This window comes from Colossoma macropomum, unplaced genomic scaffold, assembly GCF_904425465.1.
Source record: "Colossoma macropomum unplaced genomic scaffold, Colossoma_macropomum, whole genome shotgun sequence".
Taxonomy (NCBI): Eukaryota; Metazoa; Chordata; class Actinopteri; order Characiformes; family Serrasalmidae; genus Colossoma; species Colossoma macropomum.
Genome location: NW_023494791.1, coordinates 10,220,453 through 10,466,608, shown reverse-complemented (window position 1 = coordinate 10,466,608; position 246,156 = coordinate 10,220,453). Strand labels below are relative to the sequence as shown.

At 39.4% G+C, this 246,156-nt stretch overlaps 3 protein-coding genes across 3 annotated transcripts; 1 reads left to right on the top strand and 2 right to left on the bottom strand.

Annotated features, from left to right (window-relative positions):
• Positions 1-16,375: 16,375 nt before the first annotated feature.
• On the bottom strand, positions 16,376-77,604 carry epas1b (endothelial PAS domain protein 1b). Its single transcript, XM_036573829.1, has 16 exons — positions 77,251-77,604; positions 53,089-53,279; positions 46,446-46,591; positions 45,117-45,201; positions 41,523-41,635; positions 40,275-40,477; positions 32,424-32,530; positions 26,495-26,642; positions 25,562-25,770; positions 24,605-24,780; positions 24,376-24,489; positions 22,895-23,364; positions 22,673-22,775; positions 22,245-22,350; positions 21,221-21,370; positions 16,376-21,009 (listed from the first exon to the last, which is right to left on the bottom strand). The coding sequence occupies exons 1-16, from the start codon at positions 77,274-77,276 to the stop codon at positions 20,858-20,860; spliced, it is 2,499 nt and encodes an 832-aa protein (XP_036429722.1). The 5' UTR covers positions 77,277-77,604; the 3' UTR covers positions 16,376-20,857.
• Positions 77,605-84,523: 6,919 nt separating this feature from the next.
• prkceb (protein kinase C, epsilon b) lies at positions 84,524-221,756 on the bottom strand. The gene is made up of 15 exons (XM_036573827.1): positions 220,067-221,756; positions 182,287-182,350; positions 146,723-146,882; positions 142,013-142,047; positions 141,481-141,569; positions 140,807-140,936; positions 140,497-140,639; positions 137,875-137,968; positions 137,386-137,600; positions 135,501-135,674; positions 112,676-112,830; positions 100,606-100,761; positions 97,298-97,487; positions 93,041-93,187; positions 84,524-86,165 (listed from the first exon to the last, which is right to left on the bottom strand). The coding sequence occupies exons 1-15, from the start codon at positions 220,412-220,414 to the stop codon at positions 86,019-86,021; spliced, it is 2,247 nt and encodes a 748-aa protein (XP_036429720.1). The 5' UTR covers positions 220,415-221,756; the 3' UTR covers positions 84,524-86,018.
• A 4,319-nt stretch (positions 221,757-226,075) lies between these two features.
• socs5b (suppressor of cytokine signaling 5b) lies at positions 226,076-241,557 on the top strand. The gene is made up of 2 exons (XM_036573828.1): positions 226,076-226,367; positions 235,072-241,557. The coding sequence occupies exon 2, from the start codon at positions 235,089-235,091 to the stop codon at positions 236,766-236,768; it is 1,680 nt and encodes a 559-aa protein (XP_036429721.1). The 5' UTR covers positions 226,076-226,367; positions 235,072-235,088; the 3' UTR covers positions 236,769-241,557.
• Positions 241,558-246,156: the final 4,599 nt, after the last annotated feature.

Genomic DNA, 246,156 nt, shown 5'->3' with positions numbered 1-246,156 from the left:
AGTTGTGTCCTAAAACATGTGACAGCTTACCATGATAGGTGTTCAGTTATACACCGCAGAGTAGCTCAGTTATCTCTATTGAGTGCAGCTGTTTATTAGTTTAGTTAGCTAGCTTTGTATATATACAAATACTAGGTATTATTCATAAAAAAACAGAGTAAAACATCCACAGTAATACAATGTGAAACTATAAGATTTATGCTAAATATATTGTTGTCTCCTGTAGTTTCCCTGTAGTACTGTCTTATAGTACACACCTCAAAAAGATGGTGCTACAACGGTTCTTTAGTAAAGAAAATGGTTCTATATATAACCATGAACACTCAAAGATCCCTTTGCATGATTAAAGGGTTCTTTGTATCATGAAAGCATTCTTCAGATTAATGGAAAATGTGCATGAATGTACTACAGATGGTTCTATACAGAACCCAAAAGGGTTCTTCTATTGTTACAACGGTTCTTCTATTATTACAAGTTTGACATTGTAACAAAAGAAGAACCCTTTTGGGTGCTTTATAGAACAACTTTCAAAAAGGTTCTATATAGAACCCTCTACAGAACATTATCAGTCTGAAGAATCCTTTGAGTGTTTGTAGATATATATAGAACTATTTAGTTTACTAAAGAACCCTTAAAGCACCATCTTTTTTAAAAGTGTATTCTATAGTACCAGTTCAAATTTAGTCAAAGGCCCCATTTGTGGATAGTAAGTGCCACAGCCCTTGCCCCCAAACGAAGACCACATTTTAACAGAACCTTGTACCTTTTACAAGCTTTCTCGCAGCTGTAACTGACCAGGCATGGTGCTGTTCTGTGATGTTACGGATATCTCGTTAAATGGGCACTGGAAGACTGTGAATTGTGATTGGTTGGCACACTGATTAAATTTTAGCAAAGTTTGATAACATCTACCATTTTTTAGCAATAAAGCAGATTTAATAAACTGACAAAAGTAGACAAAGATCTCCTTTTCACTGATCTCTTACACTTCTGTCTTCTTTAGTGAACAATAGTAATGTCCACATTTACTATCTGTAGCAGCAGCTCTCGATCCTTGTCCTCAGAACTCCATATGGTAGAGCAGGGATTTCCAATCCCAGTCTTGGTTGCATATTTCTGTATTTTCCCCACCCTACACACATGACTCAGCCCACGGGGAGCTTGTTAATTAGACAATGAGTTAAATCAGGTGTGCTCGATGAGACAAAAAGGACAAAAATGTGCACAAAAACACACCCAGTTTCCCTAAAGGATGGATTGTTCATCAGTGTCAATTAGTTCTTCAGGTGTATCAGGTGTGTTGGGAGCAGAGGAAACTTAAAATTTTCAGGGCAGTGGTTTCCAGGACTAGAACTGAGAAGCAGTGATATATAGCAATATGTTTAATTTCACATATCATCCCAAATTGTTTTCATTTAGTGTGACTCTAATATGAACTACTTTAACTTAGTTATATATTTCCCCTTAAAATCTCAGGCGTCATACATACTAAGGCTTATTATTCAGAAACTACAGTGACAGCAATAGAAACCAGTTGAGCTCTTCTTAGGATATAAAAGTGTATAATAAAAGTTTGGTCTTTTAACCCTTGTGTGGTGTTGGGGTCTGTGGGACCCATTTTCAATGTTTACCAAAAGAAAAATGATGTAATTTATTATTATTTTAACCTCAGATTCTTTGGCCTTTGCTCATTTTTTGTGAAGAACATATAAAATAACACATTTTCAGTGACTTCACTCTGTTCACCCCCCACACATTTATATTACACATGTGGTGTTGGGTGAACCCGCGGGGAGTAAAAGTGTGGAGGTGCTGTGTCCTTCACTCTGTTCTCCTCCTACATGACCTGCTGTTAGTGTGTGTGTATGTGTTTGTATATGTGTGTGTGTGTGTGTGTGAGAGAGTGTGAGGGTGGACAACATGGACAGGCTGCTGACTGGCTACAGCTGCTAAAGGAGAACCCTACACTGGACACTTGTGATATATTAAACATCTGTAAACATCTTTGCATAAATTGTTATGGCTGTATTGATTTAAAAAAAAAAAACAATATTGCGGTGGGTACATCAAACCCACTGAGTAACAAAAACATGAACACAACACAAGGGTTAAGGGGTTATTCATTATGGACAACATTGTCAGTGACCTATAAGACCTACTCAAATAGCTATTGGTTGTAAACATTAATATAAATTCACCAGTAGGAACATGCAAGCATTCAATATGAATGTGTTACTTATCTTACTTCTATCAAAATCTTACATACAATCATGAAATATATGATCTCTTATACGTCACTGTGTATTTTCAGTGAGTATGCACAAATTCTATGGTTTCCTTGAGAGCATATGGTGTATACCAGCATGTAATGCAGATTAGACCTCTGCATTCTACTATGAATACAAAGAAAAATCTCAAATTCAAATATCCTTTTCCTCAGTTTTGCTGTTCACTTTAAGCAAAACACAGTTTGTACACATGCTAGAAAAGAGTAATAGATGGTAACAGTTTTCTCACACATTTAGACAAAATGCTGCTGTTTCTTTTATCTCTGACTGATTTCAAGTAATCTGTGGCCTTTGAACAAAGCCAAATGTGCACTATTTGCACCCAGATTTCCTCCCTCTTAGCGGTGTGTTTCTGTTTGTGTAGTGATAGAGCGTAACCTCGCGCTGTCCGTCACCTATATTTGGCCTCTTCCTGACGAAGGCCTGAGTGCTGGCGAGGGGAGGCAGAGGGAGTAGGTGGGGGTTATGTAATTTCTTTGTGTTGCTTCCAGGGAGAACAATTAGTGGATACACAATTATGCCTTGAACGTATTTTGTTAATCTTTGCGTCCAGAATACAGGCCTGAGAGGGGAAGAGTGATAGCAAACTAAAAGCACTGACTAAACTCTCCCAATAAAACAGCTCCAAAAATAACAGTGAATCAACACTTGATTGTAAGTCTTCAATGAGTTGATAAATGTTTTATTATGAAAAGCACTTTCATCTAAAAAATGGTACTTTATTTCTGTAAAGGATATGTTGCTTGTAATAAAAGACTTGAAAGTAACCCACTTTTAGCTTATTTTGATGTTCAGCTTCCAAAATGAAAGGTTGTACGTAGAGATAGTATGATGTCACCTATACTGAAACCTAATAGGCCAATGCAGACACATTCTTTAAAATCAACCAGACTTTAAAATTAGCTAATTTAACTGAAATATTTCAGAAGGCCATCTAAAAGTACCATGCTCAAACTGCTCAAAATCTGCTAACCTACAGGAAGAAGTACACAGCCAACAACATGCGTCATACAAAGCCACAGCTTTTAAAAATAAGTTAACCTGTGAAAAAGCAGAAATATCACACACACACACACACACCATCTAAACCACTTATCCTTCTGGGTTGTGGTGGGGTGCTGGAGCCTGTCCCAGCTGTCATTGGGCAGAAGGCAGACATACACATTCACACACACACACTCACACCTAGGGGCAATTTAGCATGTCCAATTAGCCTGACTGCATGTCTTTGGACTGTGGGAGGAAACCCACACTGACACGGGGAGAACATGCAAACTACACGCAGAGAGGAACCTGGTTGCACGGCCGGGAGTTGAACCCAGGCCCTTCTTGCTGTGAGGTGACAGTGCTGCCCACTGCGCCACCGTGCCACCCAAAGCAGGCATATCATGGATTATAATGGATATGTGTGTAAAAAGCAATAATTAGGGATGCAACAAATGTTGATTTCCAATGTTTTTAACATACATATCTGCTGATACATTAACATTTATTGAATGTAGAAACTGGGATTAAATCTCTACACATGTTAAAAAAAGAAACATGACATTATTCACATATGTTTACTTGGTACTTCTGAAGAGTTTAGCTCATTTTAAAGACAGTAATAATGGATTTGTACCTATATTGGCCCATAAGGTTTCAGGTTTTTGCGCACTTCACATAGAACATCTGTGAATTCTCTGTAAGGGGTGGAAGAGTAGAGCAAAAGAGCAGAGGCCCTTAAAGCTCTTTATTTTCGTGTGACTTTTAGGCTTACGGAAAGATATCTAATTCCTTTATGCAAATCAGGCTTTCATAGACAGCAGGAAAAAAAGGAAGAATGGCAAAGTGAGGAAGACTAAGGTGAGATAAAATGGGCTACGAAGATCTACTGGAGTTGTTATGGAAAGAAAGATTGTGCTGTAGGGACCATGGTTGTAAAATGGAAATGATACGATGGAGCTGTCTAAACAAAACCTCATCATACTGCAAATTTACTGTGATTATGAGTTTTTCTCTCGTTACTCAGTAGTGCAGCATACAGGCTGTTTTATGTTAAAAGGAACGTTCTCTCGACCACTGAAACATAAAAGTTGAAAGTGAAAGCAAAATAGACTTCCATCTTTCAGCCTGGGTAAACCACAAATTAAAACTGGAATATCTCCATTATCCCACCACTGATCTCTATTCATGATCTATAGCTGAACAAACAAGTTTGTTTGTGGAGTTATTAGTGGCTGTTGAATAATACATACATACATACATACATCATCTAAACCGCTTATCCTTCTGGGTCGCGGTGGGGTGCTGGAGCCTATCCCAGCTGTCATTGGGCGGAAGGCAGGATACACCCTGGACAGGTCGCCAGTCCATCACAGTGTTGAATAATATATCTGTACTATACTAGTCATAACAGTTCTTTGATAGTCCAGATGCTTTGCTTTTGAGAAGCATTACATCATTTCAGCTAGTTGTATGCAGTATATTGACATGCATGTTGTGAAAAGTTCTGTCAAGAAAATGAGGTGACCCAAGGGGCCGAGTATAAAGTTTTAAGGAAGCTCTATTCCTACTGGAACCCTTGCATACAAAAATGCTGTAAAATGTGCACATTTTAGCCCTGCATCACCTAAACGTTGATCTCTTCAGAAGTGCAATAAAAACATCATCGAATATCAGTTTGAAGATGTATTGTCAAACCTGAACATCTGTAAAATGCAGATCATTTTATTTTGAGCAAAATAATCTGCTGATGCCAATATGATTGTAATATCATCCGATATCTTCAGTCTTAGGAATAATTTGCTTGCCAAATCTAATATCAAAAACAGGTACATATAGATAGAGAGAGACATTTTCATTTTCATAGTTGTTGCTTGTGCTATTTTCTGCCAGGCTGTGAGGTAGTTGGTGTGGTTTTTGTAGTCACCATGTACGGACATTGTATGGTGAGAGATGACTTGCCCTGCTGTCTCCACTGTTTAGATGGTGGGTCTCGACCTGCTGCTATGTTCAATAAATGAACATAGACTTCCACATTGGTGTCAGAAGTGGGATCAACCCTTAGTGAACTGAAGGAGAATGGCAAACTCAGCGATCAAGCCAGCGTGACGAGGCTCGACAGTGGAGTCCAGTGGGAGGAGAGCACAGCAGAAGACCGGAGGTGGTACGGCGAGGTACGACGGCAGCATGATGGGTCAAGGCTGAGTGTCAGAGCTCCAGCAAACACAAGCAACTTCGCTGCCGTCCATAGTGCAGCAGGTGGCAGAAAAAGTGGAGAGCAGTCGAGGGAGCGTCACTGGTTTTGCTGCTGTGGTGGACAAAGCACAGAACGGTCAAAGAAGTGCCACTGCTGGCATCCCAAGCAGTGCAAGTAAACTTTCTGCTTGGACTTGAAGCTATGTGTCTGTCATGCTCAGTAATAGTAGAAAGGGTGCTTGTGACAGGGGGTTAACATTAATTAAAAGCCTCATGCTCCAGCAACAATCTGCCCCCGGATTACATTGTTAAATCACGATTGGATTACTGACGCTCCGCTCACTCCGAACTGGGGAAATTCTCAGCGGACACACAGAATCTCATTGAGAATGAGGACAGGCCAGCCTACGCATGCTGGTGTTATCCAGGACACTGGACACTCTAGGACTGGGACAGTGAGGCCCCTGTGGAGGCGGGCGGAGAAGAGAGGACACAAGGGGAGCCCACACGCCCTCTGAGCTGTGGCGGAGGTGGACATGATGGGGTACAGGCGGCTTCATGCTGAGTTCAGGCATTCACACTGTCAGGTGTTAAACAGCCCATTAACCGCAGACAGCAATGAGTGTCCTCTGTGCTCGATTAGCTGTCAGAATATCGTCACATTGACGTCCCATCAGTGTGTGCCACTTTCATCAGCTCACTTCACCAACTAGCCAAAATTTACTGGGTTGGCCAAAGATTAGGCACTCTCCCCTCTCCCTTGGCTAAGAATATAGGGAGACTCCAAATTACCTACCATATACACCTATCTGAGGCAATGATTAAAACTACTCTACAGATACATTATATCTTTTTCTCATGAACTCTTACATAATTGACACTAGTGATGTAGTGGAATTTAAGTAATGTCATTTGCTTTTAGATGTCTGCTAGGACAGTTCTAAGATCATCTAAAGTTCATTTTCACAGGAACAGTGCAAATTATACACTAAATTGTTAAGAGTGGACATCAGCTTCCAGAGAATTCCTGGCAATATACAATAACATACTGTAATTTAAGTTACTGTATGTTATTGTAAATATTTACTGTAAAATGATTTTAACCGTGCATCCTCATTCAATTAAAAAACCAAAATAATTAATTATAAACATCTTCATTTTTAATTATCATTAAATCAAACATCCTGCAAATGGTCCTGGCCGGTTTATTAGCCTGTGAAGTAAACATAGACATGTGCTATAGAATGTCTTCACTGGTGGAGACTCCAAAACACTTATGCAGCTGCTCCTATGAGGTAGCCATCAACACCCCTACAAACATGACCTCAAATTTCATGCAGTTTTAAAGCTAAAAGTGATTAATTCAGACTTTCAGAAATCATTAATGCTGGTAAGGTATGAATAAGAAGCCTACTGCACATGGTACACATGGTAATAATAACATTCCAATCTGACTTCAACAGCTATTTGAATTGAACCAGTGAACAAGAAAAAACAAATAATACTGAGTTAAAGCAGCTCTATGTAACATTTAAGAATTTTGAGACCTCTCTGGTGGAAATGTGGAAATGCCTGCAACGTGAAGAGGATGACGATTGCGAGTGAGCTGAAAGAGTATTGAAAGAAAACTCAGTCAAAACTTTGTGCAGGAAGTTTCTTCTGAGGATGGAAGTGAATTATTTACTATTGTCATCATATCTTTATCAGTATGATGTTGCTTTTGCATTTGAGACCATAACATCGAGCCAGACCTTCTTTTTGAGTCTGTGCAAGTGACGTTAATTAGTAAAGACGTGGACGTGGTTTGAAAAACTCCAGCGAAATCTGTCCCAACACTTCTGACTTTTAAATGACTATTTCAGGCTTTACAGGTCAACTCGTAGCAGTGCACACACCCTCTATTTTAACAGTTTTTTTCTCCTGACTCAGTACGTGTTTCAGTTTTAACAATGATCAATTCGATCCTCTACCAACAGGTTTCATTTAAACATATATAACAGTGGTTTTCAGCCTGTGGGCTGGTGCCCCCAGTGGGCTGTGGCGGGACTGCAGTGTTTTTAAACACAAAAATCTGTTACAATATATGAGAATTGAAAACGAGTAGCTGTCTCTGCTCTGTTTGCCCAGAGGTCTTTTCAAATGATGCTTTGAAATTCAACAATTTATAGCGTCACTTGGAGACTAAAAATAGTGAATATGAATCTAAACCTTTTGAGCCAGAAATCTGTTTGCAGCTTTCCTCTCTTCAGCCTCATCCAGCAATCAGTAAGTGAAAAATCAGCCTTTTCATTAGACGAGTCAGAAAAAAAAATGCTTGTTACCTCCGCAAAAGCTTTTGAGGTCGTTTGTGTGGGCCGCAAGTTGTAAAAAAATTTGGGAACATGATACAAAAAAAGGACTATTCAATTCTATTTATTCTGGTTTTGTTGATATTCAATAATAGTCTACTTTATACCGAGACGAGACAAGATTGAGTCCAAAACGAGGGCAAGACGAGACGAGACCGAGACTGCTTGTTTATGTTCTCGAGACCGAGACCAGACTTAAGTACTACAACACTAATAACAACCATCTTTAGCCCAATTGTTCAGATTTCTCATTTGTTTTCTGCCTTTGGACACATTACAGTTTATTTCGTGTCTGGCACAAAGAGCTTGAATGTTAGATTACCACCATGATAACTTGTTTGGCTGTAATGGAAAAAATGAACAGCGAGTTTTCCTCAGAACTCATTAGTCAGCTGAATGAATGCGAGCAGGGCTGCTAATGAGAGCACTCATAATAGAGCTTCCAATAAATCAGCCTTTTCTGACTATGAGCAAGAGGATGAGTTGGCCAATAGACACATGACTTATTAATCTATCAAGGCAGAAACTCTCAATCAGTTCATTCTTTAGAAGTGAAGTATTTAAACATAGTTCATATTTTGGGGGGTTTGTTTGTGGTTCTGTTTTTTTTTTAACAGAACTTTTTTAGGCATGAAAATAATGCTAATAAAGAGAAAATGCAAAAAAATATGTTTCAGTTGAACATATTTTCTATGAGGATTGTTCTGGTTTTGTTTGTTGGTTTGCATTAACTTATATTAAATAGGATCCTTTTTAGAGCTGGCAACAACTGAAAGCATGCCCCTTACAGTGGTGATCCATAACTATTAGTACTAGGCCCTCAGTTCAGGCCATAAATGTCAAAACTCTGTCAAAAACAAGGAAAACATCTCTATGATAATGCTAATTTCTGCTAGCCCCCCATAGGACTATAATAGGATGTTAGTGCTAAGCTAGACATGCTAGCTATGCGAACATTCTTTGGTCATTCTAGATTGGATATACATGTCTTAAGCCATATTCGAGCTGGATTAGTTTTATCAGAGGAGGTCTGGTAATGTAATTTGTACATGATTTGTCAATTTGTACAGGACAAGAGATCTATGTAATTTCCCGAAATTAGCCCAAATAGCCTGGATCAAAACACCCTCGCATGGACATTTACACCGGCAGTATGCATCAGGAGCCACACTTCCAAACAATAGCAACACATTGTGCAGCTAAATGGTATCTATATTAGCATAAGACTAGTAAAGTGGGTTCATTCCGTTTACCAAATGCCACCCAACAAGACAGAAAATGCACTGCCTGGCGAGAGGTACATTCAAGATCTTTCATTTTCCTTCTCCTTGTAATTTGGCCACTACCAAGACTTCAATGATCTTGTCATGAACTTAAGGATTAAGGAATTCGGTCAAATCAAGCTCCATTTGAACTGTTAGCCTTGTTTTCAGGTTGACACAAAATGGAAAAAAACTCTATCACTATTACCGTTACACTGATTTGAACAGGGCTACTATTACTGAGGGAGCTCTGAGTTTGGCGAATTATAGAAGGTATTTCTCTGGAATTCTGATTTAGCCGACTTTGCAGATTTGTATGGGATTAAAATCACAGATCTTGTCAGTAATCACTCAAAGACAGCACTAATCAGGCTCAAATAGTGCCTTTTTAACATATAGGATATGTATTTTGTACTTAACCATTTTACAGTGACCGTATAAATCCTTGGCATAGAGCGGCTCCATTTCTAACATCTGAAATAATTGCTTAAATGCAGTCAGTGACATATTTTTAGGACTTCCAGAAGACCTATAGTGATGCTTTTGTCATCCATTGTAAATCACAACATGATTGGTTGATTCCATTATTAGGACTCCTCTGAAGGCCAAGAAGGCCCTGAGGGTTCCCCACTGGGAATAATACTATATCCCACACAGCTTCTCTCCATGTTATGATGTTAGCACTCAAAACTTTCAGGTGTTTGAACAACTTTTGGACCAAAAGATTTTTGGATTTTGCTGCTGTCAGAACAAAACCCTGTATCTCCAAAATGATAACTTTACAGGAGAAGGAAAAGCACCGCAGTGAATAATGCTGAAGCAGCATATCGCTGCTGTTGGATAAAACATTGTATCTCCAACATGACAACTTTACAGGAGAGGGAAAAAACATACATTACTTTTAATGTAGGTCAATGGAACCAGACATTTTTCAGAGTAACTTTGAGCCATTTCTGTTGGTCCACTCATCATGAACTTCACTCATAATTTAAAGAACAACAGGCATTTTCAAATTATGTCAAAAACTGAAAAATGACAAAAATAGAGATACAAGGTTTTGTTCCGACAACAGCGATATAAAAGTCACCATAGAAATTAATAATCATTCAGAAAAAGGAAAGAAGCCAGTGGGAACTTGGATGCATTCCATATGTAAACCCTGCATCCTGTTGCATTGAACAGGCAGCACAGTTTAGTAATTGATTTAGCAGGGAACACTGAAAGCCCTCAAATGGTTTGTGTCTTGTTTTTGTGAAAAGAACAAATAGACAAGACCAGTTATTAGAGAGCAGGGTTTCCCAGAGTTCTTCACATGGTATATATAGATTACATATGTATATGGACATACTTTACATGTTTTAGTTATTCTAAACATGACTGTGTTATTGTCTCTGTTTAGTAGTCACTGCTTCAGGGTTTAACAAAGCAACTTATAAGTTACTGCAATCTTTGTATAGGCTTGCATAAGAGAATCTGAGCTTGTGATTATTACAGTTGTATGCGTTCAAGCAGAATCACATATGTATAATGTGAAAAAATATGTGAAAATCAATTAAATATAGCAAAAACCTTCATAAGACAGAAAAAGCTTATATAATCAGTGCTACACATCTGCATGGTACAAGTTTATAGTGCTGGTATGTTAAAGTTAAGCTATAGTTTGAGTGAAAACTACTTATGCTCTGTTTTTCAGTTTGAGTAAACATATCATGGTTTACACTGAAGACTTGAAACTACACTTAAAATATGGGCCTACAGAGAATAAGTGCAAAAAATAAGTCATACAAGTTTGACAGAACAACTATAAACATCTAATTTATTTGGTTAATGCTCACTTTAATGGGGGCCATAAATACACAGCTGTGCACTGTGATTGTGAGAAGATATGTTGTTTGAATATTGAAGTGAAGAAGGGAATATAATGATGACAAATGAAGAAACAGGCCTTCAGTATAATGGTAGAACTGTTATTCTGTTCATCTATAACTAAACCTTAGCAAAGCAAGTAATCTCAAAAGAATGCTAAGGGTTTTTATGTGGGCCCATTCACAAATCCTGACTTTCAGAACTACATGACTTACACCTCATTTTCAATATAGCTATTAAACATTACGTCTTAAAACGAACAACTGAATAATAAGGCTGCAGTTTAAAGACTCACACATAAAAGAACACAATTGTACGAAAGGAAAATAAATGCTGAACCTGTTCATATGAATCAGCGGTGATGCATCAATGACTACATAACTTACGTATTAGTTTACAGCACATACTGAAGAACAATTTCAATTGTCAAATTGTAAGATAAGAAATTATAAGATAAGCCTCAGATTCTGAGGGTTAATCTTAGGGTCAAAGCTACATGGAGTGGACACTTATACATAGATCAACCAGACAAACGAAATGGCCTTCAGATTGTGAATGAAGAGCAAAGAATCTGTTGTGTTTATTTGTTGCTATTATCAATTTCTTCCATAGTCACAGAGGCTAGCCCTGCTTTTTTAATTAATAGTAAACATTTTGGCAGGCCGAGTGGGCGAACAATATGGGGCTTGTGCAGGGTCTATTAAAGCAATTATCTGCTAGGCCAGTGCGGCGATTGCAGTCCCTTTTTATCCCTGCGCTTCATTCACTGTAATCTTTCGTTATGGTCAGAATAGCAGTAAAGCTAGGCGAACGGTGATGATGAGAGGACATTGGGACGGTGGTCTAAAAAAATCCAAACTAATTATATTGAATTACAAATGAACTGAGGGAGTTCAGGCTGCTCCTAAAGCTTGTTATCAGCGTCCAAGAGGCTTGCAAATAGCTTTTTTCCCAGCCATAGTCTGTCCTATAATAGTCCAATTAGATAAGACAGACAGCTTAGTGAATGCACTGTCTTGGTGGAAAGGTTGTTGGGTGCACTAAGCCAGATTTTTGCTCTCCGACAAGTCGAGTCAAGAGAATGCCTGAGTTTTGGGCTCGAGGAATCATTATAAAGAGTTTCGTTCCCACAAGACAGGTTCCACTTCACTGCTCCTTTATCTATTTAGCTCCTGACTCAGTGTTTTAGAGCACATACTCATTTCAAAGCTTTTGCAGACGTTCACTCTGGACATAATGAATGTTATGACACTGCTGGCTGTTGAACTGTGCACCACATTTAAAGAGCGCTCGCATGCATGTGTATGAATGATAAATATTGTCTTTGTTCTTTTGTGCGATAGAACTGATGGCCACTGTTTTGGAGACTCGAACAGAAAGGAAGTCGGCAGCTCTGAATTGGCAGTTCCTTCCATTTTCCCCCGCTCGCTTTGTTTTCTCCTTCACTGTACAAATCCGAAATCTCTGAATCAGCCGATCCAAAAATGAAGATCTTTGTAGTTGGGGAAAGAATGGGACGTCTGCCTCCTTCGTTTGCAGTCTGCTCCTGCGACTATGGGAAGGAAGGGGCCCACAAAGCCTGTAGGAGGGGTTGTTATGGTTGAGATGTGCGCTTTTTGCCCCGGAGCAGTCCAACGTTTGGGCTTGTAGCAGCGCTCCAAACAGTGGCATCACCGAAGCGGCCAGCTGAGAAAATACCCAGGGGAAAACTCGCAGGAAGAGAAGTCTCTCGACGTTAAACTGTTTTGCTTATTTTCAATAATTCCTCTTGCAATGTTTTCCTTTTCAGCCCATGTTTAGATCCAGGATAAATAAGAATTAGGCAGAGGCTTGTTCTCACTGGTCCAAGTTTGGACCTTCTCCCAAAGCAAAGCCTGGGCTCAGAGAGAAAGAGAGAGGGAGAGGGAGAGAGAGAGAGAGAGAGAGAGAGAGAGAGAGAGAGAAGCACAGGAAGACAGAGAAAAAGAGAGAGACAGGCAGGAAGAGACAGAAAGAGAGCAAGAGAGACAAAAAGGGACAGAAAGAGATTGACAGAGACAGAAAGAGAGTAAGATAGATAGAGATAGAGAAAAAGAATGGCAGAGACAGAAAGAGAGAGAGAGAGACAAAGAGGCTGACAGAAAGAAAAGAGAGAGAGATAGACAGACAGAGAGTGGGAAATAGACAGGCAGACAGAAACAAAGAAAAACGAACAGACAGTTGGAGAAAGAAAGAGAGACAAACAGAGAGAGAGAGTTTTTCATAGTTCTGGTATAACCAGAACTGGACAAACATGTCAGGCCTTGCAGCTGAGACAAAATCAGGTAGTATGATGTAGGAACAATAGGCTGTATTAGCATTTCCATTTCTCCAATATCATCAGATTTCATATTAAGAAATATCAGACAATTGTGAACCTACTGGTCATTCTAACATTTTGGCAGCCAGCCTTAGTGTAAATGCCTCAGATTGGCCGTTTGATGTGTCATTTCGTGTCATTTGACACAACATCTCTGCCGCAGTACCTGTGTAAACAAACGGAAGCTGCTGGAGGTGGCCTCCATCTCCATCTGTGTGTGTGTGTGTGTGTGAGCACGTGTGTGTAGAAGAGACGGGGGGGAAGTGCGTCACGCTTCAAACAAAAAGCGAATTGGGACAATAACAATAAGGGAGTGAGGTGGTTTGGCTAGGCCAAAGTCCAGCAGACATCACAGTTATTGGTGACCTTACAGACAACACAAGAAAGAGCATGTTTGCAGTGCACATTCATACAAGGTTAGCTGGGGACAGAGACGCACTGACCTTTCGTATAGACAGGCAATCGTCACCATGTTTATAATAACTTTGTCCAAACCGCTATTTCTCATGCTCATATTTTCCACACAGTCACCTAATCGGTGTGGTCAGAGTCGGTTGAGGCTGCTGGACAGTGTGTGGAACAGCAGGCTGCTCGTGACATGGCTGGAGAAAATGAAGAGGGACATGGAGGAGTTTACCTGTGGAATGTTCCTTTAATTAACGTGTCTGAATTGGCTTCAGTCCTAAGAATCTCCAGAGCGCTCTGCAGCATCAGCCATCACTGGGGAATGTTAAATAAGATGACCAGGGCCCTCTCATCTCTGAGATTCCTGCTAGGGGATGGGGCTCCTTCACCGGAGAGTGCAGGAAAGCAGGCTGTCCAATGAATTCAATCAGTTTGAACAGATTTTAGATTCTGAATGCAGTGATTTAAATATTTAAATGTGATTTTTTTTGCCTTGGCCAAAAATCAAATGGACATCATTTACATCAAATCTAGCAGGTCAGCCAAGACATGTTTGGTGTTAAGGAATTAGTATCCATGGATGCATGAACAGATAGATAGATAGATAGATAGATAGATAGATAGATAGATAGATAGAAGACTTTCATTGATAGCAAATAACACTGGCCTGTTACGTTAGCTTTGACAGACAAACTCCAAAATATTTGATGTTATTTAATGTCATTAAATAATTGAAAATTAAAAGTTGTAGAGTAACGACGTGCAAAAAATACTACATATCAAATAATATTATTTATTTTGCTCCTCTGTGAATTCAGGGACACCTAAATAAACTTCCTGTGTTTTTGTCCATGTGTGCTTTGGCTTATGTTTCTGTTGAAAGTAGTCTTGTTTGGCTTTGGAAAAACTGGAGTTTAGACTACTCTGAACCCAGCAGTGACACTGATATGTTGAACAATTTCAACAACGTTGCAGTGCAAGACCAGCACACACCATACCACTAACATGTCAGTGTTCCTCCTGTGCTGAGAGTGGTTCACCATCCAAATAATACATGCTCACTCATCGCTAAAACCGTAGTGAAGCCTGAATTTTTTCTGCACTTTTGCTCAGTTATTTTAATAGGTAACAATATGTTGTCACACAGTAGGCCAGTTTGTGATTACCTAAGAACTCAAAATGATTTGAAACAAGTGTTTGATGATTTAGTTTGGTTTAGTTCGATGGCCTGCAGTTTGCGCAGTGCTAGTAAGTAGCTATAAGCTTCCATTACATGTTAGTTACATTAGCCTTGTAGCTTCAGTGCAAAACTAGAGAAGCAAACTTCGGACATCAAACATGTTTTGGCCGATCAACTACATTTAGGATAAGGGAAAATTGTGTATATTTATGTTTACATTTTGTGCTAAACTGTCCCTTTAACCTCCTGAAAGGTCCAACTCATCCAGTTTAACCAGCTATCTAATTATCAAGCCCATGATGCTGTGCAGTGTTGAGTCAAGGCTTATTGACGTACTGTGTATGTTAGAAACATGGATGAAAGGCATGTTGGCTCAATCCAGTGGCAATTCACAGTGGAATATTGGCTGCAATTAGAAGTCAGCAGGATCTTCCAGTCCATTTACAGTGCCAGCCGCACACATCCTGTCATTTTTCTTGTACATCAAAGACTTTTTTGTTTTCAAGAGTTATGGTGATGAACATATTCAGGTAGTAACAGAAAACAAACACTGGAGAAAAGAAACCTTTACACACAATGTATTGGCAGAGGTGGATGAAATAGCCATACTCCATACGCAAGTACAAGTACTGTTAGTTAATAATGAGTCAAGTAAAAATAAATTAAACATATTAAACAACATAGAAGCTCCAAAGTAGCAGCTACAAAGTAGTAGCTACAGCTACTTAACTATTCAATTTTTTAGACAGTGTAAAAGTTGCAAAAGATTGCGCACCCCCAGACAAATTATATGTTTGTTGATTACTCGTTTTCTTTCGCAGGAGAAGAAAAAAACCTACTTTACTTTATATGGAAGTGGAGTGGAAATGGAGTCATCATGCCAATCATCATGAAATTTACACACAATGTAAAGGACAACAGGCAACTTCAAATTATGTCCAATATGAGTTTTCTCCCGACAACAGCGATACATATATATATATATATATATATATATATATATATATATATATATATATATATAGTCACTGTAGAGGATGTGTTTCCACTTAGAAAATCAACTAAAATGTAACATAATTTGACCAGGGCACCCATACTTTTACACACAACCGTATCAGCAGAGGAACTAAAGTTTACTTGGCTCTTTTTTTTTTTTTATGTGCTAAGTTTAAAATAAGATGATAAACCTCAATAGTCAGAGGACTGTAACCAATCACAAAGCAGTACAGATGCTGTCAATAGTGTTAATGAATAGTTATATTAGTTATAGTCATTTATAGTTAATGAAATTAAACACAAAAATTTGTAACTAAATGTTAATGATGAAAACATTAAAAGGGCATTACTTTCTCCAGAAATACACTGGAGAACTACTTTATTATCTGAACTATTACTAATCCTTTTATCTGAGTATCTCATGTAACTGATTAAACGTAACCGGTTACCACCCATCTCTGTATATCAGCCAGTGATAAACACAGAATAAAAGAATAAAGGCAGACAGCGAGTGAAGATCAATATGCTTTAATAAGATATCAGTGCAGAGATACAACTTCTTATTGGGTAAAATTTCCCATACAGTAATGTCAACAATAATAATATATCATAATAATGTCAATATTAATTTAGCATATGAAAATACAGGATTGACTAACCGATCCAAAACTTTAATTGGATAAAGGCAGACTGTCCAAGGAAATGACATATTCAAAGGTTTGCTGATATTGTCTTTAAAGTTGAAACAGGTCACACATGTTAATACAGATGACAAACGTTAAAATGTAATGTACAGGTTATTTTTGCCCTTCGTGCATCACTGTATCTAGAGTTACTGGTGAGTAGCCTCCATAGTTGAATGACTGGACTTACCGCTGCTCTCCTCACATGCGAATACACGACTCTCAAATAAACTTGGGGCTCAAGAGTATCGGACAGGTTTGTGTTACTGCTATACTTTGGCCACACTTGTGCATCTTTACAGATCACATAATGCTCTGTAGAATGAAGTGTTTTCTGATTCTGAATATTTCTTTCTGAATAGTTTTGTGTTACAACAGACACTACATGGGCAGGTGTGTAGCGACACCTTAAACTCTAGCGGTATCACTAATGTCTAATATCTGCTGAAACACTAATGCTGGTGTTTTTCAGCTATTCTGCTCTATTCACTCCTAATCCTGTTGGAGCACTTCATAAATAAATTTGTCATTTCACAGCACGGGGACAGAGATAGAGTGAGAAGTTTGAAGAGAAATCTGCTTCAGTGGGCAGGCTGAGCAGCTCCCTCTCTATCACTCACTGTAGGGAAATTACTTCTCTCTCCATCTATCTCCCATTGGCCTGATATTGTGTCTTTTCAGCAACTACACTGCATCAGATAAGAGGGGGGAATCTTTAAAGGGCCCATACAATGGAAAACCAAATTTTCCTTGCATTTTAAAATACATAAATGATGAAAACATCAAAACATATCACTCCCCAGTCCATACAGTCCATATATGAAAACTAAGCCAAAAAAACAGCTTGTTTTGAAATCATTGTTTTTGTAATGTGACAAAAACTGTGCATTTACATATATCCTCATATTCGGCCTACAACCCCGCCCTTTCACACTGAAGCTATAAAGAGTGTTTTAACCTGGAGCACTTTTTGAACAAGGCACAAGATTGGGCAGCCAATCAGAACAGGGGTGATTCACATATATCAGTTTTAATGGCGCTATTACAAAAACGGCTGATATTATAAAAACTGCTGAATTCTAATAAACAGAGGCTGGAAAATGATCACGTTAAACTGTTTTTGGTACATATTACACAAACATAAGGTCATAAGTTGACCTTAGCGAGAGAAATAAGAGAAATGGTAACACTTTATTTGTAGTAGTCCTTTGTAGACGATTAATAAACACTTAACAGAGTATCTGTAATACATCAACAACATATCAGTGAAGTAGCAGTAGCGCAGCATCTAAATACATGGAAGTAAATATCTTGTAGATGTTCTGTTGATACATTACTTACATTGAGTAGATGTATTGTTAATATGTTACTTCCATTAGTCTGTTGAGTATTAGTTTCATCTAAAAAGGACCACTCAAAATGAAATGTCACCAGAGAAATGTAGGATGCAGGCCCTTTAAAGGAACACTCCAGCATTTGTCAACCTAATCTCTATTGAACCATCGATCACTGCAGACAACACCTTCCCTTAACTTAGTAAATGAACAGAAAACCCATTAACTTGAAGCTCACTTCAGCACCTGCCCATTGGCTTCTAATATAAGTGGGTTTCACGTTAACAGATTTTCTGTTTTTTTACTAAATACAGGGAAATTTGTCTGTGGTAACTGACCATAAGCTACATATGCGGCGGATGAACAGTATATTTTAGAAAGATGTTAGGATTTGTAGCCTTCAGGTAAGAGGTCATCCACTGGCACTCAGCCAGTAACAATCTGCCAACCCTCCACTGGTAATCAGCACCTTAGCCGTAATTAAACACTACAGCCTCTAGCGCTGTAACAGTCAGACTGTGGTCAAGCGAGTCACTGTTTAGAGGGGAAATATCTCATGTCTTATCAAAATGATAAACAAATGTGTTGTACATCATTTTCACATAATAAAATATATTACATCAACACAATTAATGATACAAGTAAGTAAATTTAAAATATATTTATAATTTTAATGTTGGTGTTGATGTGATTTTTTTAGAAATAGAAATAATGTACACATTTGAATGCATCACTTCTTTCAGCGTGCAGTTGACTCACGTTATCAGCTGCAGCCTTCCGTAATGTTCTTTTTGAACAAATTACAATCCATAAATGGCAGATAATGGCAGAATTACCTGAGCAAAAAAGGGACCCACTTTCCATTAAGTTGGTCTTGCTCACTCTTGTGTGCCCACACTGTCTGACAAGCGCATTTCAGATACTTAAGCCATCACAAAGCAGCACATCTCCAGTTTAATGTCAGGCTGGGACTGGACTGTGCACAAAAGCCTAACTTCACCCTTTCAGACCCTGACTGGATCTCAGCCGTTTCATCTTCATGGGGTTAGCATCAGACAAGTAAAGGATTAGCAACAAGGATACATTTTCATGAGCGCGTGTGTGTGTGTGTGTGTGTGTGTGTGTGTGTGTGTGTGTGTGTGTGTGTGTGTGTGTGTGTGTGTGTGTGTAAAGAGCGGATTAGATAGCCAACATTTACATCTGTGCATATGAAGGGCATGGTTAAAACATCAGTGATGAACTGACCATTTAGACATTAAAGGGGAATTCGATTGATATTTAAAAAAATCTCTGTAATTCAAAGGTGTGAGGTAAACAAAGTTATACAGATTGATTTGTCTATAATGCAAAAATAGCCAATTTATTTACTAGTTTTCTATTTACTAGAGTTATTTTATGTAACGTTAATAATAAATACTTTTTGGTTTATTTAATGGAACAATATACATTAATCAGCATCACTATTTCATAATGTAAATGTGCCAGATTTAGCCAAATGTCAAATTTTTATCTGCCGCCCCAGGGCATGTTGATATTAATAATGGGGAAATAGTGCTAAATCTGAAAAAAAGAATTTTCTTTGCAGACTTTTTTGCCTTACAATGCCCTGCATATAGGCTACCTCTTAAACTCTTCGGATATCTGGTTCCTATAACCACCACTGTGAAAAATTCTAACTCTGTAAGTTTCTCTAGAATGGAGCATTAAACATCAAACCACAGTAAATGACTTTGTTCACATCTTAACCATTTAATTACACAGACATTTTAAAAAAATTGGTGGAATTCCCCTTTAAGTCATCATCAATGTACAGTGATTCAACTTTATAGACAATCTCAGCTGGTATACTAAGTATAGAAATACTGTTAAAACTGGATACACTGAAGGCAGTTTCTTTGAACGCAAACTGGTCGTGTACGTATCTTTTAATAAATGATAAAAGTGATTATTTCGATTATAATATGTTACTCTCAAAAATAACTAATTTGCTACATCTCAATAGCAGAACCATTTTTATTCTACATATCTCTTCACTAGGATGTTTTTTTTCTGTTTCTCTTATTAGAGCAAGAATAAAACTGCACTGGCCTGCCAACAAAATATAATATGCTTTTGCATATTACAGGGGAAAAAAAATGCCACTAGAAGGGAACGAACAGATACCAGCACTACAGACCGCTTAAAATCAGCACTCCGATCCACATCTACTGAGTAGATAAGACAAAGTACCCAGGTATTTGAGCGCTACAACTCTAACTTTATAGAGAAATTTATAGTAGAAACTTTAGAGCCTCTTCCTTTAAATATCGTGTTTACAGCTAAAATGACAAAAAAATATATATATAGAGTGGTCACCACACAAAAGGCAATGGCTAGAGAGAGAGAGAAAGAGAGTGAGAGAGAGAAAGAGAGAGAAACTGATGAAAAGAGGAGACAGGTGCAACACTGGTGCAAACAGAAAAGAGAAGGCACTAAAACATGCATAAATATGACAGGTAAAAGGCTTAAGGTGTCAGAGGTAGGAAAGTTAGAGGGGAACAAAAAACAAAAGTCAGAGAACAAATAACATTCTTACAGTAGATCATCTTTCTTCAAGACAGTAGGCTGCTGCTTTTAATGCCTGACAGGCAGACAAGAGAGAAACGCGCTGAAAACGAGCTTACAAGTGAAGAAGAAACAGATATGCCAATGACAATACAGCTCTGCAACAGAACATAAACTAATACAAAAAAATTCAACTCATTAAGAAAGAGCTTTTTGTAACTAAAAATAATATATTATACTGTATATATAGCACTGTGTATAATTTATAAAGATGAAGACAATACAAATAGAATCAAAGCTACGTTCTTGTTGTATACGGTGGGGTATAGCGTATGCATTAGCCAGTGGGTATGATGATCAGGCCTGTGGTAGATGACGCTGTAGAGTGACTGATATAGCTGGGTTAATGGCACTGGGAGGGGTGAAGGCTAGTCTAGGTGGCCTGATCCAAAGCCCGCAGTAGGTCACTACCCTGCAGCAGGTGCAGGTTGCCTTGCAGAGGGACGTTGACCTCACAGTCGTAACGCGTCAGCTCGGGCAGACAGTACGTCTCAAAGGAGGGCCCGAGGAGACGGCTCGCTACACCTGCCAACGCAAGCACAAACCAAATCATTATTTACTGTACACGCATATGAGCCCTTCACTTATCTATAATTGATGTGATCCTGCATAAAAATAGTAATTATACATAGTCGGGTCCACAGACGCAGTCCAATTCATACTTCTTCTGACTGATTATTCCTAAAACAGCAGATACTCTACGCTACTAAATCAGAAACACACAGTGTGAGCTCACCTTCCATTTTTGTGCTGGGTAGCATGTTGTATTCTCTGTAGTTGCAGTATTGTTCTGGGTAGAGCTTTTCTGCCAGTCCTATTTGATTACGTGGATACAGGGTTTTCCTGTGCTGGTGGTCCATGCCACCCGGTGGGACCATGCCTTTATCTGCATAGAAAAGACATAATGCATTTCAATATTCATTTAGTAACAAAATTAAAGCAGAAATGTAGAAATTTTCCACTGTACAAAAAAATATGACATAGGCCCCAAACTCTATTATGGACTACCACATTGTGATACCAAAGTGGTCAAAGTTTAGTAGTCAAGTTGACAAATTCTTTCAAGCCTTTCAAGCCTTAATCCCTTAAAAGCTTATTATTAAATGATTAAACTCATGGCTTATTCAGTAACTACTAGGAATTACTTAATAGCTTATCTGACATACTCAATAACTACTATTCTGTAGATCATCAACGTTCTAACAAAATGTAAGTTAATGTAACGAGATGTTATTCCAAGTGATTTTGGACCATTTCTATTGGCTCAATCATCATGAAATGTTCACAAAAAGAACAAGTGTTGTGCTTAAATGATGTAAAAATAAAAATCAATTGAAAATGGACATACATGGTTATCAAATGACTGTGGTGGAATTACACAGATATGGGAGATCTGAACCCCCTGATGGGTTTCAGCATCTTGCTTGTCTATTTCAGACTGCATATCGTTGTTGTCGGAACAAAAGCTTGTATCTCCAAAATGAGAACTTTACAGGAGAAGGAAAAACATACTCTACTTTTAATGTATGTCAATCGAACCAGATGCTTTTCCAAGCAATTTTGAGTCAGTCCTGTAAAGAACACAATGTAAAGGACAACAGGTCCTTTCAAACTATGTCAAAAACTGAAAAACGACAAAAATGGAGATACAAGGTTTTGTTCCGACAGCAGCGATATGCTGCTTCAGCATTATTCATTGCTGTGCTGTAGGGTTGGTGTCTTTGTAAGTATTTCTCATAGTCACATGAAGGTCTCTTTACCTGATAAGGCACTGGTGCTGTGAGACTTCCTGTCCAAGATGGCACAGCTTTCATTCCTCATCCTCTTCCATATCATCTCTGGTGGCTTAGTAGCAGACGCTTCGCCCTGCAGAATACGCAAATAATCCACATTGACTTAAACAGGCCACTAGAACAGTATTTTCCAAAACTATTGCAGGGACCCCCAGGTCCATATTCTTGCTATATACAAGATATACGTGCAGCATTGCAGAGCTGTATACCTAAGTATATATTGAGATATTTTTCTAAAGTCACTTATAGGTTCTTGTCAATTTTGGGGGCGTATTTTGCTAAACTCTGTGTTAGAATACCATCCAAAATAAAACCACACAACTGTGTGAGGTCTATGATAGTTAGAAAATGGCACAAAGTAGGTTTAAAGGGTCAAGGCACCTAAAAGCACTCACCATGGTCATCTGTGAGAATGAGCGCTTCATGCTGTTTGCTATTGCGAGCCGAGCTGGGCTCATGTCTCTGTAGGCCTCGCTAGGCCCAAATTTCTCCACAGACCTGCCAAACAACACAGTCATTACTTTCACTGACTGCAAAGATAGCATCACTGCAAACACAGTTCCGACACACGGCCAAGAGAAATATGTTCAGAATCAGTCCAAAGAGCTCTGCTTCACCTTTGCTTGTGGAGGGGCATCCGACTCACTGGCACAGCTTGGCAGGACCGGTTTGTAGCCAAAGAGTCTATCAAGCTAGCTTTGGCGTTCGCATAATTTAACGGAGGGTCAGGCGGCCATTGCAGATTCTGACGCCCACCCATAGAAGAAAGAGGTGTACTCGCTGGGTCATGGTAGGGGGGGAGTTGTATGGGGCCGCCGTACGCTATGGCAGGCCAGGGGTCCACAGAGCCACCACTGGGCCTTTGTTTCTCCTCTGCAGAGCACAGGCTAGGCTGAAAGTGGCCGGGTGTAGGAGAGTTTAGGGGCTGGAAGAGGCTGGCAATGTTGCTGAAACTCTGCTGAAAGGCCCCCAGAGCAGCAGCCTCTGATGGAGTGTCCTCCGGGCAGATGGGATTCAGCTGGAAGTCTTCGCCATCCATCGGGATGTAAGGAGCCAGCGTTTCCAGATCCAGATCACTTAGGTCAGTCTGAAAGGCAGAAGAGAGGTCAGAGTTGAGCTAGGAATATACAAACAGATGAGACAACATTTAGAATTTGTAGTTATCACCATTCTTCTTCATTATTCACCATTATTTAGAAAAACAAATCGAGAAATTCTGTAGAAGGTGAGAATTCTAAACTTTTAATCAATCCACATTTGCATATGTAAGTACCATGCAAATACTAAGTTGCTGACAGAAGGAAAAATGTTCCCTTTTATTTTTGCCATGCTATTTTTCATCGTTTCACACCAAAAAAAGAAGTGCAGAAGTGCAGACTCAAATCTGCCAGTGCGGAATGTAAATTGAATGCATATAATTCACTGTGTAATTAACTATGAAAATAATTATGTTACATTTAAACAGTATGGCTAAATAACAATAACAACATTATAGACTTCTAAGGGTGTTTTTTGTGTGTCTTTTAATACCAGCCAAAAATATATTACTTGACGCTTAAATGCAGGTGTGATTCTCCAGTCTTTCTTACATACAGAGGGGTCCAACAGTATGAAACCACTTGTGAAAATGCTTCTATTTTGCATTCTTTTTTCTAATTCAATACAAAGTTTTTCTTACAAATTATAAATTATCAACATGACAATTTGAGTAAAAAGTAGAATCATTAAAATTCATACATGAATTTCAGAGTTTTTTACAATTCTAAAACTTTCTGTTGTTTATTTCCAGGTTTGAATAAAAAAACACATCTCAGGTTTTCAATGTGATCTCAGACTTTTGGACCACATTGCACTTCAGGTCATTAGTGATATTATATTTAACCTAAATTCATCTACAAACTGCTATTATTGTGCAAAACTGTCCAGGAAAAATGAAAAAGGAAATGAGGTCACAGGTTGTTAGTGCCCAACATATTCCCATAAGTGCAAGGTTATAAAGGGTGTGAAAAAATCTAATGATCAAGTCAGAATGTTACAACTTTTTTAACTCCAATTACTTTGAAGTCTAACAGACACTTTGTGGCTTATATGTTCCTACCTCTTGGCTGCAGGAGGTCTTTGTCTCCTGTGTGTCCAGAGCAAACAGTTTCTCAGTGAGCTCCACCTTCAGGTCATTGTCCACTGAGCTGTAGTAATCTCCTGGGCTGCTTGGCTGTGGAACATGATAAAACCACTAAGAATCAGAATGAAAAGTGTTTAAATCAAACTTAATACTCTAATAATCTGGATAATTGAAGAGCCCATTTAAAGGCTTGTGGAAGGCTTACTGTGGAGCAGCTGCTCAGGCTGGGAGTGGCACTGCTGGGAGGTGGAGCCTGAGGTACGGAGAAGGTGGCGGCCATGTTGGGTCTGTCTCTGGCAAAGCTTGGTTTGTGGCCCTCATCAACTGAGTGAGCGGCAGTCACTTTTTTGCATACTGGGTAATCTTCATATGGAGGACGACCTGCAATGTAAAAGACATTGATAGTACTGTAGTGTGGACAATGCCCACACTATGATCCTCCACCTAAATAATACTTGCATTGTGGTGGTCCTGTGGGGATTGTGACCACTGAAGAACAGGGTAAAATTGGGACTAGGCAGAGAAACAGACTGACTACAGTCTGTAATTGTAGAACTACAAAGTGTACCAACATGGTAAGTGGAGCTGTTAAAATGGACAAAGAGTGTGGACACAAGGTGTACTTAATGAAGTGGCTGGTCAGTATGTGTGTGTGTGTGTGTGTGTGTTTGCTTTCTCTTGTAAAGTATAAATATTTTGGAGATATTTGTTTTTCTTTGGACAGATATTGTTTTATATGTATATATATGTACATCGTTAGAAATTAGAAAGAAAGTTGATTCATTCATCATGAAATTTTCACACAACATAAAGGGCAGTTGCTGAGTTCAAAAGTGTAGAAAACTGAAAATCAAAAACATGGAGATTGACTTGTCCTTTTTTTGGACAACAACAATATATATATATATATATATATATATATATATATATATATATATATATATATATATATATATATATATATATATATACACTAGAAATCCATCATTACAATAATTATGGTATGTAATTCATCATTTAAAAACATTTCAAAAGGCTTAAAATATGAATAAAACATCTAAAAATATATTTCAGAGTTTATATTAAATTGCAGTGGTTCCAAACTTTTGAACAGTAGCGTATTGCAGGATGTCCTGCATGGACAAGCTTATCTAGGCCTTACCAAAGTCAAGAGCAATAATGGTATCTCCGGGTGTGGGTGCCAGGTGGGTTAGATCCTCAGGCTCCTCTTTGAGTTTGGTGAAGAGAGCTCCGCCGGTGTCGTTGGCCCTGGCAGATCCGGCCTGGCTGAAGAAACTGCTCATATGGTGAGTCTTGAAACAAGACTCGTTCTGGTCTATGGAGAAGACCGTGGACTTCTCCTCAATGTCACTGTGAAATGAGAAAGGGAGGCAAGAAGAATGAAAACATCCTCTGTGATAGTTTTTCACAGCCTCTTAAACTGGACCTGTATGTGGTCCACACTTTCATTCTTCACCCTCATAACTACTGAATATAACTTTGTATATATTACTTTCATAGTACTTACTGGATGATAAGACACATAAGTGAGCATTATGCTTGCTGAACAGGCCCATATCCTAAGTCACTCTTGCAGTTTGTTTTATTTGCTGAGGTCCGTTTATGAGGTTTATGTTTTACATACCAAAAAGTCATAATTCACTTTTACACAATCATTTACCAACCTCTCTTAATCCCTCAGAATTAAACTAAATTAGACTGTTTTTGTTATTGTGCCCTTATATATGTGACTTATATATGTAAATGAGCTTTGTTCTGATTGGCCATCCTGTATTGAGCCTCACTAAAAAAAGTCCAGGCTGAAACACTCCATATAACTTCAGTACGAATGGGCGGGCTTAACTGATGTTGGCTGAATAGATGGACATAGGTAAGTGTGCTTATTTTTGTGACATCACAAAAACACTGTTTTTAAGACAAGCTTTTGCAGCTTAGTACCCAGATATGGTCAGTACGAACTGGGGAGTGAACAGTTCATTTCGAAAGAATATTTATATACTACAACAAACTTTTATTGGAAAAAAAATAGTTGTTTCATGATATGAGCCCTTTAAGGGATTGAAATTCTACCCACCTCAGCACATAATTGACGCACACAATGCACTGTGGCTGCGAGTTGCGGCTGTTGTAGATGACCGTGCCCTGCGTCTCCATCCAAACGTAGCCCCCATGCTTGGCCAACATCCGGTACTGACCACTCACTGCCTGCCCTTTTGTGCATACTGCAGAGAGGGAGAGACAAAGAGAGAGAGGGAGAGTGGAGAAAAAAGAAGAGTTCTCTCATAACTCTAATAACTTACACATCAGTTTTATAGCAGTTTCAAAGAACCCATATTCTGCGTTTTGTGTGGTTTTTTTTTGCCCTAACACCGACTTACGACATTCATGGGGTTTTATGGACCCAAAACTGTCAGGATTCATTTTACATGACCTCTTTATCCCTTAGCCTCTTAACAAACCAGGCTTATTACATACAAAGGCTTATTATTCAGCTGCTACAAGGACTTCAACACAAACTAATGGTTATAGAAGTGTGTAATATAGCTTGTTAAGGGGTTCAAATTAAACAGTTTTTTTATTTATTTTCAAATTAAACAGGTGTTTTTGAGACTTTTGAGACCCTTAAGACTTTTGTTCATAAACAAGCCCTGTTCTGATTGAGCCTCATTCAAAAGGCAGTCCAAGCTGAACCGCTCCTTTTAACTTCAGCATGAACAGGCAGAGCTAAACTGCTGTAGGCTTAATAGGCAGATATATGTCAATAAGTTGTTGCGACAGCACAAAAATAACAAATTCAAAACAGGCTGGTTTTGCAGCTTAGTTTCCACAAATGGTCTGCGGAGTGAGTGAGATACAATATGTTTTTCAATATGTTTATGACCCCTTTAATAAGTGAAGAATAAGTTTAATGGCCTAAATATTAGAAAGGCTAGTTGCATGTACACACACTGCAGTCTAAAACAAGTCACCCCCTCTGGTGAGGCAGAAGCAGAGCTGACTCACACACAGGCAGACATACAGACAGACAGACAGACTGACAGGAAAGTGGGGCTGAGAGCGAGACAGCCGCAGAGCCACAGATCAGTACGAAGCGGCTGATAGAAGTTTTGACAGGCTGTCTCTGTGGCTCTTCTGGCCTGAACTTGGTCCAAGTCTGGCGTGGGAAAGCAGTGGGCCTGGGGTCGCAGGGTTCACTCCGGGCAGGATTAACCCAGACCAGCGCATGTGCTTCTCTGCAGCCCAGTCACGTTGGCCCAGCCACTCAGCCGTCTGTGTCCACACAGCCGGAAAGCTAGCCGCACAGAGGGCCCTTTCTCTGAGGAGCCCGCGGCCTTGGTGCTGCCGCCGCGACGCGATGTACGACATGCTACCGAGCGTGTGTGTTTGTCTGTGTGTTCTCCGATAAGCGTGATAAGCTTAGTACTAGCGGCATTGATGCATGGGCACAGTTCATGGTCCAATGCCGAAGGGGCGACTAAACGAGTTGTTTATTCATAAGGTTTCATCCAGTGGTCAAGACACATACGCGTGCACAAAAGGCGAGCCTTTCTCTCCTTCCCTTTCAACAAATCCAATCCAGATCAACACTTGCTTTGCTGGTCTCTCTTCCTCTCCTCAACACACAATGAAAGGGCCCTAATTGCACGTTAACGTCACCGCGGATAGAAGCCACTCCACCTCCAGCATCTGATTAGGGGGCAATCTGGGACACCTGGCCGAAGCGAGGGAGCGCCAGCCATGGTCAACTCGATGCTCTTATCTCTCCTGTCACAAGTCACCCATAATGGGATTCAAGACATCCTAATGCCCGCTGCAGTCGCCCCTAATAGAGCCAATCCAATAAGGCTCTTTTGAATCACGCTCATAACTCATACGCGCATGCGAAATGCAATTTGTCTGCCCCCGGGGCCTGCTGGCCTCAGTGCCCGTCCCCGCCCGCACTGTGCGGACAAGTCAGGGTCTGTAAACCTCACCAGATATTGAGTTTCACCTCCACATGTTTGGATAAAGTGAGATAAACAAATTAAAGTGAGAGGGTGTTGATGGGAAGACACCGAGGAGCTGTAATGCCCAAATGTGCCTTTTTTCAGATAGGACGACCTAGTTGAAGACTGTAGAAGAACACAAACACAGATTTAAAGCATGTAGCATACAAAATGGCACAGGAAAATAAACATTGTATTCTCTGAATGTACATAAATGCACTGGGCTACTGAGTGGCCAGCCCTCTAAGCCTTGGGATCGCGAGTTCGATCCCTGGTGATGCTACAGCCATCCAAGAGCGCACAACTGGCCTCGCTCTCTCCAGGTAGGTAGGATGGCCCTCCTTCTCCCCACAACACCCAGCGTGATTCTAACCAGTGCAGTTATCTGTTAGCTGGTGGTTAGCGATCTCCTCAAAGCATGTTTAGCTGTCCAAAGATGCTGCGTCAGCGGCAGTTCGAAAAAAATGTGGTGGCTTCACATGACTCGGAGAAAGCTTGTGTTTGCCTTTGCCCTCCAAGTGCTGGTGGTACTGTGTGACTGAGGGGAGTCCTAACTAATGGGTAGAACTGGAAAATTGGACACCCCCCCCCAAAAAAAAAACAAAAAAAAACAAAAGTACTAGTAAAACATTTTCACATGCAAAAATAATCAATAAAAGCAATAAAAGTAAGCAATTATAAGCAATAAAAGTAAGACACCTGAATAAGCATTTCTAATGGCCTTTTTTGAAATGGGTTATTTTCCAGTTAAAATGAATCTTATCAAAACATAATCCCAGAGAGAGAGAGAGAGAATGGGGAATAGTGGAGGAATAGCTTGTGACACTATTGCTCATTCTGTAACACTGGCTTACTATTGGTTAAATTATCATCCATATTGCTGTATTTGTAGGCATGGTCACCATACAGAGAAGTTCTCTAATCACTCTCTACTATTACTCTGTACACAGAAGTTCCTAACCACATTTCTCTACTTTAGTCTGTACAGTGAATTTCACTACACTCCTCTACATCACTACACAGCTTTCCTTTTTCTTTCTTTTTGACATGCAACTCTTTGCTTGCACATAGGTATGCAATCAGCCAGCACCTGCTCATTTAATGTTTCTTCTGAAATAAAGGGTATTAATAAAGAGTTTGCCCCCCCACCCCTTGCTGCTATAACAGCTTCGACTCTTCTGTGAATGGCATTCAAACTCATCCCAAAGGTATTGGATGGAACTCCATCACTCCAGGGAATGCAGTTCCACTGCTCCACAGCCCGATGTTGCTGTGTTGCAAGCTGAGGCCTGGCATTGACTATCCCATTCTATCAGCAGTGCTTTTCTATGGAGATTATACCAGCTGCATGTGCACAGTTTAAGCTCTGTGTCAATAATGTGCGCACCTAAAGTAACCGAACTCACTAATCTCTGTTCTGATCTGTTAAGTTTAGATTTATTATGAAGTTGTCCCTTAATCAACTACTAGAACGTGTATGACATGAACATCACCTTATGATTTTGAAAAATGTGTAGATTGTAGAGTGAAAAAAAACTGTTTTCAAACATATTTATATATTTTCCTTTTGAAATACAGTAAGTAAAAGATAAAACTCAAGTACAGACACTTGGAAACTGTACAATAACTATGTTATTGGACTTTGTTACTTCCCATCTTAGGGCCTAGTGTGAATGCTTCCGCAACACTTTAGCATGACAAATAGGCAAACCGAGAGATCGGTGTCAAAGAGGACAAAGGGACAGTGAGGGAAAGAAGATTGAGAGTAGAAGGAGAGAGGTGTGGAAAAGAGAGGAGCTGAAAGAAAAAGAAGTCGCCGGGGTGTTTGTTTTAGGCAGACGGGTGTACAGTGCCGTCTGAAAGTCCGCCACATTGTGATGTGGGCTTAACGCAGCTTTGTGGTGAGGGTTAATTAAGCAAAGCACAATAGACGGGGATTCAGGGTCATTGTGAAAGCAAAAGAGAAAAGAGGTCAGTGGCTGCATGCGCTTGTGTGTTATGAGAGGGGCAGTGAAAGAATACGTGCAGCAGAACGGGTGTGTATGTATGTGTGAGTGTTTCAGTCTGCATTCGTGTCTACATCCGTGGCTGTCTGTCTGGGCATTTGTCTGTATGTCTGTGTGCTGGGATGGGTACGGAAAACTGGATGCATGGAAATCTAGGATTTTTATAGCTGATGCATTGGTTACTTTGAAACAAAACCTTTTATAATGCATAAGATGCAAGCGGCCATTCAGACAGACTGCAGTACACTAAAAGACAGCATTGTTATATGAGGAAGGCTGTGAGCAAATCATATAAGAGACACGCTTCAAAAGGAGCAGCACATTATGACGTTCCCAAGACTGTTTACTGTTAATGTTTAGCCGTTTCTGGAAAAACACTATCCACATGGTCATCTGGAGTCTGAATCGAATTGACGACACATTATAAACCCCATATCCCAGCTAGAATTTTTTTGCTCTAAATACGTTCTGAGAATATTACACACATGTTCTAGTAACATTTTCAGTGGAAAGTGTTCCCAGAATGGTCTTCTGGGAACGTTCCCTAAAAACATCATCACGTAACATAATCTGTGGCCCTGACAACATCCTTAAAACATCCTCCAAATGTTGCGTTAACACATTATGTCTTGGTTGACATGTAACCTTACAGGAACATCAAATGCTAAACACCCTTAAAACGTTCTTTGAACATTATACTGAAAGCTTTTCTTTAAACATTATTAGAACTTGTAGGTAACGTTAGCCAAAGTTATGGCAACGTTCCCTCCTAGCTGGCATGTCAAACGCAAGGCCAGCAAAATTATTGATTTTCTATTAAAATTATCCCTTTTCACAAGGTGCTGCACTACAACCCCCAGCATGCACTGCAACATAATGTGCTTCCCTTCGCCAACAACAGTCTATGGGACAACAGTTACACTACAATTCTACCCCATTCTACACAAATCTACACCAGTCAAATCACCAAACACAATAGCTGTGTTTCAGCTGCAGTTCAACCAATATAAACACTATACACACCGATCAGGCATAACATTATGACCACCTCCTTGTTTCTACGCTCATTGTCCATTTTATCAGCTCCACTTACTATATAGGTGCACTTTGTAGTTCTACAATTACAGACTGTAGTCCATCTGTTTCTCTGCATACTTTGTTAGCCCCCTTTTACCCTGTTCTTCAGTAGTCAGGACCCCCATGGACCCTCACAGAGCAGGTACTATTTGGGTGGTGGATCATTCTCAGCATGCACTAACACTGATGTGGTGGTGGTGTGTTAGTGTGTGTTGTGCTGATACGAGTGGATCAGACACAGCAGTGCTGTGTGACCTGTTCAAGGTTTACTACAAGTGCTGGTAATGTACTGTTTATGTTTTGGCATGGCCAGTTTGGGTTATAGCAAAATGTTGTTTGAGAAGGAAATAAAAACATAGGTGTTCTCTGGCCCACAGATTTGTTGACATTTTTTACCTGCCTCTAGATTACAGAGATGATCACGGCTCTACACAGAGCACACCTGAGCAGCAGTGCTGCTGTAAATGCGTGTTGGTCTGTGATGCTCCACCCAGAGATGAGTGTTCGGCCTTGTTCTTTTTGACGGGGCTGAAACCGTAAACCTTGGGAACACGGCCGGCAGCACCTGAGCTGACCTGTTCCGCAGCGCTTTCTCAGAAGCAGGCCGCCAAACTCTGTTTTCTAATCACATCACGCACTGTCTCACTTTACCCCCGACTCCTCCTCTCACACACACACAGCCTTTCAGCTCTGCTCACGTGGGTACAGTGTGTGTTTTGTAAAACTGTCATGTGATTCGCATGCTGGCGGAATTTTTGTTTTTTGCCCAGAAATTCTGCCCTGGGCCTGCGTGAGCGAGATAGACAGAGACAGAGAGTCAGAGAGAAAGAGAGAGCGAGACACAGAGACAGTGAGAGGCTCTCAGTCAGCATGATGCTTTTGTACCGGTCTGGGCAGCTAATGCACTGATGTGGAAAACAGAGGAGGAGCTTACAGTTCTGGTGGCTTTTGGTGACACTTTCCGAGTCGAGAGCGTGGTAGAACTCGTACACGGAGCGACCCAGGAGATCTTCAGGACTGTAGCCTATCAACTCAGTCACTCTGAAAGAGGAAACAAACACACACATGCACACTTGTTTAATACCTTGTCAGGATCAAGAATGAGCAGGATGTGAAAAATGATTTAATGTGAAAGGAGAATCACCTTCGGTTCCCTAAAGAACCATTTTGTGGACGGTTCTTTAAAGAATCATTTTTGTAAATGAGATTTGTGTGAAGATCCTTGGTAAAGTTTAAAGACCCTCCATGTAGGGTTAATATTAATTAAAGGTTCTTCTTAGAACCAAGTCAAAAACCTTTTAGGAAGCTTTTTAAGAGTATTTAGTACTGTGCAAAAGTCAAGGACCACCATGCATTTGTTATATTTCCAAACAAAGTGGCCATTGAGTAAAAGGTATTCATTTTTCAGAAGATTTTTCTGATGATATTAGATATAAGATAATCCACTCTTGTAAAGAAGAGGAAAGTCAAAGGAAAGTGATAGATAAAAATGGGAATTTCCAAACGTGTAGAGAATATGGAACTTCTAACAACCGTGCAAGACCTGGTAGACCACCAAAACTGTCCCCATAGATGAACAGTATTTTGCTGCTGTCGGAACAAAATCTCCAAAAAAGTAACTTTACAGGACAGGGAAAAATATTCTCAACTTTTGACAGAAGTAAATGGAGAAAGGACAACTGCCTTTTTTAAATTATGTCAAAAAATGAATAATGACAAAAATGGAGATACGAGGTTTTGTCCCAACAGCAGCGATTTAAAGCTTTTGTCTTTGTAAGATCTGAAAAAAAGTTATTTCTGTCTATCCTTCCACTGTGAGAAGACAACTCAACACTGTCTCAGAACAATTAACTGTCCACCTCAGAGTCCAGATCTCAATATCATTGAATGTGTTTGGATACTTGGATTATGAGAAACACAAAACGCAACCAACTTCTAAGACTGAACTTCGGAGGTTTTGGAAAATATCAACAAACCTCCTGAAAAGAATGGAAGCTGTTAGAGAGGTAAAGAGTTGACACATTAATTTCCTGACACTAAAAAACTTTATACTTAATGGCCTTTTTGCCTGCAAATTAAATAAATGGATGGTGGTCTTTACTTTTGCTCAATACTGTATATATGTCCCATATGTATTCTGTAAATGCCCCTATGTGTAATAAGACCTTTGTAAGCCTACGCCTAATCCTAACGTTGTAGGTAAGACCAGTCTCTCTGGTTTTCCTACAAAATTTTCCCCAAAAATGTATGAAAACACGCACAAACACATGCCTGTGATTTGAAAACGCAAGTTTTTTTTATTCGTTCTCTTTGAACTCGCTGAGCTCTGGATATTTCAAGTCAATTTAATCATGATCCATTTCATATGGTCTGGTCAGCAGAGGATAAGAACTTAATGACCTTGATTTTCGGAGGATTTTCGGCGGGTTTGTGTGGTTCTGAGAAAGATTAATGCCACTTTCCCGTCGCAAGGTCAGTGCACTAAGACAGATAACACTCTCCAGTCTTACCTCATCCTCTTCACTTCAGCTGAATCGCAGTAAATGAGAGGAGCCTTCGTTTAACTCTGAATGTGCTGGAATCAACTACTGATTGTGATTGGATGGCCACTGCTGGACTGGGTGAAGAATCATTAGCTGGACAGCACACCAGCAGTGAAAAGTGTTTACTAACTGATGATAATCCCCACATGAAATCAGTTGTATTGCTCTTTTCAGCATTCAGAATCTCTAGCTAAGCATGTTTACGAGCTTCTAAACCACAGCTTGTTTGTTCTCTTGCAACACAAGGTACTAAAGGTCGATAACGGAGTGAAAATGTGTGTATGTGTGTGTGTGTGTGTGTGTGTGTGTGTGTGTGTGTGTGTGTGTGTGTGTGTTTCATTAAAGTAGTATGTATAAGAGCTCCGGTCTGTGGCTCATGAGGTTTTTACAGAGGTTATATACAGTCATACAGCTGCAGACAAAGAGAAAGGGGCGAGAGACAGAGAGAAGGAAAAATAGAGAAACAAAGAAACAAAGACAGAAGGAGAGAGAGAGACAGAGAGAGAGAGAGAGAGAGAGAGAGAGAGAGAGAGAGAAATAGAGAGAGAGAGAAACAGAGAGAAAGTAACAGAGACAGAGAGAGGGAGAGAGAGAGAAACAGAGACAGAAAGAGAGAAACACAAAAAGAGAGGGAGAGGGAAACAGAGCCAGACAGAGAGACGGAGAGTGAGAGAGTGAGACAGAAAGAGAGAGACAGAAACATAGAGAGAGAGACAAAGACAGAAAGAGAAAAAACAGAAACAGAGACAGAGAGACAGACAGAAAGTCAGAGAGAGAAGGAGAGAGAGAGAGAGAGCACAGAAGGAGAGAAACAAGAAGCTACAAGATATATTCTGTTTACCTGCTTATAATCTATTAGTATTGTTATTATTATTATTACTATTATTATTGTTCTTCTGTTGGGGGAGAGAAGGAAATATAGAGACACAAGGAGAAAGAGAGAGAGGATTGGAGAGAGAAACAAAGAAAAAGAGAGAATGAGAGAGATGGAGAAGAAGAAAGAGAGAAACAACAGAGAGAGGAGAAAGAGACAGACAGAGAGACAGAAAGAGAGAAAAAAGAGTCTAAAACTCTCGCATAATAAAGAGCCCTATATTCTCCAGCTACGTGTCGAATCACTGATGATCAAGAACAGTGACTACCACCCACAGCATCATGGACACACACTGAGGGGGTCTGACTGAGTGGGATTTAAAGGCAATGACACCTGTGTTAAAGCAGATTTTAATACACAAAGAAAATAACTCCACCTGAGTGGACGGTAAGAGAAAATGACGAACACCTCGCAGGGCCACCTAGTCAAAAACACTGCAGCCTCCACCGATGTTGGGCTCTTAGACCAAAAGCCAATTTTCTGACCAATTTCCACAGAATTGCGGTGCAGTTCTGGCAACATAATAATAATAATAATATTAACTGTTGGATAGCGATGTGGAAAAGCGAACCAAGCACCTCTCGTACACAACCCAGATGCGGATCCCTGGAGGGAGCGTTGCGTGCTTCAAAGTCCTTAAACACCGTGGAACTTTTCAGAAAGTTAAAGCACAAATAAAACTCTCTAATTCTGTTTGCTTATTCCTGCGTCCTTTGTCCTCAGTCCTGCTCTCTAAAGCATTACCAAACCTCAGCCTTTCATCCTGCCAGTCAGGAGCACGACTGCCTTTCTGTATGATTCACCACACTGACAGACTGCATTAAGAACTACAAACTATTAAAGCTCCACTATTATTTGCTAATCTACTGATGACTGTAGAAGGTGTCAAAGTTTTGTTAATTATTTACTCACGTATTTCACGTTTAAAGAGGTTCTTAGGTTCACTTATAAAGAGATACATTTTTGATTTAAAATCAATTGATTCCTTAATCTCACCTTGCGTAACGTCTCGCCTGCTATATACGGAGAGATTTTGGCTTTGTCCCCTTTAACTCAGAAAAATTGACCCACAGTAAATAAATGAATGTATGTTCACATTGGGCTTTCTGTGTTTTCTGTTACTATATGAAACAAGCATGATGCTGCTTTTATTGTTGGATGCACTGTAATAGCTCCTAAGTGTAAATGGCTTATTACTGATTTATTTCATCAGAGCATTAATAAATGGAGGCTGAACTGCGAACTATATTCCTATTCAAGTGTTTGCTTGTTCAAAATGGTAGACTGTAACAAAAATAATAAAAATACAACAAAAAAAAACTAATAAAACAAATCTGCAGCCTTGTTGGACCCACATCATCATATCACCATACCATATATTTTTCTCACTTTCTTGAAATAAAAGAGTGAACACTGTTAAAATTTCAAAATGTACTGGTCACTCGCCAGTCCATACAGTCCACATACAGAAGCTGCAAGAAAAGGCTGTTTTGAATTCACTGTTTCTGTGATGTCACAAAAAATAACAAATTTAAATATATTTGCCTATTCAGGCCCGTCCATTCACACTGAAGTTTTAAGGATTTTTTCGGTCTGGGCTGCTTTTTGAAGGAGCCACAAAACCAGATGGCCAATCAGAACAAGTCTAATTTACATATATCAGCGTTAAAGGCACAGTAACAAAAACAGACTAATTGTAAGGGATAAAGAGAGGTTGCAAAATGGTCATGTTAAAAATAACTATAATTGTTTTTGGTACATAAACCCACATAAAAGTTCTTAATGGAATTCAGGGAAAAAATAAGATACAAGAAAAATGAAGAATATGGTCTTTAAAAGTAAATGAGAGCAGTGAGAAAGCAGGTTATTAAAGGATAAATGGGCGCTGAGCAAAATGCTCATATGTCACCTGAATAAAATCTTACACAGCACATGCTTTCTTTTATTTTACTTCTTTTAGCAAGAACTGTGTTGATGTACTGTGTTTATTCTTGACCAACCAATTGATGTTTTCAGCATACAGTGTAGAAACAGCTTCTTTATTTGGCTCCTGGTTTTGAGGAACAATTCTGCCGAATTTTTCAAATTTTCTGCCAAATTAAATTGTTAGAATATAAACAAAGTCATTCAGTGTGGGTTGATCTGAAATGCTCTGTTCTAGAGAACTTTATCAATTAACTTTATCGGTTAAACAAACGAATTGTTCACAGTGGTGGTGATAGGAACCAGACATATGAAGAGTCTAATACCTCTAAAAACTTCATTTCAAAAGATTATTACATGAAAAAATTAAAGTATGCTGCTTGATGCATTTTTTTAAAAATTCATTCATCACATATAAAAACTCAGGAGACACGTGAAGGTTCACGGGTGGTTTTGCATTATAAATAAAATGGCTATATTTGCACTGTAGATATTGTGACCCCTGGTTCCCATCACAACCACTATAAAGAAATCAGAGCTTGTACGTTTCTGTACAATGCACCATTTAAGTTAACCACTGAGTTCCCCTTTAACCTTCAGGCTTATAGTTGTTAATCTTAAAGGAATTCTCTGGCATTTTTCAACATAAACTCTTATGCGCTGCACCTGTACTATAAGGTGGATTACCACGAATAATGATTTTGACACTTTTTCTGAACTTAATAAAAGATTAGAAACTGATTTACTTGAATCACATTTGCAGTAGAAGCTGACAGACAGGTGCACACTGTCAGTGGATATTGACCATGGAGATAAGGCTGAAAAGCAGGTTTATAATTTAGTAAATAATATCCAGTGACCCATATATCGCAGGCTGCTCGCATGATAACCTCTTAACGCTTAACCATGTTGTCACGAATGTATTGCATAACCATATAATCACATTAGATCTCTGAGCCTGGAGGACTCAGCATTCTTCTGCAGGAGGAACAGGCTTGGCACCGCTGTGTGATGTTGACGCTTCTGTGCACATGGAGCGGCGAGAAACATGGCAGCAGCCTCTCTGAACAGCGTGATTGGAGAAACAAGCTGCTCTTTGTGAGGGAAGTGGAGAGAAAATGTTGTGTTGTAACTGACAGTGGGGTTGAAAGATGTGGTGGAGCTTTGAAAGTTACAAGCTATTTCCACTACACTGCTGCAGATAGAGCTACGGTCCTGCTGTGTTTGTGCATGTGTGTGTGTGTTGGGGGCGTTAATGTGACTTGTGGTATGGGTTTATTTTTTGATGTGAGTAATTATAAGAAGAGTTTATGAAAGTTTATGTCTCCTGTGCATGTCCATGTGCACTCTGTATGCATGTTTGCGTGTATGCAAGTGTATGTGCTGCATGTGTCTTTACAAATTCGGATTGTACCCTGTGTGAGGAAGCCAAGTTCTGAGAACTTGGGTGGCATCTATTTACAGCTAGAAGGCTGGACCCCTGGTAGGATAGACCTGAGGGTCAGGGAGGAGAAAGGGTGGTCATCAGGATTCCTAAAACTTCTTCAGGGGAAACAGAAGGTTAAGAGGGGAATTTACAGGGCATTAGATTGGGAGGAGCAGAAGGTTCAGGGATGGTCCTCCCCCCAAGCCTCATTTGTTCCATAACTGTGTTTTGTGTTCCGTGTTGTTATGGTGGTGTGTGCTTGTGTGTATGGGAATTTCTAAGGAGAACCCGGTCTCTGGAGAACCACGAAAAGAAAAAAACAACACATTTCTGTTGAAGTTAATGTAGAATTGTACCATGTCAGATAAAAGAATTGGTGTTATACAAAACATAGCATCACCAAGAGGAATACATTTCAAAACATGTTTCATTGCGTATAAATAGCTGAGGGAACTCAGTAGGTTTTCATGCTGGATGAGTAACATAACGTGAGCTAAAACTGCAGCTGAAACCGAGCGATGAAAGGAGACTCATCATCTTCCTCTTCAGTGGAACATGTGTCAACATATTAGTTTGTCAGAGAAATCTGTTTTAACTGGACCTACCCCAGCCTATTCACCGATTAAAGCCGCGCTTTCTCTGTTTTCTCTGTCATTTCCTTAGCAATGCATCCTTGACAACGTGCTCACATTAAGGCACTCGTGTTTCAGAGTAGGAAAGCATAGCATAACTTATTCACTAGCAAATATCAAAACTTTCACATTTTATACTTATGATAAAACATAAAATCAGTGTTTCACTGAATTGCTGGTCTTTTTTTCTCCATGTTTATGTGATGAAATGTAAAGAATACCCCAAAAGTGATTTCATTATTGGAACACTGGCACCTCGAATGGTTAATTGAGCACTCCAGTACCCAGCTGAGCAAACCCCTAATATATATGTGCATGTGTGCATGTATTAGATCTGGATGATATGCAAAAAACATACTGCAATATTTACTTCAGCAAAGGATAAATAATCACTCTTTTAACATCCATACAGTCAAAAATTGACTTTAGTACAGTACATAAATGCTGAAAACAACTTTAGTGTTGCTAAGAGTTGTGGCATAAACATACAATTTCTGCCTAGCTTCTCTGGTCATACACCCCTCAAAATCCTACATATTTTGTCTCAATCATTCTCAAGGACCTGTAAAAGGGCACATATCCTACATTTTATTGTATTTTATTTTTCCCTCTGAGGTCCACATATGACATTTGTGTGGGTTTATTTTAGCAAAATAAGCATGAAATTGTATTTAATTTTAATTCTTTATTCACATAAAAGGGCAAGGGAAATTATGTTTCCATGATGGGCCCTTTAATACCACTTTGTGGAAATGGTCGTCAATCAAGATCTGCATTCATGGTTATTCTACCAGCTTTAACACCAAAGTGGCCAAATTATGGACACACCACCTTTCTTGGTTGTAATTGTTTTGCACTTATTGTTCCACTTAAATTCTCATTGTCACCTATTTTTAGATGTTGTTGTCCAATTCAAGTAGGATACCTACTGATTAGAGCTATTTAAAGTCAAATTATACTCTGTACAAAGGCTTGCTCTGGTTGGCTGTTGGCAGAGAGAGAGAGAGAGAGAGAGAGAGAGAGAAACAGACAGAAACACAGACTGTATCCAACCATTTGAACTTTACAATCTGTCCTTTTTTCAACTAAGTGCTAAACTATTAATACAATAAATGAAATGCCAATATTGACTATTACCCATCTCTAGCTCTACCTCACAGCATGCACACTGAAAAAAGTGATGCACTGAATTTAATCGATTCAAATGTGCACATAATTCCCACATATAATGTATTTTTGGAAATATATTGTAAAAATATTGCATGAACATCATCTTGCGTTTACATTTGGTTTTGGTAAAGGATATTTTATTTATGTGGAAATGATCACATTTAAATTGAATAAATTGGATGCATCACGTTTTCGACCGCACGTGTGTACGTCTTACCTGTCGTCGCAGTAGGTGAACTTCATGTCCATGCTGTGTCGGCTGAGGAAGGTTTTGCAGTCGAGCGGTGTGTCGATGTTGGAGGGGTGAGGGATGGGTTCACACATCATCACCACACAGGTTAGGGGCGGCTCTTTAAAGCCACATAGCACACGCGGTGGGCAGCTGTTATACACCTTCAGATGCCCCGTACAGTGCAGGACCTGAGGGGACAAAGACTGAGTCAGAAAAACAGCTCACTCCAAGCTTGACATATGACATATACTATTATCACAGGTGGAGTTTCCAGGGGGCACTTTTCAAAGTCCAGTTTTTAATGAGACACAAGTCAAAACTTAGCCGCTGCCATACAGAACTTGACTTTGCTGCTCCAGTATTAAGCTAGCTGTACTTTAATGGAATTTTTCTCACTTTTTTATATTTAAAAATTTGACATAGTGTGTAAACACTGTTAAAGTTTCAAAACGTTCACTCCTCAGTCCATATAGTCCAAAAAAAGGCACAATGCAGGGAGGACAGTCAGAACAGAGCTCATATACATATATCAGTCTTATAGGCACAGTAACAAATACAGCCTGATTAATTCTAGGGGACAAAGAGAGGTTGGAAAATTATCATGTAAAAAGGAATTATGACTTTTTGTTAACATAAAAATTAGTGGACGCCAGGAGAAAAAGAACAAAAATAGAACAATATGAATCTCCTCCAACAAACACACTTCTGAATACAAACTTATACCCTTGATTCTTTTTGTCTACATTACAAAAATGTTTAGGGACACATGGGGACCTGTTTTAAATACTTTAAATCCGCTTTACTGTCCAGACATCCGAGGCATACCAGCTCTCTTTTTCCGTCCTATATTCCTGGAATATTTAATTGTCTGTAATTGTCTGACAGTTCTCTTTCCTCTCTTTCTTTTCTAGGAAAAAGTTAAGGGATGGGGGAAAATGTTCTGTGTTTCATTTTTTTAATCTTCTTTGCTGCTTACGCACCTCCCTGTTTCTTTTCTTTGTACAATGAAAAACACTTTGAATTTATACAATTTAAATGGGTCAAGTAAAGAGAAAGCTAACAACTGTGGTGATGTAACATTTTATTGATGGTGACTGACTGAAACATGTCAATCACGCATATACAAAGCACTATTTTTTCAGTATATTCCACGTTTGAATATTTGAAAATTAGTCATTAAAAATAAGACACTCCAAATCAGTTCAGGATCACTTCAGCAGAAACACCACACACCTTCCAGCTGGCTGATTTGAGGTTGACGGTGCGCCCTCGATTCGTCACTGTGCATTTCATTCTCATGAAGAAGTCTCTCTCCGTGCTCAGCTCTTTGCCTTTCTTGCCAACACCTGCAACAAAAAAAACACAGCCAACGTTTCATTTGATTTTTGATTGTGTGTGGTGCAACACACTGAGATGCTCTATATGCTGGGAACTGTCCAAGCTAAATAACTTCTAAATGATTTTTAAAAATGTTGTTTAATGTTTGGTTTATGGTGCGGCATTCTACGGCTGCATGCAGGATGTGTAAACATTCCAAGAGCAACAGCGAAGCTGGGAATGAAATACAAATTTGTACTCAGTGTTTTAGTCAGGAAAGTGCTGTAACTCTTGCTCCTGAGCGTAAAGTTTGTCTTTGACCTTTTCCTCCAGAGTAAAGAATGTTAAAACATCAGCCGTGTGAGGGATGACATCACTAGCAGCGGTTTGAGCTAGTTAAAATCATCCTGTGTTCCTAAACACAGCAGTAGGGACACAAACTCCATCTACCTCCACTCCAGGGTGAAAGTTCAACTGCTGGGCTCCAATGGGCCTTAGGTGGCATGCAGATTAGTAACATAGTGCTATTGGGGTGGTGGGGGTAGGGGAAGGGCAGTTGGTGGTGGTTAGGCAGGCCTGCATGAGGGCATACACATCGCCGATGCCAGCATGACCAGCTAGCCGGCTCCAATCTATCAACAGCTTAAGGAAGAAGGGCAGCCGGCTTAGCGCTGCAGGGTCGCACTGTGGCCGGCCCGGCGAAGCACCCCAAATAGCAACAGAGAGACCCGACCATACTAAAACACAGGAGACAGAACACGGGAGGCTCGGAGAGAGGGGCAGGAGGAAGCAGAGAGGGGCAGCAGAGGTCAAAAATGGGGGGCAAAGGGATGAAAGAGCGGGGTCAAACAGACAGGGTGGCCTATTATTTCAAACAGCCAGGCTGTTTTCTTTTGACATAACTGATCAACTCCTTTGAAGCTATATATTTTCACTGCTTTAGCTCATCAGACATGCAGGGATAGAACCTCCTGCACCAACCTACCAAAGCTCCTTTGATCCATTTCTAAATCACAGTTAATTTAAACAAATATTCATTGTGAGGTGCCAGTTTGTTAGGCAGAGATTGTACAATTGGCCAGCTATACCCATAATATACAGTGGCATCCATATGTTTTTGCTTTTCTAAGTGAAATGAGTACAGATCCTCTACAGAGAACACATTTCTGCATATTTTAATACACAATTACTTGCTCAATTTAACATATTGGAAAACAATACAACAATATATGGCCTGTGCAAAAGTTGTTCCACACTTAATATTTTATGTTTTTTCCAATATGTTAAAGCTGCACTGTGTAAGTTTTATCTGTTATAATTGAAAGAAGTCGCTTTACTGAAATATATGGTGTGCATGCACTGCTGAGTCACCCATAAACACCGGAAATAGCAATTTAAAAGTCAGAAGCGTCAAATCAGACTTTGCAGGATTTTTTCAGACCACGTCATACGTCTTTATATCGCCGCTGTCGGAACAAAACCTTGCATCTCCATTTTTGTTGTTTTTCAGTTTTTGACATATATAATTTGAAAATACATACCTATTCTCCTTTATACTGTGTGTGAATTTCACAATGAAATGACCAACAGAAATGACCCAAAATTATTTGGAAAAAAGTCTGGTTCCATTGACTTACATTAAAAATAGAGTATGTTTTTTTTCCTTCTCCTGTAAAGTTATCATTTTGGAGATACAAGGTTTTGTTCTGACAACAGCGATATATTAATGTCACACACACAGGCTCAAAAAGAAGGTCCAGCTCAAATGCAAAATCAACATTATACTAATGAAGATATCAGCGGTAGATAATTTAGTTGTATTCTCAGAAGACACGTCCTTCACCAAGTTCACTTCCTTCACCACGTCCTTCACCCAGTTCTGTAATACCCTTTAATCAGATTCATCCACTCAGGGAAGGATGTTATAAAATGTTCTTCGGTAGCCACAAAACTTACATAGTGTACCTTTCAGAAATTGTGCACTAAAAGCTGCAGAGAAATGCCATTTCTAAGTTTCCTGTAAAGAGTGACTTATTTTCACAAGACACATAATTTGACTGTGGGTGCTCAAAATTTTGTATACACGTATATAGGTGCACTTTCTACCCTGTCCATCCATGGAAAAGGACCACCACAGGACATTATTTGTGTGGTGGACCGTTCTCAGCATGGTAGATCTATGGTAGCGTGCGATGCGCACACGTCACTGTTATAGTTCACGAAAATAAACACGTCCAGCCAACAGTGGTCCTGTGGCTAGAAACTGTTTTGACTCTTTGCTCTTAATGACACTGGACAGATTGCTTGTCAGTTGCAATGGACATGCAAAAGCACTGAAAGATTCCAAATAACTCCACTAACTTTGGCTAATATGGGGAAACCCACAGATACCGGAGACTTCTGAGTTATTTAGGTGCCACTGTGTCCCAGAATGATTGTTTTTCCTTCCTCTATCATTAATTTGATACTACTCAGTATCAGCCTCAGTCCTTCCATGTCTTAGGCATGGTCTTTGTCAGTGTGATGATGCTGCATCTTCACCATTAGCTTGAGTCCAGTTTTCCATTTTTCCGTGTCTGGCAGATTAGATGTACTCCTGCTGCATGAAGTGACTATGATCTTGGAGCTCTCTAACGTCCCTGCACTATGCAACTCAAATGACATTCAAGGAGCTCTCTGGCAAACAAGTCAGCCTGCACTGCTTGATTCATGCCTGCTTTTGTCAATGTGATTAATGAAAAACATGCTTGTTTTCTATTTTTTTATTCTGCTTTGCCAGTTTTCCATTAGGCATACTTTGCTCCCGTTGTAGTAGAACCCTCTCTTGATATGGAACAGCACAGAATTCTTCAAACGTGCAAAGTCTGCTAGCATCCTTTTTAGAATTCCTCAATTGTCATACCAAGAATACTATCTATAGGACTTTATGTGGTCGAGCAGCCACAAATAGGCAGAATGGTGGGTGCATCCTATCTAGAGGAGAGGGCACCTTGCCTCCTAACCATCTCAAGAGAGTATGGCCATGTGTATGTAGGTATTTTTTCTCTGAATGACTAGGGGTGTTCAGCCCTGAGGACAGAGTTTTGGGAACACACTCTTAAGAATGAAAAGTTTTTAAAACTTTGAGCAAAACGCATCCTTTTAAAAACACTCGTGCATGGTCAGTGTTGTTTTCTCAGATCTTGAGCATGCTTCAAGACCGTCTGATATGCCTGATGACCAGGCTCTTTCTGTGTGGTTGATAATTATCAGGTTTGATTACAGGTTTACTTAATGTAGCTTGTATTAGTCACATATTAATCTCCTTTGTTTTTATTACGCTTCATATTCAAGTCCCTGTGTTGTTGTGTTTGCATCAAAACATGCCATCTCTACAACTCCATGCTCCATATCTTGCATATTAGAGCATCATCTTACAATGTTAATGTGGCTAATAATTAATGGAAGCTTATAGCACAGGTAGATCATCACAAACTCATGGCATGCTGTTATGTATAAACTGGGACATACCGGTTTTGAGGGTGAGGTTCTCTCGGATTTCGTCATGGTCGCAGGGATGAGTGAAGTCAAAGATACTGTGTCCAGTCAGTTCAACCTAAAGGGAAATCAATGAACAACAGAATCATACAATGTAGTTCATCATGACAAGTCTAACAGTCTAATCACCCTCCAAGCTACGAAAATCTCTAATCATAATGTAGCTGTCAGATACTGAGCTTCTATAAGTACATACTGGAGAGCATGAGACCCTGTCATACTGTTAAACTAACACTGTAGAAACCAGTGGATCTGCTCTTCTGCACTCATGCAGAAACGAGACGAGCTTCCATAGTGGCTAACAACGCCAATGTGTGTGTGTGTGTGTGTGTGTGTGTGTGTCAAAGAGCAGCTCCAGAGAGTCTGTATAAATGACATGTACAGTCACTAAAGTGCTAGCTCAACAGGAGAGTTCTAGAGCGAAGCTGTTTGTTTGGGTAGAATACGCCTGTGTGTAGCCTGAATTCTTTTAGATGGGCCTGGTTGCAGGTTGTGAAGACAAGCTAGTAAGAAATATGTCCCAGAGTGAGGTCAACAACCAATAACTAGCTATTTAGCCTTCTTCACTGTAGTTACCATAACCAGAGAGAAGGAAGCAAATGCAACACACAACTGCTGATCTTGTATTTAACTGCCTAGCTAGTTAGTACAACAGCTGGCAGAATACCATGGTGGGTAAAGGCTAATGAACCACATTTCTGCCTTTTACAGACCTAGGAGTAGGCGTCTCAGGCTAACGGTTAAAGACGGTGACATCTTTTTTCCCACAGTACTGAAAATTTTACTACTACTTACTACAATTACTACTTTACTACAATTTACTACTACTTTTACTACTACTCACCTAACTCGCTATATTCAGGCTACACTCTATGCTAGGAACAAGCACAGCTCAGCTAAATTCCCATAATCTGCAGAAACAGTTGAGGAGGGTGATGCTGTGTTAGAGTAAAAAAATTGTGCTTGTCTTATTGCATAACTGGTTTAATACCTTAAAATCCCAGGCTTGTTACACAGTAAGGCTTATTATTCATTAACTACAGGGACTTCAATGTAAACCAATGGAGCTTTTCTTGGGTTATAGAAGTGCAATAAGACTTTGGGCCTGCTGGCAGGCCCGTGGCTTGGTAAGGGGTTGAAACTTCGACACAACTGATGGAGTGTGCAACTGATGCATCTTAATGACCCATATTTATTAAGAAAGACCAAAAGTGAAGCTCTAATTAGCCATTTTTTTTACCTAAGGTACCCGTGTGTGTGTGAGAGTGTGTGTGAGAGGTGTGTGTGTGTGTGCATGCTAACCTGTGTAAGACCCATGAATTTGTTGATATTCTCTGATAGGAAGACCATGTCTCCGTCTGATGTTACCACAGAGACGAAGCCTTCCAGTGACTTCAGGTAAAGACTGTCCATCTGTCTGTCTGCTTCTCTTTCACTGACACTGCAGCCTGAGAAGCAAAACACGCATACACAAGATGTTAAGTGTTAAGTATAGTATATGGGCGTATGTGTGTGTGCGTATGTGTATGTGTGTGTGTGTGCGTATGTGTGTGTGTGTGTGGGTATGTGCACACTCATTCATCTTGTTTTGGTTCTTAAGGCCATGGCTCACAGCCAAAACAAACCAGAGCAACTTCATCCTGCTACTCTGAACCCTCCCCAAAAAACAGTGACCTCCCCATTGTCACTTCCCCTGGGCCTGTCCACCCACAGAAATACACACACACACACACTCACAAACACACATACTGACTCTAAGACAAACACATTTATAGCCATTATAAATCATGATACCTCACAACTCTAATGAGGGCAAAATTCAGTGCACATGTACCAGCCGAAAAAAGGGAAGCGCTTTCTTTTACAAATCCCAGCTGAGTGTCTGTCAGGAATGAGCCTTTAGCACTAAGGCCTGAGGAAGCATGTTGCACCAGAAGTCAAATGTGTTTATGCATTTCTTGATAAAGTTGTGTGCATGCACACATATACACTACTGTGTAGCAAAAGTCCCCAATGACACAAAAAAACAAACACAAGGTAATGGATTGTTTTTCTAATCTGATAACTCTTAAATAAACTCATCTACCTCTCGAGCCCAAAAAAAACAGAGTGACCATAAAATGTATTAACATTGTTGCTGCCCATATCCTTAAAGAAAGCCAAACAGTTCGGTAAGGAGCATGAACGTGATGCAGTGGCCATGAAGAGCGAGCGAGGCAGTGAATGTGGTGCTGGATCTGGCGTGGGTTCAGAGAGGAGGTGCAAAAGGAGAACACAGAGCGGCTCCATGCTGGGGGGTCGGAAGCATGTGATTGCTCCAGTGTGCTTCCTTCAGATAAGAGGCTTTCTCAAGGCCTACGGAGGCCTGGGGCTGGAGTTGAGCCCAGCCTGGAGAACTGCAGCCCCAGAGAATTCCACCTTTGAAGGGCTTAAGGAGAACTAAGACATTTTTGTAATAAAACAAATCTTCCGTTTAGTTTGAGATTTTCGAGAGAATATCCGTTATAGACGTACACGTCTATACAGTCTACATGCAAAAGTTTGAACACCCCTAGTCTAATTCTAAGTGAGAACAAGTCATGGTATGTCATGTCATGTTAACTTAAATATTTAATTGCATTTTTTTGCAAATATTTTCTGCAACTTTTCTGCAAATTTTAGAGCAAAACTTGCAACAACTTTTGCTCAAGCCACAATTTACATTTTATTTCTTTTCTAGTATGTTCAATTCACCAAATAAACACTAACTGTGTATTAAAATGTGCAGAGGTGTGTTCTCTGTAGAGGATGTGTTGACTTATTTTCACAAAACTCAGCAAAACCTTTTCCATACATCTGTATGAACATGAAAATAAGAAAGAATGTCTAAAGAAAAAAAAACTGCAGTTCCATCCACCACCCCAGCACATTCTTGAATCTTGATGGAGGGACAACATGAACCTCTTGGTCAAACTCTGACATTAAGTTTGTACAGCAACATCTGGAACAAGTTGTGCCCAACAGGATTACACTCAAGAAAGAATTTTAAACTGCCGTAATGGCAGCTGTCTTACGCAACCCAAAGCCAGATTTTCATGTTTGTGAAAATGCTAAAACAAACAAGCATCCCAACAGCTCGCAGAGGGCTAATATTACGTCTCTTCCTTCCAATCATAGAGTTTGACCTCTGAACCCAGGGACTGGACACAGGAAGCAAACACAGCTCTTGCAGCTCCTTTATCAGAAACAGTGAGAATGCAGAGTGTGCAAAGAGTTCTGATACTGTACAAGAGAAACTGAACTCTTCTTCTTCTTCTGCTGTGAAGAATTGTTGACTTATGCAGTAAATGAAAGAATTTTAAAACAACACTCGACTGAGATAGTTACTGTTAGAAGGGATAGTTTTAATAGTTAAGTGATAAACAGAACACAGTTTTATACAGTATGTCATAGGAACTTCTTTTGGAAAAGCCTAGTAACTAATACAAACCATATTCTGACCTTTTATTAGAATATATGCAAATAAACAAATACAGTAAAATGTTACAAGAGTTTGTTTTAAAAAAAAGTATTTGATATCTTTTGAGCTAGTCTGAAAAACAATGTTTAGCTCCAGATTTCTCCTGGAAGTTTGAAAGTGGTTAAACAAACACACTGACACATGGAAAAATCACTACTCATTATACTAATATTATCTGTGCTTATTGTATAATATTAGTGTTTAGTGCCCAGAGAACTTCTTAACTTTTAATGCAAGTTAATGATAAGAGGTTTAATGTCAAATAATTTTGGGGCATTTCTGCTGGTCCATTCATCACGAAATCTATATACAATGTAAAGGCCAGCTGCCATGTTTAAATGATGTAGAAAAATAAAAATCAACAAAAAAGAAGAATACATGAATTTTATATATATATATATATATATATATATATATATGACTGCAAAGGTTTTAATAATAATAATAATAATAATAAATAATAATAGCTGTTATTATTATATGACTATTGTTATTGTTATTAGTTTGTGTGTGAGTCACTAAATCTCAAACTGCTGTATAATGACATAACATGTCAATGACATTTTAATCCAAATTATTTGCATATGAAAACACAACAGTTGCAGTATTTTTTAAGGTTCCTTCTTTCCACTGTGACAATACACTGTGCAAATTATTTGAATTCAATTGTACAAGAAGTGCAATAACTTGCCGGTAAAACATTCAGTTTTCCTCTAGTTCACTGCACAAAAATGACGCAATATGAATATAAAATAAGTTCTCCTGAGAGCTGACTTTCCTGGGTAGCTTGATAATAACACAGCACTACAGATAAAGCTTTACGCTCACACCTCAGTGTTTCAGAGGTTTCAGTCCTACCCGGTAAATCCCCCAGTGCTCCAATCAAAGCGGGATTTCACATGTGCTGACTCACCTGAGAAAGCATCTAACTAAACGCACCTGACGTATTACTTTAATTAGCCTCTGTGAGTCATCTCTATACATCAGCGCATGTGAATGTGTGTGCGCCTCTTGCTCTTATGTAAGAGGTGTTTCCCCGGCACCCTCAGTGTGGGTAGGGTGGTATGGGGAGAGGAGGGGAGGGTGCGTGTGGCGCCACGGCAGGCCCGTGTTTTGGCTGGCCTGAAAACTCTAAGCGCCAGCTTCTGAGAAAGCACCAATCACGCACTGATCTGCTTCTTCCAGCACAGCACACAGCATCTGATAACACTATCTGATGTGCCATCTCACAGCCACAGAGCTGCCTTTCTCTGCCTAAATCTCCCTCAGATCATGTCTTTCCATTTCTGTTCATACGTGTATGTTTGCTTTTAGCTCTCGCGGTTCAGTGTAACTAAGCCGGTGACTTGACAGCAACTTTACCTTTTGTAAAAAAAAAAACAAAACAAAACAAAAAACAAAACAAGACACTGTGGTTATCTAAGAAAGAAACACATCAGAAAGCATCTAAGAGAATTAAGGGACAATTCTGCTCCCACCTCACGGTAGTATCTGACTAAACATAGGATGGAATGCAAGAGCCCTGAAGCTGTTCTTTTGTCTGGCTTCCGGAGATTCTAATTTTACAATCAAGACATCCAAACAATACAGACATACACACACACGCATGAACATCCTACACCCATTCCGCCGCTGTCCAAGAAACTTCCAGAGAGCTTGCACTGGCCGCCTGCCTTGCATCAAACCAACACGCATATTGGCGCACATAATACAGCTGTATGCTTGTTGACTTGAACATTATTGAAAATCTGTAGGTAGATCTTAACCATGATATGCATGCCAGACGTGTTCTGAGTGGGTGAAGATCCTGAAAATAAAAATATAAAGACTCCTGGCTGGCCACAAAAAGCAGTTGCAAGCTGTGATATCTGCCAAAAGGACTGTAACTAAGTACTTTTTATTTTTTAGTTAATCAAAACTAAACTAAGTTTGCCTTAAATTTTGAAAAAAAAAAAAAAAAAGCATTATATTTTGAAGACAAAGTGCTGCAGTGGTTGTGTTTCCTTTTTTTCCATTTCAAAAATTAATAAAATATGTAACTTGGCTGGGGGTGCCAAAACTTTTGCATACAACTGTATCTCTGAAATGGCAACTTTACAGGAGAAGGAAAAAATGTTCTTAGCTTTGATGTATGTAATAAAATTGTATTCTGAGTAATTTTTGACCTCTCTATTGGTCTATTTATCATAGAGCAAAGCGCATCTGCCATTTGAAAATGTTAGAAAAAACTACATAACAGTGCTTTTTGATAAATGTAAAAAATACATGTCTGAAATTTTACATTCAATTTTATTTCATATAATCATCATGAATGTTAAATTTAAACTCTTATTTCACTGATAAGGTTTGGTTGCAAACAAAAGGGCTACAATTTTGAAACATCTGACTGGGAAATTATCCAATCAGGAATTTTTTCTCCACTGTAGACTTCAGGAGCTGAACTGAAGGCCTAATGTGTATAACTGTGTATAATTAGATCTGACAGTGGAATCAGCCAATCTCGTTTTGATTTCCAGTGGGAGGGACTAATTTGGTTAGAAAAAAACATCCCTCCAGGCCAACTGGAAGTCCTAGATGTTTCACTGACCACAAGTATAAGCGAGAGCTTAATCAAGTTTCAATCAGTCGTTAGAAATGTAAAACAGCGGCAGTTGCTATGTTATCTGTCTATTATGAGCTTCAAATGAAACATGGAATGCCCCAGCGTTCATGTTAATCATTGTTAGCTTAACATACTACTTGAATCCCATAGGGGTGCTAGCAGAAATGAAAATTAGCATTATCATAGAGACACTTTTTGACAGAGTTTTGACGTTTATGTTCCAAACTAAAGGCCAAGCTCTAACAGTCAGCATTCACTACTGCTAAAAATGACAGCAATGATATATTCACATTTTAGGAGAAGCAAATAAACCCAAGCATTTGCAAACACCTTTTCAAACGCCTTCGTTTTCATTGTCTCCGTTTTTTATTGCATTGTCTTATTCATTAAACTGCTTGGCCTTATTCACAATAAACTTAACAAACCCTGACATGCTTGCAGCAGTAGCTAAAGCAGGCCTAATAACCGCTAATACAATCAAAGCTTTGCATAAAGCTAGCTCCTATAATGCATCTGCAACATTAACACACCCTGACAGCAAAAAAAACCCAAACCATTTCCTCATAACAGCCCTGCTGTCAGTATCAGTGAACCAGATGCTTGTATTGTTGTATGTATAAGACTATTCTCCCTTTAAACCAGAAAAGCCTGCATGCTTTATCTGTCACATGATACTGTGCCACTAATTCAAGACACTAGTTGGCACTCTTTCATGCTTTTTATGTGCTGAACTCAAGAATGTTGGTAGGCTTCAGTGACAAAAAAATCTAAGAAAGGAATTTATAAGAGGAAAAAATAAACCCTTAAACTCCTTAAACATATAACACGAAATTTCCACGCTACAGTTCCTCACTCTTATAACTACATAACTTTTATATTAGTTTTACAGTAGTTGCTAAATAATTAGTAGCATGACATGTAGCTGTCGAGAAGCAATTACTGAGAAAAAGGAAATCAAGAAGACAAACAAAGAACAATCGAGAAGAAACAAAGAAGCTGCTGGTGACTGACCACCACACCTCACACCTCAACATCACTGAATGTGTTTGGGATCACTTAGATTGTGAGAAGCAGAAAATGGAACCAACTTCTAAGACTGAACTTTGGAGGTGTGGAAAAATATCCCTGCAGGTTTCTTTAAAAAACTGAAAGCGAGTCTCCTGCAAAGAAGGTAAGCTGTAATAAAGGCTGTAATAAAGAGTGGACACACTAAACACTGAAGAACTGATATTGCATTTAGTTGTTGGGTCTTCTAGCAGTTTTCTGTTAAATATATTTTTTCTGCTTTTTTTCTGACAATAAAAAATGAATAACAACGCTACAACGTTACATTTTAACTGGGAATTAAATAGATGAAGGATGGTCTCTGACTTTTGAACAGTACTGTTAATCACTGTCCCTACCTTGGCCTTTGCGTTGTTGCTATGCTGTAACAAACAAATATGCCCTTTAACCCAGGGTGTTAAACTTGGCTCCTTTCAGGTCATAGCACTGCAGTTTCGGCCTTTGTGAGCTAAATTCGTGAGTGTGAGGAGACGAAAACACTAACGCCTGCAGAGGTGTGGCTGGAAGGAACTCAGTTTGTCATTCTGCTCCAGCCTATCACTTTTTGTTTTGTGCTGAGCAATCTAAAATGTTCCAGTGGGATTTTTGAAAATTCATATGGTCTGACATACTTAAATTACTCGGGTGAAAAATTCAAGCAGGCAGATTGTTAACCAAGTCACATCACAGTTCAACAGTGTGCTTTAATATAGGCATATTGCATTCATAATATACCACATTGTCCATGTTGTGTTGCACAAGCACACATATTTGTTTGTGATCTGCAGTGAAGCCCTTACTTGATGCGAGGAGTTTGCGTGTGCGGAGGAAGCTGATGGTTAGCCTCATGATGGAAGCCTTGTCCAGGTGAGAGCTGACGCTGTGGGGCAAAGGCAGCTGGTGGGCCAGTTCATAAAACACCTCCGTCTCCTTACTGCGTCTGCAGCGGGCAGCGTCTCGAGACTTCTCCTTCCGCCGCTCTGAAGTGCTCCTGCGCATAGGAGGCAGCGAAAAAAAGTGAGGCTAGTGCTCATGCACAAGATTCAGAATTCAGGATACTTTATCATGGAGAAACGTGGACTGTCCAAAAGTTATGGCACTCATTATACTTTATATTTTATTTTTTGCATTCTTAGACTCTGAAAATAAATAGAAAAAAATAAAAATATATGTTACATTTAAGTGTGTTCTCTGTAAAGGATGTGTTCACTTATTTTCACTTAAAAAATCAACAAATGTTGCATTTTTTCTAAATTTTACCTGGACGGTACCCTTATTCTAGCACTGTAGGCATAACGCCATCTTCTTACATTTTGTTTAATTACTTCTGACTTGTAGCTCTTAGAAACAAGTAAGGAATATGTGCTGCACATGTGAACTCTAAACTTTTATATGACATCTTTACGGCATTTGGTAGACGATCTAATGCAGAGCGACCTACAGTTTTATCGAGCTACAGAGGGAGGTGAATCTAGCATTAGGAGTCTTGCCCAAGGACTCTTATTGGTACAGTTTGGCCTGGGCAGAGAATTTAACCCTGGTCTGCTATGCTGAGGGCAGCAGTGTTACCCACTACCCCACTGGTCACCAACCCTGTTCATGGAGATCGACCCTCCTGCAGGATTCAGCTCCATCTCAAATCTAATTTACCTAATCCAAGTAGTTAAGTGGACTGATGATTTGGATTAGATGTGTTCAATCAGGGTCATAAAATAAGTAGTAAATCTCCAGAAGCAAGGTTGGTGACCACAGCATTAGGCAATATTAAGCACTGCAGAGTTTAAGTGATACTACATTTGTGGTCATAAGCAGAGATGGACAATTTAACGGACTGTTACCGCTGTGTTTGCAGCTGTTACATTTTCATCATTTTTAAATTTTTTCTTCATTTCTTTTTAAAACATAACAAGTGCAGACTAAAATCTGTCAATACAGAATGTAAATCAGATGCGAATGCAATTCATTTTGTAAATATTTCATTAATCATGCAATTATGCAAACAAATGTATATCAATACGACCATAATAACTTTACCCTCTGTAGTGAGAGCATTTTGGAGTATGTCAGGTATGAGACAGCAAAGGACAGTGGAAACGATATAGGGGGTAAGGCAAAGCTTCAGTCAGCCCGAATTTGAACCCACTTCCTTTGTTGCTTGCATTTCCGCTCTGAAAGCAGGTCAGTGGCCAGAGGTTGACACTTCTGGTGAACACCAAGATCCCTCCCCTTCACACACACCACATAGATAAGGCAGCACGCAGACAGAGCTGTCCATGCTATTTCTTTCCTTCTGATATCAATTACAAAACAAATGCAGACTCTTTCATATTCATATAAACAGGGTCTTACACACGCACACCTGAATGCATGCACTTAATCAAACAGTGCTTGTTTATTCGACTTCGGAACATAGCGGCCTCTTTGAGCATCTGATAGCCAGATGGCAGGATAATCGCTCCTATTTCACATTCAACTCAGATACTGTAGAAACCAGGCCAAGCCCAAAAACTCAGCCAGAGGAGAGAGAGCCAGTGTCCTGCAGGTGGTCAACACACCCTCACAAGAGCAGAGATGTACACCAAAAAGTGCCCTTTAACCTCAAATAGCTACGTGTCCATCAGAGAACCCTCAGCCAATGAAAATCCGCCTCAAATACTGCATTCCTTTGAACACGACAGTGCAATCTTTTTATTATTTTTTTTTTTTATATTTTTCCAAATTCAGCTTTCAAACTGTAGCTTTCTCTGCACTTCAGCAGGAAGTGACCCACCTCAACTTGCAGAACGATCTGGACCAGAAGCAAAGCAAAAGAGGGCCATCCTGACACGTGAAAGCTTCCAGCATGGCTTGGGTCAAACAGTTACGGGAATCATCTCTTAGACATCCTGCATTTAATAAACACAAATAAGCGCAGCTTCACCACAATTTAGGACGCTTCCGTCCCCCGCGGCAAGAAAATATTGCCCAGGAATGCATTGCTGTCCCTTATTTGGGACGGTTCAAATCACTTTATCTGTTACTGTATTTACAGTATGTAAATGTGTTTATGTGTTGTGCACTCACAGGCATAACGATATACTTTGGTTAATAATGGGCCCAATGTATGATGATGCTTTACCAACCATTAAAAGGCTCAACGTAGTTGAGAAACTATTTTAGAATACAAATAAGCTTTCTACAGTGGAGTAAGTGATATTTTGACACGTGAATCTAGTCAATATATCTAATATTTATGATTTAAGACTTCAAGAATATTATACAATTACTCAATCTACTTCTATGCATTTTACTTACTTCATTTTAGTCATTTCTTAATTTTATCTAGTGAAATATCTTAACTCTATTGGCAGACAATGTTGCCTGTATAAGGCATTATTTCTTAAAACAAACAAAATTCTGCCAACGGAACAATTTCACTAGATAAAATTGCATAAAACAAGTAAAAATCATATAGAAATAAGTTAAATAGGTTCTTACCACAGTCTCACAATGAGAAATATTAGATAAATTAACTAGGTTTAAGATGATTTCATTTGCCAACATAATTTTTCTGCTCTACACAAGATATACAGATATAATCACTTGAGAAAAGATTTCATTATGGATAAGGAATAAGCTAAAAAGATGGGATTTCGCTGCCAAGAGCTGTGGTTTGTGGTCGCCTGATAGGGCAAGAAGCATGGCAAGCGCTGACTGATATCTTTAAATGCCCTGTAACTGCGGCATGCCACAGCCTCTTATAACACCTACTCCCATACACACATGCACATATAGAGTGTACACACAGGCAGAAGCATGGGCACGCGCATGCAGAAGCTTAACCAAGAAGAGTTTTCACTCACAGCAGCTACTAAAGAAAACAATCACCTGTTGCCAAGAAGCACCGCAAGCCGACCTCCACTTACACCCTTCACAGTGCAAAAACAGCCACCAAAAACACTTAACTCCTTTTAGCTTCGCTCAGAGTTAACGGACCATGTTTACTTTTAGCAAAGCAGCAGGCCTGTGTGTGTGAACACGGCATGGTTCAGGTTACATATCAAACAGCCTGCGAAGAAGTTCACTTAAAGCAGCTAATGCAGGGTTAATTGCAGCATCCCAACCACTGAGTAAAGGAAAAACATGGAGAGGGACTCAAGCTCTCACATCTCTTTTATAGTGCAAAACCAGCAGCAGATTATCAGTGGTGGCCTAACATTTTGGTCCGCTGCCAGGTCACAAGCATTGACATCCAATTTACCCCCCACAATAGAGTCCCTGATTTGCCAACATTAACAGAAACACCACCCACATCCCCGCCTTCCTCTTGTCCTATTTACAAGTAAATAAATAGGTGCTGATCTGGTTTCCATGGAGACAGCCAGAGTTGGAACCACGTCAAGGAGGCTGTGTTCTAAAAGGAGCCGTCGCCGCCATTCTCTTTTCCTGCCCCGCGTCCAAAAAACCTGCAGGAGAGGAAGGAACAGGCCTAACGCAAGGCCCAAAAGTTGCATCACCATGCAAAAACGGTTGCAGCACCACAAACAACAGGCCTGGAGTAATTAAGTAGGACCAGTATTGGAGTAAATGAGATGTTAGATTTGTCTTCTCAGATTAAAGTCCACTCCTCAGCCTACCGCCTAATACACCTAACACTGTCTTCACTGGTCCATCATAAGCTGTGGTTTTATGTGGAACATGACTGCCTGAGTGGCCACTCTGGAACTGCTTGATCTCCCACAAGCTTAATTGGCAAGGCCTGAGTTTACCCACGGGGGACTGAACATCCTTAAGATACAGCAGATTTCCTCTGTAAAATCCTTCAGGAAAACACGCTGGGTTCCATAAAAAATGCAGTTTTCTTCTTTTTCTTTTCACATTTTTCTCCTCTCATTCTTTGTCTAGACTAATCCATTTTCTTTGGTAACATGCGGGGGTGGATGCATTGATGGTAACAACAAGAAGCACCATTGCTTGAACTTGAGAACAAATAATTAATGGGCATTTTGTTCTGTGCTCATTTACAGTGTCAGTATGGTCTACTGGTCTGAAACAATGAAGGGTCATTCTGAAACTGAAAGAAACAAAATGAGTTTGTGAAATACAGGATGGCTTCATGAAGCTACGTAGCAGGATGCTCTCCCTAGAGAACAAGTCTTTATTAGCTTGTTCTCTCTAGTGAAAGTCCTTAGCAGCCTGTTCTCCCTAGAGGAAAACTCACTTGTAGCCTGTACTCCCTAGTGAAAAGTCCTTAGGAGCCTGTACTCCCTAGTGAAAAGTCCTTAGGAGCCTGTTCTCCCTAGTGAAAAGTAGTTAGCAATCAGTTTCATTAGTGAAATGCCCTCAACCGCCTGTTCTCACCAGTGAAAAGTCCTTAGCAGCCTGTTCTCACTACCAAAAGTAGTTAACAATCAGTTTCACTAGTGAAAAACTGGTAAAATGTCCTTAGCAGCCTGTTCTCCCAATTGAAAAAGTAGTTAGCAATCAGTTTCACTAGTGAAATGCCCTTAGCAGCCTGTTCTCACTAGTGAAAAGTCCTTAGCAGCCTGTTCTCACTAGTGAAAAGTTCTTAGCAGCCTGTTCTCACTAGTGAAAAAGTTTTTGACAATCATGTCTCACTAGTGAAAAAGTCCCTAGCAGTCTGCCTCCAGGTGAAAAAGTCAGTTCTCACCAGGGAAATGTTTCTTACAGCCTGTTCTCACTAGTGAAAGTCATATGTAGCTTGTTCCCTCTAGTGAAAAAGTCCTTAGCAATCAGTTTTCAGTAGTGAAAAGGTCTTTAGCAGTATGTTCTCCCTAGTGAAAAAAGGCCTTAGCAACCAGTTCACCCTAGTGAAGAAGTCCTTAGCAATCGGTTCTCACTAGTGAAAAAGTCCTTAGCAGCCTGTTCTGACTGGTGAAAACATCCTTATCAATCTGTTCTCATTGGTGAAAAAGTCCTTAGCAACCTATTCTGACCAGTGGAAAAGTTGTTGTCATCCGGCTCTACTTAATACTCCTTCAGGTCAAGTCCTCTTTCTGCTCAGCGAACGAAGCTTGTACTACTTTTGCCACTGGTGGGACAGTCTGCCCTATTGTCCCAGTGCAGTCCCAGTGGAGGCAGCAGGATATGAAACAATAGAGGTTCAGCACACGCTTAGGGCATCAACCCTTTGATGCACTCCCTGAACCCGCTCATGCAGACACGGATGTCTACTGGGTCTGTGAAGCCCCTCAACGAGATCACAGAGCAATCCACAAACTAGGGAGAAGCTGAAACAAAGCTTGTGGTACTGCACTTTTGATATCACAGCAATGTCAGCTTGAACGTCTATCACAAGCTTGTTACCAAAATCAGTCAAACACCAAACCACTAATGTCTACTTACCATAAGAGCTATCAGTCTGCTTACAATAAGAGAACACAACTGATCTAGAAGTAGATAGATAAAAGTTAATGGCTTCTTTCTATGCTCATTGCTACCATTATCCATGAAACTTTAGCGCTGCAGATGATACAAATTAAAAACCCTGGAATGAACAATGGCATCTGAGCTTAGTCAGCCTATTAACATCTACTGTTGCTCTGGTGTCTGTAGAACATTACAATAAAGTCAAGTAGTAAAAAAACGAAGGAGAAAAAGTTCAGCAATGGTCTCCATCACATTCCACTCATTCATCAGCAATGGCGAAGTTTCTGTAGTGAAACAGGGGTGTGTAAACTTTATTCTTTATCCTGTATAAGAACAATTAGAAATATATTTTATATAGTAGTCAGAGCAACAACAGGTTAAAGAGGAGTCATATGGCTAGCCAAGTGTCCAGTAGTACGAAGGTAAAATGTAGTAGTGGTGGGAATCACTAGAGGCCTTATGATACAATATTATCACAACATTCGACAATATAATTTTATTGTCATTGTTCAACAATTTTGAGGTACTGTGATATATAGTACACAATATATACATCCTTTCATTTGACCTGCTGTACAGCTACAACAGTGAGTTATAACACTCATCTTTGTCTAAAGCAGTCCACAGCAAGCCAGCATCAGCAGATCAACTGAACTACTATTCATTCTAAAGCCACACACTCAAGATGAAAAACATTTTATTCTGTACTCAGTCATTGAGACTGAAGTCAAAGTCATTCAGAATGGTCTGATATGAAATAGCCCATTGCAGAGAAACTTACCAGCTCAGATTTCTTTACAGTGGTGGTGATAGGAACCAGGGGTCATGATGTCCATAACGCAAACATAGTCATTTTGTTTACTATCTAAAACCACCAGTGAACCTACATATGTCACGTGAGCTTTTATATGTAATGTTGATATGGTAAAACATTGTTAAATCTGAACAAAAGCACATACCTCTGTTTTTTTTAAATGCATTTTATACAAAAGTTTACCTCAAAACTATCATAAAACATGCCACAGGCATCGAGCAGTATATTCATAACCCTTTGGGGTAACTTGTTCACAGCGGTGGGGATAGGAACCAGACGTCTCTAGAGCTTAACAGAAAGTTATCTAACACCTAAAGAAAATGTATTTATTTCTAATATATTATTATCAACATTACAGAAAAAAACTCAGAAGAGACATATAGGTTCTCTGTTTGTTTTGGATAGTAAATAAAATGGCTATATTTGTGTTGTATTCATGGCGGCCCCTGGTTCCCATCACCACCACTGTAAAGAAATCTGAGCCTGTAAGTTTCTCTACAATGAACCATTTCATATCAACCCACTCTGAATGACTTTGTTTACATCTCAGTCATTTAACTATGCAGACATTTTGAAATTTATGCAGAAAAACTGGTGGAATTCCTCTTTTAAAAAAAGCTGCTTCCCTAAAGGAACGCGTGATTGGAAAAAAGATCTGTGATTGTGAAGAACCTTTTAAAGATCAGAAGAACCATCATATAATATAAAGGATTTATTTGAATTTAAGGGTTATTCCTAGAACCTTTACATTATGCAGAGGTTGTTTAAACTTCCTCTGTGCACGTTTACTAAAATAATTCTTCATCCACCGAGGAACTGATAGTGGTACTTCTATGGCATCGTGCAAAGAACCTTGTTTGCACCATTTTTTTAAAAAGTGAAGATCAAAGTATGTTCACTACCTACAGAAATCACAGAAACGCCACTGAATAACAATAAAAGCACACAAATGTAGCATGAAATATTTCAGTTAAAATTTTTTTCAGTTGACACATCATTCCTTAAGATATTCCGTTGAGCGAGTATGAGGGAGCGAAAGTGAGGCCTACAATCAGCCAAAACTCATATGAGTATTTGTTATTCACCCTAACGGATTATCTTAATGGATCAACATAAACTGTATTGCTCAAGAGATTATTGGGCTTATTATGTTTTTTTAGGGAAAAAAAAAATTGAGCAGTTTGATCCCTTTTTCCATTTCTCTCATGAGTCAAATGTTCGTTGAGATAATAATGAATCACAAAGGTGCAAAAGTTAGTTCACACCTTGACCAATAATAACTCACAACTATCACACTGCTCAAGTTCACTTCATCCCAACAACCTTTATCCTGAATTACATTATCAGCAGACCTTGATTCTCAGTGTTTCCTTGCTGCCCGATCAAACCGTGGAAATGGCGACTTTACAGGAAAAGAAAAAGACGTTTTTAATGCAAGTTAATGTAACCCGATTTTTTCCCCGGCTACTCTGGAGCATTTCTGTTGGTCCATTTATTTTAAAATTCTCACACAACGTAAAGGGCAGCTTGTATGTTCAAATTATTATTATAAAAACTAAAAAACGACACTGTTTTGTTCCGACAGCGATAACATGAAAAGAAACATCATGCAGCAATACAACAACCCTAAAAGGGACACAGTGCACTCCTTTGACAGGGTTGTTTTGAAGTATTAATCCATCATCTCTGCCAATTCCATCAACGTTTTTTGACAGTACTCTTTGTGCGTAGATGACACAGCAGAGGGTGCAGCACAGCCATAATTACACTCAGGCAGTTATACTGAAAACAGTGATGCATCGAATTTACTCAATTCAAATGTGTTTCTTTTTTCAGCGTCCAGAAAAAACACATGAGCGCCTCCTCACTGTCAGTGGCTGGAAGAGTGCAAGCATATCGGAGCTATCTGTGGAACACATCTGGTGCCTTGGTGATAGAACACAAGAGTAGATGCCAGCGAAGATGACTGAAACTAAGAGCTGTTTTCTAGAGAGCAACTGTTTCCACACCAATCACTATCGCCACATCACACATCAATCAAACGTCTTTTGAATTACACTGAGCAACACAACCCTGGGAAGCGACGCCAGCTGAACTTTAACAGGGCCGTGTAACAAGTTACAAATGTTGTAATCTTGTAAATACTATACTTTTGTTATGACGATTGTTAAACTGTAACCTGAACTTTACTAGATGCCAGCCCAGGCTGTGTGCCAAAAGTATTATCCTAAGTTACATAGTCATTATGCCCCAGTCTTTCTGGCCTGTTTTTAGACTTAAGTTCAGTTGAACCATTTCTGAGAATTCAAGCTATTTTGCAGATGAGTGAAAGATGTCAGCATGTCATGGCAAAATGCGAGCTATGTCAGTTTGACAGATGAGATACGGGCCTCTTGATGCCACGCCGTTTAAGCTGAAGAGGAAAGAGCCTTAAAATATGCACGCCCTGTTGCAGCCCTGGCTCATCTAGATAACATCAGCTGACCTTTGACCCGGTGATTGAGTTTGAACACCGTTTAGCAGGTGGAGGGAACAGGTGGTTCAGCAGCTTTGCACGCACGGCACTGGTGCAATACATTTGCATGGATTGGCATGAACTGAACGTACGAACAAACACAAACAGACTAAGCAGTCCTGTGTATTCAGGCACACGGAGACGGGCGTGTGGCCTCATGACTGTGCAGGAGGTCAGTTTCTCTGCACGAAGCCGACTAAATTAAGCCCCCATGTCCCCTCTGCCATGCTAGTCCTGTGCTGGCTGGAATACTCCAGGAACTCTCAGCTGACCTTCAGCGCACACAACATCAACACACTGCCTCTGACCGCTAGCAACAATCCTTTAGCGCTGTAAGAGGACACTGTCATACGGAAACCTTACTTACAAAGGATTCCTTGATCCAAGTTTCTGTTTAAGCATGTGCATCATTCGAGTGGACAATGCTAATTTTAGATGAGGTCATTAATTTATGCACACTCTTGTACAACTGTTACTTAACTGAGAAAGATTTACTGTACATGGGTAATTCATGCTTGGATTTATGGATAGTTCTTATGATGGTCATATAGGTACATGCAACATTTAGGCACTTCTAATCACATTATATGTTTTTCTGATCTTATAAGTGAAAATAAAACCAAGTTGCAGAATTTAACATAACTTAAAAAATCAACAACAACAACAAAAAAAACATAATATCACATTTTATATTTAATTTCACTTGTAATTTGAACAAGTGTCTTCAAACTTTTGCACATAAGTGTGTATGTATAAAAAAAATGCAAATAAGCCAAAAATTGAGACCCCCTGCATCGTATAAAAGTCCACTAACTTCTATGAGGGCAAACAAATATTAACTAGTGAATGTTTCTTTGTTTTGGGGATTAATATGTGCCTGACAAAGGTAACATCCCTACACAATGGGTGTATTAAAGTAAAGCCATGTAAAAATAATGGAAAAAAAAAAAAACTTCAGCCAAGCCTTTAACCAAGCCATGATGTAAACACAGAACAGTAGGATTACCTGTAGTATCAAGGCTATCATCAGAGCATTATTTACCCCATTTACACTGTTTCCACTGACACTCCTTTCAACAGCATACTGTCACAGAGAAATAAGACACTGGGCAGCTTCAGACTTGCTCAGTAATCCTTCACAGCCAATATCGGTACACAAAGCCCAATACATATCAGCTCTTCTCTCACTAGCATTAAGTATGTCATGAAACCTTCACCTGAACCCTATCTTATGAAACCAGACCAGACCCCGAGAACGCACTATTTTCAACCCCGTGCAATTTACTAATGGCGCAGAACCAGAGGAAAGGTTGCTTTTAAATGGGCCATACAGAGTGCATACCGCACATACTGTTCCATACTTTAAAGGAACAATAACTATGATTTTTGCCTAATATTCATTATTTATGATGAGAGCTATGTGAAGAAACTCAAAGCAATTCAAAAATTATTAATAAGCCTCAGTGTTTCCACAGTGGTGGTCCGCTCCTGAAAGTGCACTCCACCTTGCACAGAAACTGAAGGCTAATTCAGAGTCACAGAAGCATGTTTTAAATCATGTATAATCAGGGGTGGGAAAAGTACAGAGAAACTGTACTTAACGTATGAGTAATGTGTCTAAATCTTTTACCATTAAAAGAAAAAGTATGGAGGAAAACAATATACTTGAGTGAAAGTCAGAAGTTATCTACATTTAAATAGTCTCAAGTATATAACAGTAAAAAGTTAACAGTTTAAGAAACAAATGTTAAGTTTTCTTTGTTTGTTAGCATCAGTTCAACCTAAAAATATACTTCATGTGGTAACAACTAAATAATTTTTGTTCACATACTAAAATGAACGAACTAATGTTTTAATCAAAGCATTTGTTTAAGTTGAATAAAACTAGTTCAACTACTTGTTATTACATGAAATTGAAACTGACAAACCCTTTTTTACAGTGTGATGCGGTAAATAATGAGCAATACCGGTCCTTACACAAGACTAATTAATCACCAGCTTCATTTTACTGTAATATGAATTTTGACATTTTGTTTAAAACACTAAATTCAAATGCACTGGAACACAAAACATCTTAGATTTTTTTTTCTTTTTTGAAAAAGAGGCTTTGAGATTTGTAAACAGCACTTCGGACGAAAATGTAAGCAGTAAAAAAAAGTATGTTTTTTCTCTTGGAAATGTAATTGAGCAAAAGTGCAGGTATTCAATTTCAATGATGCTTGAGTAAAGTGCAAATCTTCTAAAATAATATCTAAGTACATAAAAGAAGGATAATTACTGTTTCACTCCGGCTCTAATAAAAGACGGTAGGAGCTGAGAAATCATATGGAGAAATCCAAAGTGTAGCAAAACTCTATGTGATTGTAGCCTGTACACAGTCTTTCTCATTGAAGCTACTTATGTAACAAATCAATATTCATAAAAATGGTGCACATCTCACTTAATCTTGTACAAATAGTATCAGCGGATAACACCAGCATTTAAATATGCGGCTTTGTACTGTCAACTGACTAAACATGAAGAAGCAGTGTTTAGCTATTATGCTGCTCTTAAATGGAACCTGTTGACAGAGAGCATTAAAAGAGCCCCGACACTGGACACTTTTAAATCTGGGCTGAAAACATTCCTATTTGAGCAGCTTTCAGCTCGGTTTAACCACTGTTAGCTCTACTGCACTTCTCTCCAGTGATGGCACTCTATTCTCTTAATTAAATTTTTAATTAGGTTTTTAATTTAAAGTTCAATTTCTTCTCTTTCAGATCTATACATTCTACATTTTTTTACATTTTACTTTGAATAATCTTTGTATTTTCTCATTTGTAAAGCAATGTGAATGACTGCAGTATATTGAAGGCACCACATAAATAAACTCGCCTTGCCTTGCCTCGCCTATCAAAATATACATCTTAAACTGACCAGCATATTTCATACGCCTTACAAACAGTACACCAAAAAAAACTTGACAAACATTGACAAAGCTGGCATACTCCAAAAACATTTCCAAAACAGAACTGCTAATATTGGCTGAAGTTCTGGGACATTTCATCCAGAGTCACGGGCTGATAACATCCTGTCAGTCTGAAACTGTATCGCTGAAAAGAACATCTTTTCTTTCTCCGCTTTTCAAAGGGTGATGCAAGCAAACATGTTACACAAATATTGAAGGTTATATGGTTGAATGCACAACGTGCTGAGTAAGATGAGCTATAAGAGAAACGCACAGGAGCTATTCTAGAAACACAGGTTCAACAACGAGCGCTCAGATCTATATCTTACAGTTAGTCAGTCCTGCTTTGCTATTACTAAATTTAGGTGCCACCTTCATACTTTAAAATCTTTTGCACAAATAAAATGTAAAATACAGCTTCATACTTGGTAGATTCTAATCAGTTAGCTTTGCTGAAATCAGTTGGTCTGCACACAATCCAGGCCGAATCTTTTTGGGTCTTCTCATTTTGTACCTGAAGGGGAATTCCTCTTCATGTCAAAAACCATAGTTTCAGGGTACGTAAGCATGAAAGAACTACCAGTGAATGGTTCTACCTCCTACTAAAGGACTCTCTCAAGTCTCATGCATGGAAAAACAATCATGTTGCAACATCTTTTCAGCTTGGGAATTCATATCTTAATCAAGACCACAATGGTTAAACCGCAGTGGAAGATCAAGGCTGATAGAACATGCAGATCTCTGACAGTTTGCTTCTTTTAACTTCACAAAGAGTTTTGAACCCACAACCTTATGTTTACAGCTCTATGACATCATTTCTAGCAACATTTTACAAATTAGCATGACCTCTCATGGTACATGATTTTACCCAAAGGCGTAATTTAAACTATGCACAGCCTAGTTCTGTTGTTGTGAGTGCTGTGGTATTTGAGAGAAATGCCTACAGCTAAATGCAGATTTTGAGGTGAGTGCAGCGGGTGAGCACTAGAGATGCACCGATCCCAGTTTTTCTCTTCCGATACCGATTCTAATACCTAAACTCTGGGTATCAGTTGATACTGAGCACCAATCCGATGTCAGTGCTTTTTTTATTATTTAAATTTACTTAAATAATTATGTATGTCACTGTGTCTGACACGAGGCTGTAACTAGAGCAAAGGTGTAACAAAAATGAACATAAATAAGAACGAAAAACAAGAATTAAGTATTACAAAAAAATGTTGTTATTTATATGCTTCTGGATAATGCAGCAGTAAAATTAACGGTAATTATAAGTTGTAAGATCTAAACATTCAAAGAACATGTTTAACCCTTGAAGTTGCTGTGCCACCAGCAGCTGTATCAAGCATAAAATACCTCTAAATTGCAGTCATGTTTGTTATTAGCCAGCATGAGTCATGTTACTTGTCTTGTTAGCTGACATTTAAAATGAGGATTTTTAAAATGAAGCAATTTTATAATGCATTTGTTATTTAACCACATTATTCAAATGTAACTTTAAATTATTAATTTTAATTATTATTATCATTTTAATTATTAATTCATTTTTTTAGCCTACATGAAATTGATAATAATGCAAACATATGAAATAGTTTTTCTCTCACAAAGCTGATATAGTAAGGAGAGAAATTGCACAGCGCTTTTATTCTGACACACCGCAGCATTGAGAAACAATCACAGATTTCAGACTAATTTGATTTCCTTACACTACTAAGTTGGCCTGAAATGTGATCATTCATATTTTTTACACGTATGAACTTTCTGTTCTGTTAATAGAAACATAAAGTGTTTTGATGTTCATCACAATTTGGAATATTGCCTTTCAAGTAAAGAGCAACCGCGGCCCGAATGTGTATTGGACACATCTGGCTGATAAGCAGTTTGTTTAGAAAGGTCAGTATCGGTGCCGATCCTATCCAGAGTATTGGACCGGTGCACTGCTAGCTAGTAAGTGCTCTCAGATAACAGCTTAGTAAGACAAATGTAACTATTCAGCATGATGTGGGCTCAGTTCCTGTGTTATATTTGGAAATAACATCATGAATTATGTTATATATTGCATTTACAAAGGCTATAGCTAGCTAGTTAGCTGTGATACAGTTGAAACTTACCATTACAGTGATGAAGCATAAAACATTTAGCATGAACACCTACTATTGCACTTTTTTCCACTCTTCTCTCATCCTTGAAACCAACACAATTTTTCACCACACTTTTTCCATGGCACGTAAATTTAAACCCTCAAATCTGGAGCTCTAGAATTATTTTAAAAAATAATTCCGACCTAAAATGAGACAAGGTCTTTCTTAGGAGACAAGGCCACATACAGACCTTGCACAAACACATAATGTCATAAAGACCCCACTTAACGCAGCCTAGTCCCCACACGGTCCACCTCAGTGACAGATCACAATATTGCTAACCTCCCCCTCTCCGCTGCGTGTGGGTTTTTAATCAAGGTGTCAGTGCAGAGCTGATGTCTCTGCGTAGCCTCAGGTACAGTCCAACATGACCACAGCCATCTGCTCCGCTGCCACACAACTATTTTCATAACAAGCAGCGCCATGCTTTGGGTTACACAGCAGCCAGACGCAACAAGCCCCCTCAGGCCCCCGGTGTTTGTGAACAAAGCCAGCAGTTGTGTCAAGAGGTGCCACGCTACCAGCCGGACCTACACGGCAGCATGACAACAGCAGTTAAGGGATTGTGTTCAAAATCCGCAAAACTGAATCAATCGACCAGTCATGTGCACAGACTGGGAGTGTTCCGCAAAACACCAAGTCCATTCTTGTCCTAATCCGTGACGAAAATGTAAAGGATTTTTTTTCTTTCCACAATGTATGACTGTATGCACAACAATAACTTGTCATCAAATTCAAATCATATTTAAATGTTTCGTTTTGTACTTGCAAGCAAATTTTCTGCTTGTTTCAGTGAGATATGACTAAGAAATAAGTAAACCGATTGTGTTTCAAGGTGTATAGACTATATGGGACCTCGGTGGGTTACCTGCTGAAACTGCTGACTTCAAATCAATTCAGTTCAGTTCAGTGAAAACATAAAAGACATAAAATTACATCAAGATCATGACATATATATTGGTTAAACCAACAAAAAATGTAATAATATAAAATAAAAAAAAATAAATTGATTAATTCTACATACAGTTGTATGCAAAAGTTTAAACATCCCCAGTCAAATTGTTTTGTTGACTTTCTAAGTGAAAAAATGTTAACACGCCTTCTAGAGAGAACAATTTTTGTTTTTTTGTTTTTTTTAATGAAAATTTTAGTACTAAATTAAAATTTTTTGCTGAGTTAAAAAAATTTATAATAAAAATAAAATACAAATTGGGCAGGCCACATTTTATATTTTATTTCATTTTTTCAATATGTTAAATTCAGCAAATAAGCAGTATTTGTGCAATAAAATGTGCAGAGGTATGTCCTCTATAGAGGATATGTTAACTTACTACCACTTCAAAATAAAAGTCAAGAAAACATATAATTTGCATACTGCAACTGTAGATCATAATTAAAATAGTTAAAAGACTAAAAGACTTATTATTCAGCAACGATTTGGAAAAACATATATATATAACTACATATATTTTTATATATATAAAAACATATATATATAACTACATATGTATATATATAAAAAAATACATCTTCATTTCTCAACTGCAGTTGCCTCACCTTGTGAAACAGACTGGTCATATGGCATCCAGCGCTCTGGTTTGGTTTTCACCCAAAACTCTTCACCGCTCCACCCCTGAGCAGCGTACAGGCTACGCGAACCACACAATGCCTAACCAAATCCTCCCTGTCTCCTCCACCTTGCTTGCTTATAGGGTGTTTTCCTGTCATTTTGGCATCTCGCTAAACACAAACAGTGAACAATGCGTCCCGGGATAATCTCTGATCTCCTGGAACAGCATGTTCCCTCACATGGCCAGCGCCGGCGCAACCTGGCTCAATCATGGGAAGAAAGATTTCATAGATGGCCCATGGTTTCCATACGCCACTCTGAGTAGAGTGTGACCCTTAATGGGCATCCACCTGTGGACACTGGGAGGACTGTCCAGCTACTCAGGCTTATATGTGCAGCACATATGCCATACATTCCACCATTTAGTGGCAAACAGGTTGTTATCTGGTAGATCTGGAATGAGGCAGCACTGCAACGCTGCAAATGGAGGAAGCAGGGGGCTGGCGGACAGGAAAGACCAGGAGACAGGCTTCTGAGGGAGGCGAAGGAAAGTTCTGGTCAAGAGCAACCAATGCACCTTATGAGGGCCGAAAAGAAAGTGGGATAAGAAAGAGAGAACGAGCTCTGGAACTGAAAGCTCTGCCTTGTGCCCCCGCTGTTAGCCGAGGGTGGGGATTTAGAGGCCTAGATTCAGGCCCTCTCCAGAGATCATGTCACAATAAACTGCACATTTTTGTTTAGACAAGTCCGACAGCTGGGATAGGCTCAGGATTTCTCCTCTGCGCGCTAAGCTCTTATGGCAGTCCCCTATAGAACATCAACCCACATCAACACAAGGCCCCCCGAGTGTCCATCAGAAATTCCTCTAAATGACAGTAAGAAGGAAAGATAAGAGAGCGCAGACCCAGCTCGCTGTTTTCTTAGCAGCAGCTAGACTGAACTTTGCTTTGGAGAGTACTGTCGCACACTGTGTTCATGTGCCTGCGTAAGAGAGTGAGAGAGAGAACATTTGACCCCAGTATTGTTATCTCACAACGTCATTATCTCTATCTTGTTACTTTAGCCAACTCTCCCTTTCTAATCTTGACTCAGTAGGACAACCTGTTCTCTAATTACCCGTTAAACTTTGGTAGATGAAACAGAACACAACTGTTCTCTGCACAGCTGAGGTGTCAGGTGAGCATTTAGATAAAACAGCTTTACTGTCAGTTTATACGTGTGACGAGATTCAGTTTGAGAGTTTCTACACTGTTAGAAATAAAGGTTCAGTGCAGGTACATTTTTCGTTCATCAAGATGCAAACAATGTAAATGAAATGTTCCCTCAAAGGTACAACAGTGGTTTTAAGCTCAAATTGTGAACCTTAAATAAGCTTTTCCAGGTGAAAAGTACATATTAGTATCTTTTCATAACATAATGTTTTAAAAAAACAAAGTTATGTTCCCTGACTAAAGATGTAACCTTGAGGATACCACCCCAGTGACAAGAGGGGTACTGCCCCTGAGACAGTTTACTACCTTTTCCTCTGAGAGTATACACTTTCCCAGAATAATAAAAATTAGAATAAAGGCCAAATAAAATAAATAAATAATAATAATAATAATAATAATAATAATAATAATATAATAATATAATAATAAACACAAAAATATAGCGTCACTGTCTGTCATATCAAAACCATGTAACTTGTTTTTCCCCCATTTATTTATTTATTTATTTATTTATTTATTTATTTATGCCTTTCATGGTGAGTACAACAACCGAAATGGTCCACGATTATGAAACTAAAAGCTAAAATGTTTTTCCCTTTTCCTTTTGCATGAAAAGTAGTCTTCAGAGGTTTTCTTACAACAGCTACACTACACAAGTGTAAAGATACTTTTACAAATAAAGATAAAGGTACTCTTATACTGCATGGTGCAAAAAAAGTATCAGTGTCAGGAGCATCTTCGCTACTCTTATCGATATATTACAATATAGATCTGAAATTTTTGTTATTCCTGGTTATTCCTGGTACTCATAAGTCATAAGTATTATAGATTCTGGTTATGTGATTCTGTGTGTGGGTTGAGAGACTGTAGGGTGGCATGGGCAGAATTTGGACAGGACACTGGCAAGGTTGGCGCTGGTAGCCCTGGGCAGTGAGCCATATTTTGCCCAGTGGACTGGACAGCTCAGTTTAACAGAGCTATTCGAGTTTAACTGGGCCTTTCTCTCTCTCGCTCCCTCTCTTTCTCTAACTCAGGGGCTCCATTGGGCCTGTGTACGTAGAGATGAGGGCTGACGTAATTGTTCGGGAGCACCAAAACAAATCCAGCAGAAAAGGCCCATAATCGCTGGTCAATGCGAATCTGAATATGTCATTGTCAAACAGAGGGTTGCATCACACTGCAAACAACAACTGATTTTTGGAACTGACGTCAATGTGAAGCTCGGGATTACTCAAACTTTATGCTGCTGCAATAAACTTTGCTACTTGTGATTTGAACCATTATGAGTCTTAAAGATTATTATTCAGTGCTATAAATTGTTCAGGAATTTAGTTATGTAATTGCACTTGTAAAAAACAAAGGTGCCCTGTGGAGCACTGTCATAGAGGAACCACTTTTGGTTCACTAAAGTACCTTTCAGTCAGGGGCAGATGTGGCCTACACTGTTTCACAATTTGTCCAGTAAAAGTGCAGAGCCTGTGACCCAAGTGGCTACTTTTTTGTGTACTTTTTCCTTTTTAACAAACCTTTTTGTTCAGACACAGAACTCAGCTGTTCCATTGCCTACAGTTTTGATGATTTTTTAGCATCCTCTACATAGAACAAACTTAAATATGCCATTTTTCTACAAATTTTACAGCACCATTTCTATTTATTTGTTGATTACTTCATGTGGTAACAAGTAAATTAACTAGTTTAATTCAACCTAAATAAATCTGAATGAATGATTCTTTGAATCAGTGTAATTTTTTGAGTAAAACTAGTTCAATTGCTTGTTACTGCGTGAAGTAATGTTTTTAGGTCGATCTGATGAGCTATTTTTACAGTGCACATTGGAAAAGAATAACATATAAAATATAAAATGTGCCAAAACTTTTGCACGGGCCACATTTTACATTTTACGTTCCCACCCCCAATATATTAAATTCACAAAATAGCACCATTGTGCTTTCAGAACGTGCAGAAATGTGTTCTCTGTTGAGGATGTTCACTTATTTTCACTTAGAAAAACAACAAAACATGTCATTTGACCAGGGGCGCCTAAACCTTTGCATACAACTATAGTTGCACACTTTTTTTACATTTACATACACTCTTAAAAATAAACGTGTTACAAATGTTATTTGCATGATGCCACAGAAGAACCACTTTTGGGTTGTTTAGAACCCCCTCGGGGCAGACGTGGCCTATTGCCTGGCGCCCGCTGACCACAACTTTTCACATTTTTTTGGCCTCTAAAAATGCAGAGCCTGTGGCTCAAGTGGCCACTTATTTGATAATAATAATAAACACAAAAACATAGTGCCACTGTCTGTCATATCAAAACCATTGTTTTTTCCCCCATTTATTTATTTATTTATTTATTTATGCCTTTCGTGGTGAGTATACCAACCGAAATGGTCCAGGATCATAAACTAAATGTTAAAACATTTTTCCCTTTTCCTTTTGCATGAAAAGTCATCTTCAGAGCTAAGAGGTTTTCTTACAACAGCTACGCTACACAAGTGTAAAGATGCTTTTAAAAATAAAGATAAAGATACTCTTATACCGCATGCTTCCAGTGGTGCAAAAAAAGTATCAGAAAATCTAAAAATGCAGAGCCAGTGGCCCAAGTGGCCACTTCTTTGCATCCCTTTTAACAAACCTTTTTGGTCAGACACAGAACTGAGCTGCTCCATTGCCGAAAGTTAGCTAATCACTCTAATAAACTTAGACTGTATGTAAAATAAGGTGTTAACTAAGCCTGTGTTATACAGAGACACCCTCACTGCAGTAGCTAGAAAGTATCTAATGAAATAACTTGGATCAGATGATGTCAGAGCAGACAAGCTTGGCAGTGAGGACCACCATGGTCACCAAATCAGCAAGTTTTTAATAAATAATTTCTTCTTCAAAGCTAGCGCTGATTGTTTTTTGGTCCTGAAGCATGCTTGTTATTTTTAAATACACTGTATATACAATAAACATGTTTCTATTATTCTGGCTACAGACTCTTAATTCTGGCCTTAGTGACTCGAGCAAACAGTGCAAATTTTTTTATCTGTCTAACTCTGCTTTCAATGGTTAAAGAATCGTTTTTATAAATGAAATGTGCGAGTGTGAAGAACCTTGTTGAAGGTTAAAGAACCTCCACATCATGTAAAAGCTGTCTACCCATCAAAGGCTTTTCCTAGAACCATGTCTAAGCCAAGAACTATTTTAGGCGCCTCCATTTTTAAGAGTGTATAAAAATGATGAATTGAAATACAGTTGTATGAGAATATTTGGGCATCCTCCCAATCAAATGACGTTTTGTTGATTTTCTAAGTGAAAATAATTTCTGCACAATTAAATGGTTCAGATGCGAACAGTCATTCAGTGGTTATGACTAAAATGCTCCATTGTAGAAAAACCTACTGAGTCAAAAGTGCTCACTATAGTGCTGATGGGAACCAGACGTCTGAAAAGTTTAAAGCTACCTCACAGGAGCTTACTACACGAAAACTTTACAAATGCACTGCCTGATGCCTGTGATGCTGTTTTACAATAGTTTTGAGATAAGATTCACCTAAAAGCTACATACAGGGTGTTACAAGGCAAAACAGTCAAAAAGAAAACTGAGTTTTCAGATTTTCCACTGGTTTACCATCACGAACACTACAGATAAAACTCAGAAGACACATATAGGATCACTGTTTGCTTTAGATAGTTCATATTTCCAGGACAGTACCTTTTTAATGACAGTGTATGTCTAAATTTCTGCATAATTAAATTGTTAATATGTAAACAAAGTCACTCAGAGTGGCTTGTTCTGTAATGTGCCGCACTTGAGAAACGTATTAAGTCAGAATTAGTCACAGTGGTGGTGAGAGGAACCAGATATCAGGAGAGTTTATTGCCTCTAAAAGCAACATCACAGAAAGCTCTGAGGCCTGATATATTGTTCTGTGATCATTTAAATACAGTTTTGGCTTAAACTGTATATTGGTTAAAAATACCTTGAAGTCAGAGAGGTACAAGCAGGGTGTTACAGGGTAAAACAGTTCCCAAAGAAAACTTTTTTTCAGATGTATCGCTATTTCAGATGTATCACTTAGCAATATTTTTAACATTACATATAAAACTCAGAAGACACAGACAGTCACAATCACAGTAATGAAATCAGAGTCAGCAAGTTTCTCCAAACCACTCTGCACGACTTTGCTTGCATCTCAACCACTGAATTATGCAGACATTTAAAAAACATCAGCAGAATTCACCTTTAAATAAGGCATTTTAATGCAAATTTTAGTCCACAATTTCTTTTGTTGCACAGGCTACATTTTATGTCTTTTCCCCCAATATGTTGTATTCAGCAAATAAACAATGCATTAAAAATGCGTAGACGTGTGCTCTCTGTAGAGGACGTGTACATATGTGCACTGTTTCAACAAAACATGTCATTTGACCTGGGTCACCCTTAGGGGTTACCTACAGACTAGAACACAGTCTCACAGCCTATAGTGTAAAAAGAAATACATGGAAATGCATAAAGGCTAAGAGCACGGCCTTCCACACTTTTCTCTTGTAATTCATAGAAAGCCTGACGTGTTCCGGAGGCTCAATGACTGTGCAGCCTCCAGCAGAGTACTGACGGACACGATGATTAAGAAATATGGCCATTGGTGAGAGCATGCATGGCAAAGTGAGCTCGGTATAGGCGCAGCCATCTTCTATTGACAGTAAACAATAGCTGAGAGATAGAATCTCATAATCGCATTCAAATGCAGGCAAACTTTACAGGACACCCTGCACACTCTCACACAGGCCTGAGCTCACGCTCAAAACCAGACGGCCCCTCTGGAGTTCCAAGATGGCTGTCGTGTGAGTTGTGTAAGCTTGCACCAGGCCCAGCGCGGCCTCCGTCCCCCGAGGAAACGTCCAACAGTGTGTCTGCATTCCCCCCTGAATTGCAATATCCTGATACTAAAGATACATGCTCCTCATTTGACTGTTATGCCGATGTTTGTTTGTGTTGAGCTTCCCTCTGATTGGTCAGATAATACACACAGAGCTGGTAGGGAAGAAGAGGCCGAAGCAGACTTTTAGGCGCTCTGTCTAAACCACACACACGCACGCGCACATATGCAAACATATGCAAGGAAACAACACAAGACTGATGAGTCTAAAACTTTCAATCATTCCTTTAAGAGCTGGAGACAGGTTTAAACACGACCTGGTAAGTATAGCTTTCACAAACTAATTTGTTATCATCAAGATTTGCAGTGCTTCCACCCTCGACAGGCCCGGGGCAAAACGCGATTACCTACATACACTGAACACATGTTCAATCAATCTTACATGTCAGGGGTGTAAAATCGAAAGCCATTAGTAGAGTCAGCGGTGAAATATGAGCTGAAATTGCATCTTTAATTTTGATTAAGTAAATCAAATTGATTCATTTTATGTTATAAATGGGTTGACCACATGAATTTTCAGGCAAACCTGTAGCAGTGAGCTATAGTGTGAAATGTGCTGTCTGTCTGTTCAAAAACTCTCAGTAAGAGGAAAGATTGATTAATGAGCTAATAAAGAGTAATAGCCTACTACCTGCCTGTACTCTTCATACTCATTTTAAAGGAATGATTGTAGTTATAATTTATAACTTATCAATTTCCAAATAACAGCAAAAACAACATCAATCACAAATCATAACAGTATTGATCCACCATCACCACCAACAACAACAACAACAACAATAATAATAATAATAATAATAATAATAATAATAATAATAAATAGAAGAAGAAGAAGACACTGAAAATGTGAATACATTGATGAATACTTGATTCACTGAATTGATTCAAAAGATTCATTTCCACATTGTCAGTTTACTGACAGTTTATTAAAGTGGAAATGATGTAGACATCAAGTAAATTCAATGCATTCCTTTTAATAATAATAATAATAATAATAATAATAATAATACACTAAAATAAATACCAATGCATTGATTTGATTCACTGCATTGATTCAAATTATTCTTTTTATTTTTAGTATCTGTCAATTTGCATTTGCATGTTATTCATGTGGAAATGATGTAAACACTTCAATCAAGTAGTCAATGCTTCCTTTTCAGTGTAATAATAATTATATATATATAATATATATATATATATAGACTACATAATTCAATTATTTACATCATATATATATATATATATATGTATATATATATATATATATATATATACATATATATTTACATATATATACATATATATTAGTTATATCATATAGTTATAGTTATGCATTTATTCAAGACAGTCATTTAACATTTTATTATTATTATTATATTATTATTACCAAAGCTGAGCCAATTCAGAATACCTATAAATACTTCTAAACACATGAGTATTGCTGCAAAAGCCAGATGTTACCCCAGGGGCACATTCCCCCTCCGCAGGCCAAACATGATCTACTTAAGTCTTCGAAATAAACTCTCTCCGGCTCTCCAGCATTCCCACAGGCCTCCCAACAGCAGCACTCCCAACTACAACCATCTGACACTGGAGCACTGCAATGTTCTCACAGCCCAGCACTACAGTAACTCTCAAAAACAACAGAAAGTCTGATGACACCACTTTCAGTTTTCTGTTTCATTACTCAGTGTGTGGAGACCCACTTTCAAAAAAAGCAGAAAACAGACTTTAAAACAGAATTAAAAACAAATGTAAAATAGAATTCCATTCAAAGATGAAGTCATTACACATATACAGTGAAGAAAATGTTCACAAATGCCTCGATTAAAGTCAGAACAGACATGATTGGTAACTTCCACTTGGGTCACCTGAGAAGGACACTATCAGAGCATCTCAGAACAGGTTATTAAAGCCAATGAAGGAAGACTAAAATCATATTTTTGGGGGTTTAGTAGGCTGTATAAGCAGTGAAGCTTTTACAGTAACCTGAGAGGGCTTACAAAACCTGATTTGGACTCTGGCCCCTGATCAACCAGGGCCCTCAGCAGCTTAGTTAAAAATGTGATAAATACATGAAAAAAAATAAAATAAGATATTAAATATCTGTTAAAATATACATTAGGAAATGTGTATTGTTCATATACATTGTGTAGAAATACCATATTATACCTTTCCTGATTAATTAATCATATCTGTAATATATATCCCAACAGAAAATGTGATGAATCATTTAATGTGACCATGAAGTGGTGATAGTTTGTTTGTAGGCCTTCATTATGACAGACAGGTCAGTTCCAGCAGAGCAGCTGGGATATTAAAGAGCAGAATAAGATCGCAGGTGTCGCAGCAGCCGAATCACTCAAAAGTTGCTAAAAGCTCTCCAGCTGCTAAACGCGCTGCTCTAAACATGATCCGCAAGCAGGCCAGAGCGGTTAAAGCCCCCAAAGCAGCCCACCTTTTCTTGTCTTTCTCCGCCGTCATCTCTGCGCAGCTCCGCTCGGTCGTGGCTGGAGTTCCTCGGTGGGAGCGAAGCGAGATCAACAGGTTTAAAGGCGCCGCTTCGACTCAGCAAACAAGATCTGAAGCCTCGATTTCTGCGCTCGGAGAAGAATAAAGTCCGACTGCGAGGCGAAAATCAGAAAAACCTCCGGCTATACAGTCTCAGAAACACTGCCGAGGATCGTACAGCCGCTCACACAAACATCCAGCGAGCTCGCAGGCGCGCGCAGTCCAGAAGGCAGCGCGCTCGCACTTTCCCCGCTCGCGCTGAAAGTCTGGAAGAACTTTGTACCTCACACACACGCACACACTCACAGGGACACACACGCGCACGCACACGGTCTCGAGCGCCGCGCTCAGCTGGCCGAGGGCCAACAGCGCGATCAATCAGGACTATCATGATTGGAGGGGATCCATAGACCCCGCCCACTGCCCCGCCCACCCCAGCTCTCAGCTTTCTCGCTCTGGTCGCGTAACCTTGAGCGCGACTGAAGCCCACCGACAGTGGAGGGAAGGTTCGCACCCCTACACCGCCCCCCCCTCGCCTCCCCCCTCTCACCACACCAGACAGATACACCCCAGGATCCTGTATCTGTCTTATGACCAAAGACAAACCTACAAGCGCTTTGACAAGGTGACCACTGGTCATGGGGGCCCAGTTCTAGTCCTGAGGGTCCCAGTCCAGCACAGTTTGGTGATTTCTCTTCTCAAACGAATCTGATTCAACTCAGCAGTTATGCACCAGGTTTACCACGCTGTGCCGAGGATTCTTTGAAGAACCACTTTTGGCTCCACAGAGAAACTTTTAATCAATAAGTCATATCTGTAAATGAGCTGTGCTGGTGTAGAGAACCTTTTTAACAGTGTAGAGAACCTTCGCTTGATGTAAAAGTTCTGTATCAATCAGTCAAGTTTTTGTCCACTCACACTTGAAAAATTGGTTCTTTGGAATGATGTCATAGAAGAGCCACTTTTGGCTCCCTAAAGAACCTTTCACTGGTTTAAGAACCATTTAAAGAACCATATGTGAATGTGAGGAACCTACATGATGTCAATGTTATATACCAAGTAAAGGTTTTTCCTACGACAATACATCCACGTCTAGAATCATGTGGGAACCTTTGTTTTAGAAGTGTAGAACTGTATGTTCAACCAAGGCCAACTAAAGAACCTCTATTTTTAAGAGTGTAGAACTGTATGTTCAGCCAAGAACCTCTTAGGGACCTTTATTTTTAGAAGCCTAGAACTTTATGTTGAGAACCTTTGAGTGTAGTACTGTATGTTCAACCAAGAACCTCTTGAGAACCTTTGGGTGTAGTACTGTATGTTCAACCAGGACCAATTAAAGAACCTTTATTTTTAATAGTATAGAACTGTATGTTCAACCAAGAACCACTGCAGAACCACTGAGTGTAGAACTGTATTTTCAGCCAAGACTCTTTCAGGAATCTTCATTTTTAAGAGTGTAGACGTGTATGTTTAATCAAGAACCATTAAGGTTCCTTAATTGTTAAGAGTGTAGAATGGTATGTTCAAGCAAGAACCACTTGAGAACCTCTGAGTGTAGTACTATATGTTCAGCCAAGAGTCATTAAGGAACCTTTATTTTTAAGAGTGTAGAACTGTATGTTCAACCAAGGCCCATTAAGGAACCTTCATTTTTAGGAGAGCAGAACCTCATGTTCATCCAAGAGCCATTTAGGAACCTCTGTTTTGAGGAGTAATCACCAAACTGATGGCCTCCTGCTGTCCAGGACAAGAACTGGACGCCCTTTTCAGTGGTCAGTCCAGAACCCTGCAGCGAGGGCGCTGTGCTGTTGTGCTCACACTGGGAGTGAGATGCGCCTTCGGCCACAACAAAATGACAAACAGCACTGCTACAATAGACACAGGTGACGTCTGAGCTCGCAATGCACTGATACTGATCTCAGACCTAAAGAAGAACCTCCCTGCACAGGTCAGGCAGCTCTGATACAAACAATTATCTCACATATTTCACATTCATGCCACATTTCAGTGCTGAAACCCTGCAGTGAAAAGTCAGGACGCAGGACAATAGAGCAGCTCGTCATGTGAGTTTTTGTTCACACTCAGGTCAGCCTTCTGCTCACCATGAACCAGCTTTGGTCAGATTATCTGATTCACAATGAGATATGAAACCTCAGCTCTCATTAGCCCTGATTCTGCTTTCGAGTAGAGTCTGCGCTGACATTTCACAAAGTAATTCTGATTATTCAACTCAAGGGTGTTAAAGGGTGACCAAATGAGGATGGTGTGACATTTCTGACGCCTCGGGACGTTTGAGACCTCTGTTGAAAGGGTTACACTTGACAAGCACAATTCTTCACACTGCTGGCTTTCGGTCACGGCGACCCACGAAGCCGAAGGAGCGCTGCAAGAATTCCTCTTCTTCTGTGTCCGTATTGCATCATTTTTTATCAGTTATTCAAGACCTCCTGACAGTTGAAAACAAGCCCACGATGAATGGCTTACGTTACCACATACAGTAGAGTATATTTGTTGCAGATGCAAGAAATTTTGATTCTGAGATATTTTTCAAGGCTTGAAAGGGACTAAAAAAAATACCCAACTCTTTATTACTAAATAGCATCTGTTCACAATTGTGTGCAGTCATATGCAAAAGTTTGAACACCTCTGGTCAAACTGCTTTTTTCGTTGATTTTCTAAGTGAAAAAAAATAATTTTAGCGAACAATTTCTATTTATTTGGCAAGTTTAACATATAGGGAAAAATAAAGCATGCATTATAAAATGTGGCAAAAGTAATTCCCCACCAATATGTTAAATTCAGCAAATAAACACTAATTGTGCATTAAAATGTGCTCTTATAGAGGATGCGCTTCACTTAGAAAAACAACAAAACATCATTTGACCAGTGGCGCCTAAACTTGCATGCAACTCTGTGTTTGTCTGCGATCACGTTAAGATCCCACTTATTAGTCTTTACAACTGGAATGACCTTTTGACACCATCTTTTTTAATAGGCTCCAAAACAAACAATCCACATTCACATCCTTTTGAGTACAGTACATTTGGCACACAGTAAAACGCATACAATGACATGATGGTGAGGAATGGGCAGAAACAAACAAACAAACATACAAACAAAAGACGCACAATGTACAAACGAAGCTTCACGACACAAAAAACACGAAAGAAAATACTTACACGTGTATATGATACTTACAGTGATATAATACACATAACTTACATTAATTTGCACTGTACCTCAGTATGTACATACATAATACTCAGCCAGACTCAGATAGAATAGCATTTTTCTAAAAGGTACGTCTTCAGACAAGTATATGTTTATTTTTGCTTGAACAGATGCATGTTTACAACAGCCCGAATGGGTTTTTCCTATGTAGAGTCATTTTTTGATTTAAAATCCTAAGAGCTGGGCAGAAGTTCTGGTGAGGAAGAAGTGAGCTGGAGTCCATTCTGCTTGTGTCAAGAGGACAACAGGGCGAGGCCCACTGATTTTTGACAAGAGTGCAGTCCAAGCAGTGGAAAAACAAGGCAAAGACACAAACTGATAAACCACAGAGGAAAAAAATATGAAAAGAACCCAAGTAAAAAAAACAGAAGTGAGTGGATGGCAAAGCCAGTCTGGGTAGCCGTGGTAGATTAAGTCATGACCATAACAGTGAGGTCTTGTTGTGGCTTTTTGGTCTTAGTGATTTGATCTTGGGATAAGAGCTTCAGCAATGCTGCTCGTACCAGCACACCACTGCCATGCCAGTGTCACTGCTGAAAACGATCCACCAGTCAAACTGTATCTGCTCAGTGGTGGTCCTATGGTGGTCCCTGTCCACTGACGTACAGTGTGGAGGGTGGCTGGCAAATGGTGCGGCAACAGATGAGCAGTCAGTAAATGGAAACCTGCCAACTTCTTAAAAAAGGTGCCACAAACAGTTCTTGAGTGATTTCCTAAAAGAACCACTTACGTCTCCCTAAAGAACCATGTCTGAAAAAGAGATCAGAGCATGAAGAACATTTTAAAGAAGACAAGTTGAAGGTTGAACCATTTAAGGGTTCAGACTGGAATCTTTTCTACATTACATGGTGGTACACTTACACATCTGATCTCCAAAGATGGTTCTCCAAAGAACCATCGACTGAAATGTTCCATAGAAAACCACAATTGGTTCTTCTATGACATCATACAAAGAACCTTTTTTGGTACACTCTCAAAAAAGGATTCTTTGAACGATGCCATAGAAGAACCACTTTTGGTTCCCTAAAGAATCGTTTGTCGAAAAAAGATTTTGTCGCTGTAAAAAGAAAAACAAGTATCTCCAAAATAGTAACTTTACAGGAGAGGGCAAAAATGCTCTCACCTTTAAATGTAAGTTAATGTAAAGAGGTCTTATTCCAAGTGATTTTGGAGCATTTGTTTTTGTCCAATCATCACACCGTATAGGACAGTTGGTGTGTTGAAATGATGTAGAAAAATAAAAATCGACAAAAATGGAGATACATGGTTTTCTTTGGACAGTGACGATTTGTTAGTTTGATTTCAGGGAGTTTGGATCAGTTACAGCCTTAGATTCTACAGCAGTGCAGAAGGAGCTGGAGTCCGTGCTGAAGTATGCACTCAAAAGCGCCTCTTGTAGGACCTGAACACATAGAACCTTTACATACAAAATGTGAAGGTTCTATGTATTCAGACTAGAACCCCTTACATCATTAAACTTCAATATGGTTCTTCACACTCACACATCCCTTTTACAAGAATGGTTCTACAAAAAAAACATCCACTGAAAAGCCACAAGTGGTTCTTCCACTGCATTATGCAAGGAGTCTTTTTTTGGCACCTGTCTTTTTAAGGTGAGTGTACCTGAATGGCCAGTGCATGTAGGTGCAAGTGTATCAAATAACAAACTGCTTACAGTGTAAAGTAACACGTTACTTAATGTCCTGCTCACATTTCTGAAGTCTCTGCCTCAGTGGCCTAATTAGGTGTGATCTGTTGTGAATTTTGGCCTGTTAAAAGGGAATTCCACCAATTTTCCAAAATTTCTGAATAATTTAAACACTGAGATGTAAACAAAGTCAAACAGAGTGGTTTAATACGAAATGGTTCATTGTAGAGAAATTTATCAACTCAGATTTCGTTACAGTGGCGGTGACAGGAACCAGAATCTACAACACAAATACAGCCATTTTATTTACTATCCAAAATGACCAGTTTACCTACACGTCTTCTGAATCAGTATATGTAATAGTGATGATGGTAAAATAGTGGTAAACCTAAAAAAATGTGTTTTCTATGGATTCTCTTTTGCTTAACAATGCCTTGCATGACCGCTTAGGCCGTGAACGTGCGCTAAAGAAACGTTTTAAGCCAAAAGCTTATTTTTAAAACTATCATAAAACAATGCCTCAAGTATCAGGTAACCATTTGTAACCACTTCATGTGATAGCTTGAGATGTCTGGTTCCTATCACCACTGCTGTGAACAATTCTGACTGCTCTAGAATGGAGCATTACACCTCAAACCACTCAAAACACTTAATTTGCTTACACCTTAATAGTTGAATTATGCAGTGGAATTCCTCTTTAATACATAAAAACTTTATAAAATACCTTTTTAAACCTCAAACATCTTTAACTTTATCTTTAAAAAAAAACTTTAAAGTCTCATATGGGCTCAAACCAAACAAAGCTCTGTCACTCTTGCATTTGTGAATGAGTCACAAGCTTCCAGTAGGGTAAGTTAAGCATTTCGAGAAGGTAAAAACATGTAGTATGTTCAAAAACAACCCAGCTGGGCGTTTATCAAGAAGTGACAGGGCTGAAACACCACTGAAATAAAGGACCTGGAGTGTGTTCACAAAACATAGCAACTCAAAAAGCCATAAAAATGTGGATAATGGCTTTTCAGCAAAGGGATTCACAGAGAAAAAAGAAAAAAAAAAGCAAATGAGACACTCATACACAGCATATTGCACATGGACACTGTAACTTTTTCCTCATCGTCTAGTAAATACACAATATTATTGTTTGCATGACCATGCAACGGATGAGAGCTCTATTACCAAAAGAGTTCACAGGCTAATATACAGGACATGTTCTATTCATTGAGACAGACGTGAACAGGTGCTGCTGTATCTTTCCACACTCAGTCCTTTGAAAAGTTCAGCAGCTCAGCAACGAGACAATCCAGTAATAATAATAATAATAATAATAAAAATAGATTTAACATAGTAAAGAGACACTGATGAGCACTTCGCAAACATCAACCCCTCTCTCTCTCTCTCTCTCTCTCTCTCTCTCTCTCTCTCTCACGCACACATTCGCACACATTCATTTTCATGAACACTTTGTTAATCCGTTTGGGTCGAAGACAACACTGTTGTTTCTAAGGGGAAGAGACGTGGTCATTCAGATCAAAGGCAGTTTGTCCAACATCACTCCGCTGACAGGTTCCGACTGATGCTCCTGTCAGAGAGTCAGACTCCAGCGGCCGCTCTCCTTTGGATTCCTCAGCTCGAGCTTAAAGCAAAGTAACAAGCTGCACTCGTTCAGTACAATCATTGGTTGTTTACATTTGGTTTTCGCTTTCCAATAGAGAGGGAACGAGGTGAGGGGGGGCTACGAGTTTGGATCAGTTACAGCCTCAGATTCTACAGCAGTGGAGAAGGAGCTGGAGTCCGTGCTGAAATACGCACTCGAAAGCGCCTCTTGTAGGACCTGTTGGTGTGTAGTGTGTGCATGTGTGCCCAGTGATGGAAAGTAACAGACTGCATGCAGTTTTAGTCACTGTACTTGGAGACTCCTCGTTCAGGATCTGTATATATTTTTTAGATATATTGTTAAATAACAGTATTTTAACTAGACAATGGATTAAATGAATCAATGCTGACTCTCAAAAGTTCACTCAGACTTTTTTACTGGCCATGTGCTGGTCCAGTGTTGGGGTAACACAATACAAAGTAATGTGGTACAACAACAGGGCTGCAAATATCAAATATTCTTATTTTTGAAGATTTTATCTTGAATAGATATTATCTTGAATATTCGAATATTCGATGAGAATGAGGAATTCAATGAGGAAAGTTGCACTTTAATGATTAAATGAAAAACATTTTTTAATCTTATCAGTATTTATTATCTGCCCTGCGATGGACTGGCGACCTGTCCAGGGTGTTTCCTGCCTTCCGCCCAATGACCGCTGGGATAGGCTCCAGCACCCCCGCGACCCAGAAAGATAAGCGGCATAGATGATGAGTGTGTGTGTGTGTCTATTTATTATTCTTATTATTATTAGAAGGTAATGAAACACTACAAGGCAATGAAAAACATCACCGATAAACAATTATGGTCATAGCAAGTAGCATAAAATGCTATTCTGGGGATCTTGACCAATCTGGTAACCCTGACTGGATGGGGTGCCCATGTTTTAGATTCCATATGACCATGTTTTTTTTTTAAAAGACGCTCAAGAACTGCTCTATATCCGAGCATGGGCTAAACTCTTAACGCCCCATGTAGTTTTAGTAAGTTTTAATAAGTAATGTGATCACGTTTTCCTGTAATGAAGTAGTGTAATGCATTAAATTATTCAAACATAATAAGAAGTGTTACTCATATGTCTTTAACAGAGCAATACTAATTCACTGTAAAAAAAATCACTGCTTTAACTGCAGGTAGTTACTGGGCTACCTTAAAAAATTTTGTTGATTTAACTTTTCAGAGTATTTTCACAAAACAAGAATCGGTGTCTTTTGTTCGGTCAACTTATTGTTTGATATAATTGTTGATTGTTTGAACAAACGTTTCACAGTGTTACATGTGAAGCATTTAAGTCGGAAATTTCCTCTATGTAGATTATAGATTATCCATGCCTGTACTTTTATGGTGACTTTGATTGTGAATGTAAACAGCCTGAGTGTGGGAAAGGCTCTAAATTCAAGACCCTCAAGACCCTCAAGACCCTCTCACCTAAACAGGCTGATCTTCATTCAGGAACAGCCAATTTCATTTAGAGGTAGCTGTTTATAAACTGTTTCCACAGGATAGTTCAAACAGCATCAGGTGTTTAAAAGCAGTGATACTGACAGGCCCTTTAAATGATGTTTAACTGTGACAGTTAGTACAGGTTTTTTTGGGGGGGGGTTATGGAGTAAAGTAGAAGTAATAATTAATTAAGACTACTTTTTTTCCAGGAACTAGTAAGTAAAGCAATCCCATTATAGTTTGAAAGAAATAATTACTCATTTGTAATGGATTCCTTTTCTGTGCAACCCCAGCACTGATGCTGGCCAGTAAAAAAGTAGCACGCGAAGTGGCTTCAAGCAAATATGCTTTATACACAGTGCTTATCTAAGAATCAACTTGAGTAACAATAACAAAGAAGGATATTATTCTCATTATTATTCAAGATTCTTGGATAAGCACTTTGACCTCTTTTCAAACAGATCTTCTCTCTTAACAAGGTTCCTGTTTGGATATATATTTCCATCACTGTGTGTTTATTTATGTGTGCGTGTGTGTGTGTATGAGAATGTTGAGCTGAAAGACTTTCCACTCTGTTCTTTAAAACAAAAAAGCTTAGAATCAGTGAATGAAAATAAACAGACTGCACGGACAGTCTTTAATTAGATATTCAGACCCTCACTGTAAACGCTCAGTCTCTTTTAAAGGTGAAGGGCCACAGGTGTGTAGCAGTGGGAGTGGAGCGCAGGAGATGGAAGTTCTAGGACAGAGTTTCTTCACCGAAGTAGGAGAAGCCTTTAAACTCGTCCTGGTTGATCTGCTTGATGATGGCCTCGTCCACAGGAGTTAGCACGGGCTCCTCGCGGGTGAAGTCCTGGTCAAAGTTATTGACGTCCCGCTTGGTTTTCTGTGTGCAAAGAGCAAGAAGACAGAAGCTGAATTCACTCTCGTTATGGACAAACTATACAACTTTCTACATATCATGGAGGCCATTTAAAATTTAAAGATGTCCTAAATATATTAATTAGTGATTCATAACTCTGAAAACACAAGTTAGTTACTAAGCAACTATGGTTATTATAAAATGCTACCACAACTACATTTTTACATATGCTCTTAAAAATAAAGGTACCTAAGTGGTTCCTAGCTTGGACATACGGTTCTAGGACAAACCAGTCATTGAGTGTGTTTACATGCACTCAATAATGTAATCATAATTGGATTTCTGCAGTTATCTGATTATTTAAATGGTCATGTAAACCGCACACTCCGATTTCTTAGATCGTAGTAAGGTCTAGAAATCCAATTAAGAAATCTGATCAAGAGAGCTGGATTTTAGCTCAGTTATCAGATTTCTCAGTGGATGTAAACTCTTCCTCAGATTTCTTTCGGATTTCTCAGTTTGTGCATGTATGAAAACATATGGTGGTACTGGAAATAAGCAAGCAGTGTTGCTGTGAGACGCAGCAAAACACTTTTGGAGTGACGCTGAAACCAAATACATGCTTGACGAAATGAAGGATTTAAATATTTTTCATCTTCTAGATGATGTATGTTCAGATTTTGAGGTAAAGTGATGCATCGTCTTTAAAAAGAGTTTTACATCACGTCTACGTCACGTCATCTTCTGTGAGTTTATTGGCTGGTTGCAAAGCAGCAACCCAACTTCTGCCTGAATCATGTATACCTGCATGATTCAAGCAGTAATCGGTGCATGTGCATGTAAATGCGCTGATTGGATTACTGACAAGATCTGATTTTCTGCAGTTATCAGATTATTAAGTGCATGTAAACACACTCAATGATATTAGGCTATTTAAACTTTAAAAATGTTCAAAAAATGCTATTTAAAGAACCTCCCCCCATTCTTTAGGGAACCAAAAGTGAGTCTTCTATGGAATCCCTTCTTTGACTCCATTGGCCAATACCTGAGATGACATATTTAAAGACTGGTCTGCATTATTCTGACCAAGATTATTTACAATTGTTGGATCGTAGGAATGCCTTGATTCATCCAAACATCTAAAAAACCATCTGTGATTGGTTAGGATGCTCACAACATACAATAAAACAAGTGATTTGGTAAGCGATTGGTATGAGGCCTTTTTGCATACTGCAGTCTCCTGCAATATAAATAACAGTACTGCAAATGATCATAATGCAATAATGATTAATTAAGCAATGGAACACAGGAGGGAGTATGTTATCACAAATAACAGATACAAATAACACAGCTGTGATTTGGTTGCAGACATGAGCCGAAGGCAAGTGTTATTCTCAATAACACATGACCTTGAGTGTTCTATTGCTTTAATACAACAGTTCTGCAAAATAAATAAAAGAGTCAAAGAAAAAAGCCCTGAATATTGTATCAAAAGTGCTTTAATATTTGAAATTCCTTCCGCTAAAAACGTAGTAGCCTTTTAAATTATGTTTAGAACTATAAAACTGTCTCAATATCAGGTTCAGCTCAGCTTTTTTAATTTTGCCATATTAACCTGAATGTGATATTGTTTTAGTCAGTCTGTACAGCATGTTACATCTCATACTGTTTGCTGAAATGTATTCTATTCATTTCTGGGCAATTATAATTTGATCAGTTGTTCTGTCGTCAAAGCTACTGACCGAAACGCTCACGGAAAAGGGGGCCTCCAGGACCAGCATTATGAACCACTAGTCTAAAGCACTCAGATTTTCACCAAAAAACAGTTTCACTCGAAGATAACTACTTTTGACTAGTTTCAAACAGCATTAAAAGAGCATTAAAAATTCTCAGGCTTTTGCTGAGTAACTTTTATCCAGAATACCCTGAGGATTCAGTTGGGTGTCATTGTCGCCAGGGTGCCTCCCAGTATTAATACATTCAGGCAAGGTAAACAAAAAGTATACATGGCTTCATTTTTTCCTGAGATGTACAAAATAATGTTATTAAGGGCATCACATGTTTTGCTTAGCGTGGTCACATTAAGTGATGCGATATGCACCGTGTGGCTGCATATACGTGAAGAGAGCCCCGCTGCTTTACAGATGTCAGCATGCACACAATTAGAGGTGAAGATGAACTGAAATCACTAATGGACTCTAATGGTCATGGAGGAAAAGCTTTCATAAAGCCTTTTTTTTAGTTAGGCTACAGAAACAGGCTGATTGTAATGGGCTTGAGTTCAAAAATAAGACAGAAACCACCACCTGGTTATTATGTAAAATGGTGAATATTCAATAATATATTTTTTTCCTTAAGAATTAAGAATGTTTTTTTGGCCTTCTGGCTAAAATAAAGGTTCACTAAAGTTCACATCTCAGTAATGCCGTTTTCCATGTGTGATCAAGGGCCCACAAAAGAGCAATTGACTGTGCTTGCATTAGTTAGGAAGGCTGGCAAAGTTTCTCAGTTCCTTTCTTTCCTCAGAAACAGCAAGGTGCAAGCCAATCTGGGTAACTGCTAGGTCAGCGCTGAGCTGGTCAGCTGTGAGGTCAGTTTTTAGAACAGATGTGATAATTGGCTTTATGTGCTTTGAGGGGAGGCATGTGTCAGCCTTCACTCTCCTTGAACAGGTGGTATTAAAAGTGGGCAAAAATATTATACCACGATACTTGAAAACGTTTTAATACAGTATGTAAATTACTGTGCAAAACACAGAGACCCTCCATTTATTCAATTTTCAATCAAAGTCAGTACCAGTTATTCATTTTTCAACAACAGGAAAAGCAGAAAACATTTAAATCTAATACTGTTTTCAGTATTTAGTGTGTCTTTCTCCTTTTTTTTACAGCTAATATCTAAATAAATATTTTTCCACACCACCAAAGTTCAGTCTTAGAAGTTGTTTGCATTTTCTGCTTCTAACAATTCAAGTAATCCCAAACATATTCAGTCATATTGAGGTCTGGACCCTGGGGTGGACAGCCCATTATTCTGAGAACACCAACAGCTTCTTTGTTTGCAAATTTCTTTTTCTCAGTAATTGCTTTTTGACAGCTACACATCCTTTCAGATTCATAGCGCTGAGTTGTCTTCTCACAGTGGAAGGATGGACAGAAACACCTGTGGATTTTTTTCAGATAGGAATCAAGAGTGGAGCTTGATTTTCTCCTCTCTCTCAAAGATAAAAGCTCTAAGTTCTGTTTATCTGATGGTGACAGTTTTGGTGGTCTACCATGACTTGCATGGTTCTTATGAGTCTCATTTTCTCTATATCTTTTAATCCTTTTGAAGTCTTGAGTGCACATTAAATAAAAAAAGGGTGGTCTCTGACTTTTGCACAACACTGTGCCACAATGTGTAGTTTTTCTGAGGTTTACAAACAACTAACCAGTCAGAATACATCTGCAAACCAGAAATGCTGCATTTAAAGAGTCTATGGAAACTGACTACACAGCATTTGTTTGTAAAAGTGGTCAAAAAAACCACAGAAATTACATTAACACAATAAGATAATGGCAAAATAAGATGACAGCCAATTGGTTCTTGCTACTCTATAGTTTATGCAGATACTATACAGGCTGCTATTGTTTACAGCCTCTTTTTAATCTGTCTCTTATGACATGTGCAGTTGTTCAGAACTAAAAGATGATTATATATTTAGAAAAGCATACAATAAAGTCATTTATCACAATATCAGTAACAGACTGTTCTACTGTCCATCTTTAGGTACTGCCCACTCTATTGCATAATCAGAAGGAAATGAAAAAAATTCTTGACCCCCTTCATACATTCTGTATAGTACATGCCAAAAGTTCCCTGCCTTGGTCCTGAAGTATTCCTGCTCTGTGTATTGTGCTTTCCCTGCTCTAATCCTCCAACTAATCAACCAACTAATTAGCTAATTAACCTTTTAAATGGTCAGGACTGCACACTTCTAGAACTTAATAACTCTAGTCTGCACTGCAGTCCTTTTTGTTACTGAATAATAAGCCCAGGACGTGATTAGCCTTAGATTTTAAGGGATTAACAAGCCGAGCAGGAAAAAACGTATCCAAGACAGGGTGCTCCAGCACCGGGAAGCACTGCTGTAAGCTTATTTCTAGCTCCTCTCTTTCTTTCTTTCGTCTAACCTTCTTCCCCTCGCTCATTGCTTCAGAGGCCATCCTAAGGCCATTCGATCTGGTGTGAGAGTTGAACTGCGGGACAAGAACCCCTTCACACACTGCTACAAGCATTCCTAGCAGCTAGTCTGGGTGCCCGTGTTGTGCTGCGAGCGCCGCTGTGCTGAAAAGTGGACAGCGTCTCAGCTATTTCATCGGCCCTGCTGCCAAGAGCCTGAGGGCTACACTAACACATAAGAAGCATTTGGCCTGAAAGCATGGCTACTGCAAACTCCCCGATGACCGAGTTTTAGCCGCCAGAGCTCGCATCTGTGCCGAGACTGTCAACAGAGTGGGAACACACACGTTGGGCAAGCACACATACTCAGGATTAAAAGATCAAAATCAGAGCCAATCAAGACGCATTTTAACGGATCAACATCAGCCAAGCCCGATTCAGTTCTGATTCTTTGTTAAGGCTAATTTACCCCCCTGTGCTCTATTTGCGCCGCTGTTGTAGTGGTGCCAAAAATGGACAGATAACCACAGCTTGAGGCAGTGAGGCACATTTTCACTGTGGAATTATTCTAAAATTGAAAAACAACACAAACAGCACTTGCAGTATTTGCAATGCCAGTGTTTTTGACTGTGGATAAGCTCCGATTTTGCTTAGTTTGATTAGTTAGCTAAATAATGTAGGTCAATTTCAAACAACTTGAAATATGAAAGTCCAAAACTACAAAATGTATCTGTTTACAGCTCGCATCAGTATTTATATAGTAAAATTAAGTGATTTTACTGTAGGGAAGAAATTGGATATTTAAGTTTTAACACCCTCAGTTTCACAAATCAGAAATAAGCTGCAGGGGGGATATCATTACTGTGCACACCCATCACCCTCCTGAATTGTGTGAAATATGTAAAATATGTTAACACATCCTCTACAGGAAATAAAGTTTAATTAAATGCATTTTTTTGCACATTTGTATGCACCATTTCTATTCACATGAGTTACACTTATTGGGGGGAAAAAATAAAACATAAAATATAAAATGTGCCATAATGTCACGCTACCTTCTGGCTCGATTGGTTCAGAGGATGATTTCCCACCAAACTCCAATTCCCAGGATGCAACAGCTAATCATGTGACGAACACATCAGAGCCATCAGCCAATCGTGAGCCATTCCTGAGATCAAGCTCACCTGAGTATTGACAGGCAGCAGCTGTTTGTCATCAATGCATTCTTTAAATACTGTTCCTTCACCTCTCATGCTTTGTGAAGTATTGCTCCAGTGATCTCATTCCTGTGCATGCTCAGTGTTCTTTTTCAGGTCTGTCTTTTCCATGTTTATGACCTTTGCCTGTATTTTTAGACCTCGATTTTTGCTCTGCCCTTTTCCGTCGCTTTTGGCTTACTGTTTTTTCCCTTGTTTGATATTGGACTGTTTCTGGTTTTTACTCTTAGCCTCATACTTTCAAATGGCTGTTTTTTGGTATTGATCTACCCATCGGAAAAAAAATCTTTCTCAAGATTGTCTCAGAGAAATACAGCAGATCTCAGTATTATTTTAATGAAGGATCATTGATTTTGGAATAGTTTCTCCTAAACCCCCTTAGGAGAAAAGAGGAGATTAACTTCAGCATTTCACTATGAGAAGTTCTGGTGACGAAGGAGAAAAGCGTGAGTTTTCCTTTTGCACTAACAGATGATGAGATCTCACTTTTCTTATGGAGATATTATTCAGCTGAGACGAGTCAAACACTAAAGAGTTAAGTCACATGTGTGGTAACATTTTGATCAAAGTGAGAAACTGAGTTTTATTTCTCAGGAGCCAAATTTCAGAAACAGGAGAAAATGGCTAAAGTCTCACTCTGATTTCAAACTGGACTGGAGAAATACCTGAGATCAAGAGGAGATCTCATTCAGAATATGTCTATCCTCTGGGTAGCCCCGTATTAACAGTGTGAATTTTCCTGTTTTCATTAAAAGTTCATCTCTTTTCACCTGCGTGTATCCGACCTAGCCTGATTCGTAACACGTAACCTTTGCACAGGCCTTTTTTTTAAAATATTTTTTCCAATATGTTAAATTCAGAAAATAAACAGTAATTGTGCATTAAAATATGTTCTCTGTAGAGGCTGTGTAACTTTTTTCACTTAGAAATTCAACAAAACAAGTTATTTGACCAGGGGTGCCTAAATTTGTCATGACTGACCAGGATCAGGTGGCTTGTAACACATAATGTAACCTAGGAAGACTGACCAAAGAACAAAAGCCTCACTCACATTTCTTACATGAACACAGTCAAGTAAAATAAACTGAAACGGAAATTAGACTTTTCTCCTGTTTGTTTCTTGCTCTGAATCCTTTCATGCTTCATCTGTTTTATATAACTGTTAGTAAACAGCAAATTTCTGTTATATATAACTGACAAATAGGAGTGTCCCATCTCACAGTTAGAAAAGTATAGCACAAACAAACAGTTACAGAAGCTGGGACAGAAGGTGTTACAACCCTCCCCGGTCACCTCTACCATTGTAAAGTAACTGGCACCCTGTCACGTCTTACCTAAATTTGCTTGGAGCACCTGTATTATCTACAGATTGCTCCAAGCTGGGGGCAGAATTCTTGTTCAGGTGCCCCTAACACATACACAGTATACGCGCAGTTATGGAGTTATGGAAGGTCACAGGCAGCCACATTCATATAGACATGCACAGACACACACAGAGCAACACAACCCCTGAGTACTCACAATGCGAGGTTTGAAAGGTGGCTTGATTTTCTTCTGCTCCAGCAGCACCCAATCGATCTCTTTAAAGAATGGATGCACCTTAATGGCTTCCTCCAGGCCCTGGGACACCACACAGCCGAGCCGCTTATTGGGACTCTTCGTCATGAACTAGACGAGAAGAGGGAGAAAGAGAAAAGGTTAGAGAAGGAGTGAGTGACGGCAAAGAGGCACTGCAGCCCCCATCTGCTTCACATACAGTACTGTGCAAAAAAAGAGACCACACTTTTTACTGCACTTTCAGTGAAAACAGCCATTTAGTACATGTTTTTTCATGTTTTCAGCAGAAAACAGTTTAACAGTGTTACACAGAAGCATCAACAAACTAAAAAAATACCAAAACTTCAGTATTTAGTGGATCTATCTTTTGCCTTTATTCAGTTCTTTTCAGGAGACTTGCTTTCAGTTTTTCAAAGAAAAATTGTGAGATATTTTTCCACACCTCCAAAGTTCAGTCTCAGAAGATGGTCGCACAATCAAAGCAAGGCCAATTACAAATTTAGACTCGTCAGTCAAACCTTACTTCACATCTCAGATCCAGTGTTGTTGTTCTGTTTCCTTTTCTCAGTAACAGCTTCTTGGCAGCTACACATCCTTTCAGACCCATAGCGCTGAGTGGTCTTCTCACAGTGGAAGGATGGACAGAGAGATCTTCAGATATTTTCAGATCTGAAGCAACAGTGGAGCCTATTTTTTTTCCCTCTCTCTCCCAGATGAAGACTTTAAGTGCTGTTTATCTGATGGTTGTTAGGAGCCCAGTTTTCTCTCTCTATATATTTTTAACCCCTTAACATTCCAGGCTTATTACATACAAAGGCTTATTATTCTTCAACTACAGAGACTTCAGTGCAAACTAACTGAGCTTTTCTTAGGTTATAGAAGGAGTGAGTGTGAGTGTGTGAGTGTGGTCTTGACTGAAACTGAAATAGATGAAGGATGGTCTTTAAACAGTACTGTAGCTCGATGGTTGGTAGTAATCTGACTACTATAAGTCACTTTGATTACTAATACATCTGTGTTAAATATATAGAAGCTAATGGCTGGGTCAGAGGATGTGCGAGGTATTCAGTGTTGCTATCCACCGTCAGCGGGTGATGTAACATTGGGTCCGGCGGAAGGATGACCCAGGGTGACCATAGGTCATGTGACCAAAGTGCCAGTGAGACAGATCGCAGTGTGACATGGTTCAGTCCAAGACAAACACACCGCCGTTCCCACAAATGGGCCAAAGTAAATCTGGGACATGTGATGGAAAAAAGCAATACACACACACACACACACTCATCGATGGACTGCGCACAAAGCATGCAAACACAAGCAAACACATACACACACATATACTGACAAACACAAACAAACACTAATATGAGCTATGGCTTTAGGGATGAAGGTCACACATGAACTAAACTCTTTATTAAAACACAAACACAAGCAGGCACACACACACATGCACACTGGTCACGGCTGTAAAGATGAGACACAACGCTGGACCGTCTTCCCCGAAATCAGCTCTTCAAGATTACACAAGTCAAACCTCAGGAGGGAACACACACTGTTCTTTTCCCACAAGAAGTGTCACTTCACCCAGCCCCTCTCCCACTCTCTCTCCCTCTCTCGCTTTCACTACGACATTCTGAACTCTAGCCAGACTCCCCACTTAACTAATCAGCACAGGGAGTGAGTAAGTTAGGCAGAGACAGAGAAAAAGGCACAGATGCAAGCAGAGACAGAAGAAGAGAGAGAGGATATGATGTGATTTAAGTCAAAGTTATCACCAACAATGACAAAAGCACAGTGTCATTTTATATTAATTATTTATCAGTCGTAGAACATTGAAACAAAAAGAGACAGTAAGAGACATTTGTATCTTTGTTGTTATATGCAGCACTATGAACCCCCCTGGACAAATCGCGTTTTGTTGATATTCTAAGTGAAAATAAGTTAACATATGATACGACATTTTAATGCAAATTTTAGTGTACACATTCTGTTTATTTGAGTTATAAAATGTGCAACAGTGTTTGCACAGGGCACATTATATGCTTTATTATTTACCCAATGTGTTAAATTCAGCAACTAAACAGTAACTGTGCATTAAAATCTTCCGAAGTGTGCAAATTTGTAATTTATTTTCACTTAGAAAATGTCAATTGACCAGGGGCGCCCAAACTTTTGCACCTGACTGTATTTTGCTTTGATTTGGATTTGATGAAAGTTATTGTTGTGTGTTGTTTTGTGGAAATAAAAAAAACATCTTTTACATTTCTGCCTTGCTTATCATTTCTTTTTACAGATTCTTGTCGATACAGACTGTAAACAAAGGTAAACGTGACTTACTGTTAACCAGATTTGGGCAAAATACTGGCTGAATGGCTGAAAACTGAATACACTGTCCTAAATGTCTTCAGTATTCAGCATTCAGAACACATTTAGAATATATTCAGTACACACTGATAATTCACACTGGGAAAAAAACTTTTTTTTTCTTAATTCAGTTACCCGCTGGTACTGGTTTTACTGCAGTTTTCTTCATGTAATTCTTCTGTTAATGTGTTTCACCAAAAATTAACTTGTCATTTAAATGAAGCTAAAAGGTTCTCAATATTTTTTTTCTCTCTCACCACCTGCTTCAGTCTACCGCTGCTCCCAAACCCCCAAAGCAGTACAAAATGATGCTCACAAACACTACAAACACATCACTCACAAATATGTTAGTTTTATCATCCCTTAGAGGTTCTCAGTAATGCTCAGATTAATAATTGGCTCATTGCACTATTTTATCCGTCTACTCAGGCTTTAGTGTGCTGATAGTAAAACAGTTAATAAACAAACAAAGTAAGTATCATTCTAAAATGTAAGTAACTATTCTGAATACTGCCTTTACACAATGTAAAGGACTTGGACTGAATACAGATACTTCATTTCTGTATTCTGTTCCCAATACTTATATTCCGTTACATCCCAACCCGCAGTGTAACAGAATTTAGTACTGTGCAAAAGTCAGAAACCACCTTTATTTATCCACCTTTATGCATTTTCCAGTCAAAACGGCCACTGAGCACAAGTTATTCATTTTTCTGGAGAACAGATTATATATAACAATCCCTTGTATAAGGAAAGAGAAAGTAGAAAAAAAGTGAAAAAACAGAAGTTTTCAAAACTGGAATTCCGAAAGATACAGAAAAAAATGGAACTCCTAACAACCGTGCAAGACCTGGTAGACCACCAGAACTGTCCCTATCAGATAAACAGCACTTAAAGCTTTCATCTTTGAGGTAGAGGAGAAAATCAAGCTGCTTCAGATCTGAAAACATCCACAGGTGCTTCTGTCCATCCTTCCACTGTGAGAAGACGACTCAACACTATGAGTCTGAAAGAATGTGTAGCTGTCAGATGAAAAAAGGAAATAAACAATAAAGAAAAAAATCAAACAAAGAAGCTGCTGGTGTTCTCAGGTCTCACGGACTCTCAGGAGGTCTGGACTCACGATCCCAGAGTCCAGACCTCGACATCACTAAATGTTTTTGGCATTGTGAGAAGTACAAAATGCAACCGACTTCTAAGGCTGAACTTTGGAGGTGTGAAAAACATCCCTGAAGATTACTGTGGGAAACTGAAAGCAAGTCTACTGAAATGAATGGAAGCTGTAATAAAGGTGAAGAGTGGACACACTAAGAACTGAATAAAATGCCATTGTGTTTGTTTCTGAGGCTTCTTATGTTCTCTGTCTTTTCCTGACCCTAAACAAAAGGGTGGTCTGTCACTTTTGCAGGGTAAGGAATGGAATTGTGGACCACATAGGTCCTCGTACTTTACTGTATGTAATGGAATTTGTAATTATGTAGTTACATTTGAATAATATAGCAAAGTAGAAGTAATAACTCAACCCCTATGTGGGTTAAAGTAATGGTTCACAGAGAAATCAAAAGCACACAGTTCACCCCAAATAATCAACCAACCAATACATGTTTGATGTCTTAAGTTTGCTTCCTTAGTTTTGAGGTTAATATAACAGTCACCATCAACAAAGATTTCACTTCTTAGCTACATTATCCTTACAGACTGAAAAAGCCAAACATGTCTTGGCTGATCAACCTCATTTGGGGTAACTATTCCTTTAAGGCATAGAGGGGTAGTGATCAAAGGGTAAAAGAGGTAGAGGAGAGATGAAAGATGAAAGCTAGGAGTGTAAACAACAGGACAGGCTAATCAGCAGCTCACCGCTTTGAGGATGCTGACGGCCTCTTTGCTGAGCCACACTGGATAAAGCACATCATCATGGAGGATAGACTCAAACAGATCGTCCTCATTATCAGCCTCAAATGGTGGTTGGCCCGCCATCATCTCGTACATTAACACACCCAGAGCCCACCAATCCACCGACGGGCCGTACTCCAGCTCCTGCAAAGATCTGTGTGGGCCAGAATCACAGTCACTTTATTGTCGTGTGCACAGAGTTTAACTGATATGGTAACTTCATAAGAGAAAGAACATCTATTAACCCTCTAAAGACTTTGGCACTGTATATTGGTCAACATCTCATCTAGTCAATTTCATAAACACATAACTTACATATTAGTTGTTGTTTTTGTTGTTGAATAATTCTTAGAGCGGTGGAAAAAAAATAAGATTTCCTTATTACAACAACAACAACATTAAATTCCTACTTGCACACCGTTTCTCTCAGATATCAACAGTAAATTTAATGATATGACAATAACAATATACAGTCATATGCAAATGTTTGGGCACCCCAGTCAAATGATGCTATTTTTGATTTTCAAAGTGATAATAAGTTTACATATCCTCTACAGAGAACACACTCCTGCACATTTTAATGCACAGTTACCGTGTATTTAAAACAGAAAATGTGGCCTGTGCAAAAGTTACGGCACATTTTACAATGTGTGTTTTATTTTTCTTTCAGTTTGTTAAAGTCAGCAAGTAAATAAAAAATCGTGCAGTAACATTTACGGAAACTTATTTAAGTTCCCAGTAGAGGATGTGTTAACTTACCGTCACTTAGCAAATCAACAAACATTTGTAATTTAACTGGAAGTGTTCAAACTTGATCACGACACAGGAAGCAGTCAAACACAAAAGGATTTCTTACCATCACAGCAGTCATGGCTACACAATAATGTTTCAGTGAGCCAGTAAAGTGACTAAACGTATGGAAACAGAAGTATGAGTAACTCCAACTACTGATTGCTGCAACCATCTAAGTGTTCATGAGTTTGAACCACTGCGATGCCCCAGCTATCCGTAACTGGGAGCCCAAGAGGAGAAAAAACCTGGAGGGACTGTGTGAAGGAAATCTATCTTACGGGGAAACTGAGGAAAAAACAAATCTTGTATAGCTTATTGAGCTGAGACGCAGAACAAAAATGTCAGAAGAGCTTTTGTCTAAGTAGGAAAGCTTGAATTGGGAATTCTAGTGGCCTCCAACTCAAGAACACTGCATAATGAGTCACTTTCTAATTTTAAGTGGTGCTGACGTCATGTTTTACAGTACAGTTTGATTTAACATTGTACACACTATGTCAAACTTCCTGTGTTGTCATAATATACTGTTCCAGTCATGCACAATACGCTGTGTCCAGTATAGGAGTTCATATGTTTAGCACAGTGTGCATGAGATAGAAATCAAACATGCGTGAGAGAGAAATCAAACATGGTATGAAACCTGAAGAGCTGTTTAGCCGATTTCTGTACCTATTCTAAGCACTGGATTTGATTTAGGCTGCAAGATCATGACAAAAATGATAATGGTGATTATTTTGAGTGATATTCTGTTTATGATGGACCAGCTGTGATTACCCCAAATTGCATGTTTTTAGTGCATGTTCCAGAGAGACAGCCTGTGATCTGGCAGACCTTGTGAACCATGACTCATCAGAATGCTCAGGGAAGACTCACTGGGAAAATCTGAGGTTGATCCATTCCTTCAACACATGTTTCTGCGATTCAGTGGAAGCTTATATGCCTAGAAGTGCTGTTTATGACTACTGGTAGATGGCTTGATATTTATTCTACAGTGACACTACTGAAAGGTGTGAATTAAACGTACCACTGTCCCAAATGGAGATACTAACCTTCCTGTTGTGTTGCGATTCAAATTGACCCATTTCAGAGTTTAAAAACATGGGAAAAATATTTTTCATCATTTTTGGAACACAAAACCTTTTCCGCCTGGCTTAATCAGTGTACACGTAAATGGAAAAAGACTACTTAAACCCCTCCTGCATGTTTATGTTACACAAATTGGCCCAATCCCAATTCACCCCTTACCCCTACCACTTCGCCCTTAGCCCTCTGTTTTGTACGTTTACCTCTAGGGGTAGGGTGTCCCGATTTTTGTTGAGATAGAGGGGTAGGGCGAAGTGTTAGGGCTACATGGAGGCACACTTCAAACAGAGTGTTATGAGAAAAAAAATTAAAATGACCTATTTCTATAAGAAGATGAACCCAGTGAGGAGCTGAACTTTATCCTCCTCTGCTATCACTGCAGACTGGCAGGGTCACCTACAGAGCACCACTGGTAGCCTGTAAATGAAGTAATGTTCTTTTTTATTTGAGGGTCCCATTTCATAGGGGAAGATTTCCACCACTACCCTTTGTAACTATGTTTCAAGGGGCAAGGTGACACTCAAAAACAGGGGATAGGGATGAAAATAGGAAATGGGATTGGACCTTAATGTCCTAAATAGTCCTATAGTCCTACCAACATTACGCACCTGTACTCTCTCAGAGGTTGAAAAGATGAGCAATATGAGCAGAAAAATGGCAGGTCAGGAGGCTCTGGAACACAACCTTGATCAGGATAGTGAAGTAAAGGAGGAACTGTCTGAAGGCAGTTTTGATCTTGAGATCAATTCTGATTATGATGATGAATTGTAAGATGATGAGGGTATTGTCCCACAGCCATCAATTCCAAAGAGAGATGTTCATATCCAAAAATAGCATCAAAACATGCAGCGGGTCAATCTGACCCAGGTACATTGTTGTTCCTTACAGCTGAACATAACAGGAGGGTTAATAATGATGCTACTAACTGTACAGCCTTACACTGGTTCACGACATTGTGTAAGACATTATTTATATGAATGTTTTGGACATAAAAACATCATTTGAGTTGTTACAATAAGATTTGTTACTGTGCTTTTAGACAATACTAGGCTTAGGCAATATGAGGATATGTTATTGTTTCTGTGATATATTGCGCAACGATGCACTTTGCTGAGTATTTTGCAGATATCAGCAGTACTTAACCAGCTGACCGGATGTCAGCTCAGTGTGCCATTTTTCATAACCCTTTGAACAGTTCTGCTGGTGCAACTTGTTTGCAAATCTCATAAAAAGAAAATATTCTGATGCAGATGCTGTATTGTGAAAGTGTCTTCAAGTATTGTGATTTTTTTCTATTATATTTATACCCTATTGTCCACCCTTGGCAAATACTTTAAACAGGCCACATCACTAACAATGGCATACACAAATTCTCATGTACTCTCATTGTGAAGCAAGACGCCCCAAAATGTTGTACCTCAGGCGCGATGTAGTCAGGAGTGCCACAGAAAGTGGTGGTAGTGATGCCGTCCAGAATGCCCTCTTTGCACATGCCAAAGTCAGCCAGCTTACAGTGGCCTTCAGCGTCTAACAGGATGTTGTCCAGTTTGAGGTCTCTGCACACACAAAGAAAGACAGAGAGAACATGAGGCAGCCATCAGTGACATATAAGCTCACGCTGACCCAAGAACACTGCAAATAGCTGAGTACTTTTAGACCAAGCAGTTCCTGTGCTTTACGTCCTTAAAGAACAGAGCCTAGTGCAAACTGTACGCAGCAGGAAGAAGGCTGGGTCAGACTCTGCCTCAGAGGTCGAGGAGCACCAGTGTGGGCTAGGAGTTACTGTCTAATGGCGTCAGTGGTGTAGATTCATTCAACACTACAGCTCTAGTACACTCTGTGGCAGGAATAAACCCACACCGGCATCAGTGATGTGGCACTTTTTTCACTGATGAACTGAGTAATATCAATAAATAGCATGTATCTGTCCTTCACCAACAAACAGCTTTTATTCTCTTGAGTTTTGCAACATTTTTTCAGGAGAAGTGCACATACAAGGTCTGCATATCATCAAAGAAAAACATCTCCATTTTATCCCCTTTACAGGAGAAGGCAAAAACATTGTCAACTTTCAATGTAAGGTAATGTAAGAAGAGTTTATTCTAAGTCATCTGGGTGCGTTTCTATTAGTTTGTTCATTCTGAAATTTTCACAAAGGACAGCTGAAGGTCAAAAAACAAACATTAGAGATGGAGACATGAAGACTTGTTTTTACCATGATACATATTAAACAGACAACACTGTAAAGAAATTCTACACTAGACACACCTAACTCAACAAGCATTTTTCATAATGATAAAGACATTTTGTTCAAAGATGTTCAAAAGACAAATATACAGTCATATGCAAAAGTTTGAATAGCACTGGTCAAATTACATTTATGTGAAAGTAAGTCAACACACCCTCTACACCCTTAAGTATGGTATTTAAGTTTAGTGCGCAGTTTCTGTTTATTTTCCTGGGTTTAGCATACTTTAAAAAATAAAACATACAATATGTGTATTTTTTTTTCACAGGCCACATTTTAGGTTTTGAAAGGCCTTCTTCAGTGGTGGGAAATCGTCTCATGAAGCTGCTTGAGAGAATGATCAGCGGTGTGTAAAGCTGCAGCAAGGCAAAAGGGAGCTAATTTCTAAAAGAATCTAAAACAGAACATACTGCGATTTTTAAAACACTTATTACTTAAATCATCACCACATCACTACATAATTAAATTAGTGTTATTATATAGCTTGATGTCTTCACCATTATTCTAAAATGTGGACCCTATCTCTACGAAGAATATGTGTCTCCAAACTTTTGACTGATTGTGTAGATCCTATCTGTAATTGAACAGACAATTATCTGGGCCGTCACAATTACCTGAATAAACTCCATTAACTGATTAAAATGTACCTTCTTGAAGAATCTTCAATGACAATCTGCTCGTCTCTCTCACAGTAACAGGCCAACAGACACATGTATTTATTTACACTGTTTACCACGTAGCGTTTGGATATTTTTTAATAAAGTCTGTTTAAAGGCTTCATAATTTATATTTTTTACTAAAGGATAGTGGAGTCTTTGAAAGGCTGTTTATGGTTTGTTACTGTTCTTTTAAGTGCATTTTTATTGTTTGGCTTTTACTTCAATGATTGGAAATATATTCAGATAGATTAGATACAGCGACAGCCCTGTCGAGACTGCATATAATGCATTTATATAGTCACATGCAAAAGTCTGGGCACCCCTGATGACATGTTTTGTTGATTTTCTAAGTGAAAATAAGTTACACATCCTCTACAGAGAACACACTCCTACACATTTTAATGGGTCAAAATTAGAAAAAAAATCAAAGGTGAACAAAGGTTATGGTACATTTTGTGGTTTATTTTTAACAATATGTTAAAGCTACTCTATGTACGTTTTGGGGATCTGGAGACCTCTCTGGTGAATTGGATGCAACATGTTTAACAACATTTTATACCGTGAGCTGTGCTTCAGACTCCTTTCCCAAGTAAATGAATCTGAAGATCACGCAAAGAGACTTGAAGGACGTCTATTCTGAGAATGTACATCTGAGAATGTTATCATATCTTCATCAGCATAACGCTGATTTTGCATTTAAAACCTAAACATTGAGACACGTTCTTTTTGACTGTGCATATATAAAGACAAACCATGTGGTACAAAGAACTCACATAATAATTCTGATTTTTAAATCATCATTTCAGGCTTTACAGACTGACAGCAGTGCATGGACACCATATTTAAGCGAGTATTTTTCCGTCTGACTCAGTAATGTTACGTCTTTCAATTTTAACAACAAAAAATTACATAGTGCAGCTTTAAACTATGAAAATCAATAAAAGTTGCACACTAACATTTGCAGAAAAATGCCACATATAACTGTTCCCTGTAGAGCATTTATCAACTTATTTTCACTTCAAAAATCAACAAAATGTATAATTTGACTACAGTGTTCAAACTTTTGCATACGACTGTAAGTCTGCATATAACAGACTATCTTATGAATTATTAATGTTAATTAACTGCAGTGTATGACAGCAATGAGGGATCAGGTCAGTGCTGGCTTTGCATCTTATCGGTCTTTGTCAGAGATGTGAAACCAGCAGGAGCTTCACGTGTAAAACACGATTTTAACCACAACTCTAGACCACAGCCCTAACCACAGTCCTAGACAAAAATAGAGGCTCCACAAACACACACACCAAGTCATCTTTCAGTAGCTCTGAAAGTGTGTGTGTGTTGTTGAACGCGGCAGGGTGAGTGGAATGAGGGAGGGAGAGTGAGCGAGCGAGAGAGGGAGAGAGAAGGAGGCCAGGGCGATAAGGTGCCTCTGATGAAAGAAGACGAGAGCAGGGATGAAACTAGTTGGGTCGGAGCTTGATGGTTGATTGCAAGAAGAATGTCAACATCACAGGATGTCATTCAGTCAAAGGTGTTTTTCACAAGCTCAACCTACTGAAAAGAGAGGGGGGCGCGGGAGCGGGTGTCAGAGCCCCTTATGCAACTGTTCCATTTTGGATACACTAAAAAAAGGCACCTTGATGAGCTGCATGCTCAGGATGAAGCTTGTTCTCCAGCATGGTTCCTTTCCATCCATCTGCCTCATTCATTCAGTCCAGTAGAGAGAACCAGTCCCTCTTAAAAAGGCGCCAGAAATTGTGTGATGCCAATTAAGGTCCTCTTTTGGTTCTCTAAAGAAACTTTCAGTGCACGGTTCCTTGAGAACCATTTCGGTAAATCAGACCTTTTTTAAAGTACAAACAACCTCTGTACATTGTAAAGGTTCTAGGCAAAGCTTTAAATCTGTAAGGAACCTCTATGTTATGTGAGGCCATTAAAGTGTTCTTCATACTCACAAATCTCTTTTCAAACATGGTTCTTTCCAAAAGTGGACATTGCTTAAAAAACCCTTGGTGGCACCTTTTTAAAAGTGATTGGTTCCATAATAGTACCTAAGAAACATATTGAACCTTTATTGCAGGTTCTACATACACCTTTAAGAAGGGTGTTCTTTGAGGGTTCTTTTAGTGCCTAGTGTCTGCACTGTTACCTAAAATAACACTTTTTGCTAGGAGTGTTGTCCAAAGGGTTCTAGATAGTACTATAAAAGGTTGAATGACCCTTTTTGTTGGTATACAGAACCATTTTAAAAGGTTCTTGGAGAAACTTTCCATCATAGAAAAGAACCACTGAACCATGCCAAAAATATTTGTGCATGAACAGTTGCATATATAACCACAGTCTTTACTAAAGAACCCTTTTTTTAAAGGTGAATGAAGCCGAATGGAGCAGAAACGTGTGTGTGAATAAACACAGGACAGTTTGGGCTTAGCTTGAGTGGGAATGTTAAGATTAACAGACTGGAAGGAAACAGACCCGTAAAAGCCGCCTGCAAACTGGCACACACACAGACGGATGCACGGACGCACACCATCCCTAAAAATTCTGAAGACGTGACCCAGTGCTCTGCATTGTATTCAGCCCTTATGTTCTACTGCCATGCAGGATGTTCCACAAATTCTCCATATCAAAATCTCTCTCTCTCTCTCTCTCTCTCTCTCTCTCTCTCTCTCTCTCACTCCCCCATCCCGGTCTGTATCTCCTCGCTTGCCCCCTCCAACCCCTCCTAGTCACGTCGCTCAAGCAGTCTTTCCTTTACAAGGAAGAGTTTTTAATTGTTACTGTTCAGCACAATTTGTTGATTTGGGTTAAGCCACACTGGACAAGCATTAATGTGTGACCGGTTAGGGCTTTCTTTCTGTACTGGTCATGTAATGTACTTGTAAATATCACAGACTTCATAAAGCTTGTAAGCTTAGATGACAGCAATGAAATTAAGTGTAAACTGTTTGCTTTGCGGCTCTTCGTGTCTTTCACTCTTCACCATTTAGCAAACCTTCAGAAAACACCTGGACGAATATGAAAAAAAGAGGCTTTACCTATTAAGAAATTAAAGAAGCAGTTAAGAGAGCGATCGAGACAGAGAGAAAGGGGAGGAGAGAGAGAGAGAGAGAGAGAGAGAGAGAGAGAGAGAAAATTAGGCACAAGAGAGAGCATTTCCTGTGTTTCATGTTAATCTTGAGGGGTGATTTTTCCATTACGTCCACAGAAACCTCATACTCAGCTCATTCTCCTTCTCCTTCTGCAGGACAACATGGACACTGACTTATGACCCTTACTCTGTCTATCCGTCTGTCTCTCTGTTTTTCTCTCTCTCTCTCTTCCCCCTTTCATTCAAACATGGGCACACCTTTTAAAACAGCCAAGTTTACAGTGCAGGGGCTGCAGTTTATAATCTGACTTTCACAAGAACATCTCAGTTGTGTGGGGAGATGAGAAAATTCAGTATCCATGGTAAATCCTGGTAAATTTACATTACTAAAGTTAATGCACTCATGTTTCCTGAGCCTTTATTCTCCAAATGAAATGTATAAATGTGAATGTTTTTTTTACAAAAAGCTTATACAAGATTGTTAACATTAAACAGAAATCATGTGTCCAGAAAGGAAACTTCGTATTTAATTAGCGTTGTATTTTATATTGTTCTTTCTAAACAGTCTGAAGGACGTAGCAAAAGAGCCGCATTCCAGCTAAGTTTTTGTTATCTATCAATACGGCTAAAAAAGGGTATTTCACCAGCATTAAATCCAGAGTTTCTGCTGATTCAAATCTGTTTCCCATTATATATACAGTCAAGTCATTTATTTTCAATTTTATGTTTTTTCCAGTATATGAAACTGTGCAATAAAAGTAGCAAAAAAAGTCATATTTAAGTGTTTTCCCTGTAGAGGATCTGTAACTTCTTTTCATGTAAAAAATCAATAGAATATGTCATTTGACAAGAGGTCCTCAAACTCCTGCAGACGACTGTATGTATATTGAGTGTTTGTACAATCGTGTTATAAGAAGATGTCACAGACAGAAGATGTGCCACAACGCTCCTGAAGAACGAGCAGATCTTTTGTTATATTTGGACTGGATGAAAAGTTATTGTTGTGTGCAGCTGTGTTGCAAACAAAAAAACTGATCAATTTTTAACAATGTTTTGTCATTTTTAACATGGAAATAATCAGAAAAAAACTTGGAAGCAGTACTACACTAACTGAACTTGTAATTAATTACAAAACTGTGTAAAATGTAAAATTAAAAGTCAGGGTAATTTAAAATGATGAGGCAGCTTTACCTCACAGTTTTTTAGTTGATTCAGCTTGAACTCAAAATTCATATTTTAGTCAAAAATTCCCATGTAAACCATCTTGGATGAACTAAATTTAACATTTTTCAAATTCTTTGTTCAGATTTCAAAAAATGCAGGCCAATGAAAGCTATTACTAAAACAGACTAGCAGTGAACAACACACTCATTAACTGTACTCAAAATGGTAGTTTTCAAAAACACTAAAATCTTTCAAAAAAGTAAAACGTCCACTAAACTGTGTTTTCAGTGCAGAGAGGAAAGACTAGGTGCTAATTTTATCCTGAGAAACACATTTTAAACTGCTATGCAATTACTTCCCATTTCTGACAAAATATTCACTGCAGTGCTAAAAAGTAAAACTAAATTAAAACCATTAATGCATTTTCAAAACTAACCGACACTAAACTGAACTAAAAAATAAAAACATCTAAATTTAATAACCCTGAGGCCAACATATAAGTTTTATTTTGACACTGTAAACCAGCTTCACCTCAACCTTCAAATGAATCCATGCTGACTTATAGACTTCCTGTGGTATAGTATACTGTATATGCATTACCTCTTACAATGAAAGGAGTAGGGCTAATGAGTTATACACTAATTTTCCTCACTTTTTGGAAACAAAATTGTGTAACATAGTACATAAACAAGTCTCAAAACACACCTTTCCCTTCCCAGTCCATACAGTTCATATATGGAAACTAAACTGCAAAACTAGCCCGTTTAAAATTCACTGTTTTTGTGATGTCACAAAAACCAACACATTTACACAATGTCCATCTCATCAACCTACAGCTGTTTAGCCACACCCATTCACACTGAATCTATTCTGTATTCAATCAGAAAAGAGATTACTTACATACTTCATTCTTAAAGGTGAAGTAACAAAAAACAGCCTGTTTAATTCTAAGGAATGAAGAGAGGCTCGAAAAAGGTCATATAAAAATCAATTCCAATGGTTATTAGTATTTAACATAAGTTATAAATTTATCTCAGGGGACGAAACTGAATGGCAGAAAAATTGCAGGGGATGGGCCCTTTAATTCTAATGTCACATGACTCATCCTAGTGGTTGTGTATAAAATACGATCTTCCTAATGCTGCAAAAATGAGTCACATTTACTTCTGAATTACTCTGTTGTTTTGTGTATATGTACACGAATGGATGCATGTGCTGAAATGTATGCACGTGTACAGGTTCAGGGTCGAGCGGCATCTCGTGTGAGAATTACAGAGTCGTGATAACTCACAAGAAGAGCCTGCAGCTAACATTTTGACAATTTTGATTTATTTTTACCACTGCTGTGAATTTCACAGCTATGCAAGGCCAAACAGTCAAATGAGGACCTCTACATCTGACGAAAGAAAAACAATTTTTTTTGATCTCCCAAAACGATGCTGTTTTGGAAATACACGGTTTTATCATGATGGAGACAATGAAAGTGTTTGCTACTGTATAACAAACACTGGCACTGCACACTTGCTGACCTGTGTCTACAGGATGTCCTGCCAAGTGCAACTCTTGCAAGCCACAATAGCACGAAAGATGATTCAGTGGATAGAGAAGGATGGGGGATCAAAAGGAAAGAAGGTGTGTCTGTGTCCCTGGATGCCCTCACTCTTTCTTCTTCCTTCTCTTGCTTTAGAGATTCTGAATGCCCTGGCACACAGGCCACTGCCGAATCTCCAGACCTGCGAGCTCAGACACGCTTTATGGAAAACACTTCAGACTGCCACTGTCCCTGACATACACCTCGTCCCGTCTGTCTCTGAGGGGGAGGAGAATGTTGCATTGCGACAGTGCAGACTGTTTTGTCGATCTGTTTTTTTTTTTCTTCAAGGTGTGTGGTGTCAAGGAGGTCAAAGCGAGGTAGGATGAGTTATTTGAAGCAAAAATGCTGCCCCACCACACTTTCACTTCGACTCACACGCAAGCTGCTCTCTGGTTTCTTCGGGCTTTTCCTTCAACTGCGGCAAGACAAATGCAAGCTGCATGTGAGTTTACCAGCACATATTAATAGCACAGTTAAGCAAAACTTTATTTATTTATTTCTCTTTTTTATTACTACAACAGAAATGATGACTAAACTGATATCTCCCATCCGCATTTTGATCTATGGGAAAGACAGCAGTAAATAGAAGTGGTGGTCGAAAGCACACATTCAATAAGCATGATGTTCGTGTATTAGTGTGGTATTTAGGGGAGAATTCCACAACTTTTTCAAACTTTCTGCATAAATCAATAGTTAAGATGTAAACAGTCATTCAGAGTGTTTTGATGTGAAATGGTTTGTTGCAGTGAACCATCCATCCATCCATCATCTAAACCGCTTATCCTTCTGGGTCGCGGTGGGGTGCTGGAGCCTATCCCAGCTGTCATTGGGCGGAAGGCAGGATACACCCTGGACAGGTCGCCAGTCCATCGCAGGGCAATTCAGTGAACCTTTAAACCAAACTAAAGAAACTAGGAGAAGCAAACTTTGGGTACAAAACATCACTTGGCTGATTACATTTGAGATTTCTGGCCAAATAATCGAATAATCTTTATATCGCTGCTGTCAAAAAAAAAACAAAAAAAAACAAAAGAAAAACTTGTATCTCCAAAATAACTTTACAGGAGAAAGAAAAACATACTGGTGACAATGCAAGTCAATGGAACCAGACGTCGTTTCAAGTAATCCAGGGTCATTTCTTTTGGTCCATTCATCATAAAAATGATGCACAATGTAAAGGACAACAGGCATTTTCAAACTACGCCAAATACTGAAAAACGACAAAAACTGGAAATAAGAGGTTCCAACAGCAGCGGTTTATATATATATATATATATATATATATATATATATATGATATGTGTGTGTGTGTGTGTGTGTGTGTGTGTGTGTGTGTGTGTGTGTATATATACATATATATATATATCTTATAGTCCAGTGAATGTTCAATCTTTCTCTCTGTTTCCCCCCCAGCGCTTCTGAGCTTAGGGAAGCCGAGGCCGATTAGTGAGGCCCTCTAATTACCCGACCTCCCAGCATGCTTTGCTCTTAAGGTGTGTTACATTCCCACAGAGAGGGGATCAGTCCTGGAACCACATTACAGCAGTAGGGTATGAATAGACGTGTTTGTGTTTATGTGTGTTATTCTCATAACACACAATGAGCCATTCATACTGGTTGGAGCACATCCTGTCCAGTTTCCATTCACTGGTCAAACGTTAAGGCAATGACCCTTACAGTAAATGAAGGCTCATAAGGTCATGAGGTGTGTACATCCAGCCAGATGGCTATTTTCCAAACTGCCAGACTCTAGAATAGAACTCGCATCGTCCGTCTGGGGAAAATTTGCTTAGATCTTGGGTGAATCAACGTTAAAAGTCAAATCATTGTCAAATTTAGTTCAACATGCAAAATGATGTGATAAGCTTGATTCAGTAGAGTTAGCCGAAGGGTCTTGGTGTGCGGTTACATGTTCTGCACGAAATGAATCAGATCTCTCACTGCTGCAGACTAAACAGCACACGCTATCTGTATGTTCTGAGTGGATACTGTCTGAATGAGCATTCTGAATCAGGCAATCACGGTGTCGTCAGGATTACCATCATCTGACCCTCGCTTATCCAGCTGAAACAGATTATTCTTGCAACAGAAAAAGACAAGACTATGGTTCATTTTAAAGCAAAAAGATTGTCTGCAATTGCAGATAAATACAATCATTTTTACATCACGGTTATACTTGTCGAGTGTTTAATACACAAAGCTTTAATTCCTTAATTCGCTATGTAAAATTACAGTATTCCTATATAAGGGACATTCCACCAATTTTTCATAGTTTTGTATAGTTTGGATGTTACATGCAAAGTCTTTCAGAATGATTTGATGTGAAATGGTTCAAATTTACTAACTCAGATGTCTTTACATTGGATATAGGGGCCAGGGATTGTGATGTCTGCAACACAAATACAGCCATTTTATTATCTATCTAAAACCACCAAAGAACCTACACATCTTCCCAATTTTTATACGGCATGTTGACGATGGTAACTAGTGGTAAATCTGAAAAGAACGATTTCTTTAGAAACTATTCTGCCTTACAATGCCCTGCATGTGTTTCTCCACCGTAAATGGATTTAAATAAATACATTTTAGGCCAAAATATTATCTCAATACTATTGTTAGACAACGTCTCATTTTGTGTAACAACTTTTTGTGAGGGAGCCTTTAGAGTCATTAACCGTTTCAGACGTCTGGCTCCCATCACCACCACTGTGAACAATTCTGACTTGGTTTCTCCAGATCAACACGCCAATCCACTCTGAATGGCTTTTAGGATGTTCATATCCCAACAATGTAATTCTGTAGAAGTATTGAGAAATCTGTGGAATTCCCCTTCCACAGCTAATTTTAGTGCCTCAGCATGTTTAGGTCTTGTATTGAGAACATGCATATCTTGAGGTCTATAAATTTCAGATTTCTTTGGAATTCCTCACTGTGACTTCAGAGATAAATGATAATATCTTCTATTAAAAAACACTCACAGGCACAAATTTATTCATCCATTACATAGCAGTCCCAGTCAAGCATGGCTGCCTCTTTCTGAAATTGAATAGAGGAGCAGGGCAGAATGTACCGAACCCTAATCGGAGCAGCCAGAGAGAAACGGTTACGTAGGCGCAGGACGAGACAATGAGACAACTGTAATTCTATTCGCTCAAATATTTCAGCAAAAACCAATAAACACGGCAATTATAAACATTAAACTTTCTGACCTTTTCATCTGCAATGCCCCAGTTTCTTAAGAACCCCCATTAGCCTTCCTTCTCTGCAAGGCCTGCATTCAGGAAAACCAGGGAGGAGGTGGTTTTAATTCAATACAACAACATTCAGCTCCAAATGAGATTCTTCCTGTTCAGGCCCCAAAAGAGCGTTAACAGCAGGCAGAGAATGGCTGGGCGGGAGGGCTGAGAGGTTACTGGGGTCATTAGAGCCCACAGGGATGGGGACTTGACCTGTGCCCTGCATTTTAACAGATATGGATCTAATGGGCTGATCAGTGATGTGATGGTTTAGATAACGGTTGCATCAATATGGTGATAAATCTTGATCACGATACGCCACAACAAGCTTTTCAGTGCATATTATGGTTCTCATCAGTACTTTAACAACACTGATCAGCTGCATGTTTCAGAAGAGGTTTAGAAAAGGTTGCAAAGTGGCGTAGTTGTCTAAGGTTGTGCTCTGTGGATGGGAGGTTGTAAGACTGAATCCCAATGATGAGTACAAAAAGCATAATTGGCCCTGCATAATTAAATATAGCAGTGTGCATTGTGTGAAAACTTAGAATTTAGTGGAACATTGTGACAGTTCCTTATCAAAGGTTACAAACCCTGTAGAAAGAAATTTGGTGCACGTGATTAGATACATTCGACATGAAGAAGTCAAGACTCATCTACTATCCACTTCAGCGCAGTACACTGATTAACTAGTGTTGTTTAGAGACTGACTACTCGGATTTATATATAAAAACCTCAGGTTATGTAAGTATACATATACGGGATGTGGCTTTGGGATCTAAAATCTAAAAAAAATATTTTTGAAGATCATACACACTGATCGTCACACTATAGAGATGGTACATCCCAGATTTAACGAAAGTGTGGAGCAAAAATTGGAAAGGAATGCCAACTTCATGTCCCAAAGCACGGCCTGTTGTGTGTGCTTAATGACACTCAAACCAGTGCATAAACAAACTGTCCTGGAACGAATAAATCATCTGATGGACATGGCTCCTCCAAGTAAACAACCTGAGGTAAACAAGGCCCATAAACGCCCCCAACTCTAGCCTAAATAGCCACCCAACACACACGGCTCCAACTCTGACCCAGTTCACGAGAAGTGAACCCCACTCGAGTTACGCTGGATTTCGGCTATATAAGATTGCGTGACAACACGCTGCTGTCACGTAATTCCACCAAATCGGGAAGCTGCTTTGAATTGAGGAAAAAAATGTTCTCATCTTTGGGTCCAAAACATTATTAACTAAAATTATAACATGTTTGTTATAGATCACAATGGTGTTTTGGTTGAAAAGGCTGGGTGGTTCTCGCACTTTGTCCACTTGACACCGCCGCACAATGACGCTATGTCTCTGGATGGCACATCAAACATATTTTTGCTTTTAGGGACGCGTTGCAGCTGTACAGCACAAGACAATGCAGTGTTTGGGTCTGTTTTATTTCACCCACGTGCCATTGGCCGCATGGTACGTTACCTATAAATGACCCCGTTCCGGTGGAGGAACATGAGTGCAGAGGTGACCTCAGCGGCGTAAAAACGGGAGCGGGCTTCATCAAATTTGCGTGAGCGCTGGATCTGGAACATCAGGTCCCCTCCATTCACGTACTCCATCACAAAGAACAGGCGATCCTGGGGAGTGAAAGACAAGGAAAAAGCTGTAAGCCAACACCATGAGGATCTAAGCCAGTGCGCAGTGTAATGGCTCAAACAATGCGGATTGAACTCAAACGCCTTTTAAACAAGTCCGACAAGGATCGCTGTAATTTGGGTGTACTCGCAGACTACACAGACACAAACAGGAGGCTGACATGAGCGAGAACCTTGTCCAGAACAATCAATTTTGTGAAAAAAGAAAACACATGGAGTTCCACACAGAAAGCACAGGCAGAAGTAGATAACTTTGTAAGTTAAGGCCTTAGAATGGTGTTAAAGGCCTTAAAAGGCCTTAAAATGGATGCAGCTTGTAGAATCATAAATAAAGCAAACAAGCAGCGCTTCCAGTCTCAGATTCATAAACCTTTTCTCATAAGAAACAGATTTCTTAACTCCAGTGTCATGAGAAATGGAGACAAGCATGAACCAAACCCATCACCTGCCACATCACACTTCTTTCTAATAGCTGGTCTTTTTTAGTGGGAGTCTTCCAGCATTGCTCCATAGTTAGATTTATCCTACTACACTCTTAAAAATAAAGGATCTTGAATGGTTCTAGCCTTGGGTGTATGGTTCTAGAAAACGTTGACTGATGTTTTTACATTATGTGGAGCTTATTTAAAATTTAGAAAGGTCTTTATACAAAATAGTAAGCCATTCGTAGAAAGGGAACTGAAAGTGGCTCTGCACTCTTTAACAAAGGTGCCACAAAGGTTTTTCGAACAATGCCTTGGAAGAACCGCTTTTGATTCCCTAAAGAACCGTTTGAAAAAGGAGATCGGTGAGTGTGAAAAACTGCTTAGGCTTAGAAAAACACCCTCCACACTCTTTACATACTGTAAAGGTTCTTTAAACATTAAAGAGATTCTTCACTTTTTTATCTCATTGACAAAAAAATGGTTCTTTAAGGAACCATCCACTGAAAGGTTCTTTATGGAACTAAATGTGGCCCTTCACCCTTAAAACAGGGTGCCACAAAGCATTCTTTAAATGATGCCATACAGAATCACTTTTGGTTCTGTACGGAACCATGTTTAAAACAGATATTTATGAGTGTAAGAAACCTTTTAAAGGCTTACGAGAACCTTCATGTAATGTTATGGCTCTAGACCTATTTAAGGGCTAGAACCTTTACATTATGTTTACTTTAAAATGGTTCTTCACACTCATCTAATTTATAAAAAACTGGTTCTTTGAAGAACAATCCATTGAAAGTTTCTTTATGGAACCAAAAAGTGGTCCTACACTCTTAAAAAAGGTGCCACAAAGGGTTCTTTAAATATTGCCATACAGAATCACTTGGTTCTGTAAAGAGCCATGTTTCAAAAAGATATTTGTGAGAGTAAAAAACTTTTTAAAGGCTTAAAAACCTTTACATAATGTTTCTATACCTATTTAAGGACTGAAACCTTTACATTATGTTTACTTTAGAACGCTTCTTCACTCTCATCTCATTTACAAAAAAGTGGTTCTGTAAGGAACCATCCACTGAAAGGTTCTTTATGTAACCAAAAGTGGTCCTTCACCCTTATAAAAGGTGCCACAAAGGGTTATTTAAACTCTGCCACACAGAATCACTTTGTTCCGTAAAGAACCGTGTTTGAAACAGATATTTGTGAGAATAAGAAACATTTTAAAGGTTTAAAAAACCTTCACGGAACGTAATGGTTCTACACTTATTTAAGGGCTAGAATTATGTTTACTTTAAAGTGGTTCTTCACACCCATCTCATTTCCAAAAAACACGTTTTTTTGAAGAATGATCCATCGAAAGGTTCTTTGTGGAACCAAAACTGGTTCTAAACCCTTTAAAAGGGTGCCACAAAGGGTTCTTTAAACAATGCCACACAGAATCGCTTTTGGTTCTGTAAAGAACCATGTTTGAAAAATATATTTGTGAATGCAAGAACCATTTAAAGGCCCAAAAAACCTTCATGTAGCGTAATGGTTCTATACCTATTTAAGAGCTAGAACCTTTACATTGTGTTTACTTTAAACTTGTTATTCACACTCATCTCATTTAAACAATGAGATGAGTATGAATAACTCTTTAAAGAAAAATCCATTGAAAGGTTCTACAGGGGACCAAAACGTTCTTCTATGACACTGAGCACTTCTGGCACCTGTAGGATATAATATGTCCATAATCATCATTCCAATCATCTCAGAGAGACTCATCTGAGCAGAAGACAACACATTCCATCTTTAATTTGTAATAACAAACATTATGAATGTAGACCAGATGATATAAAACATTTTGGTCTAATCTACCACACACGAACTGTTCATATGACCATTGTTTGGCACATGGCGTTGAGGCATTGGCATTACCTCAGAGCCACCAACACATTCCATCGTGTCTTAGAATCATAAAGATATGCACGGAAGAAGATGTGAGGCTACGAATTACAACACCTGATCACACGACATTTTCAACAACAAGGCAGAACGTGTGCTCTCAGCATTACTGACATGCGACTTCTGTGACGTGCTGATGAGTGACTGCCTGTCTCCTAAGGCTGAAGAGCTCAGGTGACTGACATTCTGTACAAAAAAGGGAAAGCTGTTGGTTCCAGCAGGTGGGTCCGTCCCCAATCCATCCCCTATGCATTTCCCATGACTCCATCACAAAGTCCACAGTAGCACCTGTTAATGCCCCTCATCTAATATAGCCTAACTGCAATAAACATGGCTTAGCACGAGATCAGCTCAGCATTTCATAAGACGGTGTTAAGAAGAGATGATCTCCTCCTGCGCAACGAGATAAACTCCACCGCAACGAACTTTGGCTCTGCGGTTCAGCTAATCCACCACAGATCCACATCTTGCGCTGCGGTGACGTCAGCTTACACCTGCAGTACATTTTCTTCCTGATTGTCCTCCCTGCAACACATCTCTGTTTAATTTCAAATAAAATGCCCCATTCCTTTGCGTTTTTCCACTTCCAGTGATGGATCCAAGTTATGAATAGTGTTCTCAGACCTCAAACATCTGCAAATGCTGGCTGCAATTGGAATTAAAGCTAAACTTCTGCACGACCAATCGTCCACCTCTGAAATCAGTTGCTCTTCAGCTGGGCAACCAAGCATCAGTCAATTTTAATTACTGGGCAAAATGTGAAAAGACCTGTGGATTTCAGTCTGAAGCCCAAGTCTGTTAAAAGTCTGGAAAGACCTGCTGGGCAGTTTCCTGCAGAAACTTGTCAACCCAACGGATCGTGTTGATGCTGATAATAATGGAATAGGAAAGATTCCTCAGAACGCAGACAGGTTCTCTTATGTTTTATAGATTGCGACACATTTTGTGTGATTTGGAAACTGACATTTAAAGTATACAAAAATAAACACTGCAAATTATGAGGAAAAGTAGCTTCTGGGAGCTGTACACTCTTGAAAAGTAGGTTAGCACTTTAGTGAAGGGCAGCATTCATAAGGCTAGATGTCACCTAAGTAAGCCTTTAATGACAACATAAACCTACATAAACATTTATAAAGGCTAAATTCCATCAAGCAACGCTCACAAAGGTTGTCAGCATTAATAATAATAATAATAAACATTTATTTATATAGCACCTTTCATACATTAAAAATGCAGCTCGAAGTAAAAACAACAGAGGAAGAGAAAAAAGATAAAGATAATCACAAATAAAAAAAACAAACAAATAGCAGAAAATGGATATGTTAGTAATTACAATTAACAAGCATAAGATAAAAGTATAAATAAAAAAAAGAAAAAATTACAATAAAAATGCAGCTGACAAGAAAATAAAAGTAATAGTAATATTCAGTAAAAACAAAGGAAACAATAAAAAAAACTAGTTAAACGCTAAAGTCAATATGTTTTTAACTGTTTTTTAAAAACATTGTCAGAAGGAGCCTGACGGACGTTTATTCACCTCAGAAAGACAAATGCTGCAATTTGGAATAAGCTGTTATAAATTATTATAAGGGTTTGGATCAGTTGTTGTGAATTAGTAACTGACAAATAACTCTCACCTTATGTAGAGGTTCTTCATTTCATTTACAAAAATAGTGACTTAACCCCTTCCATGGCTGGGGTCCACCGGCAGGCCCAAAGTTTTATTACACTGTTCTATGACCTAAGAATAGCTCAACCAGTTTGCACTGAAGTTCCTGTAGTTACTGAGTAATAAGCCTTAGTATGTAATAAGCCTGTGATTTTAAGGGGCTAAAGAACCATCCAGCGAAAAGTTCTGCAGGGAGCCCAAAGTGTGAAAAACATTTTAAAGGCTTAAAAACTTAATGTGAAGGTTCCTCACATCTCATTTGTGCCTTAAAGAACAATTCATTGAGTAGTTCTTTAGGGAACCAAAAGTGGTTCTTCCATGGCTTTGCTTCTCAGAACCCTTTTGGTGCTTTCAGTGGTAGCGCAAAACACAGAGCAAAGCTGCCTGGGAGAGAGCTGGAACTGATCTGGGACTGGGCACTGGACCTGGAAAACCAAGATGGAAATTTCCAAGTAAATGTGTTTGATTATTTAATTGTCTGTATGATTGGCGGCGCTTCAGTGCCCACCGCCGCCCTCTTTTTGTGGCGTTTTGGTTCTTATTCGTTATGCTGAAACAAATGTCCCACTCTTCCCGCTCTGTCTCTTTGTCTGATTTCCTTCTTTTCCTCCTGGTCAGTGGCAGGTCCTCGCCAGGCCTCGCCGCATTATGTAGGGTGTTACGTACTTTACACATCTGCGGTCACTTGAACAATCCCTTTCTTTCTTGCGTGGCCAGATAGCACGATCGGTCTTGATAAAACAACTAGAATTTTTTGATGTAAAATCAGAATCGGAGGCTTCTTTCCAGGCTGAGCGAGCGTATCTTACATAAGCGCGCAAGGCCCGCCTCGCCTTGTCCTCCCTCTCTGAAAGCGAATTTAAACAGGATGCTGAAATAGTTTGTTTAAACTGTTCCCAGAGACGCAGCAAAGGCCCACCCAATCAAACGCGAATAAACATTTCCTGCCTCCAATTAGAAATGTAGAGATACTGGCGTCCCTGCGCCGTACAAGAGAAAAGACTCGATCTCCAGATAAACCGCCAAGACCCAACAAGCTGGGGCGTAGTGTGTGGCAGATCGGGATTTTGATGGATCACATGAGCCGCGCGTGTGTGTGTGTGTGTGTGTGTGTGTGTGTGCCCACTACTTTTTGAAGAAAAACATTCTTCAGAATATTAAAGAAATACTGAAACCACCTTCTCAGAAAACTACTTCCAAGAGGAAAAAATAGAAAAAAAACATTTTTTTTCTTGAACAAACAAGAAAAGTAATATCACCTTAAGGAGCGCAGGGAGAAAACAGATTAAGACTTCTCCTGCTGGGCCGCTAGATTCACCCTAAACTGTGGCCCATTTTTCTTCACGGTTTAAGTAATTGCTGCTCCCCATTGCGAGATTAAAACACTGTGCGCTGGCTTAAAAAATGGAGAGCTCTGTGATGCTGATAGGAACAGGAAACCATGAAAAAATTCAGAGCAGTGTGCATTATGTGTGGCGCTGGACAATGGTCAAGAATGTTTATCCTTAAGTCCAGAACTAGGCACTGCAAAGCACATTGCTAATACGCAGTGGGGAACACTCAGGGCCCGCTAGGCCTTCAGAAAAGGCTTAATGATTTCGGAGAAATAAAAAAATGCATCGGTAATACATTTTAATTAATTTATTTTTATTTATAACTGAATCATAATGCGTGTTGTATTTGATCTCTGCAAGTATTGTAGTAATACTCTTTTTGTTTTTGCTTAAATTGTTAAGTTTTTGCTGAAAGCGAAAGGGTCAAATTCTTGAAATGCCCAACAGAAAACTGTCCAACCAGGGCTTTTTTTCTCTCTGGCTCAGCCATTGGTTAAGACTTCAGGAGCTGGACTGAAGGCCTAATGTTTCAGATTAACCACTGAACCAAATAGAAATGGACAATAGAATCAACCACTTAAGGCCAGAATAGGCCTTCCAGGAGTCCTAGATACGTCACTGACTGCGAGTACGAGTAGTAGCCTTAACCAATGCGTCTTGTCACTGAAGGGGTCACTACAAGGTTAAATCTATGTTAATATGTCTGTTATCAGCTTCAAATAAAACACAAAACGCCGTTTACAAGCTTCAGATGTCTGCATTTAATCTAGAACAGCCAAAAATGTCTATGCGAGTCACCATTAGCTTAGTGCTAACATACTACTACAATCTCACAGGGGTGCTAGCAGAAATTAGCGTTAGAGTTTTTTCTTTTTGAGTTTGTTTTGACATTTATGTCCCAAACTGAAGGTCTAGCAGTCACAGTTCGCCACTGCTAATACAAACGTAGCCTACGCACACAGACACATACAAGGAGTTTATTCAGCACTGTAGGTGTGTGCTGTGTATATATACATACATGCACATCCATGCACAAAGAAGCACTCATAAACTGCAGCGGCATTTAACCAGAAAGCACAGTGTGTTCAATTTAACACACACCCTTTCTCTTTAGTTCTGTACACAGACTCAGGCGCCTATGTCCGCCACTCAAAGACATGCAGCTCATAGCGTAATCACTCAAATTTTGAGCGGACCAGATGTTTTCTGTCCAAGTAGGACGTAACACATTCTCTCTCTTCCTGTAGGGAGTGTAAATGCCAGGTTATGCATGTCTCATTATGGATGGACAGGATGTCATGGTGGGGGCAGTAAATAAACCTAGACTCTCTACATTGAGACAAATCTATTTCACATGAAATCAATCATCGTTTACTCTTCCACAGCTCAAGAGTGCACTATAAATGCCTTACAGCAAGTACAGAACACAGAGACTGCTCAAAGGGGAAAACAGCTGTGTGTCTCAGTAAGGTGTTGGGTCGTCCTTGACCCATCAAAAAAGCTTCAATCCACCTTGGCATAGATTCCACACTTCTCTGAAACTGTACTGGAGGGATGGAACACTGTTCCTCCCAAAGACATTCCCTCATCTGGCGTTTTTATGGTGTCTAACACGTCTGTCCACAATCTCACAAATATTCAATCGAGACCTGGTGACTGTGAAGGCCTTAGCATATGATTTACATCGTTTTCATGCTCATCAAACCACTGAGTGACCCCTCATGCCCTGTAGATGGGGGCACTGTCATCCTGGAAGAGTCCCTTCACTGCCAGGGTCAAGCATTCAGGCCTGTACTGTTCTCTTGGTGTACCAACCTGCAGTAGCCCACTTGTCAAAAATGAGGATGACCTGTCTGACCCTATGACTTTTATCAATATCTCACTTCTGGTAGTTTCTGTACCACTGAAGTCTAAAATGTTCATTCGTCTTTGTTATGAGGGGCTTATGAACTGCAGCCCTGCTATTCTTGCTGACTCAGTCTGATCACATCCTGCATTGACATCCTCAGTAAGGCTGAATGACATGGACATAAAATGTGATGCTCAATGAAGTTGTTGGATATCACACTGATGATATGAGAAGTGACAGGTCATTATTAAAATAGGATGACTGAGTGTGCTGCAAGTACAGACACCTAACCACTCTTTTAAGCAAATAGCAATTTCTAAGCATCATTCACTACTGTGCAAAATAAAAATAATGAAATACTAACAGCTACTTACATTAGAAATGCAGGAACATTTCTGTGCACTGTAAGGCTGAATAAGGACACATGGTGTCACTGATGAGAAGCACTGCTCTTATGAAGCATCAAAAGCATTTTGACTGCAAATGGCACCCCCTTGTGGAGAATTCGTAGCCTGTGAAATATGAGCGAGTTCATGAGGTGCCTGCAACAATTAATAAATATCTATTTAATTCAAAAAAAGCTCCTTGCGATGATGCAGATTTGTTGTGACAATAGTCACTGATTCATACATTTTATCATACAGTCTAAGCATTTTGCACACAACACAGAGTAAATAATCATCATATTTTAAGCATTTTTATAGGCCTGTAGTTCAGGATACAGTAGTTTTTTGAGCTGTGCGTATGTGTGTTTTGTAATTCGCTGTTTGTAGGAGAGCAGGGTTCAGGCCCAGCACAAGGAAGCACCAGCTGCACTTCTTAAAATACGTTCCCACCAATCTAGTTATGTCACTTAAAGATGCCACAGAATGATAAACTGTATTTACATTGGCATAACTGAATAAGAAGAGCTCAGTGCGTCATTTGCAAAAGAGGGTAGTAAAACTGGCCATTTCCAAAATCATAACTGTTATGTATCAACCTGACTCATATTTATGCCCCCAAAGTTTTCATGCGACAACAAAGCAACGCCAAGAAAATGGTGGACTGCGTGCAGAGATGTACCTTTCCAGGCTGTGAGCAGGATGTGGACACTTCTTATATCCTTCCCAAGGAACTTTCTTTCTGAAGGCCCAACCAAGGTCAACTGGCATGGCTGATGCTCATCTTTAAACGAGGCTGAAGTTGGCTTCCTATTCGCCAGCTTCTTAATCTAATGTAATTCCACCTTACATGCTACAGCTTGTACAGGTGCCAGAATGAACCTGCTGCACCAGGTAAGGTGGAACAGAAAATTCACAAAACAAGCTGTTGACAGGCTTCACTCTGCAGTTGACACTGAAGAGAGGGGGGCAGCTCCACCCTTATTAGCATCCAACCCCAACTGCAACCTGTAAGTAGTTTGCTATGCTTTGTGATTTTTTAAGGTTGAAGCCAGGTGATGTTAATTTTTTAGGGTTTCATAGTGATTTAACAACTTCACGTTGTCGATATCGAAAAGCAAGTAGCTACTACAGGTAACATTAGCTACTAGAAAGCTCTGAGTAACTAGCAAAGCTAACTAAACAGTATGACGATGTAGCTTATTTACATGGAGGTTCATTTTATTTTCCTGCCTGTATCTATTTCGACATGTTGCTTCTGTGTGAGCCACGCAGTGCCTCGCTGTAAACCAGCAACCTGGAGCTGAGCTCATCATATTATTTATGAGCCCCCCCCAAAAGGGGGCACAGCTCCTTTCATTCTAGGGCTAAATCATAGGGTTGTAAATGGGTGTTAGAAACTGCAGTTGGGCATTTTTCACCCCATCCAAAGTCACATACCTTCTATTTAGACATTAGTGAATAATTTAAAATGCTGAATAAATGCACTCTATGGCACCTTTAAGCGCCGCACATGTGAGGTAATTTGATCTGTTTTGTCATCGGCAACCTGTAACGGTAAGTATATCACACTAACAACAAAAATATGCAGTCCTAATTCTCAGTCATCTGAGGAACAGTTGGCCCTCTGTTTTTCCTGTCGTACTGCACTACGTGCACTTTTGACCACAATTTTCAACCCTATTCACTTATTTATCTAAACGCAGCGTCACTTTAGCCACTTTTCCTATTGAAAGAAGTCAAGGTAAGTCAAGTGTTCTTTCCTAAAAATAACCTGTATGCAGTAAAATAAAATGTCCGTCTTCAGGCCCTGGTACAACACACAACAGCAGCACGTTACACAGGACTACATGAAGTGCAGATACACGACAGTGTGAAATGAGTCCATAATATACAATAAATACATCAGGCAATAAACATACAGGCCATGTGAGCTGATGCCATTCATGCCCTCCTCCAAAATCACTTCCATTTTTCCTTTTGCCATTTTAATCCAAAATCGAGGTCAACTGGGCCTGCTCAGCAGTTTTATACATGGCAAAAAGCATGAGAGTAGAAAGCCTGTTCATTTCTTAAATGTGTCATGCAGAGTTGTCTTCAAGCATCTGCACTTATGTTTCTCCACTCACTTCTTCAGGTTTTTCCTTCCATTTGTCCCCCGTCTGTACATCATGTTAGCTGCAAGGTTGAGATATACATGCTCTAGGCAGCCTGGGAATGCAGTGCTTTGAGAAATCTCGAAGCAATGATACAGACGATGACCCTGAACTAGTGTTAGACGTGAGAGGAGTAATATAATACTCGCATGCACAAACACACAGGCCCCACTTCAACACCCACCACTGACTCTTAAGCACTTTGCACAGAAAAACACACCAACGTTTCCCTGTTTGCCAAGAAGCTGTCACGCGTCACCCACTGAGAGGGTGCTTTATGGAACTCGCCACTGCAGAAGAAATTTCACCCACTTTCCAAAGAGAGAACAACAAACACTGGCCTGATGGATCTCTCTTTACACAGTGCAAGTCCCACAAACTACACTTTCTCTCTCGCTCTCTCTCACTCTCTCTGATGACAAAGCTCTTAATTGAGTTGTTCAGACTGTTTCAGGCCTTAACATGCTGATGAACATATAAAAGCTCTGTTTGGGAACAGCCTGTTCTGGGAGGAATGCTTGGAGGAAAAAAAAAGCTTTTTGAGCTAAATGTAGCATGGCAAGAGATGGACACACAGATGTTCAGACAGTACCTGATGACTGGGTGCTGTCCTGGATGCAAATTTAGAAACCCAGCACCGTTATAACTCACTTAAAACAACTCAGCACTATGTAAACATGACAACGACTGAGATTATGTAACAAATGATGTGCTATGCTACATGGCTTATTATAAAAGAGAGTGTTAATTAAAAACTTTTAGTATTTTGGATAAAGCTCTGGTCCAAGAAGGCTTCTACTGCAGTTTTTTCATGACGACAATCTAACAGCTAAAACTGCTAAAGCATACTGTATGTACAGTCGTATGCAAAAAAATAAATACCTCCAGTCAAACTACATTTTTTGTGGAAAATAACTGACCTGCTCATTTTAGTGCGCTATTGCTATTTAATTGTGTAATTTAATTTTAACTCATTGAAAAAAATAAAACATACAGTATAAAATGTGCCATAACTTTTTTTCACAGGCCACATTTTACTTTACAAAATGCATTAATTTCAGCAAATAAACAGTCATTGTGCATTAAAGTATGCAAAAGTGTGTTCTATATAGACGATGTGTAACTTATTTTCATTATAAAAATTATTTGACCAGAGGCGCTAAAACATCTGCATACGACTGTATCTTTGCTCTGTTTTCGTTAGGTTAGTGGTGGTGCTGACAGTGGCTCTAAATAACAGGCTTGGAATGCACGCTGCAATGCCTGCCGAGTGTAATGAGACATTTTACAGTATCTATGTCATATACTTGGAACTGAATAGTAGCTTTTGTCAGTTCTGGCGAAGGTGAGATACTTAATGACGTAAATAAGTGCACACAGTCATGCTGCGGCAGTGTCCGTCATACAGAGAGAGGGGCATTTTAATGATGGCATGCACACACAGAAGCTACTGAAACATTCTGCTACACATAGATACTAATAGACAGACATGAGTGTGAGCTTACATATATAATCGTGCCCTGATATTTGGGAACTTCTCCGCTGTCGGAAGAAAACCTTGTATCTCCATTTTTGTAGTTTTTCAGTTTTTGACATAATTTGAAAATGCTTGTTGCCCTTCACATTGTGTGTAAATTTTGTGATGAATGGACCAAAAGAAATGGCCCAAAATGACTTGAAAAAAGTCTGGTTCCATTGACTTTCATTAAAAGTAAAGTAGGTTTTTTCCTTCTCCTGTAAAGTTACCATTTTAGAGATATGAGGTTTTGATCCAACAACAGCGATAAGAAACATGAAACAATTCATTCATGTACCATCACTTTTGGAACAAAACCTTGTTTCTTCATTTTGTCTTTCTCTTACAGTCAGTTCCCCTCCTTGTTGAACATGTTTAATGTTTCATGATAAATGGCCTGACAGAAATGCTCCAAAATTATTCGGAAAAAAGATAATGAAAGAAGACCGAAAATTTTGTCATGACAAGTTTGAACATCCCCTGGTCAAATAACACGTTTTGTTGATTTTCTAAGTGAAAAGAAGTTAACACACCCTCTACAGTGAACAAGCTTAAATACAGCTTTTCTCTGCAAATTTTAGTGCACAATTTCTATTTATTTACTGGACGTTCAGTTCAGCAAATAAACAGTAACTGTACCTGACAAAGTACAGAAGCATGTTTCCTGTATCAGAAACGTACTTTCATTCGATCAGGGGTGTGCAACCTTTTGCATATGACTGTGTGTTTTTAAAAGATAATTTTCTCTCAAAAAGTTTTCCCCACACTCTGCACAGATTGTCTTTTCCAAAAAAACAAGCCAGCATGAGTGCCAGGAGTAAAGCGGCATTCCTTAGAAGCAAATTCCACCCCATTACTACAAAAACAACCACCCAGGAAAACACAGAGAGGACGAAATCAAACCCCACATGACATAGAAGGGCCATATTTCTCCTTTGAGCTGTTTGTCGTGTTGAAAGGCAAACACGCAACGCATTTTATCTGCTAATGTACGCAATTAATCACCGCAGCTTTGATTAATGGGTGCTTAAGCTGGGCTTCTAAATCGGGATATGCATTCCGCTGTGTTGCGGTCCGCATTTCGCTTTCTGATGGCGGTTTGCAGGTCTGGCCGTGTGCGCAGCTGTCGAAGAGCTCCAATCCAACTTGCCGATGGATGGAGTAACAACAGAAAATCAAGCGTCGGGCGCACGGCCAAACCACCTGGGAGAGATCCAAAGTGCCGTCAAGCTCCACGGACAAGCCAGAGAAAGAGAGAAATAACAATCCATCACCTGTACTGTGAAGTACAGATTAGGAGTAGACAGAAAACAAACAGGAATAAGTGGAGCCTTCATTACGGCATTAGATACACTACCGGTCAAAAGTTTGGAATCAGCGTTCAAAAGTTTGGAATCAATATTTTTAATTTAAACAAAAACAACGTGGTTGCAGACAAGTGTACACTGATTCTAACATAAGTTGTAGATGTGCTCAGAATGATGAACGGATCTGTAGAAAATTTGAAAATGACTGAAAAAGTTGCATAACACCATCAATGAAGTGACAATGAAAATAATGTCCAGAAATCATCACATTACAGTTGTGAAGATCTGTGAAAATCTGAAGGCAGATAAGTTGACAAAAGATATAAAAGTAAATACAGAATAAAACATCAAAAATATCATTTGCTGAAGTGTTTATAGTATTTAAATCCACACTCTATAAGTTTACTGTATATTACTGTATATATAACAACATTGTTAATGATTCCAAACCTTTGAATGAGGTGCATGTAGTTGACCATACTACTAAGAAGCTTCACATGATCATGTTTATTTGTAGTGACTTTTGACCAACTAGACCATAAAAAACAATTCTGTTTTTAAACATACTGACTCAGAAGTTGGCAGCTATGCTCTCTGCACTTGCCTCTAACAAGCCTCTGCAGGAGACGTTGCTGTGATTTGCTTACTGTCACTTTCTCAGTCTAATGGAGTCGGATGTCATCATCCTGAGAACTTAGAAAATTATTTCGTATTCATATCTCAACAAAACAGAGAGCAGCCTGGCCAAAAAAATAAATTAATTCATTAAAAACAGAAACTGGAAAAATCCCTGCAAGTAGGCTGTACAGAGTAAACTCATTATATATCTTAAACAACACTGGACCTAGTCTGCACAGCAATAAGGGCTGTAGTGATCAATGACTGTGCCAGCTTTGCTTCAGTTGAAATGCTGGAACAGTTACATTCACATGTCAGCTCAATAAAAGCTCTGCCAAATATTCAAAATTTCTGCATAATTAAATCATGAAGATGTAAGCAAAGTCTTTGAGGGTAGTTTGAAATGCTCCATTTTAGAGAAATTAAGAGTCAGAATTGTTCACAGTGGTGGTGATAGGAACCAGATGTCTGAAGAGTTTAATGCCTCTAAAAGCTCCTCACAGAAAACGACTTCACAAATGTTTAAGAATACGCTGCCTGATGCCTGAGACACTGTTTCACAACAGTTTTGAGCTCAAAATGATTTTAGTTTAAAGTGTATTTTAAGACACATTTATGGTGGTGAGGCACAGTTGTATGCAAAAGTGTGAACGCCCTCAGTAAAATGACGTTTTGTTGATTTTTTGTTGAATTGAAAATAAGTTAGATAAAAAATAAAACATAAAATGTTAAATGTGTCATAACTTACATGGTTCATTTTTTTCCAGTATGTTAAATTAAAAAAAAAGAAAAGAGGTTCAAGCATGCAAAACTTGTAATTTGACCAGGGGCACCTAAACTTGTGCACATAACTGTACATGCAGTGTTGTAAGGCAAAATATTACCGAAAAAGAACTATTTTTTTCAGGTTTACCACTTCTTTACCATTATCAATATTCCATATAGAAACTCATAAGACATGTAGGTTCACTGGGCATTTTAGATAGTAATTAAAATGGATATATTTTATGGATATAGTTATAGACATTGTGACCTGCTCTCTCATCACCACCACTGTAAACAAAATCTTTGTCAAAATCTTTTACATCAAATCACTATGAATAAGTTTGCATCACTATGTTTATATTATGCAGAAATTTTGAAAAAATGATGGAATTCCCCTTTAAAGCTTCACTACTAGATACAACTGATATTAACAGACTTCATTGTTCACTGGTTTTCCCCATAAAGCATTTGCCACAGCTCAACAATTAGATATTTGCTTTCCTGTTGTACATCCACCGCAAGGACCCTGTACTGACCCCACATTGTTGCCTGCAGCTATATTTATATATCTGAAGTGTATTTTGAGTGTTTGACATAGTACTTCCACACTGACGTTTCCTCACGTCCTCTAGAAAAAAGGCTTCTTTATCTACCATGCTTGCCTCTCTCCCTCACTGCCTGTGACGTAACTTAAAAAAAGGTTACTTAACCCCTTAAATATTATTTAACTCCTTAAATTCACAGACGTACTACATCCTTATTGTTGAGTTACTTCAGAGACAACAATGTAAACTGACTGTGTAACTCGTAAGTTATATAATAGAGGAACAGAAGACTGGGCCCACTGGAGGTTCCTGACCATTTAAAGGGTTTCTTTCTTAATCTTTGTACAACCCCGTTTACAAAACGCTGGGGCGCTGTGCAAAATGTAAATAAACACAGAATGAAATGATGTACAAATCAGTTCTATTTAATAGAAAATAGTACAAAGATGACATATCAAATGTTGAAACTGAGAAATTTCATTGTTTTCTGATAAACAGCCGATATTATGATTTTTAATGAATGATTTAATGAATTGATTCAGATCAGCAATTTTATATCAGCTGTTTCTGATCTCTGTTCTCACATAGACAATAAACTGAATCTTCTGTCAGTCAGTTGGTATTTAATTTAACTCTATCCTTTCTTTTCCTTCCTTGCTTCATTTTCTTATTTCCTTCTTTGTGTCTTTCTTTCTTTCTTTTTTGCTTCTCTTTTTCTTTTTTTCTTTCTTGCATCTTTCTTTTTGTTTCTAATTTTGCTTCTTTGTTTCTTTATTTTTCTTTAGTTGTTTGCTTTCTTTCTAATTTTCTTTCTTCCTTTCTTTCTTTCTTTCCTGCTTTTCTTCTTTCTTTTCTCTTTGCTCTCTTTGCTTTATTTTTTCCTTCCTTCTTTCTTTGTTCTTTGCTTTTTCTTTCATTTTTCCTTCTTTACTGCTTTCCTTTCCTTTTTGCTTCTTTTATTCTTTTTTCACTTTCTGGTTTCTTCCTTTTTTCCTTCATTTCTTTCCATTTTTCTTTCGTTTTTATTTCTTTGCATTCTTTGCTTCTTTCTTTCTTACTTTCTAATATCGCTTTTCTTTTTCCTGTCCTTCTTTCCTCCTTTTCTTCTGTCTTTTCTCTTTGCTTCATTTTTTCCTTCCTTCATTCACTCTTTCTTTCCTTTTTTCTTTTATTTTCCCTTCTTTATTGCTTTCCTACTTTTTTCCTTTTTTGCTTCTTTCTTTCTTTTTTCACTTTCTTGTTTCTTTCTTTCTTCCTTCATTTCTTTCCTTCTTTCTTTGCTTTTTTCTTTCTTTTTTTGTCTTTGCATTTTTCTTCTTTCTTTCTTTCTTGCGTTTGTTCCTTCGTCTGACCACAACAGGGTAAATCACACCCTCCATATGGCTTATGAACAGGGGCTGGCACAGAGAGAACAGGTCATTACTCCTGCCGTGACAGCAGTGTGAGAGCGGCTCGGTTGCTGATGGTGCCTCTGCAGGATGAGGGAACAGAAAGGTTGTGCGCTTTGGCTGTGGGGAGCAAGTCCAGACAGCGGAGTCCTTGGCAGTGCCTGATGGCAAATTAGACATAGAGGGAACATGAAATGGAGCGAGGGAAGGAGTGATGTCAACAAGAGGTCACCCTGGCGTGCTACGTGTGGGGTGACAAAGAGCTGATGAGAGAGGGGGGGAGAGCGAAGGAACAAAAAAAGAGAAGGGAACGCATGTCGGCTCACCTGCATTCATTCAATGAGATCTGATTAGAATAGAGAGTGATGGAGGGAGTCCAGCACACTTTGGTGGGAAAGGTACAAGAACACGACTGGACAGTCAGTGCCCAGAAACACATCTCATGCCCAGCACACTAATGCCTTAGTGCATAATCTCTCTCCATCTCCTGTGTTTTGTATGCAACAGCTCCTTTGGAGCTTTTGTGTGGAGGGTTTGGTAATGCAGGCTTGGCTGCACTGCCTGCATCTATCATTACATTCGAATAAAGTACATGGAACCAGCCCAGCATAAACTGCCTGAGCAAATGCAATCAATAACCCTGAGTATGTGGTGTGTGTGTGTGTGTCTGTGTTAGCCCTGTGTCCAGTGACAGTTTACCAAAGTACCGCAGTAACAGCCCTGAGTGATGGTAGACACCAAATTGGATGCTAGTTTAAAAACATGTCTTTCATGCAAACCATAGGAAGACATTAGTATTCATACATATTAATATATCTGACCTTTTAAATATTTAACATTGTTAACATTAATGTTTTAACATTAATTGATGTCCTAGATTAAAGCTACACTACTTAAGATTTATGAATTTGGAGACCCCTCTGGTGGAAATGTGTAATTGTATGCAATGTGTGGAAGAACATTTTGTAATGCCGGTCGTGCTTCAGACCCCTCCCCCGAGGGGATGAATCTGATGATTGCGATTTCACCAAAACTTGGTGACTATTGAGTCTACTATTGTCATCATATCTTAATCAGTATAATATAGATTTTGCGTTTTAGACCTTAACATCAAGCCTCTTTCTGAGTCTGTATGTGTTAAACATTAATACATAAAGACATGTAATGCGTCAGAAAAACTCCTGCAACTTTTAAATGATTATTTCAGGCTTTACAGGGCGACTCGCAGCAGCACAAGCACATCATTTTTAGTGTGTTTCTTCCTCTTGACTCAGTAATGCTCTTTCTTTCAATTTTAACTGCATCAATCTTACATAGTGAAGCCTTAACATCACATTTCTTTTACCTAACAGATGTTCTGTAAACACAGTTGCGCTCAGTGCAGCCGGTAGAGATCACGCCTGTACAAAAAGCTGCCCATATATCGTGGTGTACATTTTAGGACATCCTCAGAACTCAGTGTCAGGTTTTAAACATCAGATAAAACAGCTACAGTTCTCGGGAGGGGGGTCATTTCAAACGGCTTTATGTCAAATGGCATTAGCGATCAAGGCATCAAGCTAAGCTAAGTGGCCTCAGACAGCTGTTTTGTTTGATATTTGCAATTCTGTTCTTTATTACAAGAACTACAACACTTTTATGGGAAAATTCTGTTTATGTTCTTTTATTACACAGATTTTAACCTTCAGCTCACACTTTATCATTGTATTTTCTCCTGTACCCACTTAAGTGTTAGAAACTTCCACCCAGGTGCCCGAAAAAGAGGTCTCTGTTACTGGCACAGGCCTAGTCTTCGTGTATTAGTGTGTGGTAGTGAAACACACAGGGAGAATGAGAGACAGAAAGAAAGTGAGGCAGAGGAAATTGTGCAGAATAAAAGAAAAATACAAAATAACGGCACCGAAGTGGCAAAGTGACAAAGAGATGCTGCATGGAACATTTGTTCCAAGTGGGCTAATGCAATGTGTGTGTGTGCAAGGGGTGTGTGGTGGGGAAAAGAAAACAAACAGCATATGGAATACACATCAGGGCTGATAAGGATCAGCACCCCGTGATGTAAGGTCTACAACAATCGCCTGTTTTAGCACTGAGCAAAGACATGGCTAATGTGCCCATTAGAACAGACTGAGAACAATGAACGCAATGGGTGTTAGATGAGAGAGAGAGAGAGAGAGAGAGAGAGAGAGGGAGAGAGAGAGAGAGAGAGAGAGAGAGAGAGAGAGAGAAGCAGTAATTGTGATGGTAATGGCAGTTTAGACATATCTGACAAACATGAAGGATGAGTTTGGCAAAAATTAAATTTGCACAAGTTACTCAAAGCCAAGAAATGTTTGGGGTCCACATTTTGCTTTTTACCTGCGGGAAGTAAAAGTGTGGAGGTGCTGTGTCCTACTATCTGTTCTCCTCCTACATGGCCTGCTGTTAGTGTGTGTGTGTGTGTGTGTGTGTGTGTGTGTGTGTGTGTGTGTGTTTGTGTGTGTGTGAGGGTGGACAACATGGACAGGCTGCTGACTGGCTACAGCTGCTAAAGGAGAACCCTATGCTGGCCACTTGTGACATTTTAAACTGGTATTTTTACATAAATTGTTATGACTGTATTGATTTAAAACACAATAATGTGGTAGATCCACCAGACCACTGAGTAACAAACACATCAACACCACACAAGGGTTTAATTATTCCACACTGTCCTACTGTGTCACAAACCACATCAACTAGTCTAAAGAATTTTCTTGATGTATTTTTACAGAAACCATTTGGGGTATTTGGGTGACTATTGAGTTTTAGCCTCGCAGCTCCAGTTTTAAGCTAAAGAAGCAAAATTTGGACTCCAAACATGTCTTGGCTGATCAACTACATCTAGGATAAGTGGGTTCATTTGATTTTTGTAAAACGTTTCTTTTAGTTTTGTGTTCATGCTATTTTTCTGATGCCTCTAATTACCAGTAGCTTAAAGCAATAGTTTAAATCAGTGTTTCTCAGCCCTGATCCTGGAGGCCCACTGCCCTGCCCTTTTCAGTGTTTTGCCTGCTCTCAACACACTTGATCCAACTAATCAGCTCATTAACAGCCCCTTACTGAGTTGAAGTGGGTGCATTAAAGCAAGGAAAATGGTAAATTGTGCAGGGCAGTGGGCCTCCAGGACCAGGGTCGAGAAACACTCATTTAAATCAAATTTAAACATGTTTCCCTTGAATGTCTGACACAGTTTCAACATGTTTTTCACTATAAGATGGACAAATAAAGTAGATATAATTCAAGCCATACAACAAACTTACAATGTCAGTAGGTTTGAGATTATAACCTGACAAGGTTTATATCTTCATAAGAATTCATTTTTGCTAAATTCTCACTTTCAGATAAAGTTTGACCCATGGTCAAACCTGTGGACATGATCTTTAGATCCCGGATGGCCTAAAAACAAACCCAACACCACTGTCCGGCATTATGCCCCTCAGCACTGCTGTCCTCCTCTCGGCCCTCCTCACAGGACTCATTACCTTTCTTCTGCCTTCTTCCATCCTCAAACTTGCTCTTTCCACTTCCTCCAGCCTGTATCCACAGCTCCTTTCCCTTCCTCTTGCTCCTCCTCAGCTGGCCCCACCCACTCACCCCCGTTCTCTCCCCTCCCTCTGCTCTCGACCGCCAGGACACAATGTTCTCGGGCTTGTTTGGGGAAACGGTAGAAATAAATAAATTAGAGGGAGTAGGACGCCATCATTATGACCAACTGCAGGTTCGAGCCGGGGGAAAATAAACAAAAAGGCCGAGCGAGGTGAAGGCTCCCTAAACCCGCCTCTATTCACCACGTATGAGTATGAGTCAGACGTACAGACCGCAAAGCAGACAAATAAAGAAAGCTGTGTACCCACAATTAAAGACACAAGGATGCTCTAGTTTCTCTATTGCACAGCGTCCGCTAAAGCCTGGGTTACGTTATACAACTTCTACTTCGATTATAGCCTCGAGTCTGTGCTGTCCGACTCTAATCTGCAGATTTTGGGGCAGCGGGAGTCAACGGTCAGGAACAGAGCGTATTTTTTGACTAGGAACTAGATATAATCAGCACTCCTAGGATGTTTTCACACCTAGCTTGTTTGCTGAAGTCCAAGCCAGAGTTCGGGTTTTGGTGATTGTATCTTTTTCATTTAGTTTGGTTGGTTTCACACTGCAGTGGCTAAAGTGCACCAAATTACACATGTGGGTGTTTGTCAATTGGTCAGAAATGTTGCAGGGATACAAGTGCTCTGTTACTCCCACATTTGCCACCCTAAAAAACAGAAAATACCAAACAGGGATGCTTAACATCTATGTGTATCACAATCAAAGCAATTATTAAACCCTAAATAATAAACCTTACCTGCTTCCTGTGTTTTTATGATTGGTTTGTCAATGTGAATTTAACCAATCTGGTCGCTAATGCTGGGCCAAAATATGCTCCATGATCCATGTGCCAAAGTAAAAGGCATTTTATGGCTGCTCTGCTGTTATTAGCAACAGCTCCTGCTGTAAGAACCATATGAGCGTTTGTGACGACTCAATGTTAAACCAGGCATATTATGTGGTTGGTATAGCAATGATGAGTTGCTAGAAGATGGCATGCTCTGATATTGAATCCCCTAGTTTGGTGAGGAACATTGTAAAAAGCGGTCCCCACCAGTGGGGAACTGAATCAGAGTTCACTTAGAAGCGGTTATTTGTTTGGTTATTTGGTGAGAACATGAGTACGGATAGATTGTTCACACTTGTCAAAATAGTCCAAATCGAAGAAAAATATAATAGATCCCCACCAAACAAGGTAGGTGTGGAAGCGGCCTTAAAAATAAAGCTTATTAATTCTTGGCTTGGATGTACGGTTCTAGAAAAATCTTGACTTTTTACATTATGGGGACGTTCTTTAAACTTTAAAGAAGTTCTTCCGATTCACAGATTTGAAAAACACAATTGGCTCTTTACGGCTCTCATACCAGTTCTCAGGGCCCCCAACACAGTCCACATTTTTCTCAATCACAACATAAAGCAAAAAGTTGGAGGTTTCTGAGGACTGCTCCTTTTTTTTACCTTGCTTCTTCATGTTCCTAGTCATATTAAGCACAAATTCATCATATGATAACATTTAAAAGACATAGTTCTTGTTTCCCTGTCAACTTCCATCAAAATATAATGAGTTTTGTCTGCCTCTAAAACGTCTTCTCATTTTTGATGACATCACCATGCACCAGCAGGGTGGGGAAAATACTACTAACCAATAATATCAATAATATGGCCCCACCAACCCCATCTAGCAAGTGGTTTTCTGATATCTTGGCCTGTTTTACTCGTGAAGAGCTATTTATTTTGTCCATGTACAGCAGGTGCACGACAAAAGAATTTAATATAAATCAATGTACCTACACTCCACCCTGCTACCCGCAGTCCGATCAGATCACTCTTTAGGCTAGCAAGTCTAATAAAACAGAACATTAAAAACAAAACGCTGAAGAAAAACACAGCGATGACGTGGCAATATCAGTAGTATCAGCAATGCAGGACGCTTCAGGAGACTATGCAGGACAGTGATCTGCAAGCAAGACACTACAACTGAGGAGGAGTTTGGACATGCAGTCACTGCTGTTCTCCCTGCACACTGGTGATGAAAACTGGACACTGTGTTCATCTTATTTTCATGTTCACCCTGCATTCACATGATTTTAGCCCTCAGTTCATATAAACTCTGCGTTTACACAATGAAATCAATGCTACTGAATTACTGAAAGTAATAACTACATACTGATGAAGCTTATTTTTCCGCTCATAACAACATGAACTGCTTTTTAAGTGGCAAAATGTTTCTCAGGGTCCTGCGATGCGAATAATGACAATTAACTAAACAAGATAATAGGATTAATCAAGATTCATTGTTTAAACTGTCTGACAACCATAATCTAAACACATACGCGTATCTATCTAAACACGCTCGATGCTAAGATGAACTTCAAAACTGGGTTCAATGCAAAACATGAAAAAGATCCTGTAACCAGATGCATCCCTTTCGCATTACATGCAAATGAAATATAACACTGGAAATGAAAGCCTTAAACCCCTAAATAGCAATGAAACCGTCAACATCAAGCATTTGCATAGAATAATAAAACAGGGTGTCCAACTCCACACTTTGGTGATTTTTTCAGCACACAACCTGCAAGGAGGTAGATCTCCAGGAAGAGGGTTGGTGGCAACTGTTGTAGAGGTCATGTGGTGTGAGGTTAGATCTCCACCTAGTGGTCAATTATGGCAACCAGCACTATGCTTTTTAAACTGGAATTAAATGAGTACCACAAGCCAGAATGAAACAGGCTGTGCTAAGACAGTATGCCTAATATTTTTAGGGCATAAAACTTAAAAATTAAACTCAGACTCAGAGTCAGACTGGACCCACAGCACCAAGCTTAGAACCTGACCCTGACTGTAGCCCAACAAACGTCTGTCAAAACCTGGCATCCATTCATGCACATGCATACAACAACATATGTAATTACAGAATGGCATATTTAGATAGTTTAACATTGCATAGTTGTGTGGAGAAAGAATAAAGTAGAGCAGAAAATCCGTGTGCAGAGATGGGCTGGGGGAAACCCAAAGGTCAAAATCTGAGTGCAAAAAACATCTGGGAAATGATGGCCAAACCTGACCGAACCGAAATGCGAATGAACGTTCAGGTCTTATCAGGATTGGACAAATATTTGATGCTCTTATTCAGAGTGTGGATGAGGTTTGTACCTTTGTCTGGAAGCAGCAGAAGAGCTGGGTCAGGTAAGGGTGCTTTCTGGCCAGAGCGAGGATGCGTTTCTCTGTTAGAGTGCAGTCCACATCATCATCCTGCAGAATCACATCTTTCTTCAGCACCTTCACTGCGTACACCTCGTCTGTGCCTTTCAGCTCAGCCAACATCACCTGCATGGACACCCAGACACAAACCCATCACTAATGCCTGCAGCATGCAGCAGGAAGGGAGCTCAGACTGACAGACTTGTGCTATTATCTCTTATTGATATATATGATATTCCATAAGATCAGGGAAGATGAGGGCAGTGATTTAGAGGAGCATTACAGAGAGTAATGGAGTCCTTTTACAGCTGCTATAGGCCGTGAAAGCAATTCACAAATGAAGCATTTCATAAGCAGGCCAGTTTATGCCCCCCGTTTATGTCAACCTAAGGAAGGCTGGGAATCAGAAAAGCTTACCAAAAGAGCACGGCTTAGCCAAATTCTCGGCCACTATCAGAATCCATCCAAGGAAAATATGCTTTATGGGCAGTTATATATCAGCAAGAGTAGCAGTAGCTGAGAGGAAGGATGAGGCACACATTTCTGACACTTAAAAACATGATACCATTTCATGCTCCAAGCTAGAAGGCCCTACCTTTAAGTTTTATAATGACTTCCAGTGAAGTTTCTGCATAAATCAATTGTTGCGATCTAAACAAAGTCATTCAGAGTGGTTTGATGTGAAATGGCTCAGTGTAGAGAAACCAAGCAAGCAAGCAAGCAAAGTTTATTTATGTAGTGCTTTTTACAACGGGTGTTGTCAGAAAGCAGCTTTACAGAAAAATCTGTGTCCAAGCCCCCAACCCTCCTCTGGTCGACACTGGATAGCAAACCGACTCAGATTTCTTTGCAGTGGTGTTGATCAGAACCAGAGGTCACATTTAATTTACTATCCAAAGAAACCAGTGAACCTACACGTTTCCCGAGTTTTTGAAGTAATGTTGTTAAGGGTAAAACAGTGGTGAATCTGAAAAAATGTTTTCTTTGGGGACTATTTTGGTACACCCTGCATGTACCCCTCTGCAATGAATGGTTTCAGGTTTCATGTCACTACTTTAGCGCAAAACAACTGTAAAACAATGTCTGAGACATCAGACAGTGTATTCATAACCATCTCATGTAATAATTGTCTGTGAGGGAGCTCTTAGAGATGTTAAACTTGTCAGACGTCTGGTTCCTATCACCACCACAGTGAACGATTCTGACTCTAAGTTTTTCTAGAACAGAGCATTTCATAACAAATCACCCTGAATCACCCTTTGTTTACATCCTAATGAATGAGTTATGGTGGAATTTCTCTTTAAGCTTATTGCTTAAATTATTAGCCGTATCACTCTAAGCGTCAGTCATTATTGAGAAAAAAAATCATACTGACTTCATAAATGCTGACATAAATACTACGTTATATTATTTTTTATATATTATTTTGAAGTCTTTTTCAACATGCTTAAAAGTTGGATTAGGTGCTGAGATCCAGAACTAATCACTCAACATCAGTTCCTGACCTCACTAATGCTCTCGTGGCTGAATCAAACATTCCAACATCTAGTCTAAAGCCTTTCAGAAAAGTAGAGGATCTCACTGCAGCAAAAGGGGGACAAACTCCCTATTAATACTCTTGATTTCAGAAGAAAAGCTGAAAAGCTGGATAAGCAGGTGTAAAACTGAAAATACAGTGAACCATCAGGTAAAGTAATATAACTGTTTCACAGATACAAGATTTATATGATATAATATCATATCATAATATAATAAGATTGATATTGATAGTATATTGAAAGATTGGCATAAACGTTGATATGTTGGTAACTGAATGATGAATTGTAGAGTGGGTCACCTTCCCAAAGCTGCCCTTGCCAAGCACTTTGATGAAGGAGAAGTCCTCTAGACTCATTCTTTTCGACTGTAGCGTCTTCACTTCCCCGTTTTCTCTGCCTTCTCCCGTCTCTTCGGCTCCGCCCTCGTTTGGAGATGAAGGCGTTGCTGGTTTCGTCTCTTCTCCGCGGTGGTCAAACGAAAGAGCCTTTCTGATATTCTCCAGATCCTTCATGTCTGCATGAAGAGAGTCAGAGAGAGGCAATTTTCAAATATTAACGAAATCATTTTAAAGTGTTTGCTGTAAGTTCTCATCTGAACAACTCAGCTTGAAGTGTACGCATCAATGGGTGTGCACTGGAAACTGTCCCTGCTATACAGTAACACTTCATTTAGCCTTCAAACAGCCTTGGTATTTGACTAAATATTATCTACAGGTTCAGACCTTTAAGTGGTTCAGTTTAGGTTATAAACATGTATTATTGCTGACAGGTGGTGAGTGTGTGCATACCCTGGTCACATGGTGAAGTAGGGGCAGATTTGGAGCGATCCTCCTCTGTTTGTGGAGATATCGGTAGAGGCTGTGGGTCTGGACCTTGACTAATCTGTGGAGAATACAGTACCATCAAAATCAATCCATGCCAGACTATACATAATACAATACATTCTATGTGTATGATTCTACCATCCCAATCAGCCAGCAGCAATACAGAACCCTGCTTATGTAGAAATGCAGCCAAACTTGCAAGTTTTTTAAGCAATACTTGACCTAGATTACGAGAGGAGGTTCTGTAATGTAATCTGTAAGGGGTTTGACTGGACCATGATGTAGAGGATAAAGCATCTGTCATTTCCCCCAAATTATCACAGACAGCCAAGACTAAAATGTCATAGCCTGGATGTAAACGTCAGTGTTACACAGCGGTAATGCACCCAATAACAATAACAACATAGCACACAGCAAGCATGGAAAAAAGAAACAGAAAACAAATACCGTAGCTTACAGGTGATCTAAAATGAAGATAAACTGTAACTGTATATGTTATGTGTCATTTTAGAGGCATAAGCTATAAACAGGTGTTGTTGTCTATTATCATCTTTCACTATTACATTGCCATGAGGTCACTTTGAATACTGGGAAATTCCAGGTTCAGTGAATTACAAAAGGTATTTCACTCTAGAAGTATTACTCATTGTTGCAGACGGTGGACTCATACTGCTTTAAAGCCATAGCTCTCATCTGTAATCACTGAAATTAGAGTAGCACGGCAGGTAAAACTAATCCAGCTCAAATAGGGCTTCAGCCAGCAAAGCTTACTTACATTGTACTTTACAAGTAAAGCAAGGCAGTTAGTAAATTTCATTACTTCACAGAAAAACAGTAATAAGATGAAAGAGTGAAATAAGCTTAAAGAGGAGTTTGGACTGGACTCTGAGTGATAAGCAGAGCAGTCTAATCCACTGCAGAGGCTGAAAAAAGAGAATGTGATTGGAGAAGGGTGAAGTGAAGCCAGAAGAAATGAGACTAACTGCCACATAAGGGATTTATAGCAAAAAGTGGTGAACAAAAGCTGTCCAATCAAAAACTGCATGTTGCAGTGAGCTGGTCATATTCCCATATTTCTGTGAGCCTACAATATTATGTTTCTCCCAGATCTTATAGTTTAATCTTATAGTTTAAAACTAGAAAGGTCAACGTGGTCATTTTGTTTCGGCAAAATAAAACCCCCATGTCTGTTCCCTGACTTTTACTTAGTTAATGCATATTTTAGTCTGACACTGTTATGAGACCGATATCAGTAACATTAGACTGCTTTTCGTCTCCGTGAGCCAGCTCTTTTGTCCACTATTCCAGCGAGTGGGCTGTTATTTTAGCAGTGGTTATTCAGTAGCCTACTCTCCTTATCACAAAATATCACTATAATAGAATAAACACTAACAATACAACAGAGTAGATCAAACATTACATGCTATGGCATACAAACCCATCAAATTCCTTATAAAGCTTCAGCTGGCTGTAAATATATGGCAAACCTTGCACTTTAACTGGACATTAATGAAATGCCAACACTCGAGCTAGTGACCGGTTGAGTCCCAACTGCAGAAACATCACTTTTTTACTGGGGTGGCAAATGTGCCCTGCTTTTACGTCTGGCCTGTATTCACACATACAGCCCACAAAATGTACAAGTTGCAGCAGAATGATCTGTTATGAATGAATTTCATGCTGATTATATTAAATAACATTTAACTAAATTGAGAGATTTACATAATATATATATAATATATAATATATATATATATATATATATATATATATATATGCTAGTTTTATGAATATAAGTCTGTTTCAAGCAGTTTACATGAACAATTTATCCAATTTCCTGTGACGGCCAATTTGATTAATTGGCCACCGACATTGAAAGCCAACTGCATAGTCTCTGTCTTCCAGTACTAGTACTGACACTTACGGTTTAATTAATAAATGATTTTAAAACTAATAATTGAAATTTGTCATCCAGACATTTTTGTGACTTATCCTAACATTACAAACATCTTTGTTTTTTTTTAATTATTTTCAATTGTGGTATAAATAAGCCTGTAAAATTCAAACGTCAAAATGACCTCTACAGTTAAGGAATTTGGCCTTTCTAGTGTTAAAAGTTGCAGTTATCACCATGCTTTATTTAGACTCAAAGATTTTGTCTGTAAATTGATGATGAAAGATCTGTTTATGATTTGTACTTGACGAAAAGTTACTACTGTGTGTACAGCCTTGTTTGGAGGGGAAAAAAACATTCTTTACATTGTAGGCATATTTTTGGGATTGGCAACAAAACAACCAGAAAAAAGTCAGAAATCAATCTTGTCGATGTAAAAAGTAAGTAGAATGTACATGTAATTTATAGTGTAACTAACTATGATAATAAATGTCTAATTACATAATTATATTTAGATAATATATCAATGTAAACAAAAACTACAGACTTCTAAGGGTTAAGAGAGCCAGTGTTGCCAGTAGAGCTTGAAAGCATGTTTAAACATTTAGGGTAATTAAGCAAGTTAAGTAATTTCCCAGCTTTAGTCGTGCCCATTCTGAGCCTAAGACAGTCCTCTGTTCCCCCCCACTTGCCTTTTTCCTCCTCTGTACGCTGCTGGAGATTTTATCGGGTGTCACCCCCAGGTCAGACAGCACTTTGGCAATACCCCGTGCGTCCACCCCGCAGTTAGGGGCCACGTTACTTTCACAGCGTCTGTGTACATTCATCTTACAAACTGGAGAGAGAGGTAGGGAGAGAGAGGTAGGGAGAGAGAGAGAGATGGCCAAAGATGTTAAGATACATTTCAGTGCATCTGAGTGGATGTATTTGAACGCGCAGCTCCACACAAAGCTCTTAACCCGCCACAGACTTCTACCATCTCTAACTCATCGCTTCACTCACCTTTGCACTGCAGCCCTTGTCGCATCAGCCCCCACAATAACGAGCCACAGTGGTCACAGAACGTGGGGACTTTGTAGTTGTGAATACTGAACTTGTGAGGCATATTCACGCTGAAGCGCTGAGAGCCCACCTGCAGGGGGCGACCAAGAACACACAACAAAGAGGGATCAGGAGCACGAAATTTGCTGTCATCAAGGCTGCCAGCTCTTTGACTACATTAAGACTCTTTGAGAAAAGAACACTTAAACAACATCTTTATAAACTAGCACTACCTGCATTTGCAACAAATATCCACTGATATTAAACTCAACATTTTTCTTAACATCTAGTAAATCTGCTACGCTGTTACCAATAAGGCGTATTATTTACATTTATGAAGTTCTCATTTCTAACTGCCATCAAACGTTTCTTCTAGTTACCAGCATCCACATTCTGCCAAGGTAAAACTGTATCACCACAGAAGTCAACAGGGTAGCTCTACATGATGAAGTGATTACATATTGTTTTTTGTTTGTTTGTGCATTTTTAACTTAAATAGGGCTCTCACTACACAATACGGGCTCCAAACGGGGTCAGTCATGTCAGTAAAACTCTTAATTGAACTATTTTTTTAAAGAACGTCAGGGAGCATGTTCTATACAGCGTGAATGATCTAGACAGTCACAGTTTCTCACCTCCTCCGCCATGTCTTCCTGTTTCTTCAGGCCTGCACACTTAGTTATGATGAGCTCATGGCAGCGTTTATGGACCACACACGTGCACACTGAGCATGAAAAACAAAGAATAAAATGTATATTTTCACTTTTTTTCATTAATAAAATATGTAATCTATCCAAGGGGTGCCCACACCTTATATACAATACATAATGATCCTTAAAAACAATTTGCATACAATGTTGTAACAAACTCTTTTATCTCTAGAATGATAACTTTATAGTACAAGGAAAAAACATTCACAACTTTGAAATATGTTAATGTAAAAGACTATTTTGTCATTTTGGGCCATTTCTATTGTTCCACTCATTATGCTGTATTCACAGAAGTTAAATGGCAGCTGGTATTTCTGAATGTTGTAACAAACTAAAGACAAAAAAATGACTTATTAGGGTTTTGATATGTTAGTGATGATATGTTTATTTCTGTTATGTATCAGATGAAGTGAGTGCAGAGATAAATGTGTAGTTGACAGGATATAACAGGCCTTACCTTGACACTGATAGCCCTGCTTTCCTAGAACACCCCTGTGTGGAAACAAAGAGAAATGTCTTTATTTACTTTATGATTGAGCATGTTTTCACCATAGACATACACTCACCATCCACTTTATTAGTTTTGACCTTTGAGAAGGTGGATCTACTTTGAGGTTCACCTTCCTTAGAGGTCCAATATATAGGCTTACAATTACAGACTGTAGTCTTGACATCCTCTACTCCACTGACCCCTTAAAATCCAAGGCTTATTACATGGTAAGGCTTATTATTCAGTAACTACATGGACTTCAGTGCAAACTGGTCGAGTTATTCTTAGGTTACAGAAGTGTGTAATAAGTCCTTGTGCCTGCTGGTGGCCCTGTCCGTTTGAAGGGTTAATTATTGGTCAGATTCTGACCACAGGACCGCTGTTAACCAGATATTATTTGGGTGGTGAACCATTCTCAGCACAGCAGTGACACTGACATGGAGGTGGCATGGTACATGATAGTGTGTGTGGTGCTGTTATTAGTGCATCAAGCACAGAACGGTGACTGGGGGTTTTACCCAAGGCAGGGACATCAAGTAAAGTGACCTGAATAAGCACGGTTTTCAGGTAAAGTGGCACACGCTTCTTATAGCCATGATCATTTATCATTATATTTTAAGAGTTAAAATGGTCATGACCACCATGGCCTGGAACAGTTATCATTATATGTAAGGCAGGATTTTTAATAATAGTCATGCATGTATACAGTTACCAACATTTGGCTATTATGGTGTCATACCATATAGATACTTCTGTGCGGTGTGACATAAAGAAGCTTGCAGCCATTCAAACTTAATAGTGTAGCTCATTTCTTTTAGGCCTACAGGTTCTATATTATAAAACTACTACATGTAATCATGTTAGATATAGACAAAATTCAACTAAAGTCTAACTTGATCAGTTATAATAAAACGGACAAGATGGCTATAAGGTTCCTATAAGTGTAAAGCCCTGTACTAATAACAAAACACTTTAGGTGAAAAAATGTCTAACTGTGTTCCAGGAACTTTAATATCCAAATAAAATATTATATATAAGTACTCAGTGCTGTTTAACACATTTATAAAGAAGGTTAACATATATGTATTCTTTGATCTATTCCTAAATTAGGCAAAGCAGTGACTGTGCAGATGCTGGAATTTTATTGTTACGTGAAACAATTTTGTCCAAATTGTAAAAATGCGTTAAATTTTTGTCTGTCCTATGTTGATATGATTTTTAATCTAAAAATATAATTTTATTTTGGTAATAAATCTTGTCCCGAAGATCTTTTGTCAGTGGAGTGAAAATGTATATTTTCACTTTTTTTCATTAATAAAATATGTAATTTAACCAAAGGGTGCCCACACTTTTGCATAAAACTGCATATACAATACATAATGATCCTTAATTTGCATAAAATGTTGTAACAAAACCTTTTATCTCTAGAATGATATCTTTATAGTACAAGGAAAAAACATTCACAACTTTGATATATGTTAATGTAAAAGACTATTTTGTCATTTTGGGCCATTTCTATTGGAAATCAGGTGCTTTTAAAAGCAGGAAGGTCTCTGAATTCCTTCTCGTATGGATATCTCAAAGGACAAAGACTAACTCTGAGAGGTCCATGGCCAGTCAAATCTCATTGTATTTTTTTTTGATAAGTTTGGCTAAAATACTGAAAAAAGGATTGTGTCAGTGATGTCACTGATGAAACATTAAATCATTTTCAAATAAAATAACATGAATGCAAAGACACACTAGAAAAGCTCAGGCTTTAGTAATTTTGTCAGTGCTGCTACAGTCAGTGAAGTTACCTTAGTGACGCTTTTCCATATAACAGGCTATGTGTTACACTTATCACATATCAATAATATTACATATCAATATTCATACTCTGTTCACCAGTGCAATGGTATGGGAATAACCCATATCTTTTATGTTGGTTCCCTGGAGCATTTACCAAAACACTTTGCTGAATTCACCTTGTTTCCTTGGTTTTAATGTATTTTGAACTGTCTTTTCAAATGACATCCATTGTTTGCACTTAATGTTCTGGAAACCGTGTGCAAAGTGCACAAAATACAATTAAAACAATAAAAACTGCTTGGCAACAAGGACACCACTTTTATATGGAAGAGAAAGCTATCATGGACATAAAGCTTGTTATCTACCGATGCCACTAAAACTGAAAATCAATATAAAGTACTAGTCTACAAGCCAGGAGCTTATCTTTTTTTTTTTCTCCAGAGCACAGTTGGTCCACCAGAAGTTCATAGTGGTGCACTTGGCAGTGCATATACGCTGAATATAAGGGAGCTCTAATACATACAGGGGAAGCTTCAGCATGGAGAGTGTGCCTAATGTACTCAGTAACTTCATACTGTATGCTCCTCCCCTGGCCTGAGGGCTTTTCCCACTGTCGCCATGGCAACACAGTCCGCTAAACGTAAGCGAGCCATGAAGATTCCGGCTTGGGAAGACAATGCTGACTGAGGCTTCAGCCGGACTGCACACAGATGGCAGTGTACATACAGACACACAGTAAACACACTGGCACTGTCTTGTGCAAACAGTTTCAGAGTTTAGAAAAAGTCTGTAAGCAGGAGTTCAGTTTAATGTGAACTCACCTGCTCAACCTGCTCTCTCTCTCTGTCTCTCTCTCTCTCTCCCTCATATATACACTATATCATCCTGCTATTTCTCTGTATAATGAAAGCTCTAAATAATAATTGGAAATGCAGCTTTAAAGTTATAAAGACTTTGCTGGAGACCAGACATTTCCTACTGTGTCTGCATCAATGTAATTTGACTATACAGAGTTCAGAGCAGGAATTTTTGGAAAATAATTTATTGCTATGGACTGAAAAAATATGTAAACAGGCCACACACATTCCAACAGGTAAAGGACATGTCCTTAACTCTGCTAATGGAAAAAGGTAAACTGTATTTCATTATGTGGAACTGGCCTCGACATGCAAATCAGGTGTTTTCATGGTGTCAGAGAAGCTGTAAGCAGCTGAACCTGTACATTATCTGTGGCATCATATCTTGTAAAAATACCTCAGTGTTACCTCTGCAGTTCAGTACCTTCACAATTACCCCATCTCACATTCCGAGAATATATGAGAATATTACTACATTATCTGATAATGAAGCCTTGTTTGAGAGGCAATTTGCTGCTATACTCTTAAAACTAGAGGTTCCTAAAAGGTTCTTAGCTTGGACGTACAGTTCTAGGAACTATTACAGAACATTTACATCCTGTGGACATTCTTTAATTCCAAAAAGACTCTTTACATTCACATCTACTATTAAACAAATATTCTTTAAAGAATAATCCATTGAAAGACTCTTTATGGAACCAAAAGCAGTCCCTCTATGGCAGGGCTTGGCAAAATGCGGCTCTGGAGCCACATGCGGCTCTTTCACTGATCTGTTGCAGCTCCATAGCAGAGCTAGATATTTAGGTAAAAATAAAATAATCCTCCTTTACAGTAAAATAAAGCTCTGCTGATCGTTCAACACAGTTTAACACTAAATGGTTTTAAATGCTGGAGTTAATGTATAACTGCTACTTCACCAGCCTTTAAACTTGAAGGTTGCCGCGCAGACTGCTGGTCACCAAAACAATGCAGAAAACAGTCTCGCATGGCTAGTAGCTAACAAAAAGGCACAGAGAAAGATGAACAATGAAAATTTGGAGACTTATTTGCATTCATAAGAGCTCAGTTGTCTTCCTGATACGTTTAATCTGCAACAAGAAACTGTAAAACACTAAAAAGTCACGAAGCTGAAGTCAGTTACCCGTTTGCCAGCTTCTAGTTCAAATTTTCCCATTCCACCTTAAATGGTGCAGCAGTTACATCCTGGAGCATCAGAAGCTGCAAACATGAAGCTGATTCCAGCCTCGTAAAAAAAAAAACTATTCTACTTTTGAGGAAAAGCTTCCTGCTGGAGATGAGAGAAAAGCAGCTATAGCTGAGCTAAAGCTTAAAGCAGAGCAAGGTAAGCCTGTGTTTTCGTTTGTGTTTTAATAATAGCCTATACTAGGACATTAGCACATACTGAGACATATTTACAGCCAAAACGGTAAAATGGACATAAAATGTTGAGGCTCTCAAGGTGGTTTGATTTTTGTTGAAAGGTCAAAATGGCTCTTCTTAACATCTGGCTTGCCGACGCCTGTTCTATGGCATTGCTCTATAGAATCTCACTCAGTACACTCAAAAAACTGCTTTCCAAATGTGTTAAGTGGACACATCAATACAACTCTTGTTGAAAGAAGAACTGACAGACAGTTAATTGTGCTGATATATTGTATTTATGCGCAACTGTTTTTTGCAACATTTGAACCACGAATCATTTTTCGATGCATCTTTACTTTTTAAGAGAGCATGTTTAACGATAAATGTGGCTCTCCTGTTGATTCTCTCTGAATACATGGCTGTTTAGCCTTTTTTGTGGTGTGTGGATACACTGGCCCTCCATTGTTTCCAGATGCCCCACTCATGATGTACTTGTGGCCATGGGGGAGGCACACCTAGCAGGCAGACTGATCACGACTAAACTGGGGAGAGTGCTTGGGTAGAAATAGTACATACAAATTTGAAAAAAGGGGTTTACAAACATACACCCATCATTTGACGGACAGTCTGCGTTATCCTTGAATGACCCAGGAGGCCTTGCACTCACCAGATGAACTCGCGGCAGTGTGAGCAGTAGGTGGGCTGTCTCAGGTAGGTGGCCATGAACTTGTGTCCGTTGACCTGATGCACTCTCCTCCGCACCGCGCCCTGCCTCTTCCTGGGCCGCATGCGCTCCCGGAACACGCGTTCCTCATTCTCACAGCCGCCTGCTGATAAACACACAAACACACACACACCCAGCATGACAAACTGCAGACTCCACAAGGTCCACACTTACAGAGGCCTCATAATAACTCCTACAGCAGTCTAAGGTAGAGATAAGTCGGGTTTAAGTTACGAGAACAATAAAAGCTGACAGTAATCTTTGTGTGAGGACAACCAGCACAGCCCTGGCAGAGAATGTGTTTTTTCAGCCGACTCTATGTGTCGGCTGAATAAAACAGCATGCAATGGATCACTCTTCACTTTGAAGCCACTTATACTAAGAATCGCTGTCATAACATCATATTTAGAAAACATAACTCTATTTCACTCTATGAACAGATCCCTGTCACAGATCAGACCAGACAACATCATCGTAAGTGTTTTACTGTATATAATGAGAAAAGCATAAGACTGAAAATTTTGATTTTATTGCTCATCAAAGCCACAAGGCTTGCCTCAATACAGAGTGCAATTCTCATCGCCACCATCAGGTGGTGCTACAAAAGCGGTCAATAAAAAGGACTGAAGCCTGAAGCGGCCACACTGCACACTCGAACTGTCTCATCCCAAGGTTCAAAAGCTACATGTTACAAGCCCTCGTAATAACCTCTTACCAAACTGGTAAGTGAAACTGACAATATTCATAGATAGCCACAGCCTCCCTGACAAGCAGACATAACACGCTGCAGATGAACTGTAATTTTGGTTACGGAATGGTGCAATTGGGTCTTATTGAAAGGTTGGGGACTTGATTTTTTTGACATCAATTTGGAAACCCCTGCTCCAAGCCAGCAAAACGCTGTGACTGCTGTTTCCTAACTGAAACTGACATGGCAGGAAATAACAAGCTAAAAGATGTGAAGTGATGTGAAGCTACAAGTAAACTTTGCCATTTAAAGGGCCCAAAATCAAACTTTACTCACTTTTTTCTTAAATAAAAGAGTTTGATGTAGTGTGTAAACACTGCTAAAGTTTCAAAAAGTAACTTTCATGACATCACCTTGTGTCACCAAAATGTTAATTTTACAGGAGAAGGAAAAAACATTCTTAATTTTGAGTGGAAGTTAATGGAACTGAAGCATTTCTGTTGTTCTGTTCATCATGAAATTTGGCACATTGTAGAGGTCAGCTGGTGTTTTCAAATTCTGTACAAAATGACAAAAATGGAGATACGAAGTTAGCGATATCTAACTCACTCTTCTATTCAGCCAGCCCCCCCATTCACACTTAAGTCATAAGTTTGAGCCTAAACAGCTTTTTGAATGAGGCACAATCAAGGCAGCCAATCAGAAACAAGCTCATTTACATATATGAGTCTTAAAGGTGCAGTAACAGAAAGACCCTGTTTAATTCTAAAGGATAAAGAGATGTTGGAAAACGGTAATGCAAAAAATGACGTATTGTTTTTTTGTGCACAAACCCACACAAATGTCATAAAGAGCTAAGAAAAAGGCAACGAGTTGTAGGATACGGGCCTAAGATGTGAATTCTGCAGGCCTTTAAAGCACATTATATGTTATACTGCACTGCTTGTGCCAGCACATAATGCAGAAACTTCTCAGTGTCTTTATACATTATATGCAGGCACTGAAACATCTGCACAAATATTACATCAATATAATTATTACCAAATTAAGCAAACTAAAAGAAAACACTGTGCTGATGTATAGATTTCTCTCTCCCTTCTTTCTCTCACCCCCCCCACTCTCTTTCTCTCTCTCCCACTTTCTTTCTCTCTCTACCCTCCCTCTCCCTCTCTCTCAATACTGCTCTAAACATTCCACAGCTTAAAACTGCACAAACTGTGTTCTGCAGGCAACTCCTGTGCTAAGTCTGTGTGTGTGTGTTTCTAGAGCCATGCAGAGGTAGTGATCGATGGATTGATGGAGCACAGCTGTGACAAAAGCACCACACTGGAGAGCCGTCACACACTCACCTGACAACTAAACCGCAGAGAAAACACACACAGGAGACTTAATGGTGATTCTCCTATAACTTCTTAATCGACATATCATTAGACAAAAAAGGAGACATGAGGCTTCTGGCCCAGATAAAAATAATAATAGTTATTCACAGCTTCAAAACTGAGAAAGCTCTTAAGGCCACTGCACACCGGGCACACTCCTGCTCAGTGTCCAAAAATTCAAAATCACTGTTTTTAATGAAGGTGCACACACTGGCACTGACGTTGATGCGCAGCAGCTAGGGGTTGAGGGCCACTGTATGGAACCAAGCCCGAAGCTTTAGAGCTGACTCTAAATTCCTGAATGTCTGGAATCTTTTCGGGATCGGCTCCAGCCCTTATACCGGAGCTCGGCGAGCTGGGAATTTAAATTTAAATTATGAACTTATAGGAGTAGACTGTAAAAATCTACTTGAGCTTGATGTTATTGGCGCTCTCACTGCAAAGCATTCTGTGTGGTACAGCTGCACTCTGTATCTGCTATATTCTGAGCAGTATCTGAAGATTGTTGTGTGGAGTCAACTCTTGGAATCAGCTCCACTGATTCCCATCACTTGAAATTGGAATCATCTCTGATGCCAATTCCAAGTGACGGGAATCAGTAGAGCTGATTCCAAGGGTTGATTCCACACAACAACCTTGATTCCAAGAACCAAGACATGGAGAAGGATATCTGGCAAAAATAAAGAATACAATGTTAATTAAATGTGACTTTTGACAATTTTCACATTTTACTTCTTTTCCACCTCGTCTAAAGTAAAGTACAGCTGGACTATCACGTGTGAGGTGTGAAAGGATGTGGTTTTCAGACAGGCCGTCTAGACAGTGACAGCAGAATGTCTCACACTTTCTGTGTGCATGCACATTAGGGCAAACCTGAGGGTCACTGTCCAATCGAGTCCAAAAGCTTTGGAACTGACTCTCAATTCCTGAACAGAATCGAGGAATCGATTCTTTTTGGGACCGACTCCTGCCCTTGCAATGGAGCTCTGTGACTCCCAGCACTGTTCAATTTCTCAGCACGTCCCAGCTGAGAATTTAAATTTAAGTGATAAATTATAAATTTATAAGAGTAGAGTGTAAAAAGCAACTTAAGCTTGACGTTATCAGCGCTCTCACTGTGACTCATTCTCTGAGGTGCAGCTGCACTCTGTGCTGTATGTGCTACGTGACACCATGCAGTGCGGCCCCACGCATCTTTGTGCGATGCACTGAAAAAAGAACAGCCAGTAGTGCTGATGTATCGGTCTATAGGCCTGTCACTACATCTGAATCATCATCTCCACAGATGATCCACACCACATCCACACCTCAAACAGACTCACTGTGATCTCACTGTAACTTCTATCTAGCAAATCTATACCTGCACATATAGACTGACATCTTGTACACCTTCTATCCATATATATATATATATATATATATATATATATATAATATCCCCTGTGTACCCTGCATCTCATTTATCTACCTCAGGCTCACATACTGCATATATGGCAATGTGTACAACTGTACATATCATAGCTTTTATTTTATAACTTACATTACTGTACAAAACCTGCACATTGGAGTGGTGCAACACTGGTGTACACTAATGTATATACACAAAATGTGATGTGACGAACGTGATTTGATTTGATTTGAGAGTGGCTTTTTGTCCGGGATGAGAAACAGTTGAGTTACTGTTTTTAGTTCAGCTGCAAATAAATGTGATGGTTACTATCTTGGCAAAATTTCAGCACACTGTGTGACTTTATGGAGATGTCTACTAAAAATAAAGAGGAGACAAGTGTGAGATTACTGGGCACTTTTTCACAGAAAAAAATGTCTGAGCAGCAGGAGAGACTTGGGCGAAAGCCTCAGCTGTCTTTCCATCTGATCTCATTGTCGTCCAGGGGAAGCTACAGAGACATTAAGAGATTATTAACAGAGATCTGTTTTTAGATTTTTCCTTCAGACACACGCACACACATACACACACACACATGCAATGGACCTCTCTCTCTCTCTCTCGTACTCTCTCACTCTCTGTAGAAAACAGCAGAACAGTGATCACTCCTGAGAACTCCCTCATGTGACTGTATCAGTCTGCCCCTCTGTCACCCCAGCACGAAACAGAGAGAGAGAGAGAGAGAGCAATAGCACAAGCTGTGCCAATCTGGCAAGAAAGCTATTATATACTGTTATTAATAAAGGAATGTAAGGCACGCAGGTACCAGTTCACCTGGGCAGCCTTGGAGCGCACAATGCAGTACACTTACCTGCACTAAAGGAAAAAGCTCGCCATGCACTCTAAGAAATCTGTAGGAATTTCTACAGTATTGACATTTCCATCTCAATCTGGTGAGAACTATCTGATAGTGTGATAGTGTGAGCCCATTGCGCTTTATGGGAGTAAAGTATGGGGTCCACTCAGTGAGCACAGCTACACTAGACGGGACAAGTATGCAGAATTCTGCAGGATGATCCTTAAAATCCAAAGAAAAACACCAACCAATGCATGCAGGGCAAAGTTAAGCAGATTTCCTTTGTTAATAAACATTCAAGAAAGATCACTACATTTCTGGATGCAATTGAAGACAAGTCCCAGAGAAACGCTGCATTGTAAGGTGCTACAGAACCGAGACCCGAACCCTGAAAGGAGTGCCCTTAGTTAGCTGGTTCAGAGACTACTTTACTCTCTAACAGCTCCTAACAAACAGCAGGAACACTGGGAAATTTAAAACACAAAGTAAACTAAAACGCTCTTAGGCCCCAAAAACAGAGTATGAACTGGAAGAGTATCTCCTGACTGCCCGAGATACAAAGCAGAGACAGATCCTGACCAAGTACAGACTCAGTGTATATAAAAAGTATATAAAAAGTCCTGGCTGCCCGGAGAGGAGAGACTGTGTGGTCACTGTATGACAGGTGAAGTCGAGACAGAGATGCACTTTCTTCTTCAGTGTGAACAGTGGGGAACACCCCCCGTATCCCTAATACATTACATGTATTATGTACTTTATATGTATATATACATTATATATATATATATATATATATATATATATATATATATACATACATAGGAGAGAGAGAGAGAGAGAGAGAGAGAGAAAGAGAGAGAGAGAGGGAGAGGAGTAACAGGGGAGAGAAATAGGATAAAAGGGGGGACAGAGAGAAACAGCAGAAAGAGAGACAGGAGAAAAAGAGAGAGAGAAATAAGAGAGTGGACTAAGATAGAGGAGAGAGAGACAAACAGTAAAGATTGATAGAGAGAGAAAGCAGAAAGGGAGACAAAGAAAAACAGGGAGAGAGAAGAGAGAGAGAGGAGAAAGGTGACAAACGAAAGAAAGGAGAGAGCGAGAAGAGACAAAAAAGAACAGACAGAGAGAGAGAGCAAGGAAAGAGAAAGGGAGGAGAGAGAGAAATAGGAGAGAGATAGACAGAAATAAGAGGGAGAAAGGGGGGAGAGAGATTTAAATCATAGAGAATGATAGAGAGAAGAGACAGAGTCAAAGAAAAACAGAGAGAGAACAGAGAAGAGAGTGGCAGAAAAAAGAGAAAAGAGAACAGACACACACACACATACACACACATAGAGGGAGAGAGAGAGAGAGACCAATAGCACACGTCGTACCAATTTGGCAAGCGAGTTATCATATACTGTTATTAATAAAGTCACTGTATATAGTTCCTGAAAGGTCCTGCAGGTTTGCCAAGGCAAAAAGCAGCACAGCCAGGCAGCACTGCAGCGCTGCAGACGACGACCGCAGAGCCGAGATGTGAAAATGAAAATCATACATACTGAAAATGAACAATAATATTTGATGAAACTCAGCCACCTGTCTGCCATCTCTCATCACAGGCAGCAGTCGTTTACACTGACAGGGTATGATCGGGATTATTTCTCATGGGTTCAATTTAATGAATTTATAAATCCCAGTTCAGCTGAGCTGCACTTTTTATAATGAAATGCACTTAAGGCACTTTTTGTAATGAAATTAGAAATTAGATCAGTTTCCAAAGTTGATCATTTGTATGGGTCTCTTTAATAAAAATAAATGCTTTTTGAAGAGACAGTGGACAGAACACACACTTATATATACTGCAGGTCATGAAAGGGGGGGTGTGATGTCAGGGTTGGTCTCATTTCTAACCTCAGTAAGGAGAAACAAGGAGAAACCTTTTAACAGAATGGAGCAAAAAAAAAAAACGTTTGAGTGACAAAACAACCTCGACGGGAGGCCACGAGTGAGGCCACAATGTTTTTTTCGACAGTTAGCAGTGTGGTTTCTGGTGTGAATATGGTTTTGTTTTCAAGAACACCAAAATGTCATATTAAATGGTCCACGTCCTACTTAACTAGCTTGTTTCCTTATGTGGTGAAGTGACACAATGCATTGGTCCTCGCCATATTTCGGGTGACCATACGTCCTCGTTTTACAGGACATGTCTTTTTTTTGGGGCCTAAAAAATGCATCCAGCCGGAATTTCTAAATTGCCTAAAATGTCCAAGATTTGGCTTTGCTTTTTTGTTGACATTTACTTTCTACTGTCTGCCCCATGCCAAACTCCTGCCTCCAATGTCCTCGATTTTGAAACCAAAATATGGTCACCCTAGCCATATTAGACCCTTTTTACTCCACTACGAGCATGCACAGTGTCTGTTGCCCACATATAATCACAGCTTCCTAATATTACCATATACATACAAGTATGAAGAAACACTTATTATTGACTAATCTTACTAATAAGGGCATGTGTAAGTGTGAGCACAGCCAAAGGGCTCCCTAAAGGAAGAATTAGTAGTTTATTATATCAACACAAGCTTCTTACAGTCCAACACGTCTGTCTTTAAGCTATAATTGTTTCCCACAACAAGATCAAGGACTAACAGTCATCAGATGACACCAAGTATGAAATATTACTGGACTGTCCACACCGAACAAAGCCCGGTACAAGTACAGTACACTCTACACCAGGGTTTCCTGGCCAGGGGTTCACCCACCTCTAGAGGATTGTGGTGGAACTGCAGGGGGTTTGTGAGATTGTGATGGAAAGGTCACTGACCAATTAAATAATATTTTCAGAATATATTTTTGTGCAAGTAAAAAAAATCACTTTACTGTGATCTTAAAACGTGAAGTAAATCCCAGGCTTATTACATACTTAGACTTATTATTCAGTAACTACAGGGACTTCAGTTCAAACTGGTTGAGCTATTCTTAGGTTGTAGAAGTGTGTAATGAAACTTTGGGCTGGCCAGTGGACCCTGGCCTTTTAAGGAGTTCACAGGAATCAACGATAACCCACTGAATAATTACTGAATGATGTGATAGACATAAACATTGTAACTATATGACATCTTAATGTACATTACAGTTATCAGCTAGCTTGCTAAACCATTTTTTATGGCCAAAACACTAACTCTTTTAAGTATGTATGTTCAAAACCGTTTTCTAATCAAAGTATGAAGTCAGCTTTCTTAAAAAGACATCAGCAAACTAAACATGAAAAACTGGCCACGAAGCCTTTCTATTTAAAAAAAGTTGCTCAGTTTAATATTAGCTTACTTAAAAGGCAAGTAATTTCAATTGAAAGGGTTCAGCTGACACAAAAGGTTGGGAACCCCTGCTCTACCCAAAAGCCCATGCAGACCTATAAAGAGAGAATATGAAGAGAATTTTCCATGAAAACATCTAAGTATATTAAACAGTGAATGCTACACGGTGAAGACAAGACCCCATTAAGGCCCACAGTGGTCCATGGCCTGGGAAAACATGACCTGTTGTGCACCAAAGGGGTGGAAAATCCTTATCTCATGCACCAAAAAACAGTCTGATTAAAAGAGTCATTTTCAAGCCTTAATTTTAAGGATGATAAATATTTATTTATATTCATTATTTCATAGTTAAATTAGAGGAAACAATTTAGCATTAATACAGTTATAGTTTCCTAAGGCCTTATATTAGGCCTGCTTCAGAAACTTGAACTAAACATCAGCCTTTATAGATTATTTGTGTTTAGCTCTTTCTTATACACATAATGGATATAACTCTCAGCCCTGGCTACTACTTCACAACTTTATAGGAGTCAGCTAATTTGTACGAAGATGTGGAAAAAGAAGAAAAGGTAGATGTGTCCAGAATGATGAACAGAGCTGAAGATGATGCATTAATAACTGAAAAATGAATTGAGCACAAAGTTATACTAAAGTTAACATCTAGAATGCAGCACATGCAACATTACGACGGCATTTTAGGGCCACTGTTAATAAAAATAAACACAGTAGACTCCGAGAATAAAGTCATAATATTTCGTGAAAAAAAGTCGTAATACTTCAGGAATAAAGTCGTAATATTTCAAGTGGTATGACTGTATTTCTCGAAATACTTCATTCTCAAAGTCTACTATTTTTATTAAAATGCCGTCGTACAACATGGTGATCAAAGGAGTAAGTGTTAAATTGATAATTACATATAATTTCTATTACTGATCAGTTAAGGACCTGATGTTCACTAAAAATCTTGAAAAGTTGAATAAAACCTTCTGGTGTCCAGCTCACAGTTTTTCAGTTTACACTGTGTCAGTTGTTGTTAAATAAAATAACAGGAATCATTAATATGACATCTCTTTTCCAAAGCACAAACACATACACACGCTAATCTATTCATCATGACACCAGCACCTGCAGAGTGAAGAAAAACAGCACCACCACCACCACCACCACCACCACCTCTACACTCTACAGGGGGGTCGATCTCCAGGGAGGGGCTGAGCAGGTCTGCTCTAAAGCAGTATTAAGCTGATACTGATATCGTAGCAGTAACATTGCAGGTGTTGGCTGCTTTGCTCACCTCTAGACTGAGTGGCCTACTTATAAAAAAAAATAAATAAATAAATAAAAATAACTGCCAAAGCTTTCAAAAAGGCCGAGGATGGAGGCGGGGGAAAAGCAAATGAACACTGAATGAATACAACAGCAGAAAATCAGTTCAGCTGCACAGTGAAGTGCAACATGATTCACTGTAATTGTCCCTGTTTTGCATTATTGATAGTGATACTGTAAAACTAGCATGCGGAGGTCTCGGCTGTGTTTGTATCTTGCTGTTCGTAAGGGCTGAGATTAAATATAAGGTGCGGATAATCCTACGTCTGCTTTTAGCTCCATCTATGGGCACAGGGCAAGTGGCATCTGTCTAGTCTCACACTGATGCCACTGAAAAGAGAGTGTCTCATTTGATTATTATACATGAATCGCCCACATCCTCCTCTCAACCTCTGCTGGCAAACTGCCTCAAACAGAGACAGACACAGAGAGACAGAGAAGAGAGAGAGAGAGAGAGAGAGAGAGAGTGAGAGAGAGAGAGAGAGAGAGAGATTAGCAATTTAGAAAACAGAAAATGAACTGCTGGAGTACCTCTTCACTGTCAAACGATACTGGACATTGACAGATTTTTACCAATAACTCACTCAATGACCACAGTTTAGCTGTCAAAATGACAACAATAGATCAATAGATCACCCATGATATCTGCCAAAACACCAAATATCAAACATCTACCCTACCACTCAAATGTGTAGACACATCTTCTTATTTCCCTTTTTGTAGCCTATTATTTTACTGTGTTTTGTTACTCAGTGGTCTGGAGGACCCACCACATTATTGTTTTTTAAATCAATACATCCATAACAATTTATGTAAGAATACAAAGGCAAAGGAATCTGAGGTTAAAATAATAATAAATCGCATGAGATTTACTTTTGGTAAACATTGAAAATGGGTCCCACTGACCCCAACACCACACAAGGGTTAAAATCAACTTCACACACTTTTTGGCGTTCTCTCTCAAGCAGCTTCATGAGAAGTCACTTGGCCACACAGGCCTATATTAAGACTTTGAAAACTGCTAACTACTTTTTGGGAGGCATTCCAAAGAGAACATAAACATTAAAAAAATATTTTCGGAAATAAATTCATATCTAGGCATGACCTCCACTACTTACATTTGTTTAAGCAACATCCTTTCAAGCTTTTAAGCATAAACCTGTAGATCAAAATGTCTTTAAGATTCTGAAATATATTCAATCGAGTGTTTCCAAACTTTTGACTGGTAGAGCACATCAAAGAATTCCAAACTATACAATCTTTATTAGGCCTATTAAACATAGCATGAATATAAACCTGTATTCCTTTGACATTTATTGTATGACAGTTATTTTAACCTACATATAATCACTGCTGCCCTGTGATGGACTGGCGACCTGTCCAGGGTGTTTCCGGCCTTCTGCTCAATGAGTGCTGGGATAGGCTCTAGCACCCCCCTCGACCCAAGAGGACAAGCAGCTTAGAAAATGTGTGTGTGTGTGTGTGTGTGTGTGTGTGTGTGTGTGTATTATCACTGCAGTAAAACTGTAACAAACATCTCTGAAATGATCTTTTAACGTAAATGACTGCTCTTAGACCAAATGTTTTGGATCATTTTATTGGTCTAATCATCATTAAAAGAAAGAAAAAATGATATGAGCTTTAGATATGAGAGTGACAACATATACTTCATATATGGTCATGCTAAAGCCACAACACTGCTTGTTACCAACACTACTGCAATGTTCTAATTATTTTACTACTGAGACATTTGTTACTTATTCTTTTATCTTCTAGCTTCAACATAAAGTTCACATAGTTCTGAATCAGCTCATTCTTATATATCAGTAATAAAAAAAAAGATTTTTAACCCTTAAACAGGCAAAATGTGTAATGCGTTCAATAAGGAATAAAACATTATTATTATTTTAGCATATAGCCAAATTGCCTGTTTAAGGGTTAATGCAAGTCTATACACCTATTTATTGTCTTTTGTCTATCTATTGATTATTCATTTATCAGTTTACACACACTGCTTCACTGATTCAATGACTAAAGGAGGTAGTTATAGCTATGTTATAGCTATGTTATAGCGTTTCCAGCCTTTTTGAGTACCATCACTAAACAACTGCCCTTAACCATTTTCACTGGATGCTGAGCCCTGTTTCAAACCCTATTCTGGATTAAGAGGAACCATTCAGAGCCAAATATGAGCCACTCTAGGTGCATCATCCTAATGTCCTGAAAGTCTGGGGTAGGTGGAGCAGAGTAAGACAGAAGTAATTTAATTTGTATGATCTTACAACAATAAAGCTTCTTTGTACTGAACTGAAAAAGGATGAGTGAGCAAGAGAGACACAAGCTACGTTTCCACCCAAAGGATTTTTTAATGCTTCGAAACATTCGTTGTTGTAAGCTTTGGAAACTTTAGGAATGTAGATAAAACTTTTTTCTGTTAAACTTTAGCAGATAAATTGATTGTCAGTATCTTTCATGTTGCGAAAGGCTTCATTTTTTGAGGTGAAAATAATCAGTATTAAATCAGGATAGTACCAGGATTAAATCTGGATAAAGCCAAGCCACATAAAAATGCAAATGTAAACGCACCCAAGACGCATTTAAAACAATACAAATCCGATCGCTCGAACCACTTCAAGAGGTCTGAGACACATTTGAGCCACATGTTACAGCAGTGTAAACGCATCCGTCTCTCCAAGACACATTCGACAGCCAAAACCCCTCCCAGCACAATCGAAATTCCTCCCCATGCAGTACGTCACTGGGCACATGATCCGTGTCTACGAGGAAGATGATCACGGAGGACGAGTATTTCAAGGCAGCAACCAGCATTGGCCTAGCGCAGGAAGAGACTGAATGGAAAAACAATTGGTAATTGGTTTCCACATAACAAGTGTATTTGCATATTCCGTCCCACACAGCGATCGGATTTCAGTCCTCCGTTTAGACCGAAGACGCATTTGACTACCAAAAGTAAACGCATGTGGCTAAAATCTTATCAGGATAAAATCCAGATCAAAGTCACATGAAGTGACCAGATGTAAATGCACTCATAGTGTCACGTGACAGATTTCCATCACATGCCTCTTAGAACAAAACATAAACAAACACAAATAGAATGGTGGAGAGGTAGAGCTGGAGGAGAGACGTGATATGTAAAGCATGTTTATCACTAAACGTTATTTGGATGAAAAGAAGCTGCTGGGCAGCAAAAAATGCATTATTTTTTAATCCATTTTCATTTTGTCATTTGCAATTTGACACAAACGGTCAGACACACACCAACCTCGCACAGTATGACCCAGTAGAATGCCGGGTCATTACCACGTCTCACTCATTAACACACCCAGTGAGGGTGAGAACATCCTCGCTCTGTTTTCTGCTGCGTAGATCCATCACACACAAGCATACAGTCACTGACACACTCACAGGCAAAGTGGGCAGCACCAGTGGACACAGTCACCTTCCATATGACTTCCATTTAATGGGGCTTTACAGCATTATGCTGTATTCTGTCGCGCAGCACTGGATCCCTCAGCCCACAATGAGTCTGATAGAATTAACGATTTTATATCAACTTTTTCTCACTACAATACCCAGCATGCATTACAGACACATCATACAACCACTGAAAATCCCTGTGGTTTCAACAAATCCTGACTGTTAGCCTAGCCACTGCGCTAGAGGCTGATAAAACATCAACTCTTACCTCAGTTGTTGCACAAAACCATAAAGAAAACATCTTTATTGAGCACTAAATGTATGACAGAGACATATTTTTACCCTTTTAGCTGGAGAAAAGAAGCCAAACTGAGGTAACGTACAAAAATAGCCAGGTAGCTTCCTAACTTTGGCTTTTAGCTTGTTAGCTTGTGCACAGTTTACATGCACAGGACACTTTATCCCGTCTTTAATTTTGACATTCTAACCTCCTGATAAGAACTATTACTATAATCGGAGTGCACTAATAATAATACATATACAAACAATCATAGCTGCTGAGGACTAAGATTTGTTTTATCCCTCCATCGTTTTGTTCACTGTTTATTGATCAGTCTCTATTGTCCTGTTCTTAATGGTCGTATAGTTTATCGTATGGTGCTCTGTATGGTTTATTGTCTGTATTTATTGTCTGTTTGTACTGCTGACCGCTGCTGTTCTGTGTTAAACATAGCAGCGTGTTCCAGAGGAACTATATTTCGTGCCTCGGTCAACACACGGCTGTGATGAGAAGGAACAACAATAAAGTTGACTGTGATGCAGCAGAGATTAGATTAAAACTGCTTCAGTACATTAATAATACCCCATCACACAACAAAACAGAAGCAAAAAAGCAGCATTTGGACTCAAAGTAGTGACGAAGCTCATAAAGTTTGGCCTAATAGCAGTCAATGTACTGCTTGACCAGTAGTTCAAATGGCAGCCACTGACTTCTAGTCCCACAAGTGCAGGACATAAGGGGTGCTTCTTCCACATGCAATCCATGTCCTCACTCTTACCCCTCCGGCCTATCCAAGCAACCATCACCTAGCAACAGTCAGCAGCTGCCTGGCAACAGCCACAGCCATGCCCCTGGAGCCGGGGTGCTCTCTGCTCGTCAGTGGAAGGCAACATGCATTAATTACGTCGTCAGTCACCCTAATGTCCTTCGCCTGTCAACACACCAGAACTTTTCTCATGTTTCCCAAAGGCTCAGACATGCATGCATCTCGGCACATATGCTCAGCTCCCTCTCGTGACCATTAACCTTAAAGCAATAGAACAAAAAGACACAATTCTGACTTCAGGATTACTAGTGCTACTATTTTTAAGCTATGAAATCTCCTTTTGTCCATTATGAATAACTGTATGTCATATAATATCAGAAACCACATCACTAAAGGCTAATTTCAGACACAAAACACGTCTGATTTTTTGTGAACTGTTCCCTTAAACATGCCCACCAATTCCACACACTGAAGCTCATTAGCAGCAAATGACGCAGGCTCACACCTGCAGCACAGGTCAAGTGTGGAGAGGGCTCCTCACTGAAGAGCAGCCTTGCTTCTCATCTGTGAAGAACAAGGGGTCCCGTGGGCTTCATACACTCCAGCCTACCTCTCCACACCACTCAGACACAGGGTAGCCTTTTAAAAACCGCATTTATTAACCAACAACACTCTCCAGCAATTATAGCAGACAGGCTCCTACTGCAAACACTAATGAACCAGCCTCACATAGTAATTCAAATGTGTACAAATCTGCCCCATCTTAACTCTTAAATGTCTCATATGTTGCTAATGATGCATTTACTTAATCCGCCTCCTCTATATTCCCACCTCTTCAGTAAGAAATATCAAAATACATCTCATTTATTGGTTAGAAAGCACTTTCCAATTTGTCGTTAACCCTGCTATATATAAATGATCTATAAATTATATATATATATATATATGAATGATTTTGGCTCATTTAGGCTGACATGGGCGGTACGGTGGCGCAGTGGGTAACACTGTCGCCTCACAGCATGAATGGCCTGGGTTCAATTCCCGGCCGGGCGACCGGGGTCATTTCTGTGTGGAAAGTTTGCATGTTCTCCCCGTGTCTGCGTGGGTTTCCTCCAGGTACTCCGGTTTCCTACCACGGTCCAAAAACATGCAGTCAGGCCAATTGGACATGCTAAAATTGCCCCTAGGTGTGAGTGTGTGAATGTGTATGTCTGTCTGTCTGCCCTGCGATGGACTGGCGACCTGTCCAGGGTGTATCCTGCCTTTCGCCCAATGACAGCTGGGATAGGCTCCAGCGACCCAGAAGGATAAGCGGTTTAGATGATGTATGTATGTAGGCTGACATGTAAAAAAAAATAATAATCATAATAAATAAATAAATTGTGTATTGAAATACTTAACACAGTGCAAACTAACAAAGCGGGGCTGCCAAGTACCAAAGTGCACAGGCCAAAAAAATCACCTGTCTTCTGTTGTATCACTCACTACAACTACAACTGTATCTGGACGCAACATTTTGAAATGGGTTTCCATGGCTGAGCAGCTGCACCGAAGCCTAAGATCACTATGTGCAATGCCATGTGTCGGCTGGAGTGGTGTAAAGCACGCCACCACTGGACTGTGGAGCAGTGGACACATTCTCTGGAGTGACAGATCACGCTTCACTATCTGGTAGTCTGATGGACAAATCTGGGTTTGGCAGATGTCAGGGGAACGCTACCTACTGGAACGCATAGTGTTAACTAGGGGTGGGCAATATGGCAAAAATATTTTATCACGATACTTAAGACATTTTCACTATACACGATGCGCATCACAATATTTAGTTGTTCTGAGATTTAATAAGTTGGAACAGACAAAACAGAACCTGTAGTGTCACATATAAAAAACCATAATAATAATAATAATAATAATAATAATAATAATAAACCTACAACTACAATTATTTTTATTCATTGTTTTATAAACTGCATTGCACTAAATCCAATTAAACAGGCCTAATTATGCTCACTTTTTAATGCAATATGCAGTTGTTCAGTGTTCTTTAAGTACTGAAGATGTCCACAATATGCTCAGAAAAGCGTATTGTACCATGATTTATCACAATAACAATAAGATTTTGTCATACTGCCCACCCTACTGCCGACGGTCAAGTCTGGTGAAGGAGGAATAATGGCCTGAGGCGGTTTCTCAGGGTTTAGGCCAGGCCCCTGAGTTCCAGTGAAGGGTAATAAGATATTTTAGACAATTATCTCCAACTTTGTGGCAACAGTTTATGGAAGGCTCTTTTCTGTTCCAGTATGACTGTGCCTTAGTGCACAAAGTGAGGTCCATAAATACATAGCCTGACAAGTTTAATGTGGAGGAACCAGTGGTCTGCCGAGATTCCTGGCCTCAATTTTATTTAACACCTATGGGATGAACTGGAACACTGATTGTGAGACAGCAATCTCAGTGTCTGACCTCAAATGCTCTTGTGACCGAATGGGCACAAATCCCCAAAGACACACTCCAAAATTGTGTGGAAAGCCTTCCCAGAAGAGTAGAGGCTCAACCCCTTATTAATGGTTTTGGAATGGGATGTCCAACAAGCTCATATGGGTGTGATGGTCATTTGTCCACATATGCTAGGTCATATAGTGTACACTTGTTGCTGTGACACAGCACAACGTTTAACTGTTTTCCACAAATTTCCTGTTCAATAACTTAGAGACAGCAGACAGTCTGCAGTAACAACACTCTTTATCACCTCAAAGTGAATAGGCAGGTTAAACCGCTTTAGTTTGAGAGGGCGGTCATATATTAATGTATTCATGCTCGTGGCACAACCATGATTTCAAAATGCTGTTTTTGCAGCTTAGGCTCAACAATGGATTAAGACATGGATACGAAGTGAATGGTATCTTTTTAACAATGTGGTGACACTTTATTTTGAGTTGTTCTTTTTAGATGAAACAAACACTCAACAGACTCTCAGTAACCTGTCAAAAACATATGAGGGTTAGGATTAGGTTTTGGATTGAGGTTAAGGTTAGGTTTAGGATTAAGGCCAGAGTTAGGGTTAGGTTTTGGGTAAGCTTGGGTAAAAATAGGTTTTGAATAATGGAGGTAACATATTAACAAAACATCTACTTAATATAAGTAATGTATCAACAGAACATCTACAATATAGTATATATAGTATAATGAAACGTCAGTGTATTCAGATGCTTCACTACAGCTGCCTCACTGATATGTTGTTGATGTGTTACTGATAATCTGTTAATAGTTTATTAATCATCTACAAAGGACCACCCCAAATAAAGTGTTACCAACATGTTTACACAGTATATCAGAGTATTTAATGAAAAAAGGAACAGACATTGTGTTTTTCAGGATGTGGCCCATTTGAGGAGTAAGGTGATGGCAACATGCAGCGATTTCTTCACTGATGTAAAATGGTGAGGACAGAGAGAAGACGATGGTGATAGACTTGATGAAGAGCAGCCCTGAAGAGCGAGTAACTCTTTTCAAGGGCTTTGGACCAGCTCTGAAAACGTTTAGTCATTCAACAGCATAAAGACAGCATGCCTGTAGACAACAGGCACTGGTAAAGGACACCCCATTATGCAGCAGAACAAAACGCTCCAGATACTTGATAGCTTGCTTGTTTTGAAAGGAGCAGTGAACTCCGAAAGGACTGTCAGCATGCAGCGGTCTGCTGGAGTCCAGCAGCTGACCCCCAGCAGTGTGAAGCGCGGGGAGAGACTCAGAGAGAGCCACCACAGACATAACGAGGATCATTTTCAACATATTCAAATGCACCAGCAGGCCGACCCGCTTATCTAACTAGCCATCTGGCATGGAGCTATTAGGGCCACGCTGTGCGGTCACTGAACACTAGACACACAGACATATGAGGAGTATGAGAGGGAAACTCAGAGACCCAAACATGTTGGAACTCGTAAGAGAGTAACTAAAGTGCTGAGCGGGGTCTTCTTTTGAGTCTAACTTGCATAGAATACAAGAAATCATGGCAAATTTAATGGACAAAGTTTCATATCCAATAATATTTTAGCATCACATTGAAAAGGCACTACCACCACACCATACTGTATCACGGTATCACTGTACAAATGCTCATATCAGTCCATAATACACCACTGTGCAGAAAGTCAGGGACCACCTTTCAGTTGTTTATTTTCCAGTTTTCTGGTCAGAAAGTTATTATTCAGGAGATATTTCTAAGGATACAAAGGAGAAAATAAATTAAATAAACAGACGTTTCCAAAACTAGAGTTAAAAAAAACCTCATACGTCTTTGATACAGAGAAAAGAGACTTCTAACAACCGTGCAAGAGCTGGTAGCCCACCAAAACTGTCCCCATCAGATAAACAACACTTAGCGCTTTCATCTTTGAGAGAGAGGAGAAAATCAAGCTGCTTCAGATCTGAAAACATCCACAGGTGTTTCTGTCCATCCTTTCTGTCCAACACTGTGAGAAGACAACTCAGCACTATGGGTCTGAAAGGATGTGTAGCTGTCAAGAAGCCCTTACTGAGAAAAGGAAATGGACAAAAATAAAGACATTCTGCAAATTAAATGTTGATGGTCATCAGAAACTTGCCCAAGAGTCCAGACTTCAACGTCATTTAATGTGTTTGGGATTATTTGGATTATGAGAAACAGAAAATGCAACTTCTAAGACTGAACTTTGGAGGTGTGAATAAATATCCCTGCAGATTTCACTGAAAAACTGAATGGAAAGAATGGAAGCTATAATAAAGGTGGAGTGGACACACTAAATTACAAAACATTCACATAATATTTAGCTGTTGAGGGATGTTATCTGTTTTGTTTTTTTCCCTTCCTAAAAATGGCCATTTCGCCCGGACATTAAATAAATGAAGGGTGGTCTCTGGCTTTTGCACAGTAGTGTATATTACAGAATTATATGGCTTCTCAGACCCTGTACTTATGTACATATCACCATAATCATCTCTTTTTGTTCATATCTATGTTCTATCTATTATTTTCTATTTTATTAATGTATAATATTTCATGTTTATTTTATAACGTCTTATTGTCTCTTGAATATTTGCAGATAATCTTGCATACTTTGTTATACTTTATGCCATTTATGTTATGTCATACATGTGTGCACTCGCCAAAACAAATTACTCAAATTCCTTGGAGAAATATATGACTTTGATTTTGATTCTGAAAACTGAAATAAATGTAAACCATTAGCACCAGTTAGGATGAATAATTATATGTAGTGTGAGCGCAAATGATAATAAACTGTTACATAACATTTTAAAAGGCCTATCTCTAAATCAATAGCTACAGTCTATTATGGTATAGAGTGGTTAACTCCCCATATTAGATGCATAAATCTACTATTATGTAATAATTATATAATATATTAAGCATTCTCAGGCCATTGCCCAGAACGGGTGTGATAAATAATGGCTGCAAGTATTAAACATGTCTCACTGAATCTCCAAATCGCAGCGTCTTTGAAGAGCCGGTGGAACACGCTGCACTTAATGAAACAGGCAGTGCTGTCTGGCAGCCACGTTCAAGACCCTCTCCTCAGCTGATCAGCTGACCACTGCTGACCGGCCAGAACAGGCCAGCGTGTCACATGACCCCTGCTGAACACCAACAAACTGTGCCGTCATTTTAGATCAAGCAGCAGTGCTTTCCTTTGTATGTATGTGCATGTGTATGTATGAGTGCAGTCATCTGGGACAGAGAGAGGGAGAGAGAGAGAGAGAGAGAGAGAGAGAGAGAGAGAGAGAGAGAGAGAGAGAGAGAGAGAGACTAATGATTAATAGACCACAGGTAACTTCAAAGCCATTTCAGAAACATAGAGATAAAGATATCAAGAAACAGGCACAAAAAAAAGAACTTCAGAGCAAAAGAAAGAAGAAAGAAAAACACCCCTCACACACACACACACACACACACACATACACACACACACACACACACACAAACTGACCCGCACACATAAACACACTCAGAAGGAAAGCACGTGAGTGAGCATGTGTTTTAGTGAGGCTGACCCTGGGGCTGGCAGGCACACGCTGGTTTACATAAACACAAGTGAAGTGTGTGTGTGTGTGTGTGTGTGTGTGTTAGCCTGTTCCCGTTGACGGTTAACTGAGTTACTGCGGTAACAGCCCCCAGTGACAGAAAAACTCATTTACCGCTGGTTTACCATCATTCATCTATTGAGTCATTTCATGCAAACCACAGCAAGACACAAAGATTCCCACATGAGAGCATAACTGTATGCAGAGAGATGTGACATCCTACACTTACAATACATTTAATGTAACTGTGGAGCTGCACTGGTTTAGTGTGCTCAGTGCTGCAGGCCAATATCACGCCTACAAAGAGCTAATCTATGGAGCGCTGCCGGTGACATCCCACATAAATTCAAATAATGCCTGGCCATGACTTAGTAAGGCATGGGGATGAGATAATTCAGTCGCATTAGAATCTTATTCCCACGCCTTCATAAGTCACGGCCATGCATTAGGGTCTCATTCCCACGCCTTACTAAGTCACGGTCACGACTTAATTATCTTGTTCCCACACCTTACTAAGTCGTTGCTATGCATTATTTTTATTTATACAGGATTTCACCAGTGGGGCTCTGTACTTATCTATGGTATGGGCTGCATTTTAGAACCAGCGATGTGCATTCTGACTAATCTTGATATTCAAACATCTGCAAGAGTTAACTGCGAGGAAGAAAAACCAGGCAAAAATGGCTGAAATAAACAAAGAGGCCAAGCTGAGTGCTTAGGTGACAGCACTGATATAAGAGCCAACAAAAATCTGTGGCAAAAATTTTGCAACCAGCAGAGGAATAAATTTGAAAACATGTTTTATTATTCGAGTAAAAGCAGGGAAATCAGTAGTTTTCATGTTGGATGAAACAGAAGCTGCCTCTTCAGATGAGCTAAAACTGGTACAACACTGGAAGCTGATGAGGATTCGTCTTTCTCCTCGGTGGATGAGTTTGTCAGAGAAATATATTTCCACTGTTTCTGGCCCTAACTAACAGCAGCTGGACTAGTTAGTCTGGTTAGCAATAAACTTTATTGTTTTTACTGATATTTTACTGTCCTGTTAAAACATAAAAGGGGCATTTCATTGTTACATTGAAATGTTAGGCAAGGTAAGTTTATATATATATATATATATATATATATATACATACCACATTTCATACACAAAGCAATTCAATGTGCTTTACATAAATAAAAGCGAAAGGAATATCAAGAGTAAAGAAGTGAAAAACAATAAAAGACAAAAATCTTAAAAAAGCATAATTAAAAGAACAAAGTACATAAAGTAGAATAAAGACATAGAAGGGAATTAAAACCTAGTGTTATTGAAATAATAATAATAATTTTAATAGTGAAGTGCAGTAAGAATACAGTGCAATTTTAGAGCTCAACCACAGCCTCATGAAAAGAGAAACATTTTAACCTGGATTTAAAAATTGCCACATTTGGGGTGCATTTTCAGTGTGTATAACTTCTCCATCTTCCTGCACTGAAATGAAACAAACATAAACCTTAAACAGTTAACCGAGTACTTGAGTAGCCATGCACATCCCTGTTCCTCCGTCCACAGCGTCAGGTTTCAGACAGACAAAACGGCTTCAGCTCTCGGGAAAAACACTGTCATGTCTCAGCTCTCGTGCTAAGTGGTTAGGCTAAGTGGTTACAGACACAGCACTGGATGGTAAACTTCATATTACATTCGCAACTCTGTTCTTTTTTACTAGATTAATTGCACATTTGTGGGCAAATTGAAGATGACAACATACTACAACTACGTCTTTAACTGAACTGCGTGTTTATTATGTTCTTTATTTTGACAAAGATTAAGCTTAAACTCACACACTGTATCAGTGTATTAGCTCCCATGTCTAGAAAATTATGAGAAAAAAAATATTGTTTTATTATGAAAAGTTTTAGTAGTATTTATCAGCATTTTTCTTAAAGACATTTTCACGATACACAATGCATATTGCAATATTTCGACAGTGCCAGATTTCAATAACTCTCAGCACAGAGGTTTTTATTCAATATGATGATGATGATGATAATAATAATAATAATAATATATATATATATATATATATATATATATATATATATATATAGTGCTTTTCAAGAACACAAATACGCTTACAATTGTAATAAAACACAGAACACCAGAGGAAAAACACAAAACTATTTCACATGCTGTAGTTTTTTTTTTTTCAAGAAAACATGAAGCTGGTGTTCTTTAAGTAGAGATGATGTTGATGATCTACTCACAAAAGCATTTTGTTAATCACAATAACTAAATTATACAGTGATGAATATAAAATGTCATATTGCCCACCTCTAGTATCTCTGTAAGTACTTCTGCTAATGCTTCTGGACACATCATCCGTGACGTTCCTGGAAGCAGGAAGCCTAATGTGTGTGTGTGTGTGTGCAGGGCTCTGAAAGTAGCGCATAACCAGCATCACCATCACAGATTACAAGTGAAAACTGAGCACTGTGTTATAAAAGGTCTTAGGGGTTTTTAGTGCATCACAATCACCAATTAATGAACTGTGGTTATGTAGTTTGTTGTTTGCTTTTGTGTTTGTTTGTTTGTTTAATCATTAAGTTTGTTTTCAGGGATGTAAAATATTCAAGCATGTTCAGTGACAGTTTTTACCCTGCCTGTCTTTACTTGGGCCCAATCCCATTCCACCTTTTGCCCCCATCACTTAGCCCTACCCCTCTGTTTTGCTCATTCACACCAATGCATAGGGTGTCCCGATTCTTGTTGGGATAGAGGGGGAGGGCGACGTGTTAGGGGCCCATTCCAAACAGAGTGTTATGAGAAATCAATTCACGATCAATACAGTAAACACATTACTTGTGTATCACAAACAGGTTCATCAAATGTTAACAGAGTCCAAAGTCACTAACGTTATGCATGCTAGCTAGTATGTTGCGTAGCTAGGCTAACAACAACAGAACATGTCTGCAGTCTATCCTACATACCATAAACCCGTCCACCAGCATTCCCAGGCACTGAAAACGTCTTTGTTTTCTAATATTTCTCCAATTCCCAGCAGCCAACTGCAAAAGCATGAAATGTTCAGCAAAACTCATCATGTCTGTTTACGAAAAAGCCAACAACGACTACTGATGACGTGTCGGGCTCTTGAAGGGTTGTCCCATTTTGCAGGGGAAGATTTCAGCCACTACCCCTTTGTAACTCAGTTCCAAGGGGCAAGGTGGCACTCAAAAACAAGGGGTAGGGCTAAAAATAAGAAATGGGTTTGGGCCTTGGAGTGCACCCAAATTCTTTCCTCCATTAGTGAAATAAGTGGAGAGCAGGTGCCACAGCCAACAGCCTATCGCAACGAGCAATAACAAATGCAAGAGCAGAGTCAGCAGTGTCCTCAGTGTAGTCTATGTGGGACATGAGAAAATCAGCCCCAAGGAAGCATCTCCAAATCTAACTAGCTTACTAGGTGAATGCCAATTTCATTTTGGGAGAGAAGGGTGTACAACTATAGCTCTGGTTTATCAGCAAAAGACTTTAAGTAATACTTCAGTCCAAACTGTAACCCCACCCTTACCCTTTCTTCAGCTCCATTAATTCTCTCTTAAGTAAAAGTCATCATCATCATCATCATCATCATAATCATCATCAGTATCATTAACAAGCAAAACACACCACTGATGCCAGCAATACCATTAACATCAGTAACATTAGCACTAAAGGGCGTTGGAAAAAATGTGGACAAATCAACAATCAGCAAACTAACAAAAGTAAACAAACTGGAAATCTCCAGTACCCCTCAAAACAAGATGTAATGTGGCGGAAGAAGCAAAGATATTCACAGATAGTCACAGGAAATTCTCATAACTCATCATTTTTTTGTTTTTTCATTATGCTGCTTTACACTGTGCTCCATGAGGAATTGGTAAAGCACATCTTTTATGCTTTTTAAAGTTACTGTTCAGAGGTTATGAGGTTTTCAATATATGGCCCACTGCAATACTGCAATAATAATAATAATAATAATAATAATAATAATAATAATAATAATTCAATAATACTGTGCAACTATTGCTAACGAGGAAGATTTCTATCCAATATCAACAACATTAGCATTTATAAGTCAACTACTTCTTTAATCTGTACAGTCCATCTGTTCAGCAGCTCAGTATTAGTAATCTGTCTTGGCTGATACACAGGCTGAGGTTGTATATCGTGTACAACATCTGAGCACTTAACAAGCAACAGAGGACGCATGAAATAAAACATGTCAGGGTGAGGAACCGTGAAGGCCACCATGTTATGGTCAGCTGTTCATGCCAAGCCAGAGAGATGAATATTAGTTGAGCAGCAGAGGACTGGGAGACAGCAGCCTCTGGACAGAAGCTAGTGCACACAGATAGCCACAGTAACGGCTCTCAGTAGAGAGATAAACAGCTCTTAATGTGCAGCCCTTAATGGTTAAATATGATGAATGAGTGAAAAGACTCACTGAAAAAGTCACATTTGAGTTCTAGCTCGACCTATCATGCACATCAGAAAGCAGATTCATAGTACCATGGCATTAAAGGGCCCATATCACATAAACCTAATTTTTCATTACTTTTTACATAAAAGTATGACATTTGGCATAGTATGTAAACAATACAGGGCAGCCAGTGAGAACAGAGTTCATTTACATATACCACAATTTAAAGGCACAGTAACAAAAACAGCCTGTTTAATTGTAAGGGATAAAGAGAGGTTGCAAAATGAAAATGTACATGTGTTTTCAGTGAACAGGTTTTCTGTTTATTTCTATGTATAGGGAAACTGTTGTCTGTAGTCATCAACTATACGACATAAATATTACAAACAGAGATCAGAAGCATTCCTTTAAGTCAATCATACCTCAATGATATTTGATTACTAAAGTTTGTGCTGTATTTTCTTATTACACTTTTATTTGTACGTCTTATGTAATCTACTGTCACATTACCACTTTGAAGTTAAGGAATTTCTGCTTTTCTTTTGTAATCTGAGGCGCAGCCTCCGGTAAAAGCTAAGATCACATTGTAGTGGGAAAGCCACTGGAATAGGCCGAGGTCAGAATTGACAGATTTTTGCCGAGAACATGAAGCCGGCTGCTTTATTGTTTTCATTTTGGCAGATATGTGCTGCCACTTTATAAGGCGAGTAACGTGAGGCAGGTAAGTGTACTGTTGCTGTGAATGCTGCTCTGTAACAAAATGTTGCAGCACAATTACGCATGACTCATTGTGCTAAATAGCCATTTTATTTTGCCAGTTTATTTTGAATGTAGAACATTTTTTGATTTATGTTATTTAAATAGGCAACTGATTTAAAATAAAAAAAATAAAAATGGCAGTGTGGTCCATTAAAAAGCAAATAATGTTTATATTTCAAGGTTGGCTTGTGGAAAGTGGACCAATAAATAGTACTGGAAAGAATGCTAATAAAAATCATCCAAACAATCAGCCACCGGCTAATCTGGCTATAAAGAAACCAGAATCAGTCACAAAAACGTATGCATAAAAATGCACATTTCAGGTAAAACTAAACTTAAAACATGCAAATCATTTCACTTTTTTAGAAAAGTGATAGAAAGTCTATGTGTAGATTTTTATGTCATTTTAATTATGGCTTAAAACCAAACTGTGAATTTTTTCTCACACTTTCAGGAGAGTGTGAGCAGGAAGGCGTTGCTTATGTGTGTCTGTGAACATTTTGTGATAAAGTCTGTCGGAAATCACTTTTCTCTGCCTCGGCCTTTCTGTCTGAAAGCAATGGCACAGTTCCGTAAGAGCAGATCCAGTTTCAAGAGGATTCAGCTGCAGCTCTCATTCTGCCACGAATCCACACACACGCATCCACAATGCAGCCAGCTCCATATGGTCATCCAAATGGGGAGAGGGAGAGAAAAGCTCATGGATTGATGACTCAGCGCTTCTGAGTCTGAAAGTGATCCATTAGAAATGAAACGGAATGAAACGCAAGGCCTGTTCAAGGCATTCTGCCATGTCTTATAAGCTGCTGTGGAATGAAAGGCAGTTCACTCAAGAAAGTTTTGTCTTTGTTGGGTTTTACTGTGTAACGTGTCTCAGGAACAGCGCTAAGATTCTAGCTAGTCTACTGACGACAGTGACGGGCCTACTCAAAACAGTGCCTCGACAAGCATTCAAAGAGGCCAGGTCAAGTCATTTCAGCAAAAAAAGGGTTCATTATGTCTAACTGTTTTGTGGGGGTCCAGCACTCCCAGATTTCAGGGTAATTTAACTCCAATTACCAAAATAATTTAAAAATAAAAGAACTAAACTTTAGAGTGTAGTAAAGACACAAGTGTGCTTGTTGTAAAGTGGAGTCTGTATCTGTATGCTTTATTTCTATATTTTCAGAATCTGCTATGCACTGTTTAATTTAACCCTGAACTTTCATTACAGCGAGCCAAATTATGTCCCTCACAAACTGTTGGATGGTTGTTGAGTTTATAAACTTTCTAATGTCCCTTGTTTTGATTACGAATTATTCATCAACTGTTATCAACCGTTGGAGTGTTTAAATTTAGAGATGAAGAAATAACCTTTAATTTTACCAGAAAAATATTAATGAACATATTTATTCACCATATTATTCGCCAGATGTAATGATGATGATGATGATGATGATGTAGAAAACACTGCTGAGCTCTTAGAACTGGTATGGTTAGCGTACCTTGGAAGGCTGATTAGGCAAGCTGTTTGTAATGGCGAGGTTTCTCAGTCGGGTACAATAACGATGGACAAAGTTTGTTAGACTGAACAGTAACAGAGTGCTGACACTGCTCAACACGAGGATCAGTACCTAAAATGTGCCTAAAATAAAATACACCTAAAATAACTAATTTGTAAAGACATCAGCCAACTGTGTCCGTTACCAAAGCAAGCAGAGAAGAGAAGCTGAAGTGAGAACGGGTTCAACAAATAACTCGCTCCTTTGAGATGTATAGCCACCAATTTGAACCTCTATTCGGTTGTAGAATCCACCTCTATTTGGTTGTGGAGTCCACCTGTACTCGGTTTTAGAGACCACCTCTATTCGGTTGTAAATCCACCATTTTTCGATTGTAGAATCCACCTCTATCCGGTTTTAGAGTCCACCTCTATTCACTTGTAAAGTACAAAACTTTTTGGTTGTAGAATTCACCTCTATTTGCTTTTAGAGTCCACCTCTATTCCCTCGTAGAATGCACCACTATTCAGTCGTAGAGTCCACCTCTATTCAGCTGTAGTTTGCTGGGCGTGGCTGACACTTTATATACAAACACAAGATCAGATTGTAAATAAACTTCTAATGCTCAGTTCATTTAATATTAAGCACAGCCTTATAGTTTACATAATTTGTTTACTTTTATACGGATTTTGCACTTTTGTTTATATTCTTTATGCTTTATAAACAAAGACTAAAAATGACTTGTGCCAATTATTGCTTAAACAAGCACCGCTGTCATTCTCAAAAAAACAAAGAAATGAAAATAACAGGTTATGTTAGCACTTCTTTTGTAATTCTGTAGCGAAAACATTGTATTGTGACGCAAAAACAATAATATGTATTGTATCATGAAATTTGTGTACATTCCTAAGCCATACGAGTGAAGACTGAATGTCTGCAACTGCCAACAGCTCCACTGAGTTTAAGAAGATACACAAAATATATAAAGAAATGATATAATGGAACCAGGCCTATTCCCCTTACCTTTAAATGACCATATATTCAAGTAAGTTGTGTTAGCTTGCAATACATTCACATATACTTGACCAAACATATTACATAAACGAGATATTTATAGTCAGGATCACTGCAGTTTTCAGCTCACATGCTTCAGGATGTGTCTGTCTGTGACTCGTTTGATAGAAAGTGTTGTTTTCTAGTGTCTCCAGCTTGTCGCAGTCACATCTCTCATCATTCTGTCTGCATCTTGCCTGGGTGTGTGTGTGTGTGTGTGTGAGGCCTGGTGATGCTGAGCAGAACTGATGCAAGGCAAGCAGCCAGCAGCCCTCTGCAGACACACGACTTCCAATGTATTTTGCACAAAACAAAGTTCATACAGCACTGTGTAAAAGTCAGAGACCACCCTGCATTTTTATTCAGCTTCCAGTCACAATTTTTCAGCTTCAGGAAATGCAAGGATATTTTTCTACATCTCCAAGTTCAGTCTTAGACGAACAAATATCCAGTTTTCCTTTTTGCTATTTCCTTTCCTCAGTAACAGCTTCTTGACGGCTACACATCCTTTCAGACCCACAGCACTAAGCAAGAGTGGAGTGTAATTTTCTCCTCTCTCTCAAAGATAAAAGTTTTAAATGTTGTTTATCTAATAGGGGCAGTTGGGGTGGTCTACAAGGACTTGCATGGTTGTTAGGAGTCCAGCTCTGTCTTTACTTTTTATTCATTATTTTCCAATTTTTTTTCTCTTATTTTCCTCTGACTTCCACCTTCCTTATGCAACAGGATGATCTTACATCTCAGAAATATCTCCTGGAAATGAATAACTTGCATTTAATGGTTGTTTTGACTGCAAATTAAACAAACGAACGGTGGTCTTTTGTGCAGTACTGTATGTTTACTACCTGCTCTGAATGTATCTACCAGTGTGTATGATCATCTGTTTGTGTGTGTGTGTGAGAGACCGATCCTGCTCTGTGATCTCCCAAAGACTCTACATCACCACGGATTAGTCTGAAAACCAAGCTTTGCTCTCTGTATTGACTCATGTAGCTATTGATTTTTCAGCATGCGCGCTCCTCCTGTTCCTCCTGCGGGTTTCCGAGCTGATCTAAGATAAGCTTACACAGTCAACTGGTGACTATGCACAGGTTTAGATAGTCTGCACTAGTTTTGGTTGTAATGCCACAGAAATAAATGACACAAAATGATAAACATATATTTAGCTGCCCTCACACTCACCTCCTCTTACATCCAGCTCTTTAATCTTCTTAAAATACACACGCATTCACTATCTTGTTCAACCAAACAGCCTACAGCACAAAAAATAAATCCTTTAACACACACACCAATCCACTTTATAACAACCGGGCTACAGTGTTTCATTTAAAGTTGGCTAGAAAGAGGCAGCTACAAAGTAGCTCACACAGCTGGGATCATGAAGCACAGGCTTAATCAAATCAACGTATACGAGCATTTACAAAGGCCCTTCAGAGACTGACCCAGCTCTCCTCTGTGTGAGAGAGAACCTTCTGGGAATTAATACAGAAAAAAACAAAGAATGGACATGTGGCCACAGAGCTATATACGATTCTATACAAAGAAGCATGATACGTGCAGTTAAGCCTCGGCAATGAATCCACCGGTAAGCCACAAATAAGGGCGGATAACACGACATACAATCAGCGCAAACCACGCTAACGTTATCCCTTTTAGTCACATTTCAAATGAAAATGAAAATGCAGCAGACCCTTGACCATCTCCCTTAGTCTACTTAAGGCATGAAGGAATTATCGGTCTTTCAGTGCTGGCCTTAGTCTCACATGGACACCAGACCAATAAGACCTGGTTGAGAAGCTGCCTGACTCAGTCAACCGCATCAGACAGCGTCGAGGTCTCCTGGCTTTGTCTACACAACAAGCCGTAGCACATACGAAACAACTGACTTGAGATAAATGCTAAAGCTTGCTTCTTCTTTAAGGTGGAATTCATTTCTTATTCCACCTTAAATGGTGCAGCAATTACATTCAAGTGTCTGCTCAGTTGTCAGAATGCTAATAACTCCTGCTGTATTTAAGTTAGACTGGAAAATTTGATAAATAAAAAACAAATGTGACACAACATTCAGCACAGCTTTTACTAGGAAGCAATATTAATGTTTAAATTTGTTTTTACTATTTTGCACAATAAAAATATTTCAGATTTGCATTTTTTGGTTGTTAAAAATGGTTCTTATTCAAGAGTGAAGGGACATAACAATAAGCCACTATCAATGTACAATATATATGTATGTATGTATATATATATATATACAGATTTATATATTTAAATTTTTTAAATATCTTATTAATTACATATATTTATTTACAGATATTTACAGAAACAGTCAGACGTTTTAATTACAGATCATACATCTTTGAGATATTTTCAGTAAAATTCTGTTCTGTCGCATGTCCTTGAATCTTCAATAATCACTTTGAGCAATGCCGATTTGTGTCTTTCATTCACCAGATGAAGTCTCGCCATTCTCTCACTACAGCAGAAACCAGAGTGACCATGAGCAGAGTTAGCCAGCCAGGTATGGCAACAAGTCCTCAGCAGCATGAAATGGGTTAAGTTTTCATAAATCGAATCTAATACAGACCAGAATGAGCTTCTTGTTTTCTTCAGGGTTCAGACCTAAAGGGGAACTCTAGGGAAGTTCCAGAGAAACTTGCTGAGGCAGAATCATTCACACCAGCAGTGATAGAATCCAGATGGCTGAAGCGTTTCATGACTCTAAATGCTACCTCACAGAAAGTTACAACATGAAACAGTATGAATACGCTGCCTGATGTCTGAGACATTGTTCTATGACAGTTCTGATTATATGATTTATATGATTTTGCCCTAATAAGTTTTTTTTTATTACTATATTACCATCAATATTACACATAAAAACAATAGGATGGCAAATAAAATTGCTATATTTGCCTTGTGGACATCATGATCCCTGCTCCTCTTCACTATGATGTAAACTGTGTTTACATCATGGTGACTGAATTGTAATAATAATAACGTTATAATAATTTTCTGATAAACAAATAATAATTATATTATTGAACCATTTATGGCCCTATCGCTAAGCTCCATACACGAAACATTTCACATGACCAAAGATAAAAGTAAGCATGTTCATGCCCAAAGCAAGACACACCAAACACAAAGCTCAGATATCAATACAGCACCCACAAATGTCAGGTTATGAAGATGCGAGTGGCATATGCAGCCGTTTTTTGTTCCTTTGCAAAAGGTCATGCAAAGACACAGAGAAATGTACAGCCAGAAGCAGAAATACAGAACCAAGCAGCGCGCACACACACACACACACACACACACACACACACACACACACACACGCACACACACACACACAGAACTAGATTAGATTACATTTCACTGCAACTGCTACCTTCAGACTCATGACATGTTCTCCAGGCACTGTGATGTGTGAACTTGGCACGACAGCTTTCCATCATCACATATACTCTCTCTCTCTCTCTCTCTTCTGTGTGAACAGGACAATTAAGCTCTAAATAATCAGTCATCTGCTGCCCGCTGGTGACAGCAGCATGTCTACATTGCAGCCACTTAGCTGTCCACTCTAGTAGAAGCTCCTGCCACTCACTCTTTAGCCCCTAATGCACTGAAACAATGGTTTGCTAAAGAAAGAGTTTGGCAAAAACTCATTGACATCATTTTTCCTTATTGGTAAATGTAGTCAGTTAGTCAAGACATGTTTGGTGTCTGAAGTTTGTTACGTTAGTTTTACACAAGAAGTTAACATGTAATGGAAAAAGTTGCTTAAAACTAGAAAAAGTCAAAGTTTTTACAGAGTTCATTCGTTAAGGTTTAAACAAAGCCATTCGGGGTGGTTGGATGTAAAATGTGCTGTTCTAGAGAAACTTACTATTAGAACTGTTTACAGTGGTGGTGATGGGAAACAAGAGGTCCCAATGCTTTTAAAAGCTGCCGTCTGAAAGCTATTACATCAAATGGTTGCGAAAACGTTTGCTGATGCATGAGACACTGATGTTTCATGATAGCTTCTGAAATAGGGTTTTAGGGTTTTTAAAATCAATTCATGGCAGAGAGATAAATGCCAATTAGTCCCCAAAGAAAGCTTTTTGTCAGATTAACCAATATTTAATCATTATCAGCATTACATGTAAAACTCAAAAGATACATGTACAGGTTCGCTGATGGTTTTGGACAGTAAATAAAATGGTTATGTCTGTGTTGTAGACATTCCAACCCCTGGTTTCTGTCACTACCACTGTAAAGAAATCTGACTCAGTTTCTCTACAATGAACCATTTCACATCAAACCACTCTGAATGACTTTGTTTACATCCCAATGAGTGAAATATGCAAAAAAGAAAAAAGAAAAAATGGTGGTATTCTCCTTTACAGGGTTATTCTGATATACAACTAGTGTTTAAACTAGCATGTTCCTGCACCACATTACCCAGCATGCTTTACACAAATACATCACAAAATCCTTGGAATCCCTATGGCCCTGAACTAATCCTGACTAGCCACTGATCTACATAGCCAGCAGTAGTGATACTGCAATCACCTCAAATAGCCACGAAACTTTGTTTGTTAAAGGAACAATTCAGATTTACTTCCACCTTCAAGATACATTATCAGAAAGGGGTTTCCCAGTCTTTAAACCAGGAAATCATGCTTTAGAGACCACTGTGGCGCCACTGTGAGAGACAAGTAGCTATGCATTGATATAATGATGGTTACATTTTTTCATTTTGGCAGTGTCCCGTTAAGTTTCAAACAGACATAAAGGAATGGCTGGCATTTTGGGGTTAGCCTTATCCTAACATGGACACCAAAGCAATTGCCTCCCTTTTGTTTCCATCCATACCGTCTCAGAACTCAGTCAGCTGCATTAGAGAACACTGCAGTTGGGGGCTTGTGCGTTAAACAAGCTGTGGACCAGCATGAATGACTGTAATATTTTCCAAATTCCAGTAATGTCTGGAGGTTGAAGGCATGAGTGTGCTGGACAGATGAGACAAATGATTTCAGAAATTCAACAAAGATGAAGTTGGCCTCTTATTCAAAGTTCCCATTCCACCCTAAATGGTGCAGCGGTTATATTCAAGCACCTCCATTTAAGGTGGAATGGAAAATTAGCTGCCCAATAAGAAGCCAACTTCAGACTTTTAAAAATTTAGACATGAAACAACAGTTAACACCTTTTTGCCAGGCCTAATAGACACATATGTCTGTGTATATATATATATATATATATATATATATATATATATATATGTGTGTGTGTGTGTGTATATATATATATATATATATATATATATACGGACATCAAGAATGACTACTTTTAAGGTTAGAATTATGGAAAACTGAGTAAATTTTCACTGATCAAGTCCTTTAAAAGCAAATCCGAGATCAGTCACAGCGAGGTCTCCTGGGTCAGTCACCGGGAGAGATACACAGCTGAAGCGCTGATGCATGCTGGGCTCGAATTAACACTTCAAAGCTGTCAAGCAAATCTCCACCTCTATCCAGTCAAGCCTCTGATCACTCAGACGTTCTCTGAAATGTACACAGCTAGGCCCGCGTTCTGTGAGAGCATCAGACCAGAGTCGTTTAGGACGTCAGTTTGCACACTGCTCACTGTTGGTCTCCCACATTAGATCAGTCTGATAACTGAATGAAAACTGGACAACAACCTGATGACTGATGGGAGCTTTTTCTCTGCCATTCTTTGATGAGTCATCAACATTTCAGGCACAGGAACTGCTAAGAGTTCATTTCCTGATGCAGTAACCTATCAAAGCATCAAAATACCAGATGAGTCACACAGACTTTCTTTCACTGTGTCACTGAGATCTGAATAAGTGATAAGGGCAAAGGATATTTAGTCATAATTTTGCATAATGTTTCACTAACTCTGGTGGAAACTTGCTACAAACTGCTCAAAAATGATCAGTTGTACCTAAAGAAGTCTCGCATGGTAACCAGCCATCTGTTCCATGATTTGTATCAATGACTTATTTATTTGCAAACTGTCCAGGCTGTTTTCCACCAGTTTGCTTCACACAAGGCCACATGTGATATAATGCAGTGGATAGATGAGCACTTTGTTCTGAAAGTAAGTGGGCATCTTTGGCTATGTTCACACTGCAAACCACATTTTTCTCGTCCGCCATATACTGTCTTTAACTTCTGCACTTTTTTAGACAGTGTTTGCTTGTCATATAAGCTTCTGTGCTCTCCTACAAGAGTTCTGCCGCCATCCTGATGTACGTTTGTTTGGGCTGCAACCACAACAGCACAGCGCAATTTTAACGCATCCGTACAACACAGAAAATAGAGCAGGCTCTGATTAAAAATTTACACAGCATCACAGTCCATCAATTCCAGACTCGCCGTGAAAGACTGCATTAATATATGTGCGCACAGTTTCAAAACCTGACGTGCATTTTTTGTCCGTGGAAATCAGACTCTGTGTAAACAGGCCTTTAATCATGTAGTCAAGGGGTCGGCAACTCTTTTACTGCCCTGTTGTGGCTCCACAGCAGAATTAGATTTTTTGGGCAAAAGTAAAATAATCATCCTTTGCTGTAAAATAAAGCTCTGCTGATGGTTCTAACACAGTTTCAGGAATAAATGGCCTTAAACGTAGCCTATAACTGCTAATTCACCAACTTTTGAACCTGAAGGTTGGCGCACAGACTGCTGGTCAGATAGCAATGCAGACAACAATCTCGCCTAGCTAGTAGCTAACAAAAAATCAATTCATCAAAAAGTATTTAAGATGGACATCGATAATTTGGAGATGAATGGACTTATTTGCGTTTATAATCACTCCTGCTGGTTTCCTGAAATGTTTTATCTGCACCGAGAAACTGCCAAACACTAAAAAGTCAAAAAGCTGAAGTCAGATTCTCATTCGACTTCTCCTGTTCCACCTTAAATGGTGCAGCAGTTACATTCTGGCGCCTCAAGCACTGTTTAAGGTGGAATGGGAAAATTCAAACAAGAAGCTGGTGAATGAGAAGCTGACTTCAGCCTTGTAAAAAGTCAAACATTTCACGAGAAACTATTCTACTTTTGTGGAAAACTTTCCTGCCAGAGATGCGAGAAAAGCTGAGCCAAAGCTTAAAGCAGAGCAAAGTAAGTCTGTAATTCGCACATACTGAGACATATTTACAGCCAAGATGGTAAAATGGACATAAAATGTTGTGGCTTTATTTTAAAGGATTATTTACAGGATCACCTCATTCAATCGGATAGAAATTGTATTCCGAACGGCCTAAATTGGACTAATCGATTCCGACTGAGGTGTTTACATGGACGTATTCTATTCTGATTGGGCTATTAGTCAGATTTTTAATAGATTATTAGGCTGCATGTAAACGTGGCTAATGATGCACTAAATCGATTCAAATTTGTACATCATCTCCACATTAATGAAATATGTTGCATTAACACAACCTTGGCTTTTTTTGACTTACTTTGGTGAATAAACATATTTATATTACAAGTATATACATTATATTTATGTGGAAATGACACACATATGAATCAAGTAAAATTGGATGCAATTACTGTATACATGAGCACTGAAAATAACCTGAAGGTGGTCCTGACCGACTAAATTAAGTTTATTAACAAGGGGATTAGTAGTGAGCCCAATGACGTACTAGTCAACAAAAACAGACAGAGGCTGGTGGTATGAGACCTGTATGTCTACTCTGGTGCAATAGTTCATAAGTACAAGTAGGAGGAATGTAGCGTTTCACATAGCTAAGATGCGCTTTTGAGAGACATGCATGCGAAGACTGTCCTTTAGGGCAGAAGAGTGCAGGGAGGGATGAGTGAGCTCTTTAACTGTGCTCTCTCTGATCACCATCCAGGAACGCCATGAGCTGATAGGAAAGAGCCATTGGGAATGGCCATAAGGGGAGCACATCTAGGAGTTTTTTGGGGTTTTTTTGGTGGAATTAGGCCATACTGTATCTGGTCTGAGTGGTCATGCGACACAGTTCTCCCCACAGCGACACAGAAACACATGATTGAGGTCAGGACTTTTCATACTGAAACTCTCAACATCACACATGTATAAAGACTGAGAAGGTTTCACTGAACAGCAAGCTGGACATCTCACACTTCCTGGACCAGGAAAGACCTCAATAACTAAAAAAGCTGCATTGCTGAGGTGCTTCAAGCCAAAGCATCCAGGAGGATTTCAACTGTACGGTCCCTATAATCAGTCCATACAATATGACCATAAAAATGTACATTACCTTCACTGGAAGATCCAGATAAGTCAATAACTACGTACACCTTCCCCTCGGGCTCCAAGTCTATCTGTAAAATGAATTGAAAAAAAGAGCATTTTAATAATCACAACCACTATTGCATATATAGCACCACAAGCACATTTCGATAAAGCTGTATGCAAAAGTTTGGGCACCCCTGGTCAAATGACATGTTCTGTTAATTTTTTAACCCTTGTGTGGTGTTGATGTTGCTGTTACTCAGTGGTCTGGTGGACCCACCACAACACAGCCATAATAAATTATGTAAAAATACCAGATGTTTAATATATCACAAGTGGCCAGAATAGGGTTCTCCTTTAGCAGTTGTAGCCAGTCAGCAGCCTGTCCATGTTGTCCATCCTCATACACACACATATATACAAACACACACACACACACACTAACAGCAGGCCATGTAGGAGGAGATCAGAGTGAAGGACACAGCACCTCCACACTTTTATTCCCCGCCGGTTCACCCAACACCACATGTGTAATGTAAGTGTGCGGGGGGTGAACAGTGTGAAGTCACTGAAAATGTATTATTTTATATGTTCTTCACAGAAAATGAGCAAAGGCCAAGAAATCTGAGGTTGAAATAATAATAAATCGCATCAATTTTTATTTTGATAAACTTCGAAAATGGGTCCCACAGACCCGAAAACTACACAAGCGTTAAGTGAAAGCAAGTTAACACATCCTCAATGGAGAACAAATATTGTATTTGATGCTTCATTTGTATCCAATATATTAAAAATGTGCTTTAATTGCACACTAAAAAGGTGTGTTAACTTATTTTCACTTTTTTAAAAAAATCAACAAAACATGTGGGGGTTTTCAAATCTTTGCATACGACCGTACACACACATTCTTGCAAATGCCGTTACAAAATCATCCCCTTGTTTACATAACATTCGTTGGCAATAAAAATGTTATGTAAAGTGGGGGATGCCTTGTAACAAGCCAGGTTTTTACGCAAATCCATTTTTTTTTCACAATACTGTAATTCAGTTGGACTAGGAGTATCCTCTGTTACATCTGTCCACTCTTTCTTCATGCAACATCTGACTCTGGCCCTGAAGGAAGGTTGACCTGAGCATGACAGGATGTTCTAGTGCACTCTACTTCAACTACAAACTCTACAACCCAGTCAATCAGCTTCAAGAGGCACCTAGCCAGCATTTTATCCTCCCTGAGAAGAGCATGCAGCAATGCACTGTTTATGGTCTGGTTTAAAGGAGATAAAAATAGATTTACCAGAAATCTTTTAGGTGGAGAAGACACTGCTGTGGTAACCTACTCACTCATAAGCGTTGTCGACTCTTAAACGGTGGTTCAGCGTTTAAAACCATGTGCAATAGAAATGTCAAAGGGCCCGTATACTAGAATTTTCTTATCTTTTAATATTTTCTCTTAGGTCTATTTATGCCATTTGTAGGATTTTATGTAGCAAAAACAGTCATAATACATTTTTACATGGCAATTTTCCGACCTCTACACATGCCTGAGAATTAGGCAGGGTATTTCTGTGTGTCTTTAAGACTGATAAATGTAAATGAACTGTGTTCTGACTGCAGAGTATTGCACTTCATTCAAAAAGCTGTCCAGACTCAAATTCTCCTTATGACTTAACTGTGAATGGACGGGACTAAACTAACTTAGCCTGGATTTGCATTGTTTTTTGTAAATCACAATTCAAAATGGTCTGTTTTTGCAGCTTAGTTTCCATATATTGATGTTGCAAACGTTATTTTAGATACTTAAACAATATTAATACACTATACCACATTTATAACTAAGGAAAATTGAGTTTTCCACAACATGGGCCCTTTAAAGCTATGCAGTGATGTGATGTAATGTGAAGGTTTTACTGGATAAGGACATTTGCTCGTGAAAATAATTCTTTGTATTCATCGTTGGAAATCTTTTTACCCTTTTATATCAGTATATGGAGAGTTTTGAGTCCATTGTTTACAAAAAGTGGTATTTATATGAATATAAGCGAAGTAATATAAGAATAATAACTTTCCTCAGCTTCATAACAACTTAAGTGGCATTGACTAAATGAAAATTAAAGCTATATCAGCTACCTAAGAAGTCACAGTCTACATGTGTGATACTACACAGCAATGAAGCTAATTTTAATTTCTGTGCATACTAACACTACGCTTTACAATCCGTTTCACATTGTAGGGTCTCACACTCTGCTTTGAAATAAAGGAATATTTGCTAATTCAGTGCACTTGGTTGTAAAGATGAACATGATGCTCACTACCCAATTATACAGTATTTATAAAATGTATTTGTATGTTTTTTGTCTGAATACAAGCTCCTCTGTTTTTGTTGTAACGGTAGTTAGATGTAGAGTCACTGTGTCCCTGTCTCAGCATCTCTGATAAAGGTGTCTCATCACTTATTCAACACATAAAAATGGGCGATAGACGGACAGACTCACAGGAGAACACCATCTTTCCCAGACACGAAAAACAACTCAAACTCAAGCTACAGCACTGTGTTTGTTCCTCCTGCGTTATGCGAGTCAGCTCACAGCCTCCTTTCCACTCGTCAACTGACATTGATCAGCCAGATGGCCAAACGACCTGTGGGCTACCTTGATGAAAATGATAAACGATAGCAGGGGAAAAGAAACAAATGTAGGTCAGTGAAACATTATTCCATGCAGCACACATGATGTCGATCATAAGATGGCTGCCCTTAATTGAGTTTCATTTATTAATGGTTCTAAAATCTCTTATATGTGATTAATGTCGGATGGTTGCCTCTATGTGAGGAGTCTAGAATGTCAGATGCACTGCATGTTGTGACGCTTCAATATCTACACTGAGTTGCCGTTTTATTTGATACACTTATCATTAAGGTGCCAATCCAATGCTGCACAATTTATGAGCCTCCCCGCTATTTCTATCCATTAATGGAAAGGGGCAACCAGAAGACCACCACTTTTATTTGGGTGTAGATCATTCTCAGTGCTCCACAGCTCAATAGTGGGGGGGGGGTTGAAACACTTCTAATCTACACTTGGTGTTGGGTATAATGACATGAGCCTAAGGTCATCACGCTCAATGCCAAGTGTCGGCTAGAAGTGTCAGAGTGTCGGATTCTATTGGTCAATGCTTTTCTATGGAGATACATACTGGCGCTGACCCTTTTAGAATGTGATGTACTAATATTAGGCCTACAACAACGTGTCAAAATCTAAGACTTTACAAATCATTTTAATGATAATGACATAAGAAAATAGAGATTTTAAACACTGTTTGTGCCCTTTGCTTTCCATAAAGAGTGTAACTCCCACATCATTTAAGATGGAATGGAAAATTCAGAATTCTAACTTGGCTTGTTCGCTTTCCTGTGCTGGTCTTCACAGACACGTTAAAACAGTTTGAGCAGCAGCAGGGCAACAAAATGAACTCTGTTCTGATTGGCCACTATGTATTAGGCCTCTTTCAAAAAGCAGTCAAGGCGTAAAGACTCATTATAACCCCAGGGTGAATGGGCGGGGCTAAACTGCCGTAGGCTAAAAAAGTGGATAGATGTAAATCAGTTGATTTTTTTTTGTGACATCACGGAAACAATGATTTTAAAACATGCTGTTCTTACAGTTTAGTGTTCATGTACAGACTGTATGGACTGGGGGAGTGAATGTTACATCACAAAACTACTTTCAACACTAATGCATAAGGATGGGTGTATAATAATTATTCAAATGACTGCCAATTTATAGAGAAGGTCAATTTATGACCTTCATGTACAGTGTAACCCCAATAACGCAGCTCAGAGTTCACTTATCAGAAGAGGTGTCTGGACTTTTGGGCTCACAGTGTAGGTGCAGCTAATAAACCGGCGACCCAGTGCAGTCGGGGAAAGGACTCTGGAGGACACACACAGATCCCCTCATCTGTATGTTTTTTTACTGGGGTCTCAGTTGCAGGAGGGTTCTGGCGTGTGTCATCCCTCACGCATACACACACTAAACAGACAACTGTACACACTGTCATCGCAGAGATAAAACATAATGTGTTCAGTGTTCTCCCAGAGCGTCTCTCCTCTCTTTCTCTCCCCACTTCTCTCTCTCTCTCTCTCCGCTGCAGTCTCCTTACTTGCCAAAAGTCTACTCCACGAATATACATCATTTTTTTGTTTGTATCTTTTTTTTTATCTTTTATCTTATAAAGACTCTTCAAATGCAGTACTGGGCAAAAGTCAGAGACCACCCTTAATTTATTTAATTAGTAGTCAAAATGGCCATTAAGTTCAAGTTATTCATTTCTCTGATGAGACTAGATTTAATTTAATTGAGATATTGAAATCACACAAGGGTCCAATACCTGGGAGACCACCAAAACTGTCACTATCAGATAAGCAGCACTTGAAGTTTTCATCTTTGAGAGAAAGGAGAAAATTAAGCTGCACTCGTTTCAAAACTGAAAACATCCACAGGTGTTTCTGTCCATTCTTCCACTGTGAGAAGACAACTCTGCACTGTGGGTCTGAAAGGATGTGTAGCTGTCAAGAAGCTGTTAAGCCGAGAAAAAGAAATAGTCCAAACAAGAGGAACTTTTGCAAATGAAACAAAGAAGCTGTTGGTGTTTTAGAACAACAGTCCACATCTGTCCACCGCAGAGTCCAGACTTCAACATCACTGAACATATTTCGGATTACTTGGATTGTGAGAAGCAGAAAATGAAACCAACTTCTAAGACTGAACTTTGGAGGTGTGGAAAAATATCCCTGCAGATTTCTTTGAAAAATTGAAATCAAGTCTCCTAAAAGAATGTAAGATACAATAAGGTCAAAGAGTGGACACACTAAATACTGAGAATGTGATATTATATTTAGTTAATAAGACTTGATCTCTGACTCTGCACAGTATTGTACACTATAAGGTACATGTACCTATATAAGGCACACAGCTGTAATTTATCCACTTACATGCAACAAAGCTTTATTATAAGCTTCTAACTTAATTTGCCTCCTTCACCATACACACAAATACACACATGCCCCACAACCCCCCACACTTCATCATGAATGATGGCTCCATTAGAAAGATGGGCTTTGTCACTTGTACCTGAACACATGGGGACACTGGAACAAGCGAAAGCGCCTGAATTGAATTAAACCGAGCAATTCAATTTGCCATTGTGTCCACACACACACAGACACACACACACACACACACACGTTCTGTCATTCTATAAATCTATTCACATCAGGTTCAATGAGTAGAGGTTTAACATATGCACACAGTACAGTAGCTATAGTACTAGACGTACTGTAAGAAAGGTTTATATCGCTCATTGTAGCATAGCTTTCACCTCCCCCTGTTGTTATCAGTCTGCCACATGCCACACTTCCATTTGTTCCTGTTATCCACCTCAAACATTGAGCTTCTCCATTGTATTCAGTTATTCCTGCAATACACAGTGCTCAACACATCTCTGGTCGCCACTTTTAGAGTCCCACAATGGCAAAACAAGATACAGCAAACTGGAAAGATAATACAGTCACGGCTGTCACTATCAATTATATCAGGAATTGAGTAATGTACTAATTACTTTGAGAATTAACTGAGCTATCAGCTTTTAAATAACCACATCAGTTTTTTTTACTTCATTGGGCAATAACAAACCTAAAGGAGCCTTCCAATGATAAACTATGAAGCCTTAAAAAAGAGCCTTTAAAAATGTAGAAGGTCCATATCTTACTTATCTTCACTATTTCACTTTTTCTCGCTGAGATTCAGTAATGATGTTATGACGAACTCTCTTTATCCTGTTTTTGTTACTGTGCCTTTAAGAATGATGCATGTACATGAGCTCTGTTCTGATCGGCTGCTATGTATTGAGCTACTTTCAAAAGCAGTCAAGACCTAAACACTCTTTCTAACCTCAGTGTGAATGGGCGGGGCTAAACTGCTGTAGGCTGATAAGGTGGATACAGGTAAATGGGTCTTTTTTTTGTGACATCATAAAAGCAATGAATTTAAAACATGATGTTTTTTGCAGTTTAGTTTTCTCATATATATATATATATATATATATATATATATATAGTGTACGGACTGGGGAGTGAATGTTATAAACCTTTTAACAATGTTTTTATGCTACTTTAAACTACTAAAAAACAAGGAAAATTTGGTGTTCCATGATATGGGTACTTTAAAAAATATAGAAAAATAATACATATAAATACAAATGACTGCCAATTTATAGGTGCATTTAAAGGTGCATTTTATTCATTTTTGTAGTTAATTAATCATGACAGCTCCAATTAGAAAACATTCTATTTAGAGTTTTTCACACATCAGAAAAATACAGTGGGCCTCTGTTCAGTGGACTGTTTTCAGAGAAAGATTTCCAACATTTTTCTCTTTTCTGACAAGACCTGAACCATAAATTTTAAGGTTGTTGAAGGCCTTCCAGAACTTTCAAAACGTTTACAATACTTTCCTGTCAAGGCTCTCCAGAAAGCACAGAAGAGGAAAGCAAAAATACATTGTCATGTTCATGTCCTTACATGATACACGTCCTTCATGTTCAACCTTCCCCATCTACCTCAGGGCAGTGAGCATGCAGCCATGTGAAAGGACAGAGTGCTTGGCTGCGTCCAGTCAGTGAAAGACGCAGTGCAAATGCTCCAAGCCACACTAATCCCAGCCATTGTCTCGAACCCAGATGTGCACTAGCTACATGGAGGATGCTTATTAGTGCGTCGCTGTGGGAGGCTGCAGCATCCTGCACAATCCCGAGAGTTAAACATCCGCATAATGCCACAGTTTCTTTGGGTCTATGTAGGAATAAACAATTAATATACAGTCTTATACAAAAGTTTTAATGCCTCTAGTCAAATGACATTTGGTTGATTTTCTATGTGAATATAAGCACATCCTCCACACATTTTAGTGCACGATTATTACTGTTTATATCCTGAATTTAACATATTGGGAAAAAGTAAAAAATAAAATGTGGCCTGTGCAAAAGTTAAGGCACACTTTATATAATTTAAGATTTAGTTTTTTCTCAATACGTTAAACAAAATAGAATTTGAGCGCTACGATTTGCAGATAAATCCCGTATTTAAGTGTGTAGAGGATGTGTTAACTTATTTCAACATGTAATTTTACCATGGGTGTTCAAACGTTTGCATATGACTGTATTTGCTTGTTTTTGTAGGCCAATATAAAACTGTTCAGGCAGTGCTGACTCTTTTCCTAACAGCTTTATCAAAAATCACATTTTATGTCCATATCATGCATATGTTATTGTTGCTGTGAGGACAAACCCTTGTATCTACAAAATGGTAACTTTAACACAAGGTGAGGAGCAGCAGGCGTTTCCATTTTTTTGTAAAATAAAAAAAAAAAAACTTTCTATTAGCCTGCAAAATATAACCTTTTAATTTGTTGTTTGATGGGCCAAACTGGTATTTCAAATTATAAAAAAAAAAATTCAATCAGCTGTCTATTTACATAACATTAATAAAATAAAGATCTACACTGAATGTAAGAAACAACTGGGTATGTAACACAATGAGTCAAGGATAATTGTGCTACGACATTTTGGTATTATAGATGTAGCAGCAGCGTTCAAATACTGCGCAAGTGCGCTCACCTGCCTCACATTATTCACCTCATAAAATTGTAACACAGATCTGCTGAAATAAAACCACAAAATTGCTGATAAAATGTTTGAGCAACATCTGCTGATGTGCATCTAATCCACAGAGCCACACAGCTAATCAGCCAATTTGGTCACTTCAAGCTTGTACTAAAATAGTTGCATACAATGAATAAAAAAGACAATTAAATTGTTAATTGCAATTATTTATATGGCAATTAATCTTCAGCTATAATGTGTTGATCGTGACAGGACTAGATGATAACCCATCACTGAAAAAAGCACTGTGATGTAATTTATCACAATAAGTCATACTGCCTACCTCTAGCCTCCTTATTTAGGATGATATTTTCTGATGTGAAGATTATGTGTAGAAAAAGTGTTCATGGCTCAGAACTACAAGCTCTGATTGCCTTTTCACGCTGCACTGAGACGTTAGGGTGTGTCTGGCTGCATGATACTGAAATGAGAATCGTAGCTTACGTGTAACGAGCACGGCGCCTCAGGTGTGGGAGTGTGAATCTGTGTTTGTCACACAGTGTAAATGTGGCCGAGCATATCCTTTACAATAGGACATGTAATGCATCCTGTGTAAACCTGCGCTGAGTATGTGGTTACATGATAGCCTATTGCGCGCCTCTAACCTAACACCCACACATATCCTCTCTCTCTCGCTCTCTCTCTCTGCGTCTCTCTCACACTTTTCCTCTCTGTCCCACTCACATTCCCTTTCATGTGAGCTATTTCTCTTCTCCTCCCTCTATTCCTCTCATACGTACATCCTCCCTCCATTTCCTCCTTTAATCTGGTTTTGATGGAGCCACCGTTATGGCTTCATTAGCCGGCGCAAACTGTGCCTAATATCGGCTATTATTTCGGCTTCCTCCCCCTTAGCTTTCCCAATCAATAGCCCCTGCTGGAGTTATGTTGTGTCAGTGCGAGCTCACTGTAGACAAAGCTGGTGCCATCGTTCGGTATGATGCTTAGTACTTTCACAAAGAGGCTGTGGCTTCTGTGGCTTCTGCTGTGCAGCTGGTTATCATACTGGGAAATAAAACGCACAGCTGTGTACTGAAAATCAAACAGTACCATACTGTTTCAAGTTTTAAGTTTTTAAAAATGATTTTGGTGTTTTTTTTTGTTTTGTTTTTTTTTGGAAAATGCATTCTAGGACCAATGAAATGCATCCAGTCTCAAATTCCAAATTATTGTGCAAAAAAGAGAACATTTCTTAAAACAAGCAACATTATCTGCCAACATAGTGAGATACATTTACTTAATAAAAGTAAAAAATATCTAGAAATAAGTTAAATAATTTTAAATTAAGCTTACAATATCAACAGGAAAAATATTAGATTTATTTACTATATTTAAGATAATTTTACTTGACAAGAATTTTTTTATTGATCTTTTTTTAAAGAATGATCCAGTAGTTCAGTCTTCTTTAAGTACTTATAATATCTACAACATGCTCAAAAGAGCATATATTGGCTATATATAGCCAATATATATATTGTTCACAATCATCTTTTCTCCACTATCTTTTTTTGTCCATGAAATGCAAAAAGCCAGTAAAAGCTGTTGCCTGCGGTTTCATGGCAGCATGTTTACTGATTGGTCCCTAACTTATCATAAGATTAAAGACACGATGTTCAGCATTTGGCACTGTGTATGAAAGCTAAAAACACACTGAACATGTGCAGAGTAGTAAAATTACAAGATTATAAATGTTGTTATCAGGTCTGACAACAGCATGGAACAAAATTTATTAGACACTACTGCGTCAGTAGTTATTAGAGCTCATAAAAGTAATTCTGATGTTTCGTTCTGTGTCATACAGAAGCTCATGAGAGCTTTTGTGCTATACCATACTTCAGAAACATACATTTTACTAAATTCCACAAAAAAAATATTTTTAAAACATACCAGAGCTCCAGGGATAGATGTAGCTCTTAATCAAGTTTTTACAGAATTAAAATCACATCCTCCTACAACTAACTGAGGCCTCAAGAAGGTACCTCTAAAACATTCACACAGAGATCCATTCAATTTAATCAATTCCAATGGTCAAAATAATGTGCCTACCATAGCTACCCATATGGAAAAATATATTCTAAATGTATTTATCAAACATATTTTTGCAGTGTATGAAAATGGCCAAAAATGTATTTGTTAAATATGTTTTTAAAATGCATTTATTTGTATTTGTTATTATATTTTTCAACTGTATATAGTTTTAACAAAGGCTACAGATATAACTAAAAATACATGAACTGAATGAACAGTTCTGACTGTGTTTTGCATTGGACTTTAACTGTGTACGTATGCAGTAAGAAAATCACACAAAATGTATTTCAAATAAACAAAATATCAAATCATCAAACTGCATTTTTACAGTGTATTAATACCTACAACGCTTGCTTTTGCCATAATAAAGATTCAGTGGCTAATCCAAACAATAAACTGCATTAGACAGTATTCTATACATTTATTTTTGTGTGGTACATTAGGTGTAATATTTCCCATATATTTTGAAAGTATGTGTATTTTAAAATATATTTGGATAATATTGCAATATATTCTGAAATACATTTTAGTGTTTGAAATGTATTTCAGCATGAATTGCAATGTATTTAACCTGTATTTCAATTATTACACGTCCATATTTATTTTTTCCATATGGGTATATTTATGATTCATGTTGACAAGTGCCACTTGACACTAATTTCACAAAATATATCAAAGAATGTTGTATCTAAACTAACCAACCAATTTCAAGAAAAAAGAACGGCACATTTACATGCTCAGATTGTTTTGTGGACAAAACAGAGATGCAGGGTGTGAAGCTTCTCAGTGTTGAAGTGTCAGACATATGAAAAGCATCTTCTGACTGCAAATTAGAGATGATGGGTGATATGATACCATTTTCATGATAAATTATGTCAAAATATGCTTTTATGAGAATATCAAAGGTATTGTCAGTATAACTGCAATATAAAAAAGACAGATTTATTGTAGAGATCCTATAAACAAAATCAGGGTATATTATTTCAATGTACTCAGTAACTCATGGCCTTTTAAAGGCTGCTGTATTTTGTCCAACTTCTTTGTAAAACTACACATCATAATACTGGACATATCGCATAGAGCTGAAAGATTAATCATTTAACATAGTGACATTTTCTAAAAGCTGCATTTTTTTTTTAAATACAGCCTACATTTTCAAAAACACTGTCTTAAGTTTTAAGTGGGGAAGTTAACCTTATAACACAGAGCCTGTGAACTGCCTGTAAATAAGTTAGAACAATTAGATCCAACCAAACCTCCATGTGTTGTGACAACCACAACTTACTGGCAGTCTCACACACTACATTCAGGGGTCCAGCTTCAAGCTAGAAAAGGTGGACAAAAAAAACAGTCCTGAAACTTAATTTATAGAAAATAATTGCAATTTAAATTGCAGTCGCAATATTAGACAAATGAAATTTCTGCCAAATTGTTCAGCCCTAATATCACGTATTATAAAAAAGTCTTTAAATATTGCAATGTTATATTTTTGCCATTTCATCCACCCTCACTGCAGCTACAACCTTTAGCTTCTCCACCTGGCATGTGGGTGCTCTTGCTTTCATAGTACTGTCTGCACCCAGAGTCAGATGCACATAAAGCTCATTTAAGTGGCCTGAACCTGGACAAGAGAAATGCATAAAAACCAGGTCCAGTGCATGTACAGTCATTAGATCCTATTCATTTTCTTGCATGCACTTTTTTTTTGAGAAAAATGCCCAAGAATAGGCTACAAGGTCAACTGCTTCTTCCCACTCATCTCTTCACATTCGGCACCAAACATGACTCTTTTGCGTCATGGCACATGATTTCCGGGGGCACAATTCAAATTCAGCTTCCGCTGATCTCGTTTTCAGTCAGTCTGGCCTGAATGCTTCACCTTTTCTGCTGAAACTTAACTATAAATTTCATAAGCACAGATGTTCTACATCAACTAATCTATACATGAAGCACTGCTACAGCAAAATCCTCATTTGTTAACACGTGGGTCCAACAGTTACACCCCCAAATCTAACAAAAATCTTTATGCCATAGTCAAAACTCTTATGCAGCTAAATTCCTCCAGCTTTAATGTAAATGATCTACATTATAATCAATTAACATCCACATATTAAACCACCAGGCTTCCACTAGACTGTAACGATTTGTTTACTTAATACTACACCGTAAAAGTCTTTGTTTCAGATCCTGTTAGCCCTGTTAAATGTGTGAGTTGCATAGTACTGGCTGCTAAGCACCCATTCGGACGTATGGCTTGTCAAGGTATCGGAAGTAAATGGACACTGCTGGCCACTGCATAAAACAAAGACATGTTTCCAGCTCATGGAATAATCAAATTACGTAAGATCCTTTATTAATAATAATTCTTCAACTTCAGCTACACTTTGCTGTCCTCAACCAGTGATGGGAACTAAATCCAGGTTGTCTACATACAGGAGCAGGAACATTATTACAATAACAAAGAGGCACATACAGTGGAAATGCAATCAAAGTGACCATTTATACAGGGTGGTGAGGGTTAGCAATAAGGACGCTGGTGATGTGTGGCAGCACCGAGAATAAAGCTGCATTTACTGACGGCATTGACTAGTTTACCTACAAGGAGGAGGCGCAAGATAATTAAGTTTGGCTTATTATGCTTTCAGTGCTGTTTACACTGAACTGCGTCCCTCTCTGTGTCCATCTGTCACACCACACTCTGCTCCTCCCTGACCTCTTTTAGTTTCAGATGATAACACCAAAATCATCCGAATACGCAAGTAAAACTCTCTCTCTCTCTCTCTCTCTCTCTCTCTCTCTCTCTTTCTCTCTGACCCCCCCTCACCTCACATACACACAGATGGACAATAGCTTTCTCTTCCCATTAGTTCCACACCCCAGAGCCAACATCTCACAGTCACCATAAAACCATAAACTAACATTTCTGAAACTCTCCACTCCAAACCCAGGGCTATGTACTCCACGCCAAATACACTGATCCAATGGAGTGCAATGAACTACTTCAGGTAGACAATATGGAAAAATATATATATATGAGACATTTTCACAATATATATAATAATAATTTTGTTTTTCTGAGGTTTGATAAGTTACAGCACAAAAAAACACGACATTAAAAAATTAAACTAAAAACTATAGGACTGCACGGTGACCCAGAAGGATAAGCGGTTTAGATGATGTATTTATGTATGTATGTATAAGACTGCAAAGATACACAGTACTGTGTACAGTAAAAGTCTTAGGCACCTAAGCACGTTGTTCAAAGCACATTGTTGCTGTTTTCTCAGCAATAAGTGTGTTTTGCTTGTAACAACATGTATCATTAGAATAGATGCAAATATGCATTAATACAGTAAAACATACAAACACAAAAATGTCTTATTTTAAAACAACAGAGTTCTTCTCCTGAGCTAGTTGGACAAACAAAGTCTGGTTCCTGATTTGTCCTGCACGCCTCCAGCCATCACACAGATTTATCTAAATCCATCACCAGCACTCCTGATTTAAATTAACGAAGTACTCGTTAGCCAAACCAGGTGTTGGATGATATGTCACACAGGGCTGCCACAAGGAGAGATTTGGAAATCTGACACATGTAAATCCTACAGTATTAATATTATTTGCATTTATTCTGAGCAAATAAGCACTAACCAGAATTTAATTCTAACTTTCTCATGCGCCTAAAACTTTTACACAGTACTGTATGTTGTATTTATTCAACATTTCAGCACTTCATCTAATTAAGCAGAGTAAATTACATCTTGTCCAAACAGCAAACAAGCATCAGTGATAAAATCAAAACACTCCCATTGTAATCAACGAAGCTGTAAACCAGCTGCGTGAACCAGACCGTGATGTGCAGCGATGCTGCATGCCATTTCTGACAGACGCCCTGTTTCTATTTTTGACATGTCACATCTCATCGCACTTATGTTCCACCTCAACAAAAATACTGCAGTTAAGCCAGTGACCTTTCTTTAAAACAGAGTTAAACTAGACAAAAACAGATGAGGAGATACTAATCCACGAGGTGGAGAACAGAGAATCATAGTTCCCTTCCTCTAAATTACAAGGAAAGTTTTTAGGGAAATTGCTAGAGGGCTGTAAGCTTCTGGTAGTAACACCTGTATTTTGTTGTCGTTGTCTGCTATAATCTACTGATACATAATGTGGCTGAAAGTACATTTACACCCCATCAAATGAATGAGTTCAGGTATTTCAGCCTCACTCACTGCTAACAGGTGTATAATATCAAATACAAAGCCATGCAATCTCTATAGACGAACACTGGCAGTAGAATGGGTCGTAATGAAGAGCTCAGTGACTTTAAACATGGCACTGTCACAGGATGCCACCTTTACCATAAGTCAGTTCATGAAATTTCTGCCCTGGTAGATCTGCCCAGGTTAACTGTAAAGGCTATTATTGTGAAATGGAAGCAACTCGAAGCAACAACAGCTCAGCCACGAAGCAGAAGACCACGCAAACCCAAGAGGCTGTGAAGTGCTGAAGAGCACATAAAAATCATCTATCATCCACTGCATCACTCAATATGGAGTTCCAAACTGCCCCTGGAAGCAAGAGCTGCACAAGAACTGTGCGTTTTGAGCTTCTTGAAATGGGTTTCCATGGCCGAGCAGCTGCACACAAGCCTAAGATCACTATGCTAAGCGTTGGCTGGAGTGGTGTAAAGCACCCCATCACTGGACTACAGAGCAGTGATAACAGGTTATCTAGAGTGAGTCACTATCTGGCAGTCTAAAAGAGGGATCTTGCTTTACTGGATGTCAGGAGAATGCTACCTACCGGAATGCATACCATCAACAGTAAAGTTTGGTGGAGGAGGGATTATGGTCTGGGGCTGTTTTTCAGGGTTCGGGCCCCTTAGTTCCAATGAAGGCTAATGTTAATGCTACAGCATACAAAGACATTTTACACAATTATACGCTTCCAACTTTGCAGTAACAGTTTGTGAAAGACCCTTTCTTGTTCCAGCATGACTGTGCCCCTGAACACAAAGCGAGGTCCATAAAGAAATGCTTTCACAAAATAGTAAATGACATCAAAAATGACATTCACAAGTTTGTTGTGGAGGAACTCCAGTGGCCAGCACAGAGCCCTGACATCTGAACATCTTTGGGGTGAACTGGAACTTTAACTGTGAGCCAGGCCTTCTTGTCCAACATCAGTGCCTGACCTCACAAATGTCCTTATGACAGAATGGGCACAAACTCCCAAAGACACACTCCGCACTCATCTACACAGCCTTTCCAGAAGAATGAAGACTACTGGGCGCAAAGTCAGGGGGCAACTCGATATTAATGCCCATGGTTTTGGAAAGGGATATCCAGCAAGCTTATATAGGTGTTATGGTCAGGTGTCCACATACTTTTGGCAATACAGTGTAGTTACATAGTTTGTTTACTTTTACATTTAGCTTTGATGTGCAAACTTCACATTTCCAGTGTAGAAAACCAGAAGGCTTTGCAGCACAACACTACATTTGAACACTCTTGCTGTTAGGACAGGGTTTTACGCGATGTTGAACTCCCAGCATCGTCAAGATCTGAACCTGCGATCTCCTGACAATTCGGCAAAAACCCTTAGACAACTACAAAACTTCTAAACCTGGTTGGTGAAGCATAGAGCATGTGAGCATGACACGCTCAGAAAAGCTTACTGTGATGTCATTTACTGTCATAATGATATCATATCATATTGTACACAGTAGGAGACACAAAACGTTAATTTCTGAGATTTCTGTCAGAGTTTCTGGTGTGACACTTCTGTCAGCACCACTCATTACTTCCACTGTCCCAACTTATACTGTTGCCAAAGCAGTGAACACTTGCTGTTTCTCAAGTCGAGTGCCGAAGAAGAGCAAATATGAACAGCCACACCAGCACACATTCTTCAGTATTTATACTGTACGCTCTATAAAGACATTGCAAAGTTAAAAGGAATGCGTGTAAAAGAGTAAAAGGGCCGAGATCACATGAGCCTAAATTCAAGTCATGCCCCCAGTGGCCACCACAAGATCATCCTCAGCCTGAGCGAATTCAGTGTTCCCCTGCCCCGGTCCTGAAATGCGTCCTCATTTATTTATAGAGACACAATCACACTGTACACGTACATGCACTCCTACACGGGCGCTTGCCTTCTCTTCTGCTTTGCTCTTTCGCTGATTTGCATGCTTTGGGGATTTTCGCCTGTTATATCGTTATTTGAGGAATGTGAACTTGAGAAAACACGCTTCCTCCCTCCACTCACATCTCACTCACGCTAGACTAACGGTTCTGCATGTCTGTGTGCAGCTTGAAAAAGACTCTGTCTTCAAGTGGGGACCTTTGAGACACCTGCATACAGAAACACAGAGAGACAGAGAGGAGTTAGAAGAAAGATAACATCTACTGCGTGGTGTTCAGGTGTCTTCACAAGTAATATCTGTAGCATACCACAGCTTGATGGCAGTCCTTACCGCATGCTGTAACTTGAACAAGAAGCCATAGGTCCACAGTGAGGCCTTCTACACATGGTAGCAAGTAAAGCAACAGCTTACAGAGCAAATATATTGAAAAAAAAAACAGAATTTGCATACAGTTTTACAAACAGATCTCCCTAAATGTCTTCAAGGAAATACTAGCATAGACAGAGATAAGGCTCTCTAGCCTTGTTGTAAGCTCTAAAGGTTTGAAGAGCTTGATTAAACCTCCGCATAGTCGCCTGTTCTTGCTATTTGTGCCATATCAACATCCTGCTGGTGCAGCTGGGGAAAGACATGCCCTGCACACACAGATGTAGCATGTGCCAACCCCCAAGCTGAAACCCACACAAAGTTTCCCTGCCTTTACTATTGCCTAACACATCATCACCTTACCTTCACTCTGAAACAGATTAATGGATGTTTCAACAAATGTTTGCCGATTCTGTTTCAAGTGGTACTTGCTGATAGGAAGCACAAAAAAATGCATTTTGCATGGGAACATTTCCCAGCAATTACATTTCCCTGCTGCCCATTCTCCAAAAGATAATAATTGATTAAATGAAGTGTAGTTGATGCAGGAAATGATTGTGGAGATGAAAGGGCTCAGAGCATTACTAGCATTACTAGTGGATCATGGTGGCCCAAAATGAATGAAAGCGAATATCCTCTCTTGTCCCTCTGGACGCTCTGTTCGTGGAGGAGGGGTTCTCTTCTGCACGACCTGAGAGCAGACGCCTGGCCCCTCAGTCATAAGCTTTTCAGACTGCAGCCAATTAGCTAATTAGCTTAGCATCTCCTCACGGGAAGTGAGAGAAAGAAAGAAGCAGCCAGCTCTGCTCGGCTGTTTCAAAAGACTTGGCTCTCTAGAGCCGCCTACTATTCTTTAACCCTCAGAAGTTTCAAATTAAAACACATTCGCATTTGATTTACATTCAGTCTGCATCTCTGACTTTTTTACCCTTTTTTCCACATCAACAAATGACAATCGCAAGGCAAAAATGTGAAAGATCCTCCTTTTTTCACCGAGCAATGCAGTTTGCACAACAATAACTTTTCATCGAATTTGAATCTTTTGCTTATGAAGACAAATGTGGTATCAATTTAAAGGTACACTATGTAAGCTTTGAGGATTTGGTGACCTCTCCTTTGGAAATGTGTAACTATATGCAAAACGTGGAAGAATATTTTGTAACGTCAGTCGTGCTTCTGACCCCTTCCCTGAGCAGATGAATCTGATGACCGCAAGTGTGTTAAAGGAGTATTTAAAGAAAACTCAGCCAAAGCTTGAATTATCTAATATTGTCATCATATCTATGATGATGATCTTGCTTTTGTGACCTAAACATCAAGCCACACTTTTTGAGCCTGAGACTGAGAAGCTAATATGTAAAAAACGTATGACATCTGAAATACTCTCGCAAAATCCAACCCAAAACCTCTGACTTTTAAATTATGTACATATTTTAGCACAGTTTTCCTCTTGACTCTGTAATGCTACCTCTTTCAATTTTAACAACAACTCTAACACAGCACGGCTTCAAAGTTTAGAATCTGCACTTTTAGAATTCCTCCACTTGTTTCAATGAGCTGAGAATGAGAAATAATCCATATCAAATAATACCACACGCCTAAAACAACCAGTTCAGTACAACATATCTGGTGTTATTTTAACACAATATGACAAAAAGGGGGTTAAAATAGATAACACAAGAAGTGTGTTGTCAATTAGCTCTGGGCTGATATTGAATGATAAGATTTTAAATATTTAAATATGCAAATTATTGGTCTTTTGTTGTCTTTCACATGCCACATGATTTCATTTTAATTGCTTTACTTTTGTTTCCTATGTATGTTAATCATTCTAATCTATGGTTAGTTCAAAATACACACAGTAGAAAAGACAGCAACATGCGGCCCCATTCCCGTTCAGACACCATTTAAGGTGGAACAGGACAATTCAAACAAGAAGCTGCTGAATGAAAAGCTGACTTCAGTCTAGTAAAAAGTTGAGCGTTAGGAGACATTTTTCAAGAAAATTTTCTACTTTTGCAAAAAGGTTTCCTGCTGGAGATGCGAGAAAAGTGGCTATAACTGAGCTAAAGCTTAAAGCAAAGCAAAATAAGTCTGTGTTTTTGTTTATTTTATGTTTTTTAGCCTATACTAGTACATCAGCACATACTGAGACATATTTCCAAGATGGTAAAACGGATATAAAACGTGGCTCCTGAAGGTGGTTTGATTTTTACTGAAGGGACAAAATAGCTCTTCTTAACATTTGGGTTGCCACCCCTGGGCTATACAAACAGGACTTCACCATCTAATTAATCACACACATACATACTTTAAGCATCTATAACATAATATTTTCTGTCCAGCAAATAATGCTGGAGGACATACAAATGCAACAAAAACTGTTTGGGCTCTTTATGACTCTTTATAACTTCAGTATAATTGCATTGGGATTATAATAACATCATTTATTGTAATAATTCTGCAACAATGATTTGTCCACATTTACATTATTGTCTAAGATTACTGCTAATTTACAAATTATTTTAGAGAGGCTTTTGTTATTGATAACTGTGTCATCTAAGTTAAGCTAAGCTAACAGGCCATGGGGTCATGGATGAGGGTGTGGAATGAAGAGGACTGTGCTTTCGATCAGTCTGCCTCATTGTCTGCTGCTCTCTGTCCTCTCTCAGATGGGAAGTAACACTGATGAGTAAGCATGTATTTCTCTCTATCACCACAGGCATCAGGTTGCTCTCTTTCTCTCTCCTCATCTCTCACTATCTCTCTGGGAAGTCAACGTGGGAGAGTGAAAACAGGAAGCCGAGGCTACCGTGTGACTCAAACATGCCGCGGGTATTTATAGCCCCGACCCGCCAGCCCCCCGGCCCCTGCTTCCTTCGGGCCACCGGGAGGACACCACTGTCCGCTCCTTTATGCAGCCCCACTGGGGAAAGGAGGTCAGGCCAAGAAAGGGTCCTATCGCTCTGGAAGCTTTATATCGGGCCCATCTGTCAACAGCAGGCCATGCGCCATGGCATCTGGAGGGCAGAAATTCCAGCACAGCACTGCGTGATCCACACACAGCACCTGCAGCAAAGGACAGCCAGGGACACAATGCTGGCTCACTGCAGCAGGGGAAAAGCACACTGTTCACATTTAAGGCACATTCAAACCTGCACAATGCACAGCAGGATAATGGCCTTTTATACTACAATAAAAAGTCCTGATCTCAGCATTCCATAAATATTACAAGGGATGTAATGATACATGTATTTTGAGGTTCAATACAATTTTCAATTCTGAGGTCAAGATTCAACAGGTTTTAAGCTTTTACGCATCAGGAGTCTTGCTGAGGGACTTTTACTGGTATAGCGTGGTGTCCATGACACATGAAAGGCAGACCTGCTAAGACCAATTAATATTATTTCTATTCCAAGAGTTCTTAACTAGAACATTTCCATTTCTCCTAAAAATAAGCCCCAAAAATCATAATCTGTAGAATTTTTTGTCTGTTTTCATAAGAAAGTCATTTCCCAAACCAGTGTTTGGGTTTTTGTGACTCTGTTCTTCAGTTGGTTCAGTTGGTTTTGGCTAAAATGCACAAAATTGTACAGGTTATTATTTGTTTATTGGTAGGAAATTTAGCAGAGAAACATGCTCTATGTTACTTTCACATTTGCCACCTTTTGAGTCAAAACAACATGTAAAATAGAAACGTTTAATGTCTGTGTAAAACAGGCAAGGAGTGATAATAAACCTTACTTGATATTTCCTTCTTTATGATTGGACTGCCAAGCTGAATGTAACCAATCAGGTCACTCATTCAATATGATCCTTGTGAAAAATTAAAGGCTCTGTTTATTATTTTATTGCTCCTCTGTTGTGTGTACAATACAACCTTTAATAAACAGCCATTCCATAACTAATGGCATGTGTTTACTAAATACTGTTTTTTTAACCCCTTACATCTCATCAACTGACAAGTCCTAATCACCAGTTATAGAAAAAGCATATTTTTGTATATTATTGTATTTGTATTGTAATCAATTACTTACTACTGACTCAAAGCTCATTAAATGAAAGGTTTTGCTGTCCAGTCCTGTTCCTTTACCTTTTTCCATGCTTACAACAAATCTCACTGAACAAGTTGTAAGTACAGACTCAAATCTGTTGATATAGAAATGTATGTAATTTATGTAAGTAGCCATGTAATTAATGCTTCAATAATGCAGTTACATTTACATTTTACAGCAACATTACTTTTTTACCCTTTAGACTTTTAAGGGTTAATCAATGAGCAACTTCTGAACACATTTAATGCCAGAGTTTAAAACCTTTTTCAGACTTTTAACTGATTTGAACTTGCTTTGAGTGACCTTATAACCTTAATCATGTTCTTTTTATTTAGATAAATGACTGAACATTTTGTCAAAACACTAAAACAATCATAGCACCATTGAAACAATTCCAAATATTTTAAGCATAACTCACAAATGCTGCAAAAATACTAGCAAACACAGCTTAGAACAGCTGTACACACATAAAATCAACATTTTTAAAATGCAAAATGTTTGCAAAATAACAAATAATAAGGTTTACTTAATTGTAGAAACTGTGTTTTGGTAGTTACAGTTCTTAATGTTACACACTGGTTTTCAGATCTTGGGACACATTTACTTACAAACTTCACTTTAAAAGAAATCAAAAATCTAATTAATAAATAAAATATTAAAAATACAAAAATGTTAATTATTAGTTTCATAAGTCTGAATTTAGGCATTTGGGACAGATACCTCCCAACAGAAAGTACCCTACAAATGATGATTTTGAATATATTTAGCTTATTACTATCTCTATTAATGCCTGGGTTTAAATAGATCATAACATAATCTTTGTAAATATCTAAGATCTGAATACTCAATTGTGTTTGTTTTTTTTACTGTGGGACCACAGTCTGAACTAATTCAGCAGAATGGCCCATATATAAAACATATCAAATCATGACAGGTGACATAAATTCAGCTGTATCTCTGCTAGTCGTGACTCACGAGATAAGGTTTTATTTCTGGTGCAGTATCAGTGAAGTGCTATCATGAAGCTGCTTTTTTTATGCGTGAGAGGAGCCGCTGACAGAGGTGGAGAGAGGGGAGGCCAGAGGCACAGGGCAAGGTCAGTGTCTGGGTGGGTGAGTTTAGTCTGGCAGTAAGAGGGGCTTTGTAAGTCTGCCATGCTACGCTCAGATGTCGCTCTATTGTTTCTGCAGACGGTTGACCTGCGTCAGAACGGCGCGGTGAAGCGCTGGCAGTGACGCCACGCGCCATGATGCTGCCTGCTCACATCCACCCCACCCACAGCAGCCTGTCATTCCAGTGTCACCCGCCAAAACACACAAACACACACACATAAATACACACAGTCAAATGTGCATCCTGTGATGGGCTGCCTCAACCACACCGAGCATATTCAGGCCTACATTCCAACCATAAACACAGCACAAACGTGCAGCGGTCAAATATGTGCCAAAGGTGCGGCGCTTTTGAGCAAATTCAAATAAAGAGAGTGGGGCTGCATCATATGGGGAAACTACTAATATTACCAGTATGTTGCCACACACTGAAAAGTGATATAACATGAGTAAAATATATTACATCAACAGAATGTGTTTCATTTTTCATACTTTTGGCAGTAATTGTGATGATTTGTCTGGAATTTATTAACACATTTGAATCAAGTAAATTCAATGCATCATTTTCAGTGCATATCGTGATTATAACTTTTACCATTTCCGGTCAAATTACAGGTTTTGATTTTGATTTTCTAAATGAAAAGAGGGTACCATATCGCTGCTGTCGGAGGAAAACCTTGTACCTCCATTTCTGTCGTTTTTCAGTTTTTGACATAATTTGAAAATGCCTGTTGTCCTTTACATTGTGTGTAAAGAACAGACCAATAGAAACGGCCCAAAATGACTTGGAAAAAAGTCTGGTTCCACTGACTTACATTAAAAGTAAAGTATGTTTTTTCCTTCTCCTGTAAAGTTATCATTTTGGAGATACGAGGTTTTCTTTCGACAACAGCGATATTCTCTATAGTGAAATAAACCTGAATACGGCATTTGTCCGTGCGCTTTAGTGCATGATTTCAATTTCTTTTCTGAGTTTAACATGCTAGAAAAAATGAAACGAAAAAATATCAAATGTGCCATAACGTTTTACTTATTTGTTTTCCCAATATGTTAAATTCAGCAAACCAGTAACTGTGCCTTAAAATTTACACATAAACCATATATTTATACTTAAATTGTCCATATCGTGAAAATTCTCCTCACTGTTTTAGAATAAAAGAGTTTGATGTAGTTTGGAAACTGTTAAAGTTTTAAAACATCCATACAGTCCACAAGTAGAAACTACACTGCAAAAACACACTATTTTAAATGTTTTGTTTTCGTGATGTCATGAAAAAACTAATCAAGTACATACAGCCACCCATTTAGCCTACAGCAGTTTAGCCCCACCCATTCATGCTGAAGTTATAAGGAGTGTTTCAGCCCTAAATGCTTTTTTTAATGAGGCTCAATGCAGGGCAATCAGAACAGATGTCATTTATGCATATCAGTCTTAAAGGCACAGTGACAAAAACAGCCTATTTAATCGTAAGGGACAACAAAAGGCTGTTAAATAGTCACATAAAAATGATTCAAGAGTTTTTGGTACATAAACACACACAGGCATTATACCTGTGGACCTTGGGTAAAAATAAAATGCAAAAAAATGTAGCATATGCACCTTTGTGAATCAATTATGTGATATGATTAAGGAAGGCTTGCCTTATTTTTACCTTTTGTTGGATTATGTGAATTAATTGTCAAAAAATGCTTTGTTGTTTTAACTTAAATAAATTTAGTAAACTTTGAGCTTCACTAAAATTGTAATAGCAAGTTGCTCCGCCCACAGATGCACACAGAGTGTCTGAGATCTACAACACATTAGGTCTGCAACAGCTATCAGGATTTTGACACTTGCATTCTGATTGGCCATCGAAATATGAATGTTTATGCACTTCGATGTATTGGTTTTAATCTGTAAACCTCCATGACAAGTCCTGCAAAGCGTGGTGTAGCAGCTGGACTGAAAAAACATTTGCGTTGAGCATCACAGCATCACATTTTTAAAATTTACAGGGTTTTGTTTAGAAGGTAGTAAGTGAGATATGCTCATGTTTGTGCAGCACACACTACTTTGTTAACAGTGAGTGTTTTTAAAATCGCCTGCCCCTACGTATCACACAAAAACAAAAATCCATCAGTCAAACTGCCCTTTCCTGTCAAAGTAGGCAGCTCTTGACCATGATAATCAATAAGACGCAGACTCTCTGACTATGAGCGAAAGTCTGGTTTGCGAGATTAACAGCAAGTCAACAGAACAGTAACATTCTGTAAACTTCAATCATCAAATCTTTACCTACATTGTACCTTGATTAATCAGAACAGTCACATACACACCAATCTGTGACTGTTCATGTGTTTCCAGCACACATTAAAAAACGCACTGTGATTGGTTAGAAGATTCATTTGCATATCACAGCCTCCTCTGAAATATCATTATTGCAAAGGCAACATCACAACAACAATTAAGAAATAATATTCTCTGCAGCCCTGAAACAGTGTTGAATTAATAACAGTGAGGAGAAGAACAGAAGGAGGTCAGTCCAGAGCTGACCCTTCAGCAGGGCCAGTGCAGCGTCAGTGTCTGTCAGTGCATTATTTACTCTTTCTCTCCGTGTCTGTGAAACTACACTAGTTTTACACACCGCTCTCAACCCAGAAACTACCTGAATGAAGGAAGGAACAAATGAATTAATGAATTAGGGATGCACAACTGGACTTGGCCAAGACTGGAATCGGCAGATTTGTGCTCAGAACACAACATCAGCAATCAACCAATTTATTATTTGGTTTTCCGAAGGTCTACGTTGCAATTTTTATGACGGAAATAATGTGATTAATTGTAAACAGACAAATGATTTAAAAGTTGTTTGTTCCATAAAAGAGCAATTAACTTTGTTTATATTGCAAGTTTGATTAATAGGAAGTACTGAAAATGTGACCGCGTGTTTCACGTATTCACTCAGCCCACATAGAGTGAACGTCGAAAAAAAAGGCTACTAAAAATCACCCATCAGCCAATTTGGCTGGAAAGAACTAGGAAAAAAATCATGACCGGTGCATCCCTAGAATGAATGAAGGCACGGATGGATGGATGGATGGCAGCAGTGTAAAATGCATCCACGCATCTGATTGGTGATTCAACAGCTCTGATTCTGGAATGTTCGGTTTGAACACAATCGAGTATAAACATGCTTTCAAAAGTGTGGATTCCTGAAGTTTAATAAGTAGTAGAAAAGGAGATGTTCTATTACGATTTCAATCTGAAGAAAAGTTATTGTTGTGCATACAGTCCTGTTCCTTCATGTTTTTACCATTTCTTGACATCAAAATAAAATATGAAAAAGTGCCGACTCAAATCTTTTTTTTTTTTAAAGAACTAGTTTGGTGGAACATCAAATTTTACATTTTTCCGCCTCCACTAGTCAATCAACCAAGACATGTTTAGAGTCCACATTTGGCTTCTTTAGTTTAAAACTTGAGCTACGAATCTAACCTTGCTAACAAACACTGGAAGTCAAAAGTCACTACAGACAGACAGTAATTCTGTGGTCCCCTATGAGGTGAAGTTTTGTGCATTTTTAAAGTTGACAGTAATATTGAGTCATATTGAGTCATAAACCTCCATATAAGTCCACACGGCCTTAATAAAGGGCTGGATGCAGTTTGAGCACAATGGGGGAAGTTTTGTTGATGTATTTACAAAGACGATTTGGGTGACTATTGACTTCTAGTGCTTATTAGCAATGTTAGCATCATAGCTCCAGTGCTGCATGTAAAATTATGGCACCAAACATGGTCTACATGGCTAAGTGACCACATCTGGGGTAACTGGAAAAAGATGTAGAGTTGATTTTTTGCCAAACCATTCCTTTAATATTGACAGTAAAGATGATATCAGTGGATGATGATGATGATGATGATGACGTTTACACCACAATGTAAAGCCAGATGTTATGTTTTTAAACAGCTTCCAGTAACCATAACATGCATCACAGATCAAGCTTTCCCTGGTTTGTTTTCTAACGAGGTAACAGCTCAACTAACCACTGTGACGTATTTAAAATATTACAGAAAAGTGTTTCAAACCTAACAATTTGTATTTACACTGCAGCTGTGCGGTACATCCTGATCACCGTGACTATTAACTGGAGATTTACTGACTCTAGATTAGGCATCAGAATTGACTGCTTGCCAATGAGGTTCAATGGAAAGTGAAAGAGTATTGGCAGAGTGAAGGATGAGAGAGGAGTGAGAGACATGTAGGTAATGAGGAAGCAAGGCCAGAACAAACAAGCAGAGTCACAGTCTTAAAAGAGAAGTGGAGAAAAGGGATTAGCAAAAGCAAGATTATTTAGGGAACAGGGCGAGAGACGGAGAGATAATTGGAGGGAGAGGCAGATAGACTGTGAAGATTGCGTGAGGGGGGGAAGGTGGGATGGAGATCTTTTGGATGAATGTGTGAGTGCAGCAGAACGAAGCTGGATTTCACTACAGCGTTATTTGGGCCACAGCCTGTTAGTTAATGACACTACAATACACACAGGTGTAATCGAGCATGAATAGGCCACTGCCGTTGTTTGTTTGGAGGTGGTCGTTTTTGGTTAAGAGTTAATGGTCATCTGTTAATTGTTAACAACATGTTGTGCCCTTGGCTAGCTACATCCGCCCTCCACACTGTACGCTGGGACTTCATGTTCCAAACATTACACACAGTACGTGTTGAGAGGCCAGTGATTTTGACATTTTGGTCCGCAATACTTGGTTTAAACATGAGCAGAAACATTAAAACCTGCAGTAACTTTCTACTTATGACTAAGCCACAGGATTGTGAGTTTACTCTGCTCTTCTATGCTTTTTCTTTTACTATTATAACATGCATTTCTCATTTCAAGCTACACAGTGCTCTGAGTAAACAACTGTCAAGAAATTATAGTACAGGGTGCCTCTTGGATCAGTGATTTTGGACATCAATTTCATTAAATAAAACCTGAAACAAACGCTTTTAAAAGTTATAAAAGTGATATTGGTTTGTTAGCTCAGTCGTTCCCTTCCCCAGTACTAACCAGCCCCACTGATAAGTCAAAGCGCATCATCTAGCTTAGGGGTGTCAAACTAATCACTAAAAGGGCCAAATTAAAAAATCTCAACAAATCCGAGGGCCAACTGTGTTTTTATTTCATTTTTGACCTAAACTGGCCATCGTTTATTGAAAATATACAAACTGCAATAGCAAAATAGGCACTGAATACTTGAACTAATCAAAGATCATTTTAAATGAAAATAAATTGTTTTATATAAAACAATAGGCTGCATTATCTACAGATAACTGTTAAACTTCTTTAATGTCCCGAGGAGGTAAACACCAGGCATCTTTTATTTTTGTGTAACCACTGCCCCATAGATTAGCGCACATTATGTTGCAGTGCCTGCTGGGAATTGTAGTGCAGCGAGTGATGAAATGGTCTAACATTATAATAATATAAATTTAAAATAAACAGGATTGTGCCTCTTACAGAAGATGCACTCATCATAACATTTTAAAGACAGTATTTTTGTTTCTTCCATCAAAATGCAACAACCTTTCACCACCTCTGAAACATATTCCGAGTTTGGATGGCACCGCTGTGTGGGGAAAAATAATATTAACCCATGATATCATGTTTCACCTCCCACTCCACCACTCCCACTTATCATCAAGCAAAATGAGATTGCAATGCATTTTCATTGCACTACTTTTTTGTGCTATTTCATTATTTGCTTCAACACAAATGATGAAAGCGTCACCAATTCACACAAGCCACTGCATGTAAATAACAACAGCGGTCATCTGTCACAGGCCTGACTTGGCCCGTGGTCACTGTGTTTGACACATGGGGTCTAGAATGACCTTGAAAAGGCCCAGCATGCTTGTAAAAGATGTAAGGCTGCAGCTTTGCTATCACCTCTTAGATGGCCAGGTTACTATACAGTTCCAAACACTTACGAATAACCAGTTTGCATGGCTTCCTATGTGGTTCTGAATAATATGCATTGCAATGTAACAAGCGTGGTCCTGCACATACACTGAACTCAAAACTTCATCCAGTCATTTCTCCCTTTCACATCAAGTACATGTGAAAAAAAAACAATCTCAGGTCTGCATTATAAATAATAAATATGTGCTACAAAGTGACAGAGACTACTCTTCATTTATGTAATTTCCAGTCAAAAAAGTCCATTAAGATATTTATTTTTTCAGCGTCAGGAACAAAAAAAACTTAACAGAAAACTCATTTCTCAGTATTTGTCTTAGTATGTGTTGTTATTACAGTTTCAGTTCTTTTCAGAAGTCTTGCATTCAGTTTTTCAACGAAATCTGAGGGATATTTTACCACATTTACAAAGTTCAGCCTTAGAAGTTGGTTGTGTTTTCTGCTCCTCACAATCCTAAACTAATAATTATGATCAGACATGTATGTAATATGTAATAACTGTGACAGGCCTACTTTCTGTTGTAAAACTGCCTGTCTCTTATAGGAACCAAAAACTTCCCAAAGCTTTTCCTTAACTTCCTTTAACAGCTTTTAGATTAAGTTTCATTTACTGCTTGTGCTGTCCTGTGATTTCTGGGCTGCGTATGGGCAGCCTGATGATTAGAATACCATGTATACAGTAATTGGCTCCCAGCATCATGATTAAGCAAAATTATTGTTGTGCACAAGGTGGGGAACCAGAGGGTGAAGTGGTGACATGTTTCATAGATTAACAAAGAAGACAAACAACACATACAGCAGGTAGCAGGCATCTCCACACACCCTTCTCCACGTGATCACACCACACACCCATCTCTATTCTGTGCACTGCATTAAATGTACAAACAGACTTTTATGACATTTGAATACGACTTTTTGGGGAACCAGATTGGATTCTTTGTTGCTTTCACAAAAAAATACTACATTGATCCCAGGGCAGTAATCTAGGGCAGGTGGACAACAACAAACGTCAGAAATTATTAAAGATTGACTTGGAGAAGTTTTTAAGGTTAAACTTTAATCGCAATATCCGCTCTGCTAGTGTTGATCCATCACAATATTACGCACGTCCATCATGCACTAAACCACTGACACACAAACTGGAGACAGACTGCAAGGAATGCAGACAACAGAGATGGGCAAGAACACTTTCAGCCGAAACTGCTCGCTGAAATCTGGCATGGCACTGATGCACGTGTAACGACTTGTAAAGTGTGATCTGGGAAAGGCATGAATGAGAACACACACATGCAGTCTGTCTCAAAGGCATTGACTCAAACTAAATATTGTGCACTGAGTCAGTAGTACAGAGGAGGCAGCAAGTGTGGGCTTGTGTCATACCTATTTAGACTGGTTTTTCTGCTACTGCTCACCATGCCAGGAACAATGTGCTTTCATCATGCCTCGAAGGAGATACCAGCCCTTCTGTCTGTTTTTATCCGCTTCTTGTAAGCCTCGTCGTTCCTGAAGCCTTGGAGAGCAACAGCGAGTTGCTACCTGACCAAGGCGCCCACTATGTCTCGAGGGTCTGGTGGTAACTCTTCGTAGTCTGAAATCTAGCTGCTCTCCTTCTAACTGTCCACGCACCCTGAAACTCCTTCTTTGAGTAAGGCTGATGTATTTAAGGCCGCAAAGTCTGGTTTAAATGCCAAGAATTCAAGCTGAGTCATGGATTTTGCGTTCCCATAGAAGATAATCAGTAGAGTAGAAGCGACTTGTAGAGGAATTTACAGTTTCACTATGACCAATTGAAGTATAAAGGAGAACTAGGCATGATAGCAAACTAACACAGCTTGTGTTAGGAGAACTAGCAGGCAGGGACAGTTTACAATAACAGTCCAGCCAGCGGGAGCACCAAGACAGCCCCCTCACCACACTGGTTGTTTGACTGTTATGTTATCTACTTATGTAGGCTGTATTTTTATATGTACAAGGTTACACAATTTCTCCAACACACCTAAATGAAAAGCACTTGCTGTAAACCACTGGGATGCACTCAGTGATTACTATCAACATTGCATAACCTCTACACATTAAATCACATCATCTGACTCAGATGGCCCTACACTTCACCAGTGACACTAGCCTTTAAAAAATGCAATAGTCAGTTGTCTCTTGGACAGATATCGCTTGGCATGTGTAACACTGTGTCATGTTCAAATCTGGACAGGTCCACGAACTCTGTCTAGAGCAGGGGTGTCAAAATCAACCACTGAAAGGGCCGTATTAAAAAATCTAGGCAATTCTATGGGCCAGCTGTGTTTTTATTTCATGTTTATTTTGCCATGAACTGAACGGGCTATTGTTTATTCAAAATATGCCAAAACTGCAACAGCAAAATAGGCACAGATTCAAAAAGAATTCTATATAGAAATAAATTGTTTTAGGTAGTTTTTTAAAACTGCCTATTTGCTTGAACTACACATCAGGCATCTTTTCTTTTTTTTCTTTTTGCGTAACTGCTGGCCCACAGTTTGTTGTTGGGGTCAGAACACTCACTATGTTCATTGCATGCTGGGGACTGTAGTGCATCTCAGGGTGAAACGGGCTAATAAGAACAGAAAATTAAAATAATTTTGCGGGCCGAATAGGACTGTGCCACAGGCCTGACTTGGCCCGTGGTCACTGTGTTTGACACATGGGGTCTAGAATGACCTTCAAAAGGCACAGCATGCTTGTAAAAGATGTAAGGCTGCAGCTTTGCTATCACCTCTTAGATGGCCACGTTACTATACAGTTCCAAACACTTACGAATAACCAGTTTGCATGGCTCTCTATGTGGTTCTGAATAATAAGCATTGCAATGTAACAAGCGTGGTCCTGCACATACACTGAACTCAAAACTTCATCCAGTCATTTCTCCCTTTCACATCAAGTACATGTGAAAAAAACAATCTCAGGTCTGCATTATAAATAATAAATATGTGCTACAAAGTGACAGAGACTACTCTTCATTTATGTAATTTCCAGTCAAAGAAGTCCATTAAGATATTTATTTTTTCAGCGTCAGGAACAAAAAAAACTTAACAGAAAACTCGTTTCTCAGTATTTGTCTTAGTATGTGTTGTTATTACAGTTTCAGTTCTTTTCAGAAGTCTTGCATTCAGTTTTTCAACGAAATCTGAGGGATATTTTACCACATTTACAAAGTTCAGTCTTAGAAGTTGGTTGTGTTTTCTGCTCCTCACAATCCCAGTAACCCCAAACACATTCAGTAATGTTGAAATCTGGACTCTGGGGTGGTCACCATTGTTCTGAGAACACCAGCAGCTTCTTTGTTTTTTGTCTATTTCTTTTTGTCAGTAAGGGCTTTTAACAGCTACACATCCTTTCAGCCCCATAGTGTTGAGTTGTTCTATGAAGCAAGAGTGAAACTTGATCTTCTCTGTTTATCTGATGGCGACAGTTTGGGCGGTCTACTCGACATTCTACAGTTGTTAGGAGTCAAATTTTTTTTAAGAATTTGCATTTTTTCTTATCACTTCTTTCCCTTTAACTTTCACTGTCCTTAAGCATGTGGATTATCTTGTATCTAATCTTTTCAGAAATATCTCCAAATAAATAAATACGTAGTATTTTATGTTAGTTTTGACTGGAAATGAAATAAGTGAAAGGTGGTCTCAGACTTATTATATCAGACTTTGTATAGCAGTACTAACCCTTAGAAGTCTAGAGCAATTACCGTCATTCTGCTGTGCATCTTGTTTAAAAGGCATAAATACTTAAAAGTACTCACACAATTCATTGCATAGTTAGTAATCTAAAGAATTGTGTTTATATTTGGTTTTGGGGTGGCCTTTTGGTAAGAGAGGTGAGACAGCAACCCAGAGGGTGGTGGGTTCAAACCCCAGGGAATTTCTGGTTGTGCCTTTGGGCGAGGCACTTAAGCCCTCAGCCTGATGATGCAGTGCTGCTCCTGAGCTGGTTATAATCGAATGACCCTCTGTAACAAGCTCAATAAGTGATAACACAACAAAAAAAATAATGATAAAAACATGAATGTTTTTCTTTCAGCAACTTTTCATCAGACATCTTAAGAAATGATCTGTTATGTACACACATAGTTTAGAATCTGCACTTTTTTTAATTGTTTCACTTGTTTCAAAGAAGCACAATTGAAAAAAATGCAACAATAACTGTGACTTCTTTAACTTTCAAGGTGAAAGGGTTAAATGGAGGGCTCCAAGGTTATTATGGTCGTTATGAGGTAATAACAGTATGCAGTAAGCTGTGGTGATGGGCCCACAGACACTGAGTGAAGACAGAGAAAAAAGGCCTGAAGGGGGGTAAGTAGAGTTGTCCCACTCTAACCCCTCCAGCTCGCTCTGTTTACACAGCCGGCCAATCTCACGCTTCACACCTCCAGCAGGTCCCACCATAGTGTGCTAACTCAAAGTAAGCGGAGATGAGACGCTTAACATTTGCAGAGCTGTCCATGATGTTCAATGATGCACCGACATGGCCTTAAAATAAACAAGACTCCACACACGAGTGCAGAATAGAAGGAAAGCTATTGTCTGAGGAGCAGAGTGCTGGTTTTGTTTAGGTTTAAGTGAGCATGTGAATTTCTTGAGAAAATGTGTGCATAAGAAATTCCCAGCTCAGATCTAAAGCAGCAGAAACCATCCAACCTTCATCATCAATTACTCACATGCACATTTTCACACAGACTGCTCCCGAGTTACGCAAGCACAGTTTGTAAAGTGACAAATCACGCCAAAGCCTACTTCTACGCACATCTGTCTTACATACAGATTCCGTCTCTGTCACTCTTTGCTTATTCTCTCTTTCTCTCTGACTCTCTATCTATCTACCTCTCTCTTTCTCTCTGTTTTTCTATCTACCTCTCTCTTTCTCTCTCTTTCTTGCCTCAAAACTTTAGGCAGATAGAGAAATCAGTGCAGTAACTATCTGTAGGCCTTAGTGATAATATGTATTATAAACGCACAAATCATCACCCATCTATTCTTCGTTAATCAGTGAGTCAATCTTTAATCTTTTTTTTTTAAATACAGTAATTGATTTTAAAGGCGAACTCCATTTTTTCCAAAATCTCTGCGTAATTAAATGGGTAGGATGTAAAAAAAAAAAAATCATTCAGAGTGGTTTGATGTGAAAAGCACTGTTTTGGTTAGAAGTCAGAATTGTTCACAGTGATAGGAACCAAACATCTGAAACTTCCAATGCCTCTAAAAGCTCCTTCACAGAAAATGATTACATGAAATGGTTATGAATACACTGCATGATGGCTGAGACATTCATTTGCAATATTTTTGAGACAACTGCTTTGGCCTAAACACATTTTTTAAAATTCACTTATTGCAGTGAGGTAGGGTGCAGGGTGTTCTAAAGCTGAATATCACATAAAAGTACTTAAATAACTTTTTCAGTTCTTACCATTTTTAAAAATTAAAAATCTTTTTTTTTTAAATCTTAGAAGACATGTGCAGGTGCACTGATTGTGCTGAACTGTTAATAAAATGGCTATATTTGCGATGTAGACATCAAGACGCCTGGTTACTATGACCACTGAAAAGAAAAACGTGAGTCAGTACATTTCTCTACAATGCACCATTTCACAGCAAAACACTCTGAATGACTTTGTTTACATCTCAAACACTGAACTATGGTGAAATTTTGGACAAAACTGGTGGAATTCCCTTCTAAGTAATAGTCACAGCACTTTATTCATCCAACAATTTAGACATTTTTTATCATTTGAATTTCATTAAGCTTATTCAGCTTTTCATGCTACCAAGCATCTGTATGACAGTGATGTCCTATTAGAAAGCTACTGTTTAAAAACTTCATACAAGTCACAAGAGAGCGGGGCAGGGCCTTAACTAGAATCCATTCTAGTTATTAGACCATTAGAGGTCCATTCTGCAAAAAAGTGACCTATATCTCACATTCTTTCTATTTAATCATCCAGAACTGCATTGCACCTTTTCCTTTCATTTATTCCTTTCCCATCCCTCCATTCTTCCATGAACTGCTTACTGTTCCATAAATTTATTTGACTCCAGTTACCATGTTTAAGTGTAATTAATTCATTTTACTAAATCAGGTGACAGCTTCACATTTACCCGACACTCTCTCGCTCTCTCTCTCTCTCTCTCTCTCTCTGCTTGTCTTTTTTCTCTCTCTTTTTCAGTCCTCACAGATTACTGCAAAAGTCTAAAAGTCTGTCTCCACCAAACCCCAGCTAACAGGAAGGTAGGCTACTCATACAGTTAAAATACAGTCAAATGATTTTTTAACTATGTTACATGACATCAATGTGCTAGTTTACAGTGAACATTCTCATGCTTGTTGTAGTATGTTATAATTGGAACGGAAAAACTTCTCATCTACTTGCTAATTTCTCACCTACTTGGTAATATTGCCAGCTAGAGAACCTGTAGCCTAAACTGAGCAGCTACTGAAACTGATAATGAAATGAAGGCTTCAGGCAATGGTGGAGAGCAATGGTTGCTAAGCAGTGATTGGAGGGGTGAGGAAAATATGTCAGAACTTAGCAGATTTACTTACTGACCAACCATAACACAGTGAAAGTGCTCGCAAATTTACTAACTGACCGACCATTATACAGTGACAGCGCTCACGGAAAACAATCAAATCCGATTATCTTCAAAAATATGATCACATCCCAGCATAGACTACCACGTTAACAGCACGGCGCTGGTTTCACATTAAATCTCATGAATGGAGATACATGAAAAAACCCTTCTGAAACTACCATGATCCAGACCTCTGTGTCCTCACAGCTACTTATGGCAATGGAGGGGGTTTTGCTGAGTACTAGCAACCGGAAAACAAGTAATCCTCACCAACCTCCAGGCTGAATCTTAGTTTCACTATGAAATTCATCTCCAGAGAACATCTGTACTGTTCTGCATGTATGGACATGTACCACAGTGTATGAGGAAGGTCACTTCAGGATGGCTTGGTCCACCACGCAGAAGGTGCACCAAGGCTTTGTGCCAACATAATGGGGCCCAATCTTCTGCTTGTCCACTTTGGAATGGTAATGTGCGGGTTGCCAGGCGAGCGCAGCGCCTCTTTAGATCAGCATCTGATGGAGGTACATCAATAATTCAAATCGCTGTCTGCCTTGGACGAGGGAACAAAGAGCAGAGCAGCCTCCAGGCCCACAGTGTGGCCAAGCCCAATCACATACTGTACACCTGCCATATTAGGACCCTTAAAGGGACGGAGACTGATGCTGCACTCCGGTACAAAGCAGAGATAGCAGTGATACTTCAACTTAAAGACGTTAAGGCAAGACAAGCAGTCGTATTTCAAACGTTACTGATATGAAAGCACCTCGCTTAAACAATTCTCCCGATTATTTTTATCTCTAAAATGTCATTGATAAAAGGCAGTACGGGTTTTTTTGGCTCACCACAATATTGCTATCTGAGCAAGGTTCTCAATCTCAATCTGAACGTTTTGTACAGCCAGTTACACTGAAAAAAGTGATACACTGAATTTACTCAAACATGTACGTCATTTCAACATTAATAAAGTATATTACAACAACACAATGCCTGCCAAAAGTGTGTAAACTGAAAGGTATTGTGTTGATGCACTGTATTAATGTGGAAGTACACATTTAAATCAAGCAAATTCAATGCATCATTCTTTCCAGTCTACATTGATTAACTTATGTATTACTAAATAGTATCTAATCAAGTGAACCCAACAACAGGAAACCCTGAAGGTGCTGCATTTTTTACAATTTGTCCATGGTATCAAATTGATTAAAGGGGAATTCCACCAATTTCTCAAAATTCCTGCATAATGATATAATCATTAAGTTGTAACTGAAGTTGATGTGAAGTGGTTCATTATAGAGAAACTTACCTCAGATTAACTCAAGATTGATTTACAGCGGTGGTGGCAGGAAACGGATCGCTATGTTTACAATGCAAATATAGCCATTTGTTTTGCTATCCGAAACAACCATACATGAGTTTTTTCATACGTTTTTATACGTTATACTGATAATGGAAAAGTGTTAAATCACTCAAAATTATCGTTAAACAGTGTTTCAGGCTTCATTATTCATACCTATTTCATGCAACAGCTTTCTGTGATGAAGTCTTTAGAGGTGGTAAATGCTCCAGACGTCTGGTTCCTATCACTACTACTGTAAACAATTTTAAATTGGCATGTTACTATAAAACGGAGCATTTCACATTAAATCACTCGGAATGAGGTTTTTACATCCTAATGATTAAAATATGAATAAATGTTAAACAATCAATGAAATTCCCCTTTAATGCTGAAGATGAACTGCTGCACTGCAATAATGCTTGATTCACCAAATACTACATACAGTATGTGGCCACAGTAGCAGTACAGTCTGTTCTCAGATATTTTGGCACTTTAACATCCAACTGCTAACCTCATGAGAGTGACCAGGACCAGCTGAACCTGGACCAGCGAGACACCTTGCCTGTCTTGCTACTGAAATGAAAGTGCAACCTGATCTTATTTCGTCTGGCCATTTACCATCATGAGCGCAATATGGCTGTGCGCAGCTGCAGTCTATGACACGCTGTGCACCCTCTCTTGTCGTCTCTATGCAACCACCTTATCTGAACATTGATCAGAGGCCTATGCCGCTATACTGAACCTGCTGACATCACAGGGGAAGAAAATGACACACATACACAGTCACACATGGCAAAAACAATGGGGATTAGATGAAAATCAAGAGATACTGGGGGACTTTTCGTGCTAGGGCTTGGCAATATGACAATATACACTGTTACTGTGATACATTATGTTACAATACAATATCCTGGTGGATATTGTCATACTTGTAGAACACTGACCAACTGCATGTTTCATTATAAACAGAGCAAAATTAGTCCCATTTAACTGGATACAGTGTGACACAGCATGCAAAATATTCAATAAAAATCACTGTGTTCACAATTTTTGATACTATTTTTTAAATGTAGCACTACTGGTTCTTTTTTTTCTTTGTTCCAACCAATCAGATGTCTGAAAAAAACAAATAATGTGACATATTATGCATCATGAAAATTTCTTGAAGTAATGCGATATTATACTTTTGCCATATCGCCCACTTCTAATACTTTCTATAGAAACCAAAGCACCTAAGGTTTATAATGGACATCAGTCATAACACATAAAATGCAGTTATCTATCCTGTACTTTCTCTCTGCGTTTACCTTAAATATGCTATGGCATTCAATACAATCTATTCTGTACGACTATGCTACATTGGAATCACTACATCTAATCCATCAATACATACCCACCGAGTCTTTGTCATTCATTTTAAACCTATTGTGATATTCTAAAGATCTTAGAGATGTTCTGTATGAATGTTCTTTGGAGCTACAGAGTGCATCTCAGACATGACACATAAGACACAGCTGTCTATGCATTTCCCCCTGTTTCACTTCTCATTCATCTGACATTCATGAAAGAAAGGAGATGTTTCCTGAGACCCAAAATAACCAGTATTACGCAGGAAAGGATCAAGCAAAAGCACTTCACAGCACAGTGGGTTAAACTACAGCATCCATACTCTGGTCCTGGAGCGCACCTGGATCCTGCAGTGCTTAGAGCAGGTGTCACCAGTCTTGTCTGCACAGGGCCAGTGCGGCTGCGCAGGAACATACATAAATCCACTTGTGGCCTCAGTCTTCAGACAGTTGGTGAGTTATATGAGGTGTAATTCTGCTTGGTTGGAATTAAAACCTGCAGCCTTACCGGCCCATTGATTAAACTGGTAACCCATGATCTAAATTAGAGGTGGACAACTCTGGTCCTGGAGGGCTTGTGTCCAGCACAGATTGGTGATTTATCAGCTCAACCACACCTGAGTACATTCATTTGTTAATTGCCAGGACACCGGCCCTCCAGGACAGCAGATGTCCTTCCCCGCCTGTATCTAAATATTAGAACCCTCAAAGTATTAGAGGGTCCCTAACTCTGAAGGGGCTTGATATTTAGCTGATTAGTTGGATCAGGTGTGCTGAGAGCAGGAGGTCTCCAGGACCAAAGCTGGGGATCACTGAGTCTGAGGAGGACAACAGACACCAATATACACACTGTAACCAGAAGCCAAGGGTGAATGTGTGTGGGGTCTCAAACTGTGGTCCTGGGGGTCCAGTATCCAGCACAGTTTGGTGTTTTCTTTGCTCAAACACACTAATCGGTTATTATCAGGTCTTCGAACAGGGAAATGACCAAACTCTGCTGGACCAGTCTCAGACCAGAACAGCACTGACCTCAAAGGTGCACATCATATCCACATGACATTTATTACAATACAATTAATAGACTGGTGCAAATTTGAATCACGTCAGCTGAATGAGTGAAGCAGAGGGGACCAAGCACGTACCCAGTCCTCGAAGTGCTTGCTGCCGTTCTGCAGCAGCTCCTCAAACTGGATGGTGCAGTTGGCCACGAAGTCGTCGTAGCCGATGGGCGCGTCGTGGAAGACGGACAGCTCGATCTTCTTGCCGCCGCGCACCTCTGTGACGAACTCGTCGTGCCACGCGGGACTATTGGTCTTCTGCTTGGTACTCGTCTGACCCACTCGCGAGTCGTCCACGTTCAGCGCGATGTACGTGTCCAGCAGGAAGCCCTGCGTCTTGGGGCCCACGGCATGGCGCAGCGACCAGGCGGTGGGCTTCAGATCCAGCGCCTCGCAAATCTTTATCTTCAGCACGCCGTTGAAGACCACCATGGCGGCGGAGAGCGTGTCGCGTATAGGTCCTTTCTTCTTCTTAGGCCAAAAGCTGGGGGCCTTAATGTCCCCCCACTAGCCACCCTGCCACCGCGTATCCCGCTCAACAGGGAAAAAAGCTGTCCACCGGAGCCACGACCTCTAGGACGCACCCCCCCACACACACTCCCTGCTGAAACTAACGGTGAAGCCCTGCTCCTCGCTGATCATGCAAAGTCTAGTCCCACAGGCGCTCCACAGGCTTTCACTCTCGCCTTGTTTTCCGCATGTGACCCCCACAGAAACCCCACTCACCATTCGCAAAGAGCGATCATCCAACGTTAAGAAGGTAGAAGAGGAACGCAGCCACGCAGCGAGCCCTCAGAGAACCGTCCAGCAGCAGCTGGAGCCCCTCTTTCCTCCTCAGGCATTTGGGGTTCGCCTGGACTCGCCAAAGCTCAACGCCCAGTCGCTGGGATCGAAGGTTTTGGACGGAAGGATTGGTTACGGTTTTCCGTGCGGTTCTCTCAGCCTCCCCGGCTTGTTTTCTCTGTTTTCTCTCTTCGTCGGCGCTCGATTTCCTGCAGACCTGCCTCTCTCTCTCTCTCTCTCTCTCTTTCTCTCTCTCTCTCTTTCTCTCTCTCTCCTCTCCTCTCCTCCTCCCTTCCCCTCCCCTCCACCAGACTGTGTAAACGGCAGTGCAGGAAATGCGCAAAACGCGTCAGTTTCTGCAAAGCAGCCCTGCGCCAAAATGGGGGGAATGCAGCAGTCCAGGAACGAATCTGCATTTTTTTTCTTTTTTTTTTTTTCAACCCGGCTTATTTATGAACGGTTGGGAAGTTCTTAAAGCCGTTACGCTGAGAAACGCCAGCTGTCTGCTTGTATGTTTCCCTCCCAATACGCAATACGTGCCATGAGCTCATCAGGTGAGTTGTTATTAGATGTCCCTGTTTTGGTACCTACACTCCAGCAGCGCTCATCATAAGGCTACGAGGACAGACCGTTGCCTATAAACAGACGTGGTGCTCGCCAAGTCCATCTTTTTTCGTAAAAACGTCCCACAGTGCCTCACGTAACTATCATAATCTGTTTCTGCTACCTTCAATCTCCTGTGACTCGAGTCTGCGACAGTGTTACTGTCGAGGCTGATGCCGTCCACGCTGCTCAGGTTTGGTCAGCAAGGATTCTAAGACTAACGTCAAACTCGACAGGCCCCAAAAGATACAGACAGACATAGTTAATAACGCATTAACTTCTCTTTCACTTCTCATTCATTGTATATCCAGGATTGCATAAAGACCTGTTGTGTGGGTTGCATGCTGTCCCTCATGTGTTCTGCTAAGGCGCCACCTCGTGGCTGGAATTCTCACTGTGATGTGGGAGCAGACCAGAGCTTTGTTGTGTGGGAGGAACTTCGGGAGGTGCTCTCACGAGGGCGTTGATGGGGATTTCAGTCTGAAAGCAAAAGGCGATGCATATGGTTTAATATCTCTGTTTATAGCTGATATTAAAGGGCCCCTTTCACGGAAAACCGTTTTGAAATAACAGCGTCTGATATAATGTGTTAAAATGTCTCAACGTACCATTCACAGTCCAAACAGTCCATATATGGAAACTAAGCTGCAAAACAGCTCGTATTATGTTCACTGTTTTCGTGACGTCACGAGGCGTGTCTACTTAGTAAGGCGTGGGAATGAGATGATTAAGTTTTGGCCACGACTTAGTAAAGCTTGGGAACGAGATCCTAATGCGTGGCCACGACTTAGCAAGTCGTGATCTCGTTCCCAAGCCTTACTAGGTCATGGCCACAACTTAATCATCTCATTCCCACTCCTTACTAAGTCGTGGCCACGCATTAGGATCTCGTTCCTACGCTTTAATAAGGCGTGGCCACGCATTATTTTTATTTATGCAGGATGTCATCGTCGGGGCTCCGTAAAGTTGTGGCCGTGACTTCATTATCTCGCTCCCAAGCCTTACTAAGTCGTTGCCACGGCGTATTAACACATGGGAACGAGATCCTACTGCGTGGCAAAGACTTAGTAAAGCGGGGAATGAGATAATAAGCCTTGGCCACAGCTTAATAAGGCATGACTTCGTTACCAGACCTTACGAAGTCACACATTACACGTTATTTTTATTCATACGAGATGTCACCAGCAGGGCTCCGTAGAATTGGCTCCGTTGCAGGGCTCCGTAGAATTGGCTCCGTTGCAGGGCTCCGTAGAATTCGGAAAATGGTCATGTAAAAATGATACACAGTAAATAAAACTGTACATACATTAAAAATGAACCTCAGATGGCGATGGGCAGGAGGGGGATAGGACACTTAAGAAACTGGACGTAATCATCTAATTTGCATATACCTATAGGCAAATTGATCTCAATTCAATTACTTTAATTTAAGGTGTTGTCCGTAAATTAATGAAAGTAACTTTCTAATTAATCTACTCGAAATTTGAAAATGGTATCCCAGAGCATTGTTAGGGAAAGTGTGCCTGTTTTTAGTGTCTGAGAGTTTCCTCAATGCCACCAGATGGCAGCATGCGCTCTTTAAACGCAGCCTTGCTTCAGCATGTTGCACCGGTTTCGTCATCCGCAGCGGTTGCATGCATTGAATGCAATGGCCTGTTTTGGTTTTGTAGCCTAATTACACAAAGAGACTCTGGAGATTATAGAGCTCATACCTTGTTTGATCCGAAACATTTCTTTGAAGTATGAAAATGTGATTCTGATAACATACAAGAGAGAGGATGTTTTTCTTGATTAATATTATTGATTCAACATACACAAATCGAAATGTAATAAGAACAAGATTTATTCTTTTGATTCATTACTCTAAGAATAGAAAAGCTATTAAAACTATCTTGATTTTTAATAGAGGCAGCCTTTTAGTTTGAAATGCATAGGTGTACGCTCTGATGTCATGTTGGAGGATTGTGTTCTGTTTTAATAATATTAACAATATGATAATAAAAAGTCAGTGCTCTGTTTAATTCCAGTAGTTTTGTTTTCTATATTCTGTAAATATGCCCTCCACCCCCCACCCACACACACACTTCTTGCCTTTCCTCTTTAATTAGAGGTGTGAGCACATGACTGACAGAAAGTGTTGTTCAGGTGAATGCAAATCCTGTTGGAGCATGAATGGTTTACCTGGAAATCCTAGGAGTGAATGTTAACTTAATATACATAAAAACTGCAAGTCGTGAATATGAGATAAAGTCGTTTCGATCACACGGTTTCATATCTTTTAAAAAACAGGATTAAAAAGGAAGAGAAAAACAGATATAAAAATACACTTAGCCTAAGGCCCAATGAAGTGAAACAAAGACAGATAACTGTCCTTTTTAGAGCCAGCTTACATCACTGCATCAACAATTTCTGAATTTTCTCTGTGATCTCTTTTAGCTCACATTTCCTCTGTGTCAGCCACAATAATTAGATGAGTGCTTTCTGCTGGAACTGAATGGAGATGTTGTTCAGGCAGCGGTGATTTCCCCAGGGCTTGTTCTCAGCCTACAGCGACATTAGTCAAAAATATTCCCTTCACACTAGATGGTCTCACATGAGCCTAGTGTGCAGCACGGCTCCAAACGATGACATCAGCAGTGGGCGAAAAATGAATGCTCCTTTGAGACACTGATAGTGTGGGGTTTTATGGGTGTACGGGCTCCGCGCGGCCAGAATAGAACAGGCCGCTCGACGGGTTTTCGCAGGGCCCTCGGGCGTCCTTCGGCCCACCCCAAGATGCCAGAGACCATGTTCACACTTACTATCATAAAAACCACTTTCAGTGGCTGCCAGAATCAGACAGCAGTTTCCAGAAATCAGACAAGTGTGGACAATGTCTCTTTTGTGCTGTGATAAAGGAGCAGGCCTTCTCCAAATATACTTGCACTTTTATGAATTTTAAAACAACACACAATTGTGTCATTTATTCACTGGTGTGTAAAGAGTCTAAAATCTCAAACATTAATAAGTCTAAAGACCTCACAGATACAGTTAGGCCACACAGGCACTTAAACAGCGCTAACTCTCTCTCTCTGTTTTACCATAAGCTAAAGCCCAAGGTCAGAGATGGCACTTCTTCTTTTCTAATATGACATTGAAGGTTTGAGTATCGTCTGATATCAATATCAATCTGATATTATTTCTATGAAAACAACAAATCTTTAAAATGAGCTGTTTTAACTATTAGTGTTCAATAACACTGGTGTAAAATCAAAGGAGGGTGTGGTGTCCCCTTCTTTTTTTCAAATAAAGCAAGATAATTTTGGGGATGTTGATAAAAGTCAACAGCTGAGTTGCAAAAAAGCTGTCAGATACCAATATCAACACTTCTTTACTATATAATGATCATTTTTTGACTTAGGCCACAACTATTATTAGTCCTTCCTTTTCCTTCTTAATCATCATCATAATTATCATTATTTTTTGCTAAAATATTTACAGCAATGTGCAAATCAAGTGAAGGAAAAAAAAACAGTGCCTGTAATAGGCAGCAACTGATTCTCCATGCTGGATATGCATGGCATTAGTATTCCTGTTATTAATATTTGTTTCAGTGCTTTAATATTGACGTGTAAAGCATGAGAAGTCAGTATGATAAGATTAACTGCAGGCGTACTTCGTTTACACCGTTTTACGTTTGAACTGATCGTTAAACCAAATCTGCTCTCCTGATCATCAGGATGAAGCAGTTCTCGAAAGCTGCACGGACACGTCCGTCTCCGGCTAACAGATGGCTACTGAGCCGCTCTGCATTGTCTCGGATCTCCACGTTTTCAGGATGGCAACCGAGGCGGTGGCCCCCGCCCCCTCTGTTTCTCATTGGCCGACTATCCCGCCCGTCACGTCGCCCTCCGCCAATCGTGTATCTCCGTCTATGTCCACAGTCGGAAGTGCGCCCCCACCCCCGCGCCCCATCGCTGTTTTACCGGAGTCCCCGGCCCGCCCGCGCTCTCCCGAGCCTCGCCACTCGCTCGCTCAGCTGCGCGTAACGGCCAGTGATGGTTCGGTTCACCAAACCGATTCTTTTAAACTGCACGACTCATTAAATCGAAAGCCCGCTTGACAACCACACAGAGCAAACTGGCCACAGTCCAAAGACAGGAGATGTGGGCGAATTTGGAAAAGTTATCATTGATACGCTAATCTGTGAATTTTATTCGATTATATTGTGAAAGGTTATTATTGGTATTTTATTAGTTTTAGCACCCTTTAAAGGGGCATTCCACCGATTTTTTTTTAATGTCTGCACAATTCCGTGTTTGAGATGTAAACGAAGTCATTCAGAGTGGTTTGATGTTAAATAGTTAATTCGTAGAAAAACTTGGGGGCTCAGATTTCTTTACAGTGGTGGTGATGGAACCAGGGGTCCCGAAGTCTACAGCACAATATAGCCATTTTAAATAAAAGAGACTATTTTAGGACTCCTCTCACCACCACTGTGAACAATCGTGACTCGGCAGGTTTTTCTAGAACGAAGCATTTCACACCAAACCAATCTGAACGATTTCCACCTTAACCAGTTATTTACGCAGGAATTTCGAAAAATAGGTTCCCCTTTAACACATACGTAAACGTTACGTAGCACCACGAAAGAACAGTTCGATTCATTTGAACTTGTGAATCGACTCGTCCGATTTCAAAAGAACCGATTCGCTGACGAGTCGGACATCGCCACTAGCGACCGTCATATTGGCTGTCAAGAAGAAGGAAGACACGGGCGAGAGAGAGGAGGCTCTCCAAAGAGCTGGCCCCGGATCAAATGGGCATTCCAGAGCAGCGGAATTATATCAAAATCGAAGTTTTGCTTCGTGCATGTGTGAAAAACGGACCCCGGGAATGAGCAGCGTAGATCTCGCCTCGGGAACGCTTGTGCGGGATAGCTACGAGTCTGACATCTTTTGATAGCCATCTTTTTTACAGACAAAAGAAGGCTACGAAGTGGTAGACCCGCATAGCGGAGGTAAGCGCACTCGTTTAGATCCTCTTTTCAACAGTTTGTTGGCTGAACGTGTCCGTTTTTACCCGTTTCGCCTTTGTGTGAGACGGTTTGCTCGGCTTTGTTAACGTTAGCCTGTTAGCGAACTCTCTGGACTGAATGTAACGGAACGCGAGCGATGTGTCACCGGATTTCCAGCGGTTCTCCTGCGGGCTGCACCTCCTCGCTGTCTGTCTGGAGGAATCTCCTCAAACCGTTGGCAGAAGTTGGCTTGGCTGGTCAAAAATAACAAAATGTGCAGCTTTATTTCTCATTATTCAGGCTTTAGCTGTGGAATATGGACGTTTCAGTACTGCACAGACTGTACAGGCATGTTGAATAAGACCAGCTACTTAACGTTACGCTGCCTGGCTTGGGCCAAGTTTATCTTATTAAAACGTAGCAAAATGATAAAAAATGAGTTTTTCCAACCTCCTTGAAAACCAGGTTATGTTTTATCTGAGCTTATTTTTAAGGTGGCACTCATGTTTCTTTAAAATAATAAGACATTTAAGTCATTTAAATGTTCACTATTTATGTTGGTTACCATAATAGCTGTGTACATATTAGATTGTTGAGGATATTCTCAGTCATTCTTGACTGAGAACTTGAATTTTCCCAAAACAGTGAAAATTGGGTTTCTTTGTTTAATACATAATACAAAAATACCCTTCATGCCGTGGCCCGGTGGTCTTTGGATTTAGGTCTCTGTCTGTGAGCACTGGGTCAGCTTTCTTCCATCCCAGCAGTTCTCAATGACAGCTTTTTGTGTCTCAGTACCACGATTTTTGTGTTTTTCATCTTCTGCCACCTGGCTAAGCTCATAATAAACTTCATAATTACCTGATATCACGAGTCACGTTTGTTAAAGCCAGGATTCCCAGACCTGGGGAGTATTTCACAAAGCAGGATGTCTGAATTAGCCAGATAGTTTAAGCCCAATGTTGAGGATTGTCCCAGTGGCCAGTGTTGAGACTGCCTGGGAATACCAGGTGCTGTAAGCTTTCCTTCTCTTCTTCTATTTTTTGTGCTCTCTTTTATTCAGTACTGAGTACTTGTATAGTGTTTGTATAGTAGCCTGTAGTCTGAGAAGTAGTACAGAGTAGGAATGTCACCATACAGTGTAACTGTCTGTTTCTCTGTGTATATGACGGTAAACTCTTGAATCTTGAATAGAAATGACCCTCAGCTCTTTTCCTTTTGGAAAGGCTTGACTTCAGACTTAACTTGTGTTATCTGGCTGAGCTGAGAAATCATGCTTTGTGAAAAAAGCATGTCTCCCTTCTTTCAGTTTTTGAAAAACACAGTGCTTGAGCTGCACCCTTGTTCTGAAACATGACTTAGATTATAATTAAGGCCCTTATTTGTATTTTTGTTGTTAGAATTTGTCCTAATAACATGTATAAATGTGTAATAAATGAATTGGAGTTTGCCCATAGCAGCTACGTGATGCTAAATTCAGTTCATCAGTGGCCTGTAGCACACAGCATCTACCACAATAGCTGTTCGTTCGCTATTGCGTTGAAGTCATTTTGGGGAAAAATAGGATGCAGAGTTAATTCAGGAACAATGGGAGGGGGAAAGTAGCCTATTCTGAACTATAAAAAGGCTTTTTAAACAGAAAAAAAAATTCATGACGACTTTATAATAGAATAAAGCGATTTAACAGTATATTCACATGTGGTGCATTTACATATGTCATGAAAAATATGAAGAGAGCAAGTGCCATCTGACCTTCCTTGGGCCTGATGCCACAGATTTTTGGCCATATAGACCACTATCTTATCACAAAAATCAAACATCATCCCAAATTTGCATGGTATGTACGTGTCTTGTACATTTGTTCTTTTGATTCTTTGCATCATTGCCTAAAGATAAAACTGTGTTTAGTACTGCTGGCTCTGAGGGGTCTTCCCAACACAATGGTCCTGCTACAGGTGCTACATTTGTAGTTTAATCTTCATGCAAAACCCTCAACAAAGCACCGTTGCTGTAGCACCACCAGAACAGCCTGAACTCAGACATCCTTTTACAGCAGCTCTCCAAAAGTGAGCGAAGTTACCACAAACATCTCATTTATCCTCCTTGGGAAAAAAAAAGTGATTACGCCCTTAATGTTGTCCAAAAGCCAGGCCACTCATCAGGACCCCATGAGGGTAGGCGTGCCGAGCTGAGAGAAACAGCAGAGGATCTTTTTTGGGTTTAATATGGGGCAGCGTTGCTGCAATCTTCCTGCACTCCTCCATTTGGTCTTGCGGAGGTGAATCACCACAGCTACGTCCTTGGTGAGGTCCATTTTTTGCCATATGTGGGCTTTTTGATGTAATTGTTCATCCTGCGGAAATGAGTCATCTTTCATCTCCGTTTTGTTTGTGACGTTTCCATTGTTGTAGTTTAGAGAGTGGCTTGCCATGAACAGCAGTGGCTCGAATAGACTCTGCTAGCCATTGCTTGAAGGCAGTTTTTTTTTCCACTCAGTATTTGTCACATTTTATGAGACAACCTAAAGCTTTTGATTATTGCGTAGGATTATATCACTGCTTACTGGGAAGAAACAGTCACAAGTTGCTGTTAACAATGTTTCTCCAGATGGGAAATGACAGCAGCAGCTCTTCCGTTGAATCACATTCTCATTTTCCTTTGTTCTGTGTGCTGATTTCTGCACTTCTCTTCTTCATATACATACCCACCAACACAAGACCAAAAGCCTTTCATCATACTAGCACTTACACTCTACCATACCTCGCACACCATCGGCCCTTCCTTGCTTGGTTCAGGTGGGGAAAGGGCATAAGTGCTCTTTAATACAGATTTGGCACCAGACTTTCACCTGTTCTTCTATAATACGCAGTTTCTGTCTTTGATGCCTATTTATTATGGTGCCAAGCAAATTAGGAGCACAGGATATTTGAATGGACACAGATTAGTAACCTAACGTCATTTAATTTGACTGCATTTCCAATAAGCAACCGTTCCTATTTGAATAGGGGGGTTTGTCATTCAAGTTGAGGAACATTGTTAAACTGTACACACGAGGGCACGTTAGGTGGTTGGTTAGATGAAGCGCACCTTAGATGAAGCGCACAGCTGAAAATAGTGGTGTTCGGTTCGGAGCCACTTTTCAAACATCTGCAAGTGATAAGATGGACAACTGTTTTGTCCATGTTCTCCGAGAAAGAGTGATGCGCAGCAGTGTGAGGAAATCAAACATGGCTGTGCAGGAGTGTAGAGAAGGACGTGGTGGATGGGCTTTCAAGAGCTACTGAGGTACATAGAGCCAAAGCTACACCCAGTCATAGGATTTATGTTCATGTTAACATGGGCTGCTAGTAATGAGGTGTGAATATAAGTACTAACATTATAATATAGAACTTTTAGCAGCCCACACTGATGCCTGGCACCACTTGGCACACATTGCACCATCCATACAAGGAGGACTTTTTTATTTTTTACATTTTCTTCCCAATTTAGTCGTGTCCAATTCCACCCACTAGTTAAAACACCCCCAATCACATGATACCACTACCACTAGGAGGACAAAGGCAAACGCAGTCATGTGAAGCAAGCCATGGCATCTTTTCAGACTGCCACTTTGGACAGCTGAACACGTTTGGAGGAGAACGCTAACCGCCAGCTTTATTACGTCAGCTAACAGACGCCAGTGCTGCCTAGCATCGTATATATTTATGTATATATAAATAAATATATACATATAAGACCTGTAAGACATATAGGAATCAGAGTCAAGACGGTGAGTCCAAGTCAAGACCACAACCCGGAGTGGCGAGACTGAGACCAACTTAAAGAGTTTTCAGAATATAAAAATGAAAAGATGAAGGGGAGAAAAAAGGAAATGTGTTTGGAGTTAATTGTTATAAATTATCATTAATTATATGTGATATGTTCATGCATAATATTATCTTTTATAATATCGTCTATGAAGTATAAGTATTATATAATCTGAAAGTATCATTTATTACTTTATTTTATAATCTTAGTCCAGCTTTGCGTTGGACGTAGGACGTCTCTTTTCTTCTAAATCGTATTCTGAAAATAAACCATATAAACCAAAAAACACATCCGTTTTTATTACTAAATGAAAAAATAGTAATAGTAGCCTTTGATCTGCCCTCGGGATGTTTGAATTTTGGAACCAATGAACATCAACAAACAATTTACACCGGTAAAGCCCTCATGGAAAGGATGAATTAGATCCTTAACTGGCAGCGAGGGAAAGGACTGTTTTATACTGGTTTGAACATATTGTCGATGTTCAATAATGATCTTGAGAACATTTCTGTCAAAACAATGATGAGTCTGAGACAAGACCAAAACAGTTAATTAACGACCAAGACTCGAGGACTACTACACTAGTACAAGAGTTACACTTCTGAAGAGCAGTTAACTGCGTTGGAGTGATAGCCTAGCCCAGGGGTCAGCAACATGTGGCTCCGGAGCCGCATGCGGCTCTTTTACTGCTCTGTTGCAGCTCCACAGAAAAATTAGAATATTTATGTAAAAATAAAATAATCCTCCTTTGCAGTAAAATAAAGCTCTGCTGATCATTCAACACAGTTTTAACAATAAATGGTCTTAAATGCTGGAGTTAATGTATAACGGCTAATTCACCCTTTAACCCTGAAGGTTGGCACGCAGACTGCTGGTCATCATAGCAACAACAACAATCTAGACTAGCTAACGAAAAGGCAAAGACAAAGATCTAAGACGAACATTGATAATTTGGATGAATGGACTTATTTGCGTTATTTCCTGATACAGGAATCTGCAACAAGAAACTGTCAAAACACAAAAAAGTCGCTGAAGTCAGCCTTGTAAAAATCGTTGAGAGACGTATTTTACAAGAAACTTTTCAACTTTTGCGGAAAAGTTTCCTGCCGGAGATGCGAGTAAAGCGTCTATAACTGAGCTAAAGCTTAAAGCAGAGCAAAGTAAGTCTACATTTTTGTTTATATTATATATTAAAGCCTATACTAACACATCAGCACATACTAAGACATATTTACAGCCAGGATGGTAAAATGGACATAAAATGTTGGGGCTCCCATGGTGGTTTAATTTTTGTTGAAAGGACAAAATGGCTCTTCTTAACATTTGGGTTGCTGACACCTGGCCTAGCCAGTGTTACCCAGTCCAGTACTAATAATCTCTGAACACATCTCTGGTACTCATTTTTGCCTTTAACGTGACTGGACACAGGGTTTCGATCATGAGCTATACGAAATGTTCAGCACTGCTTTTGCAACTGTTTCTGGTCGTGTCACAGCTCCTATCACACGCTAAGGTTCCTTGTTCTTCCAGAGAAACGGGAAAGATAAACTAGGTCAGTTTTGTCTTTCTGTGTATGAGCTCTGTGCTGTGGACATGAAGAACAAATCACATATAGTTTCATAATATGCTTAAGAAAACATATTAAACCTGATAAGGGTAATATTACAGATTAACTTCTATGCTTCTCCATAATCTTTACAGCATGAGTTTGAGTGCATGGAAAGAACACTCACTCAGTCCCTCCCTTCTGGAAAACCAGAGCTGCGCTTTGTTTGTTTTTGGGACCATGATTAGCAAAGTCAAGGAAAAAAAATATGCTAACTCGCATGGAAAAAGCACTGCCTCCTAAGATGCATCTGATATTCTGGCACATTAGGGATGCATCTTGAGGGAAGAACAACAGAGGGTGGAGGGGTCTGTGAAATAAAGGAGAAGGACAAACAGAATGTGTCCTTTCATGTGTGAAACATTAAATTAAAGTTTCTTACTTTCTTTCTTTCTTTCTTTCTTTTATGTCGAGGTGTTCATTTGAAATTGTTGATGTGTAATGTGTGTATATATATATATATATGTGTGTGTGTGTGTGTGTGTGTGTGTGTGTGTGTGTGTGTGTGTGTTTCTTCTCTTTTTTAGTCATCTGCTAGTATTTTTGCTTTAGCAAAAAGTTTAGGTTTACTGAATAATGTGCCATGTTTTGGATTATTACATAGTATGAATTATTGAGTCATAACAAAAACTGGAAATATGATTAATCAGACTGCAATGATTTCATGATACATTCCTCTGTTTGAGAAAAAGGCAGCATCGCTGTAATTTTGTAATGTTCAACCAAGAATATTTAAATGCAGACTGCGTTTAACACAATGGATCCCTTGTGTTATTACTGCTGTCAACAGGTGTGTATGATTTGCATATCTTCACAGACTCTAATCCTTGGCTCAACTGAATGACGGAAAGAGATTTCATATAAACAGAGGAAGTGGTGCCGTGAGTCAGAGGCAGACCTAAGAATATATGCATGTAAGCTGTTGTCCACGGGTATTCTTAATTTCAGCTTTAAAGTGCTCATGAAAACTTAATTATCCTCACTTTTTTGAAACAAAAGAGTTACATATTGTATGTAAACAGTGTTTCAGAAGTTGCCATTCACTCCTCGGTCCACACAGTTCATATATGGAAACTAATGGACTGGAAAAATAGACAGTTTAATGATGTCACCAAATGCAGCACATTTACATATACCCACCTATAGACCTCTGAAGTGTCGTTATTCTGTAGTTGGCATCATGCGCTCTGGATCTATGCTGGATACCTGTAAAACAGAGATAAATGCTGTTTTGGAAACTCAACACTGTCGCATTCTGTGTTAAAAATGTTTTATAAGACTGAAAACCTCACTAGAGTAGAACACTAGAGCAAAATACTCCATGTAAGCCAGCGAGATTTGTCAAATGTTGTAGCTGCTTTGGCCGTTTGAGTAGCTGGTTTAGGTATATAATAGTGTTGAAGTTTCATGCTAGCATTAGCTTCCTTGTAGTGACACTTGGGAGAAAAATGGACTTATCAGACTTGGGACGTTTTAGTTTATCACAAGACACGATAGCAATGATTTTCAAAAACGTCATACATTTCTGTCATAGAGAAATCCAGCTTAGACCCAGAGCTCCTAACATGGGCATGATGCGCAACTTTAGAGGTCTATGCAGCCCATAGCAGTTTAGCTCCACCCTTTCACCCTGACATTATAAGGGGTGTTTCAGCAAAGACAATACAGAGCAGCCAATCAAAACAGAGCTTATTTGCATATATCGGTCTTAAGAGCACAGTAACGCAAACAGCCGGAGAGGTTGGAAAATGGTCATGCTTTGTCATAATGAATTTTGACTACTTTATATTAAACCACTCTAACATTATAAGTGAACACAGGATTGAAAAATAATTAGTAGTGTATGGGCCCTTTATATTTGTATGTAGTTAAGGTCTTAACAAGGAGTTGACCCAACTATACATGACCTGTTCGCAGTGTCAAATAAAATGAATAATAATAATAATTAGTAATTTCATAATCCCAGGCAAAAGCAATCTCAGTACTCATCGCTTTACTTCTGTGTTACTCTCTGAAATATGTCCTTTTAGTACTTCATTTCAAGTCAACTACAAGATCAGCAACTGTAGAATGTAAACTGTAAAGTGTTGCGGTACTTAAGTTACAGGAAAAAGTAATCACATTACTGTTACATGTTACTTTGTACCACTTTATGCCCAACACTGCTAACTGATGACAAAATAGACCCTTGGTTTGACATGTAGAATGTTTTAAAGCAGTTTGACTTTTATATAACAGTCAGAAAAGGATTCCAGTGAATTGTGTTACTTGCATTCACGATAACCCCCTTGAATTCGCAGAGGTGGAACCTCGCCTAGTGTTCTTTAAGAAATGGCTGAAGCCATTGTTAATTACTTCAGTTTTGTCAATTCCTCTTACTTACCTGTGTCTACTATGGTTCACTTCCATAAATTCATGTTTTATGCCCAACACAGGTAAGTAAGAGCGATTGACAAGAACTGAAGTAATCAACAATGGTCGTAAAACAGATTTTTGTCTTGGAAGATGTTACTTTTGAGTTAGTCTCCTTAAAATCAAAAGAGCGAGAAGGATTAAGTTGTGCTGCATGACCACAGTGGTTCAGATAAAGTCAGGTCAACATCTGTGGCAAAAAAGGAGAAGAGAAACTGTTCATTGTCTGACTGGAGGCTTAAACAGACAAGATGAAAGAACTGACTCTTATTCTTGTCTGTCTACATGTGTATGTTCCCTCTGTCTGTGCCCACTCCCCCCCCACTCACACTATTTCTTCCTAGCGTGTATGTCTGCTGCCATGACAGGGAAAGTTCTTAGTCAGGTCCAGACTGGCTCAGTAATACATTACATACCAGCAGATCAGCTGGGAGAAGATCCTCAGGTTCATTTATAGCTGTGGCCTTGTACCCCTACATATCTGCCTGGCAACTCCATGCTCACTGTGTGCCTGTACAAGCCACTGATCCTCACTTTATTACACACGTGCACACCTCGTACTGCACACACACACTGTACTGCCGCACTCACCCTTACTGTGGGCACTCATGCCTAACATGCTTCACACACCCACCTTGTCCAGTTACTAGCCCCAAATTGCATTTGCAATTTACAGCCAGAAATACCACCATGACACATTCTATTCGCAGTTAAGTGCCCTCACAATTATTTTGACACAGTTTACCACAGGACACTATTTAACCTACATACGCCTTCATGATTCACACAGTTAAGTTTAAATACAGACTAAATCAGCATCCCTGATTTGGTTAGCAGGCCATATTTGTAGCTGCTAATTCTTTGCTTCTGTTTATCCAACAGGTCCTAGTCTCCAGCGTATGGAGAAAGCAGGGAAAATGTGGAGCAACCTCAGGAACAGATGTCATACCCTCTTCCATGCCAGCGGCTCAGAGGCCAACGCATGCAGCCTAGACATGGATCGTTTCCACTCTGTGGTGGACCTGAGCCAAGGACCACACACAGGTGAGTCCCAGGCTGCTCGGGACTCTTCCCCTTCGCAGGTTCCTGTGGTAAGAGGGGGACGCCGAGGCCATAACTGCGTAGCCGATATTCCCCAGATTGTAGAGATCTCAGTTGACAAGGAGAACGAGGATGTACGGAGGGTCCCACTCGTGCGGAGGGATTCCTACTCACGCCATGCTCCCTGGGGAGGGAAGAAGAAGCACTCCTGTTCCACTAAAACACAGAGTTCTCTAGAGGCAGACAGGCGGACAGGGCGTTCGAGAGGAGGGGTGAGCAGGCGAGAGCGCTGCTATGGGACCAGTTCCATCCAAGAGGTGAGTGATTCTGGAGGAGGGGGCAGCGGACGGAGCTTAAGTGTCCGCTCTGTGCGCCAGCGACTGAAGGACACAGTAGGCTTATGCCTGCCTATGCCGACCCCCCGTCGCCCCCGGTCGGCCAAGAGCCAGGTTGCCTCCAAGCGCAAGATCCACCTAACAGAATTGATGCTGGAAACATGCCCATTCCCACCAGGCTCCGATCTGGCCAACAAGTGGCACTTCATCAAGCAGCATACAGCACCAGTCAGCCCGCATTCCTCCACAGCGTTACTGGATGCTATTGACCCAGTGCGTGCCTCCCCGGAGGACGAAGAGGAGAGGCTCCGTGAACGGCGTAGACTCAGTATAGAGGAAGGTGTTGACCCACCTCCAAATGCGCAGATCCACACACTGGAGGCCACTGCACAGAGATCTGCCCTGTACAAACTGGGACCAAAGATGGCTCCTGGTTCGAGTGAAGGAGCTGGGGAGGTCAGGAGCTTGGGTGCTGGAACCTCTTTTTCAGGGGGGTTTTCTGGGATAGTGGCACAGGTTGGGGCGAGCATGGTAATGCCATCTCAGGCTGCTGACTGTGACTCTGAGGAGGACTCGACTACTCTTTGCTTACAGGCACGGAGGACTAAGCAGAGGCATGCCTCCGGGGACGGGCACTCCTCTAGGCAGTCAGGACCCTGGAAGGTTCACACACAGATTGACTTTATTCATTGCTTGGTACCTGATCTTCTGGCCATCACAGCGCTTCCCTGCTACTGGGGGGTGATGGACCGCTACCAGGCGGAGGCCCTGTTGGACGGCCGGCCAGAGGGCACCTTCCTACTGCGTGACTCTGCCCAGGAGGACTACTTATTTTCCGTTAGCTTCCGTCGTTACAACCGCTCGTTGCATGCACGCATTGAACAGTGGAACCACAACTTCAGCTTTGATGCGCACGATCCCTGTGTCTTCCACTCCTCCACAGTCACAGGTTTGCTGGAGCACTACAAAGACCCAAGCGCCTGTATGTTCTTTGAGCCGCTGCTCACAGCTCCCCTGCATAGAACCTTCCCTTTTAGTCTGCAGCACCTGGCACGCGCTGCCATCTGCCATCAGACCACCTACGATGGCATTGGTGCTTTGCCGTTGCCACCAGCCATGCAGGACTTCCTCAAGGAGTATCACTACAAACAGAAAGTGCGTGTTCGCTGGCTAGAGAGAGAGCTGCCACTCAAGGTCAAGTGAGGCCTGACTCTGTGTCTGAGAGAGGCAGGAGCTGTGGAGGCAATGGACTGTCAGCCAGTATGAATGTGCATGGATCACATCAACCCTCATTCAACTGGCTTTTAGGCGTGTGGCACAGGGGATGTTTTGAACTGCCAATATTCAGTTGTTTTAGTTAATACTTACTTCACTTGGAATACGCGTTGCTAATAACCAGTGTATGCTTTCGGGCAAGCATGTGTTGAACAGGTTTGAATTGGAATGGTTTCTTCCTCTCTGCTCAGACCATATCTACCGGATCTGCTTCAGCCTGTCTGCTAAACTGCCTGCACTACCCTGCATCCTCTCTGCAATTAAACTCATTTGGAGCAATGAAAGAGTCTTCTTATACTAATTAGTCCCAGATATTCACTCGTAAAACGGCCAGCGTCCATTTAACTTAGTGAACTTACTGAAATAGTTTTAAATCGTTCTAAAGCAAGCCACTCAAGGCTACATGCAACTTCCTTAAAAACTAATATTTACATATGTATTATATGAATTATTTACTAAGTCACAGCTAATTTAACAGCAATAAGTTCAAATTACTATATCCTTCTCAGTATGAAGTTTCATGAGGCAGCGCTTAGATCTCTGAACACTGGGCAGGGTCACAGTTAGACATGCACCTTTTCAGCAAAGAGCTCTTTTTTTAAGGGAGGCACAAATTAACTGCATGTAGAGGAGGAAATTGCCAGTTAGAGACAATGATCATTTCCTGTTACCTACCAGCTACACAGAGAGGAGTTAGACGTAGCTGAACGTGTGCCATAAAATAGGTAGGTTAGTGTTCTAAAATTGGGTTCCAAAGCAGTGTCATCTCTCTCAGCACAGTCACCGTTTTAGTCTGCTGTTACGTTCTGTTTTTTTGAGTGAGGATCTCAGCTGAAAAACACAGGCACTTTGTCATTTGTTTAAAATATATGTGGACTAAACGTATGCAGTATCAGATTAAGATAGTATTATTGATTCTGTGTTCCTTCATCCCTTTATAGGGCATAACTCGAGTTCGTGTCTACAGTTTGCTGCCATCATCTACTCCTATTCAGAGCATGAATCAATGGTCTGAGTTTCATGCTCCTTTGAAATTTTGGGATATGAAGTTGTCTTCATTCAGTCTGTGCAGGTGTTATATTCTACATAACATGTTGGTTTTGCTCTGTGGTTTTTATTTTTGGGGAGGAAAAAAAGTAATATTTCAAGTCAGTTTGAATTGGAAATCATAAAGCATTTTCCTTCAGTTGTTTCTGAGTGAAACATGGTATCAGGGAGGGTCTCTGAGGTAGTTTATTGTTTTTGCTAGTTGATAAATGAGGGTGGTTTGAAAGGGGAAAGTGAAACATGATATCTTAGAGGTGGGCAAAAGTTTTGATGAAAGGTTATGGGAAAAAATGTGTCTTTTTAAATAATATGAAATGAATTGTGCTTAATATGACCGGGGACATGAAACTAACAAGGTTAAAAAAGGTCAATTTTGATTTCAGGTTGACTTTAAAGGAATAGTTTGGTGAAAAATCAAATATACCCGATTTTCCACTTGCCCCAGATGTAGTCGATCAGCCAAAATATGTTTGGAGTGCAAATTCTTCTTCTCTAGTTTAGTACTGGAGCTACAAGGCTAACTAACTAACAAACACTAGAATTCAGTAGTCACCCAAATAGCCTGTATCATTTCTGGAATAATATGTCCTCAAAACCCCAAACCCCAAAAATCTGTCAAACCACATCCAGGTCTTCATTAGGTGCAGACTTGCCAATGTGGTTTAGGGCACAGTATGACTGACTGTGAGCTATAAAAATGAACAAAACTTCATCACTACAGGCAGCCACTTCATAAAATTATGGCTGGGTTTCACAAAGCAGGAGATTCCTTTATATTTGTGACAGCCATTGTCACAAATAGTGATTCTAGATCAGCACTTCTACTCCTGAGTGGTTTGTCAGTACAGACTCTGATGCCTAAAGTCGCTGCCTGTAGTTTTGTACTTTCAGTAAGTCATACTGTTTCCTAAACCACATTGACAAGTCTGCACAACCCTGATAAAGCCCAGGATGCAGGTTGAGTGGGTTTAAAAAGACATTTTGATGATGTATTTTTGCACTACTGTTGACTTCTAGTGTTTGTTAGCAATGTTAGCTTCGCCGCTTCAAATTTGAATTAAAGAAGCAAAATTTGGACTCCAAACGCATCTCAGCTGGGGTACGTGGAAAACTGGGTAAATATGATTTTTCGCCGTACCATTCCTTTAAGGCCTGTACAGTTACCTCACTGTTACTGTCTTCACTGTAGACAAAGCATGAACACAGAGAAATGCCATTTGTATACTTGTTTAAAGTATTGATGTCCTGTTTTCTTATCAATTGTGGTTATTTCCACTTGCGTTGCACTTTTAACCATTGTGAAGCATATACATTATGCTTCCTGTGTCATTTTTGTGTGCACTAAAGAATGAGATTCCTTTAACACTGTAAAAAAAAAAAGCCAACTTAATCGTATAACCTAAGATAGCATATGCTTAATTTGTTGGTATGAATGGTGAATATTTTTGATATGGGACAAATAAAGGCCAACCTAAAGTCAAGTCTTCAATTTAATGTCAAGTTGGAATATCATTTTAACATGGAAAGTTGCTCAGGTCCACTCACCTTATGCATAACGATATATCACAGTGTTGTCCAGTGCTTGTGTTTTTTAGGATCACTGACCAAAGGTGTGTCTCTATGCTTAACCTGTATTAGTGATACTTTCTGCCATGATACTTTCTGCCATGTCCTCCAGACCTTTATCACAGTTTGTGTTGAATGAGCAAGAGCAAGTAAATGCATCGTCAGTAATATCGCTTCTGTTTCAGCTGAAGTCGCAATCAGTTTTGAATGACCGAAGGACTGACTAGAACGGCCCCACAGAAGAACAGATCTGTCGGTGATCTTTGCGCAGAGCCTTTTAGGTTTAGGTGTGGATGTAACAGAAAGTTAGCACCAGTGTTCTCAGTGACAGCATGTGCCTTAATCCATCCATCCCCTGCTTTCACACTCAGGTTCTGTATTTTAGACTGCTGTGCCCTGCTCACGCATATACTTAGGCCTTTCTGTGCTACCACTCAGCAAATGAGTCTCCCCTGGCAGAGTTACACCCTGCCCTGCCCTACAGGCGCTAATCACAGGCTAAATTTACTAAGCTAGCCTCTAAATTTACCACCTACTAAAAGGACCAGTCTGTGTTTCTTGATAGTTTTTATGAAAATATAGAGGAGAGGGACCTTTTTTTTCTTTGCCCTTCCGCCCCAGTCTGACCACATCCTCAGCATCACCCTCTTTTTCGGATACGTCGAGCTGAAAGCAGAAATTCTGTTGTTTGTGTAGTCTTCTTGGCCTCCACAGTGTTTGGGCACTATGCTAAAGTTAGCATTAGCAACTTAGGCTAACACAGGGCTCCATTGAGACATTTTGAGTGCTCTGGTGGCTCGCTGTGGGGAGTTGGGTTGAGGTAAAAAGAGAAAAAAAAGTCTGTCGGTCATTATTTGGTTAAGGCTTGAGAGAATATGTTTGCCTGCAGCCATTGTGGATTTCTGTACACTCCCCCTGCCATTCAGGCATTGTTAGCCGCTTTTGAAATAGTGAAAATCTGTCAGCCATGGCAACAGAGAAGAAAGGGGTCTTTTTCTTAAGACTCTTTTGAACTGCGCCCCATAATTATGATCTAGAGCGGTGGGGTTTTCTGTATCAAACGGTTAGTATGATTCTCAGCCTTTCTGTACTGGGGAGTCTGAGGCTCTTCCTGCACTTTGTTCCCTATGGGAAATGGCATGTGTCAGGCTTTGCAGTACCACATGTTGCCCATATGAACTGTAAAACAGACCCTGCGCCATGAGTACAGAGGAACAGCGTAGGCTCTGTTTCTGTTCACTAGTGATAATGTTTGAGACGCACACCCGATGCTCCATTCTGACCTATAAAAAAGAGAAAAAGTGATAATGAGATGTTTTATGTTAGTAAGAGATTTAAAGATTTATCAAGAATTAATTATAGGATTAATTCTGAGCACCAGTACTGTACGTAGAGCGAGAACTGAACATTTTCAGTCAGCCTACCCTACTTTTGCCCTTAGATTAACCTTAGCTCTGTGCTAAGCTCTGACCTTACAGACTTGGATTTGTACGAAGTATTTTAGAATTAGTGTCAAGGGGGGTTGTATAATACTTTTATGCAAACATATTAACAAAATCATTATTTTTTACATAAATCTTATCCCTAATATGCAATGAGCGTGATATAACCATGGTTGCTATACTGTCACTTTAATGCTGTACGTGCACATTTGTTGCTATATGAAGGCAGGCGCCTTGGTGACAGGGCTTGACAATGATGGGGACTAATGGTTGTCATTCTGCATCCCACACGGCCTTACAAGACCAATCGCAACATCCGCCCCACTGCTACAGGCTGACGAGCTCTCATCAGACAACTATAGCCTAACTCGAATTATGTTCCTCCTTTTCTTTTGTTCTTTTTCTCTTTCCATTAGCTGACGTCAGGCTAGAACTGGAGTGGTTGAGTGGTGAACGTGTTCACTTTTCAGTATCTGTGTTTAAACCCTGCCCTTGTTGTTTCTTTTTTTTTCTTTCTACTTTCATTCTTTTGTCTTCGACTTCATTTTCATTTTGAAAGCCAATGGATACGATGCTTGTAGTTGTCACTCTTGGTGCTTTGCGAATGCTTCATTGTCTTAATATTACAAATAAAATTGTCAAGTGTATTCCTTGCAGTGAAAGGACCCCACATTTATTGACTGTCGGTATCTGCACTGTGTTATGCGCTCATTATGTGGTAAAATGCTATGTAAATGTTTGCAGATTTGGAGTTGTTGTTGCGTTTCATCTTTTTCTGACTCGGATCAAACATGAAGGGTTGACAGAAGTCATACACGCAGGAGTAACCAAAGACAGTTGTAAAAAGCAGTCGTTGCAGTTATTCATTTAATTGGATCTGAAGTGTAATTAAGACTGCTCTATACCAGGAAAGCATCTGGGTTGGCTCCAGAGAGCCTCTGGTTCAGAGACGAGCACGAGCTGGCTTGAGAGGCGCGGTCTGGTCGCCAGTGCTTTATTATTTGTCCCTCTGATATGAAGTATAAATAGTATGTGGGTTATCAGTTTCTCATCAGCCACCCAAAGCTGATGAATAATTCAAGCTGTGCTTTTGACCTGGAGATATGAAAGAGGGAGAATCTCACTCAGTTTTCGCTTACTTCATTTAGCCCATCAGGGTTTTAGGAATTCTTTCAGCACCTCCTTGTGCGGAAATGGTGAGACTTAAGACATTCTGGGCATTTTGTGTGCAGCAGGGATGCTGTATTAGTTTTGGAGGTTCATACTTGAACGGGGCAGTCTAATATATTTTGCAAGGGTCCAGTTTATCGAAGAGAATAATCAATGCAAAATATCTACGCTTCAAAAACAAATAGTTGTATGAATTTAATCATTTTAAGCCCCATTCAACTTAATTTAACACTACACTGAAAAACATGGTGCTGTAAATTTGCATGATGCAAATGTGTCAAATGGTTGCACATCAGCTCAACGCAATTCTTGCCAAAAGAAGCAAACCGAAAGACTGTGGCGTTGATGTAATGTTGTATGTGTGTGCAAAGTTTTAATCATGTAAATTCAAATACTGTTTTTTTCAGTATAAGGAACTGGGTGGTTCACTCGTCATAACCTGCATATGATATAATTTTCATAGTAGTTACTGAATAATCTATAGTGGTTACTGAATAATAAGCTTGGAGATTAAGGTGTTAATTATCCTACACATTTCCATTCAATTCAAGTAGAGAACAGTCAGCACGTCAGCTTTGATAGTTCAGCTTTGGTAGTGAGGGCAAATAAGTATTTAGACTTTTATTTTTTGTTATTTAATAAACGTCCAGAGCATAAATCTGCTTCAAATTTACAAAAAGGTATGTATTCCCAAGAATCAACAAGGTTAGGTTTAAAAGATTTCATTCTAGATAATAACACTACAAATAAAAAATTGGTAACACTTTGGTTGGATAGTCCACTTTCAATGCTTTGTAGATACTTTCAAGTTACATTCAACTAAATATCTACTAAATTGACCATAATTTAACTTTAAACCTGGCTCTAACCCTAACCCTAACTTAAACCCAACCCTCACCCTGGTCCTAGCCCTAAACCTGGTCCAAATCCTAACCCTAACCTCACCACTGTTTAGAATCAACTGAGTTTCAACAGAGTTTATTAACAATTTAAACATCTGTAGATAGTCTATGGGGGACTATAGTGAACTATCCAAAGTGAGACCAAAAGTTTTTTTGCAACTAGTTTGGAGCTCTTTTGAAACAGTGTACTCTGGTCAGACTCTTTGCAAACATTTCAGTTCATCACGTTTGGTGAAAGAAGGGTTGTTTATATGATCCCAAGAACACCCCACCAACAGTGAAGTACGGTGGTGGGAGCATCATGATATGGGGCTGCTTTGCTGCAAATTGTACTGGGATATTACATGTCATCAAAGTGAATGAAGTGATGTACTGTGATACTGGAGGAGAATTTAACCTCATCTGCCAAGAAACTAAATCTGGTTAGAAGACAATGACTCCAAACATACCATCTTAAAAAAATCATTCTTCAAGGGAACCCTTTTTGAAAAGGGTTCTATATAGCACCAAAAAAGGTTTTTCCATTGTTACAAGCTTGATGTAATAATAGAAAATCCCTTTAATGGTTTTGCAGCGAAGTACTAATGTTATGAATTTGTGGTGTGTGAATATTTTTTCCTGCCAATTTTGTTTTTAAACATATCTATTTATGATAGAATGCATATTTTTTGCTCAGAGTCAAAGTTAAAAGAATGTGTACATTTAAAATGGATATGTTCACTGGAAGTAAGTTAAATAACAAAAGCGTAAAAAAAGTGATTGCAGTAAATGTTAGTAAGTCACTTTGTAAGTCGAACGACCCCCTCGGTTCATTTTTTCGTGCATATTTACAGAGCGTGCCATGCTGAATGGGTGAATGAGGTTACATTCTGTCCTAGTTATGAAAGGCCTGTCTCTCATTCATAATGGTCAGAGTGACGTTCCTCTCCGGTATTCCTCTCATACACTTCACGATCCAAATAACCCCCCCACACGTGGAGGAGAGGCCATCTCGCACTCGCAGCACATGCATGCACACTCCACTCTCACACACTGCTGCATATCATCCTGAACTGCTGCAGGATGAGCGAGCGAGAGAGAGAAAAAGACAGCCTGCTGCTCTTCTCACTTTGGATGGCCTCCAAGTCTGTGGCAGCAAAGAGAGAGATGACCTCTCGCTCACCTCGTCCTCACGGAAACGCATGCGCACGCACACACACATAAGCTCCCATCTATATTTCATACCAGAAATATATCCCCCAGACAGTGCTTTACACCCACTGTGGACGGCTGCAGGCTGAGGCTGGGAGGAGGAGGAGGAGGAGGAGGAGGCAGCTTCCAGTGCGCCAACCTGCACACCCGGGCCAAGAAAAACACAGCCTTCACCATCACACCGTCATCTGGAGAAATGTGCCTCACTCCCCATGCTACAGGAGGAGTGGATTAACACCAGAGTCATGCAAAAATATGAAGAATGTTCATCAGTGAGAGAGACAGTAGCCTCTGGTAAGACAATGATTTATACTTAACATGGCTGGCAAGACACCACATTTAGCTTATGCAGCCTATACTGGAAAGTGTCACGAGTCATGCCATCAAACATGTAGAAAGGACCATATTTACTAACATGAATTTAAAATACAACATAACATCAAAACTGAATTCATTCATAGTAAGTACGTACAGTCATATGCAAATGTTGGGGCACCCTGGCAAAATTATATTTTCTAATTGAAAATTAGTGAACACAACTTTGCACATTTTAATGCACAATTACTGTTTGTTTGCCAAATTTAACATATTGGGGGAAAATAAGATGAAATGCAGCCTGTGCACGCTTTAAAAGTAGAACAATTATTATTAGTAGTAGTAGTATATTAGTAGTAGTATATGGTAGTAGTAGTAGTAGTTGTAGTAGAGGTAGTGGTAGTAGTAGTGGTAGTAGTAGTTTTAGTAGTAGTTGTAGAAGTGTGGTGGTAGTAGTAGTATGTGGTAGTGGTAGTTGTAGTAGCAGTAGTTGTAGTAGTGGTGGTAGTAGTAGTATTGGTAGTAGTAGTTGTAGTAGTATGTGGTAGTAGTAGTAGTCGTATGTGGTGGTAGAAGTAGTACGTAGTAGTAATAGTAGTGGTAGTAGTAGTTGTAGTAGTAGTAGTATGTGGTAGTAGTAGTAGTAGTATGTGGTGGTAGTAGTAGTAGTATGTGGTGGTAGAAGTAGTACGTTGTAGTAATAGTAGTGGTAGTAGTAGTTGTAGTAGTAGTAGTATGTGGTAGTAGTAGTAGTAGTATGTGGTGGTAGAAGTAGTATGTTGTAGTAATAGTAGTGGTAGTAGTAGTTGTAGTAGTAGTAGTTGTAGTAGTATTGGTAGTAGTAGCTGTAGTAGTATTTGGTAGTAGTAGTATGTGGCCGTGGTAGTTGTAGTACTAGTAGCTGTAGTAGTAGTAGTAGTTGTAGTAGTAGCTGTAGTAGTAGTAGTTATAGTAGTAGTATGTGGCCGTGGTAGTTGTAGTACTAGTAGCTGTAGTAGTAGTATAGTATGTGGTGGTAGTAATAGTAGTAGTTGTAGTAGTAGTAGTAGTATGTGGTGGTAGTAATAGTAGTAGTTGTAGTAGTAGTAGTAGTATGTGGTGGTAGTAGTAGTAGTATGTGGTAGTAAAACCAATTTTGCTGCAGATGAATGCATAAAAGGATTCTATAATGATACTACTAATGTACAACTTCACATTCATATACACTTCAATTAATTAGCAACCATAAAAACTTTAGGCCTGTGCTGAATGAGGAGCAGAGCTGTGGATTATTCTTTAATGACTGATGTATTACATTGTGAATGAACTTATGATAAAATTAACATCCAGATTTCTTTATGTGTAAATAAAAAGTTAGTGGGAGTCAAATCTCAAGGCAAATTATTTATCTTTTATTAACTTCTTGATGTTCCCACAAAACTTTGAGATATTGCATAAACATTAAAATACATTCTGTGTATGTCTAGCTTATACTGTCAGTATATTATATTATTATACTCAGTCAGGTGTGCTTTTGATTGAATTTAATAAATGCATACAATAGCTGGAGCGCAGTGAACAGTCAGGAACCAGACAGGTTCTTCTAACTAAGATATTTATAAATTTTTATAAAAAAGTTTTATAAAATGTCATGTTTTACATATATACAGTTTTACAGTCAGAAATACAAGACTGCTTAAGTTT

Coding starts and splice junctions, on each gene's coding strand:
- prkceb (XM_036573827.1), bottom strand. CDS start 220,414: ATGGTGGTCTTCAACGGCGTGCTGAAGATAAAGATTTGCGAGGCGCTG. Junction 97,488..100,605: donor GAGGTACAACATTTTGGGGC/GTCTTGCTTCAC, acceptor TGGCCCACACAG/ATCTTTGCAGGAGCTGGAGT. Junction 86,166..93,040: donor CACCTTTCAAACCTCGCATT/GTGAGTACTCAG, acceptor CTTTGCACACAG/AAAACCAAGCGGGACGTCAA.
- socs5b (XM_036573828.1), top strand. CDS start 235,089: ATGGAGAAAGCAGGGAAAATGTGGAGCAACCTCAGGAACAGATGTCAT.
- epas1b (XM_036573829.1), bottom strand. CDS start 77,276: ATGACGGCGGAGAAAGACAAGAAAAG. Junction 26,643..32,423: donor CACCAAAAGCCACCAGAACT/GTAAGCTCCTCC, acceptor CCCTCTCTGCAG/TATGCACAAAAGGGCAGGCA. Junction 21,371..22,244: donor CAGCACCAGTGCCTTATCAG/GTAAAGAGACCT, acceptor TTTTCTATGCAG/ATAAAGGCATGGTCCCACCG.